The following is a 213301-nucleotide window of genomic DNA, read 5'->3' as shown; positions in this document are numbered from 1 at the left end:
AACATGTTTGCACTTTAGGGCAATCCCACCCGATAAAAGTGCCTAACTGGGCACAACCCCTCCAGAGTGACCAGATCCAGTGTTATAAATCGCACGCAATTGCGCAGGGGTGTAATACCACTGGAGCAAGATCTTCTATCCATGTTCAACTAAATTAGTGTTAATAGAAACTTTCAAAAGGCTTCTGTATATCCCGTCCCATTGAACTTTAGTAAGAGAGTAACCTAAAAGGCCCTCCCACTTAGCCTCATACTTGCGCTCCAAAGGAGAACAAAGCAGGAGGGCCTTGTAGAGTTTAGAGATAAGTCCTTTCCAGACCCTCAAATGGAAAACCTTAAGAAGAGCATAATTCTCTCGTCCCCAATGAGGTAGCACCTTGCGCAGCGTAAAATCTTTGACTTGCATATAGGAAAAAAAGATCAGAGTCTTCAGGGACTCCTTTAATTCTCAGATTACACCTTCAAGATCTTCAAGCTTAAGGGACAACTCCTCTTGAGTGGCTTAGACCCACTCAATCAAAGAGTGCATATTAACAAGCTCTTCACTCTGCTCGTTTAAATGGGTCTCCACATCTTCCACCCGACATGTAGTTTCCACCAGATCATGATGCAGCTCCTCCAAAGTGGTCTGGATCTCTCCCTGAACTGCTTGGAAATCACCTTTAAGTTCTTGGAACCAAGAGCGAGTCTCCGAGCGAAGAGAGATAGGATTGTCATCAGCAAGTGGTGGAGTAACCACATAGTCAGCCCTCGGCATAGCCATCTTAGGCTCCTCTCTTGCCTACACAGAACGGGACACGTTAGAAAAGGATTTGATATCTGTCTGCCATTTACAAGCTGAGATTGGATGGAGGTCCACTAACCCAGGACGTCTCCACACAGGGTAGCACTAAATATTAGCAAAAAGGCTCAGAGGGACCTCGGACTCTACTCCTAGGCTTCCATACAGAGCGATGTCATAACTTACTCCTGGGACTACTGCTTTTTAATATATTTATCAATGATCTAGATATGGGAATAACTAGTGAGATAATTCAATTTGCTGATGACACAAAGTTGTTAAATTGCAAGAGGATCTTGTGAGACTGGGCATCAAAATGGCAGATGACGTTTAATGTGAGCAAGTGCAAAGTGATGCATGTGGGAAAAAGGAACCCGAACTATAGCTACGTGATGCTGAGTTCTATGTTAGGAGTCACTGCCCAGGAAAAGGATCCAGGTGTCATTGCTGAGGATATGTTAAAACCTTCAGTTCAATGTGCGGCAGCGGCTAAGAAAGCAAATAGAATGTTAGGAATTATCAGGAAAGGAATGAAAACAAAGATGAAAATGTTATAATTCCCTTGTACCACTCTATGGTACGGCCACATCTCAAATAAAGTGTGCAATTCTGATTGCCATATCTCAAAAATGATATAGCAGAATTAGAAAAGGGCAATGAAAATGATAAAGGGATAGGACGACTTCCCTATGAGGAATGCTAAAATAGTTAAGGCTCTTCAGCTTGGAGAAGAGATGGCTCAGGGGTGATTTGACAGAGGGCTATAAAATACTGAGTGGAATGGAGAGGGTAGATGTGAATCGCTTATTTACGCTTTCCAAAAACACTAGGGACAGAGTGACAAAATGGCGGCGGCGTGCTAACAGCTTATGAGCTATGCTCCTGAGTGTCTTGCTATTCTACAGAATTTACCTGATAGAAGAAAGTTTTTCCTTCTTTCTTCTCATTAACGATGCCGCATACCAAACGCAAGGGCTTTCTCCAGGCTGATCCCCCCTTGCCTGGTCAAGCGTCGATGGAGCATTTTCTCACCAGCTCTCCGGCCAGTTTCGAAGGGGGTAAGAGCCCAGCAATGACTCTGATGGAGGGAGCCTCCGGAGCTATGGGATTTGAAATCTCACTCTCCCCTCTGGCTATCCGGTTGCCACTTAAGCTAGCGCCAGAGGACGTCGAGAACGTGAGTCCAATGGTCCTTCTGAGTCCGGCAGCCTCACGTAGTGGGGAGCCCGACGTCGACCTGAGTGCTGGGTTTTCATCAAGTCCAGGAGCGGAGGATTCCCGCTCGACTAAGGTGACATTGGAGGGTACTCCAGAAGCTTGAAAATGCGGCTACAAAATCTGCCAGTGATATCAGTATAATAGTGAGTAAACTGGATGGCCTTTCTACCTCGGTACATAATAATCAAATTGAAACCACTGGTAAATTTGAACAAATGAATAAAGAACTTGCTTCAGTTCAGAAATCAACTGAGACTTTGATTAAAGACCGACTTTTCTTTTTAAAGAAGATTGAACAACTGGAAAATCATGGTAGGAGACTTAATCTTAGAGTTCTAAATTAATTTCCCCAAGTCTTTAACTACTACTCGACTTGATATGTTTAAAAAGTATCTTATTGAGAACTTGAAATTTCCTGCTGAAGCAATTCCTCCAAGAAAAGTTGAATCTTCTTTACCGGCTAAACAAAAAGATGATCCTCGTTCTATTGATTTAAATAATTTGACTGGTATATTGGAAGCCACCCAAGAAGAAACTGAGTATCGTGGTACACTTATATTGTCTCTAGTTTTTGAGCAAGATCTTAATGCGATATTGAGAACTTTTTTTCGACATTCTTGGGCTCTGTTTTTGGGTCAGAGAATTTCGATTTTTCCTGATGTGACAAAGACTACTCAAGATCGGAGGAAGCTATTTCTTGCTACGAGAGAAGAAGTAAAGAGTTTGGGGGCAACCTTTTTGCTTAGTTATCCTTGTAAATGTTTAATAAGATACACCGGAATTAAGTATATCTTTTATACTCCTGAACATCTTCGTAGCTTTCTGGATGCTACGAAAATGCTGTAAGGGTAGCAGTAATTGAAGGCCGGATGTATATTACACGTTAAGCCATTTCTTTATAAATTTGGTTTTTGCTTGTGATCTCCTTGTCTCTGAAATCTGTCTCTCTCCCATATTTGAGGTCTTCCTAGAGTTTATAGTTATTCCTGGGGAAAATGTTTTTTAATTTAAAAAGAATTGTACTGCAAAGATTTTCTTTTGATTTTTATGTTAATATTGGAATTTACTTGGTTGGTTGTCTGATTTGCTGTAACAAGTGGATACTTGTGATATAGTTTGAAAATGCATAAATAAAAATATTTTAAAAAAACAAACAAACAAAAAAAATCCCCACTAGAAATAGAGGGCATGTGATGAAACTACTAAGTAGTAGATTTAAAACAAACTGGAGAAAATATGCACACAACGTGTAATTAAACTCTGGAATTTGTTGTTGGAGAATATGGTGAAATCAGTTAACTTAGCAGGGTTTAAAAAAGGTTTGGATAAATTCCCAAAAGAAGTCCATAGGCCATTAGTGAGATGGCTTGGGAAAACCCACTGCTTATTCTTAGGATAAGCAGCATAAAATCTGTTTTATTCCTTGGGATCTAGCTATGTACTTGGGACCTGGGTTGGCCACTGTTGGAAACAGGATACTGGGCTTGATGGACCTTCGGTCTGTCCCATTTTGGCAGTTCTTATGTTCTTAAGAAGAATTTGCAGAAGCCAGGAAAGCAAAAAAGAAAAACAACAAAAAAAAAAAAAAAAAAGAAAGAAAGAGAGAAACTGGAGCCAACTTGATGAAAAAAATAAATCTCCAAACAACAAAGGTAAGCAAAGAAATTTATTGACTGAAATGCGTTAGCTTTGGGAAATATACTGTATATAGCAGATGTATTTGTATTGTGTTCAAAAGAAAAGGAAATGCATTTCTATTTTTATTTCTGCAGTCTTAAGGTACTTGCTGACCCTTGCTGTAGATGGTGAGTATCCCCAACCACCGCCAGCTGAGGTGCTTCTACCAAGCATAGCAGTTGCTGGTAGTATCTGTGACTTAGGGTGTTGCTGTTGCCTGCCAAACTTTTAAAAGGTAATTTTGACGACCTTTAGAGGAAGTCTTTAAGAACATAAGAAGTTGCCCCCGCTGAGTCAGACCAGAGGTCCATCTTGCTCAGTGGTCCGCTCCTGCGGCGGCCCATCAGGCCTAGTGCCTGAACAGTGATCCCTGATTAATTTTATAATTTACCTCTAATCCCATCCCTATAATCTACCTCTACTCTTATCTGTACCCCTCAATCCCTTTGTCTTCCAAGTACCTATCCAAAGCTTCTTTGAACCCCTGTAGCGTGCTCCTGTTTATAACATCCTCCGGTAGCGCGTTCCATGTATCCACCACCCTCTGTGTGAAAAAGAACTTCCTAGCGTTTGTCCTAAACTTCTCCCCTTTCAATTTCTCTGAGTGCCCCCTTGTACTTGTTGATCCCCTTAATTTGAAAAATCTGTCCCTGTCTATTTTTTCTATGCCCTTCATGATCTTGAAGGTTTCTATCATGTCTCCTCTAAGTCTCCGCTTTTCCAGGGAGAAAAGACATGATAGAAACCTTCAAGATCATGAAGGGCATAGAAAAAATAGACAGGGACAGATTTTTCAAATTTAGCTGACATAGCTTGAGGATCTTCATCAGCTAGAGTATTTATAGTTTATATTTACATTGTAAATAGGGCTCTACCAGAGCCTCTAAAGTATTCTTCCCAATATTTCCAAATTAATAAAGTGTCTTTGCTTATTTGTAAATTAATCTCTACCAGAGCCTCTAATTCAGTAGCTTAATTAAATGAAATAACTACTTCTGAAGTTCATGGGGACAGATTTGATTCCAGCAGGAATGGGCTTGATTTCTGTCCCCGTGCAGCTCATTATAACACTTCTACACCCCTCCCCTCCCAATAATACATGAATTAGCATGTGCTGACAGGCAAATTACTGCAAAATGCTTTTAACACGGCTTGTGGTAAAACCTTTTATCCTACATTAAGCAGGCATTAGCTCTTAATGTAGTTCTGCAAAAGGCCCTTAAATAACAGTACTATTCTGGGACACCATCAGTCCTATTTAACAAGCTTCGACTATTCCAAACTTGAACTTCTTCACCACCAGGCTGCTCTGCTTCTAGAGATGTGGCACTGCTTTCCTTGGGAAAATTAGACATGAGGGTCTGTGAACCTCAGTCTTGGCTATCTTGATCAGGGTGGCTCTAACTATGGACAAGGTGAGGCTATGGCACAGAGCACCAGTGATAAAAGGCATCAAAATCCCAGTCTGGCATCTCTTCTTTTCTCTCACCTGCCCTCTGCAGGTGAGGAGAGATGCTGGATTGGGCTTTGATGTTGACACCATCATCAGCACTGGGAGGGAAGGAGACAAGATCGAGGGGGAGCTACTGGATCATTAGGGGGCGGGGCACTGATACAAAAATTGGCTCTAGGTGCCATAATCCCTTGAGCTGGTTCTAACCCTGTTAGTTCAGACATGATCATCCATCCAATCATTTCAGGAAGAATTTGTTCACGTTGTATCATTACGTGCACTCCCATCCCATGTTAAAACCTTAACTACAAGTCTCTATAGTGCATCAAGAGTGACCAATTCAGTTGTAACACAGCCTTTCATTGACCTGGTGTGTTCCGATACCTAAAGGCATAGGGCTCCTTTTACAAAGCCGCGTTAGCGTTTTTCGCATACGCAGCTTTTTGGCGCGCGCTAAACCCATGCTACGCGGCTAGAACTAACACCAGCTCAATGCTGGCGTTAGCGTCTAGCACGGCTGGCAGTTTAGTGCGCACTATTACGCACGTTAAACCGCTAACGTGGCTTCGTAAAAGGAGCCCATAGTTTAGAGTGGGCATGGGAGGGCATTGCTTCCCCTTCCTGGACACAGTTGTGAGATAACTTTGGTTACCTTGTTGAATATTCTTCAGTATTCTCTTGACAAGGGTAATATTGTGAAGCTTAGATCTCAGCTTAGATCTCACCTGGTGGATCACTCCATTCTTCTGACTCAGCTCCAGGATTTTGCTATTATTGGGTTTGTACTTTCTTGGTTACTTCTTTTTTAGTTCCAATCTTTTTATTGAAAAGTAACATACGAAAAATAAACATTCAGCAACAACCACAGTTCACAAAAGTCTGGAGTACAGTGTATAACAATTATGTAGGCATATCAGGCAATCAAGAACATATTATATTATATATGTAGAAGTAGTTATAAGGATTGCAAATAAATGTCAATGGGAGACCACAGACTCCGTATGGACATCATTTGTCGAAGTTGTAGTTTTTCCGCTGCATGTTGTTCAAAACGTTTGTACAAGCATAGTGAATGTCACCAGAAGGTGAAGTTCAACCGTGATGCCGATTTCCAATGTTGGAGAATTTGTCAAATACTGACCGATATCATGATATCAATCAGTTTGTGTTCACAGCTACAAAATTGAAAGCATGAATGCAAAGATCGCATTATAATAATGTCAAATGAAAGATCAGCAGTACAATTTGAAATCTTACATATAAAGGCCCAAATCTGAATCCAAAACGGTTGAATCTTAGGACAGGAAAAGAGCATATGTTTAAGCGTCCCTTGAGATTGCATACAGTGCCAACAAGTATCATCAGAAGTAAGTTTTGCATTTTTCTTTTTACAAGGAGTCCAAATTGCTCTCCACATTAAGAGTAATAGTGATTGAGACATACTAGCTGATAATAAAGGTCTGTTAATTTTAGACCATAATTGACACCATTCTTTGTCAGTCAAATGGCCATTAAGATTTTCTTGGTTACTTCTTTTCTAACTAATTGTTCCTTTTGCATCTTTTTTTTATTTTTTTCTGAATCCCAGTGCAATGTACTTCCTATCATTTGTGGTGTTCTGGAGGGTTCAGTTCTTAACCCCTTGCTTTTCAATATCTTTAGCTCTCTTCATTGTCCCTATGTTTCCAGACAGATTTGTAAGGGCATCAGGCCACCAAGTGGTATAAATTAATATCAGAATATTTGAATATGAAACCTAAAAAAAGTTTAAAAGATATTTGGAGCTTTGAGACAATGGACACGGATTTGGACTTGGAGAATGAGATGTACAGCGTCAGCATCTATGAGACAAACTTGGTTTTTTATGTTATATAGAATTTTTTGGACCCCTGTTCATTTACAAAAGTTGGATAGTTCAAAGTCTAATAGATGCTGGCACTGTCTTCTTGAAGTAGGGACACCGGATCACTTGTTGTTTTATTGTCCCTTGATGCTCAACTTTTAGAAGTCTATTTGGGGTAAAATTAATAGGATATTGGAGGCTTCTATTCCATTGTCATATGACATTGTTTTATTTCGGAATTTATTGCAACCTAAGAGTTCAATTGATTCAAAGAAAAACAGACTGCTTCTTATTATGATGGGGGTAGCTATGCAGTTAATAATAAGAAATTGAAAGAACTGGGACAGATTGAACTTTAACTTTTGGTCGGAATCTTTATGTCAATATTATAGATTTGAAAGAATGAATTCTGAACAAATGGGACATAATAAAAAAATTTAAGGAAACATGGGGTCCATTAGCAGAATTTGTTAAAATTGAGTAATCAAATAAGCCTTTAATTCCTAATTGACTTTTACACACATCCAGGGGGGGAAGGGGGGAAATAGCAACGCATGCAGCAAAACTCGAACCCTCCATCACCAGATTGTTAACCACAACATCTGACCTCAAAGCATTCCGTAAAGAAATCAAAACACTGCTGTTCAAAAAGTATATACAATCTACCTAATCTCCCTCTCCTCTTCCCCAAGAAATCAAAACACTGCTGTTCAAAAAGTATAAACAATCCACCTAATCTCCCTCTCCTCTTCCCCACTTACTCCGACCAGGCTCTGCTCACTCCCTGGCACCATACCCTCAATCGACCAATAAAAAACAAAAAAAACGAAAGGCAAAGAAAGCTACCTGAAACCTAAATTAACCTACCGAAACCGACTATCTACCAACGTATGGAAACAGACTACTTGCTATGTAATGTAATGTAACCTGATTTATCTTCCAATGTTATTAAGTCTTTACCCTCATTCTGTTATTAAGTCTCAATCTGTATTCTCCAATGTCATGTACCCTCCTGGAAATGTCCAGTTCTCTTCTTATGTATTCCGCTTTGAACCGCAAGGTTCAAGCGGAATAAAAATCACTAATGTAATGTAAATATACTGTGTATCATTATTTGTTTGAATGTAAGTGCTGTTTAATGCATTAATTGATTATATATTCTTTGCACTTTGTATTTGATTTGAAAATTAATAAAGAATTAAAAAAAAAAAAAAAAAGCTCTTCATTTAGGAACAAGGAATTTATGTTGTTTTTATGCTTTTATGCTGATGATATTTGATCGATTCATGAGGGTGTTTCTGCTCTTTCTTTGGCTTTGCTATTGGTATTTAACTGGCTCTTGGATAGCTGGCTTCTACTCAGTGGTGTACCAAGTGGGAGAGCGGGGGGATGATCCACCCCAGGTGCACACCCCAAGGGGGTGCACAGCCGGCCACCCTCCCTATTCTGCCGCTGCTGCCTTTCCTTAACCTTCCTTAAGCGGCATACTCACTTGACACTAAAGCACCAATGTGCATTAATAACCTTAGTTATCCCATTCAACCCACTATGAAGATATTGGGAATAACACTGGACCAGAACCTGACCATGAAAGACCAGGTAGATTCCTTGATCAGAAAAATCTTTCTCACCCTCTGGAAGCTTCGGTCCATCAGAGCTTACTTCGATGTCTCATCATTTCGAATTCTGGTACAATCCCTTATACTGAGTCAACTCGATTATTGTAACATCGCCTACTTCAGAAGTATATGCGGTGATTGCAACTAGTTCAAAATTCAGCGGTTAGATTACTTTGTGGACTGAAGAAGTTTGATCACGTGACACCTTCCTATCGACTTTTACACTGGCTGCCGATGGAGGCACGTGTGAAATTCAAGTTTGGTTGTTTTTGCTTCAAGGTACTTTATGGCTTAGCCCCTAAATACATAACAGACCTTTTCTCTTTCACAACCAACAGACACAAGTGAAGCTCACATCCGAACTTTGTTTCTCCACCGGTTAGAGGTTATAAATTTAAAAGTCATCACCAACATCTTTTCGCACATCAAGCAGCATTATGGGGTAAAGACCTTGAACAATTGCTCGTGCCTACTACCTATGGGGAATTCAGGAAACGCTTAAAAACACATCTGTTCCTGAAATACTTAGGAAACCAACCTTTACAATCTTAGTCCTCAACAAACGATCGCTAGAACTATCAATCACTAAGTCTATATTTTGTTTATTCCATTCAATCTGTAACATTTCTAATCATTGTAAACCGCATAGAACTTCATGGTCCCGCTGTATATAAACTGTTATTATTATTATTATTAATAAACAGGGGTGTCCGCAGGTGCTCACCGGCGTTGCTCAGCTTCTGGCCGGCTCCCCTGCTGAAAGCCACGAGTGTCTGCTCCTCGTGCGATCTGCAGCTGCGTCGGAAGCATTCTTTCTGACGTCAGAGAGAAGGCTTCTGACGCAGCTGCAGATCGGTGAGGTGTAGACGCTCGCGGTTTTCAGAAGGGGAACCGGCCAGACATGCTGGGCAGGGAAGGGGGGGAGGGTAGAAATGTTGGGCAGGGGAGGGGGAGGGTAGAAATGCTGGGCAGGGAAGGGGGAGGGTAGAAATGCTGAACAGGGAAGGGGGGAGGGTAGAAATACTGCACAGGCAAGAGGGGAGAAATGCTGCAAAGGCAAGGGAGGGAGAAATGCTGCTGCTGCTGCACAGGGAAGGGGGAAGGGTAGAAATACTGCACAGGGAAGGGGGAGGGTAGAAATGCTGCAAAGGCAAGGGGGAGACATGTTGCTGCAGCACAGGAAAGGGAAGGGGAGAAATGCTGCACAGGCAAGGGGGAGAGAAATGCTACTGCTGCACAGGCAAGGGGGGAAGAAATGCTGCACAGGCAAGGGGGGTAGAAATGCTGCTGCTGCACAGAGAAGGGGGGAGAGAAATTCTGCAGCAGCAGCAGCACCCACTTGGGGAGAGAGAGGGAAGGAGGGAGAAGGAAGACAAGGGAGAGGAACCAGAGATGCCAAGTCCATAGGAGGGAGGGAAAGGAAAAAAGGAAAGGAGATACTAGACCATGGAGGGGGAGGAAGAGATGCCATGGCATGAGGGAAGGGAAGAAGATAGAGATACCACACCATGGTGTGGAGTGGGAAGGAAGGAAGGAGAAGAGATAGAGAGAGATGCCAAAACATAGGGGAGGGGATGGAGACAGAAAAATTGGTAGGGGTGAAGCTGAAATGAATCATGTGCAAAGGAGAATAGGGACCCCAGATATACAGTTTATTGAAGGGACATAGAAAGAGGGAAGATGCCATATGGAAGAGAAAGAGGTTGACAGTATATGGAAGAGGCAGAGAGAGAGAGGGCAGAAGGTGGAAGGGGTGGAAGGGGCAAAGAGAGGGCAGATGTTGCATGGAAGGGAGAGAGGACAAACGCTGTATAGAAAGAAGAGAGCAAAGAGAAGATGATTAAAGTAGAAACGACAAAAGGTAGAAAGATTTTTTGTTGCTTTACTTAGAATCAAGTAGTATTGTAACTGTATTGATAAAAGTTTATAAATAGGAAATGGAAATAAGGCATTTTTTGGACTAAACCCTTTTCCTCAGGACAGGATACTATAACAGCAGTTTACTGTACTGTTCTGAAGAAAGATTTGGCCTCTGAAAGCTAATTGAAAAATGGATTAGTCCAATAAAATGGTATTTTCTTATTTCTCATTATTTGTTTTATTTTTATTTGTTAATTTGTAAAGTGGTGATTCTTATGTATCAGTTTTTCCAAATTTACATCTACTGTCTTTATATTTTGCACAGTTTTATCTTTTTAAATTACTTACTTAAAGAGTCTTTTGATTTTTATAGCGTTCACTTCCTTTAAAGACAGATTAGCTTGTGTTCTGATATAGTTAAACCTATCCTCTTGTTTTTCTCCTTTTTCTCCGAACCCACAGTGTAACTTTATGCTATTCCTTACCCCTCATGTAGGTTTTATATTAAGTCTAATGTGTAATTTGTCAATATTTGTAATATTTTAGCCTCTTGAATACTTTTATTTTGTTAATGTACATCGCCTAGAAATTTTGTAATAGGCGATTAATCAAATGTCCAATAAAACTTGAAACTTGAAACTTGATAACATGTGTCACTGTTTTTGTGGTGTTGCACTTTATGCAGAGTCTGGTTTTTTGACGGTTCAGTTTAACTTTTGTCTACATATTTCTATTTTTAGTTTGTGATTATTGGGCGAGGGTGTATCTCTGTTTTGTGTGTATGAAAAGGACATAGTTTTCAGTTGGCATTGACTACAGGTTCAATTGACTGCGAGATCTGGCTTGTTTAGTTTTACAATGTATGTGTTGGTGTTCTATTGCTCACTGTAGTGTTTAAGATGCAGCCTTTTCCTAGGTACACTCTTGTTGTGCGATATGTGGATTGTTACTAAAAATCATATTTTTGATATAGATGGGGCCCCGGGTGTCACATATGCTAGGTATGCCACTGCTTCTACTTAATCCATTCAAATCTCTCACAGGTTGGATCACTATTAAGAACCCAGTTCCAAACTAATCCCCTACTTTGCTGCATACTTCACCTGCTCTGGCTTCTCATTTCAGATATGTGGGAGTCAAGACCAACAGCTGTCTTTCGATCATATTTCCACTCTGTTGAAGTCCTGTTTTTACACCTTAAGGCAGTTTAGATTGGTTCATTCTCTCCTTGATCAGAATTTTAAAAAGACTATTCTGTATGCTCTTATTTTGTCTAAATTAAGACTATTGTAAGTGCTATATCAGGTCTTCCCCAATACCAACTTTGTAGATTGCAGACTATTCAGAACACTGCTATTCACATTCTTTCTCATAGCATCTCAGTTTGATAGAATTACCGTATTTTCACATAGATAACGCGCACCCGTGTAAAACGCGCAGACGGGTATAGCGTGCGAAAAACACAAATTTATGTACAGAAATTTTTATATCCCGCCCACACCCATATACCGCGCATGCTGCCCGATTCTCCTTTCGCCCGCCCCGACTCTCCTCTGGAGACCCCGACTCTCTTTTCACCTGCCCCGACTCTCCTTTCCCCCTTGAAGTCCTGTCCCTACCCTGAAAGCCTGATGCCCCCCCGACGTCCGATTCACCCCCCCCGCAGGACCGCTCGCACCCCCACCCTGAAGGACTGCTCGCACCCCCACCCTGAAGGACCGCTTGCACCCCCACCCCAAAGGAGCACTCGCACTCCCACCCCGAAGGACCGCTCGCACCGCCACACGAAGGACCGCTCGCACCCCCACAGCCTCCCCCCCTCCCCCATGGAGAAGCTGTCTACCTTGTTTCCGGATGCCAGCGAGCCCAGCTGTTTCCTCTGCCGGCGGTCCCGCCCCTTCTCTGAGCCCTGCTGCGCTGCTTTTTCTTCCGGCGGTCCCGCCCTTTCTCTGACGTCAGAGAAAGGGCGGGACCGCCTGAAGAGGAAGCAGCGCAGCACAGGGCTCTGAGAAGGGGCAGGACCGCCGGCAGAGGAAGCAGCTGGGCTGGCATCCGGAAACAAGGTAGACAGCTTCTCCATGGGGGAGGGGGGGAGGCTGTGGGGGTGCGAGCGGTCCTTCGGGTGGGGGTGCGAGCGGTCCTTCGGGTGGGGGTGCGAGCGGTCCTTCGGGGTGGGAGTGCGAGCGCTCCTTCTGGGTGATGAATCGGGCGTCGGGGGGGAAAACTATGTAAAAAAAATTTTGTATAACGCGCAAGGGTATGCGCGGTTTGTAAAAACCACATATAACGCGCACGTTATATGCAAGAAAATACGGTACTCCCTTATATATTTAACATCACTGGCTACCAACAGAAGCCCGAGTAAGGTTTAAATTTGCCTGCCTCTGCTTCAAAGTACTATACGGCCTGACTCCCAAGTACATAACGGACCTTTTCGCATTTTCTAATAACAAACTCAAGAGAAACATACCCCCAAAACTCATTTCCCTTCCAGTTAGAGGCTGTAAAATGAAAAAACACCACGAACACCTTCTCTCTCACCAAGCAATCCCATGGGGCAAAGACCTAGACCAACTGCTTTCGCCCACTACATACGGGGAATTCAGGAAACGCCTAAAAACATACCTATTCCAGAAATACCTAAACAATTGACCCGCTCTCCCTCTCCCTCCCCCCTCCCTATTCCACCTGAACTTACAGCACTGTTATAAATATAATCTGTTATCTTCATCTTATCGTAACTTTACGTTGCTATTTATCCCCAACAGGTCCTGTCGGACATCACCTACTAAAATGTACATATTACATTTTCGCTCAGCAAATTGTATTTCTATACTATTGTCTCCTGAGGTCTCTGATCTCTGTATTTCCTCTGAATATCTACTTATTGTATTTCGCTGAATGTCCAGCACTCTTGATTGTAAACTGCCTAGAAGTCGCAAGATTGTGGCGGTATAGAAGAATAAAGTTATTATTATTATTATTTCATCCCATATCCAATTTAAGATTCTAGTTCTTTCAAATCCATTCATTCCAATGTTCCATCCTATCTATCCTCTCTCATTTACTCCTATTGTCCTTCAAGATCCCTATGTTCATTAAATGATCAGTGCCTTCATATCCCTTTGGTCCTCTTAGCTCAGTGGTTTCAAACTTGCAGCCCACCGGGTACTATTTGGAGGCCCTTGGTATGTTTATCATAATCAGAAAAGTAAAATAAAAGTTTCTTGATCATATGTCACTTTAGCTATAAATTACAATATTCTTAAGACTTAGCCAAAAGGAAAGATTTATAAATTATAAAGAGTTTTATCTCATGCAAAATTGTCATTTCTTTAATAAGACATTAACTATTTTTTTCTGAGGCCCTCCAAGTACCTTCAAATCCAAAATGTGGCCCTGCAAAGGGTTTGAGTTTGAGACCACTGTCTTAGCTCATTACGAACTTAAAAAGAGCCTTCTTTTGTAGCTCACCCTCTTTGGAACTCACTTCCCCGTTCAATTTGACTGGAGCCTGTTTATCTTAAATTTAGATCTTTTCTGAAAAATTACGTTTTTGAAAAATCTTTCTCAGTAGAGCTGGATGGCTCTGGTACTGTGAGGGTTTACGAATGTTACCGTCTTTATTTTTCCTCTCCTTTCCAATTTTTGCTGGAGTTCAATTTTTTAGTTTTGTTTGTATTTTTTTTAATTATTATTGTTAACTACTTGTTATGGCCTATAAAAGGGCATATGTTAAATAAACTTAAACCACTGCTGAGAGCAGTAATGCTGAATTGGACTTGCCAAGATGACTTCCTTGCAATTTCTACTCCCCTCATGTAAGCAGGCAAAGAGCAAAGTTGACTCCTGCTGTTTTTGCCACAGCTGAACTAAAATTTCCTCCTCATGGTAATTTTGTGGATTCCAATACCAAATAATGAAGGTCTGAGATGTCATGCTTATCTGATATCCAATGTTTTACCAGGGGGGCTTCCAACTCAGCCCATCGAATCCTATTTTAATGTTCTACTATCCTTGTGCGGACAGCTCTAATTGTATGACCTATATAAAACAAAAGGCACGGGCATTGAATGAGTGGAATTACAATCTGTATTTGTTGCAAATGATGACAATAATTTAAGCATGGATGCACAATCAAAGTTGTAGATAAAACATATTTGCAAATAGAGCAATTTCCACAACTGCTATGTCTTCCAAATGGCCTACTTTCTTGAATCCCATTATTAGAGAATTTCTGCTGTGAGAAAAAGCAAATCTTGGTAAAGAGATGAATGAGGGATGAACTTGCAAATGTACCAGAATTTCTTTATAATTTTCTTAATTTCAAATACTTTGTGTGTGTAACATAGTACACACACCAAGGATGATTCCTGTCAGGGAATTGGAGTTGCTAACAAAAGTGATCTTTGTGCATATAAAGTAGAGAATGACACGGGGACAAATTTGTCCCCGCCTCCGCAGGAACTCAATTTCCCCATCCCGACCCTGCGAGTTTTGTTACTGTCTCTGTCCCTGCCCCATTCCTGTAAGCTCAGCCTTAATTGCACAAGCCTCGAAAACTTGTGATTTTAAAGTATTTGAGGCTTGTGCAGATGAGGACGGAGCTTGCAGGAATGGGGCAGGGACAGAAAAAGAACTCATGGAATCAGGACAGGAAAATTAGTTCCCATGGGGATGGGGGAAAATTTGACCCCGTGTCATTCTCTAATGCAAAGCTTGTTTGTATGCTTTTTAAATAATTGATTTAGGATATCCCTGTTCCTCAAATCTCTGCCACATTTGTCCTGCATGCCCTTTGAACACAACTGTAGTGGTGCATAATCTACACAATCTTAAAAATTGCCCTACTGGACTTGAAAGCACCCCTGGTTCAACATTGGATATCTCATAAGCATGACATCTCAGATCTTCCTTATTTGATATTAGAATCCATAAAGCTACCACAGGGAGGAAATTGGTCAGTTGAGCTGTGGCAAAAAGAGAAGGAGTGGATTTTCAGGTAGGAAACGACACTGCTCGGCCTAAATCTGAAGGTTGAGTGGTGGACGTTTCTTCACTGATAGCGCATGAATATATTTTCTCTCACAATTCCTATTTCCTACATTTGCCAACTGTATTTTTTTTTTCCAAATTTTGCACAGCAATTGTTTGAAATAATTAATTGGTTTTCATAACATGATGGCAATTGCTACGCATAAAATGGGAAGAGCCAGGTGGATGGTGTCTTTGAACCGTTACTGAATGAACAACAAGGTATCATCCAGATAAATTCCAAAAGCTTTTCTAGGGTATGTTGGGTTTTTTGTCTTTTTTAAATACATAAATTTATGGTGTTAGGTTTTCACAATATTTACTTGCAGAGACCGAAGTGTGAGAAACTGAATAATTTTCAAATAAGAGATCGTTACAGTTCAATGAGGGTTCTCTGAAGCAGCATTTTGCGAAACGCGTCAGGACACTGAAGCACAAAGCTAAGTGCACTTCTTTATTATTACACATTTTAATAACAATTGACTTCATTTTGTGTGGCAAATATGTGCGATGATTGAGAAGAGAGGCACCTTATAGTGGGTGTAACCCACACAACGGTCTCAACTCATGAATCTCTGAGCAGAGAAGTGTATTTTGAATATTTGTTATCATTTTATTAATTCATGTAGGCTGGTGACATAATCATTAGATTTTCATACAGGATTTTTTGCACCAGGTTTATGTTAACAAGTACATTCCCTATTTTTTGGGAGAACCTATACATACTGTAAGTATGGATAATGAGACAAATCCAACATGGATTTAGCCAAGTGAAATCTTGCCTCACCAATCTACATTTCTTTGAAGGGGTGAATGAACATTTGGATAAAGGTGAGCCAGTCAATATTGTGTACTGTATTTGAATTTTCAGACGGCACTTGACAATGTGCCTCATAAAAGATTTCTGAGGAAATTAGAAAGTCATGGGAAAGGATGTAATGTTCTATTATGGATTAGGAACTGGTTGAAAAATAGAAAACAGAGACTAAGGGCTCCTTTTACGAAGGCGCGTTAGCGGTTTAATATGTATAATAGTGCACGCTAAACCACCGGCCGCTACTGCCTCCTCTTGAGCAGGCAGTAGTTTTCCAGCTAGCGTGGGGGTTGGTGCGTGATTAAAAGTCACGCGCGATAAAGCTGCTAACGTGGCTTCGTAAAAGGAGCCCTAAGTTTAAATGGTCAATATTCTCAGTGGAGAAAGTTAAAAAGTGGGGTTCATCCAAAACAACTGTGATATTGTTCGTGGAAGCAAATACAGAGGTATACTGTACCTTGGTTTACGAGCATAATTCGTTCCAGAAGCATGCTCGTAAACCAATTTACTCATATATCAAAGCGAGCTTCTCCATAGGAAGTAAGGGAAACTCGCTTGATTCGTTTTTACCCCCCCCCCCCCCCCGAGGCCACCGGTGCTGCTCCACCTTACCCCCCACCCCCGAGGCCACTGGTGCTACTCCACACCCCCCTGCAATCAGGCATCCCCCTCCTGCTCGCGTCACTCCCCCCCGCCGTGATCCGCCATCCAGTGGCGTACCTAGGGTATGTGGCACCCAGGGCCCATCATTTTTTGACACCCCCCCATGTAAAAAAATATTTTTTGTAATGACCATGAAACTGAATAAATGGTCAGAATAGAAACAGGCAGTGAAAATTTTCTTATATTCCAAACATAACATAACATAAATTATGTCTGAATTGTCATGACATCAGAAGTACATATGGAGTAGTTGCAGGTGATGCTTGGGACAGTTCTGATTGTGTTAGTTTGGTTGTATGTGTTTTTTGAATAGAAGGGTTTTTATTTCTTTTTGAAGGTTTTGTAGTCTGTGGTCGAGGTCAATAGGTTGTAGAGTTGGGGGGTCGAGTGTTGCAGCTCGAATGGCTAGGAGGTTGTCGAACAGTTTTTTTTTTTGACGTTTTTGGTTGGAGGGTGTGTGAATGGTGCGTGAGTTCTCCTATGTCTGTTTGAGGAGGATTGAATTATTTAGCTGAAGAAATTAGTTACCCCCTCATCCCACACACTTTAATTCTCTTCCATTTTTGTTCCCATTATAAAAAACACTGATAAGTTCCCAGAAAAAAAATACATTAAAATAAGAAGTGAAAACAAAGGCCCCTACAGATGAGAACATAACATAAGAATAGCCTAACTGGGTCAGACCAATGGTCCATCATGCCCAGTAGCCCATTCTCATGGTAGCCAATCCAGGACACTAATACCTGGTCAAAACCCAAAGAGTAGCAACATTCCATGCTACCGATCCAGGGCAAGCAGACACTTCCCCCATGTCTTAATAACAGATTATGGACTTTTCCTCCAGGAATTTGTCCAAATCTTTCTTAAAACCAGCTACACTATCTGCTTTTACCATAACTTCTGGCCACTTCATTTTTAAGTTTAGATCTTTCCTTTCAAACAGAGACCTTGCTAGATGTCAAATACAGCACAAGGTAACTTCACATGGACTTAGCTGTGCAGGAAATGTGAATCTCCTCATACACCCACCATATAGTGCAAAAATGTGCAAAGGTCTGTTTTTTTCTTTCGATCACTACATAGCCTAATGCCACTCAAGCAGCGCTGTTACATATTCTGTAGGTCAGTGCTAAGGATAACAAAGTTTCCTTTCTTGGACCAGAAGGATATATTGATAAACCACTGGAAGAGATCCCAAAACAACACCCAAAGACCCACTCAGTGTGTGAACCAGTTGAGTGGAGTGGACTAACTGGGGGGTGGAAATGGGCCCGGAGTTTGCTCAGCAGAATTTCCCAGACCACCTCTTCCTCTCAACACATTGACACGCTGCCACCACCACCACTAGGAACACCTCACTGGGTAGGCCAGCTATGCTATAAACTTTATAAAACACATTATTATATTTTCTTATAAAGCACATATTTTAACTGAACTCTCTGACATCCTCAGCCTTTCCATTCACAAAAATAGAAGAAAGAAAAGTTCCCATTTCCTGCTGTTTCATGTCCCCGGCCTATACAATATTTTTTTTCTGCAGACCCTTCAAAAGTCTGACCAAATCCTCGTTTCACTTGCATTATAAAGTACTGAGGATGCCAACTCTCCCCAATCCCAGGTCCTAAAGTCTAAGACAGTAGCGCAAACTAATGCTTCCAGATACAGGAAAAAAATTTCGATTTGATTCAGCCTATTGTATTGGTTTTTCAATTCGATTTTCCTGCCCAGTTGGGTGATTTTTTTTCAAAAATCCTGGTGGGTTTTATAGCTTTTTCACCCCCCTTTGGCTTCTCCTAACCACACTGGCGCTGTGGTGTAAGTAAAATAAAGAAACAAAAAGGACTTTTCCTCTCTCTGTTAAATCCTAGCTCATGTTTGCAGTCCAACACCAGCTCTGGCAGGATACACATTTCAAATCTGACATATTGTAATCACAAAACAGAAAATAAAATTAATTTTTCTACTTTTGTTGTCTGGTTATATTTCAAATCTTGTTGGTCCAAGGCTCTGGTTGTCTTCTGATAACTTGCTTGCCAGGGTCTCCTTCTTTCTTCTTTCTCCGTGCTAACCATCCATCTGCCATCTCTGTCCTCTCCTTCCGTTTCCCTTCCCTCTCCCGGATGTCTGGCATCTTTCCTTTTTTTGTCTCTCTCCACAGATCTACCTTTTCTTAACTACCCTTTCATCCAGCAGCTCTCCCTCCTTCCCCACCACCCCAGGGTCCACCATCTCTCCCTTTCTTTTCCCAACTACCCTCCTAACCAGTATCTCTATCCCCCCTCCACACCATCCCTTGTGTCCAACTTCTCTCCCTTTCTTTTCCTTCCCTCCCTAAAACCCATGTCCATCATCTCTCTCTCTCTCCTCTATTTTCAGACCCATTATTTCTTCCCACCCAAAGTCCGGCATATGCACGTCTCTTTGAACCCCTCCCCCTTCCCTCCGTGTACTTCTACACCAGGGCCCCCCCTCCCCAGAAGGCCTGTCCCCACCCCTGAAGGCCTGTCCCCCCCTTGAAGGCCTGCCTGCCTGCTCCCCTTGAAGGCCTACCCCCCTGAAGGCCTGCACCCCCCCTGAAGGCCTGCACCCCCCCCGAAGGCCTGTCCCCCCCTTGAAGGCCTGCCTGCCTGTTTCCCTTGAAGGCCTGCCCCCCTAAAGGCCTGTTCCCCCCTTGTAGGTCTGCACCCCCCCGAAGGCCTGTCCCCCCCCCTTGAAGGCCTGCACACCCCCTGAAGGCCTGCACCCCCCCAAAGGCCTGCACCCCCCCTTGAAGGCCTGCCTGCCTGATCCCCTTGAAGGCCTGCCACCCTGAAGGCCTGTCCCCCCTTTGAAGGCCTGCACCCCCCCTCGAAAGGCCTACACCCCCCTCGAAGGCCTGCACCCACCGCGAAGGCCTGTCCCCCCCCTTGAAGGCCTGCCTGCCTGTCCCCCCCTTGAAGGCCTGTGCCCTCCCTGGAAGGCCTGCACCCCCCCCCCCCGACGGCCTGTCACCCCCCCGAAGGCTTGCCTGTCCCCCTCGAAGGCCTGTCCCCCCCAAAGGCCTGCACCCCCCCAAAGGCTTGTCCCCCCTTTGAAGGCTTGCCTGCCTGTTCTCCATGAAGGCCTGTCTCCCCCCCCTTCCACAAGGTCTGCCTGCCCGCCCACCTGAAGCCTGCTGCCCCCCACCCCCCACTACCTCGAAGGACCGCTCGGCCCCACCACCACGAAGCACTGCTTATTCCCTCGGCCTCCCCGCTTCATTTCCCTGGGGAAACAGCCTGCAGCAAGATCGCGCGATGCCAGCGATCTTTGCTTGCTTCGGCTGTTTCCTCCGCCGCGGTCCCGCCCCTCCTCTGATGTCAGAGGAGGGGCGGGACCGTGGTGGAGGAAACAGCTGAAGCAGGCAAAGATCGCTGGCATCGCAATCTTGCTGCAGGCTGTTTCCAGACGCGACACCCGGCGCGGGGGGGGGGGGGGGGGAAGAACCGGACCGGACCAGGAGCACCCCCTCAGGGCTTGGCACCCGGGGCGGACAGCCCCCTATGCCCCCCCCCTTGGTACGCCACTGGGTTGGAGGAACTTCCAGCTTCAGTTCTCACAGTGAGGTAGATATAATGCCCAAGAGCACAGAGGCTTCGAACAGCTGGGGCACCGTAGGGACTTCCCCCTGGTCCAGGGCCACTACTGCTTCTTGACTGCTGTTCTCATGTAGAGAACAAGACTCTGCCAGAAAAACTGCATCCTGGGACAATAAAGGCATGGAATCGCACTTTACATTCTCCCAATCTACGTCAGATTGAACATCGTGGTCCAGGTGTATGGCCTTGTGTGGTTGGGCACCAGTTGAGGGGAAAACACCTGTGCCACTACCTCCATCGAACCCTGCAGGTCCTCCTGGGAACTGCAACATCCACATGTCTGCGCTTAGCCAATACACCTTCGGAGGGCTCTGGAAAGGGTCTCTTCCCTTTGAAACACACCTCCTGTGTATTCCAAGCCCTGCAGGACTCAGAGAAGGCTAAGCCCAAAGCTCACCAATAGGAGGAACTTTTTTTTTCAATCAGAGAATAGTTAAGCTCTGGAACACATTGCCAGAGGATGTGGTACTAGCAGATAGCGTAGCTGGTTTTAAGAAAGGTTTGGATAAGTTCCTGGCATAAAGGTTCATTGTTTGTTATTGAGAAAGACATGGGGGAAGCCACTGCTTGCCCTGTATTGGTAGCATGGAATATTGCTACACATTGGGTTTTGGCCAGGTATTAATGACCTGGATTGGCCACCGTGAGAACGGGCTACTAGGCTTGATGGATCATTGGTCTGACCCAGTAAGGCTATTCTTATGTTTTTACGCTCCTCCCCTGTGCACTCAACCACACGCGGGACATGGATGCTCCTCAGCTGGCCATCAAGCACAAACCTGGAGTGTTACAGGGGTAGGAAGGCCTGAGGGGTCCGTCCCTATCGATTTAAAGTAAAATCAAGGGATTTTGAGGCAGATGAAGGCTTTAGAAAAAAGATAAGTTTAAAATCAAACATAGTCACCACCAGCAAAATTGCTCCCCTGAAGCACAAAACATGCAGGAAAAGGGTTTCTGGCATTGGCTGCAGAAACCTTCAAATTTCACTTTTGGAGATTCCTTCCTCCCCTACCCCCCACCAGTTTCCCCCATAGGCTGTAGCAGCCTTGCTCACTCTGCCATGTGCCTGACTGCTTCAGTTTAGGAGTGCAGCTGGGACAAATGGAGAACTCTGCCTCACAGGTTCGTGGGACAAACTGGTCTTCATGCTGCCAGTCAGACCGATGTCGGACTGCGCCTCAATCCCCCCCCCAAATCTCATGCCACGAAGGGGGAAAAGATTATGCAGCCGGCCCACTATTAATCCTGGCCATGCCAGGAAGGAGCCAAACAGCCTCTGCTCAAGCTCCTGATAAATCTGGAATGCGAGCAGCTACACAGGGTATGGCTCCTGAGCTCCAAAAAAATACCAATGGCTGATCCTGCTAGCCGCAGACTTTCGCAACACGAGTATGTGTCTTCTCCCAGGCAGAAGTAGGGTTACCAGATTTTCAGGAACTAAAATCTGGACCCATGGCCCTGCCCCTGCCCCAGGCCCACCCAGTTCCGCCTCTCAACTTATTCACTTGTTGGCAGGGCATCTGCGCTGATGTGACACATGACATCACAGCGTTGCATCCACGCATGCACAGATGCTGTTCCGCTGGAAGCTTTTCAAAACCCAGATAAAGTGCTGGGTTTTCAAAAGCTGTCCAGGACACCTGGACATGTCCTCTAAAGGGAGAGGCATAGGCAGAGGTCCCAACAAGTAGGTACTCTGGGTAGTGAGCCTCAAACTGAACACTAAGAAGAAATACCAGAAAATACAACCACAAAGCAAAAACTCTTCTGAGCAACTTACTTGTGGAAAAACAAAACAAAACAGGGGCACGAGCCACTGCCTCAGAAGGAGGCAGCGTTCAAAGATGATTAACAGAATTCTGCAAGTTACTTATGGGTTCAGATGCATAACCCTACGGGGTTCAGGACTACTAGACTCATTGCACTAGAAGGTTAATTTAGAGTGCTCAATATGCTTGCCCTGACTCTGGGACTACCATTGCTATAGTTCCTGCTCCTTACTAGGCTCCCTCCCTTGCCTTCCTCATTGCTCACAGCATGGAAACATGCCAGGTTAGCATCAAACCACTGTATGCATTAAAATTACTCATTACCTCTTCAGCCAGACCAACCAATGGCTTGCATTACTGCCACTTCCTCTTTGGCAGCCAGGCAAGGTCTCCACCAGTCCCACCATTGACCTCTTGTGCTGCTGCTGTGAAGGGCAGAGGAAGTGAAATTTCTCTCCACTGCCCCACAGACCAGTGGAAATAATGCTGTGAACCAGCTATTGCCACAGAATGGATTAACAAGTAATAGATGAGCTTCGTCAGAAATGACCTGTACATCTGCTGCTCACTTTAGAAAAGTTTTTCTTTTAATAAAACAATGTCCTGGAGCAGACACACTGAGTATGCACCTGCACTGTCTCACTGCTTTAAACTGCTTTAAACATGTCCTTCTCAGGATTCTGATTTCAGAGTAATCAGTTTCTGCTCTAACTCTCTTTCCTGCTAGAGTTTCTCCATCTTTGTAGGATTACTGCCTGTCACAATGATTTATTACACTGGAATTTCTTTATCGGTGGGAAAAAAACATTAGAAATTGCTAAAGGAGGCAGTATTTTTTTTTCCTAATGTAATTGTTCACCTGTCAGAGTGTGAGGTTAATGTGAGCCCTGAGGCTCTCAGGCTGCTGTTCTGTTCAAGTACAAGGGTCAGTATGTGACTGTCAGAGTAAAGGATATTCTGAATGGTCTTGCAGAGACAGGAGACCTCATTGGTCAGGAGAGAGCAAGAACCACTTAACTGCTCATCTTTCTTTAAACCCTCCAGCTGTATTTTCTATTAAGTATATTAGAGAGCATCAGAATAAGAGAGCTGCCATCTATAGTGTTCATCCTTTCAGACCACTCATGGTCACTGCTGCAATAAAATAATAATAATAACTTTATTTTTCTATACCACCATAATCTTGCGACTTCTAGGCGGTTCACAGTGAAGAATAGCTGTACAATCTTCACAACATTACTTCTTAATCTTATAAAGTGATAGCCTTACTTAACTTATCTGCCTATCTAAAAGGAAAGTTTGTGTCTTTAGCAGGGTGGAGGTACACCAGTAATCACACACGTGTAGAAGGGCAAATGCTGGCTATGTCGCAAGCATTTATGCTACACGTGTGTGATTACTGGTGTGCCTCCACCCTGCTAAAGACACAAACTTGCCATTTAGATAGGCAGATAAGTTAAGTAAGGCTATTTAGTTTAGAGCAGGGGTGTCCAATGTCGGTCCTCGAGGGCCGCAGTCCAGTCGGGTTTTCTGGATTTCCCCAATGAATATGCATGAGATCTGTTTGCATGCACTGCTTTCAATGCATATTCATTGGGGAAATCCTGAAAACCCGACTGGATTGCGGCCCTCGAGGACCGACATTGGACACCCCTGGTTTAGAGATTTCATTTAATTTAGAGATTTCATTACCATATTTTGTGGGGACAAAAAACTTGAGGATGGTGAGGCAAAAGTGAGTACACAGAAAATAGAAAGAGGCAAGAGTCATACATAAATCTCAAAGGGAACCCTTATCAGCTCATTTCCTTCAGATTCTCCACCCATGGGATATCCCTCCTTCTTGCTCCATGCAGGATGGCTGGAATACAGCACACAGAGGGTTAAATACTTCCCCCATCCCCCTTTCTCTACATAGGGAAGGCCAGAGTATAAAACAGAGGGTTAATTCTCCTTCCCTCCCTCTTCCCCTCCAAATAGGGATGGCCAGGGCACAGCAAGAGGGTTAATACCTTTTCTCCCACTCCTCTATGCAGGGATAGCTGGGGGCGCAACACACAAAGGGTTAATACCCCTTCCCTCACCCCCTTCTCTCCATGCAGGGATTGCCAGATGGTGAAACATTTTCTAGCACAACTCACACCAAAAACGAGTCCAAAAATAGCCCAATAATCTTGGCACCAAAAAACCATCATCTTAAATAACTTATAGTGATAGAAATCCATTTCTTTATTGTGTTGTATTCTGTTGAGAGACACCAAATTTAGAAAACAATCCATTGATACAACTGCATGTAATATCTTCCATATGTACAATGACATAGCTTCAAATGATCTGCTGGCAACTTGCTGAAAGGTCGAGAATGTCCAAACCACACAACAATCAGAAGTTGCCTCGGAGCAATGATTTGTCCTTCATTAAACTATTCTTATATTCTGGAGGGACTGTCACATGAGATCTTACTGTCAGTTAGGAGTGGGGACTACAGGACAGTAAGATCAGCAAAAAAACAGAAGATTCAACAATAGAGGGGGGAGAAGGATGATGAATCAGAGCAATTCACTAAAGATAGCGATTCAATTGCTGTTGGCCGATTTCTGGCCGATTGAATCATTATCTTTGTTACGTTCAAATGATTTGCATGCAAACTCCCCAACTCAATCGTTCAGTGTCACTGCTGTCAGGGCTTCTGCCGGGATTATTTTTCCATATTTTTTTTTAATGGCAGAGATATTTTGCAAAATATCTTGCCAAGAAAAAAAGAAAGAAAAAAAAAAGCCTCCCGCCCTCCCCCCTACAGCGCCTTCAACCCCCCAAAAAACAGCTGCTACACCCGAGGCTACCCTTCCCACCTGCACGAATATGGCAGGAGGGATGCCAACTCCCTCCTGCTGTGGAAACCCCACCACCACCACTGACCCGTGCCCCCCTCCCTGTACTTTCAAACGTTGGGAGCAGGAGGGGTGCCCTGTCTCTTCTGCTCCGTAGGGTGTCAGGTCAAAATCGCGGAAGACCAAGGCGCACGCCGACAACTGAGCGCAGCGCGGAGGCGCGCGCCAAAGAAAATAACTGTTTTTATGGGCTCCGACAGGGGTATGTGGGGGGAAACCCCCCACTTTATTTTATACAGATCGCGCCGCATTATGGGGGCGTTGTGGGGTTGTAACCCCCACATTTTACTGAAAACTTCACTTTTTCCCTAAAAACAGGGAAAAAGTTAAGTTTACAGTATAATGAGGGGGGTTACAACCCCCCAAACCACCCACAACGCCGCCGCGATCTGTATTAAGTAAAGTGGGGGGGCTCCTCAACAAAACCCCCGTCGGAGCCCCTAAAAACTGTCATTTTCTTCGGCGCGCGCCTCCATCTTGCGCTCAGTTGTTGGCGTGCGCCTTTGTCTTCCGCGGTTTTGTCCATGAACCGCTCCGTAGGCCTCCAGTGATTTTCGGAAGCAGAAGGAAGCACAAAGTCCTCCTGCTCTGCTGCCCGCGATGCAATGCTGGCCTTAGGTCACGCCCTGGTGCATCATGTGATGCACAGGGAGGGGCCTAAGGCCCTGATTAGTTGAGGTGCCTCGGGCTCCTCAGCCAATCAGGGACTTCCTTAGGGAGGAGTCTAAGTCGCTGATTGGCCAAAAACAATGGCCAATCAGGGACTTTCTTAGACTCCTTCAACACATGATGCACCAGGGTGTGACCTAAGGCCAGCACTGCATTGATGTACTGGGGTGTGGCCTATGGCCACAGTGCGTCGGAGAAGGAGGCCTGGAGCAGGAGGGACTGAGCGCCCCTCCTGCTCCCAATGTTTTTAAAGGTATTCAGAGTAGTGGGGACACAGAAGGATTGCGAAGACCTACGACGAGACATAAACACACTCGAGGAATGGGCCACGAAATGGCAAATGAGATTCAATATGGATAAGTGCAAGGTGATGCATGTCTATAACAAAAATTATATGTACGAATACAGGATGTCTGGTACTATACTCGGAGAGAGCTCCCAAGAAAGAGACTTGGGAGTACTTGTAGAGAAGTCAATGAAACCATACGTGCAAGGTACAGCGGCAGGGAAAAGGGCAAACAGAATGCTAGGAATGGATAAGAAGGGGATCCAAACAGATCTGAAAGGTTATCATGCCTTTGTACCAGGCCATGGTACGCCCCCACCTGGAATACTGCGTACAACACTGGTTGCCGTACATGAAAAAAGGAAATAGTACTACTTGAAAGGGTCCAGAGGAGAGTGACAAAAATGGTTAAGGGACTGGAGGAATTGCTGTACAATGAGAGGCTAGAGAAACTGGACCTCTTCTCCCTTGAAAAGAGGAGACTGAGAGGGGACATGATAGAAACATTCAAGATATTGAAAGGAATTGACTTAGTAGGGAAAGAAAGATTGTTCATCCTCTCCGAGGTGAAGAGAACTAGAGGGCACTCGCTAAAGTTAAAAGGGAATAGATTCCGTACAAACGTAAGGAAGTTCTACTTCACCCAAAGAGTGGTAGAAATCTGGAACGCTCTTTCAGAGGCTGTTATAGGGGATTCTCCCCTTCAGGGATTCAAGAAAAGGTTGGATAAGTTCCTGCTGGAACAGAACATACGCAAGTAAGGCTAGACTAAAATAGGGCAATGGTCTTCGACCTAAAGGCCACCACGTGAGTGGATTGCTGGGCACAATGGACAACTGGTCTGATCCAGCAGTGGCAAATCTTATGTTCTTATGTACTGGGAGGGGTGTGGGCCCGGCCTAAAGGTACGGGAAGGGGGTTGGACTGGGCCTGGCCAGGTTTGCCATGGCAGGAGGGAGTTGGCATCTCTCCTGACATAGTCATTCGCACACAGGAAGGGGGTGGGTGGGTAGCAGTGATGGCGGGCATCAGTGCGGGGGGGTCACTTCAGTGCTGGGAGGGGCATTTTGGTTCAGGGAGGGGGGCACTGTTGGGTTAAAACCACAGGCTTGCAATGCATTTTGCAGAATATATACTAAAGGAAAGATTCCTTTTTTATATATTCTGCTAAAAGCATTGCAAGCCTGTGGTTTTAAAGGGCAGGAGAGTCGGCAAGGATAGAAGCGACTGGTCTTCAGCAGTCGCTTCTTTTCTGATCGGCAAGCCCAATCGGTGTTGTAGAAGTTGTTTAGTGAATCACTGCCTTCCAAAATTTGCATGCCATTTTCCCCTCATTTGCTTGCGCTGATCGGATCGGGTGCTGGTCAGATCAGGAGGAAGGTTAGTGAATCAGGTCAGGGAACAATCAAGTCGCAAACCGATCGGTACATGCCTGCTGTGAGTTTTCCTTGTCTTTTCTCCTTGATTGACTCCCACAAAGCGGTCATTGTGTTGGTGTAACTCTCCCCAATTATGGTTGCCTTGTATGGCATGAACTGCAGAAGCAAAAGTCCTTCAACATCCCAGAAGACAATTGCCATGACTTTGCCTTCATATTTTTCTGTCTTGAAATTTTTTGGGGTGGGGCGTTGACCTGTGTTTCTACTGCATTGACTCCATTTTGGATTCAGAATCTCTCTGATAGACCCAAATCTTATCCCCAGTCACCAAACGATTAAAAAAATTCACTTGGTCTTCACAGAGCATCTCCAAGTTCTCCTGACAGCACTGGAGCCTCGTGGCCTTGGAAGCCATCTTGCACTAACCTTGGACATGCCCAACTTTTCATAAATTATTTTCCAAACTGTACCTGCAGAGATGCCCATTTCTTCAGCTATTTGGGAAAGAAGAACAGGAGAGAGTAGCAGCTGAGGCCGCTGCGTGCATGAAAGTTGAAAAAGCCACTGCAATGTGCAAAAAGGCAGAGCTGGATATTGCCTTGAAGGTGTTACCGCAAAAGGAGGAAGTGGCTGCCACTGAGGCACAGTTGAAGATGTTGGAGGAAACCACAGGGGCTGAAGTCGGGGAGAGTCAGCTGAGTCAAATCAAACAGAAAGATCCCACACAGCATATGTTAGAATATGTGAAGGCCCACACCTCAGAGCAAGGGAATGCACAATCACAGTCTGACTCAGAGGAATCACTTGATGAAGGGAAAGTGCATTCCTTAGCAGCAGCATCAAGATCGTCTGAGAGAAGGAAGCTTAAGGTGGAGCACACCACAGAAACAAAACGCCATTACAGTGGTCCAAACGCAATCACGCACATGGACACACTGCCATCGGTTCTCGCACCAGAAAGGCTTTCTGAGAAGAATGCTTCATCTCAAGCAGACTCTGGTACCATACAGGAACCCAGCTCAGTGAAGTCCGAGCAGCCACATCCTCCTCAGCACATTGTGATTAAGCAAGAGGCACGCAACACACCTTACTCTGTACGTGTCTACAGGCCGACAGCAGCAAATAGTCAGCCACAGCTACCCATTGCCAGCACTGTAGGGATCTCAGAAAGAGAAGACCTAGTAATATACATGGCACGCAAGAAAATAGTGAACATGGGACTCGCCCAATTTAATGACCGCATAGAGAGGTACCGTGGGTGGAAAGGTGATTTTCCAAGATACCATATCAGTCAAAGCCAACTCTCAGGCAAGAGAGGAATCCGATAAGATAATTGGGGTCTGAATCATCAGAAAAGATTAAAAGTGTTGCTCTTCAACCAAACACATGGCTAAAGACTGTAAAGCAGCCATTAAGTGCACAATGTGTGATAGTGACTAACACGTCAGTGCCTTACATCCTTTCAGGAGTAGACCGACCGCTCCGAGGACCCCTGCCTCAGAGTCAGGCCATGGCAGGAAGAGGATGGAAGAAACAACACCACAGAACCTCACAGAGAAGGCCTCAGTGAAAGGTCATGCACCAAGATATGTGTGGCAAAAGTATACCCTAAAGAGCAACCAGAAAAGGCAGTGAAAATGCACATTATCATTGAAGAACAAAGCAACCAGTCCCTGGCAATAACAGAGTTCTTTGATATGTTTAACATACAGGGAGATTACTATCCATTACATTACATTACATTAGTGATTTCTATTCCGCCTGTGCCTTGCGGTTCTAGGCGGATTACAAATTAGAAGAGATCTGGACATTACCGAGAGAATTACATAACATAACATTGATTCATGTACTTTACATGGTGTGGTAGAGGATTATAAATTATAAGATATCTGGATTTTTCCAAAAGAATTTCATAGTAGAGAATCAAGTAATAACAGGGTACAGTGGAGAATATCAGTATATACTGGTTACAGAAGAAAAGTTACCTAACAATGAAGGAGGAAGTTTGTTGGATACTGAAGGTAGATGCTTATTTAGGAATCAGAATATTTTTGGAAGGTAAGGTTCTAGGAGTTGACTAATGTGTTAGAGGGTGAGCTTGTGCGAAGGGGGAGGAGATTAGTTAGTGGGGACGTGTTTTTTAAATAGAAATGTTTTGATTTCTTTTCGAAACACTTTGATGTCTGTTGTTTTGATCATCAGTTTGGTGATGGTGGGGTCAATTTTCGCTGCCTGTGTCGCTAGAAGGCTGTCGTATAGTTTCTTACGTCGGGTACCATTGTGAGGTGGGAAGGTGAATAGGTTTTGAGTTCTCCTTGATCTGGGTGAGTGGTAGCGGTATAGGTGGTTGTTTAGGTAACAGGGGGCAGTACCATGGGTTACTTTAAATAGTAGACAATAGAACTTGAATTGAGTTCTTGCTTTTATCGGAAGCCAGTGAGAGTCTACATAGGCGGGGGTGATGTGGTCAAATTTGCTGAGACAGTAGATGAGTCTGATAGCTGTGTTCTGAACGGTCTGTAGTTATTTTATCATGTTGTTTGGGCATGGTAGGTAGAGGCTGTTGCAGTAATCTAAGGTACTAAGTGTGAGGGATTGTACAATGATCTTGTAATGTTCTTTGGTAAATAATTTTCTTATTTTTCTTAGGTTTCGCATGATGAAGAATGCTTTTTGTATGATTTTGTGTATTTGTGTCTGCATTGTGCAGCGTCTGTCTAATTGTATTCCTAGAATTTTGAGAGTGCTCTGTATAGGATATTTGATTGTGTTTACTTCCAGTTCTGTTAGTGATAGTTTTTGTTCCTTCTCTAGTAGTAGGAATTTGGTTTTCTCCGCATTCAGTTTCAGCTTATGGTTCATCATCCATTTTTCCACAGTTTCCAGTGTTGTTTTCAGGCGTCCATTGGAGATGGGGTCTTGGATGTCAAAGGGGAGGATGATGGTTATGTCATCTGTGTAGCTGAAAAAAGTTAAATTTAGGGCGTCTAGGGCGGTGCCTAATGAAGCTATGAAGAGGTTGAATAGTATGGGCGATAGAGGGGATCCTTGTGGTACTCCACAGGGGTTTGTCCAAAAATCCAAAAAGGAGGATAAAAGATCTTTTGACTTAACTCTGTATGATCTTGTTTGAAGGAATCCTTGGAACCAGTTGTGAACTTTACCTGAAATTCCTATGGCATCTAGTATCTGGAGAAATATGGGATGGTCTACTAAGTCAAATGCTGCTGAAAGATCGAGTTGGATGATTAGTTAACTTATTTCCTTTGCTGAGGTGCTGTCGGGCTATATCTAGTAAAGATACCAGTAGAGTTTCAGTGCTGTGATTAGCTCTGAAACCAGATTGAGTTGGATGCAGAATGTGGTGGTCTTCTAGGTAGTTGGACAGATATTGTGCTACTAGACCCTCTGTGAGTTTGATGTATAATGGGATAGAAGCGATTGGTCTATAATTTGTTGGGTTGTCTATTGGGCCTTTGGGGTCTTTTATTATGGGGGTGATTATGATTTCGCCAAGTTCCAGAGGGAACTGTCCTTCCCTGAGGGTGGTTTGCAACCATAGCGTGAGACAAGCTATAAATTTAGTGGATGCTGCGGCTAGTAAGTAAGGAGGGCAGTTGTTCAAATCACAGGAGGATTTGCTGTATTTTTTGTACAGCCGATCCAGGTCTGACCATTGTGTCGTTGGGAAGGTGGTCCAGGTCCTATCTGCTGAGATGGCTTCGTCTATTGTGGGTTTTATTAGTATCTCTTCTATGATATTTTGTGAATTGTTGAATGTGGCTTTGATTGTGATGATTTTATTTTTGAAGTAGTCTGATAGTTGTGAAGTCTGGGTTCCTTGAGTGGCGAGGAAGGGTTTGGTATCTGTGAGGTTTTTTACAATGCTGAAAAGTTTTTTGATGTCTGGTTTTTCGGTGCCAATGAGTTTGGAGTAGTAGTCTTTTCGTTTTTCCTTCAGTTTGATTTTGTATTGTTTGATTTGGGATCTCCATTCTGTTTTATTGTGGTTTTGTTTCTGTTTTTTCCATGTCCTTTCTAGTTGTCTGCATTGCCTTTTTAGGTGTAGGAGTTCGGCGTCAAACCATTTGTCTGATGGTCTGCATATTTTGTTTTTTGTTTTTAGTGGTGCTAGTTTGTTCAAAGTGGATTCACTAATGGAACGCCATGTGTTTATGAATTCCTTGGGGTTGTTTAAATCTATTGCTGGGTCTTCCTTGTCCCAGAAGGTGGTAGGTTCGATTTTCTGTCTGGACTTGAAACTAGTTATGCTTGGAATCGGTTTGATGTTATTATGCACCCAGTTGATGGTGAAGGTGTACTTGTAGTGGTCGGACCATAAGGTAGGATGCCATGAGCCGTTGGTGATGTGGATGTTTTGTGTGTTGAGGTTGGGAGATGCGTAAGGGGCAATATCAAGTTGATGGCCCTTTTCATGTGTGGGTTCAGGATTGAGTATCTGGTAAGATAGGTTGTTGAGGAATGAAAGAATGTCCGCTACTTGTTTGGAGGTGTGGTCTTCTAGGTGGAGATTAATGTCTCCTAGGATCAGGTTATGTGTGGAAGATAGGGAATTCTGGAAGATAAATTCTTCGAGTTCTTGTTTAGAGGTGTTCCATTTTCCTGGTGTGACATAGCATAGAAGGCAGTTGAGAGTTCCTGTGAGAGAGTTGTCAGAGAGTTGGCAGGCTAGGTCTAGGTGAGGGGTAGAGTGCTTGGTTAGGACTTTAATGTTGAGGTTGTTTTTTACAATGATTGCTAGACCTCCACCTCTTCTGTTTTCTCTGCAAACTAGTTCTAGTTTGTATCCGTTTGGGCAGAATTCAGTAATGCGAGGATCTGCGTCGGAAGTGATCCAGGTTTCGGCTAGGAAGAGGCAGCCTAAATTATCTATCCCTACTACTTTAGAACCTGTTCAGGGAGGACCAGGAAGACAGGGAGAAAAGCAAGAGGTTACACCATAGAAGCAATGGATGGCAGCAATAAGCAAGATTTACCAACTCTAAATGAGTGCAAAAAGATACCAGACATCAGGGAAGAAATCCTTACACTTGAAGTTGAACAACAGTACTCTCATCTGCAACCACTAGCAGAACATCTACAGCCAGTGGCTCCAAAAGCCAAGATCCTACTCTGGTCAGAGCTCTCGAGTCGCAGGTGGGATCAGCTGATGCTCCATATGCTTATTGACTCGCCCTCGGATGGGTAATAGTAGTTGACATCTGCCTCAAAGGGCTGAGGAGACCAAGTTTAGATGTGTACAAGACGTGTGTTTTGTCCAATGGGAGCACCACTTTATTCAAGCCTTGTCATAACCATCTGCAGGTAAAAGAAGGTCTACAGTTGGAAAGAACCAGAACTTAGTTCAATCATAAGAACATAAGCATCGCCTCTGCGAGTCAGACCACAGGTCCATCATGCCCAGCAGTCCGCTCCTGCGGCGGCCCCCCAGGTCAATGACCTGTAAGTGATCTAATGCTCTAAAGCAGTGTTCTTCAACCTTTTTACACCTGTGGACCGGCGGAAATAAAATAATTATTTCGTGGACCGGCAAACTACTAAGACTGAAATTTTTTTTTAAAACCATCGCCGCCCCATCCCCGCGAGCTTGGTCCCACAAACCATCTGATCCCATCTGCACAAGCCTCAAATAGTTATGATTTTATATTGAACATATTTTATTAAAGTATAAAAAGAAACAATATTCTATACAATTGTCATTTTATAAATACAAATAATACAGGGCAAAGATCAACAAAAACCCTGTCTCCCCTCCCCTTCACATATATCCCCTCTACTATCAAAACTGAATAAGCTAAATTATTACAGAATGCTACACAAATATCATGTAATATAATACCACAGTCACACATGACAGGAATGGTGTTAGGGAGTAGAACTAGGGCAACTGCCCCCTGGTCAGAGAGAGCCCTAAGCCAGCTGGAAGCTAAAGAAGTAGTGCCTGGGCTTTGCACTCCCCAGTTATGTCTAGCAAGATACATACTTCAAATCTGATATATTTGAATCACAAGATAGAAATAAAATTATTTTTTCTACCTTTTGTCGTCTCTGGTTTCTGCTTTCATTGCCTTTTCACTCTCTTCCATCCAGCGTCTGCCCTAAGAACATAAGAATTGCCACTGCTGGGTCAGACCAGTGGTCCATCATGCCCAGCAGTCTGCTCACGCAGCGGCCCTCTGGTCTAAGGCCAGCACCCTAACTGAGACTAGCCCTACCAGCGCACGTTCTTGTTCAGCAGGAACTTATCTAACTTTGTCTTGAATCCTTGGAGGGTGTTTTCCCCTATAACAGCCTCTGGAAGAGCGTTCCAGCTTTCTACCACTCTCTGGGTGAAGAAGAACTTCCTTACGTTTAGAACTTTAGAGAGTGCCCTCTCGTTCTCCCTACCTTGGAGAGGGTGAATAGTGTTTTTATCTACTAAGTCTATTCCCTTCAGTATCTTGAATGTTTCGATCATGTCCCGTCTTAATCTCCTCTGTTCGAGGGAGAAGAGGCCCAGTTTCTCTAATCTTTCGCTGTATGGCAGCTCCTCCAACCCCTTAACCATCTTAGTCGCTCTTCTCTGGACCCTTTCGAGTAGTACCATGTCCTTCTTCATGTACGGTGACCAGTGCTGGACACAGAACTCCAGATGAGGGCATACCATGGCCCGGTACAGCGGCATGATAACCTTCTCTGTCTCTTCAGTCCAGCATCTGCCCCTTCCATCTCTCCTCCTGCCCCCCCCCCCAATTTGGTCTGGCATCCATCATCTTCCTTCTGTTCCCCTCATGGTCTGGCATCTCTGTCCTTCCCTCCCCCCTGTGGTTTTTAGCATCTCTCTTCTCATTTCCTCCACTCAGATCTGATATTGTTCTCTGCTCTCTCTTCCCTTTTCTTCTCTGGTCTTCCTTCTCTATTTTCTGCCTCCATCTAAATTAAATTCTTTCTTACTATTTAGTCCTGTTTCCCTCTTTTCACTGTGTCTACCCACAGCTTGTCACCCCTTCATTATCTTACTATTTTCTTCCCCCTTTATTTATCTCCTTCCATCCAGTATGTGTTCTTTCCCCACTTCCATTCAGCATCTGCTCTCCCCTCTCAACTGACATCCATCTGCCTTCTGCTCTCTCTCCCTTCTTCTCACTTCCATCATCTGTCCCCTTCTCTCTCTCATCTCCTCCATTCCATCATCTGCTAAAGAACAGTGGAACTTACTTGATTGATGTCGATGCTGGGGCCCGTTGCCGTTTGAAGAAGAAAAAAAAAAAAGGTGGAAAAAAGGGACCTGCAAAGGCGAGAGGAAGGGAAACCTTCAGGACAGCTGCTCTTTGCCCTCCTTCAGTGGCCCAAGAATCCAGACCAGCAGCGGCAGCTCTGTATATTTTTAACTTCGGCACAGAGCTGCCCCTAATCAATAGTTTAGCGCGGTTTCATGAGGCAGCTTCAGGGCCTTTGCTAGGCCGGCCCACATCGCATCATCGAAGCGGGCCGGCCTAGCAAAGGCCCCGAAGCTGCCTCATGAAACCGCGCTAAACTATTGATTAGGGGCAGCTCTGTGCCGAAGTTAAAAATATACAGAGCTGCCGCTGCTGGTCTGGAGGTGCGGAGACAAGGCAGGAGGCAAACGCGGTGGAAGGCAGGAGTCCCGGCACCGCGACTGCAACAGGAAGTTGCAAGTCAGCTGACGTCGGCCTTTCGTTGCGGCGGGGACCGAATCCTTCGCGGACCGGCAAGATTTTTTTGCGGACCGACACCGGTCCGCGGACCGGCGGTTGAAGAACTGTGCTCTAAAGCATTTTGTACTGTATAGTAACCCTCTAATTGTACCCTTCAATCCCCTTTTCCAATCCCATTTTGAAATCGTACTCTGCTCTACCACCTCTTTTGGAAGCGAATTCCAGGTGTCCACCACCCTCTGAGTGAAGAATAACTTCCTAGCATTTGTTCTGTCTCTCTTCAATTTTTTTGAGTGAAACATAGAAACATAGAAATAGACGGCAGATAAGGGCCACGGCCCATCTAGTCTGCCCACCCAATGACCCTCCCCTACCTTTCTCTGTGAATAGATCCCACATGTCTATCCCATTTGGCCCTCTAGTTTTTGTTGCCCCCCGCCAGTATGAAGAATCTGTCCCTCTCTACCTTCTCTATACCCTTCATAATCTTGTAAGTTTCTATCATATCCCCTCTAAGTCTCCGCTTTTCCAGGGAAAAGAGCCCCAGCCTCTCCAGCCTCTCAGCATATGGAAGGTTCTTCATGCCCTTTATCATTTTTGTTGCTCTTCTCTGGACCCTCTTGAGTATCACCATATCCTTCTTAAGGTACGGCGACCAGTATTGAACGCAGTACTCCAGATGCGGTCGCACCATTGCCCTATACAGCGGGAGGATAACCTCCTTGGTTCTGGTAGTGATACCTTTTTTGATAATGCCCATCATTCTGTTCGCATTTTTTGAGGCCGCTGCGCATTGTGCCGCTGGTTTCATTGTTTTATCCACCAAAACCCCCAAGGATTTTCTAGCTTGCCTTCCCCATCTACCAGAACGCTTCATCCCCAGATCCAGAAGATCATCTGGGCGATAGTGTTCCAAGTTACCAAGGATAATGACAAGCTAACTCAGTAGAAGACAGAGTTCCTTAAGATCATGGACCAGGAATTCTCTAAAGATGAGTCCAACAGCTCTACCCTTTCGGACACACAGAATACAACTTCCAAACAATAGAGAGCAAGCTCTATCTCCACTCACTTCACAGCAGAGAACCTTATGAAAGAAACCAGAGACAAAACAGCATTTAATAACATTCATGCAGAACATGCTGGACAATGACCATGCAGAACCAGCTTCACCACTGAAAGAGAATGAGGAATGCTGGTACTTATCTATCTTTGGCATATATCATCCACAAAATCCAGACCAGATCAGGATTGTATTTGACTCCAGTGCTCAATTCCAGGGAGTCTCCCTCAACAATGTGCTACTTTCTGAGCCTATGATCGATAGCTTAATAGGAGTTCTGATTCACTTTAGAAAGGAACCTATTGCCATAACAGCAGATATCCAAAAAATGTTCTACTGCTTCTTAGTGCATCCAGACTACAGAAATTATTTAAGATTCCTGAGGCTTTGCAATCATGACCTCACTCAAGAGGTTGTAGAATACAGAATAAAAATGCATGTCTTTGGCAATAGTCCATCACCTGCAGTAGCAACATATGGGCTTAGGACAGCCCAAGAGGGAGAGAGAGAATATGGCACATATGCCAGACATTTCATTGAAAAGGACTTTTATGTAGATGACAGCTTGAAATCCTTGCCCACAGCCAGAGAGATAATCAATCTGATAAAAGAACACAAACAATGTTAGCAGAAGCTAATCTCAGGCTTCACAAAATTGCTTCTAACAGTCCAGACATAATAGCAGCATTTTCTCTAGAGGATCATGCCAAAGGTCTAAAAGATCTGGATCTCAGGGTAGACACCCCTCCACTTCAGAGAAGTCTTGGTCTGTATTGGGACTTAAAGAAAGATATTTTTACATTTCAAGTGTCTACCCAAGAAAAGCCATATACATGCAGGTGTCATCGACATTCAATAGTCTGTATGATCCACTGTGCTTTGTGGCTCCAGTCACCATGCAAGGGAGAACCCCATTAAGAAAGTTGTCTCAAAGCACTGAGGGGATGTTCCATTGCCATCAGAAATGCAACAAGAGTGGGAAAAATGGAAGACTCTTGAACAACTACAAATCCCATGTATTTATGTTTCTACAGCACTTAGTACAGACCGTAAAAAAGAACTTTGAATCTTCTTAAATGCTTTGGAGAAGGCCATAGCAGCAGTGGACTACTTGAAAACATCAGATGTAAATGGAGTCCCCCAGGTGGGATTCATTTTTTGAAAAGCCAAGTTGTCACCACAGCCAAGTCATAGCATTCCACGTATGGAATTATGTGGAGCAGTACTAGCTGTAGAAATAGCAGATATAGTACTAAAAGAACTTGATTGTCAAGTGAATGCAGTCAGCTTCTGACAGTAAAGTTGTCCTGGGCTACATCCATAACCAGACAAGGAGATTTTACGTGTACATCAGCAATAGAGTTGACCGAATAAAGTCACCACAACCAGAACAGTGACATTATGTGCCGATGAACCAAAATCCAGCCAATTGGGCAACCAGAGCTGTGCCAGCATCCTGGCTAATAGAAACTACCTGGCTAACAGGGTCAGAATATTTCCTGAAACCTGGCCATCTAATGTCAACTGAAGCTCATAGACTGTGAGTCTGATGCAGAGATTCATCCAAACAGGACTGTTCTTGCCACAAGGATTACAACTGAAAGTAACTTAGGAGCTCACCGGTTTTCTCGTTTTTCAAGTTGGTCATCACTTAGAAGGGCCATAGCACGATTGATCGATATTGCAATTTCAATGCATCAGCCAACTGATAAAAATCCTGATATGTGTCACCACTGGCATATCTGCACAAAACCTCTATCAGTAAATGAGATAATTCAAGGAGATTGCACCATTACACACTGTGTATAGTAAGAAACGTACATGAGTGAGATCACTTGCACAGGGCAGGATTAATTCGTCGAGGGCCCCTAGGCACACAAGTACACTGGGCCCCCCCTGCCCCACCCCACCATGCCCCGCCCCCATGTATTTACCCATTTTCTTATTTACTTCTTTATTTCCAATTTCTTTTGTTTAAAAATTCAAAACAAACAACAAAGATTACCATACCAGAGCCAGTGTATAGTTTTTCTTCTATGCAACCTTCAAACATCTCTGAACAAATCCCCCCTTCCTTCCTAGATGAAGAGATTTTCAGCTGGCAGGGCTTTAGAAAGCCCACCAATTTATATTTTGCATATGGGTAGGAGGCATGGGGCATGGCTAATGTGACCATTTATTTTTTTCATCAAAACGGGACATCTATTAATATTCTGTCTCGCCCCCAAACCCACCCCCAGCCCCGCTCTAGCCCCGTCCCCAATTTCTTCCATTCATTTTCATGTACACACAATATCCTATTAATTCAATTATTATTTATGAGTTTCAGGTTTTTTTCAAAGATGTCAAGGCAGATTACTTTAAAATATGCAATGTCACCAGTAACTTTAGAAAAATAGACAAACATAGTGCAAAATATAGACAGCAGATATAAATTCTCAAAACAGACACATTTTGATCACTAAATTTATAATAAAATCATTTTCACTACCTTTGTTGTCTGGTGATTTCATGAGTCTCTGGTTGCACTTCCTTCTGACTGTGCATCCAATCTTTCTTTCTATTGCATCCAACATTTCTTTTACAATCCAGGTCTCTCTCTCTTTTCCCTCTGTTACCCTCCCCAGATCCAGTATCAGTTCTCCTTTCTACCTTTGTTCCAGGTCTCCCTCTCTCTCCCCCTCTGTCTGAACTTCCCATAGTTCTGCATCCTTTTTTCCCCTCAGATCTAGTATCTGTCTTCTTCCTCTTTTCCTCCTTCCAGGTCTGGTATCTGTCTCCTCTCCTTCCCCCCTGCTCTGGCATCTCTCTCTCCGCTCCCTTCTTCCTGTTCTTCCTTATCAATTTATTTTCTGCCTCTGTCTAAATTCTTTTTTACTATTCAGTCATTTTCCCTCTTTCACTTTGTCTACCTATAGCTTGCCACCTCTTTTCCTCACCCCTTCAAGTAACTAACTCTATCCTCTTCCCTCAATCCTGCATGTGCCCTTTTTTCTTTCTCCTCCCCACTTCCTTCCAGTGTCTGTTCCCCCTGTCTCTCACACTTCCATTCAGCAGCTGTCCCTCCTCTCCCCCACACTTCCATTCAGTGTCTGTTTCCCTCTCCCTACCCCTTACATCTACTGTTCACCCTCTGTCTCTACCCTTCCATTCACTGTCCTCTCTGCTCTTTCCATCCAGTGTCCTCCCTCTCTCTCTCTTCCATATGGCATCTTCCCTTTTTCTATGCTCCTTCCATAAACTATCTATCCTGTGCCTCTTCTCTCCTTTGTACATGATTGATTTCAGCTCTGTCACCTCTCCATTTTTCTCTTTGTCACTACCCCCTCTCTGGCATCTCTCTCTTCTCCTTTTTTTCCTTCCCACCCCACTGTCTGGTATCATCCCTTCCCTGATTCCCTGGCTTCTCTCTCCTTTCCTTTTCTTCCATCTCTCCCTCTCCCTCCATGCTCTGACATCTCCTCCTTCCTTTTCTCTTGGTCTGGCATACCTTCCTCCTTCCCTCCATGCCCTGGCATCTCTTCTTTCCTCCAAGCCCTGGCATCTCCTTTCATTCCTTCCCTCATCTTTGTTCTCCCTCCAGTTGGGTACAGCAACACTCTCCCCCTCTGTTCCCTTTCCTCCTTCTGTCACCCAAGGCCTGGTGTCCTGAACTTCATCGGGCAGCAGCAGCATTTACAATTCACTGCTGTTGCCGGCTTCAGGCCTTCCTCTCTGTCAGGTCCTGTCTTCATGAAAACAGGAAGTAGGCAGGACCCGGCAGAGAGGAAGGCCTGAATCCGGCAACAGCAGCGAATTGTAAACGCTACTGCTGCCCGAAGAAGGTAATGGCGCCAGGCCTTGGAGCGCCCGAGGCAGACTGCTTCTCCCCCCCCTAGCCGAACCCCCACTGACCCTCCTATCTCTCCCTCCCATGCGAACCCTTCCGACCCTCCCAGCGAGATGACCGAGCAGCAAACCTCCCTCCAGCAGCGTTGGCAGCCGCAGCACACTAAACAGGCTGCTTTGCGGCTTTTTCCTGCCGGTGAGTCCTTCTGCCGGGGGGGGGGCGTTGCCAATGACAAGGTGAGTCGTCCTCCTTCAGCGGGCCCCCCTCACAGTTTCGGGCCCTAGACACGTGCCTACTGGGCCTATTGATTAATCCGGCCCTGCACTTGCATCAGGAAGGGAGTGAACTTTCCAAGAGACAGCCCTCTTCTGAAATTGAATGCCATGCTGTTAGAGACTGATCATCAGAGACTAACACAAGAAGCCTTAACCACCTTGCTGGCAGAGTTGGCAGCTATTATGAATGCCAGACCCTTAGTACTGGTGTCATCTGATCCAGAGTCCCCATTGATTTTGACCCCAGCTACACTGCTCAAATAGAAAATCAACACCAATGCCGCTCTATTTGGAGATTTTAAGGGTGGCAACATTTACAAATACCAGAAAAAGCAAGTGCAGCATCTCGCTGCTATTTTCTGGAAACAATGGAAAAGGGAATTCCTTCCTACTCTTCAACCACAGAATAAGTGGCACGACAACTGGCTGAACTTACAAGAAAGAGATCTTGTACTGAAGGACAGCCAAGTGCAGTATAACAGCTGGCCTTTGGGTCTCATCAGCAAAACCTTCCCCAGCAAGGATGGGAAAGTTTGTAAGCTGGAGATCAATACTGTGAACCAAGGAACAGCAAAGACATTCATCCGACCAGTTACAAAAATGATCTTCCTTCATCATGAAGGAACCTGAGACTAAGACATCATGGACCGTTGTCCATCCCAGAGACTCAAGAACTCTCTCTTTTATGTTATTTGTCTGTGTTAATCTCTCATTTCAGCTCCTGCGAGACTGCCAGAGTTCATCCATGCATCAGAGATAAGACAAGCCAGAAATCATCAAGTCAAGCTTCAGTGACTTATGGCCTTTGAAAAGACCTTGTGGTATTATTAAGTTTAAATAGCAATAGTGGTATCTACCGATACCAGGCGGGAAGAGCTCTGCCCCCACTTTATGTGGGCATTTGCTCAGTTTCTTGTATAAGAACAAGTTTAAGTGTTTTACGTTAAAATGTATGAGCAAAGTGTGCTCTGTGGACTTATATCCCCAGAGGGCTTTGCTTCTCCAAGGGATAGGCTACATTCACAGAGCTGAAGCCCTGCTCTTCTCCTCAGTGTGAGAGAACGGTTGCCCTATTTGAGACTGCATAGCTGTATGAGAACCTGAGTTAGCATTATTCTCCCACCAAGTTGGGTTTTTTTTTTTTTTTACCCTTTATTTCTAACAATCTAGCACAGCTTGGATTCTCTAAATCTGGAGAACAGTGTTATTTTCACAAGGTGTGGACACACTCCTAGCTTGACTAGGAAAGCTGGTAGAATGAGAGGATTCTGTGAAAAAACTGCCTTGAAGTCATCAATTGCGAGTGTAATTTACTCTTTATTTCATGTTATTAAAGAAAGTTGCTCAACAAATCAGTCTGGCTGGTAACGCTAAGATTACAGAAGTAAGGGTCAGCTGAATAGGATCCTCTTACAGTAGTATATCCTATTTCTACACTAACTAATCTTAGGTTTTGGGGCTAGAAAGATAGGGAAAAGGACGTGTATGCATATTGCCTTTTCACGGTTACACATTCAAAGCAGCAGTTTACTTATGTACAGGTCCTTATTTTATCAGCTCTATCAGTAGACCATTCCTCACCTTCTTGAACGTTATGAATATCTTTCAGGTTTGAGAATGTTATATAAGAAATTAAAAATAATTCACAAAAAATTAATCCCTCTCTCTTATCTAGCTAGCTATATCAATCAACCAACCAATTAAACCTATATAAATGAAAACTAGCCAGCCTTCTTTACTTTTATTGAAACGTCTGAAGACGATAACTACCGTGATCCAGTTTGCTTTATACAGTTTAGTTAGCTCCAACTTCTCTTTTGAAGGGTTTACAATTATCGCGTGTTGAAAGGAAACCAATCACGACAAAGCTCTGAAACAAACAGAAAGAAAAATATGGCCACGTCAGAGTGAGGCTTACAATGCATCGAGAGAAGCTATTGGAGTAGCATAACGAGGCTTGGAATACACAGACAGGCAGTCGGAACACTAGAGTGAGGCTTGAAACCATGCTGAATTCCAAAGCGCACACTGAGAGAAAATAGCCCCAAAATGCTCAGACTGCGACCGAAAAACGTTTTCCTTAGCCAGTCTTCAAATGTAGCCCAATCTGGTGGGAAATCGCCCAGAGGGCAACGCTGTCTGGTCGGGTGCAGCATACAGTGGGTTAAGTCTTCTTATCTCCCATAATTCAGTGCGGTGCTGCAACGTAGCCGGAAAATGGAGAGCGTGTGAGAGACGGAACCGGCAACGCAGAGCTCGGAGTCCAACTCGAAACCTTGAATCCTGAACGGAGCCGAAGCAGCGGAACCGCGGGTAGGAGCCGGAAAATAATGTGAGTGTGCCTGGGGTCTCAGACCACGGTCGCCTGTCAACGAACTCTGGCGCTCAGAATGACTCAACGGGCGAGACTTAAATCCCCCTGCCCCCACCGCCATCTGAGAAAATCCTATACTATACCCCCTCCCCTACTGAGGAAATCCTACGCTACCCTCCCGAACCTTATCCTCTCAATTGATGGAGTCGTATAATATTCCTCCTACCTGCAGGAATCCTACACTATTACCCCCGCAACCGAGGGAATCCTGCACTAAGGGTTTTCCTTGCCCCCCTCTCTCACCATCCCTCAAACTGCTCCCTCACCTCTGGCCCATAAAGGAGTTCTGCACTAACCCCCCATAAGAGGGAATCATGTACTGCGCTCTCCCCCAATTTATTTATTTACTAGTGTTTAAGCCCGTTAGATTAATGGGTGCTAGAATAGATGTGTAGACGTAACAGATCACAAAATTTAATGAAAACTTACCGTGTGAGATGTCTATCTGGTTTTTTTTTCTTTCTCTCTCCTTGGCTGCTGTCTGTCTGTCTTTTTTTCTTTTTCTCTCTCTCCTTGGCCACTGTCTTGTCTGTTTTTTCCCTCTTTCTCTCTCTCTTTGGCCACTGTCTATCTGTCTCTTTTTTTCTTTCTCTCTCTCCTTGGCCGCTGTCTGTCTGTCTCTGGCCACCTGTCGGTCTGTCATTCTTTCTGTTAGTCTCTCTCCCTGGCCCCCTGTCTGTCTTTCTTTCTGTTTGTCTCTCTCCCTGGCTCCCTGTCTGTCTATCTTTCTTGATTTCTGGCTTTCTTGCTTTCTGTCTCTCTCCCTGCCCTCTGTCTTTCATTCTCGTGCACTGCCTGCCTGTCTCTCTCTGTGGCGCCATACCTGCCTGCCTTTCTTTCTGTCTTTCGCCGTGGCCCCCTTCTGTCTTCCCCCCCCCCGAGAAAACCAAGATTGCTGCCTGCCCCCCCAGCTCACCCCTCCCCCAAAGCATAAAAAGTTTGCTCCCTGGCTCCCTTTCCATCTCCCCCCCCACTTCCCTGTGCAGCAGCAGCATTTCCCTCCCATCCTTCCCTGTGCAGCAGCACCCCTTGCCTGCTCTCCCTGTCCAGCAGTAGCCCTTCTCACTTACTTTTACCTCCTCCCCTGTCCAGCAGTAGCCCGTCTCCCTTCCTTTTACCTCCCCCTTTCCAGCAGCACCCCTTTCCTGCTCCCCCTTTCCTGCAATAGGCCTTCTCTCTTCCTTTTACCTCCCCCCTGTTCACCAGCACCCCTTGCCTGCTCCTCCTGTCCTGCAGTACCCTTCCCCCCTTCTTCCCTGGTTTTCTTTCTCCCTCTTTCCCTATGTCTCCCCAAAAGGTTGCTGCTGCAGCATTTCCACCGCAGTCTCACACAGACGTTGACAGCATTCCCCCTCCCCCCCCCCCGCGGTCTAACACAACCCTCAGTAGCGTTTCTCATTCCCCCCCTTTCCTCCCGGGTCTCACAGCCATCGGCAGTGCAGCATTCACAACTCGCTGCTCCTGCTTGCTTCAGTCCTTCGTCACTGATGGTTCCCACCTATTTTCTTTTTGCGCGAAGGCAGAAGCAGGACCCGTTAGCGAGGAAGGCCCAAAGCAAGCAGGAGCAGCGAGTTGAAGCCTCCCTCCCTGCCGTAGGCTGGAAGTGACATTGGCATTGGGGAAAATCGGCGCCGTGGGCTCCTTTTATGTGCCGCAAACCAAACCGCTATGCTCCACCAACGCACACACGCCGCAAATGGAACACGGCCACGGAGGCACAAATCACAGTGGCAGAGATCATGACGTTTCTCAACTGCGCATGCGCGGGTAAGGGTTTTATTATATTAGAATAGGATTTATTTATTAGCTGTCTTTACAAAGAGATTCACTCAAGGTGGTCTACAGCAGGCATAATTTAACATAAAACATAAATTTGTTAACAGCAAAACACTAGCAAAAAGACCAAATATAAAAATAATTATGGTGAAAAGACAGGACTATGTACAAACAAATGTATTACATCCAAACCAAACAGGATTCCGTCAACATCATTCCACAGAACTTTTCCTTATTTCCTTAGATCTATCATCTACATTTGATACGATTGATCACAAGCTTCTTCTGGCACATCTGAATGAAATTGGAATCACAGATCAGGTCTTGGATTGGTTCTCATCTTTTTTTTACCGATCGGTCCTCCAGGGTAGTTTTTAATACAACTTCATCAGATCCTTTTACTACTTACTGACTAGGGTATCCTACAGGGTTCAATTTTATCTCCTCTACTTTTTAATATTTTCCTTGTGCCCTTTCTAATGTTAGGCCAATCTATTGGTTTTACAATGTTTGCTTATGCTGATGACGTGCAATTAGTTCATCCTATAGATTTAAATAACTTAACTGAAATAAATCTCATAAATCAAAAATTGAAGATGATCTTTCCCAACAAGGATGGTCTTTCTCTGCAAAAATCCTCTTACATTTAAAACTCAGTCTCTTAAAGTTGTGCCTTCTTTAAAATTACTCGGAATCACTTTTGATAGTAAACTCAATTATCATCTCCATATCAGCACAGTGGTCCAGTGTTGCTTTTACTGGCTACGCGTGATTAGGTCCATATCTAAATTGTTAGAGCCTGTTTCTCTGAATATTTTGATCCACTCTCGTTATTTCCTGCATTGATTATTGTAATGCTCTCTTCAAAGGCGTAACAGAAAAAAATAAGAAGGCTTCAGATTATACAGAACACTGCAGTAAAGATTATATTTAATGCAAAGAGGTTTGATCACGTCACCCCCCTCCTACATAAAGCTCATTGGTTGCTAGTAGAACACAGAATCGCTTATAAAATAATTTTACTAACTTTTAAAATTAGACAAAATAACCAACCCAAATTCATTAATAATCTTCTTATCCCCTATAGTCCTTCTAAGACCCTAAGATCGTCCTCCAAAAATCTTCTTTCTATTCCGTCTCTGAAGTATATCAATACAATGAGGTCTACCATTTTCTCGCTCCATCTCTTTGGAATAATATCCCGTCCTATTTACGGGAAGAATCAATTCCTTAATAAATTTTAAGATGAAATTAAAAACTTTTCTTTTTTTGATGCATTCAAGACCTAAATGTCCTTTTCAGGGCTACATAGTTTTATTTCATTTTTTAGCCACCCTTCCTAATGTTTTCTTCCCTAAATATTTTTTTTTCTTTACTTGATTATTGTAGTTCTTGCCCTTTTTCCCTTTTGTTCCTTTTTGTCTGTGTTTTTAAAGTATTTTCAATAAATATTATTGTATTTAATGATGTTTTGTCATTTTAAATATGTGTTTTCTTAGTCATTATAAGAAATCTTAAATAAACTTGAAACCCCTGGTCAGGAGTTGCTTGCAGAACGATGTCAATCACATTGTTCAGCTCCTCCTCCACCAGTGGAGTATAGTGCTCTCTTCAGTTTTTCAAGCAATTTGAGAAGGTGTGCTCTGTTTGTTTTTCTAATTTTATTTTTTTTCATCCAGTTTACTACTACTGCTACTATTATTTCTATAGCGCTACCAGACGTACGCAGCGCTGTACAGTCACAAAGAAGACAGAACCTACTCGAAAGAGCTTACAATCTAAACAGACAAGACAGACAAATAAGATGTCATGGCTGGGATGGTGGGCAGTGGGGAGTAATGCTGTCTGATTCAGGAAAAAAATTTTGATTCGATTTGGCCAACTGAATTGATTTTTCGATTCGATTCACTTTCTGACACAGCTTTTTAAGTTTAAGCATTTTCAATGTTTTATTTAACCAAGACAGTATCAAGTCAAAGATAACATAGCTTTAAAATTAGCTAGAAAATTGGATTATAGTAATTACATTTTTTAGTTCCTATTTGGAAATATTAGTTTGTCATTCTCCCTCTATAAGCTATTATCTTCCCCATCCTAATTCATCATCTGACTATGCAGCCTATGTTTGGCATCCCACTACACCCCCACCCCTCCTCCTGATAAGCATATCATATCTGTTTTCTGCCCTGTTTCCTCCGCCATTGTTATTTTTTGTGATGTGCAGCAGCGGCACTAAAGTGGACAGATGCCATGGGACTTTCCATAATACCACACTGCTATACATTCTGCCAATGCTTATACCAATCACACCCCTCTCTGAAGTCACTTCCTGTTTTTGAGGGAGTAGAACCGATAGTGTATGTAGCAGCACAGCATTTTGGAAGGTCCCACTGTGGGACCATCAGAAGTGTGGCAGCTTCCAAGAATTGTAGGTCTAGATTCACTAAGCAAACCGATTGTGTGCCGATCGGTTTGCAACCTGATTCACTAACATCCGTGCATGCAAATGAGGGGAAATGGCATGCAAAATAGACAGGCAGCGATTCATTAAACAAAAATCTTGAACACCGACTTGGCTGGCCAATCAACAAGAAGCAACTGCTGGGGACCAGTCGCTCACGTTTTTTCTGACTGTCCTGCCAGCCCTGAAATAAACCTGCTCTTTGCTGCGACCTGCTCTCTTCCTCCCAGGCTCTCCTGCTCTCTGCCACGACCTGCTCTCTTCCTCCCAGGCTCTCCTGCTCTCTGCTGCGACCTGCTCTCTGTCTTTCCCGGCTCTCCTACTCTTTGCCGCCCTTCCCTGCAGTGCGAGCCCATGGTTTTAACACGCTTTAAACCAGTGGGTTAAAACCATGGGCTCGCACTTGAGGGAAGGGCGGCAGAGAGCAGGAGAGTCGGGGCCAGTAAAAAAAAGTTAAAAACCAAAACAAAACAGACAGCAAACACATGCGCAGACCATCTACAGGCAAAGTAGATGGTCTGCTCATGTGTCGGGATCGCTATCCAGCGATCCGTGTCTTCGGATGGGAGCGTGCCTCTGATCGCCCCCATTTGCATGAACATTGTTGGTGAATCGGTCAGCCTGCCTCCAATCACCCACGGTTCAGACACAGATTGGAAGGTTAGTGAATCTAGCCCAAAGTGTCTAGAAATAGTGTCAAAATATCTTGTGTGCTCTCAATGGCACCCTTCCCTCCTGCCTCCCAGTGTCCCAGCATTTCAAATCATCAAAAGAGCTAGACATCATCTGCCCCAGCAGACTCCAAGGGAGTCGCCTCCTACTCTATGTATTTCAATAAAATATTTTCAAACCTTCATTTTCTTTTTCTTCATGCTAGTCTCTTTATTTTAACTTTTTCCTTACGCATTCATTATTTTTTCTGTTACATTTCCTTTCCCCTCTGATTCTTTCTTTTTCTCTTAGCCTTTAGATATTTATTTTCTATTCCTTGCCCCAGGTCCCGCTTCTTTTCTGTCACCATTTTTTAAAACTTTTATTCTGTTCATCTTTTTTGCACTTATCCTTTTCCTGCTTTCACATTCATACTTAAATCCTAACTGAGCTTTCAAATGGGGAAAAGGTAATGGATAGATGGATTTGTGGAACATTCTCATACAGTGTTCACCTGGTCTTCTCCCACTTACCTCTCTTACCCCTATTTTCAACTCCTCCTCAACTTTTCCAGTTTTTCACGAGTCTTCTCTGCAAACCCTCTTTTGTGTATAAAGTGCACCGAAAGAGAAAAGACAGGCCTCTGTTAAAAACTGTGTAGCCGGCTCTGCTGCTCTGTGTAATTTTAAAGCAACAGGCAGTGAGGGCTGTAAATGAGACACTGAGGTGCAAACTGGAAAAGAAAGCCCTGAGATCTGTTTTGCTACAGTAATCAAGGAGGCAGGAAGGGATGCAGCAGATGTATATTGATGCTGCTGGGAGACGCTGAAGCTAAGCCGTGAAGGAGAAGAGACAGAAACTACCAGCTTGCGTGCAGCTAAGGCGGGACCAATCTCCCACAAGAAACCAAACTGTATTATGGGAGCAGGGAGAGAACTCCTGTGCAAGGACTTACAGTAGAATGAAGGACTGAGGCAAAGAGAGAGCCTGAGGGGGCCTGTGCAAATTGATGGAAACGGCTAAGAAGGAACTGTGCTGAATCGGTGAGGCTGGTTTTTTTAAAAAAATCGATTTGAATCGGTTTAGCCAAAGTGATTCGGGCAGCTCTAGTGGGGAGTAGGATTATGGCTTGAAGTCTATATCAAAAAGGTGGGTTTTCAGTCTGCTTTTAAACAAGGGAAGGGACTTCGCGGACAAACTTGGGTACCGGTAATTTATTCCAGGCATAGGGGGCAGCTAGATGAAAGGAACGAAGTCTGGAATTTGCAGTGGAGGAGAAGATTACAGCTAAGAGCAGCTTATCTGAGGAACAGAGGCTTTGGTGTCCAGAGATTGGCAACTGCCTGGGAGAGGATGCAGACTCTTTGTGCATGCTTGAAGCTTGGGGTCCATTCCCCTGGGAGCTAGCACACCTTCTGATTGAGGCTTGAGTACAAGTGTTAATCCCTTGGGGTTCCAGGGAGTCTGCCAGAAGGATTCTTGGGGGTTAAGCTCACAGTCGATGCTGGACTGACTAGCAGCTCGAAGATCTCCAGTTAAGGATCCCTTCTAGAACAGTTTTGAGGCAGAAAGTCTTCTCCTTTCAGTCAGCTGCAGGAAATCTTACACAGGCAGACACCAGCACAGTACAGTGAGTGCAGCTCATTCAAAATCAGGGGGGGAGCTGTCTGAATATTTAATTTTTCAAGGTTTCTTGGGTTCTCTTCCTCCAAAACCCCCTTCCCTGAGTTTTTTAAACTTTAGGGGAGCCCTCTCAGGCTTTTTTTTTTTTTTTTTTTGGAGGGAGGGGGGCAAAAATTCGCTAGTGCAGAGGCCATCTTGGATTATAAACGATCTTTTTACCTAAAGCCTCTATTTGTCCCAAAACCCCTTGATTTGGTTCAAAATTGACTGGGATTTGTGCCTCAGGTTGTTCTAAACCTTTATCACGGCAGTTTTTACTGGATGATCAACCGAGGAGCATCTGTGTGCTTTGGGGTTCTTGAGGGAGGGGCGGCAGCCTCGGTCTTAGCTTCCTCTGAGTCCTCTAAGGCTGGGGAACTGCAGATGAAAGTGCAAAACACAAGAGCATGGATGCTGCAGAGCCCGAGAAGTCATCCAAGGTCCTTCAGGGGTCTAAGGTTCAGGAGTTTACCCCAAATTTTGTTAATCTCCTATGGAAAGCCTGTTTTGCATGTCCAGGCCATGCTGTACTGCCAGTGAGTGCACCAGCTTTGGACCGTGGACTGTTTCCATTCCAGGAGACCTCCCCACAACTGAGGGACCTGGCTGCTAGCCTGTGCAACCCAGAGGAATAGGACAGAGAGATTTGGAGGTCAGACTCCATGCCTTTACTGTCCCAAGGTGCAGCTTCCTCCTTTGGGGGATTTCAGTTCCCTTGTAGGGACCAGGAGTCAGAAGGCGATAGCAGCTCTTGACCAGGGAGAAGATCCACCTGTGCTCCAGCTTTTCAATCTGCTTCTGTACCACACGTTATTACAGATGAGCTCAGGGAGTTGAAACTGGAACCTCAACAGCCATCAACATCTCAGTGCATAGAAATGAGTGGCTCAAATGCTCAGACCACTTTTTATTTTTTCCAGAGCATCTGACATCAGCTTGCTAGTCATGGAGCAATGGGAGTCTCTGGAGGAGTCTGAGCAGTTCAAGAGCAGATGGAGTCACAATATCAATTCTGCAGTCCAGCTGTCCTCCCTCAGCACTGGCTCTTCTTCCCCAATGCTGAAAATCTTTGATGTTTCATGAAGCCTTTCATCAATGTACCTCTCATTCTCACAGATGCTTCTCAGTCTTGTCTCCGCCTCTTTCAGTTCCTTTACTTCCTTCATGAGGGATTCAATCTGAAGACAGTTTGCACATGGAACCATTCCCTCTGCTTGGGTAACATTTTCTCTCTACACAGAGACAGAAGCTGTAACCTGAGCAACAGTTTTGCTGAAACAATGTTTCCAGTGCAATAGGGGAGACATTCTAGACAAATGGGTAGTATTCCAATGGCCGCAGGCCATCTGCAGAAGGAATCCAATCCAAATTTTCTCTCTGTGACTCTAATCTTTGTAAACCGCATAGAACTTCACGGTCCTGCGGTATATAAACTGTTATTATTATTATTACTGTACTTAAGTGTGTTCTCTAGCTCCACCTACAGTTTTTCCCTTCTGAACGTGTGTCAGCAGGAGTGTGCTTGTTCTGCTCCCTCCTTTTATTATTTTATTTGGTGTTTTCATCCCTTTTTTCAGGATTTCTTTTGCTCAGAGCAATTATTCAGCTCTGCCTGCATGGAGAACTCACAGACTTCGGTCTGCAGTTGACAGACCAATCCCAGTGGGTACCTATCAGCCAGCCTGCATCTGCTTTTGAGGAGTTCAGGACGTCCCCGTTTCTCCTACTGCTGGACATAATTCGGTGCAGGCTGTTGGGCATACTTAGGAGTCTTGCCGGTGTTTTGCAGTATAAAGGCTGCGTTCCGCGCCTCTGCCCATTTCTGAGCAAGTTTGTTGTTCCGCACTGGTGGAGGTGCAGTCAGTCATGTAGTCTGACTGACGGTCTGAAAATCGGTATCATGGAGGTATTTTAAGCATGATTCCAGCTACTGTGAGAGATCTGTGACAGGCTGCAGGACATTGCCAGCATTTCATCACAGGTCACAGTGAGTAAAGGCTATCACAGCCTGTGAGGTGAAATGAGGGGGGAGGAGGGTGTCTGAATTTCAGTTTTCAAGGTTTCTGTATGTTCCTCTGTGCTCTCCTACCTGAAAAATCCTAAAATCACCATTTTTAATGTTTGATTTATATGAAAAATATTGTGATTCTTAGTGGTTGCCATCTTGGATATTTAGTGATCTTTTTTGAAAAGTTCCCCGTGTCTCCAATACTGCAATTGTTGTCTCCAAACTTTGTTGGGTTGGAATTCTTGGGCTCTTCTAATGTGATTTCTTGCCAGGATTGCACAAATTGGGCACTTTTGGAGTGTTTTGCGTCACGCAGACAGGAATGGCGGCAGTGCAAAGCTTAGCCTCTCCCCTAATTCAGCAGGTGACTAAATGCTTAGCTAGCCTGGCGAGGCAGCTTTTTTTGTTTTGTTGGTTTGGCACAGCTGATGGTTCTGTCCCTCCATAGCCTCAGAACCACATTCTTCCTTCATCTCAGGATGACTGCATCTCAGGAGCCAGAGGCCTTTGCAGACTTTATGGCATATTTGCGGAATGCATCTTACAGCAGGCGTTCTTCCCCTGCACGTCTCACTCCGCCTCTGATCTGTCTCTAAGCGGTGTTGCTTCTACGGGCGTGTCTTCCTTTCAGTCCGCCACTGTTCCAGCGCTGCCTGAGCCTGATCCTTTGGATGATGGTCAGCTTGCTGCTCCTTTATTCTCCAGTTCAGCACTTTCAGGCACGGGATATCAGGGATTATATTATGACTCTTTGGAGTCCTCGGGAGCAGCTTTGCCGGATCTTATGCTTGAGGCTCTGCAGGAGTTGATTTGGTCACTCAGCTGACTCTGTCCACTTTTTCCTCCTGGCTTTGTGGAGTGCGCTCCCAGTCTTCCGCCTTTCCCTGGCACCCTGATATTAGCGTTTTAATCTCGGAGCAGTATATCTCTCTGGAAGGAGCTCTTAAGATAGCATGGACAATGTCTTGCTTTTTTCCATCAACATTACAGAAAAGCTCTTCTATCCATCCTCACTAGGACCTCAGCCGTACCACTCTGAGCTTGAATACTCTCATGGCTCAAAGCTTTATGTACCCAATCATCACTAGTCTATTACTAGACTTCAATATTAATTTAAATTTTATAAGTTCAACTTTACTTTTACTTAGTGTATATTCATTGATATATATTGAAAAATAAACATGTTGAATAGAATCAGCACTTAGCTTTGAAATTTGTAGTGCTCGTTCAGGGGGTGAAGGACATCCCTGCAGAGAATGAGAGGATTACTCTACAACCCTCCCAGACTCAATATAACAGTATATATATATATATATATGTATATATATATATATATATATATATATATTCTATATTATATATCCAAAACTCACCAGAACCCTGAGCGTTAAACACCTCTCACACTAGTATTTCCCTGGACCTAGATGGCATCAGCGTCTCGGCATTAGATTTAAATCCCTGTATAAACTCCTTTTCCTTGTACTGCTCCACCAATCAAAATCTTCCCAGTCAGAAAAGGATGGCCCACTCTATTTCCGCATTAAGACCTAGCGGAGCCACTGTTGGTAATATATATATCCATTATTGCTCCCTCCAGTTTAGAAATTCTTCTAAGTTTCCACCCTCCCCCCCCATCACTGACATGATCAATAACTCTCCATCAAACCTGCTCTACTGTGTGGCCCATCTCTTCCCATTGTTGAACAATAGGAGCTTGAAGTACTTTATTCACTATTCTAGACTTGTGTTCATGAAGTCTTAACTTAATTTGACGTTTAGTACGACCAACCTATAAGTTACAGGGGCATTGAATTATGTAAATAACGTGTACTTTTACAAGTTGTATTGAATTTAGATTTAAATATCCTACCAGACCTGGGGTCAGTCCAGGATTTATTGTTTGAGTACATCACTGACAGTGACCACACTCTATGTATCGCTGTAGTTCTGCATTGAAATAATTCAAATTTTTGACGATAAAATCTATCTCCAATTATCTTCCCTCTTGGGTATGTTGCCGGTTTATTTTCAAGGGTCCTTTTATAAAATATTAAATAGTATTCTTATAAAATTTATTTGGCTGGGTAAAACTCCTAGAATAGCCTTGGTATCTTTACAAAGACCAATTGCAGAAGGAGGGGTAAATTTTCCCAATTTTTATAGATATCATCAAGCCTATATTTTGCGCCAGAGTATGTATTGGGTCCTCCCAAAACTCATGGAAAAACTTCCAGATTGGTTGTGGCTAGAATGGCAACTCATATCTCCATTACGCCTTTGCCATGTGCTCAGTATCAAAATGCCTAGTTACAGCAAAGATAATAGAATATTAGCTGATACGTGGAAAACATTGCGTTATGTAAGTAATCTAACAACTATTCCAATTATTAGCTGATACGTGGAAAACATTGCGTTATGTAAGTAATCTAACAACTATTCCAATTCACAAATCTACAAATCAATCTATATGGGTGAACTCCAAGATTCAAATTGGCGGAGAAAGGCTCGTCTGGAAGCATTGGATGATTGCAGGAATATGTATATTAGATGATGTTATTTCTAATGGTAAAATGCTTGAATTTTCACAGTTGCAACATAAATATGGCCTTAATAGATCAGAAAGTTTTAGATGGTTGCAACTGAAGCATGCCATTCAGGTGGGGTTCCCTGACTGAAAAAACCTTAATAATCATTATAGTATGGAATTCCTATGCTTTCAGGCGGACTTCTTGGGTCACTAGGCCACCCAGTGGTATAAATTATTAACTGGACTTATTAAAAAGAAGCCAAACACTGGTCTGAGAGACATTTGGAGCATTGAGATTAAGCATCAAATTACTGTATCTCAATAGCCACGAATTTGGTCTTGGAGGATGAGATGTACAGTGTCGGCATCTATAAGACAAACTTGCTTTTTTCTGTTACATAGAGCATTATGGACCCCTGTTTGGTTACAAAAATTGGATAGCTCTAAGTCTAATAAATGTTGGCACTGTCATCTCGAAGCAGGGACTTTAGATCATTTATTGTTCTATTGTCCATTTATTATGAATTTTTGGAAATCAATTTGGGACCAAATTAATTGTTTATTAGATAACCCAGTGGCATTATCATATGATACTGTGCTGTTTGGTATGGCAATGAGAGCAAAAAGTCAGATTTCTACAAATAACAACAAATTATTACTTATAATGACTGGGGTTGTCATTCAACAAATTACGTATAATTGGAAAAATTGGAGTAGATTAAATTATAATTTCTGGTGGAATTCCTTATGTTATGTTTATAAAATGGAAAGATTTATTGCAATACAGTGCGGTTTTTTCAGGAAATTTCAGGATGTGTGGGAGCCATTTACAAAGTATTGTACTGATTAGATGACATTTTATTTTATTTTTCTCTTAAATTTACAAGTTTGATCGTGAGGGGGGAGGGGAGGGTAAATTTATTGTTACATATTGTATAAGGTATTGATTATATGATAAGAAAGGGTGGGAAGGGTGGGAGATAAGAGCATATTATTTGTACCATTGATGATTATTAAGTGTTATATTTATTGTTAATTTGTTTGGATATATTGTTATACTTATTGTAAATTTGAAAATGAATAAAGAATTAAAAAAAAAACCCAAAACAAAACATGAGAAAAGTTGTAAAATTTTCCAATGATTTTTAATACTTCTCTGCACAAATTGCACTGATCTGGAGTAAAGTAAAGTACACACTAACATTGAATCAGCAGATTGTTCTATTTCCTGTAATAGCATGTCCCGTTGCGCAAAACGAGCGCTTGTGTAAGCTTGTTTTATTGAGCTTTTTGGATAGCCACGTTTAGAGAATCTAGTTTTCAATATTGAAGCTTGATGTTTATATTCAGTTAGTGTAGTGCAGATCTTTCTTAATCGTAATAATTGTACAATTGGAAGGTTAAATTTTAAATTATATGGGTGGAAACTCAGAAAATGTAGTAAGGAATTACACTCCACCAATTTCCTATATAGCGTAGTAAAAAAACCTTCAGTGGTCTTAAGAATCCGAATGTCCAAAAAATTAATCTCCCTATGATGATAAGTCATGGTAAACTGTAAATATTGAAATCGTGTATTTAGCCATTGGATAAAGTTCTCTCTCTGTTCCTTTTGAAAGGGAAAATATGTCATCCAGAAAATGGCACCAAAGTGTAATCTTCTGAAAGAACAATGAAGGATAGAGCCAAGTTCTCTCAAATTTATCTATGATACATATAGGGTTGCTACCGAGGGGGGCTAATGTTGCTCCCATTGCAACCCCCTGTATTTGTTGGTATATCTCATCTTGATAGAAAAAGAAATTTTCTTTGATCACTATCTCAGCAAGGTACATTAAAAATTCAGTTGAAATATGTTGATCCGGACCTCGCTGTTCTAAAGTCTCTTAAATAACTTCTAGAGTTCCTCCCTGAGGGGATGTTTGTATACAGGGAGGTGACATCTAAACTTACTAAAAAAAAAAAAAACCTCTCGCATTTCTCCTGAGTATGCTTGCAGACATCTTAGAAAATTTGCCGAATCTTTAATATAAGATTGAACCTGTTTAGCTGCTTGACGTAAGAAAACATCTATAAATTTTGATAGAGGTTCAAGCACAGAGGCCCTAGTATTAACTATATGGTGGCCTGGGGGTTCCCTCAGAGCTTTATGAACTTTAGGGAGGAAATATATCATTGGGTTTTGTTAGGATATTTTTCTTTTAGATATTGGTGTTCTTTTATAGTAAGCTTACTCAACTTAAAGAATTGTTTCACCCATTGCTTAATATCCATTTGTAAGCGTAAAGTAGGGGTCTTCATCCTTGATCCTTGTTTATATGCTATCCTATCAGATAATTAATTGTCTTCTTGCTTCCTTTTCGTAATATTCCCTATCCATTAGAACAGTCACTCCCCCCTTGTCCACCCTCATAATTATAATGTTATTCTTTTTCGACAGCATTTGCAATGCAGCATAGTGATCCCTAGAGACATTTCTTCTCAATTGATGAGAATTCTCCAATTTCTCATATTCCTCCAGATCTTTCAGGACCAGATCTGTAAAGGTCATAATTACAGGCGGAGAGCACTTTGATTTAGACTTACAGTACATATAGAGGGGTCCACTGTACGTTCATTCTCCAAAAAGTAAACTTTTTAAGTTGAAGTTTCCTTACAAATCTATGCATCGTGACCCTCAGCTTAAAATAGTCCGGGGCTTCCTCTACCACAAAGCCTAGAACAAGATTCAACACTCAGGTGAAACAGCTGATGTAGAGCTGAACTAATAACAAGGAGCTGAACAGGCAGTTAAGCATTATCAAGGATATGATTCAAGAATGAACTTTGTGTTCTATAAGTAATACAGCAAAGATACATTGTATCATAATAGAGACTTGGGAATCAATTGGGAAAAAGCTTTCTATGGACTATTTTTTGAATGAAGTAAATAACAACATGGAGGAGTAAGCATGTTATGGCGATGTTCATGGATTGTAGTGAAATTTTATTGTAAATGAAAGTATGATAAATTGTTTTTCTTATTATAAAATTAATAAATTTGAAATACTATATATTTTTAAATTTATTAACTTCATTTATGATACTGTTTTATGCAGGGGTTGTTTCTGAGCTTGATGCATTTGTTGTTTTCATGTTTATTCTTGAGTAGAACACTTGCTTATGGTCTTCATTGCCATGGGTGTGTCTATTTTACGTTTGTAAGATGGCTCTTGGTGCTCGAGTACTAACTGTAGGTAGGTGGAGCTAGAGAGCTCACCGAAGTAAAGCAGAGTCGTAGAGAAAATCTGGATTGGATTCCTTCTGCAGATGGCGCACAGCCATTGGGATACTACCCACTTGTCTATAATGTCTCCTCTATCTACTGGAAAAGAGCTTACCAGAGTAAATAACAATCTCTTTTTCCCAGCCATACTGTGGTTGCAAAAGTACTCACACCTGATGGAAAAAAAAACCTACCAATGCTTGCCGTGTTCCTAATTAGCTGAAGAGCCTATAAATCAAAGATCAGCCTTCGGATAGGTGGGAGTTGGGGTGTGTGGGAGGGAAATAAACACTATTTATTTATTTTAAAAATTTCTATACTGTTTACAACTAAATGGTTAACAAAGACTTTCCTCAGATTTCTGTGCCCTGATCCGATCTTATGGTTTGAAATGCATCCTAAAATATTAGACTGAAACACTTTTTATATAAAACCCTAACAGGGACTCTAAAGTCTACACTATTGCCTAAACTGGCTTTGAGCATAGTTCAGTACTCTGCTTTTTCAGCACTCAATTGCATTCTCAGCTGTCTAGATGTTTGATCCACATAACATAAATTACAGGGGCAAATCAGCACATAGATGACATTTATCAAGGTATGTGAATTAACTGATCACAAAGAAAAACATCTCTGAGAATGTGGATCTTGGAAACTTCCATTATCATTTCACATACCGAACATTGTCCACACTTGTGCATCCCTTGAATCGCCCTCCTTTTCCCATCTCATGCCCAAATTTTAGCCGGACATTATTGATCTTTAAATTGCAATTCCTCCTACTCTATATCAAAACAAAAAGGTAAACCTGTAAAACACCAGATGCACCAACAGCAATACCAAATGTCTCGATCACTTTCACCATGTCCATATATGTACATTATATTTAATACATAAGTCATTATATGTACCTCCTCCTTTTGACTCTTAAGTAAATCCTCTCTCCGATTGTGCCAAGATCTCTTAGTTGCTGTCCTCTCCAAATGACCAGGATATCCTTGCTTCTTAAACTTCTTGGTTAATTCATCAGATTTTTCTTGATATTTCCTCTGATTAAAACAAATAACGGCAATATCAAATAAATTGTGAACAAGAAATACTACTCCATGAATAAACACACTGCTCTAGTTTCCCTATAAGCATTCAATTACGAACTGTACATATACTATGTACAGAGGTTTCACAACCCCTCCAGTCTGACACATGTACATCCCAAAAAATGATCATATTTGTATTCCATTGCATTTCACCCATAATAGTAGGATGACATTGATTTAGATTTTGTATAAATTGTAAAAGCAATTCCACTGATCTTGTCCAGATAAAAAAAAGGTCATCTATATATCTCTACCAGTAGTGCACGCATTGAAAAAAAACATTGAGCAGAAAAGGGTTTATTCTTCAAACTTAGACATAAAGAGATTGAAATGGACAGAGCAAAAGAAGCATCCATTACCACCCCTTTCTTTTGCATGAAAAGTTTTTCATCTAAAAATAATTATACAACGTTGTCAAAGTTGTTGGACACCAAAAATTCTAGAGGAACTAAAATGGTCTACTGGGTCAGACGAATGGTCCATCAAGCCCAGTAGCCCGTTCTCACGGTGGCCAATCCAGGTCAGACAAATGGTCCATCAAGCCCAGTAGCCCGTTCTCACGGTGATCAATCCAGGTCACTAGTACCTGGCCAAAGCCCAAGGAGTAGCAATATTCTGTGCTACCGATAAAGGGCAAGCAGTGGCTTCCCCCCATGTCTTTCTCAATAACAGACTATGGACTTTTCCTCTAGGAAATTGTCCAAACCTTTCTTTAAAACCAGCTACGCTATCCACTCTTTCCACATCCTCTGGCAAAGTGTTCCACAGCTTAACTATTCTCTGAGTGAATTTTTTTTCCCCTCCTATTAGTTTTAAAACTATTTCCCTGTAACTTCATTGAGTGTCCTGTAGTCTTTGTAATTTTTGACAGAGTGAAAAATTGATTCACTTGTACCTGTTCTACTCCACTCAAAATTTTGTAGACTTCAATCATATTACCCCTCAGCCGTCTCTTTTACAAGCTGAAGAGCCCTAACCATTTTAGTCTTTCCTCATATGAGAGGAGTTCCATCCCCTTTACCATCTTGGTCACTCCTCTTTGAACCTTTTCTAGCACCACTATATCTTTCTTGAGATAAGGAGACCAGAATTGAATGCAATACTCCAGATGAGGTTGCACCATGGAGCAATACAGGGGCATTGTAAAATTCTTAGTCTTATTAACCATCCTTTTTTAAATAATTCCTAGCATCCTGTTTTCATTTTTGGCCGCTAACGCACATTGGGCGGAAGGTTTCATTGTATGATCTACAATGACGCCCAGATCCTTTTCTTGGGCGCTAATCCCCAAGGTGGACCCTCGCATCCGGTAACTGTGATTCAGGTTATTCTTCCCAATGTGCATCACTTTGCATTTGTCCACATTAAATTTCATCTGCCATTTGGACGCCCAGATTTCAATTTCCTAAGGTCCGCCTGCAATTTATCACAATTCACAAGTGTTTTAACAACTTTGAACAGTTTAGTGTCATATGCAAATTTAATCATCTGACTCGTTCCAATTTCTAGATCATTTATAAATAAGTTAAATAACACCAGTCCAAGTACAGAGACCCCCTGCGGCACTTCACTGTTTACTCTCCTCCATTGAGAAAAATTACCATTTAACCCTACCCTCTGTTTTCTATCCAATAACCAATTCCTAATCCACAACTGAACTTTGCCACCTATCCCATGACACCTTAATTTTCTCAGGAGCCTCTCGTGAGGAACTTTATCAAAAGCTTTCTGAAAATTTAGGTACACTATATCAACCAGCTCACCTTTATCCACATGTTTATTCACATCTTAATTGAAGTCAAGCAGATTTGTGAGGCAAGATCTCCCTCAGCTTAACCCATGCTGACTCCGTCTCATTAAATCATGTTTGTCTACGTGTTCCACAATTTTATTTTTTATAATAGTTTCCACCATTTTGCCCAATATTGACTGGATAAATGTGACATCAGGAAGTGCTGGAGTGGTAAAATTCCTAGATGTAATAAATGACTGCTTCTTGGAACAACTGGTCCAGGAACTGACAAGAGGATGAACTACTTTAGATTTAGTCTTTAGTAGAATGCAGGGCATAGTAAGAGAGGTACTGGTGTTGGGTCTGCTGGAAAACAGTGATCATAACATGCTGAGCTGATATCTGGAGAGATGTTGATAAAGAAATCTACTGTAGTAGCATTTAATTTTTGAAACAGTGACTATGATAAGATGAGGAAATTGATTAAAATGAAGCTAAAAGGATTGGTGGCAAAGTTAAGATTTTAAATCATGTATAGACATTATTTAAAAATAACATGGAAGCCCAGACCAGATGCATTCTGTGTATTAAGTAAGGTGGAAAGAAGAGCATACAATTGTTAAAAGGTGACGTGAAAGAGGTTATTAGAGCCAAAAGAACATCCTTGAAAGAATGGAAAAAGGATCCAAATGAAGAAAATAAGAAGCAACATAGGCATTGGCAAATTAGATGCAAGGTATTGATAAAGAAGGCTAAAAAAGAATTTGAAGAGAAATTTGCCAAAGAAGCAAAAACTCATAGTAACAACATTTTCCTCGATAAAGAAGCAGATTTTGGAAAAGAAAGCTAAATTATTATGAGGGACACTTTCCTTTCTCTTCTCTCTGCAGTTTAGAAATGTTCTCTGGATAAATTTGTCTTCCACTGACTTAAGTACACATGCCAGACAAATAATGGAAGAAGGGGAGGAGGACTATAATGGAAGGAGGAGGACTATAGTGTTATTAGTCCTGCATGAAGGGCTCTTAGCCACATCGTGAGGTCACCACTGACATTCTATTAGCTTGGCATTCAGTCAGTGTTTGCAAACACCCATGCAGAACAGAATAAACAGTAAGGGTTTGGCTATGGTCTTGTGCCACCTGTGGGGGAATGAAGGGAAGGTGCAGGTGAGGAGCTGGCTGTAGATCTCTGACACTTTCCATAAACAAAGAGTAACAGCTGAAACATCTCAAGAGCTACACTTAGCTGGCCGGCCAAACCCTGAGATATGAAGTTCCCTTACTATAAGGGGAAGGGAGTGAGGGAGATATTTGGATCGCATGAAGGGTGCTGAAGGGGGATGGAAAGGAACAGACGCTGAAGGGTAATGGGGGGAAGAGAGAGAGTGGGGAAAAGACGCTGTTCCTTCAGCGTCCATTTTCCTTAATGGGGGAAGAGAGAGAGTGGGGAGAAGACGCTGAAGAGAAATGGGGGAAGAGAGAGATTGGGGAGAAGACACTGAAGAGAAATGGGGGAAGTGAGAGAGTGGGGAGAAGGGAAATGGGGAAGAGAGAGATGACAGACTATGGGGGGAGCAGAGGGAAGAAGATGGATGCCAGACCAATGGGGGGGGGGGAGAGAGGGAAGAGAGAGAGGCAGACAGTGGATGGAAGGAATTGAATGAGGAGAAGATGAGGAAAGCAAAAACCAGACAACAAAGGTAGAAAAAAAAATGTATTTCTTTGTTGTTGTTGTTTTAGGATAAAGTAGTATATTAGTTGTGTTGATATAAACAAAGCCCTGCCAGCTGAACATCTCTTTCTCTAGTTCAGCAGCCAGAACTTAGATTTATAAAATGACAATTATACAGAATATTGTTTCTTTTTATACTTTAATAAAATAAGTTCAGTATAAAACTATTCAAGGTTTGTGTGAATGGGATCAGATGGTTTACGGGGACGGGACGGTGATGGGGACGAGCTCGCGGGGATGGGGCAGAGACGGGAACAATTTTTTTCCCCTGTGTCATTCTCTAATTCTTATGTACTTATGATAGCTTATGATAGGTGAAATTTCTATTTCCATGCAGCGCTCTAGTTTTCAGGACAAACACAATGAATATGCATGAGAGAGATTTGCATGCCCTGCCTGTTTCATTGTGGATAACCTGAAACCTGACTGGCTGGGACTCCGCAGTGTTCCCTCTAAGCGGGCGGGTGTTGTGAGCAAACTTTTTTCACTGTGAGCTAAAAATATCGGGCGCCAGCAAGTTATGAGCCAAATAAATATGTTGTCAAGGCATCAGGCCAGCTTAAGTTCCAGGCCAGTTATGGAACTGAATTTAAGATTTGTAGGTTCATGGGGACATACTCTAGTCCGTATAGTGTAACAGGAAAATTTACAAAGGGAAACTCTCTAAGGCATAAAGAACACATGGGATTTGCTTATGAAACTGATATGTATTCTCAGCCACATAAACTTCAGCCCTGTCTCTTTTCGGCCAGGTGATATTAACTATTCTATTTCAAGCATGAGTAGGTTTCATTGCAGATGGAAGGGCTATTTTACTAATCATTTAACCTGTCTTAACTGTTTAGATACAAGGATCCAATGCTGGTAGAGCTATCCTCCCTATTTAACCCGATTAGTATCTGGCCCCAAACTGTTGTCAAGTACCAGCCAGACTCCACTGAAGAACACAGTATACATAGGCAGCGGAACGCTTTTTTGTTTGGGAGGCCCAAAAGCTGCACCTTAGACCCCTACCCCAGACCTGTCCAAGCTCCTCCCTTGACCTCACCCCCATAATAATAGCACTAATTGTATACACCATTTCTTCCATTCATTTTTCATAGACATACAATATAATCTTATTAATAATACACAATGGTAATCACAAAATTAAACTACACAAAGTGCACTCTTTTTTTTCTCCCCACCACTGCACAGCATTTCTTCCTCTCTACTCCACCCCCCATGTGCAATGTCTTCCTCTCTCTCTCTCATTCCTTCCCTTGCTGCAAAGGGAGTGGGGAAAGCTTGTCACCCCTTTCCCTCACCCCTCCATTATCTTACTATTTTCTTCCCCCTTTATTTATCTCCTTCCATCCAGTATGTGTTCTTTCCCCACTTCCATTCAGCATCTGCTCTCCCCTCTCAACTGACATCCATCTGCCTTCTGCTCTCTCTCCCTTCTCACTTCCATCATCTGTCCCCTTCTCTCTCTCATCTCCTCCATTCCATCATCTGCTCCTTCTCTCTCCCCCCCTCCAACTTCCATTATCTGCCCCCTTCCCCTTACCTTTGCGGGTCACTTTCTTTCCCCTGAGGCCGGCCCACATCGCATCATCGAAGCGGGCCGGCATAGCAAAGGCCCCGAAGCTGCCTCATGAAACCGCGCTAAACTATTGATTAGGGGCAGCTCTGTGCCGAAGTTAAAAATATACAGAGCTGCCGCTGCTGGTCTGGAGGTGCGGAGACAAGGCAGGAGGCAAACGCGGTGGAAGGCAGGAGTCCCGGCGAAGGCAGGAGTCCAGGCACCGCGACTGCAACAGGAAGTTGCAAGTCAGCTGACGCCGGCCTTTCGTTGCGGCGGGGACCGAATCCTTCGCGGACCGGCAAGATTTTTTTGCGGACCGGCGGTTGAAGAACTGTGCTCTACACTGTGTGCGCTGTGACGATAAACTTGTGCGCTGCGAGGTAATATTTTGTGCGCCAGCGCACGCCAGCGCAGCTTAGCGGGAACACTGCGACCCTTCCCCAGATCCCAATGCATATTCTATCTATCAACCTTGTAATCTCTCTGGGCATGCCCAGGCCAATTCTTTTTGTAAACCACCTAGAACTGAAAGGTATTGGCAGGATAGAAGACACCAATGTAATATAATGTCCTCGAGAGCCAAACTTCCACAATGAATATGCATGAGATTTATTTGCTGTACTGCTTCCATTGTATGTAAATCTATCTTATGCATATTCATTATGGATATCCTGCAAAATCCAACTGTCTGGGAGGCCCTGAGTACTGGGTTGAGAACCTCTGCTCTAGTGTCTTCATCCAGTGACTGGCTGTAACATTACCAGTTAGTAGTGAGTTAGAAGGCAAATATCCCTTGTGTACTCGGGGCTGGATTCTCTAAAGTCACACTGCATTTAACAATGGTGCTAAATCATCATTAAATGCACGTATTTTACTGCCCGATTATCAAAATGGCTCACAGTGGTCTTTTTTGTCCTTTCTAGCAATCTCCAATTGTACTATGAAAATGTAGTATAATGAGGTCATTAATATTAAAATTATAGTTTAATGAAGTCATTAAAATTAAAATGAGCTTTCTGGGAGATTCTTGAAAAGGAACGCCCCTCCATTTACATGGATTCGGGGCTGATATTTAGCAGCAGTATCTGAGCTGTCATAGCCTTACTTTCCTATCAGTGTCTGAGTGCTGATTGGCTTGGGCACTGACAGGAAAATAAAGCAGGTCAGACCTACCACCATAAATGGCCCCAATTTCTCTTAAATGGAGCCCAAAAATAAGCCTGGTGGTCTAGTGGAATGCCCCCCCAATCCCATGGGGAAGATCAGCAAGCTCCCACACCCCGACAACCCCCCACTACACCAAGTCTGGTGGTCTAGTAACCCCCCTGCCTCTCCCATAGGAGGGATCTTAGGCTCCTGGGCCAATCGGGGCCTTAGGCCCCTTCCCGGTGCATCCCAGGCACAGGCCTGTTGGCAGGAGGGAGTAAGCAACCCTCCTGCCTGTCTTCTAAGAAAAGGTATGGAGGGAGTTGGAGGGGAGAGACCCACTAGACCATCAGGCTTGGTGTGGTAGGTGGCTGATGGGGGGGTTCCACTGGCATGGGGGGTACCTCCAACCCTGCAACAGAAGGGAGTGGGCATCCCTTCTACCGATTATTTCAGAAAAAAAGTACACCGGTGTGGGGGAAGGGGAGGTTTTTTTTTTACAGGCGCAGCTCTTGGTTGTGTGTTGTGTACACACAACATCTGCATCCATTAAAAAAAGCAGCACCTGCTCTTCCTGCTTGCCAATTCAGGCAGAGAGAGCAGGGGCTACTTTTTTGGGGGGGACGGGCAGGAGAAGGAGCTGTGCTAGCAAGTGCTCTTCTGAGCAACCACCAGGCACAGTTTCTCACCTCCTTCACTTGTGATTTTTTTGCACACATAGCATGCATATAATTTGCATGCTGTTGTGCTGAGAATCGCCCGTAAAACAAAAAATTGCTCCCACCATGGTATTTTTTTTACCGTGGTATTGGAATTTAGAGAATCTGGCTCTAAGTACCTTAGCGAGGAATCCACTGTATATTAAGAGAAATGCCAGGGAATGAATGTAAAGGTGCTTCGTTTATACTATAGAACCTAAATTAAATTGGATTTGAAAGCAAGATTGAAATTGGGAAGTTAAAATTTACTCCTGCATCTCTGGTGTAAGCAAGTCTACAAAAAGCAGTTTCTGGTTTTTGCAGCTTAAGTTTAGTAAGATGCATTGTTCTTGAAAAGTACCAGACTTTAGCTCTGTAAGTCTTGTACAGGATCTACACAGAGAGGATTAAGGAGGTTCACTGAATAAAAGAAAGGGAAGGGGTTGGTAGGAGATGAGATATGATAATAAAATTGTTATAAATCCAATAAGTCTTCCATAAGGTACAAGGAGGTGTTGTCTATGGAGGAAGTAGTTATCGAACTGGGAAAAAGGTTTAATGGGAATTATTTTTTATTGAAATTGTAACCATAGTAGAACCGTAGTATGCAAGCACCCTGGGGGCAAATGAGGCAGTGATAAGAGTGCAGTGATCTAGTGATAGAAACATAAAAACATGATGGCAAATAAAGGCCAAATGGCCCATCTAGTCTACCCATCCGCAGTAACCATTATCTCTTTCACTCTCGAAGAGACTCCATGTGCCTATCCCAGGCCCTCTTGAATTCAGACAGTCTCTGTCTCCACTATTTCTTCCGGGAGACTGTGCCTTGCATCTACTACCCTTTCTGTAAAAAAGTATTTCCTTAGATTACTCCGGAGCCTATCACCTCTTAACTTCATCCTATGCCCTCTTATTGCAGAGTTTCCTTTCAAATGAAAGAGACTTGACTCATGGGCATTTACATTACGTAGGTATTTAAACGTCTCTTTCTGTATCGCTTGTTAGACCGGTATAGTTCCTTTAAAGATGGGTATTATACCTCACTGCTACCAGCAGGTAGAGACTGAGATCAAACTTGTATATCAGTATAGCTTCTCCTCTACTAATCCAGTCTTCCTCATTTTCCGGTAGCAGGTGGTAAGGCTAATTATCCCAGGACAAGCAGGCATGATATTCTCACATGTGGGTGACGTCATCTACGGAGCCCCGATGCGGAAGCATTTTCAAGCAAACTTGATTGAAGATTTAAGTTTGCTCTGCTGCTCCACGCATGCGTGCCTTCCTGCTCCACTAGGGGGTGCATCCCCTCGTGGTCTCCAGTTCAAATTTTTCCGCGAGCCTAGAAGCCGTGTTTTTTCAGGCTCTGCCCCAACTGCCTTCTAGCACCGCGATTTTTTCTTGTTTTTCACGATTAAGTCGCTGTGCGCGAATTCTTTACCTTTCTTACTTGATTCCTGCTTCGTTTTCAACGACCCGGAGGCTTCCGGGTCCCCGGGGCCGCGTGGCTAATCGAGCCGCGGCTACTTTCGATTTAATGTCCCGGCCTTTGACCGGCTTTAAAAAGTGCACCCGGTGCGAGCGGCTTCTTTCTCTCACAGATCCGCATCGCCGGTGCATCCTCTGTCTGGGGGCGGCTCATCCAACCGACTCCTGCCCCCAGTGCGCTAATTTCCAAAACAGGGCCCTCCGCCGAAGAAAAGCCCGCATGGCGGACCTCTTCACCCCGGACCAACCCTCCACCTCGGCCTCGAGGTCGGCCCCGGCCTCGGCCCCGGCCTGGACCTCGGCCCCGGATACCTCGGCATCGCCTCGAGACTCGACCCCGAAGTCCTCGGGACAACAGAAAGCCTCGGCTCTGGGTAAGTCCCCTCTTCCCTCTTCAGGTTCTATAACAGCGAAGAAGCCAGCCTCGGGGACAACGGCGACGCATGGCGGAAGCCCCATGCTTACAGCCCCATCTAAGCCCTCCAAGCCTTCGGGCCGTGCCTCCACCACACGGGAATACTCTGATACGAGGTCGCCCCCGGTGGAGCGCACCGAGGCAGTGGACATGCCTTCGATGCTGTCCGTGCCCGTCTTCCAGGACCTACTCCGAGCGATGATCACGTCGGAGCTGTCCGCGGCAATGGCCCAGTTTCAATCGGCCTCGACCTCGAATGTGCCAGACCAGCCTGAGCCTCGCACCGAACAACCTCAAGGAAGGGTGCGCAATCCTCGCCGCATCCCATCCTCCTCGGACTCCTCGCCGAGGCACCCGAGACGTTCCCCCTCCGCAGACCGCCGAGGGGCAAAACGTCGGGCTAGAACGACAGAAACCTCGAACCGCCGTACCTCCAAGAAGGCCCGAGGTTCACCAACTCTACGAGGCCGTTCTCCCACACCTCGTACGGGACCACTAAGGGTGGCTGAGTTATCACTCTCCAACCCGCGCATCCCCCGAACTCCCCCTCGGACGTATTCTCCGAGGGAGTCCGGATCGAGGTCACCGATCCAACATCGATCGGTACCCCTAACCCCGGCATCGTCTCCGAGGGGCTCCTCGAGACGCCGAAGATCGACAACCCCGGAACACTCTCACAGTGCTTCCCCAGTCTCGGAGCATGGATTAGAGCAGGAACCTCGATACTCGAGGGAAGCCTCCCTATCCTTCTCCACCCGACGAAGGTCTCGTTCCCCGACCCCGCACGGGGCCCCGGGGACATCTCGCCCATCCTTCACTCGCTTTGTCCAAGACATGGGCCACGCATTGGACTTAGACCTCCAGTCCGACTCCAGATACTATAAGGAGTACCTGGCGGAGCTGGATATGCCATCACTGCCCAGAGAGTCCCTTCGCTTACCACCCAACCCGGTACTCCAACAGGCCTTCTTCAGGAACCTGGAGACCCCCTACATGGTCACGGCCGTACCTTCCAAAATGGAGGCCAAGTACCGCACAGTACCTTACCCGGGATTCGAGCAACCACAGCTCTCCCACCAATCGCTGCTAGTAGAATCCTCCTTGAAAAAGGCTCACCCGTCCCGGGTCTCAGCAGCGGTCCCCCCAGGCCGAGAAGGCCGAACCCTGGATAAGTTCGGCAGGAGACTATACCAAAACGCAATGATGGCCTCTAGGGTGCAAAGCTACACTTTCACCTTCACATCATACCTCAAACACCTCATTGGACTATTGAGAGCCTTTGAGACTGACCTACCGGCCTCCCGGCAAGGAACGTTCGGCCTGCTTTTAGAGTCCCTCTCCAACCTGCGCCTTCATCTATTCCACGCGGCCTACGATGGCTTCGAACTCTCCTCCAGAGAAGCAGCCTTCGCTATCGCCATGCGCCGACTAGCCTGGCTGCGCCTGGTCGACATGGACCCCAACTTACAGGACCGGTTGGCTAACCTCCCCTGCGTGGGAAAGGAATTGTTCGATGACACTATCGAGGCGGCGACAAAACGCCTCTCCGAACATGAACGCTCGTTTGCCTCCCTTGTCCGGCAAAAGCCCAAACCGCCAGCGTCCAGGCCATACAGGGCCCCTCCGCGCCGATACCCACAAAAGTCCACCCCTGCCTTCTCGCGGCCCCCACCCAGACGTCCGCAAGCCCACCACAGGGCCATGCCCAAGTCCCAACCGCCCGCGACCACCAAACCATCCCCGTCCTTTTGAAGGGACACGCGGAAGGGGGCGGGCCCCCTCCGCCATAGTCCCAGGCCGCCTTCCCATCGGGGGTCGACTCAAAGCTTTTTACCCTCACTGGGAACAAATCACGTCGGACGCATAGGTCCTTGGCGTGATCTCATCAGGGTACTCTCTCAACTTTCGGGCCATTCCTCCGGACAACCCCCCAAGGAATTGCCCTCCCAACCGGACTCAGCTACCCCTACTCCTCTCCGAAGCTCGAGACCTGCTTCGCCTGAGAGCAGTGGAGAAGGTTCCCCCCGACCAACGGGGGAAGGGCTTCTACTCCCGCTACTTCCTGGTACCGAAAAAAACGGGAGACCTACGCCCAATACTAGACTTGAGACACCTCAACAAATTCCTGGTACGGGAAAAGTTTCGGATGCTCTCACTACCAACACTTTACCCCCTGATCGACGAGGGCGACTGGCTCTGCTCCCTCGATCTCAAGGAGGCGTACACACATGTCCCAGTGCACCCCGCTCACCGCAAGTTCTTGCGCTTCCAAGTAGGGGACTGGCACCTACAATACCGAGTCCTCCCCTTCGGACTAGCATCATCACCTCGGGTCTTCACCAAGTGCTTCGTGGTGATAGCAGCAACCTTACGTTCCCAGGGCCTCCAGGTATTCCCCTACCTGGACGACTGGCTAATCAAAGCCCCGTCCAGGGAAGGGGTTATCTCAGCGACCCAACAGACTATTACCTACCTACAAAGTCTGGGGTTCGAAATAAACTTCCCAAAATCTCAACTACGCCCCTCGCAGTCCCTACAATTCATCGGGGCCACGCTGGACACGGTTCACCTCCGTTCCTTCCTCCCCCCTCCGCGCCTGGAGGCGTTAGTAAGTCTGAGCCGAAGGATCTCCCGGCTGACCTCAGTATCAGCTCGACAGATGATGACCCTTCTGGGCCACATGGCCTCCACCGTCCATGTCACACCCTTCGCCCGCCTCCATCTGAGAATCCCTCAATGGACCCTGGCGTCTCAATGGCGTCAAGACCGGGACCCGATCGACCACTCCGTGACAGTGACTCCTTCATTGCAACGATCGCTCCGCTGGTGGGCCGACTCTTCAAATCTTTCCAAAGGTTTGCTCTTCCTCACCCCACCCCACAGCAAGGTACTCACCATGGACTCGTCGGAGTACGCTTGGGGAGCCCATCTGGACGGCCTACGCACCCAAGGAATGTGGTCAGCACAAGACCGTCGCTGCCACATCAACGTGCTAGAACTTCGGGCCATCTACCTCGCAGCTGTAGCCTTCCAACATCTGCTCCACGACCGAGTGGTTCTCATCCGAACCGACAACCAGGTAGCGATGTACTACGTAAACAAACAAGGGGGGACAGGGTCTTGGCCTCTTTGTCGGGAAGCCCTGCGTCTCTGGAAATGGGCAATCTCCAACAACACCTTCCTTCGAGCGGTGTACATACAAGGAGAACAAAACTGCCTGGCGGACAGACTCAGCCGCCTCCTCCAGCCACACGAGTGGTCACTACACTCTCAGATCCTGCGAGGAGTGTTCGAACAGTGGGGGACACCTCAAATAGACCTGTTCACGTCCCCGCACAATCACAAACTGCCTCTCTTCTGCTCCCGGATATACTCCCCGGACCGGCTCGAGGCCGACGCCTTCCTCCTTGACTGGGAGGGAAGGTTCCTATACGCGTTCCCGCCGTTCTCTCTGATACTGCGGACGCTTGTCCACCTGAAAACAGTACAAGCCACCCTGATCCTGATTGCCCCTCGCTGGCCACGCCAGCCGTGGTTTTCCCTGCTACTTCAACTCAGTGTCAGAGATCCACTGCCTCTGCCTCTGTTTCCCTCTCTACTGTCACAGGGTCAGGGTTCACTGTTACATCCCAATCTTCAGTCTCTTCATCTGAATGCTTGGTTTCTCTCCTCCTGACTGCTCTCCCCGTGTTTCAATCAGTCAAGGAGATATTGGAGGCCTCCAGAAAAACCTCGACGAGAACCTGCTACTCCCAAAAGTGGACCAGATTCTCAACCTGGTGCTCCTCCCACAGCCAGGACCCGGTGTCGGTCCCCGTCCCCCTGGTCCTTGACTACCTACTTCAACTATCTCATTCCGGCCTAAAGACCAACTCCATTCGAGTACACCTCAGTGTGATTGCGGCCTTTCATCAGCCCCTGCAAGGGAAAGCCCTCTCGCTCCATCCCTTAGTCACTCGCTTCATGAAGGGTCTGCTGAACGTCCACCCCCCTCTCAAACCTCCCCCGGTGGTTTGGGACCTTAACGTGGTTCTGGCTCAATTAATGAAACCTCCATTTGAGCCACTAGACAAATGCCATCCAAAATTCCTCACTTGGAAGGTAATCTTCTTACTCGCGCTCACGTCCGCACGGCGGGTTAGTGAGCTGCAAGCGCTGGTAGCGGACCCACCCTTCACGGTATTCCATCACGACAAGGTGGTACTCCGCACCCATCCAAAGTTCCTACCTAAAGTAGTGTCTGATTTCCATCTCAATCAGTCCATTGTCTTACCTGTGTTTTTCCCCAAGCCCCACTCTCACCCGGGAGAAGTGGCGCTCCACACTCTTGACTGCAAAAGAGCGTTGACCTTTTACCTCCAACGCACTCAGCCACACCGGAAAGTCCCACAACTGTTTCTGTCCTTCGACCCAAACCGGTTAGGCCACCCAGTTTCCAAACGCACCTTGTCCAACTGGTTGGCCGATTGCATCTCCTTTTGCTACGCTCAGACTGGTCTCGCACTGCATGGTCGAGTAACGGGACACAAAGTCCGAGCGATAGCAGCCTCCGTAGCGTTCCTCAGGTCCACACCTATTGAGGAAATCTGCAAGGCTGCCACATGGTCTTCGGTTCATACCTTCACCTCCCACTACTGTCTGGACTCCCTGTCCAGAAGCGATGGCCGGTTCGGCCAATCGGTATTGCGAAATCTATTTGCTTAAATTGCCAACTTCCCTCCATCCCTCTTCAGTAAGCTTGGAGGTCACCCACATGTGAGAATATCATGCCTGCTTGTCCTGGGATAAAGCACAGTTACTTACCGTAACAGGTGTTATCCAGGGACAGCAGGCATATATTCTCACAACCCGCCCACCTCCCCGAGGTTGGCTTCTTGGCTAGTTAAGTGAACTGGAGACCACGAGGGGATGCACCCCCTAGTGGAGCAGGAAGGCACGCATGCGTGGAGCAGCAGAGCAAACTTAAATCTTCAATCAAGTTTGCTTGAAAATGCTTCCGCATCGGGGCTCCGTAGATGACGTCGCCCACATGTGAGAATATATGCCTGCTGTCCCTGGATAACACCTGTTACGGTAAGTAACTGTGCTTTTCGGCTCCCCTCTTAACACTGTTAGAACTTTATTTTTTGACTCCTGGTTCCCCTTTTGTGCCGGATAGAGCTTGGATGGGTTCTGTTTGGGGGTGTTAAACCCAGCGGGTCTCGTGCTGGGTCCCTATCCCCACCTTCCTCCGCCAGCAGTCTGGCCCCCAGTTGGTCAGCCCTGGAGTCTGAGAGCCGTGGAGTCTGTTCTATAAAAAAAAACAAACCCAAATCCTGAGGTAAGCCGATCTAAAGGGCTAAATTCCCTTTATAACTGCCTTTTTCTGTGTTTTTCTCAACTAATCGGCACTTTTTCTTACAGCTAGGGTGGTTTTCAACACAATGAACACTTTTAAAGGGAAAAAGTGCTCATTGCGCTCCAGACACAAGCGTTGTGCAGGCTGGAGCGGTGGGGAAGCCTTGTCAGCAACGGATGCCGGCGGCCAGGGCACCCCGCCGCATGTACCTCATGAGTCGGCTTCGGATCGCGGGGAAGCCCAGGCTTCCCCCAACGCTCACGCTGAGGGTTCCCCAGCCACCGACGGTCAAGGAGAAAAGGATTCCCTTGCTGATGGAATGGCTGGGGATTTCCTTTTCGCTTCAGTCGGTTCCTCGGCCTCAGCGTCAGGAAAGTACCAGGCTTTTCAGACACGGCAGACCGCAGGAGCTCCGATTTTGGCGGTTTCAGGTCCAATTTTGGCAGGAACCTCCTCCTTCATTTCAGTTACCTCAGGTGACCTTCCCCCTGTTCTAGAAATACAGGGTCAAAGTATGGTTGGGTCCCCTGGTGGGGAAGGGAGTTCCTTGGGACCGCCGGGGATCTTACCTCCTGAATTTTTGTTAGCACTTTGTAAATCTTATGTGCTGGTGGCAGGAAGTTCCGTGTCCACTCCAAAGGTCTCAGGGTTTTTTCCCCCCTCAACGTCTTCCCCGGCGCGGCCCCACACAGTGGCGGTTTTGCCCCCCTCTACTCCTCTCATCCAAACGTCTGAGGGTCTCTTGGGATGAGAATTTTTACCTAGAGGAGCAAGATGAAATTGATGAGGATCTGGACCCTTGGGGAGATTTCCAGGATCCTTTTGAGGGGTTGGATTCCACCACGAGGGGTTTGAGCACCCCCCAGCTGGCGAAGATGCATCTGTGGTGCTTATTTTTCAGCAGGAAGAGTTTCATGAGTTAATTCTTCAGATCTCCTTGGTTTTGCACTTTGAGGACACTGTGTCGGATCGCCCGTATACGGTGGACCCCTTGCTTAAGGGGATCCGCTCTGCTTCCCGCTCTTTTCCTATGCATCAGGATATTTGGGATATTATGATCGCACAGTGATAGATGCCGGAAGCCCCTTTTCATTTTGCATGCTCCATGGCCTGCCTGTATCCCATTCCAGAAGGGGATAGGGACACTTTGAAGTCACCCATCGTGAACGCGGTGGTCTCGGCCATCTCTAAGAGGCAAACAGTTCCTGTTGAGGGCTGTGCAGCCTTGAAGGACCCAGAGGAGCGTAAGTTGGGATCCCTCCTTAAACAGAGTTTTGATGTGACGGTTCTGTTGGTCCAGGCGGTGATGTGTGGTGGGCTAGTGGCTCGGGCATATTTTTGTTGGGCCCAGCATGTATTTGGCAGTAAATCTGAGAATTGGAACTTGCTAAAGCAGGAAGTTGCCAAAATTGAATTGGGAGCTTCTTATCTCTCAGATGCCATGTATGACCTTTTGCAATCTTCTGCCGAATCTTTGGCCTTTGGAGTGGCAGCACGCCGTACCTTGTGGCTTTGCGATTGGTCGTACAAAGCTAAGTTGACATGGTTCCCTTTTAAAGGATCTTTCTTGTTTGGTGAGGACCTGGACAGGTTGGTTCAGACTCTCACTGATTCTAAAGTGCCTCGTTTGCCTGAGGATAGGCCTAGGCCGCTGGCTCGAGGTGGCACTGCTCATGGGCGTGATTTCCGCCACTTCTGCTCTGGCAGAGGGGCTGCCTCTTTTCCATCTTCTGGGCTTTCTAGAGACAAGAGTCTTCCAGGGGATGCAGTCCTTTTGTGGGGCCTGCTGTGGTGCAGGTAGCACCCCCGCCGGGTTCCTTGCCGCCCGTCCTGGCCAATGACTCCTTGCTGGCGCCCATCTGCATCCTCTTCAGTATGCTCTTCTTCGGAGGTGGTTGCCTCAGAGACATAGTCTGGATCACCATGTTCCGCTTCCGGGCTTAGCTCGGGGCAGTCTTCGTTGGTGGCTACAGACCCCCCCATCTAGTACAAGGGATGAGACTGGACCAGCCGCAGTGGACAGTGCTGTTCACGGATGCCAGTCTTCTCATTTGGGGAGCTCAGTGTCTAAGTTACTCAGCTCAGGGCACCTGGAGGAGACTTCTTGTTCGATCATTGTCTTGGAGACCAGAGCCATCCGTCTGGCATTGCTAGCTTTCCAGTCCTTTCTGATGGGCAAGTCAGTCAGAATTCTGTCGGACAATGCCAGGGCAGTGGCCTATGTCGATCATCAAGGGGGCACCAGGAGCACTTTGGTGGCACAGGAGGCGACTCTGCTCATGGTCTGTGTGGAGTTGCACCTTCAAAAAATATCAGCATCCCACATAGCCGGAGTGGAGAATGTTCAAGCGGACTTCCTAAGTTGTCACATGCTAGATCCAGGAGAGTGGTGTGTAAACCAGGTGGCTCTTCAGTTGATAGAGCAGTCTTGGGGTCAGCCCCTCATGGACCTGATGGCCATAAGTGTCAACGCCAAAACACCCCACTTCTTCAGTCATCACAGAGATGGTCAGGCCGAGGGCCTGGATGCTCTGGTTCAACCATGGCCAACGGAGGGGCTGTTGTATGTGTTCCCTCCGTGGCCATTAGTGGCCAGAGTTCTCCGCATCATTCGGCATCCGGGACTTGTGGTTTTGGTGGCTCCAGATTGGCCCTGACGACCGTGGTATGCAGATCTGGTGAGGCATCTGGTGGCGGATCCTCTTCCTCTGCCTCTTTTGGATGACCTTCTTACTCAGGGTCCCATTCCAATGTTCGATCCGGATCCCTTTTGTCTTACGGCTTGGCTCTTGAAAGGGGTTGCCTAGGTAAGAAGGGGTATTCAGATATAGTGATCTCAACTCTCTTAGGGTCCCGGAGGCTTTCCACCTCTCGGGCTTATGTGAGGGTTTGGCGTATGTGTGAGGAGTGGTGTGATGCACATGGAGTGGTCTCTTTTCGCGCTTCCCTGCCTAACATCTTAGAGTTCTTGCAGGATGGCCTGGATAGGGGACTGGCTTGGTGTTCTCTCCGGGTTCAGCTTGCGGTCTTGTCAGCCTTTCGGGGGTTAGTGAAATGTCAGCGTTTCACTGTCATTCCTGATGTGATTCACTTCTTCCGGACTGCTCTTTGAAGGACCTTACTCTTAAAGCGGTCTTCTTGGTGGCCATTACTTCAGCTAGATGTGTTTCTGAGCTGCAGGCTTTCTCTTGTAGGGCTACCTTTTTGAAGTTTTCTAGGGAGTGGGTTGTCTTGAGGCCTATTCCTTCTTTTCTGCCAAAAGTAGTTTCTCCTTTTTATGCCAATCAATCTGTAGTCCTCCCGGTGTTGGGTAGTCGGGAGGGCTCTTCTGAGCAAAGACAGCTGCGCAGGTTGGATGTCAGTCGGGTCCTTCGCTCTTATGTGCAGAGGACACAGGAGATCACGAAATCAGATTGTCTTTGTCCTTCTAGCGGGTCCTCGTAAGGGAGATGGCGCTTCTAAGGCTACTATTGTGCGCTGGATCAAGGAGACTATTGCTTCCGCTTATCTTCTGAAGAAGAAGCCTGGTCCAGAATTTCTCAAGGCTCATTCCACTAGGGGTTGCGCAGCTTCTTGGGCATAGTCTTCTCTAGTGCCTCCAGTGGATATTTGCAAGGCTGCAGTTTGGTCTTCTCTGCATTCCTTTGTACGACACTACCGTGTGGATGTTCAAGCGCTATATTCCTAAATATTCCTGTTCCTAAAGTATCTAGACAACTGATCCTCTCTTCTCTCTCCCCTCTATAGCGATTAACTTGTTCTGTTGATCACTCTCTCCTCAAAAATGGATTTCCTGTCCTATTAACCCTCTTTCTTCCTCCCCTCTTAAAGTCAATCAATTTGTACCTTTGTACCTTTGCTTAATCTTTGTAAACCGCATAGAGCTTCACGGTATTGCGGTATATAAGCTGTTATTATTATTATTATTATTATTATATTCGGGGGCGTGGTATTCGGTGAATATGTTCTGGTGTCAGCCCTTTGAGGTTCCCACCCTTGATGGGTATTGCTTTGGTCCGTCCCATCCGTAAAGGAATTATACCGGTCTATCATGTGATACAGAAGGAGAAATTAGGTTCTTATCTGCTAATTTTCTTTCTGTTAGCTTGTAGACTGGTATAGTTCTCCACCCTATCTGTCTTTGAGTGGTGATTGCAGGTTTTTGCTCGCATGCAGATTTTGAATTTTTCCGCGGGTTCTAGTATTTTTCTAGAGCCGGGGAGAATTAAGAACAGCGGTGATGGCTCAGCTAGCTTAGCTGGTGAGCTGTGGGGATGTTTTATTTTCCAGGACAAAGTTCTATACATGTTCCAACAGTTGTTTTAAGATGTTTGTTGTTTTCTTACATTCCTGTTTGGAGTGTCATTTACTGTTTTCAGTTAAGAATTTTCCTAGGTTCTGCTTGGATATTTGGCAGACAGGCCCGCCTCGTCGAAATGAGACGGGCCCGCCCCTTCCCAGCCTATCCTCGCTAAGTCTAAGGCCTGATTGGCCCAGGCTCTAGAAGCCTGGACCAATCAGGCCTTAGGCATAGCGGATCGGCCCATCCCCACTAACCCTAAGGTGTGATAGGTCCAGGCTAGTAGGCACCTGGGCCAATCAGGCCTTAGGATTAGTGGGGATGGGTGGACCCGCTATGCCTAAGGCCTGATTGGTCCAGGCTTCTAGAGCCTGAGCCAATCAGGCCTTAGACTTAGTGGGGATAGGCTGGGAAGGGGCGGGCCCGTCTCATTTCGACGAGGCGGGCCTGTCGGCTGGACAGCAGCAAGACCCGTCCAGCCGGCCAACGTTTAAAGGTTAGTTGTGGGGGGGAGGTTAGTTGTGGGGGGGGAGGTTAGTTGTGGGGGAGGTTAGGGGAGTCATCGGAGGGGGGGAGGTCGTTAGCATGGGGGGGTCTGGCTTCCGGGCAGGAGAGGTTGGGCACCCTCCTGCCGGTGATCTAGAGTTTCGGGGGGCGGGGGTGGCTTTCCGGCAGAAGGGGTTTGGCACCCTCCTATTGGCGATTGGGAGTTTGGGGGGTGCGGGGGTGGCTTTCCGGCAGGAGGGGTTCGCCACCCTCCTGCTAGCGATTGGGAGTTTGGGGGGGTGTTCCGGCAGGAGGGGTTTGGCACCCTCTTGCCGGCGATTGGGAGTTTCAGGGGAAGGGGGCGGCGTTCCGGAAGGAGGGGTTGGGCACCCTCCTGCCGGTTAACGGACAGGCGGCCGTGGCCGCTATACTTATTGCGGCAGGGAGATCCCTTGCTGCGATAAGTATAGCGGCCGCGTCTACTTAAAATTTTACATTTTAAGTGTCTGTTCCTGTACTAGGGAGACGCGTAGGGCCGCCAAGGTTTGCCTAAGGCCCTTAGGTGAGCTTAGGCATCTTGCGGGCCTCCCTAGGCTCCCGGAGGCGCCTTTAATATAGGCGGCCTGCCTGGGGAGCATTTTTTAAAAAAACGTGCATCCCGATTGGCTGATTAGCCAGCTGTAGGACGCCTACAGCTGCCTAAAATTGGGACAGCACTTTGCAGAATCAGGGCCAAAATGCTGAAAGCCAGAAGTTACTGGCATCCGTGGTTTCATTAAGCAGAAGTACACTGAAGCTGTTCACCTTTAATATCTTGATTAATGATCCAAAAATCCATTAAGGATAGAAATGGAGCAGAACAGCATGAATGCATTTTGTTCCTTGATACGGCTATTGTGAGGTTTCCCAGTGATGGTGTGATTACAGCATTTGAGACTGCTTGCTTGCTCCAGGAGATCAGTTAGCATTGGCCAAGCAATAAATGATACAATGATGTTATTACAGAGTGCACCATCTTTATGATCATCAACTCTGAAAAGTTGTCTGAAAATATTAGCAGATATTTTTTTTTTTTTCCAAACCAAGGTTTCTCTTGCTTTCATCAGTATCAATTCATGCCTCGGTCCTACCCCAGGACAGTCACTTGCTATCCCTTTAATCATTATTTGCACACTGCCACAACCTCCAGGCTGTTTTTTGTGGAACTGAAGAGGCTGTATGATATTATTTGATGGGGCATGAGAGCGACTGGAAATTCTTTCAAATAAGATCCAATATCTTTTCTGCTGCATGGTCTGTTTCATTTCTCTAGGCCCTCTGTAAGACAGCATGCATTAACCTTTAGTAAATAAGCCCCCCACCCCATTTCCCTGACTATAGTCTTAACAGTAAAATAGTTAATTCAATCAGAACGGAAGATTTTTCACTTGGCTAGTTACCCATGACGTATTGTGAAGTGTATGTGTGTGTGGTGGTGGTGGGGGGAGTTCTTGGTTTTGGTAGAAGAATTAAAAAGTCTTACATATTCATAGGACTTCTTTTACAGAGCCGCAGTTGCAATGCTGCCACGGTAAATGCACTGAAGCCCAAAGGAATTGAATGAGCTTTGGTGCATTTACCATAGTAGCATTGCTACCATGGCTTTGTAAAAGGGGCCCATAATGTGAATTATCCTGTTGTAATGTTAAGTCAAACATGTGTACACCAAATAAGGTTCAAAAACATACTTATATCCTCTATGGTTTCTTTTCTCTTCTAGCACCATGGCAAGCCCACGGACAAGGAAGGTGCTTAAAGAAGTCCGAGCACAGGATGAGAACAATGTAAGCAAAGTCTGTGTGTTGTGGCCTCCTAAGATTACCTATGAGTCACATACTTCTCATGACCCTATGTTTCCCTTTCATCTTTCCTTCTCAGATCTTCTGAATCTTGTTGTGGATGGCAGTTCTTTCTATTTATAACTTTGTATGTCACAACAGGCAGTGTGTACGAGACTGTTGTGAGTGTAAGATAACTTTATCCCAGGACAAGCAGGCATGATATTCTCACATGTGGGTGACGTCATCTACGGAGCCCCGATGCGGACAGCATTTCAAGCAAACTTGATTGAAGATTCAAGCTTGCTGGCTGCACCACGCATGTTGCAGGAAGCGCGATGAGCAGGAAGAAAGAAAAAATTTGTTACGCACAGCGACTTTTAGCGACGAAAAAAGAAAAGAAATATAATAAATCGCGGTGCAAAGAAGGCACTGGGGCAGCGCTAAAAAAACGTGTCTTAGCACAGCGGAAAAAATCGAACTGGAGACCACGAGGAGGGGATGCGCCCTGCTCCACTAGAGGGCGCATCCCCTCCTCGTGGTCTCCAGTTCGATTTTTTCCGCTGTGCTAAGAAGACACGTTTTTCTTAGCGCTGCCCCAGTGCCTTCTTTGCACCGCAATTTATTATATTTCTTTTCTTTTTTCGTTGCTAAAAGTCGCTTTGCGTAACAAATTTTTTCTTTCTTCCTGCTCATCGCGCTTTTCGCGCCCTTTTTCTCACGATCCGGGGACTCCCGGATCGCCGCGACCGCCTGGATGTCCCGGCCCATTACGGGCTTTAAAAAGTGCACCGGGTGCGAGCGTCTTCTATCTCTCACAGACCCGCATCGCTGGTGCATCCTTTGCCTGGGGGCCGATCATCCAACAGAAACTTGCCCCCGGTGTGCTACCTTCCAACAGCGGGTGCTCCGACGACGACGGGCCCGCATGGCGGAACTATTTGCTATCGACCAACCCTCGACCTTGGCCTCGAGATTGGCCCCGGCCTCGATCTCGGCCTCGAGTACATCGGCCCCGCCTCGGGACTTGATTTCGAAGGCCTCGAGCTCTCAGAAGTCCTCTGCCCCGGGTAAGTCCCCTCTTCCTTCCTCAGGTTCCACATCGTCAAAGAAGCCAACCTCGGGGACAATGGCCGGACAGAGTGGGAACTCCTTACCCACGGCCCCGGCGAAAACCCCGAATACCTCGGGACGTGCCTCCACCACTCGGGAATGCTCCGAAGCGAGATCGCCCTCGGTGGAGAGCACAGCGGCCTTGGACATGCCATTGATGCTGTCCGTGCCAATATTCCAGGAACTGCTCTGGGCAATGATCACAACGGAGCTATCCGCTGCCATGGCTCACCTTCAACCGGCCTTGGCCTCGACCTCGCGCGCGCCGGACCAGCCTGAGCAACGCGCCGAGACCCCTCGAGGTAAAGCGCGCCATTCTTGTCGCCTCTCCTCTTCATCGGATTCCTCTCCGAGGCATTCGAGGCGCACGTCCCCGGCGGAGCGCCGCGGGGCAAAACGAAAATCGAGACACCTCTCTAAGAAAGCCCGGAGTTCCCCTCCGGCTCGAGGGCGCACCCACTCGACTCTATCGGGGGGGCCGCTAAGGGTTACCGAGCTATCTCTCACCAACCCACAGCTCCTATTGACTCCCCCTCGGTCCGGGGCTCCGGTCCGAGACCCAAGGCTTTCGCCGAGGGAGTCCGGGGAGGGGTCCCCGACCAGACATCGGTCGGTACCCAGAACCCCGGCGTCATCCCTGAGGGGCTCCCCGAGACGATGCAGGTCCTCGACCACGGAGCGCTTCCACAGCGCGTCTCCGGTATCGGACCAAGGGTCTGAGCGAGAACCCCGCTATTCGAGGGAGGCTTCTCCTTCCTTCTCGACCAAACGGAGGTCTCGGTCACCGTCCCCGCAAGGGGCCACGGGACCCCACCGACCATCCTTCACGAGGTTCGTCCAGGACATGGGACGTGCCCTTGACTTGGACTTACAATCTGACTCAAGATACTCCAAGGAATACCTGGTGGAGCTGGATATGCCTTCCCCGCCCCGAGAGTCCCTCCAGCTACCACTGAACCCTGTACTCGGGCAGACCCTTATCAGGAACCTCGAAACTCCTTACATGGTGACGGCGGTCCCATCTAAAATGGAGTCTAAGTACCGGACGGTACCTTACCCGGGGTTTGAGCAACCACAGCTGTCCCACCAATCCTTACTGGTGGAGTCTTCTCTAAAAAAAGCTCACCCCTCTAGGGTGTCCGCGGCGGTCCCTCCTGGACGCGAAGGCCGGACACTGGACAAATTCGGACGCCGGTTGTATCAGAACTCTATGATGACCGCTAGAGTCCTGAACTACACCTTTACTTTTTCCTCCTACCTCAAGCACCTCATTGGGCAGCTTGCCTCCTTCTCGGAGAGCTTACCCACCCCTCGCCAGACAGAGTTCGGCCTCCTCCTCGAGGATTTTTCCAACCTCAGACTGCACTTGTTCCATGCCGCTTATGACGGCTTTGAACTGTCTTCCAGGGTCGCAGCCTTTGCGGTGGCCATGCGCCGGCTGGCATGGCTACAACTCGTCGATATGGACCCTAACCTGCAAGATCGGTAAGCCAACCTCCCTTGCGTCGGGAAGGAGCTCTTCGACGACACCATCGAGGCTGCTACGAAACGGTTGTCGGAACACGAACGTTCCTTCGTGTCTCTTGTCCGGCAGAAGCCTAAACCACAGGCCTCTCGCCCTTTCCGGGGATTACCTCGCCGCTACCCCCAGAAGTCCACACCGGCCTTTTCCAGACCACCGCCGCGACGCCCCCAGGCTCACTCTAGGGCTCCACCAAAGTCACAGCCCACGGCGCAGGCGAAGCCATCTCCATCCTTTTGACGGAATGAGCGGACGGGGGCGGGCCCCCTCCGCACCTCCATCGGGCCTCCTCCCCATCGGGGGCAGCCTACTACCCTCGCTGGAAAGCCATCACGTCGGACTCATGGGTCCTTGGCGTGATCTCATCAGGGTACTCGCTCAACTTTCGGGAGGTACCCCCCGACAGCCCACCGAGTGCGTGTCCTCCAAATCGAGCGCAGTTGCCCCTCCTCCTCTCAAAGGCACAGGACCTCTTCCGCCTGCGGGCGGTGGAGCTGGTCCCCCCAAATCAAAGGGGCCAAGGGTTTTACTCCCGCTACTTCCTGGTACCGAAGAAGACGGGAGACCTGTGCCCGATCCTGGACTTAAGGCGCCTGAACAAGTTTCTGGTACGGGAAAAGTTTCGGATGCTTTCCCTTCCGATCCTTTACCCCTTGATCAGCGAAGGCGATTGGCTCTGCTCCCTCGATCTGAAGGAGGCCTACACCCATGTTCCGGTGCACCCTGCTTGCCGCAGGTTCCTGCGCTTTTAGGTGGGGGACCTCCACCTGCAATATCGGGTCCTCCCCTTCGGCCTGTCCTCGTCCCCCCGAGTCTTCACGAAGTGCCTCGTAGTAGTCGCGGCTACCTTGCGCTCCCAGGGTCTGCAGGTATTCCCCTACCTGGACGATTGGTTGATCAAAGCCTCGACCAGGGAGGGGGTTATCTCAGCGACCCAACAGACTATTACTGCGCTTTAGTGTCTGGGGTTCGAGATAAACTTCCAAAATCCCAGCTATGCCCCTCTCAGTCCTTACAATTCATCGGGGCCGTGCTGGACACGGTCCGTCTGCATTCCTTCCTCCTTCCTCAGCGTCGGGAGGCGTTGGTAAATCTGAGCCGACAAGTCTCGAGATCGACCACCGTCTCGGCACGACAGATGATGACGCTCCTCGGCCATATGGCCTCCACAGTCCACGTTACCCCGCTTGCCCGCCTCCATCTGCGGTTACCACAGTGGACCTTGGCATCACAATGGCGACAGGATCAGGAATCGATCTACCGCCACGTGACAGTGACTCCTTCCTTGCAAAGATCGCTCCGTTGGTGGGCCGACTCTTCGAATCTTTCCAAGGGTTTGCTCTTTCTCGCCCCGCCACACCACAAGGTCCTAACCACGGACTCGTCGGAGTACGCTTGGGGGGCTCATGTAGACGGTCTACACACGCAAGGCCTGTGGACCACAGAGGACCGTCACTGCCACATCAACGTGCTGGAGCTTCGGGCCATTTACCTCGCCGCGGTGGCCTTTCAGCATCTGCTTCACGACCGGGTGGTTCTCGTCCGCACGGACAACCAGGTGGTGATGTACTACGTAAACAAGCAAGGAGGGACGGGGTCTTGGCCCCTCTGCCAGGAGGCCTTACGGCTCTGGGAGTGGGCGGTCTCCCAAAACATCTCCCTTCGAGCGGTTTACATCCAAGGGGAACAAAACTGCCTGGCGGACAGGCTCAGCCGCCTCCTCCAGCCACACGAGTGGTCCCTGCACTCTCAGGTGCTGCGACAGGTGTTCAACACGTGGGGGACTCCCCAGATAGATCTGTTCACCTCCCCCGACAATCAAAAACTGCCTCTCTTCTGTTCAAGGATATACTCCCCGGACCGTCTCAAGGCCGATGCCTTCCTCCTAGATTGGGAGGGAAAGTTCCTCTATGCGTTCCCGCTGTTTCCTCTGATTCTGAGGATGCTGGTCCATCTAAAATCTCTGAGGGCCACTTTGATCTTGATCGCTCCTCGATGGCCCCGCCAGCCTTGGTTCTCCCTACTACTTCAACTCAGTGTCAGGGAACCTCTGCTTCTGCCTGTCTTTCCCTCTCTGCTATCTCAGAGTCAGGGTTCACTATTACATCCCAATCTTCAGTCTCTTCATCTGACTGCTTGGTTTCTTTCCCCTTGACTTCCTTCCCTGTATCTCAGTCGGTCAGGGAAGTGTTGGAGGCTTCTCGGAAGGTCTCAACTAGACTCTGCTATTCTCAGAAGTGGACTAGATTCTCGTCCTGGTGCTCCTCTCACCGCCAGGACCCGGTGTTGGTCCCTGTGTCCTTGGTTCTGGAGTATTTACTCCATTTATCTCACTCTGGCCTGAAGACCAATTCCATTCGAGTCCATCTCAGCGCCATCGCTGCCTTTCGTCAGCCCCTGAAAGGGAAGGCTCTTTCACTCCATCCCTTAGTTTCCTGTTTCATGAAGGGGCTCCTGAATGTTCATCCTCCCCTCAAACCGCCTCCGGTGGTTTGGGATCTCAATGTGGTTCTAGCTCAACTGATGAAACCTCCATTTGAGCCTATGGATAAGTGTCATCTTAAGTTCCTCACTTGGAAAGTGATCTTCCTACTCGCTCTCACTTCTGCTCGGAGGGTTAGCGAGCTGCAGGCCTTGGTGGCGGACCCACCTTTCACGGTATTCCACCATGACAAGGTGGTCCTCCGCACTCACCCTAAGTTTTTGCCTAAGGTGGTGTCTGATTTTCATCTCAACCAGTCCATTGTTCTACCTGTGTTCTTCCCCAAGCCCCACTCTCATCCCGGAGAGGTGGCACTTCACACCCTCGACTGCAAGCGGGCGTTGGCCTTCTACCTCCAACGCACCCAGTCTCATCGGACGGCCCCCCAGTTGTTTTTGTCCTTCGACCCTAACAGGTTGGGGCGCCCAGTTTCCAAGCGCACCCTGTCCAACTGGTTAGCTGCTTGTATTTCTTTCTGCTATGCTCAGGCTGGTCTCGCGTTGTACAGTCGAGTTACGGGACATAAGGTCCGAGCGATGGCAGCTTCGATAGCTTTCCTCAGGTCCACGCCTATCGAGGATATCTGCAAGGCTGCCACGTGGTCTTCGGTTCATACTTTCACCTCACGCTACTGCCTGGATACACTGTCCAGGAGCGATGGCCGGTTTGGCCAATTGGTCTTGCGTAACCTATTTTCTTGAATTGCCAACCTCCCTCCCATCCCTTATCAGTTAGCTTGGAGGTCACCCACATGTGAGAATATCATGCCTGCTTGTCCTGGGATAAAGCACAGTTACTTACCGTAACAGGTGTTATCCAGGGACAGCAGGCATATATTCTCACAACCCGCCCACCTCCCCGGGGTTGGCTTCTTTGCTGGATATGTGAACTGGAGACCACGAGGAGGGGATGCGCCCTCTAGTGGAGCAGGAGGCACACATGCGTGGTGCAGCCAGCAAGCTTGAATCTTCAATCAAGTTTGCTTGAAATGCTGTCCGCATCGGGGCTCCATAGATGACGTCACCCACATGTGAGAATATATGCCTGCTGTCCCTGGATAACACCTGTTACGGTAAGTAACTGTGCTTTATTTGAGGACATGCCTTACCAAACAGTTCAAGCTGAGTACAGTAAGAGAGTAAGCATTGTAAATCAAAATATCAAATTAAAAAACTAATGAAATACAATAATTGTAAAACAAAATTAAAATTAATAGACTTAACATCAGCCATTCTAAAATAAAAAGTAAATGCTATTTAAATAATAGTGGAGCTTTCCTCCACATATATTTTGAAAATGTAGGCACCAATACAATTTTTTTCCTTGGCTTCTTTTAGTATAGCTATTGTAGTTAGCTTTATTTTTCTTATTTTGCTGTTTTTGTCTTGTCAATTATTTACTCTGTGTTCATGGATTGATTTTTACCTCTCTTCCTTTATTTGCATTTTTTGCTTTTTTGAATTTTAGGCATTGGAATAGTCTGCCTGATGGGAGATTTCTAGCTTTGGTAAAAATGCCATGTAAATACTCAAATGTAAACCCATCTGAATATATAAGAGAATATTTCCCCCCCCTTTTTTGGGGGGGAAGGGGGGAAATGCTAAACCATCGCGTTATATTCAAGTATTCCTCTCTCCTTCCTTCCCTGAGGTGTCCTGTTCCGGCTGCCCAGCTCTGCACCTTTCAGGGTCCCATGGTAGGCCCCTCCCCAAGCCTCTCTTACATCCCTGGAGGTCCAGTGGTGAGGTGGGACAAGAGTGATCCTCCTATGCTCCTGTCCGTTTGGTTTCTATACCAAAAATGGCTGCTGTGAATTCCTGCAGCAATCTCACGAGACTGATGCTGAAACTTGCGGTAGCCATTTTCATTAGGTAGATCACATGAGCAGGAACTTAGAAGGATCATTCCTTCCCTAGCTCACCACTGGACCATCAGAGCTGTAAGGTAGGTCCTAGGGGGGGGTGCTGGATTCAGAGATACCCTGCCGGGGTAGGATACCTCGAGGAAGGGAGGGAATGGCAGGAATGCCATGGGGAAGTAGTGCCAGTTATTGGATAAGGATAGTAGGACAAAAGCACTCATCATCACGTAGGGACTTAAATATAACCTAATATTGTTTTGAGCCATTTGTTTGGCCCCAAAATCTTGGTTTATATTCGAGCATATATGGTATTTTTGTGCTTTGAGTTAGTATTTGGTCTCCTGCCTTGCAGCCTTCTCAAGGGTCTGATTAATCCTCTACAAGCTCATCACTGTTTTTGGCTTGTTATACAATTGGTCAGTTGGGTCTGCTGCTCTCTAGGCCACTTGCACAAGCCTGTGCTCAGTGGTATAAAAGCTGAGATACTTTTTATACAGAAGGCTTTCAACTCTTTCTTTTTCCATCTGACAGACCCATCTCTAGATAGCTTACAGATTGTTTTGGTTTTGTGTTTTGCAGCTCTGCTTTGAGTGTGGTGCGTTTAACCCACAGTGGGTTAGTGTAACGTATGGGATTTGGATCTGCCTGGAGTGTTCAGGGAAACATCGGGGTCTGGGAGTTCACATCAGGTGAGTCCTGGGAGTACAAGCAGGAAAGATCATACCCTGCGTGGTCTTATCAGCTTGAAATTAGCTCTCCTTTGCTTTGGAAACGCATTTCCAGTGCAATAGGTGAGAAATTCCTTCTGCAGCATGTGGCTAAAGGGAAGTAACCCTACTGTCTAGAATGGTTGGGATTGAACACTTAGTGTATGAAATCTTCCAAGGACTAACAGAAAAAAGATTATCAAAGGTATAAACCTAATCTTCCATTAAAAATGTTACCTGATCTGAACAAATATTTTTTTATAACTTGGCTTTCCCCCAGTTTTTACCATACCTCTTCAAGCCCCCACTTATCCTCGATGGCATGCTCAGAAATTCTGGGAAACTTTTGCTGACTTAGACTGGAGGAGCATCACAGTAACAAGTAAATGACAGCAGATAAAGACCAGCATGGTCCATCCAGTGTGCCCAACAAAGGCGAAGTTGCACCCACAACACTCTGCAGGTTATAGTCATTTATGCTTAAATACTGGTTGGCAATTTGCCATTGTGCCAATCACTTATAGGAAGTTAAATATTATGCAGCCTTGGAATAATATATGTTAAAAATCAAAAGGTATTGTTCTTAGTATTTAACTTACTAATCTTAAGATGGTGTCCCCTCCTCCTTGAGATACACAGCAACTTCACTCGTAGTATATGATAATAAAGTGATGGAGGATACACACACTTGATCTTCTGTGGTGGACTTTTTAGCCAGCAGGGGACGGCACAGTAGACAGTTATTTTCCCTCTCTCCGTAAGCAGAAAAAAACAGAAGAGCCCCTCATCATGGGAAACAAACAAAACAACAAGGAAAGACAAGGAGGATGTCTTAAACAACCAAAACAAGTCTTTATTCAAAATAAGTTCTTATTCAAAGAAACAAGTTCCAACAAGGATCCCAGTTTCGGCATTTGGAAGATGCCTTCTTCAGGGGACACTATTGGAGAACTGTGACATATTAAAAAAATATATTAAAACCATAAGATCTAACATAAAAACAAATTGCATATAAACATGAAAATAAATATTATTAATACAGGATGTAATTGAAATCATAGAACCAATGAAAAATATACAGTATTTTTCGCTTCATAAGATGCACTTTTTCCACCCCCAAAAAGGGGGTGGAAATAAGGGTGCGTCTTATGGAGCGAATACTGTGCCTCTCCCCTGCAGTACCTTTATGTAATCCTGGTGGTCTAGCGCTGCATCGGCAGGCTCCCCTGCTGGATGGCCGCCTGAGTCCCCATCTGCTGTGGCAGTGAGAGGCAGGCGCGAGCCCTGAGCATGCCTGCCTGGTCCCGCGCCTCCACTGCCTGAATGGTGTCATCAGCTCGGTCCAGCGCTGCATCGACAGGCTCTCCCATCTGCCACAGAAGTGAAAAGCAGGCGCGAGCCCCGAGCGTGCCTGCCTGGTCCTGCGCTGCTGCCTGAATGGTGACGTTGGTTTTTGCGAGACTTGCGGGAGCTGACAGCATCATTCGAGCGGCGGCGCGGGACCAGGCAGGCGTGCTCAGGACTCGCACCTGCCTTTCACTTTTGTCTGCCGATGCAGCGCTGGACCGAGCTGATGTCACCATTCGGGTGGTGGTGCAGGACCAGGTATGCGCGCTCGGGACTCGCGCCTGCCTCTCACTGGAGCAAAAAATATGGTATTTCTGTTCCTGGAATGCTCACAAAAAAAAGTAGTTAATGGTATTTTAACCTGGGTCTACTGCACTAAACACCAGGCTGCCCTGCTCTGGAGGGACATCTGTGTAGCTGTTCTAAGAATGCTGTCAGACTTTCATTGTCCCTGCTTTTTTACTGTTTAATTTGTTGAAGGTACTGGAGGGGGGGGGATCCTATAGAAAGGTACCGGGGAAGGGGGCCCTCCTTTTGGAATTACAGTAAATTTATGACAAATGTACAGCTGAGGCAAGAGGCCTTGTGCTAGACATGTGAATTGCTTTAAAAAAGAGGATATAAAAATTTAAAGGCATTTTTCAAAGCTGAGCAGGAAACATAAAGACTTCCCTGCCTGCCCTGTCCCTACCTGCCTGCCAGCCATTAGGCACTGCCCTGTGCCCTGTCCCTGCCTACCACTAGACCACAAGAGGGGGGACGGTACAGAACCTGGCAGGGAGAATTTGTTTCAGAATGGGGTTTTTTCTTGTTTTCCTCTTTTAAATCTAGGGTGCGTCGTATGGAGCAAAAAATACGGTATGTAGAAACAAATGGAAGCATAAGACATTGTAAAATATAAATGTCAATGACACAAAACTATTGATAAAATGCCTTCTTCAGGGAATACTATGAGAAAAAAAACTAAAATCATAAAAACCAGCACATAAAGTAAAACGTATGAATGAAAAGCATGAATAAAACATGATGTTAATTTTTGGCGTCATATTTTATATGTTTTTATTTATGCTTCTACTATTCTTTGTTTTAATATGTTTTGTGTGCCTTGTTTAGGTATTTTATTCGTGATCTTCATTCATGCATTCTTTTTGGCGTTATGCTTTGCTCATGCAACACATGCATTTAGGGCTCCTTTTACTAAGTCGCGCTAGCGGTTTAACGCACATAATAGCACACGCTAAACTGCGGGATGCGCTAGCCGCTACCACCTCCTCTTGAGCAGGCGGTAGTTTTCGGCCAGCGCCGGGGTTAGCGCATTAACCCCACTAGCGTGGCTTAGTAAAGGGAGCCCTTAGTTATTTATGCTTCTATTATTTTTTGTTTGAATATGCCTTAATTAGGTATTTGGTTCAATACATTTTACTGTATGTGTATATTTTTATGATTTTATTTTTTTCTCAGTGTTCCGTGAAGAAGGCACTTTATCAATAGTTTTGTGTCATTGACCTTTATAGTTTACAATGTCTTATGCTTCCATTTGTTTTTTACATATCTTTTTCATTGGCTCTGTGATTTCAATTGCATCCTGTATTAATATTTATTTTCATGTCGCTTATATGCAATTTGTTTTTATGTTGGATCTTATGGTTTTAATATATATTTTTTTATATATCACCGTTCTCCAATAGTGTCCCTCTCTCCTTAAGCCCGAGTGCCCCATGTCTGTGCCTTTGATGGTTAGCTGATCTGTGCCACAGTGCGTAATGTCATGGCCTGTACAGGGGCCAATCCCCAGAACAGAATTCTTTCAGGAGTAAAACAGAACAAAGCAGGATACATGGATCTTCTTGTAACAAAGCCACAAGTAAAATGTGAAAAGCAATCAGCAAATTTAGCCTTTTTAAAGTTAAAAATCACCAGTGTTTAATGGTACCCATCTTATTAGTTATTGGTCATGTTACTTGCCCACTGAGACTGTTCCTGACAATGTTGAATATTTTCGCTTTTTGCTAATATTTTCAAGTGAGATTCACCAATTTAGCCAAGTATAACCCCCCCCCCCAAACAAACATGTGCCAGTATTATGTCCCTGGGACTACAGATTTTCCATTTTCTGCCTGTGTGATTTGGTGTTTGGAGCATCGCCTTTCCTACACATCTGTCCTCCCCCCGTCTTTTCCTTACCCTTCATTTTTCCCTTCCCAAGACTGCTTAGGTGACTTGCTGGCCAGTTGAGAAGAGGCGGTGTTTCCAAGACTGAGCGTCTCAGTTCTACTGTTGAACCACAAAGGGTCACCTCACCCCTGTCCTTTGTACTTGAAGCTCTCTGTCCTGGAGGATGGAAGACTTGATGTGTCTTTGGGCTACATCCCCATGTTTTTCATTTGTTAAACATTTTTTGCTGTGTGTTTGAAATGTGAGAATTGTATGTTTCCACTGCAGCTTTGTGCGCTCTGTCACCATGGACAAGTGGAAGGATGTGGAGCTGGAGAAAATGAAAGCCGGAGGTAATGCCAAGTTTCGGCAATTCCTTGAATTCCAGGATGACTACGACTCCTGCTGGACAATGCAGGAGAAGTATGACAGCAAGGCTGCAGCTCTGTATAGGGACAAGGTAAAAAGAGAAGAATGGAAAACCTGATAGGTCTTATGTCTTTAGAAATGTGGAGGAGTAGCACAGGTGTCAAAGTCGGTCCTCGAGGGCCGCAATCCAGCCGGGTTTTCAGGATTTTCCAAATGAATATGCATGAGATCTATTAGCATACAGTGAAAGCAGTGCATGCAAATAGATCTCATGCATATTCATTGGGAAAATCCTGAAAACCCAACTGGATTGCAGCCCTCGAGGATTGACTTTGACACCCCTGGCCTAATGGTTGGAACAGCAGCCTGAGAACCAAGGAAGCCAGGGTTCAAATCCTGCTTTTCCCATGAAACTTTAAGCAAGTCACTTTTACCCTCCATGCCTCTTGTGCCACTGAAGTTGTAAGCCCTCCAGGATAAGGAAATAACTTGTATTCCAGTGCAAATAGGTGTGTCATGATGAACGCTAGAACGCTATGGAATTCAATAGGTTCTCATAGCAGGAACCCTGCAGTGCTTGTTTTTTGTGTCTTTTGAAGTATTTGCGGGAGTACATTTTGGAGATTTATACAGTATTATGATGAATGTTATGGCATTCCCCCAATGCTAGAAAGTCGTGGAGAATGAATCCACTCCAGCTTTTCAGTTCCTCCTTCACTAAAGGACTCTGCTGCCCCCTTGAGGGTTTCCTTTTGCAAGTGAGCCAGAAGGTGTCTTTCTGATCTGTTCTGTATATTTCTTTTTTTTGTGTTTTTCATGGTTTTTGGTGGCTTTCAGTTCTCAGAGCTCTCTAGGTCAAGGAAAGCTCTAGTGCTGCCTGATTCAGGTAAAATTATTTTCATACAATTTGGTCTATTGAATCGATTTTTATTTGATTTAGAAAGTTGCGCGGGACAAAGATCAAACCCATTCCTGCTGAAAATCAGATCCATCCCCGCTGGAATTTAATCCTCCCCGCAAGTAATCTCTTCTGTCCCTGCCCCCATAAACTTCAAAAGTAGTTATTTCATTTAATTACGCTACTGAATTAAAGGCTCTGGTAGAGACCCATTTACAAATAAGCAAAGACACTTTATTTGGAAATATTAATTGGGAAAAATTCATACTTTGTAAACAGGTCTCTGCCAGATCCTCTAATGTAAATATAAAATGTAAATACTCTAGCTGATGAGAACCCTCAAGCTGTGTCAGCTGAGGACTTCCTGTGAAGGTGGCCAAGGCTCCTTTTTGCCAAACTTGGCAGGCAGAAGCAGCGTCCCGAGTCACAGATGCTGGCACCTTAGTGACTCAGGGATGCTGCCAGCGACAACTTCACTTGGTGGAGAGAAGTTCTGTCCACCTTTTGGAGGAGGTCCTCAGCAGGCGGTGCTTGGGGGATTTCCACCAGCCACAGCAAGTACTTCAACACTGGAGAAGTAAAACTAAAAATGCATTTCCTTTTCTGTTGAACACAATACAAAGACATCTGTTATATACATTTCCCAAAGCTAACATATTTCAGTCAATAAATTCTATTTTTTACCTTTGACTTGAGATTTATTTTTCCATCAAGTTGGTTCAGTTTCTCCTTTTTTCTGCTTTCCTGTCCTCTGCAAGCTGTTGCTGTCCATTGGTTCCTCCTACCATGGTCCAGCATTTCTGTCTTCCTTCTCTCCCATTGTACAGCATCCACACATCCTTATAACCTGGTTCATTCTTCCTTCCCCCCCACTCCTGCACAGCATTTCTTCCTCTCTCCGCCACCTCCATGTGCAACATCTCCCTATCTCTCACTGTCCACCATCTCTCTCCCTCTAATTAACATAAAAACATAAGAATAGCCTTACTGGGTAAACCAATGGTCCATCAAGTCTAGTAGCCTGTTCTCACAGTGGCCAATCCAGGTCACTAGTACCTGGCCAAAACCCAAGGAGTAGCAATATTCCATACTACCAATTCAGGGCAAGCAGTGGCTTCCCTCCTGTTTTTCTCAATACCAGACTATGGACTTTTCTTCCAGGAACTTGTCCAAACCTTTCTTAAAACCAGCTATGCTATCCGTCTTACCACAACCTCTGGCAATACGTTCCAGAGCTTAACTATTCTCTAAGTGAAAAAAAATTTCCTCCTATTGGTTTTAAAAAGTATTTCCCTCTAACTTTAAGTGTCCCCTAGTCTTTGTAATTTTTGACGGAGTGAAAAATGAATCACTTGTACCCGTTGTACTCCACTCAGGATTTTGTAGACTTCAGTCATATCTCCCCTCAACCGTCTCTTTTCCAAGTTGAAGATCCCTAACCGTTTTAGTCTTTCCTCATACGAGAGGAGTTTCATCCCCTTTACCATCTTGGTCGCTCTTCTTTGAACATTTTCTAGCGCCACTATATCTTTCTTGAGATAAGGAGACCAGAATTGAACACAATACTGCAGATGAGGTCCCGTTCAGTCGCACTTTCTGTAAAAGGAGTAGGAAAAGAGAGAGGGAGGGATCCAGAGTGCATCTCTCTCACCTATTCTAAAGCCACATCCAGTATTTCTCCCTTTCACATCCCCTAGCCCTTGGGCAGTATCTTTTACTCTTCCCCACATATCCCATTCCCAACATTTCTCCTTTTGTCACCCCTCTCCAGTGCAATGCTGCAAGAGGTTGCAGCAGCCATTTTAGAAGGCAGCTTTGAGGAGGCAGGAGCAAAAGGGCCGTGCTCCTACCACAAAGACCTCCGCTGGACCACCAGGTACTTCAGTAGGTCTGGGGGGGAGCCAAGGGAAAAGAGCTGCAGGTTGCTGACCCTATCCTAGCCTATGCAGCATCTCTTCCCTCCCTCCCAGCACGTGTATCATCTCTTTCACTCCCTTCCCTAACCCCCCAGCCCATGCAGCATCTGTTTCCCTCCCTCCCTTCCCACACACCCCAAGTCCATGCACCATCTTACTGGACTTTCTCTTCAGGCCAACAGCAGCGTTCCTTTGTTCCTCCACGCTACCATCAGCTGACCCAGAAACCTTCCCTGTGATGCGTTTTCATCAGAGGGAGGGCTTCCCTTTGATTGCATCAAAGGGAAGTCCTCCTTTGGACGTAAAACGCGTTGGAAGGAAGGTTTGTGGGTCAGTCGCCGGTAGCGTGGAGGAGCAAAGGAATGCTGCCGGTAGTCTGCAAAGAGTGAACAAATGCGACTACATAGGGCCCGACTCATGAGGAAGATACCACACTTGTGGAATCCCCGAACAAAGCCGACCCATCTCCGTGAGTCTCGAGGGGATCCCAGACATCTTAGAGGGGATCCTTATGAGATTCTCATTGCTCCGTTCTCATGCAGCTGTCTAATTCGATTTGATTTTCTTTTCCCACCCAAACGAGCATTTGTCCTGACAGGTTTATTTTGTAGCCTTTTCACCCATCTATCCCCAATTGCCCTCTCCAATCCCACACCAAAACTGGAGTAAACAAAAAAGTATTTTCCTATCTCTGTAGGGTCCTAGCTCACACTCGCTAACACCAGCTCTGGCAGGATACACATTTCAAATCTGACATATTGTAATCACTAAATAGAAAAGAAAATCATTTTTTTCTACCTTCCACTGTCATATCTAAAATTTATTTCCTACTGTCTACCATCTCTCTCTCTCTGCCTTGTGCCCTGGGTCAAACCTCTCTATTCCCTTCCATACAACATCTCTTCCTTCCTCATCTTCATGATCATGTGCAACATTTCTTTCTCTCTTCCCATGCACCATATCTCCCTGCCCTCCACCCTTTGTCCAACCTTCTCCTCTCTTTTCCATGTATGTATCTTCTCCACCAGATGGAGGATTTCTCCTTCTCGCCCCTTTCTACCTCTTGTTTCATCTCTCCTTCTTTTCCTCAACCTCAACAGTTCTTCCTCTCCTCCCATGTGCAGCATTTTTCCTCCTCTCCCATCCATCCCCCTGTACAGCAGCTTTTCATCCTTGCCTCCATCCACCTATGCGTTAGTTTTCCAATCCTCCCACCCAACCCCTGTGCAGCAGCACCCCACCACCCCTCCCACCGTGAGACCTGACATACCTCTGGGCCTTCCAAAGAAGCAGCAGCATGGCGGTGGCCAGCCTTGAAGAGGCAGCACTGTGAACTGGTTGATTGCGGCCTGCCCTGCCAGGGCTTCTCTTTGTTGTGTTATCAGTGATGTCACTGATGATGCGGCAGAGGGAAGGCCCCGGTGGGGCAAGCCGCGAGCAGCCCATTCAGAGCACTCCCTCTTCAAGGCTGGCCACCATTGCTACTGCTTTAGAAGTCAACTACAGCACGGATACCCTACTAGGAACACTAATAGACACTGCAAGACAATACCTCTATACAGGCAAGAAAATCCTGCTCATACAACTAGACCTCTCTGCAGCCTTCGACCTGGTAGATCACGACATTCTTCTACAAACTCTAGACTCCATAGGAATCTCAGGCAAAGTTCAAGGGCTTCCTACAATCCAGAACCTACAGGGTTAAAACAATGCAAGAAAAATCAGAACCATGGTTCAACCCCTGCGGAGTTCCCCAAGGATCACCCCTATCACCCACACTATTCAATATATACATAGCCTTCCTCAGCTCCTACCTAGACAAACATGGCATAACTTCATACAGCTATGCAGATGACATCACTATTCTCCTCCCCTTTGATCACCCAGAACCAACCATGACAAGCACAATACACAGAACACTCGAAATGGTAGCAACATGGATGACAGAGCACAAATTAAAACTTAACCCTGACAAAACAAACTTCATCCTCCTAGAAAACAACAAAACTCCAATCTTAACAAATCTAGTAATAAACTCGATCTCATACCCAATTCAACCTACACTAAAACTTCTGGGAGTAATAATTGACAGAGGCTGTACTTTGCAACCACAAATCAACAAAGTAATAAAAGCATCGTTCGTGACCATAAGAAATCTAAGATAAATCCGAAAATTCTTCGACAGGAAACAATTCCTATTTTTGGTACAATTTCTTATCCTTGGACTAATAGACTACTGCAACATACTATACCTCCCATGCCCAGTGACCATGATAAAACAATTACAAACAATACAAAATGCAGCCCTGAGACTCGTCTACTCACTAAAAAAATATGACCATATCACAGAGGCTTACCATGACTTACACTGGCTTCCAATACAAGCAAGAGTGTACTTCAAATTCTACTGCCTACTTTTCAAGGCTATTAACGGAGAAAGTCCAACCTACTGGAATAACTGACTAACTCAATCTTCTTCAACCAGACACAGGAGAACCCACTCACTATTCACACACCCATCATCTAAAAATGTCAAACGAAAAAAAACTATATGACAACCTAATAGCCTCCAAAGCAGTTAAACTGGACATACAAATCACCATTCTGTTATCATCAACCACAGACTATAAAACCTTTAAGAAAGATATTAAAACCATACTCTTCAAAAAATACATAAAACCCATCTAGCACGACCAATCCCTACCCAATCCCCTCCAACCCTCTCTATACCCTTAATACACCCCAATGCGCTTCTAACTACCCAACAAAGTCTAAAATGCTTCTAATTTACCCAACACTTATCACCTTAAGATCTCGACTTCTCTTTGGTAATTTTTATTACTCAACATCTATCACCTAAGATCTCGACAACTCCTTGGTACTTCGTAAGTAAATATTATGACATCGCTTATGCTATTCCATTTGGTACTTCTTAAGTAAATATCTGACTTTGCTTATGCTATTCCTTCAAACTTTTAATGTAATTCTTGGTAACTTTGATGTAATCCGCCTTGAACCGCAAGGCATTGGTGGAATAGAAATCACTAAAGTAATGTAATGTCTTTGAGATATATCAGGTCTCACCGGGGGGGAGGGGGGGGGGTCATTGGTCACTGAATCGGTGAGTCTGAATTGATTCACTGAAGTGAATCGATTCGAATTGGTGAATCAGTCAGCACTAGAAAGATCTGCCTGCATATAGAAGAAGCAGACTGGAGACTGCAGCTGACAGGCCAATTCCTCTGTGGTGGTACCTGTTGGCCAGCCTGCAGAGACTTTTGTTGAGCTCAGGGTCCAAACCCCTAGAAGCTTTGCTCACCTACTAGTTCACTGGGGCTTGAGCGCAGGCTGTAAGCATCCACAGGGGGGGGCTCAACGGGCTCTTTAGAGTGCTGGCTGTATTTTAGCCCCTCACCCTGTTTTTGCATCTGCGGGTCTGTGGCTGTTTGAGGTTCAGTCAGACATTGGTCCAACTGGCAGCCCAAATATTTCATCATTGGAGGAGCAGTTTTGAGGCAGTGATTTCTTCTTCCAGATCCAGCTACTTTTAGAGCTGAGGCAGACTGCAGCACATTCACAGCACAAGGCAGTGAGAGTAGGCTATTACAGCCTATGAGAAAAATTGTGTGTAGGGGGGGTCTGAAAAGGCTAGTTTTCAAGGTTTCTGCCACTTCATTTATGGTCCCCCCACCTCTAAAATTCTTAATTTTTTTTTTTTAGGTTTTCTTGTTTTTAGTTAAGCTATTTTTGGAACTTTTTTTGCGCCAAAATGCTGCCATTGATAGCCATCTTGAATTTCCCCTTTTTTATTTCAAAAGTTCACCAGTACCTTCAAAATACCTTATTTTGCCTCAAGACTAGCAAGGATGGAGTCCTTAGACTCTCTTATCCCTAATTCATGCCAAATTTATATTGGATAGACGCCGGAAGAGTGCCCTTGTGCCACGTGCCGTTCAACGCATGAAGGGGTGGGAGCGGAAAAATCAGGCTTAGCCTCCCATCAGATCTCTAGGGCTGAGGAGACTTTGGAGAGCCTTTCTGCTGGGAGAAAATCTCTTCCAGAGCCCCAGAACACTGGCTTACCTAGGTGTAGGAGCACAGAAGCTACAGAGCCCAAGAGATGCAAGGTGGAATCACTTAGAGGGGACTCAGTGCTGCCTAGTACTGCATTCTCGCCTGAATTTGTTAATCTGATATGGAGTGCTTATTTGGATGGTCAAGATCCCAAGGGGAGGTTTGGTAGTGAACCATGAGGTGCGTGAGGGGGCATCGGTTTCCAAGGCACACCTGCCTCAATAGCAGAGGCTAACCAGGATCTGGTGGACCTTTCTGAAAGACACTCAGAGGCCAAAGGGTCTCTGTATGCCTCTTCTGTTGCAGAGTGAGCCTTCTTGGGAGAAACAGGCATGAGTAAGTATGCAAGATACAGTAGCGGCCCTTGACCAGGGGAATGACTACAGTACGCTGGCTGTTTAAGCCATCAGCTCTACTAGAGCTCATTACTGACTCCCTGTTAGATTCCCAGCAGTTTCCATCTGCTCCGTGCTCTATTCTGAGCAGAGTGAGAGTCTACATCTTTTCCCTGGCATCCTGATATGAGTGTTTTAGTTACGGAGCATTGGGATGCTCCTGAAGGTCCAAGACAATAGCTAGGCTGTATCCGATGGCACAAGAGTGTCAGCAGATGTTTGCTCAGCCTAAGGTGGATTCCTTAGTAGTGTAAGTAGCCAAATGCGTGCCCCCGCCAAGTGAGGAGAGGCATGGTATTAAAGGACATGCAGGATCGCAGAGTGGATAAGATCCTTAAAAGACAATTTGAAGCACTAGCCTTGGGAATCAAAGTGGCTGCAGTGGTCTCTTTTGTGGCATATGCTTGTCATACCAGGTTGCAAGGTCTTACCCTAGCGGATAGCGAGCCTTTGTCCCAGCTTCTGTAAACAGGTGTGGATCACGTGGCCGATGCTCTCTATGATATCGGGGTCATGAGCAAAGTTTTAGCTTATTCTGTCTCGGCCCAAAGAATGCTCTGAATCAGGCAATGGACAGGAGATTCCACTTCCAAGGCTTTCCTCGGCAGACTTCTTTTCAAGGGACAAATGCTGTTCAGAAAGGGGCTGAACAATCTTATGGCCAGCCTGGCAGATCATTGGTCGAAGTCTTTAGCTGACAGCAGACTGCAAGCCTCGAAAGGCTCAGGGCAGTCTGATTTTCATGGCTCCAGATGCTTTTGGTAATACTCAGAAGGTGCTTCAGCTCAGAGGCCCTATCAGGGATCAAGACAGGTTTTCAGGACCTAGGCAAAACCAAGCATAATAATTCCAGCTCTGGATATGGGGGGTGGCTTTTAGAGTACACAGAGGCCTGGGCACAGATTTCATCAGACCATTGGGTGCTGGAGATCATTCGGAGCTCGAATTCACCCATCCCTTAACAACTGGTTTGTTAACTTTCCGGTGGGACAACCAGAGAAGCAAGCAAGGTCTTAGCAACAATGCAGAGACTGGTAGATCTTCAGGCCATAGAGCCCGTACTGCTTGAAGAATTGGGCTCAGGCAGATACTCCATATACGTTATAGTGCCCAAGAGAGGCTCAGAAGATTGGCGATCTAATCTGAATCTCGTGCACATTAATGTGGCACTAAAAGTTCCATGCTTTCGTATGGAAACAATGCAGTCAGTCATCGCAGCAGTTGCACCGGGGGAATTTCTGCTTCCCTGGATTTGACAGAAGCCTAGTTTCATATTCCCATCTTTCCAGAGCACAGGAAGTTCCTGAGATTTCATGTCCTTAGAAAATCATTACCAGTTCTCAGTACTTCTCTTTGGGTCTGGCGACAGCGCCCCTACACATCTCCGCAGGACAGGTTTGCAGGTGCATCTATACCTGGATGGCTGACTGATCAGGGCTCTGTCGTTCTCAGAAGAGAACAAGCTGTGACTCAGGTGGTCTGGGTTCTGCATATCCTGGGTTGGATAGTAAATTTTCGAAAGAGCCAACTGGTCCCGTTCCAATACCTGGAACATCTGGGAGTCAGCGAAAGGCAGCATCTGTCTTCCAGAGGTACGCAGACAGAAGCTTTGTTCCAGATAATGGACATGATGGCCAAGCCAGTTCTGTCCACATGGAACTAACTGCAAGTGCTAGGCTCCATGGTAGCCACTATAGTTGTGATTCCATGGGCGAAGGCTCATTTGCGGCCTCTTCAGAACACACTACTATCATGGTGGTCACCCCAATTGGTCTCTCTGCAGATGCGTCTGCTGTGGACTACAGATGCCCGAGCCAGTATGAACTGATGACTCAGCCCACAGGTATTATCAAGGGCATACTGCTCAGAATACTTTCATGGGTAATTGTGACCACGGATGCCAGCCTGTTCAGCTGGGAACTTACTGTAGTGGACAACCAGTACAGGGGCATTGGTTGGCCTCACAGAGGAAGAAGTCGATTAACAGTTTGGAGCTCTGGTCCATTCGGTTGGTGTTTTCTTGGACAATGCTACATCAGTGGTGTATGTCAATTGCCAAAGAGGCAGCAAGAGTACCCATCTGAGTCCGGTTGGCAGAATGACACCTTCAGGTGTTTTCAGAGGCATATGTAGCGGTAGTGAACAATATCTAGGCCGATTACTTCAGCAGGCAGATCGGGTGAATGGACATTATTGCCACAGCCTTCCAATCTCAACATTCAATTGGATGGCTACAGCGAGAAACAAGAAGGCGGTTCGCTTCTTCAGTTGAAGATTCGAGCCCAGAAGTGCAGATCTGGATGCTCTGGTCCAACCGTGGCCAAAGAAGGGAGCTCTTGTATGTATTTCCTTCATGGCCTATGAATGGGTGGATTCTCCATAAAATCGCAAACTCTCTGGAGAAAGTTATCCTCGTGGCACCAGATTCGCCTTGCAGATCGTGGTATGTGGACCTAGTACATCTGCAGAGGCGCTCAGATCTCTGACAGCAGGTACAGCTAGAGATTAGTAGTCATAGAAGATCCTGATCACTTTGCTCTTAAGGCATGGCTCTTGAGCATGTGGCATTAGCATGCAAAGGCTACTCAAAGGTAGTTATTGCTACTTTCCTCAGAGCCAAGAAGCCTACAATAGTCTTTGCGTATGCTAAAGCATGGGAGATATTTCAACACTGGTGCATTAAAGAGAAAGTGGAGTCATTCTCTGCTTCAATCTTTGGTGGTGGTTGCTTTCCTTCAAGCAGGCCTTGACCAAGGGTCTTGCAGCAACATTGCTCTGGGTTCAAGTGGCAGGACTTTCTTGTTTCAGGGCCTGAGAACATAATGCTCCTTTGGCATCTGATCTGCACATAGCCAGATTCCTGAAAGGGGCACTAAGGCTCAGACCATCAGTGAAACAACAGTTTCCCTCTTAGAACCTTAACATAGTCTTGTTCAACCTCAGTTAGGCTCTGTATGAGCCTCTTAAGGAGGTATTCTTTATGCATCTCAGTCAAGACAGCTTTCCTCATGGCCATTATGTCAGCAAGAAAAATCTTGGAGCTACAGGCACTGTTGTGCAGAGAGCCCTTCCTCAAGAACACAGTTAGGAGTTTGTGTGCAAGGTTCCATCCTTTTTGACGAAGGTTCTTTTGGCTGTCCATGTCGATCAAGAAGTAAGATTGCTGGCATTCCAGCCCACAGGGTCAAAGAAAGAGGACTGGATTCTGAAAAAGTTGGATGTGAGGAGAGCCCTTCTACGTTACTTAGAGGTTACTAATAAGTTCCAACTATCTATCTTTTTGTGCTCACCAGTCATGCTTGACGCAGCAGACCAGCATCCAAGGCCACCATTTCCAAATGGATTCACATGGCCATTTCATCAACATATACTGCTTGTGGCAAACTGCTGCAGTCTCAGTGAAGGCACTTTTTTAAATAATTCTTTATTCGTTTTCAAATTGAACAGCAAGTGCACAAAAGAATATATTATACAAATTATACCACAATAGCACATTAATATCTACCACATAAAAATCTAGTGATGCAATAACTCCCCCCCCCCCCTCCAACCACTAGAAGGGGTTTAACTAGAAGTGTAGCTTCTTCATGGACAGAAGCTTGGGTAATTTTGCCTTTGATTCGTAGAGCAGTGACCTGGTCCATTCTTCATACATTCTTCAAGTTTTACAGAGTGGATGTGGTTCAAGGGAAGATACCACCTTGGGTCTTCAGAATTATGAGCAGGCACAGAGGTCCCACTCTAAATATCTGGGTCTGCTTTTGTATGTCCCTTGTGTTCAGCATGACACACCTATTGCACTGGAAAAACTGATTAGGTTCTTACCTTGCTGGATCTTTAGAGGGCACATGTATCAGACCCTGTAGACCTTACAGACATATATTTTTTGATTTGCTCTCTAATGTGTCTCTACCCACCCTTGTGTCTTTGTTCAGTATTTTCTTAACATATACAATCCTGACTCCAAGAAAGGATCCATTAGACACAGTTTCTTTATAGAATATAATGCAGAAAACAACTGATAGCAGCTATGTGACAGTGTGATAAGTCACCTTTAGCTGTTGGAGTAATTAGAAACCCAGGACATAGAGCTGGAAAAGACGGGGGACTTCATGGGGCAAGTGTTTGTGGTTGTAACCTGGCTCAAATTTCTGTGACTGGTGGTAATTCAGTTTTACTGTGATTTGTGGCTTTTACCTTGTTTTTTACTGCCTTCGGGTTTTTTTGTTGTTGTTGCTTTCTTTTAGATTGCTACTGTGGCTGAGGGCAAAGACTGGTCTGTTGAAACATCTGCTGCCAGGAACTGGATCCCTCCTCAACCTAAGACTTCTCTCCCACCAGCACATCGGTGGGTCTTTCTGTTTAACACCTGTAGTGCTGGTAACAGAACAATTGTCCATTGGAAGACTACTCATATCTGGGCTCTTTTGGCGTAAGAGGAACCTATGTAACTCCATCAAAAACAGAAATGAGCATTCTTTTAAGGTTAAGAAGCCTCTGTGCCATATGATTCACATTTTATTGCTTGTGGTGGGCAATTCTCTAATGGTCACCCAATTTTGGGTGCCAAGTGCAAATTGTATCTGGGTGAGATTAGGTTATAGAATAGAGCATAGATCTGCATTTGCATATTGCCATTTTTTCCAAAACTTTTAATAGATATTTAGTGTAATACAATGTGAAATCAAGCCAGAAATGTTGGTACAGAGGTATAAACAGAGCTCAGATAGCAAATGTTGATGCATACTGACTTTTAAAAGTGCTGTTTATTCATACCTATGTAAAAGGTAGGTGTAAATGTTGCACTTTAATGCAGAGCTTGCACTATTCTATAAATTACATGTATGCTCCCTTGCAGTTGCATTCTAAGCTTGTAGAATATCACTTAGTACCCAACTGGCACTTTTATGTGTGAATGTTATTCATGTATGTAAGCGCTAGTATTCTATAAATGTAAGCACTATTTCATATTAAGATTATAGAACTAGGACAGTTTCTCAACATGCGGTACAAGGGTACACGAGCTGCTTGTTGGGGGCACGCGGCACTGCGCAGGTCTCGCTCCCCCATTCCTCCTTAATCACTGGCTGGTGCCGGGAATCCTATGCCCTCCTTCCTGCCTCCCTCCACCAAAGCACTGCCACTGCCGGGGATCCCATGCCCTCCTTCCTGCATTCCCATGTCCGCTGAAGCCGACCCAAAAAGGCTTCCCTCCGATGTCAGTGCTGACATCAGAAGGAAGCCTTCCGGATCAGTGGAAGACTCCAGTTACCTCCTTCAGGGCTGTTCCTTCCACACAAGGACGCATCGCGGGTAGCGGCTTTTGCACACTGCACGTGGCTGACCCAGAAGCCTTCTTGCGGATGTCAGAGGAAAGACTTGTAGTTCAGCCATGTGCAGCGTGTAAAAATCGCTGCCTGTGATGCGTCTCTGTGCGACTGAAGGCAGGAAGGAGCAGCCGAGCTGGACGACCCTGAAGGGAGCAAGAACATTGAGCAAGTAAAGGACAGAGGGGACATGATTGTGGGACAAAGGGAAAAAGGGGGGAGGAATTGAGGACAAAGGCTAGAAGGCAGGCAGGGAGACACGAAAGGGAGGGGGCATGAACTTGGGATACGAAGGAGGGAATAGAAAGGGAGAATTATTGGGCATGAGTGTGTGAGAGGGAAAGAGATGGTGCACATAGGGAAAGGAAGAAAGAGGAAAATTATTGGGCATAGAGAGGATCGAGATAGAAATGCATGGGGAAGAGAAGGATGAAAGGGAAAAATGTTGGATATGGTGGTGGAGAGGGAACAGAGGGATAGATTGAAAGGGATGCAAGGGGAAGGAATGTTAGACAAGTGATGGAGGGAAAGATGTGACATGGTGCTGGAGAAGGATGATAGATGGAGAAATGGGCATGGGGCTGGTGGGAAATGATAAAAAATGCTGCACATGATCCGGGGGATGAGAGAGGAAGAAATGTTGGATGTGGCAGTAGAGGGGGTTGAAGAGAAGCACCCTGGATCAATCTCTCTCTCTATCTCTCTCCTTTTCCCCACTCCCTTTGCAGCAAGGGAGGGAATGAGAGAAACAGATGGACAGTGAGAGAGAGAGGGAGACATGTTGCCAGTAGGGGTGGAGGAGAGAGGAAGAAAAGTTGGACTCATGGAGGGACAGAGAAAGATGTTGGTTGGGGGAAAGGAATGAGATCCGGAGGAGAGGAGGGGTGCAGGAGGCAGAAAGAAAGAAATATTGGATACACAGTCAGAAGGAAGTTCAACCAGAGACTCATGAAATCACCAGACAACAAAGATAAGAAAAATGATTTTATTTTCAATTTAGAGATCAAAATGTGGTCAATTTTGAGAATTTATACCTGCTGTCTATATTTTGCACTATATTTGTCTATTTTTCTATAGTTGTTACTGAGGTGACATTGCATATTTTAAAGTCATCTGCCTTGATCTCTTTGGAAACCCCCCCAAATATAAATGATGATTTAATATTTTCTCTGCGTACAGTGTGCTTTCTTTTTAAATAATTTTATGGTTACCATTATGTATTAATAAGATTATATTGTGTGTATATGAAAAATGAATGGAAGAAATTGCATTACAATTAGTACTATTATTATGAGGTCTGGGGCGGAGTTTGGGCAGGGGTACCCTGTTGATATTTGTTAGACTTAGGGAGTACTTGGCTTGAAGAAGCTGAGAAACTCTAAACTAGAGGATAGTGTTTCAAGTTTCAAGTTTATTAGATTTTAATATACCGACCATCAAGCAAATATCTGGCCGGTTTACATTAGAATTAAAAATGACAGATAGGAGTAGGAACAATTGAAGAATTATTAAGTAATTTAAATAATATATAGTGAACATTAAAGACATTAACAAGACGGACTTGACAGTGAGGAGAGAGGGAATGGATGGGTACAGTTACATTGTAGGTAGAAAAAGGAGAAAGAGGGGTTGGGAAAAAAACATGTTGGATGGGAATAAAATATATGGAATGTTTGTAAAAGAGAGAAATTAGATAGAAGAGAAATTAAGAAGTGAGAAATTAAATAGAAGAGAATGCATCACGAAATAAAAAAGTTTTTAAGTTTTTCTTAAATTTGTCAAGGTGTTGTTCGTCTCGAAGTGGTTGTGGAAGGGAGTTCCACAATGTCGGGGCAGTTACCGCAAAATTTATTTTGCGTGTGTAATAAAACTCTTTTATAGACGGAATCAATAAGAGATTTTGATTTGAAGATCTCAAAGTTCGAGTAGAGCACTGAGGAATGAGAAGTTTGTAAAGATATAGCGGCAGGTGAGAAGATTTTATTTTGAATGACAAAAGAATGATTTTGTAGGTGATTCGATGTGTCACGGGTAGCCAGTGAGCTTCTTTTAGTGCTGGCGTAACATTATCATATTTACCTAGGTTATAGATGAGTTTTATTGCGGTGTTTTGTATAAGTTGGAGGCGGCGAATTTCTTTTTGTGGGAGGCCATTGAGTAGGGAATTACAGTAATCTAGGTGAGAAATAATTAGAGAATGAACAAGAATTTTGATAGATTCGGTTTCTAGAATTGAGGTCAGTGAACGAATTATGCGTAGTTTAAAGAAACATGTTTTAACTACCGAACTAATATGGTCATGAAATGATAGGTCTTTATCAATGGTCACTCCTTTTTTTTTTTTTTTTTTGAATAATTTTATTGAATATTATCGGTGATATACAAAAAGTAGTTCAAATACATATAAATTGAATAAAAAATAATGATGTATAAACAAAAGAAACCATAATTACATTCATTTGCATATAACAGATTAGTAAGAAGAATTCAGAGTATTTGAAACTGCTAAGAAAAGAAATAGAAAGGGTAGAGAAGCCGAGATGATGAAATAAAAGAAAAAAGAGAGATAAGGAAAGAGAGAGAGAGAGAGAGAGAAAGAGAGAGGGGCAGAATTGTCTACGAGGTAGAGTGAACATATGAATCTAAGAATGACCAAGGTGATTTATTTCGCACGAAATTTGTAGAGAAACTGGATATCATGTTCTTTTCATATGCATATGATTCGAATTTGTGGTACATGCTCAAAGAGTTCCACCAAAAGGTGTAGTCTAGTAGTGTGGATGATTCAAAAAAATCAATGGTCACTCCTAAGAGTTTTATTTTTGTCTCCATTTGAATTGGGATAGATTTAATAGAAAGTTTTTCTGGGAGAAATTCAGGATTTTTGATTGAAAATAGTAGACCGCGAGATTTGTCTATGTTGAGAGATAGTTTATTAGAATGAAGCCAATCGTTTATGGAGTCCAGTTTATATCTTTTATCTCAGACGTTTTGGAAATATTGATTGGGTGAAGGAGTTGTATGTCATCTGCATAGGCAAAGATCGTGAATCCGATAGATTGTGCTAAGGTTAAGAGGGGAGATAGAAAGATATTGAATAGTAAAGGGGAAAGAATGGAACCTTGCGGGACCCCATACGTTAATGATATAGAGGGAGAAGTTTCATTTCTGGCAAAGACTTTAAAGCTGCGTTCTTGAAAGTAAGATGAAAACCAAGATAGTGCTGTTCCTGTGATACCGCACTCTTTAAGTCTATTTAGGAGAAGCGAATGATCAATGGTGTCAAAGGCTGCAGATAGGTCGAGTGAGATAAGAAGGACAGATTTTTGGTGGTCATGATAGTAGTGTATGGTTGAGATAAGGCCTAGCAGAGACAGTTCAGTTGAATGTGATGAACGGAAGCCTGTTTGGCAGGGGTGTAAAGCAAAGGTTTTTTCGATGAATTCTGACAATTGTGTGTGTATGATTTTTTCCGTTAGTTTAGATATTAAAGGAAGATTTGCAATTGGACGGTAGTTTGCTGGGAGTGAGGGATCTAGATTGTGATATTTTATTTTTGGAAAAACAAGAGCAGTTTTCCATGTCAAAGGGACAGAACAGTTGGAAAATGATTTAGATATCATTTCCCAGAGATATGGACCAAAGAAAGAAAATAATTTTTTAAGAAGAAAAGGAGGAATACTTTCGAGGGGTGTGTTAGAGGTATTGAGAGATTTCAATATTAGTAAATTTGCTAGTGAGGGCATTGTAAATGTAGAAAAGGTACTGAATGATAGAATGGAAGAGTCATTGGTGATTTGGGAGGAGGGAGAGGATGGAGGTGTTCCGAAATGTGTTCTGATACTCTTGATTTTATTGTCAAAAAAGTTTATTAGTTCAAATGCAGAGGGAGTAGTAGTTAGGGGTAGTTTTTTAGTAGAATATTTTGACAGAGATTGAGCGAGATTGAAAAGTGTTGAAGAATTGCGAGTGGAAACAATAAGTTTGGCATAATATTCCTTTTTAGCTTGTTGAATTGCTTTTTTATAGTAAGAGGATTTTTCTCTGTAAAGTAATAGGAAATTAGGAAGGTAGGTTTTTCGCCATTTATGCTCTATGGAGCGAAGTTGTCTGCGTATAAGAGTAAGATTTTCGTTGTACCAGGGTTGTTTTTTATGAGTTAAGTTTGAAGTAAATTTCTTTTTTTCTTGTTGGGGTGCCAGGGAGTCTAGTAGGGATTTTGTGGAAGTATACCAGAGGGAGGTTTGTTCGTCAAGAGGAAGAGAAGAAAAGTCAGTGAGGTTTAGATTGAAATGATTCTGGATGGATGTAAGAGTGATTTTATTAGTATTACGGATTGTGAATGTATCTTTTTTGTTTTGATTTTGGACAATTCCTGAGGGTGAAGGAAAATCTAGTTGCCAATTAATAAGTAGGTGATCAGACCATGGTATAGAATGGGATTGGAAATTTTGAAATCAATGGGAAGTAGATGCGGGACAGAAAATCATGTCTATTGTGTTGCCAGCCATGTGGGTGGGCAAAGAAAAAAGAGGAGTTAAAGAAAGGTCGGAGATCAGCGTTAGGAGTTCAGAGGTATTGTGATGGTTGGGCAAATTAAAATGAATGTTGAAGTCTCCGAGGATAACGGAGTCTGGATAGTTAATATTGAATTCTGAAATGATAGAGATAAGAGTTGAGAGAGAAGTCTTGTTTACTGGAGGGGGAAGATAGATTAGAAGAAAATTAAAAGTGTGAAAGAGTTTAATGGAAAATGGAAGAGTTTCAACTGGGGAGGTGGCAGAAAAATTAGAAGAATTAGATTGGAGGGGAATGGAGGTATGGTAAATGACGGCACTCCACCTCCTTTTTTGTTTAAGCGAGGTTGAAAGATAGTCTTGTAATTGGGGGGACATGCTTGAGTTAAATAAGCTTCTTCTCCTTGAGCTAACCAGATTTCAGTGCTTTTAAGAACACAGCAAGCATCCTCTTCATTCATGATGTACACACACATGGGACTGTCTTTGAGGCTTAGCAGGCACTCATGGTTATTAAGGTAATGATGACTTCTAATTGTTGGTGTGATTTCTGAATAGATTTTTTATATGTGCAGATTTTATATGATATAGGAAGCTTATCCTGAAGGAGCTGCTGGGTTGGCAACATAAGAACATAAGCATTGCCTCTGCTTGGTCAGACCAGAGGTCCATCATGCCCAGCAGTCCGCTCATGCGGCGGCCCATCAGGTCCAGGACCTGTGTAGTATTCCTCTATCTATACCCTTCTATCCCTTTTTCCTTCAGGAAATTATCTATTACTTTCTTGAACCCCAATATTGTGCTCTGTCCTATCACACCCTCTGCATAGTGTTTAATTTATCCTATGTCTGAATCTCGGCAGCTCTTCACAGAATGCAGCAGGTCCAGCAGACAAGGCATTTGAAGACTGGCTAAATGATGATGTTAACTCCTACCAAAGGTAAGAACTGAATCAGAAATGACACAGACCTTAGTGTCAAAGAAAGTGTAAGTGATTTTATCCCAGGACAAGCAGGCATGATATTCTCACACATGGGTGACGTCATCTACGGAGCCCCAGCGCGGACAGCTTTTTAAGCAAACTTGCTAGAAGTTTCAAGTTTGCACACTGCACCACGCATGTGCTAGCCTTCTCGCCACTAGAGGGCGCATCCCCACCTCGTGGTCCTCAGTTCATTTTCATCTGCGGAGCCAGAAGCCCTGTGGATAATTTGTGCTCGTATTGCCTTCTGTCGCCGCGGCTGTGTGTGGAATTTCGACGCGGTCGCTGCGTTATTTGTGTTTTCTTTCTTTGTTTTCTCCTTTTTTCAAAAAAAAAAAAAAATTTAACTTTTCCGTGTGCTCCGGGGGCTCCCGGTAGCCGTGGCCGAGGAACCTCGTTTGTTCCCGGCCTTGATTTGGGCCCATGTCCCGGCCCGTAACGGGATTTAAGAAGTGTGGTAGGTGTGATAGGCTTTTGTCCATCACTGACCCTCACAGGTGCTGCCTCAGGTGTTTGGGGCCCCATCACCCGACAGCATCGTGCCCTAAGTGTGCCACCTTCCAAAAACGGGCCCTTACTCGTCGCAAGGCCCGTATGGCGGATCTCTTTGCCGTCGATGCCCCGATGGGGAAGGCCTCGAGCTCGGCTTCGGCCCCGGCCTCGACCTCGGCCTCGACTTCGGACCCCTCGGCTACCCCGAAGCAGGTTGCCTCGCAGAAGCAAGCCCCGGGTAAGTCTCCACTTCCTTCCTCAGTTTCATCTACCAGGAAGCCATCCTCGGGCTCTTGGTCGGCGGGACCGTCGACCTCGGCCCAGCCCAAAGTATCGAAGGGGTTAGCCCCGAGGGAATACTCGAAACCGAGGTCGCCCTCTGCGGAGCGTCCCCAGGTGTTGCCTCCGGGTCTCACGATCCCGGCTTTCCAGGAATTGCTTCGCGCTTTAATTTCCTCGGAGCTCTCCGGGGCCATTGAGACTTTGCAGCAGGCTTCGGCCTCGACTTCGGTCTCTGCGGCCCCGCAGTTGGCGACCTCGGCCTCGGGCACCGGCCTTTCAGCGGCCGAAGCTCCCTCGGCCTCGACCTCGACGCTTCCCTCGGACCCGACCTCGATGACACAGCCTGAGGTCAGTGTGCGGTCCCGAGACAAGCAGCGCCGGGTACGCCGGATCTCCTCGTCCTCGTCCCCGAGGTCTTCACGGGGTTCATCGCCCTCGAGCAAGCCTCGGGCGAAGCACCGCCTTAAAAAGGCCAAGCGGGCTCGAGCCTCGCCTCTGAGGAGTCGTCGCTCGACCCCGCCCGAGACCGGAGCTTTGCGTGTCGAGGAACTCCGCCTCGACAACCCCGATCTTTTACGGTCCCCGATCCGGGAGAGTTCCCGTGCCTCCTCACCGAGGCGGAAGGGACGGGCCTCCATACCCCGTACCCCGGGGGGTTCCCCACGGGGGTCTCTTCGGCGGACTGTGTCCCCGACTCCTTCGAGGTCACGGGATCGTGCCTCTTGGGGTTCGGGGTCCGGGGGACAGTTCGGGTATTCTCGCCAGGCCTCTCCCTTCGGCTCCGTTGAGAAGTCTCGGTCACCCTCCCCGCCTGCACGGACATCTTCTTTTTCAAAGTTTGTCCATGACATGGCGAAGGCTTTGGGGGTGGACCTGTCGGCAGGGTCACACTATACCAAAGAATTTTTGGAGGAACAGGATTCTCCTGCCCCTCAGCGGGAATCCCCCCGCCTCCCGCTTAACAAGGTCCTCCTTCAAACCTTGCTGCGGAACCTTGAGACCCCTCTTACAGTGGCGGTAGTGCCCACCAAGATGGAATCCAAATACCGGACTCTTCCCCCTAAGGGGTTTGACAAGGGGCAACTCTCCCATCAGTCGCTCTTGGTAGAGTCGGCTCTTAAGCGCTCGCAGCCTTCTAGAGTCTCGGCTGCTGTCCCCCCGGGGAGAGAGGGTCGGACCCTAGATAAATTCGGCCGTCGTCTGTACGCGAATTCCCAGATGGCCACAAGGGTCCTCAACTATGCTTTCGCCTACTCTTCCTACCTCAGGTCCATGGTCAAGGATCTGCCGGATTTTCAGGGGGTGATCCCGGAGTCACACAGGGATAAATTTGCCACTTTTGCGTCGAACCTGTCCCAGCTCAGATTCTATCTGTTTCATGCGGTATATGACGCCTTTGAGCTTGCCTCGAGGGTCTCGGCTTGTGCGGTAGCCATGCGCCGGCTGGCGTGGCTACGGACCCTCGAGATGGACCCCAACCTGCAGGAGCGATTGGCCAATCTACCCTGCGTCGGGTCGGAGTTGTTCGACGACTCCCTGGATGCGGCTACCAAGAGGCTTTCTGAGCAAGAGCGCTCTCTGGCGTCTCTGGTTCGTCCAAAGCCTAAGCCGTCGGCTCAGAGGCCTTTTAAACAGCCGCCTAGGCGGTATCCTCAAAAATCAACACCGGCCTTTTCGAGGCCTCCACCCCGTCGCCCTACCCAACAGGGTAGAGGGGGGCCCGCCAAGCCCGCTACGCAGGGGGCGTCCAAGCCGGCGCCGTCCTTTTGACGGGATGAGCAGCCGGGGGCTGGCCCCCGCCGCGAGGTCGCCCAACCCCCTCCCCATCGGGGGTCGGCTCACGGCTTTTGCCAGGGCTTGGTCTGGGATTACGTCAGACGCATGGGTGCTCCGGACCGTCTCAGAGGGCTATTCGTTAAACTTCTCCAGGCAGCCTACAGACATGCCCCCCGGGGCGTGCCCGTCCAATCGAAGCCAGTTGACCCTTCTCCGAGAGGAAGCCAGGGCCTTGTTGAGCCTTCGGGCGGTCGAAAGGGTGCCTCTCGATCAGCGGGGCCGGGGATTTTATTCCCGTTACTTTTTGGTCCCGAAGAAGACCGGGGACTTGCGCCCCATTTTGGACCTCCGGAAGCTCAACAAGTTCCTGGTCAGGGAGAAGTTCCGTATGTTATCGCTTCCGATTCTATATCCTCTGTTGGACGAGGGGGACTGGATGTGCTCCCTCGATTTGAAGGAAGCGTACACCCATGTTCCGGTGCATCCCGACTTTCGGAAGTTTTTAAGATTTCAGGTCGGGGACTTGCACCTGCAGTACCGTGTACTACCCTTCGGTCTGGCTTCGTCCCCTCGGGTATTCACGAAATGCATGGTGGTGGTCGCGGCTGCTCTGCGTTCCCGGGGGTTGCAGGTCTTTCCCTATCTGGACGATTGGCTGATCAAGGCCCCGACAAGGGAAGGAGTTATTTCAGCGACCCAACAGACTATCACGCTTCTTCAGGGTCTAGGGTTCGAGGTGAACTTTCCCAAGTCTCACTTGCAGCCGACTCAATCCCTCCAGTTTATAGGGGCCGTGCTGGACACGGTTCTCCTCCGTGCCTTCCTTCCTTCTCCACGACTGGAGGCCCTGCTTCGCCTGGGCCGGCAGGTTTCGCAACTGCAGGTAGTGTCGGCTCAACGCATGATGGTGCTTTTGGGGCACATGGCGTCGACGGTCCAAGTGACCCCATTTGCTCGGTTGCACCTGAGGATTCCTCAGTGGACCTTGGCCTCGCAATGGCGTCAGGACCGCGACCCGCTATCTCGACGTTTGACTGTGACTCCGTCTTTCAGACGCTCGCTCCGTTGGTGGACCAACTCTACCAATCTGTCCGGAGGTTTGCTCTTTCGCGTCCCTCCGCATTGCAAGGTCCTGACCACGGACTCTTCGGAGTATGCGTGGGGGGCTCATCTAGACGGTTTACGAACGCAAGGCCTATGGTCGGCCGCGGATCGTCGGTGTCACATCAACGTGTTGGAGCTTCGTGCCATTTATCTGGCCGCTCGGGCCTTCGGTCACCTCCTGCACGATCGAGTGGTTCTCGTTCGGACAGACAACCAGGTGGCAATGTATTACGTCAACAAGCAAGGGGGGACGGGCTCTTGGCCTCTGTGCCAGGAAGCCCTGCGACTTTGGACATGGGCCGTCTCTCAGAACATCTTCTTGCGGGCGGTTTACATTCAGGGGGAGCTGAATTGTCTAGCAGACAAACTCAGTCGTCTTCTCCAGCCGCACGAGTGGTCGCTGAACTCCCGAGTCCTACGCGAAGTCTTCGACCGCTGGGGGACTCCTCAGGTGGATCTGTTTGCTTCGCCCGAGACTTGCAAACTACCTCTCTACTGTTCTCGGATGTACTCCCGGGACCGTCTCGAGGCCGATGCTTTTCTTCTCGACTGGGAGGGGAGGTTCCTTTATGCGTTCCCTCCTTTTCCTCTGATTTTGAGAACGCTGGTTCATCTAAAATCGACCAAAGCCACTATGATTCTCATTGCGCCTCGTTGGCCAAGACAACACTGGTTCTCCCTGCTTCTTCAACTCAGTGTCAGGGAGCCTCTGCTTCTGCCTGTCTTTCCCTCTCTGCTGTCTCAGAGTCGGGGTTCGCTGTTACATCCCAATCTTCAGTCGTTACATCTGACCGCTTGGTTCCTTTCCCCTTGACTTCGATTCCAGTTTCTCACTCAGTGCGGGAAATCTTAGAGGCCTCTCGCAAGGTCTCGACTAGGCTTTGTTATTCCCAGAAGTGGACCAGATTTTCTTCCTGGTGCTCCACGAACCACCTTGACCCGGGTTCAGTTCCTGTGTCTTCGGTGCTGGAATATCTGTTGCATCTGTCGAATTCTGGTCTGAAGACGACTTCCATTCGAGTGCATCTTAGTGCAATTGCTGCATTTCATCAACATCTCGAGGGTCGTTCCCTCTCTCTGCATCCTCTGGTTTCTCGTTTCATGAGGGGTCTTGTGAATGTTCATCCCCCTCTCAAGCCTCCTCCTGTAGTATGGGATCTTAATGTGGTCTTGGCTCAACTGATGAAACCTCCTTTTGAGCCGATCGATAAAGCTCTTCTTAAGTTTCTCACTTGGAAAGTAGTCTTTTTGATTGCGCTCACGTCCGCTCGTCGGATTAGCGAGCTACAGGCTTTGGTTGCGGATCCTCCTTTCACTGTGTTTCATCATGACAAGGTGGTTCTTCGCACCCATCCCAAATTTTTGCCTAAGGTTGTGTCTGATTTCCACCTCAATCAGTCCATTGTTCTTCCGGTCTTTTTTCCGAAGCCCCATTCTCATCCTGGTGAATCGGCGCTTCACACGCTTGACTGTAAGAGGGCGTTGGCTTTTTATCTCCAACGTACTAAGTCTCAGCGGAAGGTTCCTCAATTGTTTTTGTCCTTTGATCCTAATCGGGTAGGACATCCGGTTTCCAAGCGTACTTTATCCAACTGGTTAGCTGCTTGTATCTCCTTTTGCTACGCTCAGGCTGGTCTCGCTCTCGGGTCGAGTCACGGGGCACAAGGTCCGGGCGATGGCAGCTTCGGTTGCTTTCCTCCGTTCTACTCCTATGGAGGACATATGTAAAGCTGCCACCTGGTCTTCGGTTCATACGTTCACCTCCCACTACTGTCTGGACTCCTTGTCCAGGAGTGACGGCCGGTTTGGCCAGTCGGTGTTACGTAACCTGTTTTCCTAAATTGCCATCCTCCCACCTACCCCTTTTTCTGGTTGGCTTGGAGGTCACCCATGTGTGAGAATATCATGCCTGCTTGTCCTGGGATAAAGCACAGTTACTTACCGTAACAGGTGTTATCCAGGGACAGCAGGCATATATTCTCACAACCCGCCCACCTCCCCGGGGATGGCTTTTCTTTGCTGGATATGGAACTGAGGACCACGAGGTGGGGATGCGCCCTCTAGTGGCGAGAAGGCTAGCACATGCGTGGTGCAGTGTGCAAACTTGAAACTTCTAGCAAGTTTGCTTAAAAAGCTGTCCGCGCTGGGGCTCCGTAGATGACGTCACCCATGTGTGAGAATATATGCCTGCTGTCCCTGGATAACACCTGTTACGGTAAGTAACTGTGCTGATCAGCTCTTTCAAACCAGCAATTGTGATGTTTTGTAAGTCAGCTCACGAATGGCCATATGTCTTGTGTATTACATGGAATGAAATGAGAGAAAGCAAAACAAGATGATACCTTTTTTATTGAGACTAGCTTTCGAGGGGTGGAGCCACCTTCTCATTATGATTCATGTATTGCCATGCACTTAGTGTGTTCGACCTGTGACTGATTGGATGGGCCCAGTATGTATAAGTGGTGTGGGTATTCAGTAGGAGACGTAATTAGACAGTATATTTTGCTCTGAATCTTCTCTGTACTAGTGTATGTATGTGTGTGTATGTGTGTGTGTGTGTATATATATAAATATATATATATATATATATATATATATATATATATATATATTTATCCCAGGACAAGCAGGCAGCATATTCTCACATGTGGGTGACGTCATCTACGGAGCCCCAGCGCGGACAGCTTTTCAAGCAAACTTGATTGAAGTTTCAAGTTTGCTACACTGCACCACGCATGTGCATGCCTTCTTGCCCACTAGAGGGCGCATCCCACCTCGTGGTCCTCAGTTCAGTTTTTTCCGCGGAGCCAGAAGCCCTGTGGAAATTGAGCTCCTATTTTTCTGCCTTCTGACACCGCGTCTGGGTTATTTAGCTCGGTCGCTGTGCTTTAATTGTTGTTTTTCCTTTTTTGGCCGTCGTTTATCGTTAAAAAAAAAAAAAAGTTTTATTTCTTCCGTTCGGCTCCGGGGGCTCCCGGGAGCCGTGGCCGCGGGACGTCGTTCATTCCCGGCCCCTTTTCTCTTTCATGTCCCGTCCCTTGACGGGCTTTAAGAAATGCACCCGGTGTGAGCGGTTACTATCCACCTGCGATCGGTGTTCCACTTTTCAGGCCAGAGCGCTCCGTCGACGCCGCACCAGGATGGCGGAGCTTTTCGCAGTTGACTACGCGCCCGGGAAGGCCTCGACGTCGGCCTCGGCTTCGGCCCCGGCCTTGACCTCGGCCTCGGCGCCTTCGGCTTCGCCGCGTCCCTCGACCTCGAAGCCGACACCTGTGACCAAACCTGCCTCAGGTAAGTCCTCTTTTCCATCCCCGACTCCAGGGTCATCGAAGAAGCCATCCTCGAGCTTCTCTGCGGCGAGTGGGTCGTCCTCGGCCCCGCCCAGGACTCCGGCCACTAATGCCCCGAGGGAATACTCGAGACCGAGGTCGCCCTCCAAGGAGCATCCCCCGGCCTTGGACCTGCCTACCATGGTCGGGATTCCGGCGTTCCAGGACCTGCTCCGAGCATTGATTTCCTCGGAGCTGTCTGGCGCCCTAGAACAACTGCAGCGGGCTGCGACCTCGACTGCTTTGACCTCGGGGGCACCGACCTTGGCGACCTCGGTCTCGACTCCCTCGGTCTCGGCTACCGGGGCACCACCAACCTCGGCCTCGACCTTGCCCTCGACCTCTACCTCGGGGGCCCCGCCTGAGAGCAGCGTACGGCCCCGGGACAAGGTACGCAGAGTGAGACGGATTGCCTCCTCCTCCTCCTCTAGGTCCTCCCGGGGTTCCTCGCCCTCGGGCCGGCCTCGGGCGAGGCATCGCCCGAGGAAGCCGAAGCATTCGCGAGGCTCTCCTCGGCGACGTGGTCGCTCCTCGCCGCTCGGGGGCGAGGCCTTGCGGGTTTCGGAGCTTCGTCTTGATAACCCGAGGCTTCTCCGTTCCCCTGCGAGAGGGGGTTCTCGTGACTCCTCGCCGAGGAAAAGGGGGCGTGCCTCGGTCCCTCGGACGCCTGGGACGTCTCCCAGGGGTTCTTCGAGGCGGAGACGTTCCCCGACCCCCTCGAGACCATTAGATCTGGCCTCATGGGGCTCAGGGTCTGGTAGGGAGCCACGTTATTCTCACGAGGCGTCCCCCTTCTGTTCGGCGGAGAGGTCGAGAACTCCCTCGCCGCCTGCCAGGCCGTCCTCCTTCTCCAGCTTTGTGCAGGACATGGCGCGTGCCTTGGGTCTGGACCTCATGGCTGGATCGCAATATACCAAAGAGTTCCTCGAGGAGCAGGACCTTCCCACTCCCCCAAGGGAATCCCCTCGGCTGCCCTTGAATAAGGTCCTTCATCAGACCTTGCTTAAGAACCTGACTTCACCTCTTACAGTCACAGCGGTGCCGTCTAAGATGGAGTCAAAGTACAGGACGATTCCACCCAAGGGTTTTGAGAAGGCTCAACTCTCCCACCAGTCCCTACTGGTCGAGTCTGCGCTCAAAAAGACGCAACCCTCCCGTGTTTCTGCGGCGGTCCCGCCCGGCAGGGAGGGTCGGACCCTTGACAAGTTTGGTCGTCGCCTCTATGCGAATTCCTTCATGGCAACCAGGGTCTTAAATTATGCCTTTACCTTTTCATCCTATCTGCGTGGCATGGTAAAGGATCTGCCCCAATATCGTGAAGCCTTGCCAGACTCCCGCAAGGAAGGGTTCGACAGGTTTATGTCCAACCTGTCTCAATTGCGTTTGTACCTTTTTCATGCGGTGTACGATACGTTTGAGCTGGTATCGAGGGTGTCGGCCTTTGCGGTAGCTATGCGCCGGTTGGCGTGGCTACGCACCCTCGATATGGACCCAAACCTGCAAGAACGCCTTGCGGACTTACCTTGCGTGGGGTCCGAATTATTTGACGAATCCCTAGAGGCGGCGACCAAACGGCTCTCGGAACAGGAGCGCTCGTTGGCCTCCTTGGTCCGTCCGAAACCTCGAGCCACGCCGCAGAAACCCTTCCGGCCTCCCCCGAGGCGGTACCCTCAAAAGTCGACCCCGGCTTTTTCTAGGCCACCGCCTCGGCGCCCCCCTCGACAGGGCAGAGGGGGACAAACCAAAACTCCAGCGCAGGGTCCTGCCAAGCCAGCGCCGTCCTTTTGACAGGCTAGGCGGATGGGGCCGGCCCCCCTCCGCGATCGCGCCGGACCCCCTTCCCATAGGGGGTCGACTCTGGGCCTTTTACGCAGCCTGGACCAAGATAACATCCGACGCTTGGGTGCTCCGGACCGTCTCCGAGGGCTATTCTCTCAACTTTTGCTCTGCGCCGCCGGAACAGGCACCGGGGGCTTGCCCATACAATCGGACCCAGCTCCCCATCCTCATGGCTGAGGCCAGGGCCTTGTTGAGGCTTCGGGCGGTGGAACCTGTACCCCCCGACCAGCGGGGGCGGGGGTTTTACTCCCGTTACTTTTTGGTCCCAAAAAAGACCGGGGACTTGCGTCCCATTCTAGACCTCAGGAAGCTCAACAAGTTCCTGGTCCGGGAGAAGTTCTGGATGTTGTCACTTCCGATATTGTATCCTCTCTTGGAGGAGGGGGACTGGATGTGCTCCCTGGACCTGAAGGAAGCGTACACCCATGTTCCGGTGCATCCCGCCTTCCGCAAATTCTTACGGTTCCAGGTGAGCGAGCTACACCTGCAGTACAGGGTCCTCCCCTTCGGCCTGGCTTCGTCCCCTCGAGTCTTCACGAAATGTATGGTGGTAGTCGCTGCAGCCCTGAGGTCTCGGGGGCTTCAGGTCTTCCCTTACCTGGACGATTGGCTGATCAAGGCCCCGACCAGGGAAGGGGTTATCTCAGCGACCCTACAGTCTATCGCCTTCCTTCAACGACTGGGGTTCGAAGTGAACTTCCCCAAGTCACAGTTATGCCCGACCCAATCACTTCAGTTTATAGGCGCAGTGCTGGACACTGTTCGCCTCCGTTCATTCCTCCCTCCTCCTCGGTTGGAGGCTTTGGTTCGGTTGGGCTGTCTGATCTCTCAGCTACCGGTGGTGTCGGCTCAGCGCATGATGATGCTTCTGGGCCACATGGCTTCTACGGTCCACGTCACTCCGTTCGCCAGACTGCGCATGAGAATTCCTCAGTGGACTCTGGCCTCTCAGTGGCGCCAAGAGTGCGATCCTGTCTCTTCTCGCATAACGGTGACTCCTTCTTTGAGACGCTCGCTCCGTTGGTGGACCGACTCTTCGAATCTTTCCGGGGGTTTGCTCTTTCTCGTCCCTCCACATCGCAAGGTTCTGACCACGGACTCCTCGGAGTACGCGTGGGGGGCCCACCTCGACGGTCTGCGGACCCAGGGCCTGTGGTCGGTGGAGGACCGACGCTGTCACATCAATGTGTTGGAGCTTCACGCCATCTTTCTGGCGGCTCGAGCATTCTGCCACCTGCTCCGCGATCAGGTAGTCCTCGTGCGAACGGACAACCAGGTGGCCATGTATTATGTGAACAAGCAAGGTGGGACAGGCTCTTGGTCCCTTTGCCGGGAAGCTCTGCGCCTTTGGGAATGGGCGATCTCCCAGAACATCTTCCTACAGGCGGTCTATATCCAGGGGGAACAGAACTTGGCAGACAAACTCAGTCGGCTTCTCCAGCCGCACGAGTGGTCACTCAACTCCAGAGTCCTGCGCGAGGTCTTCGACCGCTGGGGGACTCCACAGGTGGATCTGTTTGCCTCCCCGGAGACTCGCAAACTACCCCTGTATTGTTCTCGGATGTACTCCCCGGACCGTCTGGAAGCGGACGCCTTTCTTCTCGACTGGGGAGGGAGGTTCCTTTATGCGTTTCCTCCTTTTCCCCTGATCCTGAGGACGTTGGTTCGTCTCAAATCATCCAGAGCCACTATGATTCTCATTGCGCCTCGGTGGCCTCGTCAACACTGGTTCTCCCTGCTTCTTCAACTCAGTGTCAGGGAGCCTCTGCTTCTGCCTGTGTTTCCCTCTCTGCTATCTCAGAGTCGGGGTTCGCTGTTGCATCCCAATCTTCAGTCGTTACACCTGACCGCTTGGTTACTTTCCCCTTGACTTCGGTTCCGGTTTCTCAGTCGGTGCGGGAAGTTTTGGAAGCCTCGCGCAAGGTCTCGACCAGGCTTTGTTATTCCCAGAAGTGGACCAGGTTTTCCTCCTGGTGTTCCTCGCGTCATCTGGATCCGGATTCGGTCCCGGTGTCTTCGGTACTGGACTATTTGTTACATTTGTCTAATTCCGGCCTGAAGACGACATCTGTCCGGGTACATCTCAGTGCCATTTCGGCTTTCCATCGGCACTTGGACGGACGTTCTCTTTCGCTTCATCCTCTGGTGACGCGTTTCATGAAGGGTCTAATCAATGTTTGTCCCCCTCTGAAGCCTCCTCCTGTCGTTTGGGATTTGAATGTTGTCTTAGCTCAACTGATGAAACATCCCTTTGAGCCTATCGACAAGTCTCTCCTGAAATTTCTTACTTGGATGGTGGTATTTCTGATTGCCCTCACATCTGCTCGACGGATTAGTGAGTTGCAAGCTTTGGTTGCGGATCCGCCTTTCACGGTGTTCCATCATGACAAGGTGGTTCTCCGCACCCATCCTAAATTTTTACCTAAAGTTGTGTCTGATATCCACCTCAATCAGTCCTTCCTGTGTTCTTTCCTAAGCCCTACTCCCATCCTGGCGAGACGGCGCTCCACACGCTTGACTGTAAGAGGGCGTTGGCATTTTATCTCCAACGTACCAGGTCTCATAGGAAGGTTCCTCAATTGTTTTTGTCCTTTGATCCTAATCGTTTAGGACATCCTGTTTCCAAGCGCACCTTGTCCAACTGGTTGGCTGCTTGTATTTCTTTTTGCTATGCTCAGGCTGGTCTTACGTTCCCGGGTCGAGTCACGGGGCATAAGGTCCGGGCGATGGCAGCTTCGGTTGCTTTCCTCCGATCTACTCCTATGGAGGATATATGTAAAGCTGCCACTTGGTCTTCGGTTCATACATTCACCTCCCACTACTGTCTGGACACTTTGTCCAGAAGCGACGGCCGGTTTGGCCAGTCGGTGTTACGTAATCTGTTTTCCTAATTGCCATCCTCCCACCTGCCCTTTTTTGGTTGGCTTGGAGGTCACCCACATGTGAGAATATGCTGCCTGCTTGTCCTGGGATAAAGCACAGTTACTTACCGTAACAGGTGTTATCCAGGGACAGCAGGCAGATATTCTCACAACCCGCCCGCCTCCCCGAGGATGGCTTCTTTGCTAGTTATGGAACCGAGGACCACGATGTGGGATGCGCCCTCTAGTGGGCAAGAAGGCATGCACATGCGTGGTGCAGTGTAGCAAACTTGAAACTTCAATCAAGTTTGCTTGAAAAGCTGTCCGCGCTGGGGCTCCGTAGATGACGTCACCCACATGTGAGAATATCTGCCTGCTGTCCCTGGATAACACCTGTTACGGTAAGTAACTGTGCTATGTGTGTGTGTGTGTGTGTGTGTATATATATATATATATATATATATATATATAGCCCTACATCTCCAGAGGAGTATAAATTAAGTTTATTGGCATTACAAGTATCACAGATTCAGAATTCTGACCTTGCATCATGACCTAGATGATGAATTGGTGGTACGGACTGGGAAATGTATGAAAAGCTCACTAAAATGAGTTAAAAAGCCTTTTGGACTGACCTGTATTTGAAAGAGAGAGGAAAGTCAACTTTTGCATTTGCTCTCTAGTTGAATGTTTTAGCAGAGGGTCTCTCTGGTAATGACCCTTCCTATACCACCCAAGCTGAAAGAGAAATGGGATGGGACTTGATATACCACCTTGCTGTTCAAACAACCAAAGCTTTTTACATATTGTACTTGGGACAATGGAGGGTTAAGTGACTTGCTCAGCGTCACACAAGTTACAAAGAGCTGCAGTGGGAATCAAAGCCAGTTCTGTCACTAATACCCCTCTGTGTTAAATGTAATACTTTAAAAAGGAGACCGGTGGTGGGTGTTCTTTATCTACACTTGTCTCTGACTAATCAATACTTATTCTATAAGGGGAGTGGCCTCAGATCCCCATGCGCTGTCAGCCAGTTAACTATACAGCCACACTAGAAAGGGAAACAACCTCATCAGCCCTTCTTCCCCTCCTACCTGGCGTTCTGTTAAAGCTATAATTCAAAAAACTTAGCTCTGGCAGGGATGATGATTGTTCAGTTATCAAGTTCAATCAGCTGTTCAAATGATTCCTTCCTGTTATCCTTGCTGGTCCGTTCCCACGGACATTTAACACAGAGGGGTATTAGTGACAGTATTTAGATTGATCTCTCAGCATCCTGCGTATATTATTGGATTTACAAAATCAAAGCCAGTTCCCCAGGTTCTCAGGCCACTTCACTAGCCACTAGGCAAGCGACCTGTGATGACATTACTGTTCTGCAGGAAACACTTATAACATGGCAAAATATATAATGACAAAAGACTTATTGGATATTGCCAGTGGTATCCAGAAACTTGGTGAAAACTCTGCCCTTTGTGCAGAGCAAAGAAAGTGTTTGCCTTGTATGAAGGAGCCTACATGGATTCCCACCTTTACCTTTCAGCCCCTACAAAAATGTATCAGTCACAAAGATCGCCAGTTTGTATGTTCTTCACTTAGCTGCAGAGTCAGTGACCCTGTTCTTCTCTTACAGTGGTGGGGGTGTCAGCAGTCAGGAAAACCGCTATGTAGGATTTGGGAACACTGTCACCCCTCCGAAGAAAGATGATGATTTTATTAACAATGCCATGAGCTCTCTGTACTCGGTAAGGTGATGACACTCTCTAGGATTCTTTATAACCAGGTTCTTTGGGGGGGGGGGGTTTCTTCATTATTTTGTACCTGTTTGGCTCTCCATTCTCACTGCAGTTGCTCTTTTCTAAGAGCGAGAAGCACTATCCCTGGCGCTACCAGCAATACAGTTTCATGATTAGCTTGCTCCTATCCCCAGGGCTGTTCTTCCCTTGTGTCCTCCACAGTCCTTCTCATACAGGGACCTAGGATGCTCCTGCACCTTGAACTTATGGAGATTTTAAAAGACACTGAAATTATTTGTAGACGACTTCATGTTTATTATATTGTTGTGTCTGGTTTGAAGGTTTCTGGGAGAATGTAGAGTGCCCTCATGTGGTCAGAACTCAGAATACTGGAGGAAGCTCTCCCTGTGAAATTCCATTTTCAGCAGAGAAAAAGTATTTATGAACTTTGAAGTAGAATATTAGCAAAAGATCTTAGTTACATTGAATGATAGGATGCCATCTCCTAGGATAATTCTTTCTAAATCCTGTGCACTGATTGAGTACTTTACTACTAAAAGATATATATTTATTTGGAGAAGAGGTAACCTATAAACCACAGAGCAGCCTCACCCAGAAACAATGGGATGTTTTTTTGTTAAATGACTGTTCATGTAATGGCCAGAGTTGTATATTTACCCTGCCTGGAGTCATGTTACACTGAAAGAAGATTGGTTGATTTCCTGTTTTAAAACTAAAATACATTTATCCCAGGACAAGCAGGCAGCATATTCTTGACTGATGGGTGACGGCACCGACGGAGCCCCGATACGGACAATTTTAGAGTGATTGCACTCTAAGAACTTTAGAAAGTTCTAGCTAGGCCGCACCGCGCGTGCGCGAGTGCCTTCCCGCCCGACAGAGGTGCGCGGTCCCCAGTTTTCTTAATTCCGCGGAGCTAAGAAGACGCGTGTTTCCAACGGCTGTTGGAAGATTTTTCTCTTATTACTTGCCTTCCCGCTCGCGCGTATTTTTCTCTTCATATTTTATTTTCCTTCTTTTTTATTTACCGTTTGTGTAAAAAAAAAAAATAAATAAAATTGTTTTATTTTTCATTTTTTTCGATCTGCCTCGGCGGGGCCTGTTGGCACCATCGAAGCCTCGGGCTTTGATTTTGCTACAGCAGTTTTTCCCTTCATGCCCCCGTCACCGGGTTTCAAAAAGTGTCAGCGGTGTGCACGCCCTATCTCCCTCTCCGACCCGCACAAGTGGTGCCTCCAGTGTCTGGGTCCGGACCATAGGGCTGAAACCTGCACCCGCTGTAGTTCTTTACAAAAAAAGAACATTAAAAAATCGTCAAATTCAACAGCGGATCCTTTTCGGTACCGCTATGGAAGTTACACCTCCAAATCGACTTCCTCCAAATCGACTCCGACTGTCTCGGCACCGCAAGATACATCGCCGGTGTCGACTCCTGTAGGTAAGCCGGCTAAGAAGCCTTCCCCTACTGTTCTAGGCCCGCCAGTTGAGCATGCAGTGAGCCAAGTCCTGCAGACTGAGCGCCGGCCCCGTAAGCGCTCCGCTCCCATTGAAGTCACTGCCTCGTCATCGGCATCGACTTCACCCGAGCGTCGAGCGGCACCGAAGGTACCGAGCAAGAAAAAACCGGTACCGGTGCCATCGGGACCAACGTTGGATGAGCGCATTGCCTCTATCCTCCAGGTCCAGCTTAAGGAGCAACTCCAACACTTGCTCCCGGCTCTGTTGACTCCGAACCTTCCAGTATCGGTACCGACTGAGCCTTCGGTGCCGACTGTCGATCAGCCTCTTTTATTGACATCGACTTTTTCGGCACCGCACAAATCTTTATCCATGCCTGTTCTGTCAGCGGAACCGAAGCGGCGTTACACTCCTACGGTTTCTGACCCCGTTCTCTGAACCCCGTACCGTACTACACTCCCCAGGTACCGTCTCCACCCGTTAAGGTAAATCGGTACGCAAGACTAAGCATACTGAAACATCTACTCCACTTTCCCAGGGCCGTTTCCAATCGGTACGGGACCCTGACTTGTGGGACGACTCGGATGATCCCCTCGGTACCGAGGAAGATTATTCATCCGATGAGGATGATCCATCGGTGCAGGATCCTGCTGCTAAGCCAGAGCACTCCTCCTTCACCAAATTTTTAAAGGAGATGTCAGACACCCTTTCTATTCCCTTAGAGTCTGACTCTAAAAAATCCAAGGCATTTCTGGATGCTTTGGATTTTGACCAACCTCCTAAAGAGTTTTTAAAGTTGCCCCTCCATGACATCTTGAGGGAAACTTTTTATAAGAATCTGGAAACTCCTTTGACGATTCCAGGAGCCCCAAGAAAACTGGAATCTCTGTATAAAGTGATCCCAATTCCAGGATTTGACAAACACCAACTTCCCCATGAATCTCTGCTGGTGGAGTCAACCCTGAAAAAATCTGCAGGAGCTAGTGTATACGCCTCTGTCCCTCCTGGCAGAGAAGGAAAGGCCATGGATAAATTTGGGAAACGCCTTTACCAAAATGCGATGTTGGCCAACCGTTCAGGTAATTACGCATTCCACTTCTCTTTTTACCTGAAGCATCTCATTCAACAGGTGACCTCTTTTCAAAAGTATATTCCGGACCGTAAACTTCCTGCTTTTCAGCAATGTACCTCTAGTCTTTTGCAACTCAGGAAGTTTATGGTCCGTTCAATTTATGATACTTTTGAACTGACGTCACGGGCTACTGCTATGTCTGTGGCAATGAGAAGGTTGGCATGGCTACGTGTCTCAGACCTGGATGTAAACCACCAGGACCGGCTTGCCAATGCGCCCTGCCTAGGGGATGAGCTGTTTGGGGAGTCCATGGATACCACCACGCAAAAGCTCTCCGCCCATGAAACTAGGTGGGACACCTTGTTGAAAAACAAGAAGAAACCTCCTCCTCCTCGTCCATTCAGGCAACAATCTTCATATCAAAGGAGGTTTTCGGTTCGACCGGCTCAGCCTCATCCCCCTCAACATCGCAGACAGCGTCAACAGCAGCAACAGGCCCATCAGCAACAACAGCCTACGGTAAAGCCTGCTCCTCAACCTAAGCCGACACAGCCCTTTTGACTCTCTTCTCCAGGGCATTGCCAGTCTTCCTCCCTCCTGTCCTCTACCTCAGCCCATAGGAGGTCGACTCCATGTTTTTCTTTCTCGCTGGGAAGCAATCACCTCCGACCAGTGGGTACTTGCTATCATCGCCCACGGCTACTCCCTAAACTTTCAGACTCCTCCACCATTAATTCTGCCAAAAGAGTCTGCTTCCAACAAGGCTCAGTCCCTCCTCCTCGCTCAGGAGGTTCAATCCCTCCTTCTTCTCAATGCCATCGAACCAGTTCCTCAAGACCAGCAAGGCCTGGGATTTTATTCCCGGTACTTTCTCGTACCCAAAAAGACCGGAGATCTCAGACCAATATTAGATCTTAGGGATCTCAACAAATGTCTGGTCAAGGAGAAGTTCAAGATGTTATCTCTTGCCACCCTATACCCTCTTCTCTCTCAGGAAGACTGGCTATGTTCCCTCGATCTCAAGGAGGCATATACTCACATTCCAATTCATCTGACGTCCATACAATATCTTCGCTTCCTTGTCAAACAACATCATTACCAATACAAGGTGTTACCCTTCGGCCTAGCCTCCTCTCCCAGGGTATTCACCAAATGTCTGATTGTGGTCGCAGCTTATCTCCGCTCCCACAACTTTCAAGTCTTCCCTTATCTGGACGACTGGCTCATCAAGGCTCCTTCTCCTCGGGCCGTTCACATAGCCACCAATCAGACCATTCACTTCCTTCGACTGTTGGGGTTCGAAACCAATCTACCCAAGTCGCACCTCATTCCAACTCAGCGACTTCAATTCATTGGAGTCATTCTGGATACTATTCGGATGAGGGCGTTTCTTCCTCCAAACCGCCTTCACACCATCCTTCATCTCTGTCAGCAGGTGTTCCAGCAAACTTCCATCTCTGCAAATCACATGATGGTGCTCTTGGGACACATGGCCTCCACAGTACATGTCACACCCTTCGCACGTCTCCACCTGCGTACTCCTCAATGGACCTTAGCGACCCAGTGGTCCCAAGCGACGGATCCTTGTTCACAACTCATATCTGTGACCTCGTCTCTTCGACAGTCGCTTCTTTGGTGGTTGACATCCTCAAATCTATCCAGAGGTCTGCTGTTCCATCTACCTCCTCATCAACTGGTCATCACCACGGATTCCTCCCCCTATGCATGGGGAGCTCACTTGAACGAGTTCCAAACTCAGGGGTTTTGGACCACCCAGGAAAAGAAACACCACATCAATTTCCTGGAACTCAGAGCGATGTTTTACGCCCTCAAAGCTTTTCAACATCTTCTTTTTCCTCAGGTACTAATCATTTGCACAGACAACCAAGTTGCAATGTACTACATCAACAAACAGGGAGGGACGGGATCCCGTCCCTTGTGTCAGGAAGCTCAAAGGATTTGGACCTGGGCGACTGCTTGTCACCTATTCCTGAAGGCAGTCTACATCCAAGGGGAACAGAATTGCTTAGCAGACAATCTCAGCAGAATTCTTCAACCTCACGAATGGACTCTCGACCCCTCGACTCTCCAGTCTATTTTCTCTTAATGGGGCACACCTCAAGTGGATCTTTTTGCAGCTCCCCACAACCATCAACTGCCCCTGTTTTGCTCCAGACTTTAGTCTCCTCACTGTCTGGAACCCGATGCATTTCTCCTGGATTGGACCAATCTCTTCCTTTATGCATTCCCTCCTCTTCCGCTCATGCTGCGCACATTATTCAAGCTCAAGAGGGAACAACCACCATGATTCTCATCGCTCCACGGTGGCCCAGACAGCATTGGTTCCCCCTTCTGCTTCAACTCAGTTCCAGGGAACCCATACCTCTTCCACTGTTTCCTTCACTACTTACACAGCATCAGCAAACGCTACTTCAACCCAGCTTACAGTCTCTGCACCTGACAGCTTGGTATCTCTCGGGCTGACTTCGGCTCACGCTCTCCTTTCTCAGCCTGTCCGTTCTATTATTGATGCCTCCAGGAAACCGTCTACTCTTCAATGTTACCAACAAAAGTGGTCTCGGTTTTCTTCCTGGTGCCTGTTACATCACCATAATCCCATGTCTACAGCAGTGGGACTGGTGTTGGACTATCTTTTGTCCTTATCTGACTCTGGTCTTAAATTCTCTTCGATAAGAGTTCACCTTAGTGCTATTGCAGCTTTTCATGAGCCGATTCATGGAAAACCCCTCTCAGCTCATCCCTTAGTTTCAAGGTTCATGAAGGGCCTTTTCAATGTGAAGCCACCTCTTAAGGCCCCTCCTGTTGTATGGGATCTTAATGTGGTTCTTTCTGCGTTAATGAAGCCTACTTTTGAGCCTTTGGCCACAACGCATTTTAAATTTCTAACTTGGAAAGTGGTCTTTCTGATAGCTCTCACTTCTGCCAGGAGGGTCAGTGAGCTCCATGCACTGGTGGCTGATCCACCTTTCACTGTTTTTCACCATGATAAGGTCGTCCTCCGTACACATCCAAAATTCCTTCCTAAGGTTGTGTCTGAGTTTCATCTTAACCAATCCATCGTTCTACCTGTTTTTTTCCCAAAGCCTCATTCTAATCCAGGTGAACAGGCTTTGCATACCTTGGATTGTAAACATGCTCTGGCTTACTATCTTGATCGCACCAAACCTCACAGATCATCTCCTCAACTGTTTTTGTCCTTTGATCCTAACAAGTTGGGTCATCCTGTATCTAAACGCACTCTGTCCAATTGGCTTGCTGCTTGCGTTTCATTCTGTTATGCTCAGTCGGGCCTGACACTGGAAGGTTCTGTCACGGGCCACAAGATTAGAGCTATGGCAGCGTCTGTAGCTTTCCTCCGTTCCACTCCTATTGAGGAAATCTGCAAGGCTGCTACTTGGTCCTCAGTTCATACTTTTACTTCTCACTATTGTCTGGATGCATTCTCCAGACGGGATGGACACTTCGGCCAATCTGTTTTAGAAAATTTGTTTTCCTAATGGCCAACCTTCCCTCCATCCCTCTTTTTGTTAGCTTGGAGGTCACCCATCAGTCAAGAATATGCTGCCTGCTTGTCCTGGGATAAAGCACAGTTACTTACCGTAACAGGTGTTATCCAGGGACAGCAGGCAGATATTCTTGCGTCCCTCCCACCTCCCCGGGTTGGCTTCTTAGCTGGCTTATCCTAACTCGGGACCGCGCGCCTCTGTCGGGCGGGAAGGCACTCGCGCACGCGTGGTGCGGCCTAGCTAGAACTTTCTAAAGTTCTTAGAGTGCAATCACTCTAAAATTGTCCGTACCGTGGCTCCGTCGGTGCCGTCACCCATCAGTCAAGAATATCTGCCTGCTGTCCCTGGATAACACCTGTTACGGTAAGTAACTGTGCTAAATGGCATGGGAAATACTACAGTGGCGCTATTTAATGTTTACGCCCCTAATTCGAACCAAAATGAATATTTTAAGACTCTACAACAATTGATTCTTCCACTGGCTGCATCTAATTTAGTAGTGGCTGGGGATTTCAATGCTGTCATGGATCCTTTGATGGACAAAAATCCTAGTAAAATCATGAAATCATTGGGATTAGAGAACTTAGTACAATCTTGTGAGTTAAAGGATGTTTGGCACTTACTTCATTTTGATGGTCAGGAATTTACTTTTTGTTCACATGTTCATAAGTCCTTCTCAAGAATAGATTATATTTTTGTTTCCAATCAATTGAAACATCAGCTAACACAAGCTGCCATTGATCCAATTATTTTATCGGATCATGGGGGAGTGTGGATTGATCTTAAACTTATGGATCAAGATACTAATAGACCAATATGGAGATTTGATAATACATTGCTTGCAGATTCAACATTTTGTGAAGATTTTCAATTAAAAATGAATGATTGTTTCCAAATTAATAATACAGAAGAAATCTCTATGGAAACCTTATGGGATGCTTTTAAAGCAACTATGAGAGGTCAAATTATTTTTTATTCGGCTTATCTTTAAAAAACAGATCAAAAGACAATTTTCTAATTTGGAAAAAGAAATTAAAATTTTGGAATCCAAATTAATTGACAAATGGGAACATTCAACGTTACAGGACGTCTTAAAAGCTAAAGGTAAATATAATGAGATTTCATCTAAATTGGTAAGGAAATATTTATTTGCTCAACAAGCTTTGTATTATGGAAACTCAAATAAGGCAGGAAGAATATTGGCAAATTATCTTAAAGCGAAAAAAAGGAAAACAAAATAATTGGCATTAAAGATGAGAATGGGGTTATATGTTCTCAAATTGAGCCTACCACTGTATTCTTCTGAGCCTTATATAGATAAAGAAAAAGATGGTTTAGAGTTTTTAAAATTAATGGAAGGACCTACAATTCCCGAACATATAAAGAGAAGTTTGGAAGAGCCAATATCATTAAAAGAATTAGGAACAGCATTGAAGTCCCTTAGAGTTGGATCTGCTCCAGGTGGTGATGTTTATACGGTAGAGTTTTATAAAGCTTTTCAAAATACCCTATTGCCTTATCTATTAAATTTATATCAGACTCAACTAATGAAAGTTTGTATTACAGGCACTATGGCGGAATCTTTAACTATAGTTTTACCTAAGCCAAATAAAGATCCCACTTTGGTATCAAATTATAGGCCAATTTCTTTAATTAATGTAGATGGTAAACTTTTGGCTAAGATGTTTGCTATACGCTTGACGAAAGCTCTCCCTTTTATTATAGGTATGCACCAAACAGGATTTGTTGCTCAAAGACATTCCTCAAATAATACCAGTTTGGCTTTTCATAAGTTATATTTAACAAAAGCCATGGAAGATCCGGCCTTTTTTGTGTCCTTGGATGCAGAGAAGGCCTTTGATCGAGTGGAATGGACCTTTTTATATCAAGCAATGGAATGGTTTGGTATTGGTTCAGGATTTATTCAAATGATTCAAACATTGTATAGCTCTCCTGCTGCTAGGTTGTATATTAATAATACTTTTTCAGAACGCTTTAGATTGCAGAGGGGGGTTAGACAAGGTTGTCCTTTATCTCCTCTACTTTTTGATATTGTTTTGGAACCCTTGTTATTAGCTATTCAACAAGCGAGGGAGATACAAGGTATTCCTCGTTCAGATCGAGAATATAAAGTATCTACATATGCAGATGATATTCTGCTTCATTTGAGAAATCCGGAAACGACCATTCCATGTTTACTGGATTTGATTGAGAAATTTGGAAAATTCTCAGGATATAAGATAAATTGGAGTAAATCTGAAGTTCTTCCGTTAAATGTACACTGTACAAAAGGATTGTTTGACTCCTTTTCTTTTGTATGGAAGGAAGATGGGCTAAAATATTTAGGAATTTGGATTAAAAGTACGCTAGATGATACAATGAAAGTAAATGAAAAATTTGTATTGCAGAAGGTAACAGAAATGTGTGAGCAATGGAATCCTCTACATTTATCTTGGTGGGAGAGAGTACAAACTGTTAAAATGATGATCTTACTTGTGGTTTGTTACCAAATGGGAATGATACCAGTTTTTTTCAAGGGGTCTTTTTATAAAAAGTTGAATAGTATTCTAACAAAATTTATTTGGCTAGGTAAAATTGCTAGAATTGCTTTAGTGTCTCTACAAAAACCAATTAAGGAGGGTGGGGTAAATTTTCCTAACTTTTATAGGTATCATCAAGCCTATATTTTTTGCCAAGGTATGTATTGGGTCCTCCCAGAGCCCAATGAAAATATCCCGGACTGGTTTTGGTTAGAATGGAGACTCATGTTTCCTTTGCGACTAGGTCATGTACTTAGTATCAAAATGCCAAGGTTATATAATAGAATATTTGTTGATACATGGAAAACTTTAGAAACATAGAAATTGACGGCAGAAATTGACGTTATGTAAATAGTCTAACTCCTATTCCGATAAATAAAACAACAAATCAAACGATTTGGCTTAACTCCAAGATCAAAATTGGCAGTTTTAAAATCATCTGGAAGCATTGGATGAGGGCAGGAATACGTACATTGGAAGATCTAATGGTAAGATGCTTGAGTTTTCACAATTGCAACATAAATTTGGCCTCAACAAATCACAAAGTTTTAGATGGTTGCAGTTGAAGCAGGCCATTCAGGCGGGGTTCCCTGAATGGAAAAATCTAAATAATCAATTTAGTTTGGAATTCTTATGCTTTCAGGTAGATTTCATGAGACACCAGGCTGCTCAATGGTATAAATTTATATCTGGATTTGTTAATAAAAAAACAAAAACTGGTCTTCGATACATTTGGAGCATTGAGATTAGGCATGAAATTAATGCGTCTCAATGGTCACGAATTTGGACTTGGAGGATGAGATGTACAGTGTCTGCATCTATGAGACAAACTTGGTTTTTTCTTCTTCATAGAACTTTTTGGACCCCTGTTTGTTTGCAAAAATTAGATAGCTCTAAGTCTAATAGATGCTGGCACTGTCATCTTGAGCCTGGGACATTAGATCATCTTTTATTCTATTGTCCATTTATATTATTATTTTGAAAATCAATTTGGCCTCAAATAAATAGGATGCTGGAAAATCCAGTGGCCTTGAAATATGATACTATTTTATTTGGCACGTTAATGAGAGCAAAGAGTCAGATTACTTCAAAAAACAATAAGCTTTTATTTATTTTGACTGGAGTTGCCATCCAACAGATTACATTCAATTGGAAAGATCATAGCAGATTAAATTACAGCTTCTGGTGGAATTCAGTTTGTCATATATATAAAATGGAAAGAACAATAGCAACAAAACAAAGAGAAAAGGGAGGTCCCAACCTAATCTGCAGTAAAAACCAACCGAGAGCAAACAAAACAAAACTGCAGATCTGTACAGGACGTAGGCAAAATTTATTGTGACAAGATAAATATATGTAAACAATAGCAACACAGAGAGGATATTTTGGTAAATTTCAGGAGGTGTAGGGACCATTAACAGATTTCTGTAATGAGTAATAAACATTTTCCCAAAGATAAAATAATTGTAATGATGGGATGGAGGTGGGTGGGTAATATTTTAGAAAATAGTTTGAGGTATAAAAATATATGAATATGTTTGGAATATTAGGGTTGGACATATGTAAGGAATAGGGAGGGATCTCAGATCTGGTATTAAGAGTTGTAATTAGGAATATTATTAATAATACAATGAATTTTATATAATATATGCATTATCAGGGTTGGGGGGGATTTATTCATTATATTTATGTGATACATGTAAGTTAATCAAGTGATGTTGTATAAGGTCAACTGCAGTGAGAATGTTGTACTATGTAAAAATGAATAAAGAATTAAAAAAAACTAAACTAAACTAAAAGAAAAGAAAAAATAATTCCTTTTTTTGCATTTTTAAGGGCTGGAGTAATTTTACTACCGGAGCGAGCAAATTTGCTTCAGCAGCCAAAGAAAGTGTAAGTGATTGATCATCTCTCTCAAACCAGCAATTGTAGTGTTTAGTAAGTCAGCTCATGAATTGCCATTCTTAAGTTCTGGACTCTGTCTCTGCTTTATCTCTGTCCCTCTCTGTTCTTGGTCTCTTTGCTTCATTATTCCCCCTGGACTGGTTGCTTGTGGGAGGACAGTGCCTAATGATCAGAGCCTGAAACTCCCTGGCTTCACTCTTGAGTTTCTCAGCATATTACTACCAGTAGAGATGTCTCTTCTCTCCCACATAGGAGTATACTTTTCATTTACAATCTAAAACAAAATACAGCCTTGTAAAATGAAATTTCTCCTGTTTCATGTCTGCCTCTTATCCCAGGACAAACAGGCAGCATATTCTCACATGTGGGTGACGTCATCTACGGAGCCCCGGTACGGACATTTCAAAACTGCATAGCCACTTTAAGATTTTTAAAAAGTTCAAAATAGTCCACACTGTGCATGCGCGAGTGCCTTTCCGCCCGATGTAGGTTTGCGGTACCTCAGTTCTTAGTTTTCCGCGGAGCTAAGAAGTTGTGTTTTTGAACTTTATTCAATTTTTTGCCTTTGGGCAAAGAGAGAGAGGAGTGAGGTAGAGATGCATAGAGAAGAAAAGGATGAGAGGGTGAAATGGTGGAGAGAAAACAGGGACAGATTGAAAGGGATGCAAGGAGGAGTAATGTTGGGCATAGTGATTGAGGGAGAGATGTGGCATGGCGTTGGAGAGGGGTGATAGAAAGAGAAATGAGCATGGGGCTGGTGGGCAGTGGTGAAAAATGCTGCACATGATCTGGGGGATGAGAGAGGAAGAAAAGTTGGACTCATGGCGGGACATAGAGAGATGGTCGGGGAATGGAATGAGGTATGGAGGAGAGGAAGCATGCAGGAGGCTGAAAGAAAGAAAGAAATATTGGATGCACAGTCAGAAGGAAGTGCAGCCAGAGACTCATGAAATCACCAGACAACAAAGGTATGAAAAATTATTTTATTTTCAATTTAGTGCTCAAAATATGTCAGTTTTGAGAATTTATATCTGCTGTCTATATTTTGCACTATATTTGTCTACTGAGGTGACATTGCATATTTTAAAGTCATCTGCCTTGACTTCTTTGACCCCCCCGAATATAAATAATAATTAACATTTTCTCTTCATACAGTGTGCTTTGTGTTTTTTTAATGTTGTGGTTACCTTTATGTATTAATAAGATTATATTGTGTGTGTGTGTATATGAAAATGGATGGAAGAAATTGCATTACAATTAGTACTATTATTATGGGGGTGGAGTCAGGGGCTGAGTTTGGGCAGGTCTGGTGCAGAACTTGAGCAGGGGTACTCAGTTGGTATTTGTTAGGCTTAGAGGGTACTTGGCTTGAAAAGGTTGAGAAACACTGATCTAATACAATTATATATCATTACTTAATCTCAACTTCTCAACTTAGATCCAGGATTGCATATGAATGACTAAAGGAATTTAGATACAAATCTGCATATAAAGAAAGCTATATATCTGATATATATATCTGGGCCTGGGAGTCAAAATTTATTCATTCTAGCTCGTTGTTCCCTCCCTTTCAAGGCGTCTCAAAGATAGAAAACTAGTTAACTGGGTTGGCTAACATTCCAGGCTTGGGTGATGAGCTTTTTGGTGACTTTATTGAAAATGCCACTCAAAAGCTTACTGATTATGAAAAAATTGGGATGCCTTAGTGAAATTCCAAGTCTAAGCCTTCAACTTTCAAACCTTTTAAGTCTTCCTATCAAAAAGGCGTTTTTCTTCTAAACCTGCTGCTCCTACTAGACCACAGCAGAAGAAACAGAAGCAACAGCTCCACAGAAGCCTGCTCAGTCTTTTTGACGTGCTTCTAGAGAGCATAGCCACTGTCCCTTTATCCCAGCCTCTACCTCAACCCATCAGAGGATGGCTTTAACTTTTTTATCCTCTCTGGGAACTTATTACCACAGACCTCTGGGTTCTAAAAGTCATTCGAAAGGGATACTCTCTTCACTTTATCGACATTGCTCCAGATCATCCTCCAAGAGAGTCGTCTTCTCACCCTCAGTAGACATCTCTTCTTCTTCGGGAAATAGAATCCTTTCTCCTTCTCAATGCCATTGAGAAGATTCCTCCAGGTCAGAGGAATCGGGGGTTCTACTCCCAGTATTTTCTGGTTCTGAAGAAGATGGGAGGTCTTTTGTCCAATTTTGGGTCTCGGAGACCTCAACAAGTTTCTGGCGATGGAAAAGTTTTGGATGTTACCCTTGGCAACTTTATATCCCCTTTTAGATTGCAACGACTGGCTATGCACTCTGGATCTGAAAGAAGCCTACACTCACATTCCAGTGCATCTGGTCTCCAGGCGATTCCTCCGGTTTCAGGTGGCTCTGCACCATTATCAATACAAAGTTACTACCTTTTGGCCTTGCATATTTTCCTAGAGTATTCACCAAGTGCCTGGTGGTAGTGTCAGCAGCACTACAGTCTCAGGGCCTTCAGGTGTTTCCTAACCTAGACAACTGGCTGATCAAGGACCCTACATCGCAAGGGGTGACAGTAGCAACTTGTATGACAATTTCCTTCCTTCAACAGTTGGGTTTCGAAATCAATTTTCCCAAATCCCAACTTCAGCCATCTCAAACTCTACAGTTCATAAGTGCTCTGCTCGACACCGTTCATCTCGGGGTGTTTCTACTGCAGCAAAGGCAAGACAATTTGATCCAGCTTTGCACTCAGACTTATCATAAGCCATCAATCTCAGCCAGACAAATAATGGGGCTGTTGGGTCACATGGCTTCCATGGTGCATATTACTCCATTTGCGAGATTTCATCTCAGGATACCTCAATGGACTCTCGCATCTCAGTGGTCTCAAGCGTTTGCCCCTCGCTCTCAACACATTAGTCACTCCTTCGCTTCAACAGTCGCTGCAGTGATGGATGAACTCTTCCAATATGTTCAGAGGATTGTTCCATACTCCTCTTCATCAGAAAATTCTGACAATAGACTCGTCCACTTATGCTTGGGGGTGCTCTTCTGGACGGGCTTCACATGCAAGGTCATTGATCTGCCCAAGACCGCCTTTGTCATATAAATCTGTTTAACTTAGAGCGATCTACAATGTCCTCTGAGCTTTTCAGCACATTGTGATCAACACCGTCCTCCTTATCTGCACAGACAATCGGGTCGCGATGTATTACATAAACAAACAAGGAGGCACGGGGTCCCTCCGTCTTTATCAGGAGGCCCAGAAGATTTGGAACTGGGCCATTACTTACAATATATTCCTGAAAGAAACATACATTCAAAGGGATCAGAATTCTCTTGCAGACAGGCTCAGCAGGTTTCTTCAACCACACGAGTGGACACTCAACTCTGCAGTTCTGTGCCTCATATTTTCTCAGTGGGGGACGCCTCAGGTAGACTTGTTTGCATCCCCTCACAATCACAAACTGCTCCAGTTTTGCTCTCGGCAGTACTCTCCTCATCGTCTGGATGCTTTTCTGCTGGATTGGACTCACAAGTTTCTCTAGGCTTTTCCTCCAATCCCTCTCATTCTCAAAACGCTTGTCAAGGGGGGCGTGGCTTCGCGGCGTGCAGGATGGTCGGGTGAATGAGTGGCTCCGCAGTGAAAGGCTAAATTTGTTACGATAAGGTAGTTAAAATTTGGGTAAGTCGAACGGAAAGTGAGCATTTAGTGGGAATAATGGCATCGGGCAAACATAGTAAAAATAATTTGGCGAATTCAGGTGCCGGAAGCGTAAAAAGATCAAGAATGGATCCGGTCTCCCCTTCAGCGGTCCCGTTGCCTTCAGAAGAAATTGAAAACAAAGATCTGATGAGTGAATTACAGAAAATAAAAGAAATTGTACTTGACAGCGCTAAAAATATAAAGGAGGTTAAAGAGGAAGTGGCAAGTCTGACTAAAAGAATGCAGGCGGTTGATTTTAAAATTGAACAGTTGTAAAAGCGCGCTGAAAAGGCTGAAGCAGAAATGATGATACATAAAAAAGATCATAAAGAAATAGAGATATTAAGGAAAGATCTGGAGGATTTGTCCAATCGAGAACGGCGAAATAATCTGCGTTTGATTGGGGTGCTTGAAGGGATTGAACAAAATGATCCCATAAAATTTTTGATGAATTTTATTCCAAAAATTTTACCATTAAAGAGCTCTTTCCCGTTAGAAATAGAAAGAGCACACCGGATCCCATCAAAAAGATCAAGCAGCCAAAAAATTCCCCGTCCATTAATTTTTAAGCTGCTAAGATATCAGCAGGTTGCAGAAATTGTGAAATTGGCTAAAGATAATAAAGATCTTAAATGTCAAGATTCAAAAATCTTTATAGTTCCAGACTTTGCAAAAGCTACTGCTTATAGAAGAAAGCAGCTTCTGGATTTGAGACCTAAGCTAAGAGCATTGGGTGCAAGGTATGGCCTGGTATACCCAGCAATTATGAGGGTGACCTATGAGAACTAAACTTATAATTTTGAGGAGGCAGTTAAATTAAAGGAATTTTTGGATCGATATGATTTACCTATGGATTCTTGAAAATATTTAGATAAGGTAATTTTTATGATTTGACTTTGTTTATGTTTTGTTTATTTCTATACTGAAAACTTTTAAAGATTTTTAATGGAGGAATTGGAAAACAAAAATAATATCTATCAGCAAAGAATTGTTGCAGTTAGCTTTTGAAAAAGGCTCAACATTCTGATAAGGCATGTGATCGGCTATGAATAGTGTTTGCTGTAATTCTGAAATGGAATGCCTGTGATATAGCAGAATAAATATGTCCTTGGGTGCTGTTTATATTGCAAAAGGGTCAGCGGAAGTTTAAAAAAAATGAAAGATTGTGATGAATTTGGCAATATGGAAAAGGTAATGAAACATGATGTGAAGTGCTGGGACTGTGAGGATCGCTTGTATGATACGGCTAGATCCTCACTTTGATTTTTCTTTCACATCTGACCTTTGCATAGTTTAAAGGATGGAGATACACAGGAATTTTAAATGGTGTTTCATGGAAGCTGCAGCTTAGATTAAGAGGATCTTGAAGATGGTTTTCAGAAGATTGAATAAACTATTGTATTGAAACTGTTTGAAGATGCTGAAAATAGAATGTTATGACATGATGTGCTTTGGAAAAGGAGATGCCAAGACTGCATAAAAGCAGGAAAGAGAATATGTGGATGATACACCTTGGATTTTAAAAGAACTTGAAGATAATTTTCAGAAGAACGAAGGAATTGCAGCATTGTGATTACTTGAAAATGTTGAAAATGGAAGGATAATATATGCTATGCTTTGGAAAATTTCTTGGCTTGCTATAGTCTAAGTGTAGCATAATTATCTTTGGTGTTATGTCAAAATATTGGAAAAAGAAGGTTTTTGATGTATACCATATTGTGAATCTTCCATGGTGGTATGAGCCTGAAGTTTCATAGAAAATGGAGTGTTTTGATGGGGGGAAAAAAAGGGAACATATATAGTTTTGTGTTTAATTAAGATGACATGGTAATGTTCTAATAGAATGTAATATCTTTAATTGCCTTTATAACAAAATTTATTATGAAATGAGATTGAAAGGTTTTATTTTTAAGCATAATCTCTTACTTGCTTTTAGGTTTATGTATGAAAGGAAAGTATTTGATTATTATTTTGTGGAAATATGTAATTATTAAGTTTCAATTTGTATAATGGATTTCAAAATTTTTTCTTTAAATGTTAATGGTCTTAATCAGCCGATAAAAAGAAAAAAAAACACTATTATATTTAAAACAGCAGAATGCAGATGTTTATTTCATACAGGAGACTCACCTTACTGAAGAAGAATCAAAGAAATTAATTGGTAATTGGGTGAAGGATTGTTTCTTTGCACCTGTGATGGGGAAGAAAGCTGGTGTAGCTATTTTGATTAACAAAAAGTGCTCTGCAGGATTTAATATGGTGGCTACAGATCAATTAGGAAGATGGGTACATGTGAACATGAGTATGGGCAATAATACTGTGGCGCTTTTTAATGTGTATGCCCCTAATTTGAATCAAATTGAATTTTTTAAAACTCTACAACCAATAGTTTTACCACTGGCTGCTAATAATTTGATAGTGGCAGGAGATTTTAATGCTGTTATGGACCCTTTATTAGATAAAAAACCTAGCAAAATTTTAAAATCATTAGGGTTGGATAATTTTTTAAATTCTTGTAATTTAAAGGATATCTGGCAAATTCTTCATTTTAATGATCGAGAATTTTCATTTTGTTCACATGTTCATAAATCTTTCTCTAGAATTGATTATATTTTTATTTCTGATAATTTAGTACAAGATGTTACTCAAGCTTCTATAGATCCAATAATTTTATCGGACCATGGTGGTGTGTGGATTAGCTTAAATTTTACTGACCAAGATAATGGTAGGCCTGTATGGAGATTTAATAATGCATTGCTTGCATATCCAAAATTTTGCGAAGAATTTCAATTAAAAATTGATGAATATTTTCAAATTAACAATACAGAGGAAGTCTCTATAGAAATCTAATGGGATGCTTTTAAGGCAACCATGAGAGGACAAATTATATCATTCTCAGCTTATTCTAAAAAACAATTAAAAAAACAATTTTTTAAGTTAGAGCAAGAAATTAAATTTTTGGACCAAAATTGATTAGAAAATGGGAGAACTCTACGTTGCAAGCTCTATTAAAAGTTAAATATAAGTATAATGAGATTTCTTCTAAATTGGCTAGGAAAAATATTCTTTGTCAGCAAGCTTTGTATTATGGTAAGTCAAATAAGACGGGAAGATTATTGGCTAATTATCTTAAAGTGAAAAAAAGAAAAATGAAAATGAATGCAATTAAAGATGAAAAAGGAGATATTCATGTTCAAATTGAACCTATTTTAAAACAGTTTTTAAATTATTATAAAAACCTGTATTCTTCTGAGCCTTATTTAAATAAAGAAAAGGATGGTGTAGAGTTTTTAAATTTTATTGAAGGTCCGAAGGTTCCTGATCATATAAAAAGAAGTTTGGAAGAACCGATATTACTAAAAGAATTACAAACAGCACTGAAATCTCTTAGAGTAGGGACCGCTCCAGGTGGTGATGGTTTTACGGTAGAGTTTTATAAAGCATTTCAAAATACCCTATTACCTTATTTATTAAATTTATATTAGAATCAACTAAATAAAGGTTGTATATCAGGCACTATGGCAGAATCATTGACCATTGTTTTGCCAAAGCCAAATAAAGATCCCATGTTGGTTTCAAATTACAGGCCTATTTCTTTGATTAATGTTGATGGTAAATTATTAGCCAAACATTTGGCCATGCGCTTGGCAAAGGCTCTTCCTTATATAATTGGAATGCACCAAACAGGGTTTGTTGCTCAGAGACACTCTTCTAATAATACTAGATTGGCCTTTCAGATGTTATATTTAACAAAAGACATAGGAGATCCGGCTTTCTCTGTGTCCCTAGATGCAGAGAAAGCTTTTGATCGTGTGGAATGGACATTTATGTATCAGGCCATGGAATGGTTTGGTATTGGTTCGGGATTTATATAAATGATTCAAACTTTGTATAGCTCTCCTGTTGCTAGATTGTATATCAACAACAATTTCTCTGAGTGTTTTAAGTTGCAAAGGGGGGTTAGACAGGGTTGTCCTCTGTCTCCTTTGCTTTTTGATATAGTGCTTGAACCCTTATTATTAGCTATTCAACAAGTGAAGGAGATACAGGGTATACCATGTTCTGGTAAAGAGTATAAAGTATCTGCATATGCGGATGATATACTGCTTCATTTGAGGAATCCTGAAACAACCATTCCAAGTTTAATTGATTTGATTGAAAAATTAGGAAAATTCTCAGGTTATAAAATAAATTGGTCCAAATCAGAAGTTCTTCCTTTAAATGTGCACTGCACAGGAGGATTATTTGAATCATTTCCTTTTATATGGAAAGAAGAAGGAATAAAATATTTAGGTATATGGTTAAAAAACACACTTGATGAAACAATGAAGGTGAATGAAAAATGTTTATTGCAAAAAGTAACAAGAGTTATGTGAGCAATGGAATCCTTTACATTTATCTTGGTGGGGAAAAGTCCAAACTGTCAAGATGATGATTTTGACTGTTTGTTACCAAATGGGAATGATACTAGTTTTTTTTCAGAGTTTTTTTTATAAAAGGTTGAATAGTATTCTTAGTAAATTTATTTGGCTGGGTAAAATTGCAAGAATTGCTTTAGTGACTTTACAAAAAACAATTGAGGAGGGAGGGGTAAATTTTCCAAATTTTTATAGGTACCATCAATCCTATATCTTGCGCCAAGGTATGTATTAGGTCCTCCCAGAACTCATGGAGAAGCTTCCGGACTGGTTATGGTTGGAATGGCAGCTCATGTTTCTTATCAGGCTTCGTCATCTGCTGAGTATTAAAATGCCTAGAATATGGAAAAGTAATAGAATAATAATGGACACATGGAAAACTTTAAAATATGTTAATAATTTAACTCCTTTTCCAATTCAAAAATCTACTTATCAAAATATATGGCTAAACCCCAAGATCCAAATTGAGCGGATTTAAGATTGTCTGGAAGGATTGGATTAAAGCAGGAATACGTACTTTAAATGATGTTATATCTGATGGTAAGCTGCTGGAATTTTCACAATTGCAACATAAATTTGGTCTTGATAAAAAACAAAGTTATAAATGGTTGTAGTTGAAGCAGGCTATTCAGGCAGGGTTCCCTGAATGAAAATCTCTTAATAATCAATTTAGTTTAGAATTCTTATGCTTTCAGGCAGACTTTCTGGGGCACCAGGTCGCACAGCGGTACAAAGTATTATCTGGCTATTTGAATAAGAAACCAAAAACTGGACTTAAAGATATTTGGAGCATTGAGATTAAGCATCAGATTAATGCATCTCAATGGCCACGTATTTGGTCTTGGAGGATGAGATGTACAATGTCTGCGTCTGAGGCAAACATGGTTTTTCCTGTTGCATAGAGCACACTGGACCCCTGTTCGTTTACAAAAATTGGATTGCTCTAAGTCTAATAGATGTTGGCATTGTCATCTTGAGGCTGGAACTTTAGATCATTTATTATTTTATTGTCCATTTATTAATGCTTTTTGGAAACTGATCTGGGATCAAATAAATTGTATGCTGGAGAATCCTGTAGCTTTGACATATGACACAATTTTATTTGGCATGTCCATGAGGGCCAAATGTCAAATATCCTCTAATAATAATAAGCTTTTAATGATTTTAACAGGAGTTGCCATTCAGCAAATAACTTATAACTGAAAAGATTAAATTAAATTTGGTGGAATTTGGTGTGTCATGTGTATGAAATGGAAAGAACATTAGCTGTTAAAAAAGGATATTTTAATAAGTTTAAGGATATATGGGGACCATTAATAAATTATTATAATAAATAATTCGTAATTTTTCCCTGATTAATATATATATATATATATGTATGGTGGGTGGGAGGGTGGGTTTTTAATTTTCAAAGATGATTAAAAATGATTGATATAGTTATTATATTATGTGATAATTATTTATAAATATGTTTTAGAGGGGTGGTTGGAGAGTAAATTCTTATAGTGTGAAAATTGCAGAATTTCAAGTGAAATTGTATATTAATGAATGGATTTGTTGTACACTTGTAAGATTTAAAATGAATAAAGAAATATAAAAGAAAAACGCTTGTCAAGCTCAAGCAGGAATCAGCCACCATGATGCTTATAGCTCCTCAGTGGCCCAGACAACCCTGATTTTCTGTTACTTCAACTCAGTGTGAGAGAACCGATACCTCTTCAAATTTTCCCTTTTCTTCTCACACAGAATCATGGATCTCTTCTGCATCTCAATCTTGCAGCATTGCATCTGACAGCTTGGTACCTCTCAGCCTAACATCGGCTGATCTTCATCTTTCTCAGCCTGTCAGACTAATCTTGGAAGCATCCAGAAAACCGTCCATGCAGCATGTTACCAGCAGAAATAGACATGTTTTTCCACTTGATGTGCTCTTCATCATGAGGCACTATCCACCTCTGTCTCTCTTCAGTATTGGACTATCTTCTACATTTATCCAATTCAGGTCTCAAAACCACTTCAATTAGAGTTCATCTCAGTGCTATTAATGCTTTTCATGAGCCAGTCGATGGGAAACCTCTCACGGCTCATCCTCTTGTGTCCAGATTCATGAATGAACTTTTCAATGTCAAACCACCTCTCAAACCACCTCCAGTGGTTTGGGATCTTAATGTGGTCCTTGCTGCTTTGATGAAGCCTCCTTTTGAACCAATATCTATGGCTCAACTCAAGTACCTTACTTGGAAAGTAGTCTTTCTCATCTCCCTTACAAAATCAGTTAACTTCAAGCACTGGTGGTGGATCCTTCTTTCACAGTGCTCCACCAAGACAAAGTGGTGCTTCGCTCTTATCCCAAATTTCTTCCAAAGGTCGTCACTGAATTCCACCTTAATCAATCTATTATATTTCCAGTATTCTTTCCTAAGCTTCAATCTTATTCTGGGGAAACGGCTCTTCTATGTTTCTATGTTTCTATGTTTCAAAGAGCATTGGCCTGCTATTTACAGAGAACTCAATCTCATAGAACATCTCCTCAAATTTTTGTCTCCTTTGATCCTAACAAGTTGGGATGTCCAGTATCCAAGAGAATGATTTCCACATGGTTGGCCTCTTGTATCCCCTTCTGTTTTGCTCAGGCTTGGCTACAATTTGGGAGTCGTGTCACAGCCCACAAAGTCAGAACTATGGCAGCTTCAGTTGATTTTCTTTGCTCCAATCTTATTGATGAAATCTGTAAAGCTGTTAGTTGGTCCTCAGTTCACATGTTCACTGTCTGGAATCGTATTCCAGATGGGATGGTCACTTCGGCCAAGCAATATTGCAAAATTTTATTTTTGTAATGGTCAACTCTCCTTCCATCCCATTCTAGTAAGCTAGGGAGTCCCTCATAAGAGAATATGCTGCCTGCTTGTCCTGGGATAAAGCACAGTTACCCTGTTTCCCTGAAAATATGACCTATCCCAAAAATAAGCGCTAGCATGATTTTTAAAAATGCTTCTAATATAAGCCATATCCCAAAAATAAGCCCTAGTTAAGATCGACCCCCAAATGTCCCTGACGCTTCCTGACTCCATCCTGATTTGCTGAAAAAATCAGACTCGTCGATTAAGCAACCCTGACACCTGCTGCTTTAGGAGGTCTCAGAGCAGAGTTATGTCAGTCTCACGGTGGGGTTCTGCTGCACAGGGTGATGGGAGGGAGGGATAGAAAGATACTGCACAAAGGGATGGGTGAGAGGGGAGGAAAGATGCTGCACATGGGGGGGAGAAAGAAAAGAGGAAGAATTGGGGTGGAGGAGAGGAAGGGAGAGATGTTTGTTGCACATGAAAAAAAATAAGACATCACCCCCAAAATAAGCCCTAATGCGTTTTTTGGACCCAAAATTAATATGACACTGTCTTATTTTTGGGTGAACACGGTACTTACCATAACAGGTGTTATCCAGGGACAGCAGGCAGATATTCTCACAACCCACCCAACTCCTCTGGTTGGCTTCTTAGCTTGCTTAACGAACTAAGGTATCGCAAGCCTACGTCGGGCGGGAAGGCACTCGCATACACGCAGTGCGGGCTATCGCAAACGTTTTAAAAAATCTTAGTGGCAATGCACTTTTGAAGTGTCCATACTGAGGCTCTGTGGATGATGTCACCCACATAGTAACATAGTAACATAGTAGATGACGGCAGATAAAGACCCGAATGGTCCATCCAGTCTGCCCAACCTGATTCAATTTAAATTTTTTTTTTTTTTCTTTTTAGCTATTTCTGGGCGAGAATCCAAAGCTTTACCCGGTACTGTGCTTGGGTTCCAACTGCCGAAATCTCTGTTAAGACTTACTCCAGCCCATCTACACCCTCCCAGCCATTGAAGCCCTCCCCTGCCCATCCTCCTCCAAACGGCCATACACAGACACAGACCGTACAAGTCTGCCCAGTAACTGGCCTAGTTCAATCTTTAATATTATTTTCTGATTCTAAATCTTCTGTGTTCATCCCACGCTTCTTTGAACTCAGTCACAGTTTTACTCTCCACCACCTCTCTCGGGAGCGCATTCCAGGCATCCACCACCCTCTCCGTAAAGTAGAATTTCCTAACATTGCCCCTGAATCTACCACCCCTCAACCTCAAATTATGTCCTCTGGTTTTACCATTTTCCTTTCTCTGGAAAAGATTTTGTTCTACGTTAATACTCTTTAAGTATTTGAACGTCTGAATCATATCTCCCCTGTCTCTCCTTTCCTCTAGGGTATACATATTCAGGGCTTCCAGTCTCTCCTCATATGTCTTCTGGCGCAAGCCTCCTATCATTTTTGTCGCCCTCCTCTGGACCGCCTCAAGTCTTCTTACGTCTTTCGCCAGATACGGTCTCCAAAACTGAACACAATACTCCAAGTGGGGCCTCACCAATGACCTGTACAGGGGCATCAACACCTTCTTCCTTCTACTGACTACGCCTCTCTTTATACAGCCCAGAATCCTTCTGGCAGCAGCCACTGCCTTGTCACACTGTTTTTTCGCCTTTAGATCTTCGGACACTATCACCTCAAGGTCCCTCTCCCCGTCCGTGCATATCAGCTTCTCTCCTCCCAGCATATACGGTTCCTTCCTATTATTAATCCCCAAATGCATTACTCTGCATTTCTTTGCATTGAATTTTAGTTGCCAGGCATTAGACCATTCCTCTAACTTTTGCAGATCCTTTTTCATATTTTCCACTCCCTCTTCGGTGTCTACTCTGTTACAAATCTTGGTATCATCTGCAAAAACGCACACTTTTCCTTCTAACCCTTCAGCAATGTCACTTACATACATATTGAACAGGATTGGCCCCAGCTCCGAACCCTGAGGGACTCCACTAGTCACCTTTCCTTCCTTCGAGCGACTTCCATTAACCACCACCCTCTGGCGTCTGTCCGACAGCCAGTTTCTAACCCAGTTCACCACTTTGGGTCCTAACTTCAGCCCTTCAAGTTTGTTCAACAGCCTCCTATGAGGAACTGTATCAAAGGCTTTGCTGAAATCCAAGTAAATTACATCTAGCATATGTCCTCAATCCAGCTCTCTGGTCACCCAATCAAAAAATTCAATCAGGTTCGTTTGGCACGATTTACCTTTTGTAAAGCCATGTTGCCTCGGATCCTGTAACCCATTAGATTCAAGGAAATACACTATCCTTTCTTTCAGCAACACTTCCATTATTTTTCCAACAACTGAAGTGAGGCTCACCGGCCTGTAGTTTCCTGCTTCATCCCTGTGACCACTTTTATGAATAGGGACCACATCCGCTCTCCTCCAATCCCCAGGAATCACTCCCGTCTCCAGAGATTTGTTGAACAAGTCTTTAATAGGACTCGCCAGAACCTCTCTGAGCTCCCTTAGTATCCTGGGATGGATCCCGTCTGGTCCCATCGCTTTGTCCACCTTCAGTTTTTCAAGTTGCTCATAAACACCCTCCTCCGTGAACGGCGCAGAATCTACTCCATTTTCTCGTGTAACTTTGCCAGACAATCTCTGTCCTTCTCCAGGATTTTCTTATGTGAACACAGAACAGAAGTATTTGTTTAGCACATTTGCTTTCTCCTCATCACTCTCCACATATTTGTTCCCAGCATCTTTTAGCCTAGCAATTCCATTTTTTATCTTCCTCCTTTCACTAATATATCTGAAAAAATTTTTATCTCCCTTTTTTACATTTTTAGCCATTTGTTCTTCCGCCTGTGCCTTCGCCAAACGTAGCTCTCTCTTGGCTTCTTTCAGTTTCACCCTGTAGTCCTTTCTGCTCTCCTCTTCTTGGGTTTTTTATATTTCATGAACGCCAACTCTTTCGCCTTTATTTTCTCAGCCACTAGGTTGGAGAACCATATCGGCTTCCTTTTTCTCTTGTTTTTATTGATTTTCTTCACATAAAGGTCCGTAGCCATTTTTATCGCTCCTTTCAGCTTAGACCACTGTCTTTCCACTTCTCTTATGTCCTCCCATCCTAACAGCTCTTTCTTCAGGTACTTTCCCGTTGCATTAAAGTCCGTACGTTTGAAATCTAGGACTTTAAGTATCGTGCGGCCACTCTCCACTTTAGCCGTTATATCAAACCAAAGCGTTTGATGATCACTACTACCCAGGTGAGCACCCACTCGAACATTAGAGATACTCTCTCCATTTGTGAGGACCAGATCCAATATCGCTTTTTCCCTTGTGGGTTCCGTCACCATTTGTCTGAGCAGAGCCTCTTGAAAGGCATCCACAATCTCTCTACTTCTTTCCGATTCCGCAGACGGAACATTCCAGTCCGCATCCGGCAGGTTGAAATCTCCCAACAGCAGAAACTTTTGGATATCCACAATCAGATCCTTATCAATTTGCTGCGATTGAGTCAGAGGTCTGTAGACTACACCCACGTACATAGAAGTTCCATCTTCTCTTTTCAGAGCAATCCATATCGCTTCTTCCTCTCCCCAGGTCCCTTGCATTTCAGTCGCTTGGATATTGATCTTTACATAGAGAGCTACTCCTCCACCTTTATGACCATCTCTGTCCTTCCTAAAAAGATTATATCCCGGTATGTTTGCATCCCATCCATGTGATTCACTGAACCATGTCTCTGTGATAGCAACAATATCTAGATCTGCCTCTAATATCAGGGCTTGCAGATCATGAACTTTGTTGCTTAGACTGCGAGCATTTGTGGTCATCGCTTTCCAGCTATTTTTCAGCGATAATCTCCTTTTTCGTATGGATTTTTGTGTCTTTTCACTTTCCGTTGCAATACTAAGAAATGAGTTGTTGATATTGCTTATGTTGCAGCCTTTACTACTATCACATCTTTTCTTTTGCCGGGGGTGGTCTCTATAATTGTCCTTCGTACATATACCACCCCCACCTTCTAGTTTAAATGCCTAGAAAAATATTGTCTAAATTTCTCTGCAAGGTTTCTTTTTCCTGCTGTAGTAATATGTAGCCCATCAGTGCAATATAGCTTCTTGTCCTTCCATGTATTTCCCCATCCTCCTATGTACCTGAAGCCTTCTTGATGACACCAGGCTCTGAGCCATCTATTAAAGTCCTCTGTGTTTTTCACTCTTTGCTCTCCTTTTCCATATGCAGGCAGTATTTCAGAAAAAGCTAAAGTCTTAACAAAAGGTTTCACGCCCTCACCAAGCTCCCGAAAAACTTTCTGTGCTGCAAGTGTGGAGTTGTTGGCCAGGTCATTTGTTCCCAGATGGATAACAACATCAGTGTTAAAATCCTTAGTTTCTTCCTTAATTATAGTCAGTATTTGCCTGGAACTCCTGGTAGCTGATGATCCTGGAAGACATTTCACTATTTTGGTCTCCTCGCCCTGTGTTCTAAGGTTAATGCCTCTGATGATGGAATCCCCCAACAGTAATAGTTTTCTGTTTTTGGCTTTTTTATTTGTACTTAGGGTGCTCTTGTTCTCTTGAGTTTCCTTCATTAGTTCCAGTCCCACCTCCCTTCTGTTTTCCTGAGTATCGCAGTGCACTAGTGGAGTGAAGAAATTCTGTAGAGGTAATATTAGTGAAGGTGGATGTTTCTGTGTTACATATCGCAGTCTTCCTGAGCCTACTGTGACCCATTTATTCCTGGGCTGTTTTATTCTTTGAGGTAGAGGTGGTAAGTTGGTATGATTTTGTGGAGTGATGGAAGCTGCTTTAATTGTATTCAATTCCTGTTTAAGTTTGCAGAGCTCCTCCTTAATACTGGCAAGTTGAAGACAGATGGGGCAAGCCTTAAGCCTCCAAATAGTATGTCTTGGAATTAAAGCACCACAGTGATTGCATAGAATAAAGGTCATCTTGATTGGTTGTGAAGTGACTTGATTGGTTGTGAAGTGACCAGAAATATAGGCTCTATACCACCTAAAACACAGTATTTTAAACAAAAATGCAGGTTCTATCAGTGCTACCCTAAAACACAGGATTTTTAACAGGATTTTCCCTACTTTAGTCACCCTGAGCCACAGGCACCAGAAATATAGGCTCTATACCACCTAAAACACAGTATTTTAAACAAAAATGTAGGAAGAGGAAATAAGATTTAACAGAGGAAAGAGAAGGATTTATTTTTTTGTGTTTTTTTATATTTTTTTTTTAGTAAGAAACAAGGAGGAGAAGAGAAATTAAGCAGATATAATGCTGAAAACCAGTGAAAAGAGCAGAATATGAAATGCTGAGTAACTTAGCTTTTAGAAGTTCACAGGGCAGCCTTGCACAGCAATGTCCCAAAGATAATGCAATTAACCTTAGAAGTAAAACAGAGCCCCTCCCTTCTCCACCTAATCAGACACAATGGCTAAAAACTAGTGAGTCAGAAATATAGGCTCTATACCACCTAAAACACATGTGAAAATATCTGCCTTCTGTCCCTAGATAACACCTGTTATGGTAAGTATCTGTGTTTTCTGCATTCACTTCCCCCACCCCATTCACAGGGCAGGAGTGATTCCCTGACTGTTACTGCCCTACTACGTACTTAATATAAAATGGAGCAGGCTGGCACCGCCAGTATCACTTCACATCATGGAATTAGCAGAGCAGAAAAAGTTGGGGATCACTTCTGCCCCATGAAGATTTGGGAAATTAATTGTTGGTTAGCAAGAGAGTGGGGGCTGTGGGGGAGGGCACAGCATTAGAATGATGAAGCTGTTCTGCTTGAGGCAGGGGAGGGAAGAGGGCCAAGGAAATGTGGGCAGGCTCTTTTAGCAAACACACAAAAACAAAACTACATTTGTTTTCCTTGAACACTTCTAGTGTCACATTCTATTGCTGCCTTCTAGCCCAGCAAACCATGCTCTCTCCCTCAAGTACTGCAGTTCTAAAAGCTGCCTTGATTGGTCTGTGCAGTTAGGGGTGTAATAATTTTATGAATTTCTAGCATGCTCGTGCATTATATTTAAAGCCTGACAGTGAAATTTTCATATTTGTATAAATTCAGCATAACTTTCTTCCTGTTTGTGTTTAGGCTACGAAGATTGGGTCTCAAGCAACTCAGAAGGTAATTTTAATAATCTGTGTTCATCTGGTTGATTCATTAAGAGACTGTAAGAATTATTGATTGTGGCTTGAGATGCTACAGTGATATCTTGACCCCTTGTCCTTGATTGCTCTGCAAAGCCTGAGTTTAATGTTGGCTCCATCATTGCACTCATTGTACACAGTAGTGCTGCCTGATTCGGGGAAAAAGTTTTCTTCAACTATTGAATAGATTATTCGATTCACTTTTCCTGTCCAATTGGGCGTTTTTTGGGGTTTATTTTGTAGCCTCTTTACCCACCCATGCTGGCGCTGTGGTGTAAACAAAATAAACAAAGACTTTTCCTCTCTCTGTTAGGTCCTAGCTCATGCTCGCTATTAACATCAGTTCTGGCACATTTCAGATCTGACATTGTAATCGCAAAACAGAAAATAAAATTATTTTTTCTATCTTTTGTTGCCTGGTTATTATTCAAATCATGTTGGTCCCAGGCTCTGGTTTCTGTTTGTTTTCTGTTAACTTGCTTGCCAGGATCTCCTGCCCATTTGATGTTTTCTTCTTTCTCTGTCCTTGCCATCCATTTTCCATCTCTGTCCTCCCCTTCTGTTTTCCTTCCCTCCCTTGCAGGTCTATCATCTTTCCTTTTTTCCGTCTCCATCCCCACAGTCCAGCATTTCTCTAATGACCTTCGCGCTTAAGCGGGTGCAGGAAGCAGTAGCAGAGGAGAAGCTTCCAGCCGCAGAAGGCAGCGTGTTTACTTCACTCACACTGCTGGCAGCTTAAAGAATGAAAAAGCGGCTGCAGCAATGGAACCCACCATCCCCAGATCCACCATCTTTCATTTTTTCAACTACTCTTTCATCCAGCATCTCTCCCCCCTCCCCTATCACCCCCCTCCAGCCCCACCCTGTGAGCTTAAACATTGGGCCTCCTAAAGCAGGAGCAGCAGTGGATGGCCAGCAAGAGGCAGCACTTAAGACAAGCTTTTCGCTTCCAGAGCGCTGCCGCTCCTGCTTTAGGAGGCCTGAAGGTATGCGGGGAGGAGGGTTGGTCACTGAATCGGCGAACCCAATTTTTTAAGAAAACTAATTGATTCACTAAAGTGAATCGGTAAATCGAATCGGGCAGCACTAATACGCACTCGGGAAATGGTGGAGGCACATCCTGGTTTTTCATTATAGAAATACTTTGATTCCTTCATACTTAGATACTGGCCCATGCTAAGTACTAATATCTTCTGCAGCGTTTGGAATGAAGCTGGCTGTATTTACCTGTTGTAGCAGCAGATTATTATATTAGAGGTAAAGTCAAGAGGTTTCCTGTTCTGCTAAGCCTCAGTTTAGAAATGAAATGAAATGAAGCAGGAAAATTGTGGCTGTAGCTAATCGAAGGATGAGCAGCTGGATACTAGTTCTAGTGTCATTAGAACCTTCCCCTCCCTCCCCAACAAGACCAGCAACTAAAAGAAGTGTTATATGCATTCAGAGTACAAAATTCTGTCCATATTAAAGCTCTTCTTTACTGTTGTTGGTCTTACTATTTTCTGGCTACAGTAAAGTGTCTGGTTGCACTGCGTATGGTGACAGGTCAGGGACATCCTGCTGTCTCTGCTGTCGTGCCCGACTGAATCTTTTTCATATATGGCTCTTCCTTTCATGCCATAACATTGCTTGTTCTACCACTGTCTGTAGGTGTTTCAAAATATCATAAAAAGATCAAGCAGCCTTATTGTTGGGTGTCTTGCTGTCATAAGAACATAAGAATTTGCCTCCGCTGGGTCAGACCAGAGGTCCATCGCGCCCAGCAGTCTGCACCCACGGCGGCCCATCAGGTCCATGACCTGTCATGTTTACTTGATTTAGCCCTATAGCCCCCCTTGTTTTTATATTTACTCTTTCCATACTCTTATCTACCCTTATCTGTATCCCTCAATCCCCCTATCCTTCAGGAATCCATCCAATCCCTCTTTGAATCCCCGTAGCGTACTCTGCCCGACCACTTCCTCCAGGAGCGCGTTCCATGTGTCCACAACCCTCTGTGTGAAGAAGAACCTCCTGGCATTGGTTCTAAACTTGTCCCCTTCCAGTTTCTCTGAGTCTCCTCTTGTGCCTGTGGTTCCCCGTAGTTTGAAGAATCTATCCTTGTCTACCTTCTCCATGCCCCTCATGATCTTGAAAGTTTCTATCATGTCTCCCCTAAGCCTCCTCTTTTCCAGGAGAAGAGTCCCAACTTGTCCAGCCTGTCAGGGAATGAACAGTCCTCCATGCCATTTATCATTTTCGTAGCTCTTCTCTGGACCCTCTCAAGTATCGCCATGTCTTTCTTGAGGTACGGCGACCAATATTGGACGCAGTACTCTAGATGCGGGTGCACCATTGCACGATACAGTGGCATGATGACTTCCTTCGTCCTGGTTGTAATTCCCTTCTTAATAATGCCCAGCATTCTGTTAGCTTTCTTCGAGGCTGCTGCACATTGCGCTGATGATTTCATGGTTATATCCACCAGCACACCCAAGTCTTTTTCAAGATTACTCTCCCCCAGCAATGTTCCCCCCATTTTGTAGCTGTACCTTGGGTTCCTTTTCCCTATATGCATGACTTTACATTTTTCTATGTTAAAGCACATTTGCCATTTGTTTGCCCACTCTTCCAGTTTGCTTAGGTCCCTTTGCAGGTCTTCGCACTCCTTTGTGTTCCTAACTCTGCTGCAGAGTTTGGTGTCATCAGCAAATTTTATAACTTCACACCTCGTCCCCGTTTCCAATTCGTTGATAAATATATTGAACAGCAGTGGTCCCAGCACTGACCCCTGTGGAACACCACTTGTGACCCTCTGCCAGTCGGAGTATTGACTCTTCACTCCAACCTTTTGTTTTCTGCCGGCCAACCAGTGCCTGATCCATCTGTGTACATCTCCTCCCACCCCGTGGTTCGACAATTTCTTAAGTAGCCGCTCATGGGGGACCTTATCAAAGGCTTTTTGGAAGTCGAGATAAATAATATCTATGGAATCCCCTTTGTCCATCTGGCTGTTTATCCCTTCAAAGAAGTACAGTAGGTTTGTTTGGCACGATCTTCCCTTGCAGAAGCCATGTTGGCTCGGTTTCAGCTGTCCATTTCTTTCTATGTGTTCACAGATGCTATCCTTTATTAATGCTTCCATCATCTTGCCCTGAATCGAAGTCAAGCTCACCGGTCTGTAGTTCCCCGGGTCACCCCTCGATCCCTTTTTGAAGATAGGTGTGACATTCGCTAGCTTCCAGTCCTCCGGTACCTTCCCAGTGCTTAAGGATAGATTACATATTTGTCGGAGTGTGTCCGCTATTTCCGTCCTCAGTTCTTTTAGTACCCTTGGGTGGATTCCGTCCGGGCCCGGTGATTTGTCACTTTTCAATCTGTCTATTTGTCGGAGGACATCCTCATAGCTTACCTCTAAGGTCTCCAGTTTTTCATCCTGATCCCCACTTATGGTCTCCTCGGGTTCCTCGTTCTTATGTTCTTATGAATTACTGAAGCCCAAATATATACATCTACATGCATGGTATGTGAGGCTAGAATATTGCCATTAGTCTGATGTGTAACACATTTTCTGAAATTTCCAACAGTGTGTCTACTAGGTCAGTATCCGAGAGATCTACATCAAAGTTTTTCCCCCTGGTGATGTCTGATTTTTGTACCCAGCATTTTTTGTTTTCCTTTAGCATTTCTGGGCTCCAAAAGGACAAAGTCGGCAATAGGGAGAGTTAGTTTTGACCTGTTCAAGCTAAGCTACTTATATTTCTGAATACCCAAGACAACCTGGAAAGACAGAGAGGTGATTGTCAAGGGGAGAGGGCAGTATTAAGAGATGAGGATAGGGGAAGAGGGCAGGGATAAAGAGCAAACAGTTGAGTAGAAACTTGGGGAGTTATGGCAGGGAGAATCAATGGTAATAAATCATAAATGATGAGGGGCAGGGAAGAGAGTGGTGGGGAGAGGAAACTGGGAGTGGGGGAGCTAAGGCAGTGAGAGGCAGCATAAATTGAGAGGAGGGGAAGAGGACAGTGGAAAATGGGAAACTGAGTGGGAAAACTGTGGCCAGGAGAGGCAGCGGTAATAAACAATGAAAGGAGGGAAAACTGGTGTGAGGAGCTCTGGTAGAGAGAGGGGATAGTAATGATCACACTGCAAACTTGAAAATACTCAGTTGAGTAAAAAGAAAAAGTAGAGTATCTTCTCCCACCATTGCTCCTGATGTGCCCCCATACCGTACTCTCCAGTCCCATGATTACTCTTAATGTGACAGAGATCTGCACATTACTCTAGCTGTATCTGAACACAAAAGGAGCTGCTCCTCAAGTCCTCTTCCCAGCAGAGTTTGTCTTTCAGGGTATTCCTAACGAATATATATAAAGTATGTTTGCCTATAGTTCATCTAAAAAGAAGGTTGAATTATCCTGAAGCCAGAGAGGTCCTGCAGATTTGGGCATAGCTTGTAATCTGTCTGCTTCTTTTACCCCCTTGCTACCTGGGTAAAGTTTTGGGGCTACAAGCAGCAGCAGTCTGAGCCGGTAAAATCCTCCTACGTTCTCCTGTTGTGCATGGGTTCAGTCGCTTTGTGCTGAGCAACTGCTTCTGCTGTCCAGGACCTTTTCCATTTTGGTTGTCAAATGGAATTTCATTCATTTTAATTTTACCCCTATTCGTCTTTCAGTAATGGTCTGTGCTGTCTTGCTTATTGTGTGTTGAGATCATTTCAGTTATGCTTGTACTCTCCCATAGAAGTTTTAGTTTTCTGCCTGCGCCTGAGAGTTTTCTGTGAAGGGTGTTACTAACTCTACCTCCCGCTTTACCTGGCTCCTAGCTCTGTGTACAATCGCTCTTTCGCTTCCTCTCTGCTGAGCTGGTTGATACCTAACTTCATGCACATTGCAGTGGAGAATTTGAGGTGGACTGTGACCTTCACAAGCTGAAACATCAGCACTGTGGTGCTTTTCCTTCCAGTCATTCATTAGTTCTCAGGGCACAGTCTGAGACTGTGACAAGTGGCATCTCTCTTCACAGCTACGTATGACTCTTGAAATCATAAATTACTTCATTTCTCCCCAGATATTCACATGAGCTGAAGAAGCCTTTCAAATCACTTTCTTCTGATCTTTAAGTGTGCCAGCCACTTGCTGACTTTCCTAAAGTGTCCCATTTTGCATTCATCTAGTTGCAAACACAGGCTCTGATTTACTAAACTTTTTCCCTAAAGACACAAAGGGCTAAATGTACTAAAATCAGTTGGTAATACCGACTGGATCGCTGTTGGCCAATTCTCTGGCTGATTCTAGAACAGCAATCGATGTACTACCAAGTTTGCATGCAAATGATCTGCACAGAGGTGCAAATTATTTGCATGCAAACCTGGCAGATCAGTTGCTCAGTGAGTGATTGGCACATGTGCAGAGCCCTAACAGCAGTGACAGGAGAAGCAGCCTCCTGTCACTGCTGTTAGGGCTTCTTTTTTTTTTTTTTTTAATGGCACAGATGTTGTGCGTGTGTTACACACGCAGAATCTGCCTCAATTAAAAAAAAGAAAAAGCCCCCCACATACACACTGATGGTCCTCCCCAATGACCCTCCCTATGAACCAGCACCAGACCCCCCATGGCAGCAAAAATGGCAGGACGGATGCCTACTCTCTCTTGCCTGGCCAAATACCCCTGCATCTTGCTCCAACCTGGTCCTGGATCCCCATGCCACTGACCCCCCCCCACCCAACCATCCCCCCCTTCTGAAAAAAAAGGCAGGAGGGATGCCACTGGACGTTCCCCTGAACATTGGGAGCTAGAGGAAATCACGTTCATCCAACTCCAAGACCCGCCCTTGGAAAATGATGGGTCTTTCCCTCTCCAGTGCACCATGTGATGCACAGAGGAAAGAGCCTAAGTCCCTGATTGGCTCAAATGCTTAAGGCCCCTCCCTCTGTATCCCATGTGATTCACAGGGAGGGGCCTAAAGTCTGACGTCTGAGCAAATCAGGGCCTTAGGCTTCTCCCTTTGCATCTTATGGTGCACCGGGGAGGGGAAGACCCGTCATTTTCCACAGGCGGGGCTTGGAGCAAGAGTAGTGGTCTCAAACTCAAACCCTTTGCAGGGCCACATTTTGGATTTGTAGGTACTGTACTTGGAGGGCCTCAGGAAAAATAGTTAATGTCTTATTAAAGAAATGACAATTTTGCATGAGGTAAAACTCTTTAAAGTTTATAAACATTTCCTTTTGGCTAAGTCTTAATAATAATATTGTAATTTATAGCTAAAGAAACATATGATCAAGAAACTGTTTTATTTTACTTTTCTGATTATAATAAACATACTGAGGGCCTCAAAATAGTACCTGGCGGGCTGCATGTGGCCCCCAGGCTGCGAGTTTGAGACCACTGAGCTAGAGGAACGTGCTTCCCTCCAGCTCCCAAAGTCTAGCAAAGGTACGGGAGGGGTTTGGGGGAACATCAAGTGGCAGGAGGGAATTGGGCATCCCTCCAGCCTCTTTTTTTTTTTTTTTTTTTGAAAGAGAGAGTAGGGGATGGTTTGGGGGAAGGAGCATCCCTCCTGCCAATTTTCTCTCGGGGGGGGGGGGGGCAGATTCCCGGTGCCACATTCATCGGTGGTCCTTGGGGAGAGCCATCATTGATTGGTGGTGGGGGACTTTTTTTCTTTTTTTTTTTATGGGACAGATATTTTGCGGGTGTAACATATGCAAAATATCTGTGCCATTGAAAAAAAAGAAAAAAAAACCCCAGGCAGATCTATCGTTTTTTTTCCGATAGCTAAAACTCCAGTTTTGTTTTTTTTGTCATAGCCAAGCGATGTTAGTGCATCAATCGCTTGGCTAATTTGCATGGCTGGATCGGAAAATGGGCGATCGAGGGGAAAAACATGTGCTGAGCCATGTGCATTGGGTCTGTAAAAGCAATTGTCGCTAAAGCTGTGAAAACAGGTTTAGTGACGATCGCTGACTTGGGTGTATCTAGTCCAAAGAGTAGAAAGTCTTTAGTAAATCAGAGCAATAGGCTGTTCCAGGTCCTCAGATTCTGCCAGGGCTTTGCTTTGATGGTAGCTAGCTGTGAATGAATAGCTGCACCTCAGGGTCAGTAGCAATTGATATAAAAGTGGCCATATCTGCCTTTAATCAGTTGTAAGTAGGGCAGGTGAGACGGCTTTGGTGTGCTCTGAACATAGTGTGGGCAGTTGTGTGCCTGTATGCTGGTTGTTTGCAGCAGTAATAATCTTGCTCGTCTCTTAACCATGTCTTGTCTTGTCTGCTTCCCAGCTGGTTGTTGCTTATGTGAGACATAGCCCAAGACTTTCTACAGTCTTGTTTTGTGGCTTTCTGTGTTGCCTGTTCTTCTAAGCAAAGAAAACTGTTTCTGATTTTCTCTTTATTGATTTTGTTTTCACTTTAACTAGGCTTCAGAGTTAGGTCAGAATTTCAATGAAAGTGTTTTCAAACCAGCCCAAGAAAAGGTAACTGTATACATTTGTAAATGCTATAATCTCTGTGCCATTAATCATCATCTTGGCTCTTAATCCATGCAGCACATGAGGTAAGTGCTGCCACTGGATTCAGCCTCCTAAATAGGTGAGAACCTGAAGGTAGCAACTTCAAAATTAATACCTTTATTGAACACTGCAACATCATTGTGCTCTCTAGAACATGCCTAAATCTAGTAATGATTTACAGCAGGGCTTTGTGAGCTATCTGATTACTGTATATATTCTAATATAAGCTGAGATTTTTGAGCCAAAAAAGGCCCAAAAATGGGGATCGGCTTATATTTGGGCCATCACCTACCCTCCCCCCACTCCCGAACCTGCCGCAAGATCCGGTGGTCCAGTGGTGGGCTGGGACATGAGGGGGACCCCCCCATCTCTCATCCCGGCCGAATCCAAAAACTCCTGCCTCACCCGCGCAACCCACAACTCCTCAGCAGTGGACAGGAGGAATACCTTTTGCCTCCTGTAACTGCCGAAATTGACAACCACACCTCCCACCCACCTCCCCCACATACCTTTCGGATCCCTGGTAGCCAGCGGCCTTGAACAGAGCAAGAGCACAGGAAGATCACTCCTGCTCCATGTACCAGTTGGCTACCAGGGACCCAAAAGGTATGTGGGGGAGATGGAAGGGGAGGTGTGGTTGTCAATTTTGGCAGGCCCGTGAGGCAGAACGGAGTCCTCCTGTCCCGCCCCTACCACAAGGCTGCTGAGAAGTTTTTTTTTTGGGGGGGAGAATGTGGGGGAGACGGGGTGGGAGGTATGTGGGCTTTTTTGGGATTCAACTGGGACAGGAGATGGGGTTCTCATATCCCGGACCAGCACCGGGTCCCGCGGCAGGCCCAATGGAGGCCTGCAAGACAACAGGAGGGAGGGAGATGATACAGGGCAGTGAGGGAGGGAGGACAAGGTACAGAGCCTGGCAGAGAGTGAGGGATTCTGGGAGCAGGGCAGGGAGGGAAGGGGGCTGGGTGCAGAGCTTGGCGGGAGGGAGGGAAGGTGCAGAGCAGAGCACTTGAATTTTAAGCCCCTATCTTATATTCAAGTCAACCATTTTTACTCATTTTGGGGGGTAAAAATGGGGGTTTCGACTTATATTTGAATCAACTTGTATTCAAGTATATACAGTAATATGAAACTTGGATGGTCCCAGTAAATCTTTCCTTTTCTCATGGTTGCTCATGGACCTCAGCTGTAATTAATTGCACTGATAAATATCACATATGATCCAGAAACCAGAAGAATAGGAGGTAGAGAAAGGGTAGATGAAGGCAGGGACTGAAAATTATCCTCTCAGTGAGCTGATTATCCCTTGTATTCTCTTTTAGTAGAAGTGTTTCAATGGCACACTTATACCTAAAAGTATAATAAAGGAAGGGTTTTTCCCTATATCTACTGGCAACAGTTTGCATTTTAGCTTAGCTAACAAAACTAGGAAATAATTTCCAAGTGTCCTTCTTGAGAAGGGGAAGGGTTGTGGATTTAGCTTCTGCCCTTTTCAGTTCTAGGTGAGTTACATTTGAGGTACAAGAGGTATTTCTCTGTCCCCTGAGGGCTCACAGTCTAATTTGTTGTACTTAGGCAATGGAAGGTTAAGTGACTTGACCTAGAATCACAAAGAACTACAGTGGGATTTGAACCGTGGCTTCCCTGGCCATCAGCCTGCTACTCTAACAATTAGGATTGGGAAACAAGTGGACATAGGAGGGTGCCAGGTGTCTGGAAGTGATTGCTTGGACACTTGCTTATGTTTATCTCTAGGATGTTTACATCTTCCTGAAAAGGGGCTTTGAACCACTACCTTCCGTCACACAAACTGACAAGATGCAAAAAGTCATATATGCTCTATTAAACTTTCCATTGTGTATGATAATATCCAGTGCTGTGAACAGCCACTTCAGTCTTATGCTTGACCATCCTTTTGCCTTTGTTCTTATTTATTTAAGATGTGCTAATGGCCTCCCAGCCCTTTTTTCCTCTAATTTCAAACCATTTTGATCCATCCAGGTGAAGGAGGGCCGGATGTTTGATGATGTATCTACAGGGGTGTCTCACCTGGCATCCAAGGTAGGGGCAAGGCCCCCCACATTGTCTAAGGTGGCAGGATGTTAAGCCAGTCTCCATACTCCTTCACATGTAAACAGGGTTGGTCTAGATTTCTGCTTCCTGTACTGCCTAAGGGAAGCAGGACATGGGCTCTGTGAAATTTTACGTATTTCAAGCCAACAAATTAAAATTTATCAAGAATTAATGTGCTAGACCCGTGGCCGCTGACAAATTAATGCTAATTTTGGTTTTTTGGCAAATGGAATGGCTAAGAGCCTTTTCTAGTGCAATAGGTGTGTCATTCTGGATGGACGGGTAATATCCCTAAGCTCTTGAGCCATGTAGGAGTCCACTCCAGCTTATGAATCCCTCCTCCGTCACTAGAGGGCTCTGCTGCCCCCTTCATTTTTTCCTTTAGTACGCGAGCCAGAAGGAGTCTTTTTGGATCTGCTCTGTATATTTCTTTATTTTTTCAGTCTTTTTTTTTTTTTTCACAAATTTGACAGCTTTCGGTGCTCAGAGCTCCTCTCATTGAGGGTTCAACTCTGCCAGTGTGGAGGAGAAGCAGACTGAGGTCTGCAATAGAGAGCTGCACGGGGACGACGGGTATCCCGCGGGTTCCCCCTTCGGGTCACGGGGATCCCGTGGGGACGCCCCCTAGGGTCACGGGAATCCCGTGGGGACGCCTCCGAGGATCGCGGGGTTCCTGCGGGGCTGGATGTACTCAGTCGCGCGGCTCTTCTCCCTACCTGCTCTGCTTGCAGCACAGAGCCGAACGGAAGTCTTCCCAACGTCAGCACTGACGTCGGAGGGGAGGGAGGGCTTAAACAAAGCCCTCCCTCCCTCCGACGTCAACGCTGACGTCGGGAAGACTTCCGTTCGGCTCTGTGCTGCAGGCAGGGCAGGTAAGGAGAAGGAGAGTAACCTCGCGGTTCGAGTGGCTACCAAGGGAGGGGAGCGGTCCGCCCCTGGTGCAGCACAGCAGGCCAGGTCCCCTTACTTTTGTGGCGCTTCCCCGACCGACCGACCGACAACAGCCCCGGTCCAACAATCCTCCCTGCCCTGTAGCCGCGAATCTAAATTACCTTCTTACAGCAGCTGTAAGAAGGTAATTTAGATTCACGGTTAAGGGCAGGGAGGTTTGTCGGACCGGGGCTGTTGTCGGTCGGTCGGTCGGGGAAGCGCCACAAAAGTAAGGGGACCTGGCCGGCTGTGTTGCACCCGGAGCGGGAGAGAAGGAGGGGGGAGAAGGACGCTGAAAGCACTGGAGAAGACAAAGGGGTGGAGAAGGACGCTGAAAGGCCATGGGAAGGGCGGGGGGGAAGGACTCTGAAAGCACTTATGGAAGACAGAGGGGGGAGAAGGATGCTGAAAGCACATGGGGAAGACAAAGGGGTGGAGAAGGACGCTGAAAGGACATGGGGAAGATGGGGGGGTGGAGAAGGATGCTGAAAGGCCATGGGGAAGACAGAGAGGGAGAAGGACGCTGAAAGCACATGTGGAAGACAGAGGGGTAGAAGGGCGCTGACAGGACATGGGGAAGATGGGGGGGGGAGAAGGACAATGAAAGGAAATGGGGAAGAGAGAGTAGGGAGAAGACGCTGGCAGGGAAGAAGACAGATGCCAGACTATGGGGGGAGCGGAGGAAAGAAGATGGGTGCCAGACCAATTTGGAAGGGGGAAGAAAGGGAGAGGCACAGTAACAGAGCAAATGGAAGATGCAGAAGGAAGAGAGACAGTGGATGGAAGGAATTGAATGAGAACATGAGGAAAGCAGAAACCAGGCAACAAAGGTAGGAAAAGAATTCTATTTCTTTTTTTTTTTTTTTTTTGCTTCAGGATAAAGTAGTATATTAGTTGTGTCGATAAAAATTTATAAACATTAGAGGCTCTGGTAGAAACCCGTTTACAAAGTATGTATTCTTCCCAATTAATATTTCCAAATTAATAAAGTCTTTTTGCTTATTTGTAAATGGGTTTCTACCAGAGCCTTTAATTCAGTAGCATAATTAAATGAAATAACTATTTCTGAAGTTTATAGGGACGGGCGGGGACGGAGGGGATTCCTCACGGGGACCGGTGGGGACGGAGGGGATTTCTCGCGGGGACGGGTGGGGACAGAGGGATTCCTCACGGGAACGGGTGGGATTCCTCACGGGGACGGGTGGAACTTTGGCGGGGACGGGTGGGATTTCTGTCCCCGCGCAACTCTCTAGTCTGCAACTGACAGGCCAATCCCTGATGCCTGTTGGCCAGCCTGCAGAAACTTTTCTGGAGCTCGGAGTCTGTTACCCTTGTAGCACTGCTCACCTATTGCATTGCAGGGGCTTGAGTGCAGGCTGTCGGGCATCTGTAGGAGGCTCAGCGCGACTCTGCAGAGTTCCAGCTGCATTTTGCCTCCCCCCTTTTCGGGTCCACAGGAGTTCGACTGGCAAGCCCGACAGTGTTCGTATGGGCAGCTCGAAGATTCAGTGTTGGAGTGGCAGTCCATTTTGAGGCAGTGATTTTTTTTTTTCTCCCAGATTCAGCTACCATAAGAGCTGAGGCAGGCTGCAGCACATTTTCAGTGCAAGTCACAGTAAACAGCCTATGAGGAAAATCAGGAGGAAGGGGGGGGGGTTGGTTGTCTTTAATGTTATTTTTTATTTCAGGTTTCTGCCCCTTCCCTTAGGTTTTCCCACCTCCAAGATCACAAAATCGCTGTTTGTTTTGTTTGTATGTTTTAAGGTGTTTTGATGCCAAAATGCTGCTGCGGTGGCCATCTTGGATTTCTTGATTTTATTTTTTTTTAAGTTCTCCAGAACCTTCAAATCACCTCATTTTGCCTCAAAATTGGCAGGGTTCTAGTCCTGAGGGTACTTTACCTCTAATCCATGCTAGGGTTGTGCCGGATGGACACCCAAATAGTGCCCTTGTGCCACGCAGCATGTGAGGGGGGAGGCAGGAACAGTCAGCTTAGTCTTCCTTTGCTCTCTATGGCTGAGGAATGGTCCATTGATTAGGAGTAAATCCCTTCCACAGTCCCGGAATGGCAGTCATCCTAAATGTAGGGGTTTGGAGCCAAAGAGACGCAAGATAGCATCATTTAAAAGAGACTCCATGCTACCTAATATGGCATTTTCTCTGGACTTTTTCAATCTAATGTGGCAAGCTTATCTGGATGGCCTAGACCCCAGGGGACATCGAGCAGCACACCAGGAAGTGCATGAGGGGGCTGGGGCTCCCAAGGCGCATCTGCCTTGATGCCAGAGGCTGGCCAGGATCTGGTGGGCCTTTCCAAAGAAGACTGAGGATGAGGGATCTGTTTGTATGCCTTTACTGTCACAGAGTGAGCCCTCCCTGTCAGGAGATGCAGGGTCGCAGGCAGATGCAAATGCATGAGATAGAGTGGTGGCCCTCAATTAAGGGGGAGACCCAACAGTCTGTTCAGACCCTCGGTTATGCCAACAGTCTGTTCAGACCCTCGGCTATGTTAGAGTTTATCGCTGACTCTTAGGGGGAGTTAAACTTGGACTTCCAGCAAATCCCCTCTGCAATCTGCGCTATAATGAGCAGAGTCAGTCTTCTTTGTTTCCCTGGCATTCTGATATCAATGTACTGGTCATGGAGCATTGGCTTGCTCCTGAAGGATCCCTTCAAGTTGCCAAGACAATGGCTCGGCTGTATCTGATGGCATGGGAGTGTCACTTTATGGAATAGGCTAAATGCTAAAAGTTTCAAGTTTATTATAAATTTGATTGATCACTTGAACATTTCTGCATGTTTATCATCCCCCAACCCTGAGGAAGAATGAAACACTTCGGAGGGGAATGAGGCAATAATGTTTTTAAGCTGTCTCACTTTACGTTTACTAAAGTATTAAAATTTTATGAATAAGCACTGGCACTTTAAATAATGAAAAACTAAAAAGCTAAAAAGTTAAAAAGATTTATATGAAATGAAATAGCACCGATTTTAAAGTTCCAATGAGGATGGCTACCATACTAGCTTTTCTACTCTTTAGCTCCAGTGTGACATACTGAGGAACTTCAGTGTGGGAACTGAATATTAAGAATTTAATGTTATGAATTAAAGATTGGTGACTAAAGAATCATCTAGTGGAATATAACTTTGGTAAAGCCATAAGTCCTCATTTTCAATACTTAGAAGGGAAACTGATTGAACACTCCAAAGAGATAAAGAATTTAAAAATGAATATGGTCTCTTCTAAATCCACTACTGAAAAAGTTGAACAGGACTTAATATCTTTTAAACATATTCAAGAGACATTAATTAAAGATAATATGAATCTTAAGAGAAAAATTGAATCTTTAGAGAATAATGCTCGCGGTAACAACCTAAGATTGATCAACTTCCCAAGGGTCGCTATAGTGTCCCCCAGGGAAATGATTAAGAGATATTTACAGGAAAATCTGGGAGTTTCAGAAGAATGTTTACCTCCATTCTCTCAGGTTTACTATCTCCCTACTAGAAGTCAAGTTCAACATCAAAAGACTACCAATCATGACATATTGGATGTATCAACCATGCTTGAGACATTAGACAAAGAAATGGCAGTTCCAGGTACATTAATATTAACGGTGGCTCTTCAGCCAGATAAAGCATAGACAAAAGGAATTTTTTGGATTTAAAATTCAGATGTTTCCCGATCTATCACATGAGACGCAGAAGCGTCGACGTGAGATTTTCTTCTGAAACCAGGTGTCTTAGCTTTAGGGCTCTATTTAAGACATCCTTGCAAGTGTATAGTGTATCACTGTGAAACTAAGTATGTTTTCTTTGAACCTTTTCAATTAACTACCTTCTTGTCACTATCCCGTTTGGAGAAAGAAAATCTTTAGCTCTTTAGATTGATTTAGGCATTAGCTCTCAGCTCTACAGCCTTGATATACTTTGAATAATTGCTTATTTCTCGCTCTTTATTTAATCTTGGATCCCATTAGAGGACTTGAGTAAAGTTAAACTTATGTATATTCTTTTTTATTTTATTGTTAAAGTGTTAACTTCAGTGGAAATTGTTCCTATGTTTAACTTCTTTCTGTACAAGTTAAAATGCTTTATATTCAAGTAAAAAAACGATAAATAAGTAAATAAAAAATACAGGGTTGCAGGGGCTTGAGCTGGTGGAGGGTGAGCCTCTATCCCAGCTCCCATTATCTGGGGTGGATTTCGTAAATGATGCTCTCTATAACATCATCAGTGTCATGAGCAAAGTTTTGGCTTATTCAATCTCAGCTTGCAGAATGCTCTGGATCAGGCATTGGGTAGGAGATTTCACCTCCAAGACTATCCCTCAGCAAACTTATTTTCAAGAGGCAAATGTTGTTTGGAAAGGGACTGAATGATCTCATGCCCAACATGGCAGATCGTTGACTGAAATCTCTACCTGACACAGCCAAAATTGATTATTGCAATTCTATTCAACTTAACATTACACAAAACGAAAAAAGAAGGCTCCAATTAATACAAAATATGGCTGTCAAACTTATCTATAATGCCAAAAAATTTGATCACGTTACGCCTTTAATCATAGACTCCCATTGGCTTCCTATCAGCCACCGCATCACCTTCAAAATATTACTTTTAGTTTTTAAATCTTTAATTTTTAACGAACCTCAATTTATCACCAAATTGTTAATCCCTTATAACACCTCTTGGTCTCTTTGTTTGACATCTCAAAACCTCCTAACCGTTCCTTCTTTAAAAATTATAGGCACCAGAAGACAAGATATGTTTTCAGTTATGGCCCCTCAACTGTGGAACTCACTACCACTGTACATTAGAGAAGAAAAAGATCTTACTTTATTTAAAAAACTTCTAAAAACTTATCTTTTTAACGACGCTTTTAATCTTCCCTCTTTTGACCTATAATCAGTTACATTAAGTTCTGATTTTTTACCCTCCCTTTCGTTTTTTCCCTTTAACGAATTGTAACTTTTTCCCCCTACTCGCCCGACTCATGTCTGTCTTGGATTCGTAAGTCTGAAGTTACTTTGTTAGTCTTCACATCTTTGTTTTTTATGAAGTTGTACATCGCTTAGCAAACCGAATAAGCGATTCATCAAATATTAATAAAAACTTGAAACTTGACAGCAGACCGCAAACTTTCTAGAGACTCTAAGTGGTCTAATTTTCATGGCTCCAGGTATTTTTGGCAGTACTCAAGAGAAGCCTCCTCTAAGAGATTTTTCCAGGGAGCCAGACACAGATTCCCAGGTCCCATACAGAGCCAGGTCTCCAGCTCTCATCCTGCTACAAACCTCCAAGAAAGCACAACGATGCTAGGTATGGAACAGTTCCCCTAAAGATAGGGGGACGGCTCTAAGTATACAGAGGTCTGGGCACAGATCCTGGAGGTCATTCATAGTAGTTACAAGCTCAAATTCACCCAGTCCTTAATGGACTGGTTTATGGACCAGGCAGGGTGACAAGAGAAAGCAACGCTTAGTATTTTGATAGGCGTTTAATCAAATAACCAAATAAACTTGAAACTTGAAAAGCTGTTACCTCAGCGAGCAGAGTTTCGGAGCAACAGACTCTTTCTTGCTGAGAGCCTTTCCTCAAGTTCACAGAGGCCAGAGTATCTTTGTGCACCATTCCATCCTTTTTGCCAAAGGTTGTTTCGGCTTTCCATGTCATTCAAGAAGTTAGATTGCTGGCATTCCAGTCCACAAGTTCTAAGAAGAATGACTGGATTCTGAAAAAGCTGGATGTGAGTAGAGTGCTTCTCCAATATCTTGAGGTCACCAATGAGTTCAGGCTATCTGACCATCATTTTGTACTCTCTAGTCAGGCTAGACATGGCTCACCAGCTTCCAAGGCCACGATTTCCAGATCCTTAGGGCCATTTCATCAGCATATATTGCCTGTGGAAAACAGTCACCAGTCTCCATAAAGGCACATTCAACTAGAAATGTGGCTTCTTCATGGATGGAAGCTTGGGCAGTCTCCCCTGAGGAGATTTGTAGGGCAGCAACTTGATCCACTCTATATACATTTTCCAAGTTTTACAGAGTGGATGTAGCAGCAAGGGAGGACTCCGCCTTTGGTCCTCAGTGTTACAAGATAGTGTAGTGGTCCTGCCCTAGATTTCTGGGACTGCTTTTGTATGTCCAGAATGATACACCTATTGCACTAGAAAGAGAGATTAAGTTTTTACCTTGCTAATATCTTTTCTAGTAGATACTTGTAGGTGTGTCATTCTGGAGCCCTGTCTTGTCAGTTATATTCTGTGCCTGCCTATTGTCTCATCAGAAAGTTTGAGTTCAATCTGAAATTTGGATATCAGTCAGCCCTTAAGGATATGAAGAATAATCTATTGCTATAACACATTGGGATATTATTTGAACTCCATAAAGGTTTCTGTTTGGCATGTTTGTTTCTCTGTTTTAATTGTTCAGTGGCAATGTTTAACATTGTTTGTTATGATTTCAGAGCAGAATAGAATTGTAGTTTGGGGAGATTCCCCGTATCCCTCCTTTACATGTGTTTTTATATGGGGCTATCATCTGCTTTGGTACAAACTGAAGGAGGCAGCAGAGCCCTCTAGTGGAGGAGGGGGATTCAAAAGCTGGAGCGGATTCCTTCTGCATGGCTCACAAACATTGGGATGTTGCCAATCCGTCCAGAATGACAAACTTATCTACTAGAAGAGATTTTAGCAAGTTAAGAACCTAATCTCTTTTTATTTAATTGCTTTTTGGTTTTTTTAAATTATTATTATTTTTGTGTTGTAATGATACACTAGAACTAATAATATTCCAGTAATTGCAGAAAGGTAAATGTGGCACTCCTGAAACTCCTTCATAATGTGAAATGCAGGCCTTTTGCTATTCTCTAATATGTGAATGAGTGAGAGCCTTGAAGTTCAGAGCAGAGGTTCAGAGACTGAGACTGCACATGGTAAGGAATCTGGAGACAGCTTGCTTGAAAAAAGTCTCTCTTTTACAATGTATTAATGTGTGTCCCTTTCCCCTCCCTCTCATTGCTGCCACTGATTGTTACCTGGTAAGTACATGTGCTACTGCTGGCATTGCAGATGAGTCTCAGGCTGCTGTGAGTGTGTCTCCTGTATGGGTAAATGAGAAGTCCCAGCTCACTCCATTCCTTTTTTCAAAGAGCATGGCACCATGGTCTCCTGGTGGTGGAATCTAGATAGAGGTACACTGACACACACCAGTTTTGTGGTTCTGTTGCTTTTACTGTAGTCCTTCATGAGATCTTGCACTCAAGTCTTTTTGTAGCTGCCTCCCACAATGAAGCTTTGTGTCAAGAGTCAAGTAAATTTTATTACACTATGAAAGCAGAGGATCATTACAGAGAAAAAGCTAGTTCAGGACATGGAGCAGCACTGTAATAGCAGATTGAAACCAGTTGTTATATTCTGTCTGTACCCTGGTCCTCTACCATTTTAAATTTCCATATTTAAACGAGTGCCAAGCTCCTGTTCATATCTTACCAGCAAACTTGATATAGCTCACAGCCACCAAAACTAGTGAGGCTGATTCTGAAACATCACCTATGCTGTGCTCTTTAATAAAGTTGTAGCTATGGGGGCTCCAGCTTACTACTAGTATTTATCATTTCTATAGTGCTACTAGGCATATGCAGTGCTTTACATTAAATACATATGAGACAGTCCCCTTATAACTAATCAAGACAGACAGAGGATAAATAAGGAATTATGGTAGGAATGACTAAAACAGATATGAACATAAGAGTTGCCATATTAGGAGAGACCAAAGGTCCATCAAGCCCAGTATCCTGTTTCCAACAGCAGCCAATCCAAGTAACAAGTATCTGGCAGGATCCCAAAAGAGTAAAACAGATTTTATATTGCTTATCTGAGAAATAAGATTTTTCCCACATCCATCTTCATAATGGCTTATGGACTTTAAAGGAAATTATCCCTTTTTTTAAATCCTGCTAAGTTAACAGCTTTTGCCACAATCTCTGGCAATGAATTCTAGAATTTAATTACACATTGAGTGAAGAAATATTTTTCTAGTTTGTTTTAAATTTACTACTTAGTAGCTTCATTGCATGTCCCTTAGTCCTGATATTTTTGGAAAGAGTAAACATGCGATTCACATATACCCATTCCACTCAGTATTTTATAAACCTTTGTCTTGTCTTCCCTGAGCCATCTCATTTTCAAGCTGAAGAGCCCTAGCCGCTTTAGCCTTTCCTTATAGGGAAGTCATCCTATCCCTTTATCATTTTCATCACCCTTCTCTGTACCTTTTCTAATTCCACTATATCTTTGAAATGTGGTGACCAGAATTGCACACAGTATTTGAGGTGTGGTCACACCATGGAGTGATATAAAGTCATTGTAACATTCACATTTTTGTTTTCCATTCTTTTCCTAGTAATTCCTAATATTCTATTTGCTAGCTTAGCCACTGCTGTACATTGAGCAGGTGGTTTTAACGATGACACTTAGATCCTTTTCCTGGGTGGTGACTCCTAATGTGGAACCTCGTATCATATATCTGTAGTTTGGGTTCCTCTTTTCCACATGCACCACTTTGCACTTCCTCTTAATTCTGTCTTAATTCTGTCGTGGACTGGTTACCTGCACACAAATTGATACTAAATAAAGAGAAAACTAGCATGCTGGGTTTTTAGTCATCTTTCACAGCCATCTAGCAGCATTTCTTTATTTGGAAACCTAATCATACCAGTTAACTCATTTAGATATCTCAGGGTCCTATTGTATTGTAAACTCTCATTTCTTCCACAAACCTCATTATATAAGATAGTTTCTCGGAGACAAGCAGGGAATATGCAGGCACACTTAAGAACATAAGAACATAAACAATGCCTCTGCTGGCTCAGACCTGAGGTCCATCGTGCCCAGCAGTCCGCTCACGCGGTGGCCCAACAGGTCCATGACCTGTGCAGTAATCCTCTATCTATACCCCTTCACTTGTTGGTGAAGTCCTCTGACTGAGCTTGAGTGCCGGTGCTCTCCCCTAGCTAAGTAAGCTTTTTGAGCTTACTGGGCATGTGGAAAAGTCCTTACACCTGCAGATCCTCCCCATAGCTTGTCAGTATTTTCTTCAGCCACTCCTAACAGGTTGCAGCTCTCCCCTGTCTTCCTCGGGGGAAAAAAAAGAAAAAATTATAACTAGATTTAATATTAGGTATTTATCCTTAGGTTTTTTTCTCTCTCTTTTTTTTTTTTTTTTTCTTTTTTTAAACTAACTGGAGGAATGACTAATTGTACTAGCAATAGTAAATCTTTTCCTTAAAAAAAAAAAGGTGGGGAAAGACCAGAGAGAAGACAATAGAAACTTTTCAGTGTCGTAAGTTTTAAACCAATGAACTCGGCTCAACAATGGTGCCGGTTTTTCATTGGCCGGTGCTAAGACCTTGACGAGAATACTGCAATGGACAGCGGTGTGTGAACAGTGGCTAAGAAGGTGACGAAGTCGCCCACTGTGCAGCTTGCTCCCTGCCCCCAGGGCCCTGTCTCAGTACCACAAGGGAGGAAAGCAAATTACTGCTGAAGCCGTCGGAGAACAAAAAGCTTGCAGACTCAGCAGGCCAACGGAAAAAGCTCCTAGTGCTTGACCACTGCAGCACTCCTTCTCCACCGGCAGAATCAGCAGCATGGAGCATGACTTGTGAACTTGGAAGTGGCTGAGGTTTCGGTGAAGGTTCCCGCGGGCTCAGTCTTGCGTTCCTCTCCTGGCCTAAATCAGAAGATTTCATCATCTTCAGGTGCAAAACATGCTAAAGCCCATTCTAAATCAAAAAGGGGAGCATCTCCAACTCCTCCCCTGGAATTCACTGTTCCTTCTAAATGTCTCTCTCCAGTCTTCCGTCAATACCTCTGTTTCAAGGCTCAAAGCCTATTCAGTAAATTTCAGATTTTTTCCTGCTTTTACAATGGTTTATACAGGAAAATGCTGCTTTGCTTCAACAATCTCCTACTCCTCCACTTCTGGAGGTCCAGCAATGTTCAGCCTGTTTAGAACATATTCCTGCAGAGAACCATATTCTTTCAGGTCCTTTAGTTCCACCTACAGACATGATCTGGAGTCCCTGCACTACTGTCTGTTCCTCTCCAACTGAAGGAGCTTTATGCAGCCAGTTCCCAAAGAGGAATACTCATCCAAAATTTTTGCAGGTTTCTTCCCTGATTAGTCTTAGTCAAGCAGCAACACCTACAGGCAGCAAAGATTTCGGGCTATACTTCAATCCTGTAAGACTCCAGTAAAGGAACTGGTAGCTCTTCCAGTACATAAAGTTCTACAGGACTTCTAATTAGCTAATTGGCAGAAACTCCTATCAGTGTCCACAGCTTCCAAGCGTTTGGAAATTAAATATAAGGTCCAAAAAGCACCTGGTCACGACCTTCAACAACTACCTCACCAATCAATAGTTTCTGAGTCGGCTATTAAAAAGGCTAAAACTGTAAAATCTCTGTTAAGTGCGCCCCCTGGAAAAGAATATCATCTCCTTGATTCCATAGGTCACAAGGTCTATCAAGGTTCTATACTTTCATCCAAAATCATTTCTCATCAGCTGCAAATTCTCCATTTTCAGCATTCAGTTCTGCAACAGCTAAAAGCTGCTTCCTCAGAAGCAATTCCAAGCCTTTTCATTGCCTTGCACGAGTCTACTTACCATTTAATAAAATCCAATTATGATGCTTATGACATGGTGTCTCAAACGGCAGTGGTAGCCATAGTCGCTAGACTCACAGCATGGCTTAGAGTGTCAAATCTAAGAGAAGACCTTCATGATAGACTGGCAGATGCTCCCTGTTTGGGTGACAGTCTTTTTGGTGAAAAGGTACAGGCCACAGTCTCACAGCTAAAGGAGGATTCCTCGACTAGTAGGGAACTCTCAGCACTTCCTACAGAACAATTTCAACAATTTTGATTGCCTTTTCTCTTCATTTTTGTGTTGTAGAGCATATCATCAACAATTTTTTCAGCAATATTATCTGAGACGCAGATTTGCTCCTTATAATAGACCTGCTCCACAAAGATCGCAGTCTTCTTAGGTTCCAAAACAGTGTACCAGATATTTCGGAAACAATCATCTATACCTCAACTTCATCTCTTAAACTTTCTCCTAGTTTTTGACCATGGAGGAGAGGGGAAGGGGGGGCTAACCCACTTCTTTTCGGCTTGGCAGGTCATCACAACAAACAAATGGGTTCTTCAACTTTTTTAAACAACTGTGACCAAGAACAACAATGTTTTCAGAAATTGGTTAGGATACTACAAGTATAGTAAGTTAATCTGCTGTTTTAGATCCTTTAAAAAAAATGTTAAGTGATAAAATACTCGTAGCCTATTCCTCACCTGCCTTGCAATTATGATTTGTTTCTGTCCTAAGCATTTTAAAATTCTGCTGTGGCTCTGATTGCACCACCTCTGCTGGAAGCCTGTTCCAGACATTTGCTGTTTTCCACAGTTTCTTTATACCTTGGGGCCCATTGCATTAACAATTAGGCCACTCCCAATTGTTAAATACCTTCCAATTCTTGTCCTTTGAATTATTGTGGAGTAATTTTTGTCCCCATTGCTTGTTTTTACAATATCTTAATGCTGAAGGTTTTTTTGCCACATGTTGGTAAAATGTTTGGGTTTCAAGTTCCCTTTCATTGTTTTAAGATTTTGTATCAAGAGACAATCTGCTTGTCTCTAAACTTCCTCAGTAGTATCATTAATAAAGATATACTAAAAAGATTGTCCTATTAGGACTGAATCCTTTATTGACCACTGCATTTCGTCTCCAGATGCTCTCCTTGTTTTTTGCCCAGTCCCATAGGCTAGCTTGTTTACCAGCCTTCTCTATAAAGCTATGTTCAAAGATGAGCAACATATTACTGTACCTCCCTGATCTTTCACTTCTTGCACCTTCTTAAAGAACTTGAGTTTGTGTAGCAGCATTTTACCTTCTTGAAACCATAGCTTCTTTCACTTAGTATTCTTTCCGTAGTTTTCCATACTAATTAACATCTGCTCTTGACATGCAGTCCTTTGAAATTTCATCATTGAACAGAGTTGGAGGTGAGGCGTGGCCTAGTGGTAGAGCTGTTGCTTCAGCACCTTGAGGTTGTGGGATCAAATCCCAGCGCTGCTCCTTGTGTTAATCCTCCATTGCCCTAGATGCAAAATAAGTACCTGTATATATAAACTGCTTTGAATGTGTAACCACAAAAAAGGTGGTATACAAATCCCATTCCCTTCCCCTATTCTGAGGGACAGTGACTTTCTAAGTACTTCTGATTCCTTCTAGACTGTAACTTTGATTTGTACTCATTTCACATATGACAGATAGTTGCTCTCTTAAATTGATATTTCCTCTCTATAAAATACCTTGTGAAGAAACTCATCTAACTTATGTTCTTATGTTCTTAAGATGTCTACCTTTTGCTGTTTGTCCTCTTCCTTTGATATCTAAAGAAAGCTTAATCTCACTTGTTATTGAATTGGCAGTTTTTTCTTCTAATTGGCCTACCCTGACTTCCTTTTATTTTTCTGATAGTTCTTCCTGTTGTCAGTCACCTTATATGTTTTAGTGTTTTCAAATTCTAATCTCTGTTCTTACCTTTTCTGAAACCATATTGGGGGGTGGGTGGTTCTTTCAATTTCTCTTTCTTGGCTTTTCACTGCTGTCCAAATTTCATTTATGCCCTTCAGCTCTGAGCCTTTTTCACAGTATTTTTCACCTTGAGGTCAACATCCCCACAGTCCAAGACCCTAGTTTTAAATGTGCTTCAGTTCAGGTTGGAGTTTAATATTGAATTAAGTAATAGGGTGATCATGAGACTCTACATCAGGGGTGTCCAACCTTTTGGCTTCCCTGGGCCGCATTGGCACAAACGCTGCAGCAAGACAGAGGAGGGAGCCAGCAAGACGGTAAACACCCGGGGACAGCAGAGGAAAACACTGCATCGCCTTCGACCGGGGTTGCACAAAATACTTCAGGGGGCCGCATGCGCCCCTGGGGCCACAGGTTGGACACCCCTGCTCCACATATTCCATGTGTCAGTACCAGGTGTGTGTATATATAATGCTTACGGCATCATGTTGGAGCTAGGCTGCTTGCTGCATGTTCTTTGCTTGTGGTGGAAATCAGAGGAAACTTGCTGAAACACAGCAAAGTGCACTGTGCTCCATCACATTGATCTTTTCTGCTTCTCCTATAGGTTCAGGGAATTAGCATTAAAGGTTGGCATGATGTGACCACTTTCTTTGGTGGCAAAGCCGAGGAGTCCCCTGAGAGGTACAGTATATTCTTTGGGTTACTGTGCTATTAACCTTTATACCTTTCTTATCAAATCTGCTCAGGGCAGGGGGAATTTTCTGCAGATTTTCATTGTTTTTGGCTGGGAGATAAGGGTCATTTATGTGTATTTTAAATGTTTTACTGTGTATATATTGATTTTGAAAATGCATTGATGCAGGTTCTTGGGGAATTACAGGGTATCAAGTTTAATAAATACTAGCTTAAATCACTGTAATAAGAACTGAAGTGTAGGCACACAAGTACACTGAACATTTTGGTGCCAAACCTAGGAAATGTATAAAATTAATCAAAGAAGAGCAAGGCTCAGTAATTTAAATTCTCTTTAGGAAGCCAAGGATTGCAGCTTTCAGTGAAGGGTGGTTCATATTAATGGTCCCAAAGACTCATTTATAAGCCATTCTTGACACTTAAGTTTATATTGTTTAAAATAATTGGCAATACAATTGAATTTACAATTAAAAATAGCTTTAGTAAGGAAATTAAAACCAATAGCATTCCCCCACAACTATACATACCTGGGAGCCAACATTCCACTTCACAGCAAAAAATTTTTTGTATCTAATGTTTAATAAAACTTCTAGTGCAAAAGGCATATAAGTTATGAGCCGGTGGGTTATTCTCTTTTACTTGTGAGTTTGTAGAAGGTATCATCTACCTTTTTCTCTTGGCTCCGCCTCCTGCATCTCTGGGCTGTGCACCACATCCTCAGTTTTTCATTCTACAAGTGAGTTAGAAGGTATCTTTCTGATCTGCTCTGATTTAGATTTTTAATTTTCGGGTCTGCATCTGTACTGTGGTGCTCCAGAGGTTCCCAGTTTGATTGGGACAGCTATGCCTGGGAGAAGACACAGACTTTGGGGTCAGAGGTCTGTAACTGGGAGAGCAACCCTTTTACAGGCTGTCTGGCCAGCCTGCACTAACACTTTGGTAGCTTGGGGACCATTCTTCTGGGAGCACAGCTTGCTCCTGGCTTTCACTGGAGCTTGATCGTAGATGTGTGGCCCCTGAAGGCTTTAGCGTGTTCTGGCTGCATTCTTCCCCCGCCCCCAAAGACACATGAGGATCTGTATAGGTCTGGAGATTCAAGCTCTTTCAGGGTCTGACTTGCAGCCTGAAGAATCAAGCGTTAGAAGTGAGATTTCGTGCTTGTCTGAGGTAGCTTTCTTCTTCATTGTCAGGTTGCACTTCAAGCTGAAGCAGGCACAGCATCAGCACAAGAGTGAATTGTAGCCTGAGAGACATCTGAGGTGATCTACAGATTGAGGTTTTAGAGGTTTCTGAGGCTGGCATTTTGGGCCCCCACCTCCAAAAAATACTTTGTTGAATTTCCTGTGCTTTTATTTAGCTCTTCCGAGCCGTTTTTTGGCACTAAAACACGCTGCAACAGCCATCTTAGATTTCCCCGATTTGATTTTAAAAGACTATCTGCCTCAAAACACTTTGATTTTACTTAAAATCATTCCAGATGGACTCAGGCTATTTTAATGTTGATTCATGCCAGATTTGTACTAAATGACTGGCTGAGAAGTGTCCATGTTCCACATGCCATGGGGGGGGAGGGGGGCTGGGCTTAGCCCTCTCTGGTCCCTCCAGGGTATCTCGCTTGCAGGTGGCTTGGTTTCGGGGCCATAAATCCCTCCTAGAGTTCTCAGGTCTCAGGTAGCAACTTGGGGATTTGGTAAAGCGCAGATACCTCTGGGCCCACAAGGAGACAAGGTGAGTTCCTGCAGGAAAAGTCAGGGCTCCCTGTTCAGGAGTTTACTCCAGATTTTGTGAGTTTAATGTTTGCAGCCTATTTAAATTATGATGTAGCGATTATCCCAGGACAAGCAGGCAGCATATTCTTGACTGATGGGTGACGGCACCGACGGAGCCCCGGTACAGACAATTTTAGAGTGATTGCACTCTAAGAACTTTAGAAAGTTCTAGCTAGGCCGCACCGTGCATGCGCGAGTGCCTTCCCGCCCGACAGAGGCGCGCGGTCCCCAGTTTTCTTAATTCCGCGGAGCTAAGAAGACGCGTGTTTCCAACGGCTGTTGGAAGTTTTTTCTCTTTTCACTTGCCTTCCCGCTCGCGCGTATTTTTCTCTTCATAATTTATTTATTTCTTTTTTATTTACCGTTTGTGTAAAAAAAAAAAAATCGTTTTATTTTTCATTTTTTATCGATCTGCCCCGGCGGGGCCTGTTGGCACCATCGAAGCCTCGGGCTTCGATTTTGCTACAGCAGTTTTTCCCTTCATGCCCCCGTCACCGGGTTTCAAAAAGTGTCAGCGGTGTGCACGCCCTATCTCCCTCTCCGACCCGCACAAGTGGTGCCTCCAGTGTCTGGGTCCGGACCATAGGGCTGAAACCTGCACCCGCTGTAGTTCTTTACAAAAAAGAACTTTAAAAAATCATCAAATTCAGCAGCGGATCCTTTTCGGTTCCTCTATGGAAGTTGCACCGGTATCGACGTCGACTACTTCCTCCAAATCGACTCCGACTGCCTCGGCACCACAAGATACATCGCCAGTGTCGACTCCTGTAGGTAAGCCGGCTAAGAAGCCTTCCCCTACTGTTCTAGGCCCACCAGTCGAGCATGCAGTGAGCCAAGTCCTGCAGACTGAGCGCCGGCCCCGTAAGCGCTCCGCTCCCATTGAAGTCACTGCCTCGTCATCGGCATCGACTTCACCCGAGCGTCGAGCGGCACCGAAGGTACCGAGCAAGAAAAAACCGGTACCGGTGCCATCGGGACCAACGTTGGATGAGCGCATTGCCTCTATCCTCCAGGTCCAGCTTAAGGAGCAACTCCAACACTTGCTCCCGGCTCTGTTGACTCCGAACCTTCCAGTATCGGTACCGACTGAGCCTTCGGTGCCATCTGTCGATCAGCCTCTTTTATTGACATCGACTGTTTCGGCACCGCACAAATCTTTATCCATGCCTGTTCTGTCAGCGGAACCGAAGCGGCGTACTACTCCTACGGTTTCTGACCCGGTACCGTTCTCTGAACCCCGTACCGTACTACATTCCCCAGGTACCGTCTCCACCCGTTCAGGTAAATCGGTACGCAAGACTAAGCATACTGAAACATCTACTCCACTTTCCCAGGGCCGTTTCCAATCGTTACGGGACCCTGACTTGTGGGACGACTCAGATGATCCCCTCGGTACCGAGGAAGATTACACATCTGATGAGGATGAACCATCGGTGCAGGATCCTGCTGCTAAGCCAGAGCACTCCTCCTTCACCAAATTTTTAAAGGAGATGTCAGACACCCTTTCTATTCCATTGGAGTCTGACTCTAAAAAATCCAAGGCATTTCTGGATGCTTTGGATTTTGACCAACCTCCTAAAGAGTTTTTAAAGTTGCCCCTCCATGACATCTTGAGGGAAACTTTTTATAAGAATCTGGAAACTCCTTTGACGATTCCAGGAGCCCCAAGAAAACTGGAATCTCTGTATAAAGTGATTCCAATTCCAGGATTTGACAAGCACCAACTTCCCCATGAATCTCTGTTGGTAGAGTCAACCCTAAAAAAATCTGCAGGAGCCAGTGTATATGCCTCTGTCCCTCCTGGCAGAGAAGGAAAGGCCATGGATAAATTTGGGAAACGCCTTTACCAAAATGCGATGCTGGCCAACCGTTCAGGTAATTACGCATTCTACTTCTCTTTTTACCTGAAGCATCTCATTCAACAGGTGACCTCTTTTCAAAAGTATATTCCGGACCGTAAACTTCCTGCTTTTCAGCAATGTACCTCTAGTCTTTTGCAACTCAGGAAGTTTATGGTCCGTTCAATTTATGATACTTTTGAACTGACATCACGGGCTACTGCTATGTCTGTGGCAATGAGAAGGTTGGCATGGCTACGGGTCTCAGACCTGGATGTAAACCACCAGGACCGGCTTGCCAATGCGCCCTGCCTAGGGGATGAGCTGTTTGGGGAGTCCATGGATACCACCACGCAAAAGCTCTCCGCCCATGAAACTAGGTGGGACACCTTGTTGAAAAACAAGAAGAAACCTCCTCCTCCTCGTCCATTTAGGCAACAATCTTCATATCAAAGGAGGTTTTCTGCTCGACCGGCTCAGCCTCATCCCCCTCAACCTCGCAGACAGCGTCAACAGCAGCAACAGGCCCGTCAGCAACAACAGCCTACGGTAAAGCCTGCTCCTCAACCTAAGCCGACACAGCCCTTTTGACTCTCTTCTCCAGGGCATTGCCAGTCTTCCTCCCTCATGTCCTCTACCTCAGCCCATAGGAGGTCGACTCCATGTTTTTCTTTCTCGCTGGGAAGCAATCACCTCCGACCAGTGGGTACTTGCTATCATCGCCCACGGCTACTCCCTAAACTTTCAGACTCCTCCACCATTAAGTCTGCCAAAAGAGTCTGCTTCCAACAAGGCTCAGTCCCTTCTCCTCGCTCAGGAGGTTCAATCCCTCCTTCTTCTTCAATGCCATCGAACCAGTTCCTCTAGACCAGCAAGGCCTGGGATTTTATTCCCGGTACTTTCTCGTACCCAAAAAGACCGGAGATCTCAGGGATCTCAACAAATGTCTGGTCAAGGAGAAGTTCAAGATGTTATCTCTTGCCACCCTATACCCTCTTCTCTCTCAGGAAGACTGGCTATGTTCCCTCGATCTCAAGGAGGCGTATACTCACATTCCAATTCATCTGATGTCCAGACAATATCTTCGCTTCCTTGTCAACCAACATCATTACCAATACAAGGTGTTACCCTTCGGCCTCGCCTCCTCTCCCAGGGTATTCACCAAATGTCTGATTGTGGTCGCAGCTTATCTCCGCTCCCACAACTTTCAAGTCTTCCCTTATCTGGACGACTGGCTCATCAAGGCTCCTTCTCCTCAGGCCGTTCACATAGCCACCAATCAGACCATTCACTTCCTTCGACTGTTGGGGTTCGAAACCAATCTACCCAAGTCGCACCTCATTCCAACTCAGCGACTTCAATTCATTGGAGTCATTCTGGATACTATTCGGATGAGGGCGTTTCTTCCTCCAAACCGCCTTCACACCATCCTTCATCTCTGTCAGCAGGTGTTCCTGCAAACTTCCATCTCTGCAAATCACATGATGGTGCTCTTGGGACACATGGCCTCCACAGTACATGTCACACCCTTCGCACGTCTCCACCTGCGTACTCCTCAATGGACCTTAGCGACCCAGTGGTCCCAAGCGACGGATCCTTTTTCACAACTCATATCTGTGACCTCGTCTCTTCGACAGTCGCTTCTTTGGTGGTTGACATCCTCAAATCTATCCAGAGGTCTGCTGTTCCATCTACCTCCTCATCAACTGGTCATCACCACGGATTCCTCCCCCTATGCATGGGGAGGTCACTTGAACGAGTTCCAAACTCAGGGGTTTTGGACCACCCAGGAAAAGAAACACCACATCAATTTCCTGGAACTCAGAGCGATGTTTTACGCCCTCAAAGCTTTTCAACATCTTCTTTTTCCTCAGGTACTTCTCATTTGCACAGACAACCAAGTTGCAATGTACTACATCAACAAACAGGGAGGGACGGGATCCCGTCTCTTGTGTCAGGAAGCTCAAAGGATTTGGACCTGGGCGACTGCTCGTCACCTATTCCTGAAGGCAGTCTACATCCAAGGGGAACAGAATTGCTTAGCAGACAATCTCAGCAGAATTCTTCAACCTCACGAATGGACTCTCAACCCTTCGACTCTCCAGTCCATTTTCTCTCAATGGGGCATACCTCAAGTGAATCTTTTTGCAGCTCCCCACAACCATCAACTGCCCCTGTTTTGCTCCAGACTTTACTCTCCTCACCGTCTGGAACCCGATGCATTTCTCCTGGATTGGACCAATCTCTTCCTTTATGCATTCCCTCCTCTTCCGCTCATGCTGCGCACACTATTCAAGCTCAAGAGGGAACAAGCCACCATGATTCTCATCGCTCCACGGTGGCCCAGACAGCATTGGTTCCCCCTTCTGCTTCAACTCAGTTCCAGGGAACCCATACCTCTTCCACTGTTTCCTTCACTACTTACACAGCATCAGCAAACGCTACTTCATCCCAGCTTACAGTCTCTGCACCTGACAGCTTGGTATCTCTCGGGCTGACTTCGGCTCACGCTCTCCTTTCTCAGCCTGTCCGTTCTATTATTGATGCCTCCAGGAAACCGTCTACTCTTCAGTGTTACCAACAAAAGTGGTCTCGGTTTTCTTCCTGGTGCCTCTTACATCACCTTAATCCCATGTCTACAGCAGTGGGACTGGTGTTGGACTATCTTTTGTCCTTATCTGACTCTGGTCTTAAATCCTCTTCGATAAGAGTTCACCTTAGTGCCATTGCAGCTTTTCATGAGCCGATTCATGGAAAACCCCTCTCAGCTCATCCCTTAGTTTCAAGGTTCATGAAGGGCCTTTTCAATGTGAAGCCACCTCTTAAGGCCCCTCCTGTTGTATGGGATCTTAATGTGGTTCTTTCTGCGTTAATGAAGCCTCCTTTCGAGCCCTTGGCCACAACGCATTTTAAATTTCTAACTTGGAAAGTGGTTTTTCTGATAGCTCTCACTTCTGCCAGGAGGGTCAGTGAGCTCCATGCACTGGTGGCGGATCCACCTTTCACTGTTTTTCACCATGATAAGGTCGTCCTCCGTACACATCCAAAGTTCCTTCCTAAGGTTGTGTCTGAATTTCATCTTAACCAATCCATCGTTCTACCTGTTTTTTTCCCAAAGCCTCATTCTAATCCAGGTGAACAGGCTTTGCATACCTTGGATTGTAAACGTGCTCTGGCTTACTATCTTGATCGCACCAAACCTCACAGATCATCTCCTCAACTGTTTTTGTCCTTTGATCCTAACAAGTTGGGTCATCCTGTATCTAAACGCACTCTGTCCAATTGGCTTGCTGCTTGCGTTTCATTCTGTTATGCTCAGTCGGGCCTGACACTGGAAGGTTCTGTCACGGGCCACAAGATTAGAGCTATGGCAGCGTCTGTAGCTTTCCTCCGTTCCACTCCTATTGAGGAAATCTGCAAGGCTGCTACTTGGTCCTCGGTTCATACTTTTACATCTCACTATTGTCTGGATGCATTCTCCAGACGGGATGGACACTTTGGCCAATCTGTTTTACAAAATTTGTTTTCCTAATGGCCAACCTTCCCTCCATCCCTCTTTTTGTTAGCTTGGAGGTCACCCATCAGTCAAGAATATGCTGCCTGCTTGTCCTGGGATAAAGCACAGTTACTTACCGTAACAGGTGTTATCCAGGGACAGCAGGCAGATATTCTTGCGTCCCTCCCACCTCCCTGGGTTGGCTTCTTAGCTGGCTTATCCTAACTGGGGACCGCGCGCCTCTGTCGGGCGGGAAGGCATTCGCGCACGCGCGGTGCGGCCTAGCTAGAACTTTCTAAAGTTCTTAGAGTGCAATCACTCTAAAATTGTCCGTACCGGGGCTCCGTCGGTGCCGTCACCCATCAGTCAAGAATATCTGCCTGCTGTCCCTGGATAACACCTGTTACGGTAAGTAACTGTGCTTTCTAGCAGTCCTGCCGTTAGCCTCCACTGCACGTTCCCTCTGCCGCGGTCCATCCCAGACCAAAACAGGATGTGGCAAGAGGAAATGTGCAGTGGAGGCCGACAGCAGCCTGCTAGAATCACTACAACAGCAGCAATCCTTTGCAGGCCGTAATTAGTTTTGAAAGTGAGATCGGGAGGCCAGGGGGAAGCTGGACAATGGTGGAAAGAAGGGGGAAACCATGCCGGCCTTCGAGGGGCCCCCTGGTGTAGCTATTAGAAGTACACAGAGGGAGGGGGCCCAAAGAGAGGGGCATATGCCAGTCTGAGGGTGGGGGAGAAGGGGAAGAAATAATGGGTCTTGAAACAGAGGAGAGGGAGGGAAATGGTGGACAATGGGATAGAGGGAGAGAAAAGAAATTGAGAGAAGTTGGACCCAAGCGATGGTGTGGAGGGAGGGGTGATAGAAATACTGGATAAGGAGGGTAGGTGGGAAGAGAAAGGGAGATATGGTGGACCCTGGGGTGGTGGGGAAGGAGGGAGAGATGCTAGATGGTGGATTTGGGGTTAGTGGTATCCATCGCTGCAGCCGCTCTTTCATTCTTCGGGCCGCCAGCAGCTTGAGTGAAGTAAACACGCTGCCTTCCGCGGCTAGAAGCTTTCCCTCTGCTACTTCTTCCTGTTGTCAAACAGTTCCAAAGAGTATTGATTGATATCTCTGTCCCAATGAGAAAAGCAACAGGCTTGACAGCTATATAAGTGTTAGTGCTGGTTGCACTCAGGTAGGTGGCTTGTTCTCGGTTATAATTATATTGTTATTGATTTGTTGCCTTTGACTTGTTGCAGATCAGAACAGAATTGACTGGTCAGGGAGTACCCCGTTTTCTGCCTGCTTATCTCTCCTTTTATAGGAATTGCTTTTTATTCGAACTGAGGACATGGGGCAGCGCCGAGAGAAAAAGGTAGATGATGCCTTCTACAAACAGTAAAGGAGAATTAGTTCAACACTCGTATGCCTTTCAACTAGAAAAAAGATTATAGTGCAATGTGTCTAGTGGTTTTGAAACAATAGGACCACTATATCTCAGTTCACAAGTTGATTGCAGAAAATTGTCAATCATGTTTTCAGTGTTATCTCCTTTCCGGGGAGTTGCTTTTGCCCCCTCAGTTTGTTTTCTGCATGCAGGTTGTTCCGAAGTGTTTCTGATCTGCTCTGCGGTTTTATTAGTTTCAGGTATTTTTTCTCATTGTTCATTTGGAGGCTTGGTGCCCAGATGTTCCCACTTGTTGGGACCACTGCCTGAGAGAAGACGTAGACCCGCATGGTAGAGGTCTGCTGTAGCAGGTTCAACCCCTGGGGGCACAGCTAACCAGCCTGCTTTTATATTTTTTGAGCTCAGGGGCCATCCCCCTGCATAGCTGCTTACATTTACTCAGGAGCTTGAGCGCAGGTTGTTTGGACACCCACCACCACCACCAGGGTTTGAGGCTCAGTCTGACTGTTAGCCAGCAGACTAGGTTCGTTCAGTAAATCTGTGAGGCAGAGTTCTTCTCCATTTGTTCCAACTGAAATCCTATGCTCAGGCAGGCACCATATAGCACACTGAGTAAGGCTATTATAGCCTATGGGGAAAATTGTGTGTGTTTGGGGGGGGGAGTCCCCAAAACTCATTTTTGAAAGTTTTCTGTATCCAGAGCCAATATTCCCCCACCTCTAAATCACCTTTCCTTATATTTTTTTTTTACTTCCAGTGAAGTCTCCAGTGGCCGTTTTGGCACGATTTTACTGGTGGTGGCCATTTTGAATTTTAAACAATTTTTTTTCTTAAGCCGCCACCTGCCTCAAAACCCCTTGATTTTGCTTGAAATTGACAGGGATAGACTCCTCAGGTCTTCTTACCTCTATATCATGCCAGGTTTGCACTGGATGGCTGGTTGAAAAGTATCCATGTCCGGCATGCGACGGAGCATGCAGAGGAGGGTCAGGAGCCTTGGGTTTAGCCTCCTCCAAGCCCTCCAGGGATGGGGGATCCATAGAAGGTGCATTCCCAGGGGAAGAGACCTTTACTACGCAGGGAGGTTCATTTAATGACCTGCGCCACCAGCAAGTCCACCTTCAGTTGAACAAACAGCTGCTGAAAACCCCTTCGAAGGTGATTTGGTTAAGTGCACTTGCATGTGTGCCACGGAGCCCAGGAGGACCGGCAGGAGTCCCTGCCAGGGTCTTTGAGACCCTCAGTACAAGGCTTTACACCAGATTTTATAGGCCTTATGTGGAATGCCTATTTGAACTGAATAGGGTCCTCAGCTTCCGTTTGCAGCATACCGGTGGCGTAGGGGAACTTCCCTCAAATGCCCCCTGGACCTGGACCTGGAGGTTCAGGGTGTTATAGACTAGGAGGATGGAAAGTCTGATTCCATGCCACTTTTGCCCCAGGATGATGCTTCTCTGTCAGAGTTTATTTATTTGCATGAGATTGGTGATCAAGAGGCAGTGGCATCCTTGGATTAAGAGGAAGATCCCACATTGTGCTGGGATCTTCTGCATGCTCGGGCATTATTTCCACCTCACTGTGACAATTAAAGCTTGAAGTCCCTCCATCTTCCTCATCCCAGTGCTCAGTTAAGAGCAGCTCTGTTGCCCGGACCACGTTCTTTACCTCGCATCCGGACATCACCTAGCTGGTCATGGACCACTGGGAGTCACCAGAAGGGTCCTTGCGAATGGCTATGACTATGGCCAAGCTTTATCTGATGGTGCCGGATTTTCAGCAGCTGTTTGTTCAACTGAAGGTGGACTTGCTGGTGGCGCAGGTCATTAAATGAACCTCCCTGCGTAGTAAAGGATAGGTAATGTTATTGGATATTCAGTAACGTAAAGTTAACTTGTTTCTCAAGCGGCAATTTGAAGCTTTGGCTCTAGGGACTAAAGCGGCAGCTGCGTCTTCTTTTATGGCACATGCTTGCCACATCCATCTGTCTCGAGCGTCAGACCCACAGGATGAGTATCCTCAAATACTTCTCTCTGAGGTGAATTACATAGTGGATGCTTTGTATGATATCTTCAGAGTTATGAGCAAGGTCTCAGCCTATGCTGTCTCTGCCTGCCGGATGCTGTGGGTCAGACAGTGGGCGGGTGACTCTGCCTCTAAAGCTATGCTAAGCAGGCTTCCATTTCAGGGGCAGATGCTCTTTGGCAAGGGCTTAGATGACCTGATGGCAAGTGTTGTGGATCATTGCCCCAAGGCCTTACTAGACAGCAGACCCTGAACGTCCTGGAGGTCAGGATGGGGCAATTTTTGAGGCTCTCGAAGATTCCGTCCTTTATGGAGGAGGCCAAATGACACAGATGTCTTTTCAGGGTGTCCCATCAATTACAAGCAGGACAAATGCGCGCAGTCAAATACACGCTGACAATTAAATGTCCCGCACACAATCGTCGCCGCATATTTGACTGTTTGCATTTGTTTTGCGCATAATTGACGGTGTACTCTTTTCAGAGGCCATGTCAGAGGTGCAGTGGAAGTAGGAGATGGCAAACTTCAGGCTCTCATTCTTCCCTAGCCTCAAAGAAAGCACAATGATGCCAGGACAGTGGCTGAGCCTCCCCAAGTTTGGGGCAGGCTGTCAGTCTTTTGGTCTGGTCTCACAATTAGCACAGATCGCTGGGTCTTGGACATTGGGAAGGTTACAAAATCGAGATCTGTGACCCTTTCCAGACCACTCTGTAGATTCTCTGGCCGGCTAGCCAGAGAGAGCCCTCAAAGTTTAGGCTACGGTACAAAGGCTACTGGCTCTTTGGGCCAAAGAGTCAGTCCCGGACGCAGACTCAGGCTTGGGCAGATACTCAATCTACTTCATGCCAAAAAATGGTTCAGATGACCTGAGGGAATGGTCACTGTCTCCACAGGCATTCAGTGCCATAGTTTGGCGGTGGGGGCCTCCACAGAAGGATCTGATGGCCTAAGAAGTGAACACCAAGACATTTTTATAGCTGAAGATATGAACTAGGAAGCAATGGGTTAGACTCATGAGTCCAACCGTGGCCGGCTACAGAGCTCTTCTAGTGTTTCCCCTGTGACCCATGCTCGGTCAAGTCATTCGCAGGATTGCGAACCATCCAGAATTGGTGATCCTAGTAGCACCTGATTGGCCTTGCAGACCATGGTATGGACGAAGGCCTCAGACTATCAGTCCAAGTGGATCTTGAGCCTGTATAGGTATGAGCGACGCACAAATAGAAGATTAGATAAGAACTTCTCACTCAGGAGCCAGTTCCTATCAAGAATCCAGAATGCTTTAGGCTTATGGCATGGCTCTTGAGCGATCCACCCTGATGAGCAAAGGTTATTAATATGTGGTCGTTGCCACGTTGCTCAGAGCTAAGAAGCCGTCAACTGTGGCAGCCTGTGCTAATAAGGCTGGAAGTCCCTTTAGCTCTGATGTGCGGTAAAGGATGTAGAACCTTCGCAAGCTTTGATTTTTGTAGTCCTGGACTTCTTGCAGGAGGATCTTCAAAAGGTGTTGTCAGTAGAATCACTGAGTGCATTTGGTAGGCCTTTCGTATTTCTAAGCTTGGGGGGAAAGAGGCTCCTGATCTCTTACCCATATGTTGCCCTGTTCAAGGTAGGATGCTCGAGGCCCCGACCTACCTCTACTTCAGAAAACTTCTCAAAACATACCTATTCCGCGAACAGGACCCTTAACCCTCATTCCCCTGCAATAAACCGACTCCCGCCCTCCCCCCTCCTTTCTCTTCCCCTCCCCCCTCCCCTCCTTTGGTTCTCTCTCCCTCCCTCTTTCCTTCCAATCCAACCTTTGTCGTTGCTTGTAACTCTGATAAATTTTTGCTAAAATGTTCCAACATTTCCTTCCTCAATGCTTGTAACTCTGACAAAATGTTGTAATTCCGTGTTTAGATCGGATCTTAATTAATTGATGTGAACCGCCTAGAACTCATTGGGTATGGCGGTATACAAGAACATAATAATTATAATAATAATAATTAAAGGGGCTCTGTGGTTGCAGCCTCTGGTACATTCCCTTTTCCCTTCCTGGAACCTTTAAGATCATTTTGCAAGGTCTCAGTACAGCTCCATATGAGCCCTTACGGGAGGCTTCCCTTTGGATCTTAGCCAAGATAGTGTTCCTGGTGGCAATTATGTCAGCGAGATGAGTTTCTAAGTTACAAGCTCTTTCCTGCAGGGAGCCATTGCTTAGGATCACAGAAGCAGGGCACTTTGTGCATTGTTCCATCCTTCTTACTGAAAGTGGTCTCAACCTTCCACATCAATTAGGAAGTCCTTATGCTCGCCTTTCACCTTATAAGGCCTAAAAAAAAGGATAAAGCATTACATTTGCTAGATGTTGGGCGACTGCTTCTCCAGTACCTCGAAATTACCAGTGAGTTTCTTCTATCAGATCACCTTTTTGTTCTGACCAGTCATACCAAGAAAAGGAGGCTGGCGTTTAAAGCCTCAATTTCCAGATGGATTTAAATGGCCCTTTCCTCCGCTTATGTAGGCTGTGGTACACAGTTGCCAATCGCATTGAGAGTGCACTCCACTAGAGGAGTTGCTGCTTTGTGGGCAGAGACTAGGCCTGTCTCATCTGAGGAAATTTGTAGAGTGGCTACATGGTTTAACCTCCATACCTTCACCAGGTTCTATAGGATGGACAAAGCAGCTGGGAAGGATGCCACTTTAGGGGCTTCCGTCTTAAAGGCAGGCGCTGCTGGCCTGTCCTAGATTCTGGGGTTGTTTTGGTACATCCCTATCTTTACAAGACCACTAGACACATTGCACTAGAAAGAAAGATTAGGTTCTTACCTCTGTAATCTTCTTTCTTATAGATATGTCTAATGGTCCTGAAGCCCCACCCTATAAATGGGTTTCGCCTGCCTTGTGCCTTAGCATCAGTCTGGATTTAAAGAATTCTCTGTCTCTCAGAGGAGCTGAGGAGATATATATATATATATATAATATAATAAAGCCCTAAGCGCACATGCGCACTCCCACCTGCATGCTCCCGTTTTCCGTGCGCTGTAGGGCACCGCAGGTAGGAGTGCGCATGTGCAAGAATCCCCCGAGGTGGATGTCGGCCGCCGCGGTTGTCGGCGGTTGTAGGCTGCGGCGGCGGCTGATGGCCGCGTCGTCTGTCAGCGACTGCAGGCTGCAGTAGCTGTCGGCAGCTGCAGGCCGCGACGGAAGATGACGCGATGGAAAGTGGCAGCGAGCCATAGTGTCTCCAGTGACCGTGTCCCTGCCTCTCTGTTTCCGGGCTGTGCTGGGAAGGGATGTGCTGAGGACAGGGCTAGAAGAGGAAAGAGAAGCGCCTGATCTGGCAAGTAACTCAGCTGATGGAGAAACCAGGGAGACAGAAAGAAAGGTGTGGGGGGTGGGATGATACAGAGGATAAGAGAGAAAGAAAAAAAAGAGACTGAACTGAAGGATAAGAAGGGAAATTAAGATACAGAGGAAGGGATTGAGAGAATATTGTAATCACATCATATGTCATATCTAATATAATAAAGCCCTAAGCGCGCATACACACTCCCACCTGCGTGCTCCCGTTTTCCGTGCGCTGTAGGGACCTGCAGGTAGGAGTGCGCATGCGCGCGGCGGCGCAGAGCCTGTCGGCCGCGGCGGCTCTTGCCGTCTGAAGGATAAAAACCCAAAAAACCCCAGAGCTCACTTCGGGTCTGGCAAGGACTGCGGGTCCTGAAAACCTTCCGATTCAAGCAGTGTCTGCAGCACTCTACACACGCTGCTTCGGGGCCTTCTATTCTCCTGATTTGCTGGGCAGTAGAAGGCCCCGAAGCAGCGTGTGTAGAGTGCTACAGACGCTGCTGGAATCGGAAGGTTTGTCGGGACCGCGGGAAGGGAAGGGACTAAGGGAGCCGTCCAGACCACGGGAAGGGAAAGGGGGGTAGGGGAAATGCTGCTGCTGCTGCAAAGGGAAGTGGTGTGGGGGGAGGGAAATGGAGGGGGAGTGAATGCTGCTGTGGCTGCTGCACAGGGAAGTGGTGGGAAGAGAAATGCTGCTGCATAGGAGGCAGGGAGAGAGACAGATAGATAGAAAGACACGGGCAGGGAGAGACACAGAAAGACAGACATACAAAGGGGGCCAGGGAGAGAGACAGACAGCGAGAGGGAGAGAGAGACAGAAATACACACAGACATATATTCTACTCCGCCCAGCTAATTTAGATGACTGCCCGGCTGTAATCTCGATCGCAATCCTGCTGCTGCTGCCGCCACTGCTCAACATTTAAAAAAAACAAAAACCCTTCTCACCGGCTTGGAGATTTACCGGGCTGACTCGGCACAGCCTGTATCGCAGGAGCCTGACTTTTTTTAAAAGCGACTTGAACCCATGCTCCGGAGCTCTAACATGTGCGTGCTGGCTTCCCTCCGAAACCAGAAGTCACGTCACGGGTGGGGGGGGGGGGGAAGAGAAGGGAAGTCGGCACGCACACGTTAGAGCCCCGGAGCCTGGGTTCGCTACAGGAGACAGGTCAGCTTACAACTTGCTCTTGCTTGTTTCGGGCTTTCCTCGCTGCTGGGTCCTGCCTACTTTCTGTTTCCGTGAAGGCAGGACCCGGCAATGACAAAGGCCCGAAGCAAGCAAGAGCAGCGAGTTGTAAGCTTCCCTCCGTCGCTGACCTATGGCTCTCACTCCACTCTCCTGCTCGTGGGGGTTCAGACCGTGCCAGCTTCTCCCACTGACAGGAACCACCAGCTTGAAGCGTCACTCTCGTGCGTGCTTCTCAAGAATAGACCTCGATGCGAGAAGGGGAAAGGGGTGTTGAGGGAAGTTGAGTTGTGAAAACACGCGTTTCCTTTTTCTCTTCACTGAGACAGGAAGGCCCAGGAGCAGAAGAAGTGTCCCAGTTTGCCTAGAAACAGCATGAGGCAAAGCCGTTCTGCTGTTGCGTGCGGGATCCAGAATCCAGAAGATTAAACTTCCAAGGATAGAAGGATTGGGAAAACGATGTGAATATGAAAATTTGCAGAAAGAAGACAATATGGAGCAGCCTTTTTCTATTGGCTCACTGAAGAAACTGGCAGCAATGCCTGACCATACAGATATATCTTTGAGTCCTGAAGAGCAGTGTGTGCTTTAAGTAAACTTGGCTGCAATGTCACAATCAATGAGGCCATTACTTCACGCCGCTACTTCTGATCCGGGGTAGAAATGGAACAGATGGCAGCTGTATATTTAGAGGAGGGAAACCTAGAAAATGCATTTGTTCTTTATAACAAGTTTATAATCTTGTTTGTAAAAAAACTCCCTAATCATCCAGACTATCTGCAGTGTACTGTACCAGAGAAATAAGATATTATGAAGAAATTGAAGGATGTGGCCTTTACCCGAACAGATGAGTTAAAGAAAACTCTTTTAAAGAAGTATGAAATGGAATACCAGGAACAAACTGCAGACCGAATACGTACAGAAATTTGAGCAGCTGCAAATGAATTGTACAGATGCGGCAGCAACAGTTTAACTATTTTGAAGATCAGCTCAGGAGGCAAGATTTAGCCCGAGATCAGATGAACATTAAAGGGCATCTGAGCAGATTGAGGAGAACATGTCCTGTTTTTCCATGCCTAAAAATACCTTGTCTAATGTAATCTCTGATCAGATCCTTAAGAGTGATGCAACTATGTATGCTGGACAGTCTCCTCCAGTAAACAGATCTTTAAAGCCTGCAGCCATATGGTCAAATGGCTCCGAAGTGTAGTATTGCCAAGGGATCTGTCTACAAGTTTCTGCTGCTGGCAGATGTAAACACAGCACAAGAAATAGAGACTTGTGGCATTCTGTGTGGAAAGATGATGCATAATGAATTTATTATTACCCATGTAATAGTGCCAAAGCAGTCTGCTGGACCAGACTACAGTACAGTGATATGGAGAATGAGGAAGAATTATTCAGTGTTCAAGATCAACATGATCTCCTCACAGAAGAAAGACGGAGAGAAAGAGAGAGGCCTGGACCAAAGGGGAAAGACAGGAGGCAGATACTGGAGAGGGGGGAGAGAAGGGAAGGAGATAGAGATGTCAGACCATGGGGTGGAGTGGGAAGGAAGGAAAGGAGAAGAGAGAGATGCCAGAGCATAAGAGAGGGGTGGAGACAAAAAATGGAGAGGGGGTGAAGCAGAAATAAATCATGTACAAAGGAGAGAAAGGGCACAGGATATAGAGTTTATTGAAGGGACATAGAAAGAGGGAAGATACCATATGGAACAGAGAGAGGGCGAAAACTGGATGGAAAAGGCAGAAAGGGTGGACAGTGGATGCAAGGGGCAGAGAGAGGGTGGACAGTAGATGGAAGGGGTAGAGAGAGGGCAGGGGCTGGGTGGAAGGGGCAAAGAGAGAGGACAGATGTTGCATGGAAGGGAGCGAGGACAAATGCTGAATAGAAAGAGAGCGAAGAGAAGATGACTAAAGCAGAAACGACAAAAGGTAGAAAAATTTTTTGTTGCTTTACGTAGAATCAAGTAGTATTGTAACTGTATTGATTAAAATTTATCAATAGGAAATAGAAATAAGGCAATTTGGGGGGGACTAAATCCCTTTCCTCAGGTCAGGATAGGATACATAACAGCTGTATACTGTACTGTCTTGAAGAAAGATTTGGCCTCTGATAGCTAATTGAAAAATGGATTAGTCCAATAAAATGGTATTTTCATATTTCTCATTATTTGTTTTATTTCTATTTGTTAATTTGTAAAGTGGTGATTGTTATGTAGAAGTTTTTTCAAATTTACATCTACTGTCTTTATATTTTGCACAGTATTAGGGGTGTGTCACTGTTTCTGTGCTGTTGCATTGTATGCAGAGTCTGGTTTCTTGGTTCAGTTTAACTTTTGTCTACATATTTCTATTTTTAGTTTGTGATTATTCCATATTGGGCGAGGGTGTAGCTGTGTTCTGTGTGTATGTAAAGGACATGGCTTTCTGTTAGCATCGACTACAGGATCAATTGACTGTGTAGGATCTGGTTTGTTTAGTTTTACAATGCGTGTGTTGGTGTTCTAGTGCTCACTGCAGTGTTTAAGATGCTGCCTTTTCCTAGATGTGTGTGTGTGTATATATATATATATATATATATGTACAGTGGTACCTCGGTTTACGAGTGCACCGGTTTGCAAGTGTTTTGCAAGACGAGCAAAACATTTGCAAAATCGGTGCCTCGGAAACCGAGCATGGCTCGATTTACAAGCACCCCCCCCCCCGCAATCCGGCACCCCCCCCTGCGATCCGGCACCCCCCTGCCTCGAACCAGCACCCCCTCCCCGTCACGATCCGACCCCCCCCCCCCCGACGCGATTGGGCACCCCCCCGCCACAATCCGACCCCCCCGACACGATTGGGCACCCCCCCCCGACATGATCCGACCCCCCCCCCCAACACAATTGGGCACCCCCCCTCCGCTTCTTACCCTCATCTGGGCACTCTTGAAAATCGGCCTTCTCCTCTGCTGGGCCTTGAGCATGCTCAGATGCTCAAGGCCCAGCAGAGGAGGAAGCCGATTTTCAAGAGTGCCCAGATGAGGATAAGAAGCGGCGGGAGGTGCCCCATTGTGTTGGGGGGGGGTCGGATCATGTCGGGGGGGGTGCCCAATCGTGTCGGGGGGGTCGGATTGTGGCGGGGGGGTGCCCAATCGCGTCGGGGGGGGGTCGGATCGTGGCGGGGAGGGGGTGCTGGTTCGAGGCAGGGGGTTGCCGGATCGCAGGGGGGGTGCCGGATTGCGGGGGGGGTGCTTGTAAATCGAGCCATGCTCGGTTTCCGAGGCACCGATTTTGCAAATGTTTTGCTCGTCTTGCAAAACACTCGCAAACCGGTGCACTCGTAAACCGAGGTACCACTGTACATATATATATATACACACACACACATATATACATATATATATGTATATATGTTTGAAACACTAAACATATATGAAACACTAAACATATCCCACTATATATGTGGGAAACACTAAAACCAAGAAATCCTAGGTTTTAGTGTTTCAAGCAAGTAAGATCCTAGGTTTTAGTGTTTTAACATAGTTTGCTTTTAAAGTATAAAAGAGGTGGGCAGGAAGACAACCAAATGAACTCTGATAAAGTATATTCAGCACTTGATTCTCTTCTCTTTAACAGACCCCCAATGGATCAGAGCTACCAGAACAACAGTGGGAATAGTTACCAGAACAGCAGTGCAGATAAAACCTTCTGGGAAACCTTTGGCAGCCAGGATGTGGCCAAAACCCACAAATCACCAAGCAGTGACAGCTGGACCTATGCAGATAACTCTGGCGAGAAGAAGAGTTCCGATAGCTGGGACGTGTGGGGCTCTGAAACAGTCTCCAACAACAAGAACAGCAACAGTGATGGCTGGGATACCTGGGAGAGCAACTGGGAAAGCACAGGGACCGAAAGCAGAGCCAAAAAAGCAGCTCCGAAGAGCAAAGGCAAAGCAACAGAACCTGAGGATGGGTGGGATAATGCCAACTGGTAGAGCTGAAGGAAAGGACTCCTCTCAGCCTTCCCCCAGAGTATCAGAAGAAGTGCACACAAAGTTGACATTGATTTGTTTGTCCTTACTGAAATGTAATGTATTCATCTCATTTTAACCATGCCGGTCTGAGAAGAAAAAAAGAAATTTTGACTTTATTCCTCCCACCACTTCAGATCTCACAGTTAACTTGTGAAGCCCTGTCTTCTTTTTACCATGAGGCATTTTAACAGGCAGCATGGTGACCATTTAATGAAAACTGAGATCTTCGAGACCTGAACCCTGCAGGGATGGCTGTAACCTGTGCACCTGGTGGTGTGCATTTGAAATTGTACATTTATTTACAGACCTACTGATGAGGACCATTAAAGCGACAGGGCATGGTGGGAGGATGGTGAGTGAGGAGATAGCTGAAACTAACAAATGAATGAAGCTTGTACTGAATGAACACCCCCCCTTCAAAAAAAAAAAGGCAAATCTCTGCTTTCCTTAACCAAGCACTGACAGTGACAAAACCTTTTAAAATATCTTCTATGATGGGTAAAATAAGTATTCCATTTTCACCAGATAACTGCAGGAAGGATGCTGTAGCCTTAGAAGAGACTAACAGGCCGAAGCGGGAAGAGTGAGTAGATGATTATATTGTGACAGTGCTGGACTGGAACTTTTTCTGGTCTGTGGACTCCCAGGTACTCAACACAGGATGCATTTTAGACTGCCTAAGTTATATGCTATTTATTTCTTAAGCACATTAGAGTTTTCTCCAGCTCAGAGTATGATGACATACATAGCAATGGAACCAGTGGCTTACAGTTCTGGTTGGAACCATCTTTTTCTTCAAAGGATATGTAGCTACAGTGCTTTCTAAGAAACTTAAGTTTATCTTTGGTTTCATGTGCTGTTCTTATCTGCCAGTGCAGTTCTTCTGGCAGTCTGGGCCTTTTTTTTTTTTAACATCCAAATTCCCACCTCCGTACCTTGAACTAGAGAGCATACCAGCAGCTCACTTTGTCTTCCTCAAGATTCCAGTACAGGCCTCATCCATGTCTCATACAGCTATTGCTAAAACTGTCAAATGAGCTTGCTGTTGGAGTAGGAATGCAGATGTAACAGAGAACAGACTATGCATGGATGTGGAGCAGTTTGTCATTCTGAACCTCTTGCAAATGACCTGCCTTACCAGTTTCAGGCTATTTTTAATTTGGTTCCTTGTAGGATTATGGGGAGCCTACACCCTAAGTTTAAGTGCATACAATTCAGTGTTCTCCCCAGAAATTTTTGGCAGCGAGATAGCACCAAGGAGTGACCAGGTGGGGGAGTGCTATACAGTATTTTAATATTTTCTGTTAGGGTGGTCAGTCCATTCAGAAGTTCCAGGGGAGGAGGATGCCATTTGTGGACTATTCTTTTGCTTCTAGACAAGCAGACAAACAGATCTCCAGCCTGTTGAAAAGCACTAGAAAATGAAAACACTTTCTGGATTCACCAGCAACGACATGTGTCATTTTATACTGTTCGGAGGCAACTTGAATTACTGAAGTTTAGTTACATCTCACAAACAAATTTGTCCTATTTGAAAGTTCCCACAAATGTCATTAACCCTAGTGAAATTGTTGATGATAAGCACTTGGTTTCCTGGGGTGCCTGTGTATGGTGGCTCTGTGCAGTCAGGCAGCTGTAAACCTAATACATATAGTCCTTGTGGATCTACAATTTATTCAGTGATTCGATAGCTGATTTTTATTAAAACAATATGCCTTTGGTCTTCTTGTAGCTAGTTGTGTTTTGCCCAGGCCTCAGCCTCTGACTGAACCGACATAGGCGAGTTTGTTGTGATGTGGACGTCAAATTTATATTAATGAACTAATTTGTGCAGTTTTTCTACCTCCGGTGATGCAGCTGCTCCATATGTTGCCTCTATCACAAGTGTGAGTGTGGTGAAAGTAGAAGTATGATATTCTGTTAATAACTGAAGATATTGGAAGAGAGATGTGCACCTTCTGCCACATTATTTATAAGTAGATGTACATATTTAGTACCCTTGTATCATGCCATGTTCTTTTGGAGAGGGGCACGTAAACATTAGAACCATGTAAGCTTTGTCCTGCAACCAAACACAGGCCCCTTGAAAGAGCAGGAACTGTAAGATTCTCTCACTGCTTGCCTGCTGTACAGGAGTGGGAAATGGGTTATGTGCATAGAAGAGCTCATTCTCTATAGAAAAGTGGTTTCTAGATCTGTCCTGAGGGAACCCCAGCCAGCCAGGTTTTCAAGATAACTCAAGAATATTCATTGCAGATATATTTGTATGCACTGCCTCAGTTACATGAAAATATAACTCATGAATATTTATTGCCAATATCTTGAAAACCTGTCTGGCTGATGAGGGGAGGGGTGGGGGTTAACAGCAGGCATCCTGCTTCTTTTACTAGTCTTTCTAAATCCGCACCACAGTGGTGGTCCTCTCTGTTCCTGCTCTGTAAGTGCTGGGAAGATGCAGTGTGACATCCCTTATTTTACAGATTTTAAATACAGACAGTTCTGAAGATTTTGTGGGAGAGACTAACCAGGATCATGCTTTTTGTTTGGCGGGGGGGGGGGGGGTTACTTTTTTGGTTGCAGATGCTTCAGGTTCATGGCTTTGAAAGTCAACATCTTCAATCTTTTCTGACAGATCCCCAGAAGAACCAAACCTGAACCACAAAATATTAACCCTCTGTGTTTCTTGTCTTGGAGAAAGCCCTCATTCAGGTGTCTTCTCTGAAGCAGTATTGTTGCTTGGTTGACTCTTGTAATTCCTGTGTTGTGATGCTGGGGCTCTGTCTCTTATGTGCTGCTTGCATGGATTACTGCTTAAGCTTAGTCCCTTCTTTGTCTCTGCAGGATGTGAACTCTTCATTTATCTAACAATGGATTTCTGATTTTTCCTATGCACACGTTTTCCAGATGATCTGTGACCTGTATTGTTCACTTACCAGCATTGAACTGTTATTAAATGACAGAATTATTAGTTAAGTAGAATTGTAAAGCTGCCTCTGTTTTACTGTTCTAAACACAAACCCAGCAGTAGTAAGGATGTCTTGGGATAGTCAATGTACTCACAAGCTCTTTTCTGACTTCCTGGCTTAGTGATTGAGAACTTTTATAGGATTCAAACTGAGACTGCTCTGGAAAGTTGGTCTTTATATGTAGAATTCCATTATGAACCATATTCTGAGTCTTCTGTAGTCAAAGTGAGAGTCGGCTCCATAAACGTGGCTCAGTAGAATGCAGGATTGCTTATAATGCATGAAGGTGTGAAGCTCTGTTTTGTTTGCTACAGTGTGATATGAGTTATAACCAGGGCTGTGGGGTCAGTACACTGAACCTTTGATTCAAACTTCTACTATGTAAATCTGAGAAATTTGATTACAGAAACATGGGATATTTCTTTATGTACAAAATTAGGTCTAATAGACTAAGAAATATATTTATTTGAAGTTTGAATGATAAATTTGCCGTATGTTGTACATTTTTTCTGATTCTACCCAAAATTGCTTCCAACTCCATAGCCCTACTTATAACATAGTCAAATAATATTTGGCCCCTCCCCAGTGTGTATTATATGGGGTCTGCAGTGTCATACATGAATGAGTCTCAGTTTTCGGAGACCCAAGGGTGTGTGCTAGATCTTGTACCTGGCAGTTAGGAGTGTGGTGAGGCTGGAATATGCTGCACAGTTTACTTGAAGATCTTCAGCTGGGTCTCAAAGTACTCGTGAGAAAGTGAGGGCAGAATGAAGATGTACAGCAGGAGCACACTGCACTGCTTATTGCTTCCCTTTTGCCCATCTTGTTTGTCGCTTGCTCCTTCACCTGCTTCCAGCATGCTCCCTTTTGGTGCAGTGATGAGACTGCTGGACACTTGCTGCTTCAGCCTCTCTTGTATGCATGGCTTTCTGTTCTTTACTTTCTGGCATCCTTTGGTTAAAGTTGTGCTTCTTCTATTACCGATTCCACGTGCTCCAGCTATCCAGTCCCACTTTTTACCATTAAGCAAGTAGTGTGATATGCAGTGTGTACGTTGAACTGTATGGATTGTTTTTATGTATGCTGCTTGTACTACATGTGAAACATGGTCATGTATCATGTCAAGTTGAATGCTAATGTTTTTATTCTCTAAATGTATATTTAGCTACTTTTTTCTTTTCATACATGACTGTAAAATCATGTTTTAATTTAAAGACTCCAATTCAACAGTGAGATATTGGCTCCTTGCAACAGGAGAAAATTGTCACCAGATGTTGACATTCATTGTCCTAGGATGGCCTTGGTGAGAGTTTTGTCTCCTTTAAAGCTTGCACAAGTAATCATGGCGAGGTTCAGTACTGCCAGGCTTTCTGGCCACCCTGTTTTTCTTTCAAAATACAAAAGTCCATTCTTTTATTTTCCTTAGCTGTTTTGTCTTTTGTGTTACCTGATTCTATCAAGTCTTTGTTCACAATGTAGGGTAAGATTAGTCCCATAAGTCCTTGCATATGGTAGCTAATGATTTGAAGCTAGAACATTGACCTTTAATTTCTAAAGGAGCTGCCTGCTTCACCATGTCCTCATTGTTTTGGAATCTGCTGAGAAGGAATGGCCCAGCTTTCTTCACCTGCCTTTTCTTTTAGTCACAGTTATACCGTACCACTAAATGTGCTCCCTTGTTCTAATTTTGATGCCATTCCCTAGGTGCTTAACCTGTTAATGGACAGCTATTTCTGTGTAGTATAGACCCTAATTGTGTGAGGTAAATCCGTGTGTATTTTTTTTTTTTTTTAAATTAAATTATAGAGAGTACACTGGGTGTCATGTCACCCCCTGTGCTTACACTTTTCAACAGCAGTGAGACATGTTCAGATATGAGGTGGGGTCTGTATCACTGACATGAGCAAACCCAGTTAGACACTAAGGCCCATATTCTATAAACGGTGCCTTAACTTAGGTGCCAGTAGGTGCTCTGCTGACACCTAAGTACAAAATGCTGTTTAAAAGACCTTTTAGAATAATTTTCAAAAACGTCACCAGAATCATGCCTGTGGAAGCACTTAACAACGCCGGAAATTGCATTAAGCGCCGTAAAGCGCCTCCGTCATCACGATTTCACCTCAAAGGTAGGTGCCGGAAATTAGGCCTTGGAAACCCAGGCCTACATTTCCGGTGCCTACATTTCCTGTCGGTGCGATTCTCTAAACGGATTGATGTCATGTGATTGATATGCGATCAGAGGCCACTTTTTTAAGGCCAATTAGAGAATCTGGGCCAAAATGTGTGAAGGATATTACTGCAGCCATTGCACAAAGCTGCTAGCATCTTGAAATTGTGCCTGCAGTAGTGTATCTGATCAGTCATCTTAGCTAATATAAAGTCATTGCTGAGTGGTCTATGATGCTGCTGCTGTTTACCAGAGGTATGAAGTAATGTATTACAGCAGCCTCCCTTCATAACAAATGAGCTGGACATAAACAGGGTTGCAGAAAGATTTAGCTCTAAGGATGAGTTTGGTAGATGGAGCTTCAGTTGTTATAAAGGAATCCTCCTCTGAATCAGGATCTTTTCTTGAGTCATGTGCCTAGGATTAGGTGTTATATTAAATCTGAGAGCAAATACAGTACAGTGATGCAGTTTATGAAGTTGGGAAAGATCAAACACCAATCTTCTGGCTGTCCTCTGTTAGGGACTGCTTGGCAGGATTTTGGAGCCTTCCAGTGTGTGCCACTTTGTTGGAGAGTTGTGGTAGCTGTTTCCATGGGTACCTGAGCCTACTATTAAAGTCTTTTTGCTGTACTTTAGATATTTTAATAAAGAATAATTATTTATTTGCATGTTTTGTTAGCTAAAAGTTCTATATTAAATGTCCTTGAACATGGTGCTGCATTAATAAGAGAAGGCATGCATGCCTGACAGTACTGGGCTAAGAGCTCAAAAGTAAGGAAAGCAAATTGAATTCAGCAGAAGCAGTCTTGGTGTCATTTACCCAATGCAGAATTAGCCCCAGTCCTTACCTACAGGTTCCTCCCTTCTCACACAACAAGGCTTGATCAGTGGCGTGATGTATCTGAGTTTTCTTTGATGTAGTTCTGTGATGTGCCTGGAATGGTTGTTTCGGTGCTCTGTACGTATACCTTTTCTGTCGGAGCACTGCTGCATTTGCACTGGCAGTGTTTCCTTTTATGATGTCCATTAAGAATAAAAGCAGAAAGAAATGAGTTTGTGTCTTGAGTCTTTTGCAAGCCTGTAACACAATAGTACCCTTTCTCTGTCGTCAAGAAAATGGTGAACCTGCCACCTTAATGCACAAGTCAATGGAATGCCATGAGAGGAGAGTGGATGTGGACCTGACTTCCATCTGACACACAGCATAGCTACAGTACAGTTCCTTTTAATCTTTGTGTGTTTTATTTCCTCTGCTTCCCACTACATACATTGCAGTCCAAGTGCAGAGTCACCCAGCTTGCTGAGTGCTTTTATTTACATAAGATCTGATTACTTTCTTTTTCAGTCTATAGATTCTTGAAGAGAAATGTCTTTTTTAAGATCATTGTTCCTATATGCTCTTCTCTCACCTCCAAACTAATTTTAAATCATCCATTCAACTTCATTCTGATTTCTGCCTCATGTTGTAAGAGTGGCCCATGGACTCTAGACACCTAGAACACTTAGATTTGCGATATACAGTATTTTAAAAGCTGCCTTGTCATTGGTTAATACTGTACTTGTATTCTTCGCAGATAAGCAGGAGAGATGTAGGCACACTTGAAGGTGAAATCCTCCAACTGAGCCTAAGTGCCAGTACGCTCCCCTAAGTATGGTAAAGTTTTACCTTGGTAAGCATGGTACGTTGCCTCCGAAGCCCCTCCCCTCGGAACATTAGTTTTTTCTTCTGCCGTTCCTAGCAAGTCGCAGCTCACCCCTTTTTCTAATTTAATTTTTTTTTTAAGCCAATTCCGGGGACACCTCGCTTTATCTTTAGTTTTGTTGAAAAATAAAACTAAAACGTGTTTTGTTAAACAGTAGCATTTTCTCCTCAAAATAAAATAAAGGAACAACACACCTGCTGCTGTCAGGATCCGTCTTCTTTGTTCCGGAGAACAAACTGGCAGCTAGGACCGAAAAGATATAGTTTCTCCTCAAGCACCGCGATGTCTTCAGCTTCGTCAGCACCGCTGCTGGCCAAAAGCTCTTCACAGTCTTCCAGCCTGCATTTGACATTGGAGGCTCCCCCCCCCCCCTCAGGGCCCAAGTTCAGTACCGCCGAGGGTGGGAAGCGTATTGTCTCCTTCTCACATTGCCGCTCACATACCGGCAGAGATTGGAGCAGTACCATTGAAGCAGCCGCTGTCCAGGCTATCTACTCCTTCTCAACTGGCCTCAACAGCAGCCTCAACACAAGCAGCTCTTGCCTCACAAAAAGAACAGGCTCCCCACTCCAAAGGTAAATCGGGAAAGGCTCCCGTGGGCCCAGCTCCAGCCTTGCGGTCCTCTCCTAAGATAAAAAAAAGTCATTGTTGCAATCTGTAAGTACTTCTAAATCTTCTAAAGTACTATCAAAATCTAAAAGACTTGCCTCTCAGAAGTCCTTAGCACAGGACCCTATTCCGGCAAAACAGCCCTTCCATGCCTCTTTTTGTGCCTGCATTGTCTCCCCTGGCACAGGACCAAATGGCCACTATGTCTAATTTTTTCTCTATATTTCAGCGCTTTATGCAGTACAGTGCTGCCTTATTACAGCAGCCTTCCCCTGTTCCTGACAATCTGCAATTTCAACAGCAGCAATGCCCTTAATGTGCAGACTACCCTGCTAGCCCAGATGTGTATGTTCCTGCAGCTGACTCAGTCCACCAAGGCCCTATCTGAACTCCTCACACTTCTATTTGTGCTTCTCCACCGCACACTGCCAATTTGTCTCCAAGGTGGTTTCAGCCTGCAGATTCCCCTTGCCAACAAGACCCTACTCCTCATACAGATACACCTTAGCTCGTGGAACAAGGAGAAGAATATTCTTATCCAAAATTTTTACAAAAAGTATCCACTTTACTTAGTCTTAAACAAGCTTCTGAAAAACCAGGAATGAAGGATTTTCAAGCAATTCTTCAGTCCTGCAAAGCTCCTTCGAAGGAGTTTGTAATTTTGCCAGTCCACCAAGTGTTACAAGATCTTCAACTTGAAAACTGGCAAAAGCCATTTTCTGTTTATACAGCATCTAGACGTTTAGAATTGAAATACAAAGTACAAAAGGCGCCTGGACATGATCTTATCCAACTGACACACCATTCCATAATTTCTGAATCAGCTATTAAAAAGTCTAAAGCATCAAGAAACATGACAGCAGATAAAGGCCAAAAGATCCATCTAGTCTACCCATCCACAGTAACCATTATCTCTTTCTCTCTATCACACTTCACCAGTTAAAGAATATCGTTTACTGGATTCTATGGGACGAAAGGTCTACTAGCTTCCAGAGTAATAGCTCATCAGCTTTAGAGCCTTCATTTTCATCACTCCATTTTATAACAACTGGAGGCAGGCTCACCGGATGAAGTATCCACGCTACACATTGCCCTTCAGGAATCAACATACCATCTTATCAAAACTAACTATGATGCTTATGATATGATGTCTTGTACTACGGCTGTAGCGATTACATCTCGTCGTACAGCATGGCTTAAAGCGTCAGACCTCAGGGAAGATTGGCAGATGCTTCCTGCTTAGGAGAGAGTCTTTTCAGTGAGAAAGTCAAGGATTCAGTGTCGCAACTCAAAGAAGATTCTTCAACCATACGTGAGCTTTCAGCTTCCTCTTCAGATCAATTTCAGCAATTTCACCGACCCTCTCTCTCGTCCTATCGCAGAGCCTACCACTAACAATTCTAACTTATTTATAAATCATCTGGAAATTGGAATGAAGAGTGAGGTGATTTAATTTGCATATGACACTAAACTGTTCAAAGTTGTTAAAATGCATGCAGATTGTGAAAAATTGCAGGCGGACCTTAGGAAATTAGAAGATTGGGCATTCAGATGGCAGATGAAACTTAATGTGGACAAATGCAAAGTGATGCATATTGGAAAGAATAACCTGAATCACAGTTACCGGATGCTAGGGTCCACCTTAGGGATTAGCGCCCAAGAAAAAGGATCTGGGTATTATCGTAGACAATACGATGAAACCTTACACCCAATGTGTGGCGGCGACCAAAAAAGCAAATAGGATGCTAGGAATTATTTAAAAAGGGATGGTTAACAAGACTAAGAATATTATAATGCCCCTGTGTCGTTCCATGGTGCGACCTCATCTGGAGTATTGCGTTCAGTTCTGGTCTCCTTATCTCAAGAAAGATATAGTGGCGCTAGAAAAGGTTCAAAGAAAAGCAACCAAGATGGTAAAGGGGATGGAATTCCTCTCATATGAGGAAAGACTAAAATGGTTGGGGCTCTTCAGCTTGGAAAAGAGATGGCTGAGGGGAGATATGATTGAAGTCTACAAAATCCTGAGTGGAGTAGAACGGGTAAAAGTGGATTGATTTTTCACTCTGTCAAAAATTACAAAGACTAGGGGGACACTCGATGAAGTTACAGGGAAATACTTTTAAAACCAATAGGAGGAAATTTTTTTTTCACTCAGAGAATAGTTAAAACTCTGGAACGTGTTGCCAGAGGATGTGATAAGAGTGGATAGCTTATCTGGATTTAAGAAAGGTTTGGACAAGTTTTTGGAGGAAAAGTCCATAGTCTGTTATTGAGAAAGATATGGGGGAAGCCACTGCTTGCCCTGTATCGGTAGCTTGGAATATTACTACTCCTTGGGTTTTGGCCAGGTACTAGTAACCTGGATTGGCCATGAGAATGGGCTATTGGGCTTGAAGGACCATTCGTCTGACCCAGTAAGGCTATCCACGTAGATGCTTTGTTCCTTACAATAGACCACCTTTACAAAGATCACAAGGTTCTTATCAGCAAAAGTCACGTTTAAAGGACAGGAAACAATCGGCTATATCCCAGCTTCCTCCACTTAAGCCTAATATTAGTTTTTGACCAATTACCAGTGGGGGGAGGGGGAGTTGTGTAGGTGACTCAATTTTCCTCAGCATGGCAGCAAATTACGACAGACAAATGTGTCCTAACCATCATATCTCAAGGATACTCCCTTAACTTCCTCTCTCACTATCCAACCACCCAACCTCCTCCACCGTCCATCATGCCTCCTCAGCACACTCTACAACTTTCAGTGGAGATGTACTTCTTCGATGGCATTGGATTGAAGGAGAGATAACACCATCTAGGGTTCTATTCAAGATTTTTTCTAATCTCAAAGAAGACTCAGGGTCTCCGTCCTATTCTTGACCTTCGCCCACTAAATGACTTCCTCAAAAGAGAAAAGTTCAGAATGATTTCACTTCCAGCTGTTCTACTGCTCCTCAGAAAAATAACTGGTTAACTGCCCTGGACCTCAAGGATGCCTACACCCACATCCCTATTCATCACACTCAGTGGAAATTCTTTCATTTCAAATTTCTCAAAAACCACTACCAATACAAAGTGTTGCCTTTTGGCCTTTCTTCAGCACCTCAGGTCTTCACAAAGTGCCTAGCTCTAGTAGCTGCCTATCTGCGGAGGCACAATCATGCAGTGTTTCCTTACCTAGATGACGGGCTTCTCGTAGCACATTCTGAGGAACAGTTGGAACACACAATCCACTTCACGGTTCAAACCTTGCAAGATATCAGTTTTCTCATCAACTTCAAAAAGTCATAACTCATACCAGTTTGCTCCCTCATGTACATTGGAGCAAACATCAACACCATTACAGCGAAAGCTTATCTGTCAGAAGATCGACATCATACCATTATCAGGTTGGTCTCCCATCTCAGGCAGTCATCTTGCACCACAGCAAGAAACATCTTATGCCTCCTGGGCCATATGGCTGCATCTCTGACGCTGGTGCCCCATGCAAAACTCCATATGCATTCTCTCCAATGGTACCTCAAGTTGCACTGGAATCAGCATGTACAACCACTTTCCAAAAATATCTCTTTCTGTTATAAAAGAGCTAAGATGCCATCCCCTGGCATCATGGGAGCACATAAAGTACACACTATGGCTTCCTCGGTGGCACATCTTCAATCCATCCCCATTCAGGACATTTATTATGCTGCTACATGGTCTTCAGTACATTATTGCTTAGACCAAAGCTCGGCTCATGATACTCAATTTAGACAATCTGTACTAAGACATCTATTTACAATCTAAAAGGCTCCACCTCTTGTCTTTTTACTTAAGCTTGGGACTCACCTTCAAGTGTGCCTGCATATTCCCTGCTTGTCTCCAGAGAAAGTGCAATTGTTTACCTATAACATGTGTTCTCTGTAGACAGCAGGGGAATGCAGCCACAGTTGCCCGCCCTCCTTCCCCTCAATCATACGTTTTTAGCTAGAGGACAAAACTAACGTTCTGAGGGGAGGGGCTTCAGAGGCAACATACCCTGCACATGCTCACTAAGGTAAAACTTTACCATACTTAGGAGAAAGTACCGTTACTTAAGCTCAATTGGAGGGCTTCACCTTTAAGTGTGGCTGCATTCCATTTCTGTCTACGGAGAACACCTGTTACAGGTAAGCAACTGCACTTTCCCTAGCTAACTGATAAGCTGATACGCTTTCCTTAGCTAACTGATGGGCTGATGCTCAAAGGTATGTGGTAGAATCAAATTCTACTTGAATCTTGCACAACAAAGTTACTGTGGCATGCTCAGAATGATGAGCATTCAAATTAATTTTGCATTAAAATCATGGTAAGGCACTGACAAGAACACTACCAAAAAGAAAAAATGCATGCCATTGGCCCTCGTCTGAGTTCTTCCCTCCCTGCCCTTTTAACATTGGGTCTGAATTCTCTCCTATTTAAAAGCAAAAATGTTGTTGTGGTCCTGTGGTCCCTCCAGGCCCCCTTACAAAAGGCCCTGATGAGCCAGTGGACCCTGACCTCTCCCCCAAACCTCACCAAAGCCTTAGTGGCTAGAGTAGTCTGCCCTCCGTTCTGACATATCTTCACTAGTAGTGAGGGAGGGAATAGATATCCCTCCTGGGTGGTGTCATCAAAATGGTGTTGCCCAGCCCTGCCTGGTGCATTCTGGGATTCACTGAGTAGGACCTGTGCTGGAACCATTAGAGCATCAGGTGGCACACTAATGCTGGCACTAGAGAATGACAATGACAGAATTCATCACTGTTCCCATCCCTGTGGATAACTGCAGGAAATCATCCTGTGTCATTTTTTAATGTCTATCTCAACCTCTGTCCTACACCAGCATTTTTTTTAATGCAAGGCTTGAGGGTCAGTAGCTGTGCACTTTCATACTCTGATACTTCCATCTCTCCTTAAAGAATGACATGGGGATGGTTTCCCGCAATTATCTGTGGGGACAAGAATGGTGATGAATTCTGTAATCGTGTCATTCTCTAGCTGGCACTAATAACCTTAAGTGCCGGGGCTAGGTTTTGAGCATCAGTCCATGAATTTGTTTGTTGGAGGCAAAAAAAGCAGTACCTAATCTTTAATGGTGTATCTATTAAACAGAAAGTCACATAAGAAACATTGTCATAATCCTATTGAGATTTCTGTATGGAAAATGAATGTGAGCATTTCAAACTGTAATTTTTTTGTGTTGTGAGGGATTAAGGGATTTTCCCTGAACCAATGCTACAGTTGTGCCACTAGGCAGCAGGAGGTTCTAGAAGGATGTGGGGGAACTACCAGTCCCAAAATGCACTTCTTTTGCAGCTTAGTGCTGAGAGACATTGAAGAATGCAACCCTGCTATCAGAGGAGTGGGACTCAGGCAGGGAGGAGTAAATCTGCCCCAAAATGCAATCATTCAGAGAGGTCCTTGAGAGTGTGACTTCCAAGAGAAAGATCTAGAAAGGAGAGGTATCTGGAGAGAGCAGGATTCCCTTCCTATGAGCAGAGGAGAAGCCCTGGGAAGCAGTACAGCCTCAAGTGATTATGAGAGAGACGTTCAGGAAAGAAACAGCTTGGGAAGGAGTGGGGGGAGAGCGAGACACACAAATTGAATGTCAAGGTGTTTAAGGTGAGCAAATTGTAGATATTGAATGGACTGTTGCAGCTGGGATTTAGAGCCTGGCACGTATTGACCAAAGGATTGTTTGGGGGCCCTGTGAACTTTATGATATGTAAAGAATTATGTTGTTGAACCAAACTGCTTAAGTTTGAACTGAGAGTAATTTTCTTCCCTGAGCCTGTGAGGGAACAGACTCGGGGTCCTGTAAATAAATAAAGGCTTTTTGTGGCATTTTGAGTGTGTCTGTGCAGATTTACCCCTGCAATTCATCAAAAACCCTTCACAGTATTCTTTATAACGTTGACAAAGATCACATGGCAGTATTTCTAGTACAGTAAGTGAAAATGGGAACAACAGGCCTAGCTTTTCTTGGGCATATGGCAGGAGCTGTGCATCTCACTCAGCCTGTGTTTTACACAGATGCCACCTGTTACTCATGCTGTCAGCACCTGGAAAGCTGGTGGGCACAGCCATGTTCAAGGGGTCCTGAGCCAAAGAGAAAACGGTGTGCACTGGGTTGTAGACCAGTTGCCATTACCTTCTCAGTTATCTATACTTCCCCCTCACCATTCGCGATTTCGGCAATCGCAATTTCACATATTAATGTGATTTTTTGGGGAGGGGGAAAAAAAGAAAAAAAAAACATCGTTTAGCCTTCCCCCCCCCTTGGCGTCCCGGCCTTACCTGGTGGTCTAGCGGGCTTTCGGGGCAGGAGCGATCTTACGTTCCTGCCCCGTGTAGATCGGTTTCAGTTATTTGCAGTGTAAGCTGAATACCTTAATATCTTACTCTTCTTTCTGGTTCTGTCTGATGTGGAGAGTTGCGTGGGGACAGAAATCCCCCCCCCTCCATTCCCATCAGAATCCCCTCCATCCCCCCATCCCCCATAAAAGTTATCTGTCCCCATAAAAAGCAGCAGACTCTAACTCAGTCTCACACACACACACACACCATACTAGGCTGCACTTGCATTTTTCTGTCTTTGGCATTATTTTGCATTCATAGAAGAGCATTATCTTATAAAAATGTGATTGTCCCTATGAATCAAGGGAAAGAATGTTTAGTATAAGGAGTCATGACATAAGATCAGATGCCATTTTATACAATAGGACCTATTTTTTAACAACATATACAAATTTGCTAGGTGCGTTTAGCATGTCTAGCCCTAAGTGAGAAGTCTGTATGCTGTCTAACCAGGATGGTGGAATACAAAGTGGAAAAATAAAAGACTAGCCGGAAGAAGAAATAGTCACACTGAGTGGTTAGCATCTATAAAGCTTTACTGAATTGATCAACTAGTCATTGCCCTCATTTAACATAAGAACATAAGAATTGCCACTGCTGAGTCAGACCAGTGGTCCATCATGCCCAGCAGTCCGCTCACGCGGCGGCCCTCTGGTCTAAGACCAGCACCCTAACTGAGACTAGCCCTACCAGCGCACGGTCTTGTTCAACAGAAACTTGTCTAACTTTGTCTTGAATCCTTGGAGGGTGTTTTCCCCTATAACAGCCTCTGGAAGGGCGTTCCAGCTTTCTACCACTCTCTGGGTGAAGAAGAACTTCCTTACGTTTGTACGGAATCTATCCCCTTTCAACTTTAGAGAGTGCCCTCTTGTTCTCCCTACCTTGGAGAGGGTGAACAACCTGTCCTTATCTACTAAGTCTATCAACATAAAGGTGACTGTTAGCCTAATAACCGCCCACTTTTCCCTGCTAAGTGAAAACGATAATTGATCATTCAAGGTACCACATGACAGCGGATGGGGGCCCCCAAGCATTCCTCAACCCTCAGTCGAACTCCAGGATTTCCCCTCAACTCTATCCCTTCCTTGCCCTACTCGCCTTGCCCTTTAGGTTCAATACGTAAATGGCACTATCGGACATGATGCTGGATTCAGCTGCTGACACAACACATCCTGCGCTTCCTTCTCTCTTTAGCCCTTATCACTACGTCTGTTACTTCACCATAGCGATGTGTATGCTCCGGAAGATGAGCAAACTTCTGTTTCACTAGTGATAATGGCGCTTCCTTCTCTCTGTAGCCCTTATCACTACGTCTGTTACTTCACTATAGCGATGTGTATGCTCCGGAAGATGAGCAAACTTCTGTTTCCAGCCAGGCTTTTCTATAGCTGTGTGGGCCCAATCGGCAGCAACGCAGTGAGCTCAGCACGTAGTCACACTGAGCGCCTACTTGCTGAGCTCACTGCTCTGCATGACTGTTCCCGCCGCGGCACAGGTCCCAGAACGGTCTCATTTTGAAAATTTCAACTGGATCAACATTAGGTAGGCCTCAGAATGGGAACCCCGGTTCCATCCCCGTGGGAATCCCGTCGGCTTTGGAGGGGTCTCCGTGGGAGTCCTGTTGACTGGGGGGATCCCCGCGATCCCCGTTCCCATGCAGACCTCTAGTCTGATGTAGAGAATGACATATAGAAACATGATGGCAGATAAAGGCCAAATGGCCCATCTAGTCTGCCCATCCACAATAACCATTATCACTACCTCTCTCCAATCTCCGTAAACTCTACCACCCCTGTCCCTGCAAACTCAGTCTGATCCCATCTGCACAAGTCTCAAACAGTTATGATTTTATATTTAATCACTTAAGTATGAAAAGAAACTATTCTATTCAACTGTCTTCTTTAATTGTCTCTCCAAACCGCCACAGCTCTCTGATGGGTTATGGTTCACCATGACCGACCAGCAGGTGGAGACTGAGACACAAACTTTTGGCTGAAGTACAAGTGGGCTGTGCTTTTGCAAATATAGTCTGCTCTCAGTCTCCAGCAGGTTGAGGTGGTAAGTCTTGTGCAGTCTTTCCTGGTTTAGTTTAGGCCTGTTGGATTTTGTTTAGGGCTACTTGTCCTCGTCTGTGGTGCCTTGATGAGCTTGGGGACCCTTTTGGGGGTCCATCCAACCTCAGGGGTCGAGTCCCTCCCCCATCTACCCAAACTTTTTCATTAGAGGTGCCTTAACTTTAAGCCTTGCCACCGATACCAGTAAGGCATATAGCTTTGAGAGTCAGTGGGGTCTGTTCAATTGTCCCTTACAGTTATATTGAGAGAGAAAAAAATCCTGAGGCAGTGCAGGTCTTGAGGTAAATTGCATTTATTTGCTAACCGACACTTTTATTTTTCAGCTAGTTGCGGTTTTCGCAATGAGCACTTTTAAAGAGACAGAGTGCTCACTGTGTTCCTACCACGAGGCTTCTGTTCATGATGTGCCGGCTGGGGGAGTATCAAGAAGAGGCACTGGAGACGTCACAAGCAGCGTAGGAAGTCAAGTCTTTTATTAAAACAAAATCATGAATAATAACAAACAAAATTTACTAACAATTCCATCTCTTAAGGTTATTAACACAAGACAGCAATTTATTTTCTCTGTTACCGCACCTCAAACTTGGAACGCCCTTCCCATTTATTTAAGGGAAGAGCGCAATCTGGAGAAATTCAAAAGTAATTTAAAAACATTTCTCTTTAGAGATGCCTTTGGTAATTAACTAAACAGTTCATAGGTCAAATTATTTTTATTGTATCATATTATAGCTTTTATTTGTTTCCCTTTTTGTACTTTTCCCTTTTTGTTCTACTTTTCTATATTGATTTTGTATTTCACCTCCCTTCTTTCCTTGTGTTTATGAGTTTGTTAAGTTAAACTTTTAATCCCTTATGTCGTTATACATAGTTTTTTTGTATTGTATTGTCTCCCAGTTATTGTAATTTTAAATTGTTCATCGCTTAGAAATACGATTAAGCGATTAATCAAAATAACCATTAAACTTGAAACTTGAAATCCCAACTAGGACCCAGTATCGGCGACCACGTTGCCTTCCTCAGGGTACAATGTTTATCTAAAAAAATACATGACCAAAATGTACATATAAATCAAATATACAAATAAAAACCAACAATAAAAAATAGCATGAAGGAACATATAAAATGGTGCAGTGTAAATGTGTTTTGATCAATATAAACTAACCATTTTAAGAATTAAAAAGTAAATGGTACGTAGTCGCTGAAACTGGATCCTAGTTGGGATTTTGTTATTATTCATGATTTTGTTTTAATAAAAGACTTGACTGCCTACGCTGCTTGTGACATCTCCAGTGCCTTGTCTTGCCACTCTCCCAGCCGGCACACCATGAACAGAAGCCTCGTGGCGGGAACACAGTGAGCACTATGTCCCTTTAAAAGTGCTCATTGTGAAAACCGCAACTAGCTGAAAAATAAAAGTGCCTCTTCTTGCCACTCCCCCCGACAGCATTTCGAGGCTTTGTTTCTTCTTTTTTGGTCTTTGTCATGGTGTGCCGGCCACCACAAAGGAGAATTCTTGTCGGCGAGCAGAGGTCCCTTTCGCAAGTGCTTCACACGTCAGCAGCAGCCAGAGGGACCCCTACCACCCACGCAAGGATTTTCCCAGCTGACGACCATCAGGGAAAAAAGGTTTCCCATAGCACAGATAGTACTGGGGACTCCCTTACTGCTCCTGCTAACAGAATACCTCGCTCACACACAGAACACAAATGCAAAATATTTAAAACAAGACAAAAAAAGATAAATATAGATTAAACCAATATCCTAAGAAGCCACACCTTACATGTAATACAACATCAAAGAAAGATCCATTTCTTCCTATACTATGTAAAATATAAAGATCACATATGCTAGGGATGATGTCATGAGTTGGGGAGTGCAACTAAGGAAACTGTTGCCTGGTCAATGAGCCCTAAACCTGGTGGACTGAAGGTGGCATGGGCTTTAGGCCAAATTTCTGCCCCCCATGTCTAACACTAGAACCGGCAGGATAAACATTTCAATTCTGATATATTCCAATCACAAAATAGAAAATAAAATTATTTTTCCTACCTTTTGTTTGGTCATTTTTTGAAGTCGTATTGGTCCCAGTCTCTGGTTTCTGTTTCCTTCTGTTACCTCCCACCCACCCCTTTTAAAAAAAATAAAAATAAAAATTTTTTACAAAGCCATGTTAGGCTTTTCTGTACATTGCCGAAGCTATCACTGCTGTGGCCAGCAATAATTTTTTTAAAAGCCTAATGTGGCTTCGTAAGGGGGGGGGGGGAATTTAATACCAGGGTTTCCTGCTCATTTGACATTTCTTCTTTCTCTGTGCTCACCATTCATCTTTCATCTCTGTATACTTATGTTTTATTAAAACTTATACCACTTATTCTTACTACAGATCCAAGCGGTTTACAAATACCAATAAAAATATAGAAAAGAAAAAGAACTCTATTAAAAACAGGACGGATCTAAACAAGATTCAGACAAAGCTACATTGACAATACTTACACATTCATACATACCAATCTTGTCCCTACTCTCTTTAAAAAGAAAGACCCTTAATTTCATATCCGCAGTATCCCAGTTAAAAGACCTGTTTATCTTTCCCTTCTCTGTGTACCCTATATACTTCCCTGTCCAGCATATCCCCCTTAAGCCCTCTTCCTGTATCTCTATGTCTCCCAAGTTCAGCATCTCCCTTCTGTGTTCCTATTAGCCCCCATATCTAGCACCTTCCCTCTTTGTCTATATACCCCCTCCCATGTCTGGTATTGCAACTCTGTCCCTGTACTATTCCTATGCAGCATCTCCCTTTATGTCCCTGTCTCTATTCTCTCCATGTCCATTACTTCCCCTCTGTTTCTATATACCTTCCTGTGTGTGTCTCCTCTGCCTGTACTAGTGCTGCCCGATTCAGGAAAAAAATTTTCGATTCGATTCAGCCTATTGAATCGATTTTTCAATTCGATTCGATTTTCCTGCCCAATTAGGTGTTTTTTAAAAACATCCTGATGGGTTTATTTTATACCCTCTTCACCCCCTTTGCCCTCTCCTAACCACACTGGCGCTGTGGTGTAAACAAAATAAACAAACAAAAAAGACTTTTCCTCTCTGTTAAATCCTAACTCACGTTTGCGGTCTAACACCAGCTCTGACAGGATACATGTTTCAAATCTGACATATTGTAATCACAAAACAGAAAATAAAATTAGTTTTTCTACCTTTTGTTGTCTGGTCATTATTCAAATCTTGTTTTGATAACTTGCTTGCCAGGATCTCTTTCTTTCTTCTTTCTCCGTGCTAACCATCAATCTTCCATCTCTGTCCTCCCCCTTCCCTCTCCCAGAAGTCTGGCATCTTTCCTTTTTTTCGTCTCCATTCACAGATCCACCTCTCAACTACCCTTTCATCCAGCATCGCTCCCACCTTCCCCACCACCCCAGGGTCCACCATCTCTCTCTTTCTGTTCCTTTCATCCTTAAATCCCATTGACCACCATCTCTCTCCCTCTCCTCTGTTTTTGACCCATTATTTCTTCCCCCAAAGTCCAGCATATGCACATCTCTTTGAACCCCCCTTCCCTCCCTCCGTGTACTTCTACACCAGGGCCGCCTCCCCTGAACGTCTGTACCCCCCTGAAGGCCTACACCCCACCCCTGAAGGCCTGCATGTCCCCCCTGAAAGCCTACACCCCACCCTTGAAGACCAGCCTGTCCCCCGTGAAGGCCTGCACTCCCCCGGAAGGCATGTACCACCCCCCCCCGAAGGCCTGCACCCATCCCTTGAAGACAAGCCTGTCCCCCCCTGAAGGCCTGCACCCCACCCTTGAAGACCAGCCTGTCTCCCCCTGAATGCCTACACCCCACACTTGAAGACCAGCCTGTCTCCCCCTGAATGTCTTCACCCCCACCTGAAGGCCTACACCCCACCCCTGAAGACCAGCCTGTCACCCCTGAAGGCTTGCGCCCCCCCCCCGGAAGGCATGTACCCCCCCTGAAGGCCTACACCCCCCTTGAAGACCAGCCTGTCCCCCCTGAAGGCCTGCACCCCCCCTGGAAGGCATGTACCACCCCTTCCGAAGGCCTACACCCCACCCCTGAAGGCCTGCATGTCCCCCCCTGAAGGCCTACACCCCATCCCTGAAGACCAGCCTGAACCCCCCTGGAAGGACTGCACCCCCCCTCAATGAAGGACTACACCCCCCTCCCCCCAGAAGGCCTGCACCCCCCCACGAAAGACTACAACTCCCCTCCCCCCGGAAGGCCTGCATGTTTAATTTATCTAAATTCAGCAGCCTGCCCTGCAGAAGAAGATCGCTAGCTCTAGCGATCTTTGTAAGCTGCCATAGGTTGTTTGAGTTGTCTTCTCTCTGCCGCGGTCCCGCCCCTTCTCAATTTTTTTTCCCATTTACCACAGGAACATGTCACTGTGCCATTCTCTAGTTTAATGCACATGATTAATCTGTTTTCACCTGCGGTACCCATCCTGTATAATTCACAAACAATTGCACTGGATTAATCAAAACCAGTGTAAGTGGAACAGGTTCCAACTATTCCACCTAAACTTTTTCTGAGTGTTATAGTTGTTTAGTTAAACATTATTTTAAAAGTAAAAGTTTAACATTTTTAGAGAAAATAGGAGTAGTCCGTATTTAGTTAAAGGCAGCTAGGGTCAGAGCTCCTGGGCATAGTCTGTCCACTGTGAAAGATTCTGATTTGCTCTGGGTCTGTCACAGAATTGTACCAATGTGAAATTCCTCTCTCGTTAAGGTATCCCTGTAGATTCAGAGAGAAACTGAGTGGGAGCAGGAGCTGATTGGTTATGTGATGTGACCTCTCTTGCCCCATACAGCAATAAGGCAGGATGAAGGCACTAGTTCTGTAACAAATATTTGTATTTGATT

At 45.0% G+C, this 213301-nt stretch overlaps 1 protein-coding gene across 2 annotated transcripts; it reads left to right on the top strand.

Annotated features, from left to right (window-relative positions):
- The first annotated feature begins 42342 nt into the window (after positions 1-42342).
- On the top strand, positions 42343-198727 carry ARFGAP1 (ADP ribosylation factor GTPase activating protein 1). Of its 2 annotated transcripts, none has more exons than XM_033963314.1 (13): positions 42343-42731; positions 78902-78965; positions 86517-86626; positions 90434-90605; positions 102045-102145; positions 108504-108581; positions 121940-122051; positions 132497-132553; positions 149641-149673; positions 157089-157145; positions 159183-159242; positions 173398-173474; positions 192144-198727. In XM_033963314.1, the coding sequence occupies exons 2-13, from the start codon at positions 78906-78908 to the stop codon at positions 192499-192501; spliced, it is 1275 nt and encodes a 424-aa protein (XP_033819205.1). In that variant the 5' UTR covers positions 42343-42731; positions 78902-78905; the 3' UTR covers positions 192502-198727. The 2 variants fall into 2 exon arrangements, with proteins under 2 accessions (XP_033819205.1, XP_033819204.1); XM_033963313.1 differs by having other exon boundaries at positions 42344-42750.
- Positions 198728-213301: the final 14574 nt, after the last annotated feature.

The sequence above is a fragment of the Geotrypetes seraphini genome, chromosome 11 (assembly GCF_902459505.1).
Source record: "Geotrypetes seraphini chromosome 11, aGeoSer1.1, whole genome shotgun sequence".
In the NCBI taxonomy this organism is placed as follows: Eukaryota; Metazoa; Chordata; class Amphibia; order Gymnophiona; family Dermophiidae; genus Geotrypetes; species Geotrypetes seraphini.
This window is presented reverse-complemented; position numbering and strand designations above follow the sequence as displayed.

Excerpts from the sequence above, each read along its gene's own strand:
- ARFGAP1 (XM_033963314.1), top strand. The coding sequence starts at position 78,906 with ATGGCAAGCCCACGGACAAGGAAGGTGCTTAAAGAAGTCCGAGCACAG. Across the intron at positions 102,146-108,503 it reads TCTCTCCCACCAGCACATCG|CTCTTCACAGAATGCAGCAG; the intron begins GTGGGTCTTTCT and ends GAATCTCGGCAG. Across the intron at positions 122,052-132,496 it reads CCATGAGCTCTCTGTACTCG|GGCTGGAGTAATTTTACTAC; the intron begins GTAAGGTGATGA and ends TGCATTTTTAAG.